Consider the following 288,358-nt stretch of genomic DNA (forward strand, 5'->3'; position numbering starts at 1 on the left):
CAGCGTTTACTGTGTGCCCCGCACTGTTCTAAGCGCTGGGGTAGTTACAAGGTAATCAGGTTGTCCCACGTGGGGCTCACAGTCTTCATCCCCGTTTTCCAGATGAGGGAACTGAGGCGCAGAGAAGTTAAGTGGCTTGCCCATAGCAGATAAGAGGCGGAGCCGGGATTAGAACCCACGTCCTCTGACTCCCAAGCCTGTGCTCTTTCCACTAAGTCATGCTGCTTCCAACTGTGTTTCTCACTTCTATTTATTGAGCGCTCACTGTTTGCAAAGCACTGTATTAAGCATTTGGGAGAGTATAACACAACAACTGACTCATTCCCTGCCCACAATGAGATAACAATAATAATAATAATAATAGTAATAATAATATTTGTTATTAGGAGAAGCAACATGGCTCAGTGGAAAGAGCCCGGACTTTGGAGTCAGAGGTCATGGGTTCAAATCCCGGCTCCGCCACTTGTCAGCTGTGTGACTTTAGGCAAGTCACTTCACTTCTCCGGGCCTCAGTTCCCTCATCTGGAAAATGGGGATTGAGACTGTGAGCCCCCCGTGGGACAACCTGCTCACCTTGTATTCTCCCCAGCGCTTAGAACAGTGCTTTGCACATAGTAAGCGCTTAATAAATGCCATCATCATTATTATTATTATTTGTTAAGTGATTTGTGAGCCAAGCACTGTGCTAAGGGCTGGGGTAAATACAGTGCGCTTGGACGCTAGGGTGGGGGAAAGAGAAGAATGGGTAGTTCATCCCCACTGAGGAAACTGAGGCTCAGCCAAATTAAGTGACAGGCCAAGGGTCACACAGCTGGCCAGTGACAGAGGCAGGATTAGACCCCAAGTCTCCTGACCCGGGGGGGCCCTTTGAGGAATGTGGGGATGGGGAGAGAAGGAACTGCTGCCCATCCAGTCCCAGTTCTATCCTTTGCCCTCAGGTTGAGGTTGTGCATGGCTGTGGGTTGCCAGCTACTTGAAGAGGGTGAGGGGTTTGTCCAAATAGACCAGATAGAGAAGGTATCGGGTAAGGGGAGGTTGGAATGGAGAATGGGGCAGCATTGGGCTAGAGAAGAAGATGGGAGAGGGCCGGAGATGGGTGGAGAGGGGGGATTGGAAAGGCTTCAGGCTGAGGATTGGGTGCAGAGACCCACCCATCTAGAAGAGGGGTGTCCTCACCCAGTGACACCTTACCTGGACCATTCGATTTGTTCAGGGTTACGGTAAACAGAAAATAGCCGGGCAGGGACCATGTCTTTCAGCACTGTTGTACTCTGTGGTGCTCTCCCAATCTCATAAGACAGAGCTCTGCAAAGAGTAAGGGTTCAATTAATTTTTTTAATGGTATTTATTAAGTACTTACTGTGTGTAGCACACTGTACTTAGCACTTGGGTGAGTATAATACAGTAGGATTGGTTGTCATGTTCCCTGTCTGCAAGGTGTCACTGTTTAGAGGGGGAGACAAACATTAAAATAAATTACAGGTATGTTTGTGAAGTGCTGTTGTGCTTAAAAGATACAGATTCAAGTGCACAGGTGACGGAGAGGGGAGAGTGAGTAGGGATCAGTTGGAGGAGACATCAATCAATTAACCAATCATATTTATTGATTAGTACGGTGCTCTGCACACAGAACTTATTAATCCAACTGAATTGAATAATTTGAACTTTTGCTTTGGCAGAAGTGAGATGGTTGCAAGAGGACTAACTGAGGTAGTAATTGTGGTATCTGTTAAGCGCTTACTAAGTGCCAAACACTGTACCAAGCACTGGGGTTGCTACATGATAATCAAGTCTCACATAAGGTTCACAGTCTAGGTACTGAATACCCCTTTTGCAGATGAGGGAACTGAGGCATAGAGAAGTTAAGCGACTTACCCAAGGTCACACAGCAGGTTAAGTGGTACAGCTGGGATTAGAACCCAGGTCTTCTGGTTCCCAGGCCCCTGCTCTATCCACTAGGCCACACTGCTTCCCTCGCATCTCACTTCCTAAAAATCTAGCCCTAAATTGACCTTTTAAAGCATCTCCTTCCATGGGTTTTAAAGGGCATACTTCATATTCCTCAAAGAGAGGTAAGGGTCTGTACAATTTGACTCAGTTTCCTTGAGAGGAGGGACAGGCCTTTTGGTTTTTATTGTAATCTCCCAAGCGCTGAGTACAATGTTCTGCCCATGGCAGATGCCTATATATGCTTTTAGTGGCTTGATCTTCGCCAATCTGGACATCATTACTTTCAAAGTTGGGTTTAAAATCAATCAGTTAATCAACATTACTTATTGAGCACCTGTGTGCAGAGCACTGTACTAAGCCCTTTGTGAGGCATAATAGATGAATCAATCAATCATATTTAGTGAGTACTTATTGTGTGCAGAGCACTGCACTAAGTGCTTGGGAGAGTACCATATAACCAAATTTGTAATCACATTCCCTACCCACAGTAAGCCTGTAGTCTAGAGGAGGAGATGGACATTAATATAAATGAATAAACTATGGATATGTGTACGAGTGCTGTGGGGCTGAGGGAAGAATGAATAAAGGGTGCAAATTCAACTTCAAGGGTGACACATAAGAAGGTGAAGGCTTAGTCGGGGAAGGCCTCTTGGAGGAGATGTGCTTTTAATAAGACGAAAGAGAAGAAGACCGGAACCCTGCCCACATGATGTTTGCAATCTAGCTGGGGAACGGTGAATCAATCCATCGGCATCTCCTGGGCACCTGCCTTGTTCAGGGAATGATGCACCCAGTTCTCTTAAAACCTAGGGATTGATTGCATTTTCACAAAATCCTTCCTTAAGGAAAACGCACGCCGTTGTCTTCAAGCTGACCGGAGTCATGCATATAAGTACAGCGTGCTTTCTAACACCACGTTACGTTATATCCAGGCAGGTCAGGGCTGCTGGATGAACCGCTCGTGATTCCTGACACCATAATAGTAGAACTGAATGAGTGTGTAAGTGTCCCAGAAACCCTCGAGAGAGGAAAATTGTCAATGGTTACAGAAGCAATGTGAAGCAGGGACCGGCTCCCGACCATTGTTGCCTATAATAGGATTTCAAGAAACTGCTCATCTGGGATCTCATCCATAATATTGCTTTGGAGAATTTAAGGAGACTCTGGAGTTTCTTAGTTTATCCTTGTGATCTCAATCAGTGGTATCTATTGAGTACTTTACTATGTGAACAGCACTGTTCTCAATGCTTGGGAGGGTACAATACCGCAGAATTAGCAAAAACCTTCCCTGCCCATAATGAGGTTGCAGTCTAGAGGGTGAGACAGTGATTAATGTGAATAATTTGTAATAAATCATTTAAAGATATGTACACAAGTGCTGTGGGGTTGGGGATGGGGTGAATATCTTTGCACATAGTAAGCGCTTAACAAATGCCAACATTATTATTATTATTATATCAAACATCCAAACGTCACAGATCCAAGAGCTTAGACGACGTAGAAGGGAGAGCGAGCTGGTGAAAAAAAGAGTGCTTAAATCAGGGAAGGCCTCATGGAAAAGATGTGACCTTATTTGTGCTTTGACGGTGGAGAGAGTGGTGATCTGGCATATATGGACGGGGAGGGAGTTCCAGGCTGGGGGGAGGATGTGGGGAAAGGGGTGGTCAGTGAGATAGATGTGATTGCGGCACAGTGAGTCAACTGGAGTCAGAAGAGTTGAGTGTGCGGGCTGGGAGGCAGTAGATTAGTGAGGCGAGGTAGGATGGGGCGAGCTGATTGAGTGCTTTCAGCAGGCTCTCCAAGATGGAATCTTTTCTGATGGTTTTTTTAACTTTCTGAGTCACAAAAGAGTCCCACAAAATTCTCTGATGACATACCCTTAGGTGGATGTGTTAGCTGATATCTGGGAATTTAAAGTTCGCGGAGAGTTCCACGCAGTGCGATTCAGAATCAACCATAAATTAACCCAGGGATTCCCTTAAAATCCCTTGACCTCGAGTCCTGCCAAGTTTAGTTAAAAAGTGCCATGTCTTGCTTTCTTTTTCTTAGTAATACCAAAGCATTGCATTCTCAAGGCCCTCAACATCATTCTATAACTACTCTCCTTTTCCAGTTGGGCTCATTCACTTTTAATTCTCCACTGTGTTGCAAGGAGAAACAGAATGGAAGGTGAAGTTTTAAACATGAACTTAGTTTTTCACTACAGAAGGCTGGGCATTGCAGGTAGGAATTTTTTTTTTTTTTCAGAAAATGGTAAACAAGAGCTATTTCTGGGCACCTGACAATGATGTTCAGGAGGGAAGTACAAAATGTACATCTCATGAGTTACTTAAATTACTTTACAAAGCTACAGCTATTTCTGTCCTTGTGGTGTTGGGGGCAAGGGGGGAGGGAGGGCAAAAACAGAATTAGCTTTTTCGTAACAGATTATGGTCAGTTCTCCATTGTTGAAGAGAAGAAGGGGAGGAGGCTCTTCTCAGCTTGTCTTTGATGGTGAAGGCCTTCAAGCGATTATTCTGGGAGACAGAAAGTTTGGGCGGTTGGAGAGAGGGAGGGGGCGACCGTTATTGGGGGGATTAAGGGTTGAGTGGGTGATGAGTTTCAGGAACAGCCTATTTCTCATTTATGGTTCTGATTTCATGACCCTGAAACCTCGGCTACTCCCAAAGGGGGTGGTGTCGTCAGCTCAGACCACGGCCCAAGCTCTGCGTCAGCCCTGCCCTCTGCCTCATTTCCAGCCTCTCTGCCAGCCGGGGCGACAGGACAAGATTTTTTCCCTCCCTGCAACTGTACCTTCACCAGATTTCGCTCTACTTATTTTGTAAACTGAAGCCCTCTACTTCTTAGCCTACCCAATTAATAATATCAACTGAACACCGACTGTGTGTAGAGTACTGCACTAAGCACTTGGGAGGATATGCTGGAGGTAATACTCCCAGTCCATTCCTTCAAGGAATTTACAGTCTGAGTAGTGTAAACTGCTTTTGGGCAGGGAATGTGTCACCTCTTTATTCCGCACTTACTGGGTGTCTAGAATACTTCATAGTCCTTGGAGTCAAAATGCCTGGGTTCTAATCCCGGCTCCACCACGTGTCTGCTATGTGACCTTGGGTAAATCACTTCACTTCTCTGTGCCACAGTTCCCTCATCTGTAAAATAGGAATTAAGACTATTTCATTAAGAATTAAGACTATTGACACCGCAGTTGTCAATTAAGAATTGACACCTGTCTACCTGTTTTGTTTTGTTGTCTGTCTCCCCCGTTGATGGGTAGGGACCGTCTCTATATGTTGCCAACTTGTACTTCCCAAAGCGCTGAGTAAAGTGCTCTGCACACAGTAAGCGCTCAATAAATACGATTGAATGAATGAATGAATGACTGTGAGCCCCATGTAGAACATGGACTGTGGCCAACCTGATTAGCTTGTATTTACCCCAATGATTAACAAATACCTGACACACAGTAGGCTAACAAATACCATAAAAAGTGGGTGCCCAATAAATACTACTACTACTACTACTAATAATAATAATGATAACTGTGGCATTTGATAAACACCTACTTTGGGCCAAGCATTGTTCTAAGTGCTAGGGAATAAACAGTACACTCTGCACACAGTAAGCGCTCAATAAATATGATTGAATGAATGAAATCAAGCACAGTTCCTGTGCCAAATGGGGTTCACAATCTAAGGGATCCCAAAAGCTGGGATTTTCACTACGGTTACTATAACAACTATTATTGTTTACACTACTCTTCCTCCTGGGGAGACAAGACAAAATTATTCACGGATAGGAGAAAAAGAGAACGTTAAGATGGATAAGTGAATTAAAATGTTCATTTATGCATGCTGCTTAAACAGTGTGATCTAGTTGAAAGTGCACTGGCTTGGGAGTCTGAGAACCTGAGTTCTAATCCTGACTCCACCATTTGGCTTCTGTGTGACCTCAGTCAAGTCAGTTACCTCATCTGTAAAATGGGGATTAAGGCTGTAAGCCCCAAGAGGGACGTGGACTGTATTCAACCTGATTAGCTTGTATCCACCCCAGTGCTTAGTACAGTGTCTGGCACATAGTAAACACTTAATACCATTATTACTATTACCATTATTAACAGTGTGTTTTTGGATTTCAAAAAGACTTTGAAGATGATTAAAAAAAGCAACAACCTAGACTTGGAAAATCCTGAAAGATCTCACGTGAGATTTCTGTTCCAGAGCTATAAAAATAGAGCTCCTGGGTTAAAATGTATCATACATGTCTGTGTTCCATGCCTGCCGTTGGGCTTGAGTCATTCTGATGACTCCAGTAAGTCATGTTTAAGCATGTAACTGGACTGAATCAGTCAGGCCTTGAAAGCCTCTTCATTTCACGTTGCTCTCTGTAAACTCGTCTCTGTGGCTTTTCTTTAGGCAGGGTCCTAATGATAGCTACGAAATCTCTGTGAGTTCATTCAATAAGGAATTAGCACCCAGGCAATTGTTGGCTTGTTACATTACCTGTATGATTGGCCTGTAGCCTCAATACTGCAATTAATACTACTGAATGGTTGAAGTGATTTACGCTAGTCTTACCAAAGGCCAAGGGCTCCAGCTTCTGAAGATTTACCAGCTTTCTGCCCAGGCTTCCCAACATAAGAGCAACCCAAATAAGCCCTTCTGCACCGCCAGGCCCGGCTAGAGAGCCACACGATGGATTTGCGGTCAAGGAGGGGCTGGAGGCAGGATAGAACTCATTTATGTCTCCCACAGTCCTCGTATTTTTCTGGTACTTATGATGCACTTGCTTAGGTGCCAATACTGTGCAGAGCTCAGAAGATCATCAAGTCAGAAACAGTTCTGGTCCCACACAAAGCTCACAGCCTACGAGAGGAAGGCAAGGATCTTATTGTACTTTCCCAAGTGCTTAGTACAGTGCTCTGCACACAGTAAGAGCTCAATAAATAGGACTGAATGAATGAATCTCCATTTTAAAGATGAGGAAACTGAGGCTCAGAGAGGTTTAAGTGACTTGCATTCATTCCACCTGGGAAGATTTGGCACTTAATTGTGTTGCCTTTAGAAGAATGAAACCTAGACTGTTATACATGTTTTTCTGCTCCTCTTTTCCAATTTTATGCAACTAGTCGCAATCAATTAGCTATTCATCCTACCCAGGGTATTAATGGCTAACTAATCTAACTTTAACATGTCTAATTGTCCTACATCTGTTTTTAATTCCTTAGACCACCCTTCAACTGGCCAGGGCCCATGTATTAGGCAGCGGCCTCATGCTGGTTTTAAGAGTGATTCCACTTGTTTAATTTCAATCATGGGGATGACCCCAAATTCCCGAGCAGCATACATTGGTATTTTGGGGCCACGGAACTTTTACACCTTTAGTTTGGAGACCTAAACACTTACCAGCAGGAAGAAGCAGCATGGCCTACTGTATAGAGAACAGAGCTGGGAGTCAGAAGGACCTGGGTTCTAATCCCAGCTCCACCAGTTGTCTGCTGTGATGACCTTGGCCAAGTCACTTATCTTCTCTGGGCTTCAGTTACCTCATCTGTAAAATGGGGATTAAGACTGTGAGCCCCACGTGCTTGACACATAGTAAGCGCTTAAGAAATAGCATTATTATTATCATTATTACCAGTAACCCAAGCCGACGATCCTGGCAGCAAAGCTGCGGCTCAGAGAATGTGGGTATGAGGCAGAGGCAGACGGGGACTGTGTCTGTTTATTGTTGCACTGTACTCAAGCGCTTAGTACAGTGCTATGCACACAGTAAGCTCTCAATAAATACTATCGAATGAATGAATGAGTCAGTTGCCTTGAATGAATGAGTAGCCAATAACACTGCCTCTGCCAGGACGGCTGGCCCTGTGCCTCGGCTCATCGGGAAGCCACAGCCCTCTTGCCCCTAGGGAGGCCAGCAGTTTGGGCAGTTGGCTTGTGTACTGAGAGCGGTACCAGAGGCAGCTACCCTGGTGACCCTGCGGCAGAAATCTGTAATTCTTGCGGTTTCCCGATGCAAACCAGAACTCAACAGTACCAAACCTGCAAAGCGAGTCTACATATGGGGCCCAACCGGTCCCACAGTAGGTCCAGGGACAGGGATAAGGGGATGGGATGCTGAGATCATTACAGATTACAGATCATTACACTCTAATAGGGACCCAATATCTTATTATGGATGGGGCAAACAGAACCTGAAAGAGCGACTTGCTAAGGTTTGGGGGGTTTTATTGTATGTGTCTCAGTTGCACAAAAATAGTACTTGCCTTTAACCTCTTTCACAAGGATATTTTAAAGATGATGGAGGTGATGTGTTTGAAACATTCTGATCACCTGGGAAGAAAGGGGATAAATTTAAGTGTAAGAACTATTAGTACTGGGATCCAAAATTAATAATGAACTAGTACAGCATAAAGAACAGTGCTGTCATTGGAAGAGTTCAATCACTGCTGTTTTTGTCTTCTGATCAAAGAAAATGTATACATTTTAGAAAAGCTTTTAGCTTCCTTTCTAATGAAAGGGTTGAATGACTTCAGGCCAAACTGAAGCATTAAGATGCTGCAAATGGCCAACACCCCAGGAACAAAAGGAAAAGGCTCCACCCTTTACATGTTCCCATTGCATGTTACATTGCATGTTCCCAAGTACTTAGCACAGTGCTCTACACACAGTAGGAGCTCAATAAATGCTGTTGAAGATGATGAGTTGTGTGGTAGATCTCTGAAAATAAACATTTTCAGCCCCACCTGCACACACGGGTAAAAATGGTATTTATTGGGCACTTACCAAGGGCAGAGCACTGTACTAAGCACTTGAGAGTACAACAGAGTTGGTACTCTGCCTGAGTACCCTGCAACGAGCTTACTGTCTGGAGGGTTCAACATCAAATACGAAGCCACCATAGAGGGATCGAAATGAGTGGCTTTACACCCATTAAGGCAAACCCCTAAAAGTTACAAACAACCTTAATAATGGTATTTATTAAACACTTATTCTGTGCCAGGCACTGTACTAAGCACTGAACCTTGGACAACTTCCGTTTCTTTTTGCAATGGGAAACCCAGGTTTTAAAATGTTGGATTCAAAGACTACTTCTAGTTTTTCTAAAGTTGGGAATGAACGCAAGACGATTTTCACTTTCTGGACTGTATAACCCTCCAACTTCCCCCACCCAAACCACCCTTCCAGATTCTTTTGAGCTGCCCGAATGAAGGGCTAATTACCTATTTCGACAACAAGGAGAGAACTAAGGATTAATTATTTTTTCGGCTGCCTTTCATAACTAACGTCTCGCAGGGCTGCCCGGCCATCGCAGAGCAGGTGGCACTTCCACTTTCCGCAGACAATGGTGTGCTGAGCTCCGGGGCTATCAAAGAGATGTCAGTAGCCGGCACAGGTGTCCCCACGGTCAGACGTCCTTGGCCTGAGGTTCTGGGAGTAATAATAATAATAATGATGATGGTATTTGTAGAGAAGCAACATGGCTTAATGGAAAGAGCCCAGACTTGGGAGTCAGGGGTCGTGGGTTCTAATCCTGGCTCCGCCACATGTCACCTGAGTGACTTCGGGCAAGTCACTTCACTTCTCTGGGCCTCAGTTACCTCATCTGTAAAATAGGGATTAAGATTGTGAGCCCTACGTGGGACAACCTGATTACCTCGTGTCTCCCCCAGTGCTTAGAACAGTGCTTGGCACATAGTAAGCTCTTAACAAATACCACCATTATTATTATTATTAAGTGCTTACTATGTGCCGAGCACTGTTCTAAGCGCTGGGGGAGATACAAGGTGATCAGGTTGGCCCACGTGGGACTCACGGTCTCACTCCCCATTTTACAGATGAGGTCACTGAGGCACAGAGCGGTGAAGTGACTTGCCCAAAGTCACAACAGCTGACAGCTGGGACAGGTGTGGAAGTTGAGAGCACTCAGCCCCGTGATCCAGCTCCCAATGCTTCCTAAAGTTTTCTCCCCCTTGTCAAGTTCCGCAAGGGACACGGGGAAGGAGGGGCCAGGACCGGCCAAATTGGGATTTCAGTCTCAACGGGCCTAGGTCTTCCCAGACTGAGCCCCCTTTTTCCTCTCCTCCTCCCCATCCCCCCGGCCCTACCTCCTCCCCTCCACAACACCTGTGTATATGTTTGTACAGATTTATTACTCTATTTATTTTACTTGTACATATTTTCTATTCTATTTATTTTGTTAATGATGTGCATCTAGCTTTACTTCTATTTATTCAGATGACTTGACACCTGTCTACATGTTTTGTTTTGTTGTCTGACTCCCCCTTGTAGACTGTGAGCCCGTTGTTGGGTAGGGACCGTCTCTCTATGTTGCCGACTTGTACTTCCCAAGCGCTTAGTACACTGCTCTGCACACAGTAAGCACTCAATAAATACGATTGAATGAATGAATGAATGAATCTAGCTTTACTTCTATTTATTCGGATGACTTGACACCTGTCTACATGTTTTGTTTTGTTGTCTGTCTCCCCCTTGTAGACTGTGAGCCCGCTGTTGGGTAGGGACCGTCTCTCTATGTTGCCAACTTGTACTTCCCAAGCTCTTAGTACACTGCTCTGCACACAGTAAGCACTCAATAAATATGATTGAATGAATGAATGAATGGGAAAACGGGATCTGGAGAAGCAGCGTGGCTCAGTGGAAAGAGCCCGGGCTTTGGAGTCAGAGGTCAGGGGTTCAAATCCCGGCTCTGCCACTTGTCAGCTGTGTGTCTTCGGGCAAGTCACTTAACTTCTCTGTGTCTCAGTTACCTCGTCTGTAAAATGGGGATGAAGACTGGGAGCCCCCTGTGGGACAACCTGATCACCTTGTAACCTCCCCAGCGCTTAGAACAGTGCTTTGCCCATAGTAAGCATTTAATCAATGCCATTATTATTATTATTATTATTATTAGAAAAGCAGCATGGCTCAGTGGAAAAGAGCCCGGGCTTTGGAAACAGGTAATGGGTTCAAATCCCGGCTCTGCTACTTGTCAGCTGTGTGACTTTGGACAAGTCACTTCGCCTCAGTTACCTCATCCGTAAAATGGGGATGAAGACTGGGAGCCCCCCGTGGGACAACCTGATCACCTTGTAACCTCCCCAGCGCACATAGTAAGCTAAATCTCTTTCCATCTCTTAATACATTGCAGGACTACCTGCAAACAAATCTGAGTACCAGGCTGGCAGTTTAGAGCCCACTGTTGGGTAGGGGCTGTCTCTATATGTTGCCAACTTGTACTTCCCAAGAGCTTAGTACAGTGCTCTGCACACAGTGAGCGCTCAGTAAATACAATTTAATGAATTGACATCACTTTGAATAAAGGCCATTATTATTAACCGACCTTCTCGTCCCTCTGCCTTCTAAACTACCTGCAAAGAAATCTGGGCACCAGGCTGGCAGTTTATATTGACATCACTTTGAATAAATGCCATTATTATTATCCGACTTCCTCGTCCCTCTGCCTTCTAAACTACCTGCAAACAAATCTGAGTACCAGGCTGGCAGTTTATATTGGCATCACTTTGAATAAATGCCGTTATTATTATCCGACTTCCTCGTCCCTCTGCCTTCTAAACTACCTGCAAACAAATTCATTCATTCAATCGTATTTATTGAGCACTTACTGTGTGCAGAGCACTGTACTAAGCGCTGGGGAAGTCCAAGTTGGCAACATATAGAGACAGTCCCTACCCAACAGTGGGCTCACAGTCTAGAAGAGGGAGACAGACAACAAAACATGTAGTGTTGGCTGGTGTCTCTGAGTACCAGGGTGGCGGTTTATATTGGCATCACTTGGAATAAATGCCATTATTATTATCTGACTTCATTCATTCATTCAATCGTATTTATTTCGTGCTTACTGTGTGCAGAGCACTGTACTAAGCGCTTAGGAAGTCCAAGTTGGCAACATATAGCGATGGTCCCTACCCAACAGTGGGCTCAAAGTCTAGAAGAGGGAGACAGGCAACAAAACATGAAGTGTTGGTTGGTGTCTCTGCGTACCAGGCTGGCGGTTTATATTGACCTCACTTTGAATAATTGCCATTATTATTATCCGACTTCCTCTCCCCGCTGCCTTCTAAACTAACTGCAAACAAATTCATTCATTCAATCGTATTTATTGAGCGCTTACTGTGTGCAGAGCACTGTACTAAGCACTTGGGAAGTCCAAGTTGGCAACATATAGAGACGGTCCCTACCCAACAGTGGGCTCACAGTCTAGAAGGGGGAGACAGGCAACAAAACATGTACTGTTGGCTGGTGTCTCTGAGTACCGGGGTGGCAGTTTAATATTGGCATCACTTGGAATGAATGCTAATATTATTATCTGACTTCATTCATTCATTCAATCGTATTTATTGAGCGCTTACTGTGTGCAGAGCACTGTACTAAGCGCTTGGGAAGTCCAAGTTGGCAACATAGAGAGACGGTCCCTACCCAACAGTGGGCTCATGGTCTAGAAGAGGGTGACAGGCAACAAAACATGTAGTGTTGCCTGGTGTCTCTGAGTACCAGGCTGGTGGTTTATATTGGCATCACTTGGAATAAATGCCATTATTATTATCTGACTTCATTCATTCATTCAATCATATTTATTGAGTGCTTACTGTGTGCAGAGCACTGTACTGCGCTTGGGAAGTCCAAGTTGGCAACATCTATAGATGGTCCCTGCCCAACAGTGGGCTCACAGTCTAGAAGAGGGAGACAGGCAACAAAACATGTAGTGTTGGCTGGTGTTTCGCCTTCTAAACTACCTACAAACAAATTCATTCATTCAGTTGTATTTATTGAGTGCTTACTGTGTGCAGAGCACTGTACTAAGTGCTTGAGAAGTCCAAGTTGGCAACATCTATAGATGGTCCCTACCCAACAGTGGGCTCACAGTCTAGAAGGGGGAGACAGAGAACAAAACATGTAGTGTAGGTTGATGTCTCTGAGTACCAGGCTGGAGGTTCATATTGGCATCACTTGGAATAAATGCCATTATTATTATCTGACTTCATTCATTCATTCATTCAATCGTATTTATTGAGCGCTTACTGTGTGCAGAGCACTGTACTACGCACTTGGGACGTCCAAGTTGGCAACATATAGAGGTGGTCCCTACCCAACAGTGGGCTCACAGTCTAGAAGGGGGAGACAGAGAACAAAACATGTAGTGTTGGCTGGTGTCTCTGAGTACCAGGCTGGTGGTTTATATTGGCATCACTTGGAATAAATGCCATTATTATTATGTGACTTCCTCATCCCTCTGCCTTCTAAACTACCTGCAAACAAATCTGAGTACCAGGCTGGCGGTTCATATTGGCATCACTTGGAATAAACACCATGATTACTATCCGTCTTCCTCATCCCTCTGCCTTCTAAACTACCCGCGAACAAATCCGAGTACCAGGCTGGCGGTTCATATTGGCATCACTTGGAATAAACGCCATTATTATTATGTGACTTCCTCATCCCTCTGCCTTCTAAACTACCTGAAACAAATCTGAGTACCAGGCTGGCGGTTCATATTGGCATCACTTGGAATAAACGCCACGATTACTATCCGACTTCCTCATCCTTCTGCCTTCTAAACTACCTGCGAACAAACCCGATTACCAGGCTGGCGGTTCATATTGACATCACTTGTAATAAACGCCATTATTACCATCTGACTTCCTCATCCCTCTGCCTTCTAAACTACCTGCAAACAAATCCGAGTACCAGGCTGGCGGTTCATATTGGCATCACTTGGAATAAACGCCATGATTACTATCCGACTTCCTCATCCTTCTGCCTTCTAAACTCCCTGCGAACAAATCCGAGCACCAGTCTGGCGGTTCATATTGGCATCACTTGGCATAAACGCCATTATTATTATGTGATTCCTCATCTGTCTGCCTTCTAAACTCCCTGCGAGCAAATCCGAGTACCAGTCTGGCGGTTCATATTGGCATCAACTTGGAATAAACGCCATTATCACTATCCGACTTCCTCCTCCGTCTGCCTTCTAAACTCCCTGCGAGCAAATCTGAGCGCCAGCCTGGCGGTTCATATTGGCATCACTTGGCATAAACGCCGTTATTACTATGTGACATCCTCATCCCCCTGCCTTCTAAACTCCCCGCGAACCGGTGGTTCATATTGGCATCACTTGGAATCAACGCCATTATTACTGTGCGACTTCCCCGTCCCTCTGCCTTCCAAAAGGCGCGGGGATTGAGGGGCGACCGCCCCGTTTGGGGGAGAAATCGTCGAGTGAAAGGGGGACCCCCCCCCCCCCCTCAGCACCAACGGCCCTGCCAAGATGGCGGCGCCGCCTCAGGCGCGGCCTGGTCGGGGAGTCTTGCTCTCCCCTCCGCCCTCGCTACCCACAAGGCCGCGCGGCGGCGCCCGGCGCGCAGGCGCAGAGCGATTGGGCCGCTCGGGGAAGAAGGAGGCGGGGGGGAAGATGGAGTAAACAAGACGGGGAGAGCGAGGGCGTGAGGGGCGGGGGGTGGGGGGTGGGATTTCGAAAGCAACGGCCTGGTCGCCCTCGAGGTGGCCATTGAGGTGGCCACGGGGGTGGCCTCCGGCCCGGGCCCGTGAGGGCGGTGGGGGCGGCCCCGCCCGCCCGCCCGCCTGGGCCTCATCCGGTCTGGTTGGTGGCCCGCAGCCCCCTCCCTTCGTCTATGGTGGCGGTTCCTCAGGCTGCGGCGCTGCCATGAACAGCGGCGCCGGCGGCGGCCTCCCGCCCCCCGTCTCCCCGTCCTCGGCCCCCGGCCCCTCGGCCGCCCTGAAGCTCAAGTTCTGCCGCTACTACGCCAAGGACAAGACCTGCTTCTACGGGGAGGACTGTCAGTTCCTGCACGAAGACCCCGCCGCCGCCGCCGCCGCCGCCGGGCCGGGCCTCGGCAAGGCGGAGCTGGACGGGCTCCGGATGACCGGTGAGGCCGGGCGAGGCTCGGCCGTGACGAGGGGGGTCTGGGGGTTCCCCCCCACCCCCCCCGCCCCGAGCCCCAAATTCCCAACCTCGGGTTGGGAGGGATGCACGGTTTGTTGGCAAGGCCAGGGGGTGAGGGAGGGACGTGGGGGTTGCCCCCCGTGCTCCAAACTCCCAGCCTCGGGTTGGGAGGGATGCACATTTTGTTGGCAAGGCTAGGGGGTGAGGGAGGGACGTGGGGATTGCCCCCCCCCCGTGCTCCAAACTCTCAGGTTTGGGTCGGAAGGGATGCAAGGTTTGCAGGCAGGTAAGGCTGGGGGGTGAGGAAGGGGCCTGGGGATTCCCCCCCGTGCCCCAAATTCCCAGGCTTGGGTCGGAAGGGATGCAGGGTTTGCAGGCAGGCTAAGGCTGGGGGGTGAGGAAGGGGCCTGGGGTTGCCCCCCGTGCCCCAAACTCCCAGCCTCGGGTTGGGAGGGATGCACAGTTTGTTGGCAAGGCTTGGGGGTGAGGGAGGGACGTGGGGATTGCCCCCCCCGTGCTCCAAACTCTCAGGTTTGGGTCGGAAGGGATGCAAGGTTTGCAGGCAGGTAAGGCTGGGGGGTGAGGAAGGGGCCTGGAGATTCCCCCCCGTGCCCCAAATTCCCAGGCTTGGGTCGCAAGAGATGCAGGGTTTGCAGGCAGGCAAGGCTAGGGGGTGAGGAAGGGGCCCAGGGATTGCCCCCCGTGCCCCAAACTCCCAGCCTCGGGTTGGGAGGGATGCACAGTTTGTTGGCAAGGCCAGGGGGTGAGGGAGGGACGTGGGGATTGCCCCCCGTGCCACAAACTCCCAGCCTTGGGTCGCATGGGATGCAGGGTTTGCAGGCAGGCTAAGGCTGGGGGGTGAGGAAGGGGCCTGGAGATTCCCCCCCGTGCCCCAAATTCCCAGGCTTGGGTCGCAAGAGATGCAGGGTTTGCAGGCAGGCAAGGCTAGGGGGTGAGGAAGGGGCCCGGGATTGCCCCCCGTGCCCCAAACTCCCAGCCTCGGGTTGGGAGGGATGCACAGTTTGTTGGCAAGGCCAGGGGGTGAGGGAGGGACGTGGGGATTGCCCCCCGTGCCACAAACTCCCAGCCTTGGGTCGCATGGGATGCAGGGTTTGCAGGCAGGCTAAGGCTGGGGGGTGAGGAAGGGGCCTGGAGATTCCCCCCCGTGCCCCAAATTCCCAGGCTTGGGTCGCAAGAGATGCAGGGTTTGCAGGCAGGCAAGGCTAGGGGGTGAGGAAGGGGCCCAGGGATTGCCCCCCGTGCCCCAAACTCCCAGCCTCGGGTTGGGAGGGTTGCACAGTTTGTTGGCAAGGTTAGGGGGTGAGGGAGGGACGTGGGGATTGCCCCCCGTGCCACAAACTCCCAGCCTTGGGTCGCATGGGATGCAGGGTTTGCAGGCAGGCTAAGGCTGGGGGGTGAGGAAGGGGCCTGGAGATTCCCCCCCGTGCCCCAAATTCCCAGGCTTGGGTCGCAAGAGATGCAGGGTTTGCAGGCAGGCAAGGCTAGGGGGTGAGGAAGGGGCCCAGGGATTGCCCCCCGTGCCCCAAACTCCCAGCCTCGGGTTGGGAGGGTTGCACAGTTTGTTGGCAAGGTTAGGGGGTGAGGGAGGGACGTGGGGGTTGCCCCCCGTGCTCCAAACTCCCAGGCTTGGGTCGGAAGGGATGCACAGTTTGCAGGCAGGCGAGGCTGGGGGGTGAGGAAGGGGCCTGAGGATTGCCCCCCGTGCTCCAAACTCCCAGCCTTGGGTCGGAAGGGATGCAGGGTTTGCAGGCAGGCTAAGGCTGTGGGGTGAGGAAGGGGCCTGGGGTTGCCCCCCGTGCCCCAAACTCCCAGCCTCGGGTTGGGAGGGATGCACAGTTTGTTGGCAAGGCTTGGGGGTGAGGGAGGGACGTGGGGATTGCCCCCCGTGCCACAAACTCCCAGCCTTGGGTCGCATGGGATGCAGGGTTTGCAGGCAGGCAAAGGCTGGGGGGTGAGGAAGGGGCCTGGGGATTCCCCCCCGTGCCCCAAATTCCCAGGCTTGGGTCGGAAGGGATGCAGGGTTTGCAGGCAGGCTAAGGCTGGGGGGTGAGGAAGGGGCCTGGGGTTGCCCCCCGTGCCCCAAACTCCCAGCCTCGGGTTGGGAGGGATGCACAGTTTGTTGGCAAGGCTTGGGGGTGAGGGAGGGACGTGGGGGTTGCCCCCCGTGCTCCAAACTCCCAGCCTTGGGTTGGGAGGGATGCACAGTTTGTTGGCAAGGCTAGGAGGTGAGGGAGGGACGTGGGGGTTGCCCCCCGTGCCCCCAAATTCCCAACCTCGGGTTGGGAGGGATGCACAGTTTGTTGGCAAGGCTAGGGGGTGAGGGAGGGACGTGGGGGTTGCCCCCCGTGCTCCAAACTCCCAGGCTTGGGTCGGAAGGGATGCAGGGTTTGCAGGCAGGCGAGGCTGGGGGGTGAGGAAGGGGCCTGGGGATTTCCCCCCCCCCCGCCCCAAATTCCCAGGCTTGGGTCGGAAGGGATGCGGGGTTGGCAGGCAGGTAAGGCTGGGGGGTGAGGAAGGGGCCTGGGGATTCCCCGCCCCGTGCCCCAAACTCTCAGCCTGCGGACGGGAGGGATACAGGGTTTGCTGGCAAGGCTGGGGGCGGGTGGTGAGGAGGAGGTCTGGGGGTTGCCCCTCATGCCCCAAACCCCTAGCCTCGGGTCGGAAGAGATGCAGGGTTTGCAGGCAGGCAAGGCTCGGGGGTGAGGAAGGGGCCTGGGGATTTCCCCCCGTGCCCCAAACTCCCAGTCTCGGGTCGGGAGGGATGCACAGTTTGCTGGCAAGGCCGGGAGGGGTGAGGGAGGGACATGGGGATTGTCCCTCATGTCCCAAACCCCCAGCCCCAGGCCGGGAGGGATGCGGGGTTTGCAGATAGGCAAGGCTGGGGGTTGAGGAAGTGGCTTTGGGTTTGACCCCTGTGCCCCAAACTCCCAGGCAAGTAAGTTTGAGGGGTGAGGAAGGGGCCTGGGGATTCCCGCAACCCCAGGCCTTGAAGGATGTAGTGTTTGCAGGCCTGAGCGGCTGGGGGCGAGGAAAGGGCCTGGGGGTGGTCCTGGAAGAAGGGGGGCAAGGAGGAGGGGGCTGGGATTTTGGGGTGCCCTACCCCCTCCCGGATTGGGACGGTGGTGGGGGGGGGGGCAAGCCGGGCTTCCTAGCAGGTATGTGGGCGGCGGAGGCTTCTGGCACGTCAAAGAAGGCTTGGTTTCCTGTGTGAGGATGTGTTTGCACACGTGAGTGTATGTGTGTGTGCGTGGCGCTCCCCCCCCCCCCCAGCTTCACCTCTCATGTAACTGTCAGGTCAGTGGCGTCAGAGGGGTAAAAAGTACTTTTACTGGAATCCGTACAATAGGGGCACTTGTCCCTCCCACCCCCCTCCCTGGATGCACTTTTTCAGAGCCTTCAATATCTCTCATTCTGGGTCCAGGAGTTGTCTTCTGGCTTGGATGTTGTGCTGTTAGCTGTGCATCCAGGAGACACTGCAGTCGGAGGTAGCCTGCCTCTTCCCCCCCTGAAAACTGCCCCGAGGAAAGAGTTGTCATTCTGAGGGGGCTGCCGGCCTTTAAGTTTTGCATGTCATAAATCGGACATTGCCTATTCAAATATCACAGCTTCTTGGGGTGCTTAAGTTTCGTGTATGTGAACTTGCACGCTAGGGCAGCTGCCTTCTTGTAAAAGAACGCTGTATGCTTCAACATGCCCCGTCTCTTCTCTTCTGATAGCAAATACTATCTCCCGAGAGATTTATTAAAAACAAAAAGCAAAACTGGCAGGGTGTACATAATGAAGAGGGCTTGGTGGGAGGTGTTTTAAGAAGTTGGTGTTTTGTAACTCACAAGCTACAACTTGTTCTTCTTTTGCACAACTTCTCGTGAAGCTGGAATCTCCAAAATCTCAATTCTGTGGCCTTTGTTTATCTTTGGGAAGCAAATCTGCATCATCAAAATAAACTCTCAAGACTTGAACGGCAAATACAAACCAAAGACTGTCGAGTAGCATTGAACAAGGGCAGAACCACCCGGTGAAACCCATCAGTTTAGTTCTGTCGTCCGCGACAAACGACATGCACAACTTTAGGACATCATTTATACCAGTGTGACAGTTAAAACTTTGTGATGAGGCGAGTGACGATGGTGGGCATTATTGTCCACTTCAGGCTCAGCAGCTGCACATTGCTTGCACAAGAGCCAATTTTTATTCTCCGAAGCATTTTGAAATCTTACCTTATGTTCTCTAGGGTTTAGAAATTGTCGTGGAACATGTGGCAACTTACAGATGTAGTTTAGGTTTGTAAAACGAGCATAAATTGTTGCCATCTTTAAAAAGGGAAGCATGCTTGACTGTAGTGACTACAGGTCAGTAAAATTATTATGGCTACACAAGGAGATGCTAGAACAAATTACAAATCAATGTGCCACCACTTGGAAGAGTGAAAAGCGTGCTGTAGGTAATCCACGAGACTTTGGAAAAGCAAACTGTGCTAGACAAGTTTCTTTAATGTTTCTGGGGACAGATTGGGTAGCGGAGGGCAAGCAAGAGGAATAATCTATCCAGATCTTAGAGAGCCTTATGATTTGTATTTAGTAGTCTCATCAACAAGAAAAAGAAATGCCACTACCGGGTGACACATGCCCAGCTAGCCCAGAATTTTGTTTTCAATAGAGGCAGTGCAAGGCTTGAAAGAACAGTGTGATGGCTGCCCTCTTTGACATCCATCCTAATGGTTAGGCTTGTTTCACTTAAATCCCCTGACTTTCTCTAGACAATCTGTCAATGGTATTTATTGTGCAGAGTACTGTATTAAGCGCCTGGGCAGATACAGTACAACAGAGTTGGCAGACAAATTCTCTGTCCATTATGAGCTGAAGGTCTAGGAGGGGAGAGGGGCATTAATGTAAATAATCTAATAAATATTATCATCAGTTTGTCCAAAAACTACACCCAACTTGTCAGATACGTTTATCTGAATCTACTGATATTTTCGGCCTGCACACCTTTTTGTAGTTACAGATTCCATAGAGAATCAGTGGCATTTATTGAGTGCCCACTGGGTGCCAGGCAATGTAGTAAACGCTGGGGAGAGGGCATCAGTAGCAAGACAAGTCGCCTGCCCTCAAGGAGTTTAATAATAATAATAATAATAATAATAAAAATAATAATAAAAGAAGCAATCCTCACCTTTGGGGTAAAGTACTACTTTTTGTTTCCTTGGATCGTACCATCTCTAAGTTACAGTAAGTGCCTTGCTTCTTTTTCCCGGTGGTGAGGAGTATGGTGAATGTCCATCTGGTGTTTTCCACTAACCCTGTCCTTCTTTAACTCCATTCCCTGGCCTTCATCTTTCCCGGCCGAAGAGTACTCATGTTGGTCCAATCCCTCCATCACTTTGGCTGCCCTCCTTCATATGTTTCTCCAGCGCTCCTCTGGCCTCCCTAAGATGAAAGGACCAGAACTTTTTGGCATTGTGTAGGGGTGAACCCATTTGTATCTTTTTGGCCTTACCATCCCGTGCTGTTCCTGCCACTGCATTTACTTGCTCACCCAAGGGTAGCTGTCGGTGTGCCTGGTGGCAGGGAGTGTCAGCCTGTACTTGATCGCCTCCAGGCAGGGGTGGTGACCATCATTTTGGTAGTCCTTGGGTACGGGAACAATGCCCGGGATTTTATTTTGTTGGTTTAGCAAAAGGGGAAAAGGAAAAAAAAAAAAAAGATAGTTGCTTCTTAAGGATTTCCCCATGCATTTTTTTTTTTAACCTCAGTGGAGGGAGTTCTGTAGGGTAACCCCAAACAACTGAAATTCTATTAAAAAAATGAAACAAGGAAAGCTGTGGCTCTTTCTTCTTCCGCCTCCTCACCTTACTCTGCTGGGACAGTGCTGTTCAGGCAGCTTGTCCCCGGGAAAGGAAAGAGAATAAACCACTTCTCCTGGGCAGTGAGTTTTCAGGGATTCTTCGTCATTGGCTCAGAGTCAAATTGAGAGCTGTTTTGAATGACATCACATCACACAGCCTAGTGGTTAGAACACCAACCCTGGCTCTGCCACTCATCTGCTGTGTGACCTTGGGCAAGTCACTTGGCTTCACTTCAGGGTCCTGTAAAATGGGGATTAAGGCTGAGCCGCATGTGGGACAGGGGCTGTGTCCAACCCAATTACCCTGTTTTCATTCATTCATTCATTCAATCAATCATATTTATTGCACACTTACTGTGTGCAGAGCAATGTACTAAGCGCTTGGAAAGTACAGTTTGGTAACAAGTAGAGACAATTCCTACCCAACAACAGGCTCACAGTCTTTTATCTACCCCAGCACTTAGTGCAATGCTTGGCACATAGTGCTTAGCAAATGCCATCGTTATTATTATTAGGTCTGTTTCCTACCCCCAAGGAGTTCATGAGTTTAGAAGGGGAGATAGAAATCCCCTCCAGGGATTGGTCGAGACGATCTCCTCGCTACCTTTATTGACAGTTTGGACAAAGGATTTCCTAGTGTGTGCTCATCACGTTTGCACTGGCTACTGAAGTGGACAGGACTGCCAACCCTTTAAAGACGAGCAAAATCCAGAGTGATGGAGATAAATGGGAAGAAGTGTGTGGGTTTTTTTTTTTTTCCAAACGAAGATGATATTTTCGAGGAGGGGCAAGTGGAAAGCATGAAGTAAAGGGGTAAAAACAATCAACACGGTCCCCGAAGGAGAAATATTAGCTGGGCGTGGGAACAGCAGAAAAGTCTGGGGGTCGGAGTTGACCAGAAGCTGAGTGAGTCAGCAGGGTAGGGCTGTTATTAGAGGCCTATGAAAACAGGAGTGTTACCCGCAGGAGTCATCCAAGCCAGTCCTTTCCCTGGGATTTAACAATGTTTTTGGTCACCGCACTTTAAAAAGGATGTAGAGCAATTGGAGCGGGTTTAAAAAAGAGGCATTAAAGGGTTGGAAAGTAGATCCTGGAAGGAAAGAATGAAGAAACTGGAGATGGGTAGGATGACCTAATAAAAGTCTTCAGAAAAGGTAGGGTTTTTTTATGGAGAGGATGCTAATAATAATTATAATAACTATAATAATAGTACTTTACTATGTGCCAAGCATTGTTCTAAGCCCCTGGGGTAGATACGAGTCATTCAGGCCGGATGCAGTCCCTGTCCCACGTGGGGCTCATGATCTAAGCAGAAGGAAGTAGGATTGACTTCCCCTGTTACAGATGAGGTAACTGGGGCACAGTGAAATGAAACGACTTGCCCAAGGTCATACAGCAGACACATGGCCGATCTGGGATTAGAACCCAGGTCCTTGGACTCCCAGGCCTAAGCTCTTTCCACTAAAACCCGCTGCTTCTCTGCTGTTTAGTTGGTCTCCATAGCCCCAGAGGGCCGACATAGCAGGGGAGATTTCGGTTGGGCACAAAGAGGAACTTGACCCTCAGGTGATGAAACACTGAGATGGGCCACCAAAAGCGATTGTGGAATTTCTGTCCCCTGAGACCTCGGGAGCCAATAGACAGCTTTGGGGAATGCTTGTTAGAGAAGGTGATACTTTTGGAGGGTTTTGAAGGTGGGAAGGGTTGAGTCGGAAGATTTGAGCTGGGAGAGGGCGTTTCAGACAGGGAACAGCGTAAGCATTGGAGCCGGCGGAAAATGAGGGCAGGGTACAGTTAGGTGAGGTGGTGAAGAAAGTCCATCTATAAAATGGTGACAGCCATCATCAATCATCATCAATCGCATTTATTGAGCGCTTACTGTGTGCAGAGCACTGTACTAAGCGCTTGGGAAGTACAAGTTGGCAACATATAGAGACAGTCCCTACCCAACAGTGGGCCAGACAACTAAGCCCTTTATTTCCCCCATCCACCCTCCCCTCAGCATCCCCTCAGTTTCCAAGGGAAACTCACTTCAGCCCCGCAATACTTAAGTATTCTCATACACTCCAATTTCCCCTGCTCCTAATCTACTTTAATGTCTGTCTCCCCTCATAGACTGTATGCTCTGTACGGGCAGGGATTGGATCTAACAATTCTGTTGTACTTTCCCAAGCAGTTAGTACAGTGCTCTGCACATAAGTGCTCCCCCTTCTAGACTGTGAGCCCACTTTGGGTAGGGACCGTCTCTGTATGTTGCCACCTTGTACTTCCCAAGCACTTAGTACATTGCTCTGCACACAGTAAGCACTCAATAAACATGATTGAATGAATGAATGAAGTGCTCAATAAATACCATTGATTGGTGGAGAGCCTTGAAGCCAATGACAAAGAGTCTGCAACTGATCCAGAAGCTGATGTTTAGATGTTGGAGGCTTTCGAGTGGAGAGATGTGTGCTGAGTGATGTTTCAGAGAGATGATCAGGGTTACCACACTGGAGAAAATGAGGAGGTCTAATGGTTGTCTAATAATAATAATGTTGGTATTTGTTAAGTGCTTACTATGTGCCAAGCACTGTTCTAAGCGTTGGGGTAGATACAAGGTAATCCGGTTGTCCCACATGGGGCTCACAGTCTTAATCCCCATTTTACAGGTGAGGTAACTGAGGCACAGAGAAACAAGTGACTTGCCCAAGGTCACTCAGCAGACAAGTGGTGGAGCCGGGATTAGAACCCCCGTCCTCCGGCTCCCAAGCTCGTGCTTTTTCCACTAAACCATGCTGCTTGTCTAATGGGGCGATCTGAGGAGGGTCTGAACCAGGGTGACGGATGTTTGGGTGGAGAGAAAGAGTGACTGAATTAGTCGTGGGACCCTAACCGAGAAGATGGGGGATGGCAGTCCCCCCAGGTGAGGGCCAGGAATGAACAAATGAAAATAAACCCCCCTTCAAAAAAAGCCCCCGATATTTCTGGGGGTCTTTGGCTAGTAGAGTTCTGAAGCTTATGCCCTTGTGCTTTCTCTAATGGAACCTGTTCTTGTGTTTGCTTGTCTCCCCATTTAGACTGTAAATTCGTCAAGGTCCAGGAGCCTTGCCTCTTTGGCTTTAGTTAATTTCTTCAGCCCTTAATTCCATGCCGTACCCAAAGAAGATGCTCAACTGATGGCGTTGGAGTCAATTAATATCGTTGGCTGCTGAGCAAAAATCAGGGAACACGAAATTTGTGACTCAGTTTTCTCCATACAATGAAAAACCCACATCATGCTCTTCTTAGATCAGGGATGGGAAATTGGATGGGCCAACTCTCTCCACAAAAGGGTGGATCGGAAGTCAAACCATGGAAAATCAATTGGCCCGGTCCTAAGAAATTTTTAATAAAAATGAATATAAGTGGAAGACAGTGAGTTTCACTCTGCCACTTCGGTCAGATAAAATGAGAAGGGAAAGACAGAAACACTAACTGTGTATCTATTCACCGGCCCTCCCAAAATAAATCCCTGGGCCAGCTGGAAACAACCCATGTTTGCTTTTTCAATCTTATTAGTAATTGTTTACCTTGTGGGTTAACTAGGGCAAAATGGAAGTGCTGGAAATTCATGGTCTTTTTAAGTTCTAAAGCTTTGCTTTTAATTTAGTTACCTAAAACAATGCTAAACCTCTTCCCAACGACCAGATGAACTCATCTGTTCAAAGTCTGAATCTTCATATAGGCTTTTGGGAATTTTTTTTTAAAGTTTGGTTCCTTTTGAAGAATTCATGACATTGAGGAGGCTGTTCTAAACCAGATTTGCTGTATGCATACCAAGCATCTTTATATACTGAGATTGATTAGAAAAGAATTCTCAGAGAAGGTGCCTTAAAATACACGCACGTCAGTATTTTATTCATTAACAAGGGGACAGTTAATTTGTTTTTTTTTCTATAAAAGTTTGATTCTGTAATTTTGTATTGGTAATCTTTGAATTAGCCATGAATGTCCATGGATTTCCTTCTGCAGGAGATAGCTGAAGTTTCTTGATCCTATTCCTTAGATGTCTCTGTAAGCTCATTATGGGCAGGGAATGTGTCTACTAATTTCTCTTGTACTCTCCCAAACTTTTAGGACAGTGCTCTGCACACAGTAAGCGGTCAGAAAATACTGTTGATTGATAAGCTGCTTGTACAGGACACTAAAATGTGTACAAAGTAGTATTTCAGTGCTGGATAATCGCAATGCATCAAGACCAAACCGTCTCGAATTGCAGGTTATTCACGTCTAGGTGTAGGTAGGAATAATGCTGCCCATCATTCTTCTAGACTGTGAGCCCACTGTTGGGTAGGGACCATCTCTATATGTTGCCAACTTGTACTTCCCAAGTGCTTAGTACAGTGCTCTGCACACAGTAAGCGCTCAATAAATACGATTGAATGAATGAATGAATGAAGTGCCTCACGATCACCTATTGCAGTCTTGGGGAAGAAGAAGCAAGCTGTCAGTAAGTAAAAACATAAAACTGAAACTAAATTTCCCTCTTCCAGTTCCCGGAGTAGACGGAGGTGCGTTAGCCGATAGCGGTCTCACCGATTCATACTTCAGCACCAGCTTTATTGGAGTCAATGGATTTGGAAGTCCTGCAGAAGCCAAGTATCCCATGATGCAGGTAACATAATGCATGTTTGGTCCACCTGCCAAATCTTATTGATTACCCCCTGACTGAAGCATGAGAAAGTGGTAACCAATGAAATAATAATATTGATGATGGTATTTAAGTGCTTGCTCTGTGATCTAAGTGCTGGGGTAGGTAATCAGGGTGGACATAGTCTTCATCCCCATTTTACAAATGAGGTAACTGAGGCACAGAGGAGTGAAGTGACTTGACCAAGGTCACACAGCAGACACGTGACAGAGCTGGGATTAGAACCCAAGTCCTTCTGACTCTCAGCCCCGTGTTCTATCCACTAGGCCATATTGCAAAGTGAGACATCTCCCGTGTTTTCTTGGGTTTTCTTTTATTTCTACCCACCAGTGTAATAATATGAGTTACCCTATGTTTGTCTTGAGGATTGTGTAAATCTCAATTGTTCCATATTTGGAAGGGTGGGTGAGTTTAAGACCAAAAGGTCAGGTGGTCAAAAGGGTTTCTAACTAGCCTAAGATGGTTAGTTGCTTAGTTGTAAACCATTACCCTATAGAGAGAAAATAGAGAGAAAAGTCAAGTTTAATGTTTATACTACTTGTAATTCAGCAAAACTTGATCTCCCCCAGCCCCCAACCTTGAAGAATATACAGGTTGAACAGTGCAAAGCATTCAGTTGAGAGGCAGCATGGTTGAGAGGACTCCGGTTCTAATTCTGGCTATGCCACTGACCTGCTGGGTGACCTTGAGCAAGTCACTTAACTTCTTGGTGGCCTCAGTTTCTTTATCTCTACAATGGGGATAAAAACCTGCTTTCACTTGTTCTTCGATTCTGAACCCTGATCTGGTGATCACCATGTAGCATAGGGCTGTGATGCAGAGAAAGGCCTTAAATGCCATTAAACCCCCCCAGAAAACTCAGTATGTGTAGGATATAGTCATTAAAGTCAAGGATGTTGTTGGAATCTGGTGTGTATTAAGGCTTTTACGTTAGTTAATTGAACTGTTTCCCTCTGGTGCTCTCAGTACTTTGTGGAGCTCTGCTGAATTAGTGTGTTTACCTAATGTTATCTTAAATGTGAGAAGCAGTATGGCCTAGTGGAAGGAACACAGACCTGGGAATCAAAGGCCCTGGATTCTATTGCTGGTCCCGCCGCTTGTCTGTTGTGTGGCCTTGTGCAAGTCACTTCGCTTCTCTGTGCCTCAGTTACCTCAGCTGTAAAATAGGGATTAAGAATGTGAGCCCCATGTGGGACATGGACTATGACCATGTAATTACCACAGAACTTAGTATAGTGCCTGGCGCATAGTAAGCGCTTATTAAATTCCCTTTTTATTTATTTTAAAAAAAAGGAAGAATTTTAAGAGGTGGTGTGCTGCATGTGTTCAGGGAGCAGCTGTTGCAGAAGAGTAACCTTTGCTTTTTAAAACGCACTGTCCTTTCCAACATCAGTATGAACAGCCATGCCATGCTCATTGACAGTCTCAGGCTTGTCTTGTAACCTAGCATATTCTGTGATGCAGTTGTCACAAAAATGCTGATTTCATGTCTTCTGCTTCTAAAGGTAGAAGATTGATTTCAGAGTTGAAGTAAGGCTTCTCATTATTATTATTATTAGTAATAGTAGTAATACAAATTGTGGTCTTAAGTGCTTGCCATGTGTCAAGGACTGTAGTAAGTCCAGGGTAGAGATACAAGATCATCATTTTGGACACAGTCCCTGTCTCACATGGGACTCACAATCTAAACGGGAAAATAAGTGTTGAACCCTACTTTAATAGATGAGAAAACTGAGGCATAGTTAAATGACTTGCCCAAGGTCATACAGTCAGGCAGGTAGTAGAGCCAGGTTTAGAATCCAAATCCTTTTACTCCCAGGCTCATGCTCTTTCTGGGAGGCTACAGTGCCTCTCCTTCCACCTAAATTTAATTTATGGAAACCCAGTTGGGAAATATCCTGATTTTAAAGGAAGAAAACTGGCAACCCTAGACTAGAAACAAAAGATGTTTAGGGGATATTTCAGATGCCATAACTTAACGAGTTTTCAGAAAAATCTTACGGCTTTGTTCTCCCCCTCTTCTCAAGTGACTGAGAAGAAATAGTATCTGACTTTAAAAAAAAAACCAGACAAAAAACAACAAAGCAGTCTGATTTGAGTTTTTATGCGATGTTGTTGGAGATGGATGTCATGGCTTGCAAAAAATAAAGAACCTTGGTGGTAGTGTCCTTCATGATTTATCAAATCATTACAGGAGTTAAAACAATTTTTTTTAATGTGGGTAATCTGAAAATATTTTAAAAGCGTTCCATATTGCCAAGGTTGAAATCTGACAGTTTATACTAGGAGACGTATTTGATGCTTTCTTGGAGAGCTTCTATGAAGCAGTGTTTATTAGTGTTTTTCTCACTGTTGCAATAGTATGTGCAAGCACAGACGGGGTTCTTTTGTAGTTAACATGTTTCAACGTGATGCTGAGCACAGTATTCTTTGCACGTGAAAAGCAATGTATTCATGCAGAATAGTTTGCAGCTGCAAATACACGAATAAGCGTGCCAAAATCTCCAACTCCAACAGGATTTTTCGTTTTACTTAAATTGTGATTTATGGTATTCCTTTATATCAGTCTCTTCATTCCTCATCTCCTAGTCCCTATCATCTTTGCCTGATACATGCCCTCTTTATACTCTTGCTTTCTAGAGGATGACTAATAGCAGCAGTTCCCCAAGCCTTCTTAATGACAGTGCCAAGTCATATGCAAGCCATGGTAAGAACCTCACGCCCACATTCGAGTAATGTATATTTGATGGGAACTTAAACTTCTTTGGAAGGACGGTCATCGGTGAGTGAAGTAACTTTAGGAGTGTCGTTAGTGAAGCAGACACGTGTTAAAAGTTCACTTCGTTGTTGTTTGCTATAGAAAGTCAATGATTCTTTCTAAATCCCTAAATCTTAACAAACCGTGCCATTTTTTTCCTGTGCAAATTGGAATGAACTCTAAATACTGAGTAAATTAAGTGAGAATAACCTAATTAACTCTGGGATATTTTATCAGATCCCAGGTACCTGGCTTAAGTTTTACTTTTCGTTTCTACCAAGAATTAGTGGTATCAAGGTCTTGTGAAATTGAGTCATACTTAAACTTTAAAAATAAGTGCCTTTACTTGAAATATAAACTCACAGTGCCTCTCATTTTCTCTCCTTTTTTTCTTAGTCATGAGTGTTTTTTTCTTTGTATTAATAATTTAACATTTCTAAAAGTAACTCAACAATATGAGAAATGGAGACTAAGGTTGCAATTTTCTGAAGCGTCTGTCCCCAGAAAGGTAGAAGTTTGCATCAATCTAATGAATTCCTGTTTTGTGAGTTTTGTGGCATCCAGCCTTTGGCCTTCCTGGGATTCTGATGGTTCGGGCATTCTGGGTGAGGAGTTCCCAGGGATTGGGAGCGAGCATGTATCATTCCCTGCAGTATTCTCTCCTGACCTTCTGGCAGGAATACTATATTTTTGGTGGGCTCCAAAAGGAGCTAAAGTAGATGCCTTCAGGAAAGGTATGGAGTTCTAAATATTGAGGAAGTCTGTGCAGAAATTGAGATGAATAAGATCTGAAATCATATGACACTTTAATTGGAAAGTATGTACGATAACCTTACAGAGAAGCTGTCGTCATCTTGCCTTCTCTTTCCATCAGCTCCCCTAGACCTTTACTATTAGCTTTTCATTTGAATGGCTATGATATCTGTTGGTAACACTTGAGTGTTCTACACAAACCATAAAACTAAAATGTTCTTGACATACCGTATTTTCCCAAATGTTTGCATAGTTTTATGTTCTAAATTGAGAAACTTTTAAGTTTGCAGTAAGTCATCCCCAGAGAGACATTTTAAGGTACAGCTTTTCCAAACTGTCAAACCAAACTTTATTGACATTGGGGTATATGTAAATGGCCCTGTTAAAAACAGAAGATAGACACCTTCCTATCCCTTGTTTTTCAGATCCTCTAAGTTCACCTGCTTCGTCCTTATTTAATGACTTTGGGGCCCTCAGCATCTCTCAGAGGAGGAAGGTAGGTGGCTCTTAGATCTCTGTCCAGATAGGTAGAATTGAAATCTTCCCGAGAAGGGGTGGGGTTTGAAACTTGGTAGTCGAATCTGAAGTGCCCCGAAGAGAAATGTACACCGGCATTCATTCAGAATGGGGGTGGGCTTTTTCATGAACATCATCCTTCTTCTTGCCCCTCCTCTTACTCTTTCTTCCACCACATAATCTTTTCTGTGTGTTGAATTTCTTTTTACATCTTTGTGTGGAACAGATAGAATGTAGGACTGAGCATCGATTGCTTTTTAGCTGCCATTTAGCCTATCTCTTACCTCTTCAAGTCCTTCAGGGTAATATTTAAATTTATATCATGAAGGATCAGCTTTATGCAGAAGATGTGACCTAGTCTAAGCAAGACATGAATGTATCTCTTCATTTGTTTTTGTTGGGTAATTTTGTCTGAGTTTCAAAGATCCTGCTCCAGTTCTTAAAAGTCCTAGGGTTCTGATATCAAAAGGGGAATTCTGAGTCTTACAGTTTTCACGGTAACAGAGTAATCTGTTGGTTTTTTTTTTTGTTTCCTTGAAAGAAAGTCTTTTGAACAATCAATTTGATCATCTTAAACAACTTTTCTCATGAACTAAGACCATTCAATTTAATCTAAAATAGTTAAAGCAGCTGAAAACTGCATAAAGCACTTTTATTGACTTCGTGCCACCTCTTTGAAGATTGATTTGAAATTCTCCAAAATTATTTTGTCCCGATTAAATTATAAAGGTAGGAAAACACTAATTGCAGTTCAGTGTACAAGAAACCACAGTTTTAGTTCATTTGGTTGTATTAAATTTTAGCTAAAACTAGTCTATCTGAAATCATACATCTCTTTTGATTTTTTAACAAGGAAACGTCTTTAACCTTAAGGATCTGTGTAAACTTCAAAATCTTTGTATAAGCTTATAATAAGCTTCTTTTTGAAATCCCATTTCAGACCCATTCGACTCCTACCCTTGCAACTTGTATTATTCCTTTTCTTAAACTCTTGGAGAATACCAGAGGATGTGCTATCTTGGTACAGTAACCTACATTTTTTCTGACTAGAAAAGAAACCTACAGCCAGTAGAAAATGTTATGAGATTTGCTAACTTGATGCAGATCTAGCTATTCGGCTTGAGATTTCCAGGTGCAGCTTACTAGAATTTACTCCTCCATCTGCTCAGATCCCAGGGTTGGAGGAGGGTTTGATGGGGAGAAGACTGGAGGGTGGTGGATAGTCATTAGCGCTTGGGGTCGAACTGGATGCTAAGAGAGATAGGAGATGTTTATTTTGAGAATTAGGTCCTGGAGATTTTATTGCTGCTGGAGGGCTGATCCAATAATATGTCTTTAAATTTAAATTTGCTCTACTAGAGATCTGCTGAGACTGTCAGGAGGAAAGAGCTGTCCTAGCAACTTCTCATGGAGGTGGGGCGGAGGGGGGAAGCTTGCACTTACTACAATAGATAGATACCTAGACTGTGTGTGTGAGTGTATATTTGTTCTTCCTACTTGAAATCGCCACTGACGGTGAAAGATTGTGTATTTATGTAGCTGAAAAGACCCTGCATTTCTAAACCCACTCATCCCCACACAAAGGTTGTCCTTTGCTCTGTGCCATGTTTGTTTGCTAGAGGCCAGTTTTGCTCTCGGTTCTTTGCTCCATGGTCATCTTGAAGCTTCTGCTCAGATTCAGCTGCTGCTTTCTTCGTCGTCTCAGGTTGGACCGTCTAACCGAAGTTGCCTCCCAGTTTTCAGCTGAGATGCAGTATTGTCTGCTGAGGCTTTGTTTTACTGTATTTCTTCTGTCGCCCATTCCTTTGGTGACCCTTTCCAGGCAACTGCATTGCAGCCGTTTGAATACCCTGCGGTCATCCATTCTCCTCTCCAGGCCTTTTGACTCTACCGAGACCAATGTAACATCAATGCCAGGAAACTGACTGTGGTTCTAAGGCCACAGTCTGTTACTCGGTCTCCCAAAAGTGTGCTGGCCTTCTCAATTTTAGTTTTTTAACTTTCTCTTTCTTGTCTATTTTGAGGTTGAGCTCCGCATGCAGTGCCAATGCAGATCTTCGGGTACATGCAGAGTGTCCCTGTGTTGTTTTCTTTGCTTGCATGTTATGTAGGTTGTCCCTCTAGTCATCTGTATGCTGCAATTCTTGAATAGTCATCTCCAGCGTCTGGATGATGCTTGTAGTCTGAGGACTTGGAAGCATTTCCCAGAGGGACAGAAGCGTAGTCTAATGCTTGTTGTCAGGTTTTATGTTTCGGCCCGTAGTGTGGCTTCATAGAATAAGCTGAACAGAACCGAGCCCCCATCACATCATCATCATCATCAATCGTATTTATTGAGCGCTTACTATGTGCAGAGCACTGTACTAAGCGCTTGGGAAGTACAAATTGGCAACATATAGAGACAGTCCCTACCCAACAGTGGGCTCACAGTCACATCCCTGCTTTGGCCCTGTGGATGATGGGGAGTAGATCAGACACACAAGACAGTGATGTTGCAGTGATGGCCCTGTCGGAGTCCAGAACATGTGATGGCAGTCTACAAAAGCTGTAGAGAGATCTTGGTGCAATTTTCTCCACTCCTCCGGTACCCGATGAGCAGTCAGATCCATCTGCCCCACAGTGTGGCCCAGAAAAGCATGGTCAGTTATAGTCCCAGTAGCTTTAAGCCCCAATAGCAACTCCATAAGGACTTGGATTAAGATCTTGTCAGCAACGGAGAGTAGCCAGTAGCCTTGCTAGTTGCCACAATCTGATACCTCACCTTTCTTCTTGAAGATAGTGATGATGGTGCACCGTTAAGATCCTGTGGCGTATCCTCTGTTTTGTTAAGGAAAAGCTTGTGTGTTTTGAGCAGTGTCCCTCCATGTTTCTCGGCCTCAGCGCGGAAGCTATCAGGCCTTGGTGTTTTTGTCGTTTTTCATGGCTTTTGACAGCCGGGGTGACTTTGTCAGTAGCTGGGACAAGTGCCACGTCTTTGCTTGTTGGTATGTTTTCTATGTTTTTTGCAACACCTTTGTTATCTTCAATAGTAGAGATGTGTGGAGGAGAATTTTGAAAGGTTATTTCCACCTCTGCAGGATTGCTTCTTGGTCAGTGATGAGGCTGGAACCATCGTAATTTTTCAGAGGTGCTGTGGTAGTTTGTGGAGGCCCATACAACCAGATTGAACGATGTATAAAAGTTCTTGGTTTGGTGGTTTGCATAACTGCGAGATTCTTTTCCTTTGGCAACCCACCTCCTGGTGGTCATGTTCCCTCCCTTGAGTTGCACATCGCCTTATGGGTTTCTGTAAGTTGATGGCTGAACCGAAACATCCTTCAAAGTGACAGTTGGACAGTGTGCTTGCTAGCATAAAGATAGAAGCGCTTTTCATTTTGGTCTTTGCGGAATCTTCTCTTTTTGTCCGGGTTGGGTGCCGGAGGAATTCCTGCCAAACAACCAGGAACCCTGCTGGCTCTTAGTGTCTCTTATATGTTCCCTGCCAACAAGGAAAGAGTCTCCAAAGGATGGAACACTTTATAATTTTAGATAATTCTGGAAATATTTACAAGTCAAGCTTTGAAGGGAGGAGATTTTTCAAGGTAGGATGGAGGAAGTGAGAAGACTGCAAACTCGTTCTTGGGAGAGCATGCTGTTCCTTAAAATGAGGTTTGCAAGTACCGTATTTATGCTACATGTCAGGCAACCGGGAACCACTGTGGAGTTGTCCTGGAGTTTTAACTAAAGTCTGGGGCTAAGTGTGGACTTGAAGGAAATGGATTCTGCCAGGAAATTTGAGCTAGGCCACAGTAGTCTGTGAGACCAGCTCTGTAGTGTTTTCACACCTGGAACATTAGTCCTGGAAGAGGGAGGCCAGGCCGGACTGTGCCTCCGGAGTCGCCTGGATGGGCTGTGTTTTCTCTGTTTTCCGTCCACTGGGAGTTGCAGGTGGTTACCAATGGGCCACCCTCCCAGGCATGACCAGAGTGACCTGATGAGTGGCCAAAAAGTCACCTGTGGCTACCAAGCTGCAGTCGTTCATTTAAATAGTAACCATTTGGTAAGGTGAAATAATACTAATAATAATTGTGGTATTTGTTAAGCACATACCATGTGCCCAGCACTGTACTAAGCACTGGGTTAGATGTAAGATTATCAGGCCTCATTTGGGCTCACAGTCTAAGTAGAAGTGAGAACAGGTATGGAGTCCTTATTTTGCAGATGAGGGAAGTTAAGTGACTTGCCTAAGGTTACACTTAGTAGATAAATGGTAGAGCCAAGATTAGAACCCAGGTCCTCTGGCTCCCAGGCACTTGCTCTTTCCTCTCGTTCTCACTGCTTCCCTGAAATAGTGTTTTGTATAGCTTTAGGGCAAAGTTGTAGGTAAAAGCTCCTTAAAAGGTGAGCTTGCCTAAAAACATTTTGCATGACATGTTCTTTTATAGAAGCAAACACAGACCCTCAAGGATATGTTAGGCTCAAATAAAATATAAAAAGGTTTTACCAACCTTGTGTAATTAAAAGCCCAGAGATGAGGGAGTCAGCTTTGGGTTGTAGCCAGGCCAGGATTCAGGAGCTTTGAGAATACTTTGTTCTTTAATGTGGAAGTTGTACTACATGGGAACAATTGACAAAAGCTAGCAGGGTCCAACTCTGATGGTGAGAAGTGGCTTGAATTGATTCAGGGTTGTTACAGTTGCGTTAAAAACAGTCCTTTGCTTGAAGACAAGAAAGCCCTGGCTATATTTTGTTTTCTAAAGTTATCATAATTCTCGAGTGGTTTTTTTTTCCCTATGGTATTTACGTGCTTACTATGTGCCAGGCACAGAACTAAGCGCTGGGGTAGATACAGACAACCACAATCCATAACCCACATGGGGCTCACAGATTTATTCCTCATTTTACAGATGAGGGAACTGAGGCCCAGAGAAGTGAAGTGACTTGCCCAAGCTCACACTGCAGACAAGTGGCGGAGGCAGGATTAGAACTCAGGCCCTTCTGACTCTCAGGCCCATGCTCTATCCACTAGGCTACGCTGCTTCTCTATACGAATTATACAAGGCCACTTTCCCTTCGTAGAAGATGTCATGGAATTTCATCTTCTAGTCTTGGTCTGTCTTTCTCTGTCCTGTGAATTGGATTCGGGGTTGTCCCCAGTCACGAATCACTTTCCATTTGCACCAGCTAATTTCATGTCCCTTTCTCTGATGTGGAACTGCCCACAGAAATGTCTCAATTCCCCTGACTCCGTGGTATTCTCGCCCATAAGCGGGCTGTGTTTGTTTCCAGTTCAAAACCACTCACTGAAAGTGGCGGTTGTGGTTCCTGTAGATAAGGAATAGAACTGGAGCCACCTTGTATAAGGAATAGAGCCACCTTGTATCAGGTGTCTCAGTTTTAATCCAGAAGTGAGTTTTGTTTAGAATAAAATGATGTTATTAAAAACTGTAATAATAAATTATAATGGTGGTACTGGTTAATTAAGCTCTTAGTATGTGCCAGGCACTTTACTGAGTACTGGGAAAGATACAAGGTAATCAAGTCTGTGTCCCACATAGAGTTCAAAGTCTCAGTGGGGAGAGAGAGAGAGAGAGAACAAGTATTTAATCCTCCTTTTACAGATGAGGAAACTGGGGCACAGAGAAATTAAATGACTTGCCCAGAATTATGCAGCAGGCAGTATGTATGGCCAAGTTATCACATTCATTATTATCAATCATGCTTCAGAACACTGATCTGGAGGACCTGTGTTCTGACGTATAAGGAATTCATTGGTACTTCACAGCACCTTGAAGATAAAAAGAGCATAATTTCATGTCCAGGTCTAAATATGTGATTATGTAGTTTTCTACTTTTCAAGATGACTGCAAAATGACGTATTACTTTGGAGGACAGGGGAGGCTCATTTAATTTTGTTACCCAAATGAAAGGTGGTAGGGAAATAGAGATCTCATCTGCGTGAAGAAGTATGAGTTGGTTTTTTGCAAATATTTAGCACTGGAACTGGTTTTGCTAAACATCTGAAAGCTTAAGAAGTAATATCAGGCAAATAAATCCTTTTCTCGTGATCAGCATTGTAGAAAAACTTCGTGGCATTTCAGAAAAGTACAGAATGCAGTTTTTTGAGATTATTTTTTCCTCCTTTTTTAATCCTTAAAAATTAGATACCATGTGGTTCTTTTCTGTAATCAAGTAATACTATTGAGCACACAGAGTGTGCAGAGCACTGCACTCAGCTTTTGGGAAAGTACAATTAATTCATTCAGTAGAATCATTAGACTGGATACCTGCCCTAAAGGATTTTACAATCTAGCAGAAGATTGTAAGAGACTAAAATTACATAAAAAAGGGCTGAGAATGATGAGAGAGTAGATCTGAGGGGGGAGGTTTGGGGAGTTCACACCTGATGGTTTTGAGGTTTGTCAACAAATAAGTTGGCAAAGGGGTGAGAAGGGAGAGGCGCTGTAATTGGTGTGGCCAATTTTGCTGCTGATCCATCTGTGAAAGCCAATTAAAAAAAATAGTCTGTAAAGTGTGTGTGTGTGTGTGTGTATTTTACATGTATGTGCTTGCATGTGAATATAATATATGCATTGTGTGTGTATATAGAGAAGCACCGTGTCTTAGTGGAAAGAGCATGGGCTTGGGAGTTAGAGGTTGTGGGTTCTAATTCCGCCTCTGCCTCTTATAAGTTGTGTGACTTTAGGCAAGTCACTCGACTTCTCTGTGACTCAGTTACCTCATCTTTAAAATGGAGATTGACTGTGAGCCCCACATGGGACAACCTGATTACCTTGTATCTACCCCAGTGCTTAGAACAGTGTTTGGCACATAGTAAGTGCTTAACAAATACCATTACCTTAAAGCAGAATATATTTGTCACATCTCCTCTAAGAGTCCTTCTCTGAATAAGCCCTCTTTTCCTCTACTTCCTCTCCCTTCCACGTTTCCTTTGCACTTGGATCGTTAAGCCCATGATATCCACCCCACAGCACTTATGAACTTATCCGTTATATGTCATTATATATGTATATTAATGTCTGTCTCCCCTTGTAGACTCTTAAGTTCTTGTGGGTGGGGAACATGTCTTCCAACTGTTGTACTTTCTCAAGCTCTTAGTACAATGCTCTGCACCAAGTAAACACTCAATAAATACCACTGATTGATTGGCTATTGTTTAACCAAAGTTGAAACATAGTTTGACATTGATGCGGGAGAAAAATTGTAATTTTTTTTTTAAGATTCCTCCACTGAGGTGTTTTTTAGGGATTATTCAAATTGCCAGAAACACTCACACTAAGGCTCATAGTTTGTAACATCCCTCTATTGTTATAATAAATGTTGGCATACCTTGATTCTAAAGCGAGAACCTCTACTGAGTTTAGTGAAGTAAAAAGTTAACTTAAAATATAATCAGCAAGTCCTCATGTGGGGGATTTTGAGGGATTCTTGATTTCCTTCAACATCATTTAGGATACCTAAATGCCAACCTACCCACAGTTCTTTTGTAATGAAACATTGTGGAATTTTCAGTAATATTCACATTCAGACTATCTGGGGCTGGAAGAGGTGCGGGATGAAGCCAGCCGACTGACTGCCGGACCAGAAGTGAACCCAGGCAGACTGGAATTGGGCACTGCACGGTAGCTTATTATGGAGGCTGTCCCGCTGAACCTTTGCACTTTGTGTGACCAGAAGCACAGTGCCTCTGCACTGAGCGCTGCCCTTCCTACTTCTCCCCATCAGCTCTCTCCCCCATCCCCCTAGCCCTCCGTACCCCTAAAAGAAAGCCTGTGGGGACCCATCTGGGGATCTGAGATCGCCCGATTTTTCTTTGTCTTAGATGGCCTGTCTACAGGCCCAAGACCTGTGAGCTGACCCACATTGGTGCAGGGCTCTGTTGCCTGTAACTCCGAAGTTTCTACTTGGTCATTTTGGGGTAAGGTCACTCCAAGCTACCTCTATCCAGTAGCATTTAAATGCTCTCTATAGGGAGACCACTGACTTAAGTGCTTGGAAGAATACAAAAACAAAAAAAAGACATGGTCCCTGCCTTTAAAGAACTCAATTAGTTGCCTTTCGGAATATAGAATCCACTTCAGGTTAGTCCTAGTTCTTTCGCTTGCTTGTGATTCTGCATTTTCAGACCTTGGTTCAATCTTGTTCTGAGCTGCCACAAAGCAGCACATTTTCTGGCTGTCAGGCTATAGTATATATAAGTTCTTAGTACAGTGCTCTGCACACAGTTAGCGCTCAATAAATACGATTGAATGAATGTAGTAGCCAAGAGGAGTTGGCCTAGACAGCACTTTTTCAGTACTTTTTAGGTCTTAGAGTATTCTAGCAGACACTGCCTTAGTGAAAAAAATCCTTTTTACTAGAATAGCACTCCTGAAGGCCTTTTCTCCCATGTTTCAAGGTTGACGTGATTAAATGAAACAAATTTGAAGCCAGTCATCTGAGTCTAGCCTTAAGCTGACTGTTTCTCTTGATGAGCGCCCAGACTAGGACTTCCATTTTTGTTATAATCCATCCCTGAGGCTTTGTGTTAACAGGAAGTCCTTTAGAGCCAATGTAGGGAGTCTTAAAGCATCACTTCTGTCTGGAAAGGCACCAGATGCAGGATCTGCTTGATACCACTAACTCTGACGAGGGGTTTCTTTTCTCGTTTTGTACTCTATGACTGAGAAGGTATTTCTGCTCTGGAACTAGGAAAATGAAACCTTTGCAGAAAAGGCATCCTCATTATAAAGATCCTGGCCTTAGATAAGTTAAGGATGGAGGAAGAATAAGCATTGAATCATTGACGAAAGCTTGGTGGCTTCACCCACACTAAACAGGGTACGACCTGCTGAACTGCCCCTCGTCCCCCCGCCCCCAACACCCATCTCGCCGATATCACCACCTAAGAGAATGCAAACCCCTCTCACTTGCAATCAAGCGAAGGGCTGAACGCCTTCCCAAGCAGCTTTCCAGGAAAACCTTTCCCAAAATCACCACATTACTGCCGTTGGTAAAAACCTCACTATCACAATTAAGAATATTTATAGATCTTGGTGGTGGTAACCAATCATCCCAGGATTAAATATGCAAAGGCTGAATTACCATCCCTCTCCCCGAAGGGAGGGGGTAGGTTTAGTAATTTTTGCTCGCGAAATTTCTAAGTGGAACAGCATGGAAGGTTTGGATTACTTTCTGTGTAATCTCTGAAATCCTTTTAAATTAATTTTCCTTCAAATCACGCTCTTAAGGGCCTTCGTAAAAGGTGAGGTTCAGTTCTCTTTACCTTGTTGCCTGACTTAGAGAACCATATCACTGCCTGGTTCACTGTGGCCTTAAATTCATTTGGCTCCGACTTTCTATCCGGAATCCATGACCTGTTAATTATGTGACATTCCCTTCTCCCAAACAAAGTGGTTGAAGGAGGAGTGGTGGAGGAGCCGGTACGTTGGAAATTACTGCACTTTTACGTTGGAAATTACTGCACTTTTACTTTGTGCTTATTTCACCAGAACCGTTTCTGCTTAATGGGATGAGAATAGGTAAATGTTATGGGATAAATTTTCACCCAGCATTTACTGCATTCTGCGTCTTAGCGACCAAATCTAAGTGCAAAGTTGAGGTCTAACATTCATTTACAAAGTTTTCCTTAATATAGCTCAGATGCGCTTCGGAGTGTGGTTGTGCAGACCGTCGGTCAGGATCGGCAGATGGTGGGGGTGGGGCTGGGGGAGAGAAGCGAAAGGGGAGGAAATGGTTTCAAGGAATTTTACTTGCAAATTGTTTCCTAGTCCACCAATCCAGATATCCTCTAATGCTAGTATTTCAGCTTAGCCGAAGACGGAGGGATGTTAGGAGTGGCCTGGTTTTTCTCCTTCTTTTTCGTAGCCAAGGAAGTATCGACTGGGGATGCTGGAGGAGAGGCTAGTTCCCGTGGGATCAAAGACACGAAAATCAAAGAACCCTATTGGCTCCCTGGCTGACAGGTGTAAATCAGGAGTACCCATCAATATGGTTTGGTGGAACAGAGTCACAGAAAACAATATACAGGTAAAATTAATTTTTCTAGTTGCTTTTTGAAAGTTGTTCTTGGCTGCCTCTTTTGTGTATGTAGCTTCTGGAAATCGTTAGTTTGACAGAGGAGGGTGGATTGGGGCCAAATTGTTCATCAATAAATAAAGCCTAGGGGAAAACTAGCCAAAATGGTTTGACAGTTTATTATTATTTGCTCTTTCATTGTAGGTAATGCCTTTCTACTGTGTCTGTTCCTGTTCTTTCTTGTTGGATTTTTGTTCAAACCCAATTAGAACTATTTCTAATATGCTGAGTGAATAATATTTACTAATAGAAAATCCTTAGATTTTTACCACTAACTTTTAATATTCATTGCAGCAACTGTATTAATAGAACATATTGCCTAGACAGCTGAAAATATCAGGAAGTTTCCCAACATTGTACGAATGTTTCCGCACCAACTGATATTTTGTTCATTCTGATAAGCTAGGAGGTCCACAAAACTATGTATTGTAGAAGATTGAATTACATTGAATTTTTTATTTTGAGGATGTTAGAGTTGACAGTTTTATTGAATTGTTTCTGGTTTTTCATGGTGTTTGAGAGAAAAGTGATGTAGCTGCATTTTGAAATGTTTTCGTGTTTGAGAGAAAAGTGATGTAGCTGCATTTTGAAATGTTTTCTGCTTATTAAATATCAAATGAAGGACTTCTCAGTGGTCCTAAAGGGAAAAGGATACTAAGCATTGTTTTCTTTGAGCCAAAAATAAAACAAACAAAACCCAAGCTTTGCTGCCAGTCGACTCAGCGCTGACTCACTTGGTTCCCCTCGAAGCACCTGCCTGCTTAGAATAATTATCAACAACTCTACCCCTATTTGTGGGCTTTAAATACTGGATATAGTTGGCCCCAGATTCTACTTTGGAGATGTGAACGTTTTCTAGAAAATGTTTTGAATGGTACTATTTTCAGTTTTTGATCCTGTCAAATGGAAGTCCAAGGGCTAGAATTATGGCAGCGTGGCTGAATAATCCCCCCAGAGGGGCCAGCATTGTACCGCTACCAAGATGGTGGAAAATGACACTGACTTCCTGGTGGTAGGTGCCTGAGAATTTTGCCTTCTCTGTTCCTCCCTTCCCCACTCCGACTTGAGTAGAATACCTATTTCATTAATTTTTTTCTTAGAAAATGATGGCTCTGACACTGTGGAGGCTGTTCCCTCAGTCGTCATCTTCAACTGCCCTGTGTATTGAGCACTTTTCAGGGCATGGTACTGAATCAGATATGTTTTGGAGTGTGAAGAAAGTTTGGAGTCCAGGGCCTTTGGGAGCTTTTGCTCAGATGGCAACTCAGGGGTGCTCATTCTGAAAGGGCCTGCCTTGGAGGAAGCCTCAGTCATTTTTTTCCATCCTTCCACTGGACGTTTCCTATTATTCTCTGTTCCAGCCTCTCCTGCCGAATTGATATGTGACCAAAGGCTAGTTGGGGTGTTATTTTTGCTGGCTTTGGCTTACTTAAGATAAATAATAAAGGAGGGCTTTTTTTTCCTTCTATCACTGGATTGCCTGACTGGTTTCTATTTCTAACCTGCCTGTATATTAAAATATTTCAATTAAATTCACACTGTGATTAGAATATTAATATTTGTGTCAGTGGGGTGCAACGGACAGTGGTCTCCATCAATGGTAGCAAGGGGCCCTGGAGAAGAAAGAGAGAGGGAGGGAATGAAATACAGAGATCCAGAAAGAGTTGAAATCCGGTGGCCGCTGCTGACGCTTCTGGCCCTGTTGCTTCAGCTCTGCGTGCTTGCACAACTGCCTGTGATTCCTGATGGTCTTCCCCAACCTTAGGGCTGGGAAGAGGAAGAGTCACGGGAAAGCCAGGGCCAGCTTTGGGGGCATCCAGTGGTCACTGGCCAATGAAATGGCACAACACGCCTTCAGCCAGCCATCAGCCAGTACAGGAGGGAAAAGAAAATATAATGTTCAGACTTGAATAGTCAGAGAAGGACGATCCCTGGGGATGAGAGCAGATTTTGCATGCAGTCCTTAATTTTAAGATGTTTCAAGGGACTATGAGTGGCACTTGAGCTTTTACATTTTGCACCCTGTTTCTGCTTGGCAACACATTGGCTTTTGACTGTACAGCGTCCTTTACAGCACAAGCATCAGGGTGAGGACAATCGGGAAACTTTCAGGGAAGCCACAGGGAGGCGGAGAAACCATCTGAAAAGCTGTGGGGTGTAGGAGGAGGAAAGCAGAGAGGTTGAGGCGGAAGGAAGTCGCTACAGAGTTGACACATCCATTTTCCTTCCAGTGGAAAAGAACTTAGCCAATCTATTGTGAACCTCTGTGATACATTATAAATAAATGTAGCTGTCTTATCTGTAATTGCCCGAGAGCCCAATTCTGGGTAGTTTTGGTTAAAATAGGAAATCTGACCTTGATTCAGGAGCCAATCCGTCAGTTGACTGATAGCATTTTGTGGATAATTGCTGGCCCTCCAAATCATTAAGGAGCTGGACTGACTCTTTCTCCAATGCTGTTTTCATTCTGTTGCATTGTTCCCCTGTGTAGTTGGTGGGGAAGAGAGAAAAATACAAGTGATCTAGATTCTCAGGTTTGGTTCGGTTCCATAAAGAATTTTTGTAATCTTCTATGGGGTTTGTGATAAAGGTCTAAAAAATGAATTTGGCTTCCACCACTTAATATGAATTGGGTTTTTCCTCCCCCAGTTTTAGTTAGCAAGCAGCCTAGTGGACCTGCACACTAGAGCATCCCTGTGGCCCTTTATATTTGGCGATGCTGTGTGACCTTGGGCAAGGCATTTAACTTATCTATGCCTTAGTTTCCTCAGTTGTAAAGTGGGGATTAAATACCTATTCTTCCTCCTGCTTAGACCGGGAGCCCCATGCATGATCTAATGAACTTGTAACTACCCCAGCGCTTAAGAACAATATTTGGCACAATAGTAAGCACTTAAGAAATACCACAAAAAATGGATAAACAAAATCTAGTGATGATTCCAAAGCCAATTTGGGACACTATTTTCAGTCATCACCTTCTCTTCCTCCACTGACTTTTTACCAGAGTGCTATTGAAGTCAAAATGGACAGGTTTGAGTTTCATTTCATTTCTCCTGTCGACCTTTTGTTGGAGATATGAAGTCACCCAGCATCTGAACAATCAAGAGGAGACTATTCTGACTAATTGACTTCAAATGTACGTATTCCTCACTTGAGATAATTTTTTTTTCCATAAAATTGAACAGCTCCAAGTCAATTCTACGGAGCCTTAAGATCTATTCTGTGGGACTAGTGAAGAGGTGATTGGCTGATTTGGAGGAAAGCCTACAATTTTGCTGATCGATCAATCAATCAATGGTATTTATTGAGCGCTTAGTACTAAGCACCCGGTAGAGTGTAATAAATGAAGATGGTGGACAACAGTCCTGCCCACAAGAACTTACAGTCTGTTATTAAGGAGAGGGAAAACTTAAGAGGCTGAAGTAATTACTACTCCACCACTGTTGTCAGTGACTCTTGGAGAGGAAGAAGTCACCCCTGTGACTGCATGACAGAGGCATTAGTTTCAACCCCCGCACTCTCCCTAGCTTCTTTGCTAATCTTCCTTGTCCCTTGAATCTGGAAAGGGGCAGGAGGTGGGTCAAAGATGATGGCTCCCCCGTCTCTCCTTTCCAGCTGAATCTCTGGCCCAGGGACCTGTGGGGTTCTAGGGACCAGGCAGACTACTCTTGGCTCTGGCACCCATGAGGATGAGCTCCCCGGAATCTCTCTATGCCCCTTCCCCGCCTGAAGTTGCCACCTTGCTGCTGCGGCTTGGACAAGGAAGTTGTGCGACTCGGAGCTGTTCATCTTAAGGGGTGAAATGGCAACTACTCAGCAGGGAGGCTAAGTTAATTCACTGGGTGCTTTCCGTGTGCAGAGCACTAGGCTAAGCACTTAGGAAAGTACAAGAAGAGTACTCTCATCTTTAGTGACCTCTTACCTTCCCTCTCTCTTTTCCTTTCCTCCTCTTTCTCAGTTTCTTTTTTCTTTTGTTTCCTCTCCCTCTCGCTCTCTCATCTGCTCTCGTCCCTTATTTTGCCCCCTCTCTTCCTCTCTCCTGTCGCATCCTTTTTGTTCTACCCCAGATTCACTCCTGTATATTCAGAATGACAAGTTGGTCCCAGCCAGTGATCTGAAGTCCTGTGTTATCTCCAACAATGTTAGTCTCGGGTGGAGGGCTATGTGGTTCCTGGTTGAACTTCAGGCTCCAACTCTTTTGACTTCTCATGGTAGTATTTGTCAAAATTGAACTACTAAAGTCTGAAGATTTCAAATCGGATGTTTGCAGTTATGGAATTTTTTTTCGCCATTAATGGCTCAAAGCTTTAGAATATGTACTCTTTTAGTAGGAATTTTGAGTGAGAACACTGTACAGATTTCACTGTGTATTTATTAAAGATGCAGCTTGCCAGCTCATATTTATAGGTGGATGGAACTGTTTTTGGATTAATTGTTTCTTGTTTTGTTGAATGCAGTAAACCTTGCTTCTGCCATGGATTTGGGTGTAGTGTGGGACTGACTCTGACTCCTAAAGAGTTGGAGGTGCCTGAGTGGTCAGCCTGTTTCCTGGGGCTTCCCTGTTGCTGTTTCCAGTTTGGGTCACCATGGGAGTTCCAGGGATCGTGCTGCCCCCCTGGGTCCTGGTCTTGGGGTGCCACCCGCCACGAAGAGGCCAGAAGTAAATTGGAAGTGGGCACCATAGGAGTGCCAAAGACCCACACTGCTTCCCCCTCTGCCTGTGCCTCTCCCGTCATCTTACGTGGCAGAGGAGAATGCTGGGGAGTGCCCAAGACGGTGGCATAGGCCACTGGCACACCCACGGTGGCACTAACGGTTTACCTCTGGGTTGGCAGCACTGCATCATCCCAGAGGCAAGCACCCGTGAAGGAGCAGGTAAGTGTCAGGAATTGTGGGGACCCACACCATTTTACTCTTGGGCTAGGGCTGCTGATTGGAGCCCAAGACCAGAACCCAGAAAGCAGCAGGTAAGCACGACATCACAGAGATTCTCTTAGGTTTCCAGTGAGGACAGAGGTCCACAAAGATTGCATCCCCTCAAGCGGATGGTAAGCACAATGCAGTAGAATTAGGAGACACATTCCCTGCCCACAGTGGATTTACAGTCTAGAAGGGGAGACAGACATTAATGTGAAATAAAAATGTAATCTGCAGAAGTCCTTGCACCTCCTTCTTGTCCTTTGCGCTCACTTTGCTGCCTTCACCCGGGCTAGGTTACTGCTGTGGCGTGTAATGTGAAGTCAGGGTCATAGGTGCCAACTCTGGAGAAGTGAGAGGTAGTTAGTTCCCCTTCCCTTTAGGATTGGGGCTATAGGACCCAAGTCATTAGCCTGTCCCGCACAGATCTGGGGGTAGAGCCGGCACTTGTAGCTCACATTCCCTTCCAGTTTGTAGGGGAAGGGGGTGGAGGCGCTCTAAAGGAGACCCTCCAGAGTGGAGATTCCACTTTTAGTTCAGGCCTAGACACGACAAGCCTGGGAGCACTTTCCTCCCCCAGCTGTGGCTGGAGTGGAAGAGAGCCCAGTTGTAGAAGGGCAGGGCTCCTGGGCCCTTCCCTAGCCACAGGGAAAATAGGGCTTTCAGGGCTCCAGTGGGTGTGTCAGTTTCCTCACATCTCTGGCTGCTGTCCATCACCGTCATCATCTTTGGCATCATCAGCAGTGTTTATTGGGATCCTGTCGGGTGCAGACAGCACTCTCTCGGGGGGCAAACGAAAGGACTCTGACGTGATACCTGCTCTTGAAGAGCACGCAGATTAGACCAGTAGTCTCTGGGGGTACCTCCTTGGGTCTGAGAACAGATCTCTGCCTTTCCCCTGGAAGCTCCATCTCAACTAAATCCCCACACTTAATAGTAAAAAGTCCACACCATTAATCAAGTTGGTAAATTCCAGGTGTTTTCCTAATTGGGTTTGTTCAGGTGACCACACCACCATGGTCAAAAATGACCGTCCATTGAGCTTCTGAGAACGGCACGTATTATTTTGGTAGCTAGACCTCCTGTGGAATCTAATTCTCCACTTTTTGGACAGAAGTGAACTGTAAAATTCTTGTCAGAGTCACTGCCTCTTCTGGAAACCGTGCCAACTCCTTTCAGGTTATACCATTAAACTCATTAATTCTGAGCAAAGTGGCCATCCCTATCCACTAAATAGCATCAGATCACTCCACTTCTGGATAAAAGAAATAACAGTCCAGAACTCTGGATATAGGAGACGTATTGTTGGTGCCCATTAGATAGTTCATAGTCTGGGTACATGTAATTTTGGGGTATGTAGGTGATTTCAGGGTCCTGTTTTCTGTACTTGACATTTTGTGTTTTTGAACCAGTAAATTGATTTGTATCTTTGCAGTTGGGCATTTAAGAATGGTTTTGGTGTTGCCTATTCTGGATACGGAGCCTACAGCGAGGCTTCCTTCTGGAACTCCTAGGATACAGTAACAGTATCTAGATTTGGGGTGCTTTTCATCTTTTCTAACCTTATTTAGTTTCACATCTTTATTTTTTGTCTAATTACTCAGAGACATGACTTGTGCTGTTTAAAATGAGAAAAACTTTTTTGGGGGGCCAAATTTACAGGTTTCTTCTAACTGGACCCTTTTTGTTTTTGATTTGTATTTGTTCCCTTCCCATTAGTTATTATTTTGCTGCCATCAAATTTTAAATACAAAGTTTATCTAAATGCAACATTCTGAAATATTTCCTGATAGATGTATTATATTTTTAATGGTTGTCTTAACCATTTTTAATGGTTGCTTTTCATTAGCTAATTGCCTTTCTGGCAGTTTGGTGTGTTATAACCTTAATTTGGTGTCCTTCATACACAATTTCTCTGAAGAGATCGCTGATAATGAAATCCTGTTCCTTCAGCTTTTTAAATGTTTGAGCTCATGGAATTCATTTCCATGTTTTTATTTTAGTTTTCTGGGTCTCATCTTCACACCAGTGATAAGCATTAATTTAGTCACATGGTTCTGATGTGCCTCATCCTATGCCAGTTGAACAGATGTACCCTCTTCCTGTAGCTTATAGTCCATTTTAGATGCAAATGTGGACATGGCGAAAGAAATAAAATGACGGTGGCATTTAAGCTCTTACTCTTTGCCAAATACTGTACTAAGTGCTGGAGTTCCCACATGGGGTTCACTGTCTAAATTAAGCCTAAGAAATGATTCAGACAGTAGTAAAAACACAAATGATGGGCTTTTATTGCCTGGTGTGAATTCTTTTCCCTCCAAATTCAGTGTTCTGAACCCTTCCCTCTCGTTTGGATGGGGTGCGTTGGCAGGGTTGGGAGGGCTCCATTCTCTGAACCTGGATTAAAGCCCCCCCACCGAGCATGTCTGAAATAATAATAATAATAATAATGACATTTATTAAGCGCTTACTTTGTGCAAAGCACTGTTCTAAGCGCTGGGGAGGTTACATGGTGATCAGGTTGTCCCACGGGGGCTCACAGTCTTAATCCCCATTTTACAGATGAGGGAACTGAGGCACAGAGAAGTTAAGTGACTTGCCCAAGTCACACAGCTGACAATTGACGGAGCAGGGATTTGAACCCCTGACCTCTGACTCCAGAGCCCGTGCCCTTTCCACTGAGCCACGCTGCAGTCAAGCCGCCGATGCCTACGTGTGCCCTGTTCACTCCAGCAGATACTCACTGTCGGGTGGACGTTCCTTAAAGCACCCCGTAAGCATCCTGTCTGGAATCCTTAGTGAAAACAGTCGTCACAGCAGAGACGGGGTGAACTTTCATTCGCCCCGATTGCCTAGAGGCTCAGTGGCAATTCTCTATCAAGTTTTAGCAGAGTTGTCCTAGAGTGCAGCATTTCTTCACCAAACCTCACTATAAAGGTGTAGATGTTATTTCCGCAGTTTGCATTTTGTTAAAGTGATTCAAATGAGTGCTTTAAGCTTATTTTTTCCCCTAAATCCACATTCGCCACTCAGTTCCTTTTTGAAAATAGCTTTTTCTCGTTTTAATACTTCTTAATGTGGCTTCCTAACATTAGGAAAAGGACTTCCTGGGTGAAGGTAAATCGTTCAGGTTTATGAAGGCTGAGAACCAGAAAGGGAACAAGTAAGTAGCTTTGGAACAAAGGCAGACATGACCTTTAAATTTGAAACTTTGTGCTCAGTTTTGAGGTAGTTTCAAGCACCTTGTTCTCTAAAATGTTTTAGTTTAGCAATGACTATTAGTAAGTGGCAAATGGCTCATATTTTTGAGGTTCAGATTCTCCAAATGGAACACCTAGACCCTTCCAAATTGAATACGATGCATCTTTTTTTGAAAGGAGTTCGGTAAATTTATTAACAAGCCAAGAAGCAGAGGTTTTTTTTCAGCTATCAATGACAAGTAGAAAAATAAACCTTTAATACGATTGAAAAATCTCTGGAATAATGGCTATGAAAGTATTCATCTCTTCAGACATAAAGTGTTAACCTGTTATATTTGATTTTCAAATAGACACCAAATCCTACTGCAAGCGAGTTTATTCCTAAGGGAGGATCAACCTCCAGGCTGAGTAACGTGTCCCAATCCAATATGTCTGCCTTCTCTCAAGCCTTGTTCTCTCATCCATCCATGGGAGGCCCTGCTACTGCTGGATTAGCCCCAGGTAAGTTAACACTGATTATTTCCATCCAGATGTGAAAATTGCAAGCGCTCTATAAACTCATCCGATCAAGAGTAAAATGGTGCAATGTTTGAATAGTCTTTGGTTTTTCCTTTCGGATGTTTGCATACTAGGAAAGTAAATACTTCAGAATGCAAAGGTACCAAATTTGGTTGACTTCCAGAATGTACGTGCACCTTCCACAAGGAGATAAATACCACTCTAGCACAGTGAATTGAGCGCTAAAGGAAAGTCTTAATTTACCTGTGTTTTAGTACTGTTATGTCATTTCGTCATAGCTTCAAGTTTTGTATTCATAGTAGACCAGTTGTTCTAGCCTGTTTGTACTAAAGGAGGAAACAAAATGCTTGTCCATTAATTCCAGTCATTTAAAAAATATTATCTTATGGTTAAGATAATTTACCGATTGCGTTTAATAAAAAAGTGTGGAAAATAGAGATCTGGATATATTGTATTGTTTCTGGAGAGGATTGATTCATAGCAAACAACAGGGCCTTTAACTTTTGAAAATAACTACATTTTGAATAACAGGTTGGGACTGAAGGAAAAAAATATTTTTATTTTAAATGCGGGAGCAACTTTAGCAGTTTTACCAGAAAAAACCTGTATTTAAAAAACTATTATGGGATGTAAAGATTTAACAATTATAAAAGGTTCTTTACTGAGCGAAATGATAATGATGCTTTAAAATTAGAGCAGAAACCCAATGAACTTTGTGTGGCTTTTAGGTTTGTTTTTTTTTCCCCCACTTTTCCCTCTTCCCTCTTGTGGGGAAGGAGAATTAAAATGATATTTTCTGTACAGAGTTGCGCTGGAGGGCATTTCCCTCTCTCCCATCCCCTTCTTTGCTTGGGAGAAAAGCACTGTCTGGTTGGGCAGCCCCTGAAGGAGGAAAGGTGAGGCAGGAACCGGCGAGTGCCCCCTCCCCATTCCGCAACATCTGGCAGCGATGATTTGAAATGTTTGCCATCTGCTTAACTCTCTCCTGGGAGTCAGGGGAAGCCACTGCAGGGCTCAGTGGGGGCAAGGATGATTTATCCAGCGCGGTAGCCCCTCCACATCTGTGCTCCCTTCAAATCACCCCTGAAGGGTGGCCAGGAGGTGCTGGAAAGGGGCCTCCAGGCCTTGGGCCAGTGGCACTTGGAGGGAGCTTGCAGCCTGACGAGAGGAAACAGTTTCGTCCAAAGGAGAATTGCATACATGGGGAAAAGAAATCGTATGGTGGATGCTGTTTTGTGTGCATCTTCATTTTAAGGAACGACTGAGGGGACGGCACTTTGGAGACATTTCTATAAGAAGCAGCGTGGCTCAGTGGAAAGAGCCCGGACTTTGGAGTCAGAGGTCATGGGTTCAAATCCCGGCTCCGCCAGTTGTACAGATGAGGTAACTGAGGCACAGAGAAGCGAAGTGACTTGCCCAAAGTCACACAGCTGACAAGAGGTGGAGCCGGGATTAGAACCTATGACCTCCAACTCCCAAGCCCGGGCTCTTTCCACTGAGCCACGCTGCTTCTCCGTGCGGGGAGGGTCTAGGGCCCATGAGGGTCATGGACTGGAAATCCCATTAGGCTGTGCCAGTACCTACCGCTGTACTCCGTGCTGAAAAGTTTCATTGGTTTGACCTAGTTGTGTTGTTAAACTGTTGTTCTCCCTCATGTGTCCTGCCTTCTTATTGGTAAACTTTTTCTGGATTCCAGGTAATGTGGCTTTTAGAGGAATTTTAAAATTGGGTGAAGGTGATTACATAATATCGCTTTAATACTGTAAATAATAGGAGATTGATCCTAAGAAAATACACGTCAATAAAACCTATGGGAAGGAATGATATTGGTAGAGTGGAGGAAAAAAAAGTGAGGAAAATAAACCCATAAAATTGTGTTGGACAAAAAATTAGAAAATGGGTGAGATTTTTGCAGGCCTTGCTGATTAAAACATTGGTAGATCCTTTTTGTAGAGAAATAACTGAATGGAGGGTTTTACTGCCAGTTAGTACTAAAATTACCAACTGGATAGAATTCAACAGAAAATTCATTCATTCAATCGTATTTATTGAGTGCTTAGAACACTGTACTAAGCGCTTGGGGAAAAAAATCCAAGTAGATTGCATTTTGAGAAGGAATTCTGCCAGGGAATTGAATTTGGAAAGTGTTTTATTTGGTTATTTTAATTTGAATGGAATCCAAGCCATACATTTTCCTGTTAGTCATGTTTATTGAGCACTTACTGTAGGCAGAGGACTTAACCTAGCATGGAATCAAAGGAAAGAAATTAGTTACAAAAATGAGTCAGTACAGTAATGTTTAGAGATGGATAGAAATAGTACACTGGATTGTGGGACGATGCTCCCCCAGGCCAAAAGAAAAACGGATTTGTTAATTTTTGAATATTAAATTTTGAAAAGTTAAATGTTTTGCATAATGTAGTTACTATCATTGAACTTATTAATTGAACTGAGAGGTTTGAATGTGCTGTTACTTTTTCTTTTGTCCCTATCGCTTTAAGGTAAATGTTTTGACCCTTAAAATGTCCTTTCATATTAATAATAATTGTGATATTTAAGTACTTACTATGTGCCAAATAGTATATTAAATGCTGGGGTAAATGCAAGATATCACAAGACATAGTCCCTTGCCATGCCTGGAACTCAACAATCTATGTAGGAACCAAACCCCCATTTTACAGATGAGACACAGGGGAGTTAAATGACTTGCCCAAGGACACACAATAAGCAAATGGTGGAATTGGGATTAGAACCCGGGTCCACTGATATCCAAGCCCAAGCTCTTCCTACTAGATCAGTCTGCTCCTTATTAAATGTTTGCAGTGATGTCCTTAATACACTAAAATGTAGTTTTCACCCTAAATTATGGAAATAACAGCAAAAGAGCTTTTTTATAATTTAATTTTCAGTAACCGCGTTTCTGTAGAAATGAGGCATCTCAGTTTTCCATTCTTTTTTATCACTTCTCTTTTTGCATGTACCTTGAAACTTGGACCATGAAAACTCTGTAAGAAGTGAAAGTTTAACTGTTTAGTGCTTGGTTATGAATCGATTTGTATGTAATTACTGTGAAAAGGAATTTTATAATTGCAGGTGTGAACAAACTGCCTCATAAAGTAGCCACTCTACTCCCATTCAGCCTCCCCATGAATTTTGTCCTAATTCTTGTTGAGACTTCAAATCCATTCTTGGCATTTAGCCTCCGTTTTCCTCTAATGTTTCTTGCCATAGGAAAATCAACATCTTCATTAGATCTCCCGAAAAGTGCACTTGAATTAAGTGGGGCTGAGCGGTAGTGCATTATGTTTCAATACTGTGTAACTGAAGTGGCCCTAGGTGTGCAAAAGTGTTGTTGAATATTCTTGTTTTGAGCCCAAGTTGCAGATATTTTTTAATTGTTTTGACACCAAGCCTAGTTTTTTTAATGTTCTTAGGTTCAGCAAACAGTTGTGCTGTAATAACTAAAATAATTTATGAGAAGTGGAAATAGGAACATACATTTAGGGTGGTGTTTCGAAACTTTATGGGATAATACTGAGAGAACCCTGCATTTCTATTTTAATCGAAATGTACCAGATCAGTAAAATTCAGAACTTCCACCTTTTAGCACCTACTCCAACAAGAGATGTTTTAAAATGTAAATTTGTAGAGTCACCTAGTACATTAGAGTCTGCAATTTGTGTACATACTTGCATGTAGTTCACCTCAGGCATCACAGAGTTCTTATAAGTATTCTCATTTATTCTTGCTGAGTCCTTATGAAATAGTTGGCCAACTATCTTTTAGAGGGGACTCCAATGCAGAACTATTAAATGACATCATTTAAAATTGCATCTCTAATAGGTGAACCAGTGAAGTCAGGTCTTTGTCATTTCATTACTTTTAGACCACAATAATAAATGCTGTTGATAACGTCTGTGTGTACGAGAAGGCTCTCAGTGCCTTAGGTTCAATAGATGAGATAATGAAAATCAGATCAAATTAAATCGGGAACTATTTTGCCAGTTGTAATTGCAGTTTAATTCATTTAGGGAAAGATATTCTTTAGACTAGGGTGCATAGAAATTAAGGTATTGCAAGTATTTGTTTTTTTTTATTTTTTAAAAACACTTTCTGTGAGTGCAAGCTGGCAATTTTGTAGGGGCTTCAGTGTTGTGCTTGATAGATTCAAAAGTTGCCATTGAATGGAACGGGCCATTTGATACCCTGGCTCTTAGCAGCTCAGATTCCTGCGTGGTCTGGGACCTCTTGCCTCTCCCCCCACCCGCCCCCGTCAAATCTAAGCAGTTTCTTGTGAGCTCAGATGTCTGCAAGCATTCTTTCTTCTTCCCTGCTCAGGTTTCTGCCCGGGTTCAAGTCAGGGATTTCTTTGCAGCCTCTCAGCAGCTCCTATGTCAAGGGAGTTTGTGCCGACCGACCAGTGATCTCTCTGTCTGCTACTGGGCCTCTAGGTCTACAAGGCTTTAGCAGCTGACGGAGGGAGCGGGAGATACTGGTTATGTGAAACATAGTAGGTGTCTTTGGGAATGAGGCCCAGACTTCTGTCTGGCATTAGTCCACCCCAGATGGTACTTCCTAATGTAGTCCTGGGATTCCAAGACCTGGTTTCTGTAGCATGGTCTGAGCCAATACTAATGTTAATTCCTGGGTTTTCCCCTCAAAAAATCTGCATCCTCTGGGTAGTCACAAGGCCTCTCGGTTATCACATGGAAGCAGTTCTAGACCCCGGCACGCTTTTTGGGGTTTCATTTTGGCTGAAGCACTAGGAAGAACTGCTTGGCCATTTTAGTCGCTCTTCAGAGTGGTCCCTTGGGACTCTGTCCAAACCTGAGCATCTCCCAGCGTGAGGTCCCTGCGAATATCCCCAGTGGGGTTCCGAAGAGGAGATTTCAGAGGGTCCTTGTTTAGCCCAGACCACTCTAGACTGTCCCAGAGAAGTTTCAGAGCTGATTTCATTGGCTCCCTTTCATCCTGGGTCCTCTCCTGAGGCAACCCAAGGGATGGGCACTGAACTGGGTAGCCAAGGTGGTGTTTCTGACTTCTGATGACACCTCTGCACCCTCAGCCTTTGCTTTTTGGTAGCACTCAAGTCTCTTTGGAGGCCCCTGGGTCTCAGAATATCACACACTGGAACCTTGCTCATATTTGGGGGGAGATGCCAAAAGAGGGATGGGGATTAAGGGAGAGGAGAGAAAAGAGAAATGGGGAGCGTTAAGGAAAGAGAGAGACAGTGTGGGAGACTTGGCTTTATTACCTTGTGCTGCTTATGTAGAGCGGCCTCATCCAGGTCGTTAACCCAGAACTGCCCTTTGGGACTCAGGGTTTGCAGCATGACTGAGATGATCTGGGTCAGAGATTTTTTTCCCCTTCTCTGGGAGGGCCCCAGAAAGATGGTTCCTGCTGCCATTGTTACTGTTGTGGCGAAGGTGTCTTGCCCCGCCACCTTGGCCAGAAGCGGGACGTGAGGTAGTGGGTCCGAATGACCCCCCCGAAGCTGTCTTATCTAAGGTGGGACCAGCTGACCCCTTTGCCCCGAATAGACCGATCACTGGAACGCTTATTTAACTTGGTTACTTCTGCTGATAAAGTGGAAGGGACTGCCTGCATCCTGGGGCAGAGAGAGAGCAAATTCTCATTTCAGCTCATTGTTTCTAGCTCTTCCCCTACTAAATAGGAATTTGGCCTAATTTGCCATCTCCTGTTCACCTTCTGTTGGCTTTAGCAGTGCCAAGACTGAAAAGCAAGAAGCAGGAGAAAAGGAAGGAAACTCGAGCCTTCTGTTAAACCACCAACTGGATGTGAGCTCTGGCATAATGAGGAGTTCCCTTAGAAGTTAAACCAGAAGTCTGTTAATAGGGCACATTATTTTAATAAAGTAACCTTTCAGTTTGAAGAAATCACTTTTCATTACAAAGAATTCTTATGGTTATGGAATACTTAGATCTGCAAGTAATGAGGTTAACAGGATCCAAGTTCAGGGAAATGTGTTGCCTGATGTGATCACCTTCTTAATTATTAAGGTATTGTAATATTTGTTTTCTTTGAGTGTGAACTGAAAGCAGTAAAATTAATTTCATTTTGATATCTTCAAAGTCAGTGTCAGATTCTGTAGCTTTTGGACTCTTTTTAAAAATTGATGAATCAGAGGAGTCTTTTGGTAGCTCTTAAAATTTTATTGCTTCAGGTGGCCCTTTTAGGAGCAAACAGTTCATGAGAGCCTGCAGTTAATTGCAGCTGTTGTCGAAAGCAGATGGGTTGAGTCAGACCCTAATGACAGTTGGACTGGTGAGCTACCTCTGTCCTACTTTCTAGAGGCATTTTGATGATGCTGTTGTGATGGTTTTGAGGATTTTGTTTATTTTTGTTTTTATAGACTTGGTTTCCTATAAGTTGTTCATTAAAATGGACCAAGAGCTGGAGTAACTCCAGAAAACAATAGAGAGTTTCTGGCCCCCAAATTAGGCTTCACCTACGAGCGGGGAAGCAGCTTCAGAATTTGAATGTAGCATTGGGATCCTTTCGGCCTCAGGTTTGCAGTTTCTGCCCTTTCCCCCCCGCCTTCGAGGTCCAGTGCTAAACAAGTAGAATAGCTACTGAATTGGGTCCCTAAATTAGTCCCCAAATAGTTGGATTTTATTTTGTGCATTAACCATATATAAGGGAGAAATCCAAACTCCTCCAACTCATTGCTTAATTGACCTGCCTCACTATTTTTTCCCCACAAATGGTACTTTTTAGCGCTTACTATGTGCCAGGCACTGTACTAAGCCATGGGGTAGGATTATCAGGTTGGACATAGGCCCTCCTACATGAAGTTCACAATCTTAAGTCCCTTCTTTTGGGTAAAAAGTCAGTTGCTTCTTTGTAACTGTAGAAGAATGCAAACTGTGAGTTTTCCTCACTTTACTATCAGGAGCTATCTAATTATTTGTGGATTTTAAATTTGAACATCTCAGTTTCTTTGCAATAATTAGAGCTCAGTGTATTTTCATCATCACCCTCCTCAGCCTCACTACTTTATTGAGGACCTACTGGCCCTGCCCTCTAGGAGCTTACATTGAAATATCTCTGATTTTCTTCATATTCTAAAAGGGTAGACTGGAATCTGGCATTCATTTACAGCCCTCTAAAGTTTTTCTTTGGGTTTTAGGGACATTCGTTTTAATAAAATACTTGAAGAAAAATTTTGCCTTTACAGAGAATTAGATGGGGGGGGTGGGGGAAAACCTATATCCATAACTTCAGACCCCATTAGGATTGCTTCAGTAAATTTTCAGATATTCAGCCTTGCTCTAATCAATACTATACTTAAGCCAACAAGTCATGTAGCTGTTTCATTTTACTGCTTGCTATTTCTCTATTTCCAGTATTTCTATTTAAAGTAATTCTTTCCTTACTGTGAGTTTATGAATGCATATTTCTTGATATTTGATTATGAGCACACCTGATTTTGGGTACACTGTACATGTCCTCTTTCAAAGGAGAATTCTTGAGAAAAACCTTATTACACCGTGTTCACTTTCTTGAAATGATTTTAGAATTGTTGCAGTAGATTTTCTGGCCTAAAATAATTGTTCCTAAGAGGGCAAATAACTTTGTAAAACAAAATATAAGGCATTAAAAGTAGTACTCTTAAACAGCCCTATTTTCACTACTGTTATCCACTCTGTGGGATTTTGTTTCAGTAGATGAAGTGTTTTCATTCCAGGTGTTTCTGATCACTAAAATCTTAAATCACTGAAGCTTCCATTTGTTCCTGCTGAAGATAGAACCGAAGGTGCTTCTGAAAAGATCTTTGATGATGGATTGACTGACGTGGATGCGGGGGCTGCTTACACACCCGTGGGGTGAATCTAATGGCCGCGAGGGCCGGAGAGTGCTTCAATGTGACGACCTGGGCTGGTGATCCTCAAATACTTCAGAGTGTTTTGGATGGGTGATCTCTAGTGGGAAAGGAGTACCACGGCGAGTCTGTCGCTCAAGACTGCCTCTCAAACCGGCTCCCCACTGCCTTCCTCGGAGTCCTGATTTAGGATAGGAGTGCACGGAGTAGCCATGTTGAAGATGAGGACGCCTCGAGGGCAAGAGGACAAGAATCTGGGAGCCAGGAATGTCAGGAGTGGATGGGGATGTCACCGGAGGTGCAGAAAGCTAGACACTCCCCCTCTGGATATGGAAGAAGTTGTGGAGCGGGGGAATCCATCTTCCCAATGGCTGTGAGGTCGCAGACCACCAGTGACGTGTGGATGCACTTGGAGGAAACGCTGATCTGGTCCGTCTTATGCTTCTGCGATCCTAGACTGTATATCAGGGTTAAGTCAGGAAAAGCATGTCTTGAGGAACTACCAGGGGCAGAGCACTGTCCTAAACATTTGGGAACACACAGTAGAACCTATTGACTAGGTGTCAGAGAAGGAGGGCCTGGTTGTGTATTCCTGTGCGAGAAATGCCGGACTTAGTGGAACGCGGCTCGCAAAGTGGTCAGTGAAGTTTGCACAGTAGGTGTTTAAATGCCCACTTAAACTGTTCTTGGACATAGGAAATGATGGATATGGCATTTCCCAAATGGTGTTTTAGGAGAGAAGGGGAAACATCTGAATGACGGTGATCTTCATGCAGAAAGAATGAGTACGGTTTAATGGTGCTCTTTCTGATTCACCAGGGAAATGGGATATCTCGTTTCAGGCGTGGCAGTTTCATTCATCAGGGTAGCAACTTCTGTAATGTTTGGCAAGGCCGATGTGGCATTTCAGAGTTCTGCAAAGAGCTGTCAGCAGTCCTTCCCGGAGAACTTGTCCTTGCTAATTCTGGCTTTTCTAAGAACCACATGTCTTTCCAGGCAGAATTTTATTCCTCAAGTGTGAAGCTAAAGACTTCTTGGGAGCCTCTGGAACAGGGAGCCTTCCAGTAGCATTGTGCCATAGTAAGACATTTAGAATCAATTTGATGATTGACCATGAATGAGCTATCTGAGAACCATTTTCTGAACTTAAGTTAAACATAGATGGCTTTGGAAACCAGCTGCCTGCCTTGGGAGTGTTGTGGAGGATATTTTCTGTCCCCCTAGAGTTTTGTGACTTCTTGTGTAAGTGTTTTCTTGGTGCTGTTTTTGTGTAAAATAATAATAATAATAATGGTATTTGTTCAGTGCTTACTATGTGCCAAGCACTGTTCTAGCATTCCTTTTGTGACTGCGTGTTTGATGTATGTTTGAAATAACTTTTGGTCCGTGAGGGTCCTCAGTTAATATTCCTTCTGCTGGAACTACATCCACATATTGTTTCTTCCTCAGCAACTGAAAGACAGTATTTGACTTTTCTGATTGATGCCTTACTTAAAAGTGAAGTTGTTCATTCATTCAGTCGTATTTATTGAGCGCTTACTGTGTGCAGAGCTTACTGTACTAAGCGCTTGGGAAGTACAAGTCAGTTTAGTAACTTATGTCTGAAAGTCAAGGTTTTTGAGCAAGTTTTGGCTTATGCAGCAGATATCTAAGACTGAGTGGCTGTTGATGTGGGGGGAAAAAGGAACAAGAGTCAGGTGTGCTTCAATCCTTGCAGTTGGGTGTTGCAGCATCTCATTAACAGTAGGTATTTCTGATTTTTGTTGGTTGTTTTCTCTAGGAAACAAGCTACCCTCTGAGTCAGCACGGGACTTGAAGATAAATCCTCCAATTCATGAGGCTGGCTGACTGGATTAAAGGACCGATAGTTTGGGGCAGCGTTGGACAGCTCTATGAGGGGTCTGTGCTTAAACAAAGGGATTGCTGTGTCCAGCTACTTCAAGTCCCCTTTTTTGCCCAAGGGATTGCTGTTGTGAAAACAGGGATTGTTTTGGGAAGGAAAATCAGCTATGGCAACTAAGACGGGCAAAAACGCAGTATCCGTTTTTATCACTGGAGTTCACAGCTGTCTCTTGAATTTTGTAGCTTTTCTGTAATATGTCATCGTGTGTGTAGTGTGTGTGTCTAGAGGTTGGAATAGGGATTTGCAGGCTAATTATAGGAATTCAAGTTGTCATTTCTCTATGTTGTGCCGAGAAGCAGGACTTCAGTCAAGAACACTTAGTGTCTAATACTAGCCTGTGACTAACATTGCATTTTTAACTTAAAGCTGCGTAGACTTGTTATGTTCCTGAGATAATCAAATCAAGCATCTTAGCGAGTGATTAATGAGTCTCAAAGTGTGAACAGTTAGACATGAAGCTAGGAGGAGTAACGTGTCCATTATGGCCGCATCGCTGTTGGAGCTGGACTCCCAAACCTGCTCATCCCTGGTGGTCTCTGTTGGCTTTGTGGCCTCTTGGCTCCTCGAAATCGGTCCTTTCACCCCTGCACCCAAATGAAAAGTCAGTACCTTTGTATCAGTTGTTCTTCACCTCTTTTGAGGACAGAAGGAAGTGGACAGGAGCTGTAGCATGAGGACCCTGGATTCTCTATAAAGGGGGAATTTCCTGGCAATGAGTGATGCTTGGCCTAGTTGTCCCGCTTGCTATCCTGAGGGAGGTTGCGACTAAAACAAAGACTGTTTTGTGGTAGTCTCCCGGGTCCCTTCCAGTCTTATGAAGCTGTGAGCAAAGGACTCAAGGTTTATGAACATTTTTGAGCTCAGATTTAACCATTGGAAACTTTGAAAAAATGATTTTCAAATGAATAAAGTTTTACCCAGTTATATTTGAAATGTGTTTGCACTGAGCTGTTGGGTATTCTCTAGCATTTAAGCTACCTAAAGAAGCGGCACAGGCGTAGAGTCTGGAATGGTTTGTTTGGACTGGAGAAAATCAGATGTGAACAAATATATCTTGATTAAGAAAGGGAACACTTAAGCCTGTGAGATGTCCTGTCATCGCATGTGCCTTAGTTGGAAATGCCATGGCATTCGTTCAGTTGTATTTATTGAGCGCTTACTGTGTGCAGAGCACTGTACTAAGCGCTTGAACGGCTTAGTACATAATGGCATAATGACATAATTTGCCCACCGTTTTGCCCAAGTCGGTCCAACTCTTGAGCGCTTGTCTGGGCTGCCCTGACCTTCCCAATTGCTCCTGAGCCTTTGTGCATCCCTCTTTGGTCTGGGTAAACTTGGCCACTGTGTCTGAGCTGCTGCAGAGGGAGGCCAGGCGCTGAAAATTAAAATCACCGGCATCCAAGTGCCCAGTACCAGAGGTGAACTAGATGGGGCAGACCAACTGAAAACAGGACTGTCTGTTGTATAAAACCTGACGAGTGGCATCCTGGTTCTGCCTGCCCTCTGGCTTCTGATATTTGCTGCCATCAGATAGTCATCAAAGTGACCATCCAAATGGTCACTTTCAGCTTGATTAGAAACAGGAGGAGTTTCTGTGGAGGGGAAAGGGATTAGGTTGTCATTTTGGAAAAGATTTATCTGCAAAAGGTGATCATCATCAATCGTATTTATTGAGCGCATACTATGTGCAGAGCACTGTACTAAGCGCTTGGGAAGTACAAATTGGCAACATATAGAGACAGTCCCTACCCAACAGTGGGCTCACAGTCTAAAAGACTGTGATTTAAAGACGTATCAGGAAACATGGCAAATATTGGAATAGGAGTGGTTAGCAGAATCTTTTTTTTTCTGTTAGATTCCAGTCTCTTCACTCCAACTTCTGTTCATGTGCTGGAGTAAGGATAGCATGTGTACAACCCTGTAAAAGCTGCCATTCACATTAATTCAGTGAATTTTTTTTTTGCCATAGACAGTGACCAGTTTTTAGCAGAAACCCAGGGGAACTGCAACTGTAAATCTCCTTTAAGGCCTTCCTCTCTTCACCTCCCCTGCACCTCCCAGTGGTATTTAAGGGTTTACTATGTGCCAGGCACTATACTAAGCACTGCGTAAATACAAGATAATTAGGTGGGACATAGTTCCTCTCCCATATGGAGCTTCGAGTCTGTTGAGAGTGCCGTTTAGAAGCTGTGGTCATTGAAGGGGATGTTTTTCTCGGTTAAGGAATTTTAGAAAGAAGCACTTTGCAATTCTTGTAGACAGCATTACTTTGTATTCATGGTCATTTTCCAGCAGATACCCTTTTATTGTTTTTGGAACTTTTCTTATTTCACGTTTTTCATTCATTCAATCGTATTTATTGAGCGCTTATTGTGTGTAGAGCACTGTACTAAGCGCTTATTCTTCATGAAGAACTTCATGAAGTTTTCTTCATGAAGGTAGTTTTAGCTTCCCTCGTTGGATCAGAATGTAAGAATCTTTGAGTCCCGGGATATCATTTCAGCAATTCAGGCAGAGTTCCTTGTACATAGTAAAATAAAGCTTTACTTATGAGTTATGTGAGGTTTTTTTTGTTTTGTTTTTGATGGAATTTGTTAGGCACTTTACTATGTGTCAAGCACTGTTCTAAGTCCTGGGGTAGGTACAAGTTAATTAGGTTGGACACAGTCCCTGTCCCATATGGGGCTCACAGTCTAAGTAGGGGAGAGAACAGGCACCCCCATTTTATAGTTGATGAAAGTGAAGTTAAGTGACATGCCCATGTTCACACAGCAAGCAGTTGGCAGAACTGGGATTAGAACCCAGGTCTTCTGACTCCCAGGGCCCTTTCTCTCTCAATTTGGCCATGCTCCATCTTGTTTACTAGCAATCTGGCAACGATTCAGTTTGTTAGTTGGAGGCCCAAGTGTTATGGTGGTGGTTTTTTAATGGCCGATGTCTCAGTGGTGTGATTGTCCCTCAGGGCTCGGGGAGATGGTGGCCATACTGCCCTGGCAGCAAAGATCCGGGAATGGAAAGGGCAGGGAAGGTTGGCAGTGCTGCTGTGGAGGTTTGGGTTTGTGGCTGGGGCAGGGGGCCAGAGTCCAGGGAACTCTCTCCCGGAAGGCAGGGGGATCTGGGGTGTAGGAATGAGGAGAGGTGGGGTGCGGTCGTAGGGACCGTGCCCCTCTGGGAGAGAAGATGTGGATGCGTATCTCTGACTTCCCTCAACAACTCTCCCTGATCCCTAGACCAAGAATGTGGATGCAGAACTTTGTACATGTACTTTGGCTGTAGTTATTTGTGTGTTCACTTTGAGTTTCTTGGTGGATTTTGTTATTATCCCTTTACCTTTCCCCCACGTTGTAAGCTCTTTGAGGGCAGGGACTGCATCTTCATTTTGATCTCTTTGCATTCCTAGTCTAGTCCCCAGCCCACAGTGGGGGCTCAGCAAATGTTCTCATTGTATTCAAGTAGTGGGTATTCTGATTTAGTTTTCGAGGTCCTTGGTGGTTTTTTTTTTTCTTTTCCTCTACTTTCAAATACTATTCAAGACCTTTATTTTTCAGAAGGAATTTCTGAAAAGGCAGTTTACCTTGTGTAGTAACTTTTTAAAATTGGGCACTCAAATGTTTAGATTTGCCTCTTTACCAGTAGTCCTTTGACAGTACTGCACAAAGAGAAAAAACCTTTGTCCAGGGAACTCATAATGCATTAAGATGACTAATCTTTCAGCCTGTCTTTGGCATATGAATATGTGATGACTGCTGTTCATCTTATGGGAGAGACTTAAGTGGCTTCCCGAGGGCCTAGTAGAGGTTTGGTAGGTTGTGAAGTTTGCAGTGGAATTTAGAGAGAGAGCATGATTCAGTATTCAAAGAACGAGGTTATAACTTTCTGCTGATTTATGTTGCTACTCGGAAGTTATGATTGTCAGTGTGAGAGATTTACTCTGTTACAGTGTGTCCAGGAGTCAGGGGAGAGGTTATTGAGATGTATTAAAGATAACATCAAGCCTGTTTGAAAATGTGCTACGGGGGTATCAAATGATCCATCAATAGCGTATTCACCCAGCCATGATTCTTGCTTTAGAAATGGAATCAATCTGCATGGTCTGAAATGTTAATCACATAAATTCAACTGTTCCTTAGGTTTACAATTGCTTTCTTGGCTCTTTCCCTCATGGCAACCATGCTTAATTGAGAAATGCCATACCCAGTGAAACCCATGAACCGTCCAGCCCAAGGCTCCGTTTCTGACAGTGGCGGTAGGAAGTGCTTAGTCTTGTGGAAGCCATGAATTTCAGGTATCAGTAGGGTAGCCTTGATCAGCTAAATTATTATTTTGTTGAAATAAGAAAACCTTCAATAAAACATCTGGAATGAACTGAGTTGAGAAGGTTAAGAATTTTGGTGAAATTTGGACATTAATTGCTGGCATAATTAAATGCTTTTAGATGATTTCTTAACTCAAAATAGAACATTAAAAGCTGATTGAAAATAATGCATATTTCTATTTCCTCCTTAAATTGCATTGTTTCTGAAATTTGCTTGGAAGCATTAAACACAAGACTTAAAACGGAGGGGACTTTTCCATTTAGTAACAACTAATTTCTTTGGTAATCTTGGCTGTTTCAGGAGAAGGAGTTGGCTTTTAATCCAGAGGAAAGTTTTAAATCCATTTTTGCTGTATAAGATTTCTGCAGTTGATAAACTAATATGTTGTCGACTTCAATCTGTAAATTCACTTTAGTGTAGCATTTTGGGATTACTGAAGAGATTTCTTTTGAAGTCATTTTGTGTTGGCTTTCGCTTGTCGGTTGGCACCCGGTTTACGAAGTAGGCGATGACACTTAACAGAAAATAATCTCTGTCATTTTCTCCAGGAATGTCACTGTCTGCCGGGTCTTCCCCCCTTCATTCGCCGAAAATTACCCCTCACACGTCTCCCGCACCTCGAAGGAGAAGTCATACTCCCAACCCAGCAAATTATATGGTGCCTTCTAGTGCCTCCACGCCCGTGAATAACCCCGTCTCGCAAGCCCCGTCTTCTGGCCAGGTGATCCAGAAGGAAACGGTGGGCGGAACGACGTACTTCTACACAGACACAACTCCGGCACCTGTCACAGGAATGGTGTGTGAATGTTGGGACGGGTTGCCGGTCACTGAGTCATTTTTGCCTGTGCCTGGGAGAGTCCCCCTCCCTCTCCCCCTTCAAAAAAACCCCCTAGCCCCCACCACAGTCCCTTTCATCCTGTATTTTCATTTTGGGGTACTTTGGACCCTGGAGGGAAACGATCCAAGTTAACAGAGATCTATTTCTCTCCAAGGATCCTTTTGAAATGTAATTTCCTGATTCACTTGGGACAAATGGAAAAGGCCCCAGTCCTTTTTCCAAGTCTTTAGGAAATGGTACTTTCCATCATTCCTTTTGGCATTCCCTAACCTCCCAGGCACTTCCATTTTTCGTTGCCATACTTTCTTGAATGTTGGATCATGACCGATGAACACATCCTAGTCTAGGATTTCACCTTTCCTATTTACCCCGTTGCTCCTAGTTCTCCTGTAATGTGGGGATTGCATTTTTGCAGTAGTCCATGTTAAGGAAACTCAAGTTCTAATACTCGCTGTATCTGACACCACATCTCCCTGTACCGACAGGCTCACGTCTCCATGTTTGATATTTGCCCCACAGCTCTTGTGTACATGTCCTTTACTCTGCTGCTTCCCGTGTGTATATTTGATTTTAGCATCCGCTTCCCCCACTAGGCTGTAAGTTTCTCTAGGGCAGGGAACACGCCCACCAACTGTATTGTTTTATAATCTCCCAAGCACTTAGTACAGTGCTCTGCACCAGTAAGTGCTCAGTAAATACCACTGATTGACTGGAAGAACATTCCCTAGGTGCTATGGTTGTGTTCTAGCCAAAATGCACAATAAAAACAAATATTTCAGCAGTCCTGACTAAACTATATCATCCATAGCTACCATCAAAGTTGCAAGTTCTACAAGATTTTAATTTTTCAATATGAGAAAAATAGGTGGCATGTTGCATTTCAGTGGAATTTGACTCTATAGTGATGCTTTGGTACTCAAAGATGTGTTGCCAAACATTAGAAACAAAAAAGATTATCCCATTCTCAGAAGGATGTGATCTTTTTAATGACTGAAGCCGGTGTTATTTCTTATGGAGGATAATTAAAGTTAGTGAAGCTTTCAGGAGAGCTTTTTTAAATAAGCTCATTTTAAAAGGCTTAAATATTAACCCAGAACTATCAGAGGGGAACCAAAACATCCTACTATTGTGTTGCCCCATGTAAAAATCTCTTGTATTTTTTGAAATTGGCCACTTTAGATAAGTATTAGAACATCTGATGCAAATGAATGATTTATCTTCCAATGAGCTTTGTGTAGCAGTTATTCCAAAGAGTCATATTTTGGGTCTGTTTTATTGAAACCTAAAAGCTTTATGCCCATTTAAAGAAGCCAAGGGTGGATTCACATCTTAGATTTTTGGTATTTTGATGTTGATATTGTGGTTAAAGTTAACATTTACATATGAAAGCAAGTAATTATTTCTTCTAGGGATTTTAAATAATTTCCATTCTGTACCTAACGTCGTGCTTATCCAAAAATGACATTTAAGCATTTGATAACATAGAACAGTGCCTGGCACATAGTAAAGCTTAACAGATACTATTACAATTTTAAGAGATTGATCATTACCTTTTTTTCCTATCTCATAGGTATTTCCAAATTATCATATTTACCCTCCAACTGCGCCTCATGTTGCCTACATGCAACCAAAAGCAAATGCACCTTCCTTCTTTATGGCTGATGAACTCAGACAGGTATGCTTTTATAATTAAGACAGTAAATGTATAAAATTGCTCTGTTTTTCAAAGAGAAACAGAACTGGAGAGCAGAAGCAGGTATTAGAAACAGTCCCGTTCTTCTCTTTCGTCTCACAGAAATCAGTACCAGCGAGTAAAACTGCTTGTAACAGGTCTCTTTGTGTATGAGGTAAAGATGAAAGTGATGGTGGTTGATGTTGGGATGTAGGTTGGAAACTCCTTGAGGGCAGGGATCATGCTCACTAATATTCTTGTATGCTCCCAAGGACCTAGTACTTGGTTTGTGCACAAAATAGACATTCAGTAAGTGTGAGTGTCTTTGAAGGAGAATGTTATGTCCATGAAAATAGTCATTCCTTTGTCCTGACTCCTGCCATTTAGCTGAGCATTGTTCAAGACTACCACCACCAGTGGTGGAGGGGGAAAGGTGTGACTCAGGGTCAGTAGACTATGTAATTGTTTTGGTATTAGTGATGATGTTTTGCGGAAAGAGCCCAGGCCCGGGACCAGAGGACCTGGGTTCTAATCCCAGCTCTTCCACTTGTGTGCTGTGTGACCTTGGGCAAGTCACTCAACTTCTCTGTGCCTCCACTTCCCCATGTGTAAAATAGGGATGAAATCCTGCTGTCTCCTACCTAGACTCTGAACTCCATATGGGCCAGGGACCATGTCCAACCTCCTAGCCTTGTATTTGCACTGGTGTTTAGAACAGTGCTTGGCACAAAGCACTTAACAAGTACCATAAAAACCAAAAACAGACCACCACACCCCACTGTTGGGTAGGGACTGTCTCTATATGTTGCCAATTTGTACTTCCCAAGCGCTTAGTACGGTGCTCTGCACATAGTAAGCGCTCAATAAATACGATTGATGATGATGATGATGATGATGATAAAACCTTGGGAAGCAGTGTGGCCTACTGGAAAGAGCCCCAGCTTGGGTGTCAGAGGACCTGGATTCTCATCCGGGCTCTGCCACTTTTCTGCTGCGAGACCTTGGGCAAGTCACTCAACTTCTTCTGTGCTTCAGTTACCTCATCTGTAAAATGGGGATTAAGACTGTGAGCCCTATGAGGGACAGGAACTGTGTCCAACCCAATTATCTTGTGTCTACCGCAGTGCTTAGTACGGGGCTTGGCACATAGTAAGCACTTGACAAGTATCATAAGAAACAAAAAGCCAAAAAAAAAGGGCTGTGTGTTTTTTGACTGAGGTTCATTCTTTAGGCTGCATGCTAAACTGGTCACTGGATGGTAGATGGAAGAGACCCTAGCTCAGTGAACAGTTAGTGGATAGCATAATAATGAGAGACCATGCAGCTGAGATAAATATTAATTCTCAAACCAACAGGTAGAAAACTAGAAATTTGTTTCTGTTGTAATGTTCCTGTTCCTTTCCCCTAGGAGCTGATCAACAGGCATTTAATAACCATGGCTCAAATTGATCAGGCAGATATCCCAGGTGAGAATACGATTGAATCAGTTTTTTTTCATGTACCAGACTTCTATGACTGTATATGTTTTGGGGCTATTTTAAGTAGTAATTAAAGTCACTAAAGTCAGTTTAGCTCATTTTTGTCTTCATAGCAATTACTACAGTGAAATTCTGCTCTAACACTTTTTTGGGGCCTGGAATAAATGTAAATAGTGGAGCATGTAAGATGGCAAGGTAGTGCTTGTCCTGAAGAGAGAGAAGGATTCCGGCCTCTTTTTTAATTTTGTAAAACATCTTGAGTCTTAAAAGTTGCTGGAGCATCCTCCTTATGGAGGCCTATTTAGCAGTACCCTGTGCCATTAGTCTTGTAGTGATGCTTCTTGAAGAACTTGGCATCAACGGAGAACTTGCACTATTAGCCCTCCCATTAGTATGGTGCTCGACCGACGGTAAAGGGCTCAATACATTCCACTGGTTGACTGATAGCTGCCCTTTTTAACAGCCCCGTTTTTCGCACTCTGTCCTTTGGTTACTATATAAAATTTTGGGAAATGTTCAGCCCAGAATTTCTGCCTCCATAGAAGTGATTCCACAGAATAGAGCTATTCTAAAGCACGTTTTCAGTACTGAGAGAGAATCCGGGTAACCTGTTGTCTCCTGGTATGATGAATTTCATTGGCATTTCTTACATTTACATTTTAGAAATGCCGTTAGTGCAGGAAACTATGCTAAGGGATGCAGAATTTTAGCTTTTAATAAAAGCTAATTCATAATTCAGGGTGTCCATTACTTATTTCCAAGTGTAGACTGAGGACAGAGATCTAAAGTTCAAACTGTCACATAAATCTGGAAGGAGGAAAAAAAAATACTGCACCAACAGACAGTGTTGAGCTCCTCTTTTTTTTTGTTGTTGTTGAGGGCTGTCTCCATCCAGCGTAGCAGGGTCTGTCCTTTGACTGGAAGATGTCATTGTTTGTACATATTTATTACTCTTTTTATTTTACTTGTACATATCTATTCTATTTATTTTATTTTGTTAGTATGTTTGGTTTTGTTCTCTGTCTCCCCCTTTTAGACTGTGAGCCCACTGTTGGGTAGGGACTGTCTCTATATGTTGCCAGTTTGTACTTCCCAAGCGCTTAGTACAGTGCTCTGCACACAGTAAGCGCTCAATAAATACGATTGATGATGATGATGATTGATGGTGGAATTCCCCCTCGGGTGTGGGGGTGACTGAAAAGTCTAATGCCAACTGCCCAGTGTGTGCTCACAGACTGTCCCAGCTCCAAGCCGAGGTCCAATAATAGGTCTGGGATCTGAGTCTAGGGACACTGTGAGACTGTGAGCCCACTGTTGGGTAGGGACTGTGTCTATATGTTGCCAACTTGTACTTCCCAAGTGCTTAGTACAGTGCTCTGCACACAGTAAGTGCTCAATAAATACAATTGATTGATTGATTGACACTGGTGAGCTAGCAACCCAGGGAAGGACCCTCAGGTGGGGGACTACTAGGCCCTATTGTGTACAATAAAATTATCTGACTGTTTTTTCTAAGCACCAGCTGGGACTCCTTGCATCAGGCATCAGCAGTTTTACGAGAGGATATCTCTGGAAAGGTTTAAATAACACTATTCTTGATAGACAATCAAGTCTGTCAAAATTGTTCCTTTTTCGCGCATCGATTTTAAAAACCCTCTCTCAAGTATCTGGCTAGTCTTTGCGCCAATATTTTTGTGTCTGAATAATGCTAATTAGGGCTTTATGCGGTGATTTATTTAAGTGTGGAAAGGTGCGGTGAATGTGGCTTGCAATAATTGTGACCTGCCCCTTAAGAATGTGAAGTTTGTTATTTTTCAACTTTGGTACCAAAGTTGTGTGTTGTCGAGCAACACTTCGTTGTTGAGCAGATATGTACTGATGCAGATGATGCCGATGTCTTAGATATCCATTTGTGGATCTTAACTCTGACCTAAAATGTAAAGTCTATTTGGCACGTCAGTGATATGTAGTTAAAATGTTTCTTTTCTACTACTGTTACCCTGTTTTTGTGAATGCCATATGCCAACTCTCTGTCTTTTTGTTTATAAATTGCTGTAGCAGTCCCTGCAGAAGTTGACAGCTACCACAGCCTTTTCCCTCTAGAACCACTGCCACCACCCAACCGGATACAGAAATCAAGTAACTTTGGGTACATTACGTCATGCTACAAAGCTGTAAATAGCAAAGATGATTTGCCATATTGCCTTCGGAGGATACATGGTACGAGAACTAAACTTTCCTCTTTTTCACCTTCCGTGAAATGTAATACCGAGAGCCTGAAGAGCCATTTGAATTTTTCTAAATCAAAATCTGAGTTTCATGTAAAATGAAGTGGAATATTGGAGCAGAAATTCCTCACTGGAGAGTGAGTAAACTAAGAATGAAGCTTGACTTTTGTTTAGAGGCTGCAAAAAAAGCGACCAAATCAACCCAAACAATTCTATTAAACAAAGTTACTGCCACAGCAAAGAGCTTGCTTTTTTTCTTTCTTTTTTTTTTTTTTTTTTGACAGGTTTTCGGCTCGTTAACACAAAATGTATGGTGTTGGTTGATATGTGGAAAAAAATTCAGCACTCAAACATTGTAACGCTGCGTGAGGTGTTTACCACTAAAGCATTTGGAGAACATTGTAAGTAATTCAGCATTGAACTTCGAGTGGTAATTTCACTGTGAGCTTTGAGCTAACTGTAACAGGTTGTATGTTTCTATGCTCCTTTTAAGCTCTTGTGTTTGCCTACGATTTCCATGCTGGAGGAGAAACTATGATGAGCAGACACTTTAATGACCCCAGTGCTGATGCCTATTTCACCAAGAGGAAGTGGGGTAAGGAAAATGTAAATCAATCAGTGGTATTTATTGAGCGCTTACTATGCGCAGAACACTGTGCTAAAGCTGGGGAGAATACACAGAGTGAGCAGCACACACATTCCCTGCCCTTAAGGAGTTTACAGTCTAGAGGGGGAGACAAACATTAATATAAATAAATTACAGATATGTACTTAAGTGTTGTGGGACTGAGGGTGAAAGCAGCTATATTCTAGAAATGAACTTCTTGTTTTGGGTTGGTGTTTTGGATAGCTGATGGGGGCATGCTTAACTGCAATTAAGTAAGCCTGCGCGGAAGTGATCCCATTTCCTTTGACTAAGAAGTAGCTAAAGAAAAAGGATGGGGAGCAACAAATTATAATAATTTTCCCCTGCTAGGATCCCTCCTCAGTAGATATTCCAAGGCTAGATGGGGAGCAGAAAGTCTTCAGATGTTTTCCAGCTTCCCCCCCCCCCCCTTTTTTTTAGTCCCCCATCTCTCCCTCCTCACCTTTCCAGGACTTTTCCTTTATTCTTTCCCTTTTCCAATCCCTACAGCCGATTGGGAGTGGAGTTTACTGAGCACATACTGAGTGCCGGGCACCCTGTTAAGGCTGTACTCTACTTCATTAGGCACTGTGTCAGCTCTGTTTGGAAGACATTTTTCATAAGAATGGGCAGTTGAGGGATCTAAAAAAACCCCTAAATCACATTTGTTCTCATGTTTTCGTAAACTTAAAGCCATTATCTCCAGAGAGGACGGCAAATAGCAAAGTTGGATAAATTCTGAATGAGAGAACGGTTGATGTGAAGCAGATTGAGGCTTTGAATCATATTTCTTGTAGGAAAATTATTTCTGCTGTAGAACTTCTTTTCCTGTGGTTGGGATTACCACTTTCCCTAAGGATAGAACAACACAAAAACTCTTCAGGCTAGGCGCGCCTTGTCACTGTTAGTGGTGGGAATTCATCAAAATAAATAAGGCTCCTCATTTAACCAAACCTCTTCAATTCTGGGATCTGCTCTATCGTGCATTGTAGCTTGAGAGAACAGCAGAAAATTTGGGAGGTGAGGGGGACTGACAGGCTTGAATCCTATTTTAATGGGAACATGGGTTATTTTGAGACCTTGCAAAATAGCTTGGCTTTTAAAGATTCTAGGCTCACGTTAAATGACACCGACCTCCAAGATTTTCTGGAGGCAACATGTAAGGGAGCTCCTATTTTTGACTCTTTGTTAGTTAATTTTTCTGGATTTTGACAGTTGAAAGAAGAAAATTGTGGTTACATGGCTGTTTCATATATTTTGGGACACGCAGTGTGGTCACTACATTTTTTTTCCATTTTGCAGTGTCATCTGCAGACACTGCTCCAGAATTTTGTTGTGGGGGATGTGGTATAAAGCTTTTCCTTGACAAATGAATGTAGTTGCAATAACTCTTGATTTATTTTAGTATGGAACACCTGTGAAATGGCTGTCAACTTCCTTATTTTATAGAGAGCTGTTATCTTTATGAACTATCTGATTTCTGTTGGTGTTAAGGACGAGTTAATATATGGAATAATTCCAGTCTTCACAGGATTCTTTGGTTTTGTAATTGAAAGCTTTAGCAGTAATCATTTTCCTATACTTAATCAAAATGGGAGCAGTTAAAATGGTCTAGCTCCTCTGTTAACACAACTGCTAGTAAAAATTTGGCTTGAGTGCTTTTAGAATCAGAAGAGTTTTGCTAGGTTCTAATAATAATAGTGGTATTTGTTAAGCTCTTACTATGTGCCAAGCACTGTCCTACATGCTGGGACAGATGCAAGATGGATCCAATCCCTGTCCCACATTAGAGCTCACATTCTTAAGTGAGAGGGACAGGTGGCGTTGAACTTCCATTTTACAGATGAGGAAACTGAGGCACAGAGAAGTTAAGGAGTTTGCCCTGGGTCACATAGCAGAGCCAGGAAGAATTATAATAATCATATTTGTTGAGTGCTTTACTACGTGTCAAGCACTGTACTTTCCATGTGTCAAGTGCTGGGGTAGATAGAAGCTCACCAGGTCCCATGTAGGGCTGACAGTCTGAGAAGGAGGGAGAATAGGCATTGCCTCCCATTTTGCAGATGAGGGAACTGAGGCCTAGAGAAGTTAAGTGACTTGCCCAAAGTCACACAGCAGGTATGTGGCGGAGCCAGGATTAGAACCGAGGTCCTCCAACTCCCAGGCTCCGGCTCTTTTCACTAGGCCATGCTGCTTCTCTGATGATTCAAGATGGACATGGATAAAATTTGTGTTGGGAGAATAGTGATCTGTGGTTAAATTGAAAATATTTTTCCAGTCTGAAACGTACGAGCAATGGGCATAAGTTCTCCCAGTAACCAATCCCACATTAAAGTTCTAAGAAGACCGTCAACAAGTTTCTAATACTATATTGTTTCCTTTAGCAGAAAAGACTAATGCAGTTGAGAGAGAGAGACATTCCTCCACCCAAAAAGAAATGGCACAGGCCCGCTGAGCTGTTCTTTAGCTAGTAGGCCATTTTGAGGGGGGAGTGGTCCCAGCTGATAAGCATGGAGGTGATCTGACAATAATAATAATAATAATGATGGTGTTTGCTAAGCACTTACTATGTGCCAGCCACTGTTCTAAGCCCTGGGGTAATTCCAAGATAATCAGGTTGTCCCACAGGCTCACAGTCTTAATCCCCATTTTACAGATGAGGTAACTGAGGCACAGAGAAGTTAAGTGATTTGCCCAAAGTCACACAGCTGATGTGGCGGAGTTGGGATTAGAACCCACAACCTCTGACTCCCAAGCCTGTGCTCTAGCCACTAAACCATAAGGGTTAAGGCAAACTCCAGTTACACGGCCACTCGTAACGCGAAGATAATAATAATAATAATGGCATTTATTAAGCGCTTACTATGTGCAAAGCACTGTTCTAAGCGCCGGGGAGGTTACAAGGTGATCAGGTTGTCCCACATGGGGCTCCCAGTCTTCACCCCCATTTTCCAGATGAGATATCCTGAAAGACTGCTGATGGCTGGGATGAGACCATCATATCATCACTATCGCCGCTGCTAGGGGCCAGGCGGGGCACAGCTATTCTAAGAGAGGTGCCACGGTGCGTGGCGGTGGGCGGAGCTTTGGGGGCTGGGGGCACCCCTAGAGGGGCAGGCCTTGAGATGTTTGGGGAAGGGGGAGTGTGAAATGACACATCCTCTCCCTGCCCTGTAAACTGAGAAAGCACTTGCCCCCATGGAAGAGCAGCCTCGTTAGCACACCCCATCGCTTCACCTAAACACTCTGTCTTCCCTGTTTTGGATGCCCCATTTTTACGGAGGAAGGGAATAGGGAGCCTGCCCAAGTTCTAAATCGTAACCCGCAGGAGTGGGTGCAGTCTTGAAGCAGGATGCAGCCTATTTAGTCCTTCGTTTTCTGTCCTCCCTAACAAACTGACATCTTTATTATTTAGCAGATATGTACATGTTAGACCTGGATTCTAGTATTTTTGTTTGTTTTCTTTAAATGATAAGCGCTTACAATGTGCCAGGCACTGTACTAAGTGCTGGGGTAGTTACAAGCTAATCAGGTTGGACTCAGTCCGTATCCTACTGAGCGCTCACCTCCTCCAAGAGGCCTTCCCAGACTGAGCCCCCTTTTTCCTCTCCTCCCCATCCCCCCGCCGTACCTCCTTCCCCTCCCCACAGCACCTGTATGCATGTTTGTACAGATTTACTACTCTATTTCTTTTACTTGTACATATTTACTATTCTATTAATTTTGTTAATGATGTGCATTTAGCTTTAATTCTATTTGTTCTGACGACTTGACACCTGTCCACATGTTTTGTTTTGTTGTCTGTCTCCCCTTTCTAGACTGTGAGCCCGTTGTTGGGTAGGGACCGTCTCTATAAGTTGCCAACTTGTACTTCCCAAGCGCTTAGTCCAGTGCTCTGCACACAGTAAGTGCTCAATAAATACAACTGAATGAATGAAATCCCACTGGAGGTCACAGTCTTAATTCCCATTGTATTGTAACTTCTCTGGGTCTCATGACTTGCCCAAGCCAGAATTAGAACCCAGGTCCTTCTGACCACCTGCCTCGTGCCCTATCCGCTAGGCCAAGCTGCTTTTCTAATCCTCTAGCAACCTGCTATTTTGGCAGTGTTCGAGCTACAGGCCCCTGGGATTTGTTGCTTTTGATCTTCTCTAGTTGCATCAGCAAGAATAAATAACCAAGAGCAATGCCTCTCAATGTTTTTAAAGCTAAAGATAGAGTACTACTTTTAAAAAAAAATCCTCTTGTTTTTGACATTTGGTTTTCAGCTTGGGTCCACTTCCTCAATTTCGAAGTGATTTACACCCCTAGTGTGGGTTGTTGCCTGCTTTTCATTTTATTTTCTTCATAGGTAGGTTTATGGAGTCCACTGATTAAAAGTAGAATAGCATCTCCAGTAGCAAAACTAGGGATTGGTTTTCATGGGGCTGTAGTGGGAAGATTACCGTCAGACCACCAGTGGCACCCGCTGCTCTCTGTTGTCCCTGGTTAATAGTGTTCCAACCCAAATGATTGTAGAAGTGAATCGGAAGCCAGGTTGGATAACCCAGCCCAATTGTATTTTAGGTTTTGCTACCTTGGAAAGGCATGGTCACACCAGTCGAAGACTCTTGTCAGCGTCTCTCTCATTTCTGTTATTTATCACTCATATTTGAGATCTAGCTCTTTTACCCATTGGATGGATGGCATTTTGTGTCCGCTTGCGTGGGCTGTTGTCAGAATCTCTCATTCGGGCTTATATTATCCAGTTGTGTTTGGCCCCGCAAAACATCCAAGCTGTGAGTTTGGCAGGTCAAGGGATGGACCCAACAAAGATCTGATTGATTTTAACCTCCCTCTCTGAACTTGGCTCATTAGGAGCCCCACTCTACTTCCTAGTTTTATTGCTTCAGATGCTCAGTACAGGGCTCTTCACACAGCAGGCACTCAGTAGATGCTATGGTTTGACTGATTTCCTTTCACTCCTAAGACCCTCTCTTGCCATCCCCACAGTTTCCTCTTGCTGCTACTTCCTGAAGTGGGTTGGGATAAGTAGCAAGGCAAAGTCTGACTTCAAGGGATTGGTCTCTCAGTTTATTTTTGACTCTTCTTTATTCCCTTCCCTGTAGATCAGGAGTGGGCCAGCTAGTTAATGTCAGGCCACTTCTGGGGCTGGAAATTGCTGTGTGGCCAGGTGCCCTAAGATTAAAGGACGCTCCACCGCTCTTCACTGACCGTCCGTAGTGTGGTTTAGTGGAAGGAGCATGAGCTTGGGAGTCAGAGGACTTCGGTTCTAAATCAGCTCCGCTACTTCTCTGCTGTGAATCCACTTAACCTCTCCGTGCTTCAGTAACCTCATCTGTAAAATGAGGATTAAGACTGTAAGCCCCACATGGGACAACCTGATTACCTTGTATCTACCCTAGCACTTAGAACATTGCTTGGCACATAGTAAGTGCTTAACAAATACCATTATTACTATTATTATTATTATCATCATCCTTTGGGCCATCCACCTGCTATCATTCCATGTTCCAGAGCCCCAACAGAATCACACCAAGTAGCAGCCACTCTATATGACAGTGTCCTCCATTTTCGCCAGTCAGCATCCAGTAAAATATCTTTAAGTGCCCTACTTTATAGGCCAAATCTTTCCATCCTCTCCTCTCCCTCCCACCCTGAAAAAACCAATCTCTTCGGGTGGGTTGTAAAAAGGTCTTCCTGCGAGTATGAAAGGAACCCAACAGGGTAGTGAGTTCGGATGAGGAAATGTACACAAAGAAAAGTTAAGTGACTTGGTCAAGGTGACACAGGCAAACTGGGGAGCCAGGACTAGAACCCCCACCTCAGTTAGAATACAAGGCCATGCTACGTTTCCCTTTTTGGATTTATTTGTTCCTAAATCTTTGTTCCATTCCTCATTATTTACAATTTTTTTTTTAGTTCCAAAAGGTAACTGTTCAGGTGTGAGATCTGTGACACAGGCATTTAATGAGGAACCGCTATTGTATTTTAGCTGAAATATTGGCATATTGTTAACTTGAAAAAACATGTAGCTTTCATATATATATATATGTATATATATATTTTTTCTTTTTAGGGCAACATGACGGGCCATTACCGCGACAGCACGCTGGCTTGTTACCAGAGTCTCTCATTTGGGCATATATTGTCCAGCTGAGTTCAGCCCTGAGAACCGTCCACACTGCAGGCTTGGCATGTCGGGTGATGGACCCAACGAAGATCTTGATAACTGGCAAAACCAGGTAATGTTGCTCTTCATGGCTTAGTTTATTCTGCCCTTCGGAACACCAGTCAGAATAAGTGGGGAATCCAATGATGCATAATCTACCCTATCAGGACATAGATTCAGTTTCCCAGCTGCTGCTGCTTCTAGTGTGTAGAAAAAGAAAATTGAATTTGATCTCGGCTGCATGATGCAGCTCATCATTCCTTAGTAGCTTTGTAAATAGCACTACTTAGCTGCAGGTTACGAAAGTGATTCTAACCCAAGTAGACAACTCAGAAGAGAAAATGTGAGGGTTCTTGAGTCTTTGACACAAGATTGATTATCTCCTTTCTCTAAATATGTTTCTCCCTGAAGGTTACGAGTAAATTGTGTTGGTGTTTTTGATGTTTTAACGTTTGATAGCAGTCAGAATAATCCACTGGCACTAATGGCCCAATTTCAGGTAAGCAGAATTAATGGGATTTCATGCCATTTTATACGATTTATTTTGGATTTTTTTCTGCAAAGAAGGTTCATGTTATTTAATACCCAAAATTTCCTGAGTAATTATTTCATCACCTATTTTAAGAGCTCACAAATTTAGGGCGATTAAAACTTTAGCAGATTCCCCTCTCCCCCTACCTCCCCAAACGCAAAGCTCCCATATGTCCTCCTTAAAATTGTAAAAATTAATCCAGTTTCAGCTGGTTGTGTGTGAAGAATTGTTTTGCTAAAAGTTGGTGCGATGTGGGGCAGTCTCTCAGCTGGAGATCACATGTCCATTACTTGTAGTACAATCAAACATCTGTCTCCAGTCTCTCTCTCTCTCTCTCTCTCAGTGTGAGAAAGGGAGTGAAACAAAAGGGAGGGCAGAGAAAGAAAGTGATTTCTAACCTCAGTGTAGCTGATGAATTCACTTTCCTTCCTCATCCATTGATGCACTGGAAATATAAGGTGGTAGGAATAATCTTTCCCACTGGGTCAGTGCTAATGATATGTATTGCCCTAAAGTTGATTTCTCCGTCAGTCAGGGGTTTAGCAGTTTCGGAAGTGTGCGTGTGTGCGTGCATGCGTGCGTGTGTGTGTGTGTGTTTTGGATTTTTTGGATCCTCCAGCTTCTAGAATAAGCACGTAGGAAAAGATCACAGACAGTCCTAGAGAGGGGGAGTGTGGTACAGCAAAAGAGGATTCATGAGAAAGGAATGCATTGTTTCTTGCAGTCTATTTTTCATAGTCTGTTTCAGACACGTGAATAGAGACTGACTTACAGTGTAATGGACATAAGTAGAGCCATAGATAGAATCAGAAAAAGAAATCAAGAATTGAAAACCAGGAAGAAACTGAAAATGAGTTGGGGGGAAATCCTCCAGAATACAACAAATGGGGGGAAAAAAACAGACAGAGGTAAGAAGCAGAACAACAAATGAGACTCATCTAGCGTGAAAAGAAATGTTGCGCTATCCTAAATGTTAAGCATTTTCGTTCAAATTACAGGTAATGAAAAATTAAGTAAAATTCACCTTCCTTTAAAAAGCCCCGGACTGCTCCAAGGACACGGCTTTTTCTAAATAACATTTCTTCTCTTTAGTCCTATTCTAGGGGCCAGGGCCAGGGGAGGAAGAATGCATTTAAGTCATAAATGTGAACCATTTAAAAATCCTCCCCTTCTTCATACTTTGGGCTCTCAGGCTTCCCAGAGCTGGGAGTGGGGAGGACCAAGGAAGGGGTCTGGGATTTGAGGCGAGCTGGCACGGTAGCCAGTTTGGGAGTCCTGGCCCCTGCCCACACGGGCAGCCACCCAGCCCCATTTGGGCTACGGGGTGGTCAGCACTCCCTGCTCGGGCCATTGAATTGAAAGCTTTTGGGGGTGACCCTTATCTTTTAAACTGTTTTCTGCATGGATCCGGATTTCACACTTTCATCAGTGATCCCTATTTTCAAAGTTTCCTATTCCATGTGAATTAACTCACTGGTTTTAAGTTTTAGCATTTAAACAGAGTTATTGTGGAACATGTAGAATTTGACCTGTTTTTTAAACTGCTAGTGCTGTACCATCGGGAGCATAGGGATGTCAGGGGTGTTCCGAAAATTCCTTCAAGGAGACACTCCTTCAAGGGAGAGCAAGTAGAATTACCTTTCTACCAGCATTCCACTTGGCCCACAGTTAGGAAAAGGCATATTTTTAAGACTGGCACCTCAACTTTGTATTTTCAAAACAAAATTCTACTATTTAATTCATGTGTTTAGTAGGTGTCTTGCTTGAGAAGGTTTTAATACTAACAAAAAATGGTGGGAATTATGATGCTTCTTTGAAGCCCTGTTGACTTCATAAAGTACTCCAAGTGCTAAGCTCCACAGTGGCGGCTTTTTAAAAAAACACAAAAAAAAAAAACCCATACAAAACAACAACAACAAAAAACCCTTCACAAGGACTCAGATGTGTTGTCGAAAAGGGGCCAAAATAAACTTGCCATTTAAAGACCAAGTCTTAGGGAATTGAACCAGAGACCATTTTAATGAAGCCGCCAAAATTCATGCCTGTTATATTTCCAGACTCCCCAGAGGTAAGGCAGCCTTAAAAAGTTCCCCAGTGACATCTTGGTCGTGGTTCTTTGATATCTCAGTAAGTGGGCTTCATTACCTGGTAGTTTGCAGTGTCCTGAGGTTGAGGTTTTATGAAATATAGTCCCATTTTGGTACATCAGTAATTCCAGGGGGTAATAATGTTGAATGCTTAGAGGAAATGCTTTCTTAGCACTCACTGTAAATGAATGATGCATTGTTATTTTCCTGTAATGAAAAAACATGTCTATGTACTTAAAAACTGTATCTGGTAGAGATATATCATGTTCATTTTTTCATATCAGCAAGCAGATCTGATCTCGTTAGGAAAAGTTGTGTTGGCTTTGGCTTGCAACTCTTTGGCAGGAATTCAGCGAGAGAATTTACAGAAAGCTATGGAACTAGTGACAATCAACTATTCGTCTGATCTGAAGAATCTGATTTTGTAAGTTGTGATATATTATGACTTAAGAAAGTTGTTTCAAATTCTTTGGAATTTGACCAAAATGAAGGTTTAAATATGAATCAAATTTATCTTTAAGATGGGTCTTTGACAGATAAGATGAGCTTTTTCTTTTACTCCTGCCCTAAAAAAAAAAGCTTTCACTGAACTTGTTCCCCATGTTGCAATTCAGTATCTGTAGAGAAATTTTCAAATTTGCTGCTTCCACCCCATTCAGCTCATCGCATACGAACCTCAAAACGTGGGATGAGTTAAGGTTAATTTTTCCCAAACTCATTTCATTCTTTGATTTGCACTATATAATCCTCAGAGGCTGTTGCACAAAAGTAGCCTCGTCAACAGTGAACAGCCTAGATTCTGATAATGATTAGTCCTATACGAACCCCACCTGGCCCTCCATGAGCCACTCAGACCCAATGTGACCCATTTGAATGCTGAAACTCTCCCCTAGTGAAGTGAAAAGAGTGGAAAGAGCCCGGGCTGGGGAGCCAGAGGTCGTGGGTTCTAATCCCGGCTCTGCCACTTGTCAGCTGTGTGACCTTGGGCAAGTCGCTTAACTTCTCTGGACCTCAGTTCCCTCATCTGTAAAATGGGGGTGAAGACTGTGAGCCCCACGTGGGACAACCTGATCACCTTGTATCTACCCCAGCGCTTAGAAAAGTACTTGGCACGTAGTAAGCGCTTAACAAATACCAACATTATTATTATTATTAACGTAGAGGCTCCCTTGTTCCCCACTGCGGCTGGAGCGAACCCGTGGCTCCAAACGATCACATTGTCCACTAGACAGGACTAAGGAGGAATGTGTTACAGCTCTGGCTCATAATCTGTGACAGTAGAGGATCTCGAACTCTTTTGGATTGGTTTCTGGAACGGTCGTTCAAAAGAGACCCCAGAAAGGGATGGAGGCTTTTGTTTTCAATAAAATGAAACTCAAGCTTTCTCACTGGGCATGGTTTCCTGGGACAGGTGAGCGGAAGGAAGAAGTTTGTTTGCCCCCCACTTCCTACCATCCTCATCTCCACCTGCCTTCACGTCAGTTAGTTCCCCTTCTCATGTCATGAAAGGTGGCAGCAGGAACCCGATGGAGAAAGAGTTGATATTTCTGTTCCTCTCCTGGTGCATCTCAACATCACACAAGGGGAAATGTGTCCATGGAAGCCCAAATTCCTGTTAGTGTCACCCCTCTAGACTGTAATGATGATGATGGCATTTGTTAAGCACTTACTATGTGCAAAGCACTGTTCTAAGCGCTGGGGGGATACAAGGTGATCATGTTGTCCCACGTGGGGCTCACAGTCTTAATCCCCATTTTACAGATGAGGGAACTGAGGCTCAGAGAAGTTAAGTGACTTGCCCAAGGCCACACAGCAGACATGTGGCAGAGCTGGGACTGTAAGCTCATTTTGGGCAGGGAAAGTGTCCGTTCATTGTTATATTGTACTCTTCCAAGCACTTAGTACAGTGCTTTGCACACAGTAAGCACTCAATGAATATGACTGACCAACTGACTGAGCCTGATTTTGACCAAGAAGGATTTTCTAAATGGTTCATCCCAGCTTGCTGGGCAGCACGTTCAGCTGTAATGCCACTTTTTTGTTTTGGGTAGGTATTTGCTGACTGACCAAAACCGGCTCCGTAGTGTAAATGATATCATGCCAATGATCGGTGCTCGATTCTATACCCAGTTGGATGCTGCCCAAATGAGAAATGATGTTATAGAGGAAGATCTGGCCAAGGTAAATGATGGGGGAACAGGAAGCGTACCTCAACTAGAAATAGATCGTGCAATGAAGTCCCGAACCACACTGGGAACTCCCCAAGGGCAAGGGTTTGGGCTCTTTCTCTTCCCTAAGACACTCAGTGGTGTTGGCTACTGAAAATCCACTCTTCTAGAACTGCCTGCTCACCCCATCTGTGCTTCGCCTCTGTCTTGCTGGCCCCGCAGTGGGACAAGCGATCGCTGGCTTGTCGGGGCGGGGTGGCACTGAATGTTGCAATATTCTGCCAGGAGCCTGGGCAATGTTGCAATGTTTAAACATCCCTAACAGTGTCACAAAGTAGTATGCTGGAGGGCACAGAGAGGGAGGGCATGTTTGAGGGACCAAGCAGAATCCCAGAATTTTGTTTCTGCAACACCACCGCAATAAAAAATTTCTTGGCACCAACCCATTGTGTTCAAACAGGATTTTACCCTGTACTGAATTCTGTGGGTGGTAAATCCGCTCCTTGGAAAAGCAAGATGATGCAGAAAAATGCAGGTCAAAGAATCCTTCAAAAGACAATCAGATGCTCATGCTACCCTGCTTTCTATGGTCTTTTGGTCTTCTGTGATTTTCCCGCTGTTGTGTCTGCTAATCCAGCAATGCAGAATTGTAAAGTTGTAGCAATTTACAGAGCATTTATCAAAAGAGATGGGAGTGTTTGTTTGCATTTTCCCCCCCACCCCCCAAAAAAAATTTTGTTACCTTAAGGGGTAGAATTTGTCACCTGTTGGTCGATTTAAAAAGAAGGTAGAGATTTGAATGAATGTGAATTTACAACCGGGATGGATAGGAGGTGTTCATCCTCCTTGCTTTATAGATTAGCACACCTATTTCCGTTTATTTTGGCAGCTGCTGAAAATTTCATTCTCTGCCTACCCATCATTCCCCTTTTCATTTTTTATGTGCCCACAGCCACTATCTCGAGGCTGGGTGGGGGTAACATGAGCAGTAGTGTGGAGTCCTTGGAAACCCTCACACAGGTGATGGGGGACCACCACAGCCCCCAGAACTCCACTTTGAGCCGATCACCAGTTATTTCAGAACTACGTCATTCACCTCACTTCCTGTGCTTCTCCTTCCCTGGGAGATTCGGTAAAAGGTAGGCCCGGCGGCTGAAACCTCTTCTCAGGGTGAGAATTTCCACTTTCGAGCCCTAACTCCTGGCAACAGGCTGAAAATATGGCTGAGGCACCCTAGAAGAGGGCCGGGAGAAGTCGTTTGGCCTGAGCCGGGCTCTGGCCATGAAGAAATGCTTCATTGGCTTCACCTTTCGGTCTAAGGCGATGACAGTCTTAGTGTCTCCTGCTGCCTAGATGAGTCCCCCAAGTCAGGGAGAGTACCTCTCATCAAAGCAGGGGAAAAGCAAGTTGCAAGCATTAGATTTTGTTACATGCCTTTGGCATTAAGGGTCCCTTTAGATTCAGTTACCCTGCCAAATTTTCCTCTTTAGGAACTTAATTTGCGCCACCCCCCCACTATGTTTTGTTTGCATTTATCGTTTGGGTCCATTCTTGAGTCTAATAGTACCTCAACTCCTTCCTGTGGGTGACCTTGCTTCTCCCCCTCCTCCCTTTCCTCCCCAGGGTGTGGAACGAGTGGATTTTAGAGGGGGTCTGGCCTCTCCTGTGTGAAACATGGAGTAGGGAGAGGGGAAAGAGTCTCCTCTTTCTCACGCCTAGGCCTTGTCCTGTGCTACGCGGCCGCACTTTATCCGGTCAGTTGCCGAGCCCGATGGCCCCAGGGGGTGTACGGGGGTGAGAGGTGAGGGGGTCCAGGGGCAGGGGAAGACAAGGTCCCCAGAGCATTGCTGCTCCAGAGTGAGGCTTCTGAAGCGACTCTCCCGGAGTAGAGAAACCACACTCCTCTGGTCTGGACCCCAGTGGGGACCATCTCTCCGGAGCCCTTCCCTCTCTCTAGCCAGGATGACCACGGCCATCTGATCTCCCAGCTGGAGCCGAGAAGGGCTCTGTGTGCGGTGGGGGGGAATGAACTGGCTGAATGTCTCAGGTGTAAGTTGATTTTGCGCGTTGGTCAACCCCCCTTCCCCCAACCCCTTGTTAATTTTTTTCTTTTGAGGATTGAAGAACGTTATTATTTCCGGCATGTCCTATAATAACCAGGGTAAGAGTGGTATGCCGAAGTAAGAGCCGAAGCACCACCTTCTTCTGTCCGAGGTATAGCTTTGAGGCTTTCAGAGCAATTACAGTGCGTAGCATCCCCGCAGGCATTCTGTACTGAGAGTACCATAGCCAGCTCGGTGAGGTTTAACAAGTTTTTGCCTCAGTTAAAAGCATTTACCACGGTGACTGTTTGAAACCCCTACAGCGTGGCAGACTAAGTGTGAGTTTGCTTTGCAGCCCTTTGCTGGTTAGAGCTCGAATTAACGCTTACTGGAACTTTCCCTAGAGTGAGAGTTTGGATCTTGGGGCAGGATGGGGAAAAAGGGGGATTTGAGTTGTTGAAGTTATCGAAATCCCCTTCGATCTGACCCTTCAAGGGCATTCAAATCTTTCCTCTTGGTTCCTGTTAAATGGGGTGTTTGGAGTTACTACAGTTGCCTCCTTCTATAACGCCATCCCAAGTGGAAACTCCCTCTCAGTGTGCAGAATGCTCAAAGCACCTTAACCTGGGGATCCGAAAATTTAGGTAGACACTGTTGTTGATGTGCCGCAGATAGGCTTCAGTTCAGACTCTTCCCCATCTCGGGATGTGCTTGGCTTATTTCATTTCTGTCCAGAGTCTCAGATTTCTACTTTGTAACTCATACAAGACTTCACGTTTGGTATTATCCCCAAATACAATAACAACTCTCTTTTGTTTCATAGGAAGTTCAAAATGGAAGACTGTTTAGGCTTCTAGCAAAATTGGGAACAATCAATGAGAGGCCAGAGTAAGGATACATAGCATTTATTTCCTAATATGTTTGTATTTGCTCACGGGTGACGTCTTTGGAGGGGAAGCCACGGGCTAGGGTCTTGGACATTTTTCACTAGAAAAGGCAGTAAGCGCTCAAAGGAACTAAACACACGGTGGTAGAAAGATATTCAGTGAAGGAAAAGTAAAATAAACACACCTGCATGTATACACACACAACTCTCTGTCTCTTCCCATGTCCCTCCCTCCCTCTTTCCCTTTCTTGCTCTGTAGAGATTGAGAGCGTTGTGAGTCACTCAAGCGGACAATCTTCATCAGTTTTTCTGTCCCTTCTGCCCCTGCCTCTCTTGGTCCCAGTCAGACCATTTTCTCATTTCTACCCTGGCCGAAGAAAGTGCTGTTTTCCCCCTGACCAGATCGTTTCGTCATTGTCTCCCCATGGTCATGAAAGGTGCTCTACTGTAGAAATATTTCCAAAGTAGCGGCTGTCCACAGTACCTGCCTGGCCCAGGGCCCGCTTTCTGCTTTTGGCCAAATGAGTTGAATTTTCAGATCGTGGGCGTCAGTCGCGTGGCAAGGCCCCTGGGCCTTTGTTCAGAAGAGGCAGGCCCTCTACTTTCTGAAGTTGGATTCTCGGGAGTGCTGGCCTGAGAGCACACACCTGGTTGAGCAGGGCCAGCACTTGGTGATAAAGAGCCCACGGGTGGACACTTGTCCCACTTCCCCAGAGTCCCATAGCCTGGGACTTAGTGGATGCTGGATTAGCAAAGCCGTTGGCTCTGTCTTCAGGACCTCTGCAGGTTCTGATCTCAGGAAATCTCCCAATTCAAATTTTCATTGATTGTTTCCCAAAGGGGGAGAGAGAGAGAGAGAGAGAGAGAGAGTGTTTGTGAGTTTGCATGCACGCACGGGCGCACACATGAGTCTCCTCCTCCTCCCCGCGACCCCCGGATATGAGAGAGGGATGAGAACAAGCAGACTGAGCCGTTCTTTGTCCTGGTGCCTCTTCCAGGCCCACAAGGAGATGTGGAACAGGTTTCCAGTCCCGCTTGGCTCCCCTTTCCTGCCCCTCGGGCATCAGTCCCTCCTGTCCCAAGTGTCTGACTCGGCAGCCTCTTTGATTCAGCTCCCTTTTCTCTCCATGGGCGGGGCTGAGCAGGAACAGTTCCCACAGTAGTGGAGTGGGGAAAGGATTTGGGAAGACGTTGGCTGCCCGGCTGAACCACCAAAGTCTGTTTCCCTTTTGGTCTTTGCTCTTTGAGTCATGGGTCTTTTTGTTGTTGTTGTTGTTTGGAAAAAGAAATTAATTCAACCTGACAAAAATATGGTCTACACAGAGCCCCCTTGTTGGTTAATAATAAGCTTGGTGAATTGTAAAGAGGATACAAAAAATCTGATCCACGCTATGTAAAACATTCAACATTGAAGTCCGTTTCCTTTTTCTTCTAAAATCTTGCCTTCTATGACTCTCTGAGCTCATTGTGGGTGGGGAGTGTGTCTGTTATATTGTTGTGATGTACTCTCCCAAGCGCTTAGAACAGTGCTGTACACACAGAAAGCACACAGAGAAGCAGCATGGCGCAGTGGAAAGAGCACGGGCTTTGGAGTCAGAGGTCATGGGTTTGAATCCCAGCTACAGCACATGTCTGCTGTCTGACTTTGGGCAAGTCACTTAACTTCTCTGAGCCTCAATTACCTCATCTGTAAAATGGGGATTAAGACTGTGAGCCCCAAGTGGGACAACTTGATCACCTTGTATCCCCCCCAGTGCTTAGAACAGTGCTCTGCACATAGTAAGCGCTTAACAAATGCCATTATTATTATTATTATTAAATAAACCCGATTGATTCCGAAGTGTGGAATTTTTTTTAAATTGCCAATTACCAGTATTTTGGAATTTCAAAAAGTTCCAGTCTGTGAAATTAGTTAGAAAGCAGTTTATTTTAAGTATTGGTTACTATCAGAGCCTCCCTCTCGCTGGGAACCTGCCCGCACCCCCATTCCCCCTACAAAGCAACTGGCAGAAAACTGATTTGTTTCCATCTGAGGAACCACACTGATCCACGAGAATAATAACCGGTGGCCATCTGTCAGAGAAAGCAATGTCCAAACTCGGGAGTCAAAGAATATTTCCTTCAGCCCGCATGGTCTTCACTTGAAATATCTTCCCCCTCCAGGTTTCAGAAAGACCCGACCTGGTCAGAAACCGGAGACCGGTATTTGCTGAAACTCTTTAGGGATCACCTTTTCCACCAAGTGACTGAAGCGGGGACCCCCTGGATCGACCTCAGTCACATTATCTCCTGTCTCAACAAGGTAACCGCCCGGGTCTGACGTGGCCGTGCTCCGCTCTCAGTTGCCCCGTCGGGCGGCACCGTGCCAGGGTTTGATTCTGAATGGAATCCCTCGAAGATCGTGCATGTGTGTCCTCTTTGGAAGGGAGGGCATCGTTCATGTCACTGACAACACTGTGCTCCATCTCGTCCTCCTCCACGGGGACGGGGTTGGGATGTGAGGTGTTTTGGAGGTGTGAGAGTGGATTGAGGGCAGCAGCAGCAGGCTCATGACGGGAGCCCGATGGAGTGGGAGAGGAATGCAATTTCTAACGCTACCAGTTTAGAAAAAGATATGATGATTTGTAAAACCAGCCTTCCCACCCACTCACACACATCCTCTCCTCCCTTCCGTCCTCTCACCTCCCCCGAAGGCACCGTTCTACTGTTACAGGAGTATTTCTAGAAAATTTCACGTGCCAACGATAGCCTTTTTGTTTTCTTTCTGTCTTGGCAAAACCCCACATTTTCCTCTCTGTTTTGTAACGGCATAATTCTTTTCCTTAAGTCATGCCTATGTATTGGGATGGCTTTTTTCAAATCTGTAAGTTTGCACATTGGTGTCTGGACACAGCTTCTTAAAAACTGACTTGACAGATCTTGAAACGCTGACTGCCGATCATTTTAGCCACTTACGTTCTGTTGGCTATGCTGTGCTGGAAGAAATGGGAGAGGGCTTTCTGCCTCCTGGCCTTGCGTGTGTTTTTTCTGTTTTCCTTTGGTTTGAATATGCTGTGTGCCCATCCGTTTTAGGTGCTTCTGTCTTGGTTTTAATTAAGCAGGCTGATGTAAAATTTCCTGACGGTCTGATTTTAAGAAACCCAGGTTTGTTACCTGAAGTACTCTGTTGTCCATCTAGAGGGTAGGTCTGCTGTTGAGAAAGCCATTTGGGCTGAGCTTTCTTCTTTATTGCGCTTACCTGAACTATTGGCATTTGTCACTCGCTTTTTTATCGTAGCTGACTGGATGGTGGTGGCCCTCAGGGCTGATCTTTGGAAGCAGCATGGCTTAGTGGAGACAGCACGGGCCTGGGGGTGAGAGGACCTGAGTCCTAATCTTGGCTCCCCCACTTGTCTGCTGAATAAACCTGGGCAAGTTGCTAAATTTCTCTGTGCCTCAGTTTTCGTGTCAGAGGATTAAATCCTACGCTTTCTTATTTAAACGGTGAATCCCATGTGGGACAGGGACTGGTTCCAACCTGATGAGCTTGTATCTACCCCAGAGCTTAATACAGCCCGTGGCACATAGTAAGTGCTTAACAAGTACCATACCAGTGAAGCAGCGTGGCTCAGCGGAAAGAGCCCGGGCTTTGGAGTCAGAGGTCATGGGTTCAAATCCTGCCTCCGCCAGTTGTCGGCTGTGTGACTTTGCGCAAGTCACTTAACTTCTCTGTGCCCCAGTTACCTCATCTGTAAAATGGGGATGAAGACTGTGAGCCCCACGTGGGACAAACTGATCACCTTGTAACTTCCCCAGCACTTAGAACAGTGCTTTTCACGTAGTAAGCGCTTAACAAATACCATCATTATTATTATTATACTAATATTGATGATGATGATAATAATACTAATGTCCCGAGAAAGGGCAAGTCGCACCATGTGCCGACCCTTTGTCTTCTGTTATTTCATTCATTCACTCAGTTGTATTTATTTAGTATTTACTGTGTGCAAAGCCCTGTCCTGAGCGCTTATTTTCCCTTCGGTTTTTGCGTGCCGCATGGGTCTCTCGGTTGCCAGACCCGGGGTCCTGATGCGGACAAGCCACCAGAGCTGCCCCAGCAGCCTCGAGGAGGAAGCCGGCTCCGGCCCGGGTTTGTGTGACCCCCCTCCAAGCTGTTCCTCTTGACTGCAAGCTCACTGTGGGCAGGGAATGCGTCTGCTAGCTCTGTGGAACTGAACTCTCCGAAGTGCTTAGGACAGTGCTCCACGTATCGTATGCGCTCAGTCAGTCAACCAATCAGTGGGGCATTTACTGAGCGCTTACTATGTGCAGAGCATGGTGCTAAGTGCTTGGGAGAGGACAAGACAGCAGAATTAGCAGACATGTTCCCTGCCCGTAAATCCCATTGCTTGAGTGATTCCAGGATTAATGCTTTCCCTGTGCGCCTCGTTCATGGGTGGATGTGGTCCTTTCTGGGGGCTGGACTGAGCCCCCCTTTTCCTCTCCTCCCCATCCCCCCCGTCCTACCTCCTCCCCCTACCCAAGCACCTGTACATATGTTTGTACAGATTTATTGCTCTATTTATTTTACTTGTACATATTTACTATTCATTTTATTAATGATGTTTGGTCAATACCATCAGAATAAAGAGAATTGTTGCTGCATACACATCATTAATAAACTGCATCTACAATTCTCTTTATTCTGATGGTATTGACATCTGTCTACTTGTTTTGTTGTTTGTCTCCCCCTTCTAGACTGTGAGCCCGTTGTTGGGTAGGGACTGTATATGCTGCGAACTTGCATTTCCCAAGCGCTTAGTCCAGTGCTCTGCACACAGTGAGCACTCAGTAAATACGATTGAATGAATGAATGAATGAATGACTGAGTTCAAGATGGGTTTTTTGCACATTACTGGTCCAAAACGGGGTCTTGCTAATGAGATAGGAGCCCTCTTTCCTTTGAAATGGAGGGCCTGAATTATAGAATCAAGTCGAGCAAGAGAGAAATCCACTTCTTCCCCACCCATCTCCTCCATCTGGACCACATCTCCCCCCGAATCCTTCCCTCCAGATTTTTTTTCCCGCGGGGATGAGTTCCGTGTCTTCTGTTTCTGTTGCAGCTCGACGCTGGCGTTCCAGAGAAAATAAGCCTCATCTCCCGAGACGAGAAGAGCGTCCTTGTAGTGACTTACAGCGATTTAAAGCGTTGCTTTGAAAACACTTTCCAAGAACTCATCGCGGCCGCCAACGGCCAGTTGTAGTATTGGCAGGAAACATGCAGGACATGGCCCAGAAACTGACCCGAGAGCAAATTGCACTACGGCTGAGCCCCCGCCGCTGCCGCCGTGATCGTCGTCGTCGTCGTCGTCGCTGCCGTGGCCCTCCCGCTTGGCATCAGGGCCCCGGCCCGGAGGCGGGCGAGGCTTCTGCGGGTACACTGTTACTTGAAGGAGAGAACGTTTTACTCACCGAGAGCTACGGCTGCTGTCGGAGGCTTGGATCTGTGAAGAATTTTATTTTAGATCGAGGAACACCATTGGGTGTGTGATGTTCCTGCTTTTATTTTTATTTTTTCCCCCCCACTTGTATATGCACTAATTTTAATTTTTTAAGACGTTTTCTGATCTCGGAAGTTTTGCCACACTGCGTCCTTATCGAGGGAGAGTATTTGCAAGGGCAACCCTGGGCCCCGTTTCCGTCACCGAGGATAACGGCAGATCCATTCGTTCATTCGATGCGTCTCTTGCCCGGCCTTGCGAAGAGGACCAGGTAAACAATCTCATAGCCACTGCATCCTTTAAGTACAACTCGGTGCATAATCCTCGGGAAAGAGTGTTGTTTGCAGGCTCGGTATGCCGCCCGCTGTTCGTTAGAGCAAACCGGACGACGAATATCAAACACACACAGATACACACACACACACACAGCCAACCAGAGAACAAAACAAAGAGTTGTGAATTGAGAGGTTGGAAATCCCCTGCCTAAGTTGATTTCAGTTTTGCCCAAGCAAAGTGTCAAAAGTATTCTGATTTGGGACATTTGGATGGATATAGGAGCTATCAGGAGCGTCAGTCCCGGGCGGCTCCAGATACAACCAGCGCCTTTTTACGGATTGGATGTATGTTTCCCTGCTAGTCAGGTGCATTTACATTTATGCAATTTTTTTAATAGAAAAATTTTTTTAAAGAAGTTGTGTTCAAGGCCTGAAGTTTCAGGAGTGTATTATTTACAGTATCCTCTTTTTATATATATATATACACACACATATACATATGTGTGTATGTGTGTATGTGTATGCACATAGGCATAAATACACACATATACGTAAAAATATGTATAGATATATATATTTAAAAATCTGTTCTTGGAACCACAGCTTTATTATGGTACTTTACACTGGATAGAAATACAAAGACACTGTTTAGAAGGTGAACCAAACACAGCAGTAGCCCGGCATCCAAGAGCTTTTTTAAGTTTTACAACCTGAATCTCGAGGGATAACTATCTGCTGTGCCTTTTGCAGTCACTGCTTAGCCCAAAGTAATGTTGCTTTTGATAATATTCTGAGACCCGTGGGATATCCTCTTGTCAGTCAGTCTCAAAAGTGGGAAATCTTCTCCCTCCTGCTCCTCGGCCTCCTCGTCCTCCTCTTCCTGCTCCTCGACTTCTTAACATCTGGACGTGCGGTTGTTGCCAAACTTGGGTATTTGTGGGATTTCTAGTACAAGATCAAACACCTCCACTTCGATACTGAAGACTGCCAAATCCATAGGAATTTTCTTTCGTAAGAGCAGTAGTGAAGACTGTATCTCGCCTTCCCCAGCACTGAATGTTTTAATAGCGCCGGGTGCTCACCACGTGCGGAACAAGAAAAGGTGGAAGCCCAGAAGGTCAGAACCGACTCCAAGCACTTGTAACCGATGCTACTGACTTCTATTTTAATAATTCTCAATATTTGTAGTTTTCAGAGAAGTTTTTCCTTTTTCTCTGTCCACTTTTTATAAGCTTTAAAATGATTCTCCGCCTCGAGATTGGCTGTGAGGAGAAAGCACCTCTGTTTACCCCGGGAGCTTCGAAGTCCAGGGAGCAGGCTTTACCCATTTTAGAGAACGGGTTGCCGGGGTGGGGGCGGGAGAGGGGAGGGGAGGGAGGGGAATGAGAGAAGGGGAGAACCCACGTGTGGTGGCATCAATTTTTGAGTTAAAAACAAAACAAAACAAAAAAAACAACAACAGAAAACCACTCCAAAACCCAATTACTGTTGCATTGGACCTGGATGGCTTTTTTTAAAGGAAGGGGATGTTCAGTATTCAGAGGATAATTGAAAATGGCCACCGTGATGTTTTCCCTTGCCACTGAGAGGAACAAGAACCAGAAGAGAACCTGCAAAATAGCCTTTTATCATTGGCTTGTGTATTTGAGAGAGAGAGAGAGAAAGAGAGAGAGAGCAGCTGTCTTTTATATGTTTTTTGACAAATCATATTGTAATTCTTTTGTACAAAAAAGAAGTACTTGTATTCTAGGAGAAATATGAAATGCTTAATTTATAAGCGGGCTGAGATTTTTTCCAATATTGTTTTCTTTGAAAATGAAAAAGGGGTTGGGGGGGAGGGGGGTCATCTTCTGTTCAGTTCCAAGGTTTGGGAACCTTGAAAATCTTCATTTGGGGACCAATGTTTTGTGAAAGCAAAGGGCAGGAGGTCAAACAGGGCTTGACTTTCTCATCTTTCACAGACCAGCAAATTTCCCCTCGCGTGGGCAGCGGCGATTGCCAGCCCAAACGTTTTTGCATCATTGCTGCCAGTCGGCTTCAGCCCCAGTGACCTCAGGACTTTGGTTTAGACTAAAAGGTAGATGGCTGATCTGTTTCCTAAAGTAAATCTTGTCAGCCAGAACACTCCTCCTCCTCCATCTTTGTAAGCTTTGTTTTATATTTATTTTTTGTTTAGTCCATCCTTGGGAATGATTTTTCACAGGAGCCCCTACCCGTTCTGTCTGGGTGTTGGGGGGGAAACCCACGCTACCCGTATTGTAAATTCCCTAGGGGAGGTCGTCCCTCGGTTCTAGCCTCTACCGTTCATAGGAAGTTTACAGTGTCGCAAAAGAGTCCAGGGGTAAGACGTGACTTTGCCATTCCTTCCTGTTTTGACAGATCAAAAGCACAGAAAGGACAAACATTGAAATCACGTGACGTTGGGCATTTTAATTTTTGTACCTGTTTTAAATTCTGTTCTGTATAATTGACTATGTTGTAAATATTTTGGAGGGCACCTCTGTATCTTTGTTTTGATCCCGTCCCCGTGATGCGTGGCATCGCTTCCCCCAGCCCCCCGACTCCAGACACCAGTCCGTTAGTTCTAATGTCATGGTCCCAATGTGTTACTCATCTTTAATCCTATTTTCAATCTCCACGTGTACAGCAGTATTTTTAATAAAGAATTACAGGAGTAGGTTTGCCTGACTCCCTCCCTACTAGGCCCACCAGGTCAGCGTTGGGGCGCCGCACCCATTATCTGAAGCGTCTCCAGGTGGAAGCCCTCGGGCCCCCGGGGTCCGGCGTCCCCGGTAAAAGGTGCAGAAGTAGTGCGCGTCCGTTGGCCATCCCGCACAGCACAGGACCTGATTGTTCTTGGTTCCCTCAGTCGGGGCAGGAGCCTCCGCAACCTGGCTTTTCTTCCCCTGCTTCTCGACTGGAGAGCCGGGCCGGGGGAGTGGGATCCAAGTCGTGTCTTAGGGGTTCCTTTCTGCTAGGGAAGGGTGCTCCGCTCAGGGGATCCCGAGCCTGATCTGGCTTGTGTTTTTGGGACTTTGGACTAGGGGGTCTTCGTCACCTGCTAGACAGCCTCCCCCACTCTGCGGACAGCACAGAAAAGGCTCTCTGCCTTCTTCTTTCAATTTTTTTTTTCCAATCCAGCCTGTTTGGATATCAGAAAGGTGATGGCAGCCCGACCGACTGACAGGCCCTACCGAAGACGGCGGCTCTCCGGAAGGGCCCTGAGAAGTGGACGCGGAGGGGGCGGTTCCTGAATCCCACAGAGACAGCGGAGCCCGGGGCAGAAACGGGACCGGTAATCAGTGGAAGAGAACTTGCTGGAATCACCTTCCCCCCGGATCGGACCTGAGATCTCCCAGTAGTCTGTCAAATACAGGTGGCCCATCTTCACTCTCTTCTTTTTTGGTCTTGCACGTGGGAGGGGTCTCCTCATGGAAACCCCTATTTCTGTGGACTGAGAAAGCTATTGGGCCGGGGCAGGGGGTGCATTCTTCATGGACTGGTGTCTCTTTGGAGTTTAAGGCGCGAGATGGAGCGCAGTGGTGTCAGTGACAGGTGCGAAAGACTCAGAGGATCGTCACAGTGGAAGGAAATCCCCCAAAGGATATCCTAACGGACCGCAGGAATGCTGCCAACCTGAAAAAGTCACCAACCTGTATCAACTCACCGAGAGTCAACGTGACCTCTCCAGCCAGGGGAACACGATCTCTTTTGGCTGTTAAGTGCTGACGCTGCCCTCAAGCTCAGGACCGGCCCCGGCAGTGCTCACACACCCTGTCGTCTTTGGACACAACAGGCTGAGACGGCATTCCCGGCCCCGCACGCTTCTCGAAATTACACTCGGCCCTGTCCTGTCTTTCCCGGCCTCGTTTCCTTAGCTCATTCCGGGGGAAGGTAGGTGGCTTTGGGACAGGTGTGACTGGGTTTGGGCTGTCGGTTTTCCTTTCCTGGAGAGCGTATTTGCCGCAAAGCCAGGCAGAATCAGTTCTGGCCACTTCCTGCGTCTCTTCTAAAGCTTGTGGGCGGGAGCCCGTTGACGTTGGTACTGACTCCTGAGAATTGTGGTCTGGGCCTCTTGGGGCTGAGGAATGGAGAGTTTTCATGTTTTTCCATTTGAATTGCAGTTGTCTCCCCCCACACACACCTTTTTTTTTACGGTATCTGTTAAAACGCCTACTCTGTGCCAGGGACTGTACTATCTGCTGGGGTAGTTACAAGTTAATCAGATTGGACGCAGTCCCTGTCCCACATTAGGGCTCACCCTCTTAATCTCTGTTTTCCAGATGAGGTAACTGAGACCCAGAAAAGTGAAGTGACTTGCTCAAGATCCCTCTCTCCCCTTGGCCTTCTCCTCCTTCCCCTCCACCAGTGGAGTGCTCTGCCCCTTCCCACCGGCAGTCCTGGTTTTGCTGATGTTGCTTTGGTCTCTGTGGAAGTTCTGGTTAGTGACGTCTCTCAGGCGACCCATAAACTTGCTTTATCCTGAGCTCAGGGACTCGTTTCTGAGGAAGCAGGCGGAAGTAGTTCCATGTAAAAGACCATTTATTATACAACGGTAGCGGTCAAAATATACTTTCTTAAAAATAGATTAGAAATGGAAGACGTTAACTCACTCATCCAGTGTACATTCTCAGTTGGCACAAAACTCACGCTAGCTATTCTAGTTTCCTTCAGTATTTATGCACCAGAAACATCTTTCCCTCCAGACCGAGAGAGACCCTTCCATCCTCAGAGGCATCGAAGCGTTCTGGGCCAAGCCAGGGCAGGGCAGGCGGCGCCCGGGCCGGGGATTTGCTGAAACCAGGCCTTTCCCTCTATCGGGCTGGACACACCTGCTACGCTCAAAGGCAAACCCCGCGGCAGGTAGGGGCGATTTTTAAAGTGCTGTAGAGATGGTTAATCCTGACGTGAGCCGGCGGGGAGGAGAGCGGCGATCGCTTTTAAGGGCGGCTGCCCTCCGGCTCTCCTGCCTGGTCCCCGAGCAGTTTATGAGGTGAGTTCCTCCCCGCCTCTGACTTTTGGAGTGGAGCCAGCCCTGCCCGGCCAGACGCAGTGAACGTCACCCCCTCGACCTTCTGAGCGTCACGATCCAAGAAAGCTGAGACACGTTTGACGGCTCCTTTAGTTCCCGAAGACAAAGACGGTTGGAGGGCTGACGTTCACTGCGGCCCAGTGTTTGGGGCGGTCCTGCCAGCTGGCAGGGTGTGGGCTGGGGAGAGACACAGCGGGGCTCTAGGCCAGCAGAAGCCTGAGGTCCAATTTGTCCCAGTCCGCTGCCCACCCCGAGCTGGGAACATTAAATCCCAAACGCCTCAGGGTGGGGGTGAGGAGGGGGGCCCGCCTCGTGGCCCCGGCCAGAGAGCTCACTCCACTGGCCTTCCTGGCTTTAAATCAGGATTTCATTTACCTCTGAGGGGCTGGCAAAGCTCATTCTCGTTGCAAAAAGTCAGAAAAAGCAGCTGGTTCCCAGGGCGTGCTCTAAGTGGATAAATGGGTCGCGCCGGGCAAAGCGAAGTTACTGCAGCGTAGCCGAGGCCTGCCCACCCCGTTAGACGGGGGCGGGAAGGCCCCGGCCCAGCGGGAAAGGGCCCGGGGGCGCACAGCACGCCATCCTGTCCAGCGCTGAGGTGTCACACGTGAAGCGGCGCTGAGCTTGGCTGGCACCCCCGTAGCCAGCATGGGAGGCCCCCAGGCCCGACTCCTTGCTCCAGCTGCTCACGTTCAGGCTGCAAGTGAAAGCGGATAGAGGATCAATGGCTACGGGGGCCTGCCTTGCCCTAAGCCCTGGCGCTGCCTGAGAGCCAGGCCTTAGCTCGACCCTTATCAGGACACCCAGGGTGCTTGGTGGCTGGGAGTAAACTGGGAGTGTAGAGTCGTCCCCCCCCATCCACCGCGAGGAACAGGCTTCTTACCCCAGGACGAAGGGTCCTTTGGCTTTGTTCCCGGTCCAGGGGCCGTGCTGAAGTTCCGTGGAGGCCAGGACCAGGCTGCTGCTGGCCCGATAGTCCTGGGGAACAGGAAGGTTATACGCTGGGTGTGCCTGGAGGAGGCTCAGAGGGGGAGGAAATACTCGGCCCCAACCTCCCCTTCCCCCGTGTCCTCATCTTGGCATGATTGCGTATTCTCAACTTTCACGAATGTATTCCCACAGAGCTTGCCCCCTCAATCTCTGCTCATTTCTCCTCCTCTGTTGCTGGCTCCAGTGCGTCTGCCTCTCTGTTCACCTGTCAGTAATTTATTTAAATGGTATTTGTTAAGCACTATGTGCCAGGTGCTGTTCTAAGCGCCAGGGTAATCAGGCTGGACAGAATCCATGTCCTACAAGGGGCTCACAGGCTTAAACCCCATTTTACAGATCAGGGAATGGAGGCGTAGGGAATAGTATTCATTCATTCAATAGTATTTATTGAGTGCTTACCGTGTGCAGAGCACTGTACTAATCAATCAATCGTATTTATTGAGCACTTAGTGTGTGCAGAGCACTGTACTAAGCACTTGGGAAGTACAAGTTGGCAACATAAGCACTTGGGAAGTACAAGTTGGAGAAGCAGCGTGGCTCAGTGGAAAAGAGCCCGGGCTTTGGAGTCAGAGGTCATGGGTTCAAATCCCAGCTCCGTCACTTGTCAGCTGTGTGACTTTGGGCAACTCACTTCACCTCTCTGGGCCTCAGTTCCCTCGCCTGTAAAATGGGGATGAAGACTGTGAGCCCCACGTGGGACAACCTCACGACCTTGTATCCCCCCAGCGCTTAGAACAGTGCTTTGCACATAGTAAGCGCTTAATAAATGCCATCCAAAAAAAAAAAAGTTGGCAACAATATAGAGATGGTCCCTACCCAACAGCAGATACTTGCTAAGCGCTACGTGCCAAGCATTGTTCTAAGCACTGGCCCTGTTCTAAGCGCTGAAGTGAATTGACTTGCCCAAGGTCACCCAGCAGGCGTTCATTCAATCGTATTTATTGAGCACTTACTGTGTGCAAAGCACTGTACTAAGCGCAGACAAGGGGCAGAGCTGGGACTAGAACACGGGTTTTTGATTCCGTGGCCTGTACTAAATCCATTAGGCCACACCGCTTCCTTTTGGGCAGAACTCTCCTCTCCTGCTTGCCTCACGTAGACTCCTACCCCTTTAGGTCCATCTCTGGAAGCAGGGCTAGAGACGCCCGACTGGGCTGAGTGCTCGTCGCTTCTCCGGCCCCACCTTCCCTACATCCTGACTGTGCTAAAAGGGAGAGACGTGGCACTTTTTGTGTTCTGGCTTGTCTCCGGGCCCCAGTGGCGGCCAAAGCAGTCTCCCCCCAGCCTCAGGGCCCCTTATCCTTACCTCAAACATGGAGCAGCCCCGGGACGAGAGCTCGGCGCAGGTCCTCAGCCTCCGGGATTGGCCAAATTCGAAAGCGTTGACGTATCTGGAACCGGGCAGACAGACGGAGGAGCCCTGCCTGTTCTCCAGGCCCATTTCCCGCCCAATCTCCCACCCTCATGCTGACTCCCAACTTGAGGGGAAGCCCCTGGAAGACAGGGGTAGGGCCACTCTCTAGCCTGTCCTGCTTAAGTGCTTAGGACGGTGCACCGCAGCTGGTGGATGCCCAGTAAATATCGCCACTCCGTTTTTTAAAAATGGTATTTGTTAAGCGCTTCGTATGTGTCAAGCTCCGAGGTAGGTACTAGCTCACTGGGTTGGACACACAGTCCTTGTCCCACGTGGGACAGGAGCAACATCTAGGGAAAAAGAGCACAGGCCCTGGAATTAGAAGAGCTGGATTAATCCCAGCTCTGCCGTTTGCCTGCTATATGAACTTGGGTAAGTCACCTCCATTTCTCTTGGCCTCAGTTTCCTCATCTGTAAAACGGGGATAAAATATCTGTTCTCCCTCCCTCCTAGACTGGGAGCCCCATGTAGCCCAGGGAATGGGTCCAACCTGATTATCTATTGCTCGGCACATAGAAAACGCTTAATACCATAACTATTATGGGGGCTCACCCCACCTCGTTACCCATCACTGACCCTTTCCAGGCCCCCCAGGTGGAAGGAGTCCTGCCGCCTGATTTCCCGGAACTCTTTTCTAATTCCTTTCAGGGCCCGAGGGCTGGCGGCAGATGGGGAAAGGGGACAAGGGGTCTGGTGTGGCTAGCTGCCCGGGCGCCGGAGGATGTTTTACCTGATGCTGTCGATGCTCTTCCAGCTGGATATGGGAGCTGAAACATCTTCTCGGAAATGGGTCTGACGCGTGGCCGGGGTCCGGGATGCCGGCCCAGCGGGGACAGGCAGTACGGTGCTCAAGGGGATGTAATCCTTGCCATCCTGTGACAGCCCCATCACCGTCACAGGCCGGCCCTGGCCTCCACACGCGTCGCTGTCCCCGGACTCTCGCTCCTGGGTTCGGGGGGGAGCCGCGACGCACCCCTCTGACCCCTCCCCACCCCAGTTGCACAGTACCTGTTGCACACTGGCTTGCAGCAGGTCCCCCAGCTTTTCCACCAGCTCGTTAAAGCGGGGCCTCTCCTCGGGGTTGCGATGCCAGCAGTCCAGCATAGTCTGGTAACTAGGGGGTGAGAAAGGAGCCAGCCCCGTGGGAGGCCCACAGGATTACAGCTCTGGGCCCATGGGGGGGTGGGTGGGGGGGGGGATTGGGGGGCACGGCACTGCCCACGGCCGAGCTGCACAGGGAGACTCACATTTCAGCTGTGGCAAACTCCGGTGCCCGCATCCTGGTGCCTTCCTTTAGGCGGCTGCAGAAATCCTCGTCCATCTGCACCCCTGGGTAGGGGGATCCCCCTGTGGACAACTGGCATCTGAGACATCTTTAGCCGTGAGGCAAAGGGCCACCCCCTCCCCCTACGCCCCCCACACTGCTCTTGTGCCCAGAAGCCACGCATCGCCCCTTCCACGCCGGCACACTGCCCCACTCAAGTCTGGCGGGGAGTGGGTCTCGGGCTCACGGTGATGGGGGCGAGATGTGTGATGGCAGTGGGCGGCTCGGCCATTGGCAAGAGGGGCCCGGCCCAGGGCTCCACCCTCGGCGGGCACCAGTGAATTAGGTTTCTCCCCAAAGCTGCCCACAAGTTACCCAAGGAGAAGATCTCCCAGAGCAGCACCCCATAGGACCACACGTCGCTCTGCGTACTGTAGACCTTGTCGAAGATGGACTCCGGGGCCATCCACTTGAGGGGCAGCCGGGCCTGCAAGAAGACAGAGGCAGTGCCATCACAGGTGCCCGCCCGGAGGCTGGGAGGGGCTGGTTCCCCCACAGCAGGACCAATGTCCCGAGCCATCCCAACACCCCGGGTAGGTGGCACGCTACAATCCCCAAGCCAACCTAGAGATCTTACCCAAATGGCCCACGGAGGGACGAGAGGTGTATGGGTTAGCCCTGGGAACCGGAGGAAGGGGACCAAGGGCCGCCTTCTCTACGTTCTTGGTCTGTGCCTGAGCCCAACCCCTCGGGCCGTCGTGCCGCCCCACCGCCCGCCCGACTCACGTCTCCTTTGCGCACGTAGTCGGGGTTCTTGTAGATGTCCCTGGCGAGGCCGAAGTCGCAGATCTTCACCACGTTGTTGTCAGACAGGAGGATGTTGCGGGCGGCCAGGTCGCGGTGGATGCACTGCGAACGGGCCGCCACCTAATCAGAACGGGCTTCCTCCGATGCCCCTCCGGCCGAGGCCCGGGCCTCTGGGGGTCCGCCCCGTCGGAGGCTGCTCTGTCGAGTGGGCAGAGACTCCCTCCCGGCGCCCCCAGTTGTGCAGTTGTGTCCGGTGGGACAGGAATAATAATAATAATGATGATGATGGCATTTATTAAGCACTTACTATGTGCAAAGCACTGTTTTAAGCACTGGGGAGGTTACAAGGTGATTAGGTTGTCCCACAGTTTTAATCCCCATTTTACAGATGAGGTAACTGAGGCCCAGAGAAGTGAAGTGACTTACCCCAAGTCACACAGCTGACAATTGGCGGAGCGGGGATTTGAACCCATGACCTCTGACTCCATAGCCCGGGCTCTTTCCACTGAGCCAAGCGTCAGGGGCGTCCACCTGACACCCAGATAAGCGCCCTGCTCCCAGCTCAGTTCCCTCCATCCAGAGGGCCGTTGCTGGAGTGTTTTGCCTGACCATATGGGTCATCACGGCTAACGACCCAGAAACATTTAGGCCCAATTTTCCTGTGGGTGTTCTGGGGTGGGGTCCTCTGCAAAGCAGCCTCCCAGCTCGTGGGGAGAGAGTCACCGGATCTGGCTGTGCCTGGGCTTTTTTTTTTTTAATCCAGTGGTATCTGTTAAGTGCTTACTACGTGCCAGGCACTGTACTAAGCGCTGGGTTAGATATAAACTAATAAGGTTGGACACGGTCCACGTCCCTCCTGGGTTCACAGACTTGTTTTGTTGTCTGTCTCCCCCTTCTAGACTGTGAGCCCGTTGTTGGGTAGGGGCCGTCTCTAGATGTTGCCGACTTGTGCTTCCCAAGCGCTTAGTCCAGTGCTCTGCACACAGTTAGCGCTCGATAAATACGATTGAATGAATGAATGAATGAATGAATGAAATCCTCTTTTAAAGATGAGGGAACTGAGGCCCGGGGAAGTGAAGTGGCCGGCCCACGGTCCCACAGCAGACACAGGGTGACTCCAACGTCCCTGTTCTACCCACTAGGCCCCACTGCTACTCACGCTGGGGTTGGGAGGGGGTCGCCCCCCTCACTGTACACCTGCCCCAATCCCTCTGGAGCCGCGGACTCTGCCCGGTGGGGAGGCAACCCCACAGAGCCAAACCCACCTTTCTGGATGACAAGAACTCCATGCCCCTGGCGACTTGGAAGCTGTAGGAAATCAGGTCTTCCATGGTGATGGGCCGCTTATAGAAGTCGTCGTTCTCTGGAGAGGGCCAGAGCCACAGTTAGGCAGCCTCCGAGGCAGGAGGTCATATTTATTATTATAAATATGTACACATTTGTACATATTTATTACTCTATTTTACTTGTACATATCTATCCTATTTATTTTATTTTGTTAGTATGTTTGGTTTTGTTCTCCGTCTCCCCCTTTTAGACTGTGAGCCCACCGTTGGGTAGGGACTGTCTCTATATGTTGCCAATTTGTACTTCCCAAGCGCTTAGTACAGTGCTCTGCACATAGTAAGCGCTCAATAAATACGATTGATGATGAGGAGGAGGAGGGTGAGCGGAACTCCCACCGGCCTTTGCGAGGCGCCACGCCACATCATCATCATCATCAATCGTATTTATTGAGGGCTTACTATGTGCAGAGCACTGTACTAAGCGCTTGGGAAGTACAAATTGGCAACATATAGAGACAGTCCCTACCCAACAGTGGGCTCACAGTCTAAAACATCCGACTCGCCCCCCACCCCACCCCAAGGATGGCGGTCCTCAGGGCGAGCAGGCCTGGGGACGGACAATGGCATGTTCTACTGTCTCAGTGAGGAACGCGACTGTGAGCCCACTGTTGGGTAGGGACTGTCTCTATATGTTGCCAATTTGTGCTTCCCAAGCGCTTAGTACAGTGCTGTGCACACAGTAAGCGCTCAATAAATACGATTGATGATGATGATCTTCCTCAAATCCCGTCTCTTGGGGGCGGCTCACGCGTTCGGCCATTAGGCCGATAAACCAGAAAAGGGTCTCCGCGGTGCCCATCGGGCTTGCAGAATCTCACAGGCAGCGAACATGGGGACACAAGAATACCTACCTTCATCCTCTTCTGTCTCCACTGCTCCCTCCTCCTCCTCCTCCTCGCCTTCACTCAGACTTCTCTCTTCCTGGAACCCGGAGCTCGCCAAGCTCTCGCTGCTGGCCGTCCTTCCCAACGCGGGCCGGAGGCCCCGCTCCGGCTCTGGCTCCTCCTTGGTTTTCCGGAGCTCAGTGGCTTGCAGGGCGGCATCCTGGGCAGAAATGAGGGAGGGAAGGTGAGTGGGGAGAAGGGAGGAGGAACGGGGGCTGAACAGGACGTTCAAGAGACAGCGGGTCAGCTGCCAAGGGGCCAATTCTATCTCAAGCCAGAACCCTGCGTGAGGGGAACAGGCCTGCAAGCATTTCTCTGCTGCCCAGAATAAAAAAATAGCAGCCTCGGGCTTTGGACAAGAGCAAGGTTGACGGAGCCATGTTTTGCTCCTCCAGGAAAAACCACTCTCGGAGGCGCCTGAACCGTTTCTGGGCCCCAACAAGATCCATTTTCAGGCCATTCCCATCCGCACTAGGGCAAGTGAGAAGAATTAGAGAAGCAGCGTGGCTCAGTGGAAAGAGCCCGGGCTTTGGAGTCAGAGGTCGGGGGTTCAAATCCCGGCTCTGCCAATTGTCAGCTGCGTGACTTTGGCCAAGTCACTTCGCTTCTCTGGGCCTCAGTTACCTCATCTGTAAAATGGGGATTAAAACTGTGAGCCCCCCCGTGGGACAACCTGATCACCTTGTAACCTCCCCAGCGCTTAGAACAGTGCTTTGCACATAGTAAGCGCTTAATAAATGCCATCATCATCAAGTGGGGTGGACTTGGTGTCTGTGCCCGGCCCTAAGTGCTGAAGCCAGCCCTGACTGTAATTTCTTTTTTTCAATAGCTATGTGCAAAGCACTGTTCTAAGCGCTGGGGAGGTTACAAGGTGATCAGGTTGCCCCTCGGGGGGCTCACAGTCTTAATCCCCATTTTACGGATGAGGGAACTGAGGCCCAGAGAAGCGAAACGACTTGCCCAAAGTCACACAGCTGATGATCGGTGGAGCCGGGATTTGAACCCATGAACTCTGACTCCAAAGCCCGGGCTCTTTCCACTGAGCCACGCTGCTTCTTGGGGCCGAGCTGCTCCTGTCCCCGTGTCCTAACCCAGGGCCCGGCCTCTAAAGGGGGCGTCGAGAAGTGGAAGACTGTGGCCCCCATTTCTGGGAGGGCCACATTCTCACTCTGAAAAGCTGGAGCGAGGGGAGGGCGCAGATCCTCACAGCTGAACAACATGTAGAGACGGTCCCTACCCAACAGTGGGCTCACAGTCTAGAAGGGGACTGTGCTCTGCACTAAGTGCTCGATACTATGTTTTGTTTTGTAATAATAATAATAATAATGATGGCATTTGTTAAGCGCTTACTATGTGCAAAGCACTGTTCTAAGCGCTGGAGGGGATACAATGTGATCAGGTTGACCCACTTGCTCCCTCCTACCTCGCCTCTCTTATTACAACCCAGCCCAGGCACTTCACTCCTATAATAATAATAATAATAATAACAATAATAATAATAATAATAATAATAATAATAATGGCATTTGTTAAGCACTCACTATGTGCAAAGCACTGTTCCAAGCACTGGGGGGGACACAACGTGATCAGGTTGACCCACGTGGGGCTCACAGTCAATCCCCATTTTACAGATGAGGTTGTAGTCTGTCTCCCCCTTCTAGACTGTGAGCCCGCTGTTGGGTCGGGACCGTCTCTATCTGTTCCCAACCCGGACTTCCCAAGCGCTTAGTACAGTGCTCTGCACACAGTAAGCGCTCAATAAATACGATCGAATGACTTGAATGAATGAAAATAAATTAGAGCCCCACATGGGACAGCCTGATTACCTTGTATCTACTCCAGCGCTTAGAACAGTGCTTGGCACATAGTAAGCGCTTAACAAATACCATAATAATAATAATTGTTATTATTATTAACTACCTTGTTGAGGAAGAAGAACTCTTGTTTGCTCTTGAGGTAGTGGGAGAGGTTTCCGTATTTGCAGTACTCCACATTCATTCATTCATTCAATCATACTTATTCAGCGCTTTCTGTGTGCAGAGCACTGTACTAAGCGCTTGGGAAGTACAAGTTGGCAACATATAGAGACAGTCCCTACCCAACAGCGGGCTCACAGTCTAGAAAGGGACTATGCTCTGCACTCAGTAAGTGCTCAATAATATGTTTTGTAGTCTGTCTCCCCCTTCTAGACTGTGAGCCCGCTGTTGGGTCGGGACCGTCTCTATCTGTTGCCAACTTGTACTTCCCAAGCGCTCAGTACAGTGCTCTGCACACAGTAAGCGCTCAATAAATGCAATTGATTGATTGATTGAAAATAAATTCGAGCCCGACGTGGGACAACCTGATTACCTTGTATCGTATAGACTGTGAGCCCACTGTTGGGTAGGGACTGTCACTATATGTTGCCAGCTTGTACTTCCCAAGCGCTTAGTACAGTGCTCTGCACACAGTAAGCGCTCAATAAATACGATTGTTTGATTGAAAATAAATTCGAGCCCCACGTGGGACAACCTGATTAGCTTGTATTGTATAGACTGTGAGCCCACTGTTGGGTAGGGACTGTCTCTATATGCTGCCAACTTGTACTTCCCAAGCGCTTAGTACAGTGCTCTGCACACAGTAAGCGCTCAATAAATACGACTGATTGATTGATTGAATGAAAATAAATTCGAGCCCCACGTGGGACAACCTGATTACCTTGTATCTAACTCCAGTGCTTAGAAGAGTGCTTGGCACATAGTAAGCACTTAACAAATACTATAATACTAATAATTATTATAATGTCTCTATATGTTGCCTGCTTGTACTTCCCAAGCGCTTAGTACAGTGCTCTGCACAAAGTAAGCGCTCAATAAATACGATTGATTGACTGATTGATTGATTAATTCTTCTTCTTATGACCTACCTTGTTGAGGAAGAAGAGCTCTCGTTTGCTCTTGAGGTAGTGGGAGAGGTTTCCGTACTTGCAGTACTCCACAATGACCATCAGGGGGCCTGCAGCCAACAGAGAAGGGCGGTCAGCCTCATCATCATCATCATCATCAATCGTATTTATTGAGCGCTTACTATGTGCAGAGCACTGTACTAAGCGCTTGGGAAGTACAAATTGGCAACATATAGAGACAGTCCCTACCCAACAGTGGGCTCACAGTCTAAAAGGGGGAGACAGAGAACAAAACCAAACAAACAAAATAAAATAGAATAGATATGTACAAATAAAATAAATAAAGAGTAAAAAATATGTACAACCATATATACATATATACAGGTGCTGTGGGGAAGGGAAGGAGGTAAGATGGGGGGATGGAGAGGGGGACGAGGGGGAGAGGAAGGAAGGGGCTCAGTCTGGGAAGGCCTCCTGGAGGAGGTGAGCTCTCAGCAGGGCCTTGAAGGGAGGAAGAGAAACTGGAGCCATCCCTCTGCCTCCGTCCACCTCCTCCACTCAATCATATTTATAATAATAATAATGATGACAGCATCTATTAAGCGCTTACTATGTGCAAAGTACGGTTCTACACGCTAGGGAGGTTACAAGGTGATCAGGTTGTCCCCCGTGGGGCTCCCGGTCTTCATCCCCATTTTCCAGATGAGGGAACTGAGGCCCAGAGAAGTGACTTGCCCAAAGTCACACAGCTGACAAGCGATCATGTTGTCCCCTGTGAGGCTCCCAGTCTTCATCCCCATTTTCCAGATGAGGGAACTGAGGCCCAGAGAAGTGACTTGCCCCAAGTCACACAGCTGACAAGTGATCAGGTTGTCCCCCGTGGGGCTCCCAGTCTTCATCCCCATTTTCCAGATGAGGGAACTGAGGCCCAGAGAAGTGACTTGCCCCAAGTCACACAGCTGACAAGTGGTGGCGCCGGGATTTGAACCCATGACCAGCATGGCTCAGGGGAAAGAGCCCGGACTTTGGAGTCCGAGGTCAGGGGTTCAAATCCCTGCTCTGCCAACTGTCAGCTGTGTGACTTTGGGCAAGTCACTTCACTTCTCTGGGCCTCAGTTCCCTCATCTGTCAAATGGGGATTAAGACTGTGAGCCCCCCGTGGGACAACCTGATCACCTTGTAACCTCCCCAGCGCTTAGAACAGTGCTTTGCACATAGTAAGTGCTTAATAAATGCCATCATCATCATCATCATCATGACCTCTGACTCCAAATCCCGGGTGAGCCCACTGTTGGGTAGGGACCGTCTCTATATGTTGCCAACTTGGACTTCCCAAGTGCTTAGTACAGTGCTCTGCACACAGTAAGTGCTCAATAAATACCATTGAATGAATGAATGAATGAATGAGCCACATTGCTTCTCTGGGCTTATTGAGTGCTTACTGTGTGCAGAGCACTGTATTAAGCACTTGGGAAGTACAAGTTTGCAACATATAGAGACAGTCCCTACCCAACAGCGGGCTCACAGTCTAGAAGGGGGAGACAGACAGCAAACAGAACAAGTAGGTGTCAAAACCGTCAGAATAAATAGAATTATAGCTGAATAGAATTATATATATATATATTATATAGAATTATAGCTATATGCACATCACTCGTGGCTGGCTGGCTGGAAGAGGGTCGCACATCACTCGTGGCCGGCTGGCTGGAAGAGGGTTGCAAGTCAAACCTACTGAGGGTTTCTAATAATAATAATAATAATGGCATTTATTAAGCGCTTACTATGTGCAAAGCACTGTTCTCCATCCCTGTCCTCAAAGTCCTGGGAAAAAAGTCCAAAACACAGGCCGCAAGAACAGAACAGGCTTCTTCAAACACCCCAGAAAAAACAACCACTATTATCAAGAATCCCCTCTTCCTCCTCCCATATCAAATGCTTACTTAGTGCCAAGTGCCCGGTGCCCTTTTGGCCCAGGAAAAAATATGGGTTTATTCATTCATTCAATCATATTTATTAAGCGCTTACTGTGTGCAGAGCACTGTACTAAGCGCTTGGGAAGTACAAGTCAGCAACATATAGAGACGGTCCCTACCCAACAACGGATTCACAATCTAGAAGAGGAAGACAGAAAACAAAAGGAAACAGCACCAGGCTGGGAATCCTGAGTCCTGAGTTTTATTCCTGGTTCTATCACTAGCCTATTTTATGACCTTAGGCAAGTCGCTTAGTCTCTCTGGGCCTCAGTTTCCTCCCCTGTAAAATAGGGGTAATACCTCTCGTCTCTAATTCAAGAGAAGGATAATAATAATTATGAAGTAATAATAATAATTCTAGTATTTATTACTATGAACTAAGCCCTGTACTAAACGCTGGGGTTGATACAGGATAATCAAATTGGTTGTAGTCCATCCCACTTGAGGTTCACAGGGAGAAGAGATTTAATCCCCAGTTTACAGATGAGGAAACCGAGGCCCAGAAAAGTGAGGTGGCTTGCCTAAAGTCATACAGCAGGAAAACGGTGGAGCTGGGATTCGAACCGGGTTCTTTCGACTCCCAGGTCAGTGGCTCTTTTTCCACTAGACCGCGTGGCTTGCGAGGCTAAGTTTAAAATAAAATCACGGACGTCAAAGCGCTTTGAAAAACAAAAGCATAAAACGGCTCCCCAGAGGCCAGGCATTATCTTGCAATTTATACCGAGGAGGGGTCGGTCCAGCTGCCTCAGGGTCCTGGAAAAGAGAAGCTGTGCGTGGAAACCTTCTCCATGCGTTTCTTCCCGCTAGACTGGAAGCCCTTTGAGGGTAGGAATCATGTCTATTGACTCCATGGTACCCCACCAAAGTGCTCAGTACTGTGCACCGAGCAGGCGCTCAGTAAATACAATTGACTGACTGACAGATCAATCAATCAATCGTATTTATTGAGTGCTTACTGTGTGCAGAGTACTGTACTAAGCGCTTGGGAAGTCCAAGTTGGCAAGAGATGGTCCCTACCCAACAGTGGGCTCCCAGTCTAGAAGGTGGAGACAGAGAACAAAACAAAACATATTAACAGAATAAAATAAATAGAATAAATATGTACAAGTAAAATAGAGTAATAAATACGTACAAACATATATGCATATATACAGGATGACACTCAGCTCAATGTGTCAGTGAAAAAAGCACAGGCTTGGGAATCAAAGGTCGTGGGTTCTAATCCCAGCTTCACCACTTATCAGCTGTGTGACTTTGGACAGGTCACTTAACTTCTCTGGGCCTCAGTTACCTCCTCTATAAAATGGGGATTCATACCATGAGCCCCACGTGGGGCAACCTCATTAGAACAGTGCTTGGCTTAGAGAAGCAGTGTGGCTCAGTGGAAAAGAGCCTGGGCTTTGGAGTCAGAGGTCATGGGTTCAAATCCCAGCTCTGCCAATTGTCAGCTGGGTGACTTTGGGCAAGTCATTTCACTTCTCTGTGCCTCAGTTACCTCATCTGTAAAATGGGGATGAAGACTGTGAGCCCCCTGTGGGACAACCTGATTACCTTGGAACCTCCCCAGTGCTTAGAACAGTGCTTTGCACATAGTAAGCGCTTAATAAATGCCATTATTATTATTATTATTATTCTTATTATTATTATTAACAGTGCTTGGCACATAGTAAGCGCTTAACAAATACCTTCATAATCATCATCATCATGAGCTCAGGAGCGGGCAACCAGAAGGAGGGGGCTGGGAGCCCCAGGGCCAGGGGAATGAGGCCCAGGTGGTCTCGGGAGCCATGCCTCTCCAAAACCCTTAACTTCTCTGAGCCTCAGTTACCCCATCTGTAAAATGGGGATTAAGACTGTGGAGCCCCACGTGGGGCAACTTGATCACCTTGTAACCCCCCCAGCGCTTAGAACAGTGCTCTGCACATAGTAAGCGCTTAACAAATGCCATTAAAAAAACAAAAACAAAAACAAAAAAAACCCACCCATGCGGGTCAACCCCCGCGACCCCAGATGTTGGGCTGCCCCCACCAAGTCTGGTCAGGTCAAGTCATACCTCCATGCCTGGTACAGGCTCCCAGCAGGTTCACCACATTCAGGTGGGGGCCGATATGAGTCAGGATCTTCAGCTCTGTCATTAGGGCTTTGTACTCGCTGGCCGTTGCCCCCTCTGTGCAGGAAACCAGGCAAAGTCAATTTATTGAGCACTTACTATGAGCAGAGCACTGTACTAAACGCTCAGGGAGAATACAATATAGCAATGTAACAGACATGTTCCCTCCACTGGTGAGGTCTGTGCCCTCCATCCTTGCCCTTTCCACCCTGGCCTTGACGGTGCTCTGGCTTACCACCCGGAGAGTCCCTGCCTTCCCACCCCGTTGGGGGCCAGAGGCTCTGAGGGGGTTAGCATTTACACATTTACACATGAACACACACATGGACACGCATGTAGGAACCCAAGCCCTAATCCTTCCCCCCCATGCCACGCCATCTCATCCCCTGTCTAGTTGCGCTTCAGGCGAAAGTGATTCTTCCTGTTATATGTGGGCCTGCACACATATCTATCCCTAATGAGACAAAAGATCGCCCTTAGGGCTGCGATCATCTGGATCTTTCAGGAAAAAAGGTGGGGGTGTGCCTGAACTATTTGGATAACTGAGGCCAAATTGTCCTTTTTGGACTCTACATGGCCTGGATGATTTGTAGGCATGGATTGCGTTTTGGCCTGGCCTTGCACATGGACTGGGATCTCTGCCCCATTTCAGGGGAGGGAGGGAGGAAAAAGGAAAGGGAAGGAGAGAGAGACAGAATGAGCACACAGGGTAATGCAACCACTCTTCAACTCCAAGGAACACCTAACACGCATCTTCTGGTCCCACAGAGGTTTCTATGAGTTCCTCCAGCTCTGTCCAGAAGCCACTTTACCGGGGTCCCCCAAACCCACACTGTCTCTTGGGTCCATATCTCCTGGGGGAGCCAAGGGCACCTTTCTGGGGAAAGCAAGTCCAGCCCTCAGCCTGGAAGGGAGCCGGGGAGGGAGGCGAGGTGAGCTCGGGATCTGAAAGGGGCCGCCCTCCGGAGAACATATTGTCCAGCACACCATCACACTTCCTCTGGGCCCCGGGGGGGCTGGAAGGTGAGTCAGGACACTGCCTCCAAAGCCCCCTGTGCCCCTCCCTGCCCACTCCGGGGTGCCATGAGGTTATGCCCACTTCAGGGACTGGGACCCTCACGCCTGGCAAATCCCCCCCAAATCGATCCTTCCACAGGCGACTTTACAAAGCCGTTAGTCCCTTTCTCATCTCCATTAAGCCTCAGTTTCGGCAGTAGTAGCGAAGAGGCGGAGGAGCCGGGTGTGGGGAGGAGGCAGGGTGGGGCAGCATCCTGCTCCTTCTTCCCCAGAGACCACCCATTTCCCCCCAATTTTCCTGGAGCTGAAAGCCTGGGTCCGGTGGCCAGGTCCTAGCAAAAAACTCCGGTCCCTGGACAGGGGCTGGAGGATGTTTTCTGCTTTCCCTCCCGTTTCTTGGTAGTTTATGTTGGATTTTGTTCTTATAATAATAATAACATTTATTAAGCGCTTACTATGTGCAAAGTACTGTTCTTATCCACTTCTACAAAAGGTATCAATACTCCACCAGGCTGGTAAGGGGAAGAAACCCCCCCCCACCTTCCAACCCCTCCATGATTCCAGGAGCGGTGCTTAGTACAGAACTCTGCCACAGTAGACGCTCAATAAATACGACAATGAATGAATGAATCTCCTAAAACTGAAACCTTCCTCCTGACCCCATTCCCTGCCCTCTAACCTCCCAGACTCTCCTCACCCACCAAACTCCTTGAGTTGCATCCAGACTTCCCTACTCCCATCTCCCTTAGCTTCTGAGATCCCTTTTCCCAGAGTTTTTGCTTTCGGAAGTCTCACAGAAAAGAGCGCAGGTCAGGTAAATCAGTCAATCGTATTTATCGAGCACTTTCTGTATGCAGAGCACTGTACTAAGCAATTGGGAGAGTACAGTATAGCAATAAATAGACAGGTTCCCTGCCCACAACAAGCTTACAGTCCAGAGGGGGGACAGTCAGGAGACTTTTGGTATACAGCGTGCCAAGGCTGATAGAGGGTGGCATGTTTGAGGGAAGGAGTTTGGCTGGAGGTTTTGGGGGACATTCTGTAACAGTGGCCACGGAGGGAGGAACTGCCCGGGGCCCAGAATAAGCCGTGTCCGTGGCTCAACCAGAGAGGACTGCGTCAATCATCATCATCATCAATCGTATTTATTGAGCGCTTACTGTGTGCAGAGCACTCCACAAGCGGATCTGTCCACTGATCAGCTTGATTGGCAAATATTCAACAGGCAGATATGCTCACCATTTAGATCCTGCCTGGGGAACCAGTTTGAGGAGGAGGCGGCAGGAGGGACCAACCTTAAATCAATGTTCTAATCGGAGGAATCCGAAAAACCCAAGTTGCCCATAAGGCACCTCTGGCACTGTTCAAGGCAACAGCTTTGGGACCTCGACTTTCCCCCCTGCTTTTCCCTTCCTCTTCCGCTCTCCTCTCCCCTGCTGGCACCAGGGGCCCCGTTCAATCTGTCAGGAAACAGTGCCACCGCCCCCGGGTTTCCTCAAGCAAAAATAGCTCCCAACACCAGAAGAGAGCCGCATCCTCTGGCTGTTTCCAGAGAGGGGAAATTGCTAGAATTTGGAGTCTGCCAGTGGAAGTCACTGTTCACAGCCCCGGCTAATTCACCTTGTCCCCAGGCCTCCCAAAGCTCCACTCTGGAGTTCAGCCAAGCCAGGATGGAATCAAGCACCCAAGGGATGCTCAATAAATACTACCCTTACCCCAACCCATATAATAGTATTGTTATTATCATCACTACTAAAGAAGAAGAATGGCAATAATAATGGCACTAATTAAACACTTAGTATGTGCTGGACTTGAGAGTCAATACAAGATGGTCAGTTGAGATACATCTACTGTCCCATTTGGCTCAAAGACAAAGAGGGAAGGAGTACAGGAATCTGATCCCCATTTTACAGATGAGGAAACTGAGGCTTGGAGTGGATAAGCAGCAGAGCTGGGACTAGAACCCAGGCTTCTGGGCTCCCAGACACAAGCGTTTTGCATGGCTACTGAATTTCCTTTATCATAGTGAGGTGAACTCCTCCCAGTGATCCCACCTTTAGCCAGCCAAGATCCTAAAAAGCCCAGGACTATAGCTGAGAGGGGGATTTGGGGTGCTTGGGCAGAAGCTCCCTTGCTGGGAGCTTCCTTCCCTTCCCCACAGCACCTGTATATATGTATATATGTTTGTACATATTTATTACTCTATTTTACTTGTACATATCTATTCTATTTATTTTATTTTGTTGGTATGTTTGATTTTGTTCTCTGTCTCCCCCTTTTAGACTGTGAGCCCACTGTTGGGTAGGGACTGTCTCTATATGTTGCCAACTTGTACTTCCCAAGCGCTAAGTACGGTGCTCTGCACACAGTGAGCGCTCAATAAATACGATTGATGATGATGATGCTGGGATTATGCTGGTCAGGGGCCACAGAGACCGCGGCCTTGTCCTCAGTGAGTTGACCAGGGAAGGATGCTTTGAAGCCACCATAAGCCTGTCTGGGCTCTTACTAGCTGGGGACCCCACCCCCTCATGAGAAGACAAACGCCACATTTACCTTTCAGCATTTTCACAGCCACTGTCCTACACGTGGGAGACTTCTTGATGCCAAAGGCAGCTGCTTGGACCACCTTCCCGAACGCCCCTCGGCCCAGAGACTTGCCTGTGGCCAAAAGAAACGGTGGTAAGTCTGACAGCTAGTCCAACAGGACTACTTGAAATGTTTTCAGGAGCAAAGGGGTCGCTCCTGGGGCCCCCCCATAGCCCAACTGCCTTCTTGACTCATTTACTGTCATTAGTGCAGCATAGATTAAGCACTTACCTATGTGCTTAACACTGTGCTAAGCTTTGGGGAGGATACAGGCTAATCGGATCAGACACAATCCCTGCGTCTGTCCGTCCCTCCCAGCGTCCAGAGTGTCTGTGCCTCTCTGGTCAGGTGGGAGACAGGGGCCTCCCTTGGGTGTAAATTCTGGCTGAGAATGGCAGCTCGCCTCCAAAACCCGTCAACCCTTCCCGTGGCCGACACATCCCTAGCCCCTCTATTTCTCTGTTGGGGTTCAGCATTTGGGGCACAGGGCAAGCTGGGGAGAAGCCAGACCCCAGGAAGGGAGAGCCCCAGCTCCCCATCTAAAGGTGGTCACAGAGGCACCCATCTTAACAGGACAAACTGGAGCCTACTGTTGGGTAGGGACCGTCTCTATATGTTGCCAATTTGTACTTCCCAAGTGCTTAGTACAGTGCTCTGCACACAGTAAGCGCTCAATAAATATGATTGATGATGATGATGATGACTAAAGGGTGACCTACCCTCTGGGAGGTCGGCTCTAGTGAGATGGAATCAAAGGGACCGAGGTCCCGGGCCAGCCAGCCTGAGGACAGACTAGCAGTCAATTCCCTAGAGTAGCTTCATTTAGCGCCAACACGAAACATCGAGTTGTCTCTGTCCGCATCCATTTTACAATTTGATGAGGACTCAGACGATTGTACACAATTTGACCGCCGAATCTGGGCTCACATTTGCGCAGGCAATAAATGTGTCTTTTTTAAAAAAAGATACAAATAGGTTTTTTTGATGCTGACTAATTGCCTGGAGGTGTGTTGTAAAAATTGGCCGCCAAGCCTCAGGCCAGCCCTGACTCAGCCAGAAAAACCGCCTTCAGGCGTCTCCTTGGAGGACGGCAGCCGCGTCTCCGAGTGAGCTGTTCTCACGGTAGTCGGGGCGAAAGCCTGTTCTCAGAAGGAGGAATGTCTGTTTTCCAGGACTCTTTCCTGTCCGGCAGGAAAACCGGATCAGGGTCCCGCCAGTGGGCTCCCAGGGTCTTGGTCAGAGCAACACCCAGAAAGTCGCAGTAGCTTTTTCGGTCTTGCTCTCCCTTGTCTGTGTGGCTGGGCTATCCTGGAGACCTTATCCTTCCCCTGGTGATACGGGGGCTGGCCCCCTCCTACCCCATATCCACTTGGCAGTCTCACAGAAAGCTTTGTTTAAATAAAGGCTCTGCACCTCTCAGATCCTGGCTTTTCCTTAGCCTCCAGTTTTCTCCAAACGGCCTCAATCGACCGACCTGTCAATGGTGCTGATGGAGTGCCCGCTGTCCGCTAGGCGCTGGGGTAGATGGACGATTATCAGGTCAAACACGGTCCCTATCCTAGCAGCATGGTGGGGTAGACGGAACACAGGCCTGGCAGTCGAGAATATAATGGGTTCTAAACTCAATTCCACCATTTGTCTGCTGTGTGTCCTTAGGCCGGGCACTTAGCTTCTCTGTGCCTCAGTTACCTCATCTGTAAAATGCGGATTAATACTGTGAGCCCCTTGCGGGACAGGGACCGTGTCCAACCTGATTTGCTTGTACAGTGCCTGGCACACAGAAAGACCTTAACAAATACCGCAATTATCATTATTATTATTACTCTTATTTTGCTCGTATAATGGGGAGGGAAAGCAAGAATCTCACCTCCGTTTTACAGATGAGGAAATGGAGGCCCAGGGAGGTTCATGACTTGCCCAAGATCACCCAGCAGGCAGGGGCAGAGCTGAGACAACCTGGGACTCGACTCCCAGGCTTGTGCTTTTTTTCTTATGGTATGTGTTAAGCTCTTACTATGTGCCAAGCACTGTTCTAAGCGCTGGGGTAGATACAAGGTAATCGGGTTGTCCCGCGTGGGGCTCACAGTCTGGACCCCCATTTTACAGATGAGGTAACTGAGGCACAGAGAAGTTAAGTGCCTTGCCCAAAGCCACACAGCAGACAAGTGGCTGAGCCGGGATTAGAACCCACGTCCTCTGACTCCCAAGCCCGGGCTCTTTCCACTAAGTCACGTTAACCCAGGTCCTTGTGGCTCCCGGGCCCGTGACCTACCCACTAGACCACACTGCTTCAAACGCTGGGTCCCTTGAGTAGGCCGATACTGCAGAAAGATGAACGGTGGAGAGCAAGTCCTCTAGAGAGGAGTGACTCTCCTGGGGCCCAGGGGATTTTTGATCCACGCTCCGGGCTCTGTAGAGGTGCGAGCACCTCCCAACACCTCTTCTCCACCCTAAGAGGCACCAACTATCCTCCGGAAAGCTCCTCGCCCACCCTCTCCTGCTCCCCCGGCAGACCCGCCGTTACCCAGCTTGAGTCTTTCTCGCGCAAACTCCCATTTGCTGGCGTCGTAAGGGAGCCTGTCGCACTGCTCATCCAGGGGCAGTTCCTCTGGGTCCACGATGAGGGAAAGGTAGTCTGTCTTCACGGCCACAGAACCCGGCTGGAAAACAGAGAATCGTTACCCTTTGGACTGTAGGCTCAGTGGGAGAAGGAATTGTGTCTACCAACTCGAATTGTAAACCAGTGCCATCTTGCCTAGAGTCCCGGGATCTCCCACTGCAGCACCCAATTCACCCCCAAAGTGTCCCTGGTGCTGCCCTGTGGGCAGAGGCGGTGCTCCCAGTTCCGCCAACGATACCCTCACTTTCGTGTTTCCTCATTAATAATTACTGCTTGAACAACAACGAAGGGAAAAATGAAAGGCATTTGCACCGAGCCACTGCTGAAAATAACTTTTCCTACTAGGTGAGTCCAAAAGAGAACAGGCAGAACAGACTGGAGCCCTTTGGCAAGGGAAAGGCGAGACCCTACAGACAGAACCAACCATTTTCAGCCTTGAGATGCAGGGGACCCATTGGCAAGGACAGGGCTCAGTATGTCCGTGAGTCCTGATTTCCTAGGAATCACGACTGCCGCTGAGGGGGAGTGATAATAGGATCATCCAAGTTCATCTAGAGTGAGAAATGGACACCAGCTTGGGTTTTAATCTCACCTCTGCCTCTTGCATGCTGTGTGACCTTGGAAAAGTCACTTCTCTGTGCTTCAGTTTCTTCATCTGTGAAATGAGGATTCAATGCCTGTTCTCCTTAGATTGGGAGAACTTTTAGACTGTGAGCCCACTGTTGGGTAGGGACTGTCTCTATATGTTGCCAACTTGTACTTCCCAAGCACTTAGTACAGTGCTCTGCACACAGTAAGTGCTCAATAAATACGATTGATGATGATGATGATGATGATGGGTGGCCCATGCAGGATAGGGACTGTGTCCAACCTACTATCCTTACATCTATCCCAACCCTTTTTTTTAAAAGTATTTGCTAAGCACCTTACTATGTTCCGGGCACTGTATTTAATCAGGTTGGACACAGTCCATGTCCCACATGGGGCTGACAGTCTTAATCCCCATTTTGAAGATAAGGTAACTGAGGCACAGAAAAATTAAATGACTTGTCCAAGGTCACACGGCAGACAAGTGGCCAAATGGGGGTTAGAACACAGGTCCTCTGACTCTCAGGTGCATGCTCTTTCCATTAGGCCACACTGCTTACTAGGTGTCAAGATCTCAGTACAGTGCTTGGCCCCTAGTAAGCACTTAAATACCACTATTATTATTATCATCACTATTATTATTATTAGATATGGAAGAGAAACCTCATGATGCTAACGAGACTAGCAACCTCACAGGGTCCCGGATTCCATCTGCTGGCCAGGCCTGAGATGAGTAGGGAGGCCATGGAGGAGGTTTCTGTCTGAGAAGGGAAGTCTGCACGTCACCCCGGGGCTTCTCGGGTGGGTTCAGAGGGTGAGGTGGCATCTCCCATCCAGGGAGGGAGTGGGCATGGCTGGCTGCGGGCGCTACACATGCTCCCTGGACAACTAATGGACTACGGTACCCCCATGGAGGTCACAAAGTAAACCACCCCGCCCACAGAAGGAGAAGTGAGAAGGTGACTGCCCGGAATTCACATCACCTTCATTCACGGGGAGGGGGGTCCATGGCTTGCCACGGGCTCTCCCAGGACCCTGCATTCAGGAAGCCCGCCCGTTTCTCCCAACACCGTGGCTCGCCATGACCGGATAGATGTTTGCTGATGGAAAGGCCGTGGGGGAAGGTCCTGGAAGAATTAGAGGTCCCCTGGGACCCTTCATTCTCTGCATCTCCCTAACAAGGCCCTGGCATCGGCAGGGAAGGCGGCTGAATCATCACACCCAATCTCACCACCACCAAGGCCCACAGCCTCAGAACCCCTCACCTGACACCGGGACATTGAGCACGGGACAGAGAGTCGCGGCAGGAGAGGTTGGCCAAGGATGAAATACAAACCCGAAGACAAGCGGCGTTCCTATCACAAATGGCCCTTTTCCAGAGGGCTAAGACCTGAGGGAAGCAGAATGTCTGCTACGGGTGAGGAAGACAAAGCGGGTGTGAAGAAAGGGGCCAGGTAAACAGACCGGGGAGGGAGGGGTTTGCCATGGCTCCCACCCCGGGGGCTGCTCTCACCCGTTTCAGCTTGCGGATGAAAAGCGTTAACAGGAGCCAGAAGAGCGTGGCGGCCACACAGGTGCAGGTCAGCGTGATGAGCTCCAGGTGGGTTTTGTCTGGGGTTCCTGTGGAAACAGGACGACGGATGCTTAACTGGGAGAGCTCATCTGAGCCCCCAGCCCAGGGAATCCAAGGCCAGCTTCACCAGACGAGGTCCTCCAGGGGCAAACTTCCCCACTCTGGGGAGCGTCCTGACTGGATGGGCGGGCGGGCGGGGGGGGGGGGTGTCTCCTCCCCCATGACATCGACGCAAAAGTTGAAAAAGGCTCCCCACCAAATGGTGGCAGAGGAACTTATAAACTTTCCTAGCTGGGGGAAACTGATGCAAAAACCAGGAGACGAATTCAAAACAGGAAAATTTAGCATAAGAAAAAAAAAACCATTAAAATGCTAAATCTGGAGAAAATGACATCTCCCCGATGGGTCTGAGAGGAAATTCTAACTTAAAAGTTGGGGGGAAAAATCACTTAAAAGGACTCCTTTGAGGCTCACAAAACTCTTCAAAGCTGCCGATTTTAAAAACAAGCAGCAAACAACTCCTCATCAGGCAACAACCAGGAACCGACAACCTCTAACATTACTATTTTGGGGTAGCCAAGGTGACCATCCCACCCACCCCCCATCCCGCTCCCCACTTCTCTTATTTTGAACTGATCTCCTAAGTACATTGGGGTCCGGTGAATTTGGGATGAAGGGAGCTGGATCCTGCCTCATTACTGGAGGAATTACACACATCCAAACACCAAACCCATTCCCGTGAGACGAGGAAGGAAGATCACAAAATGCTTCAGAGACAGGAGAATGTGGGGGTTTTCTAAGAAGCAGCAGTGATGGTGTTCGTTCTGCCCCTACAGGGTGTAAGGCACTGTACTAAGCATTTGGGGAAGTGTAACAGAAGCGTGAACCACTTTCCCTGCCCACAAAGAGCTTCCAGTCGACCCGGGACATGACCGTATTTTGCCCAAGGACCCAGGCAGACTGTTCTTCAGTCGGTCTGTCCCCTATCCGGTCCCACAGAGAGAAATAGGGGTAACCCTAGGCCTGGACTCTGGTCCTTGGAGGATGTGTTTCAGGCAATGGACTGCGCCGCGTGTAATTCCAGCAACATCGGTAACACGCCAAGGAGACATTAAGCTCCATCGTGTCAGACTGTCATGCGGGAAACCCCAAGGACACGGTGATGACTCTGCTTCCATGGTTCTCGGTGCTGTCGACTGATGTTTAATTGCCATTATTATTCTTTTAAACTGCTTTCACATGCAAGGTAAGAGCGGAATGGGCATTTATTCTGCGTCACCTTCTGTAAGGGAATGACTATAAAGTAAATTTCCTTCTAGCACGGGATTAAACGCATCCCGCGTCTTCATTGTCAACAGCTCACCAACCTCAACCCGGCGAAGGCTGTTTTCATTTCTTAAGTTATTATTTTGACTACTTGGGTTGTTGGGGTTTTTTTATGTGACAGCTTCTCCCCCGTCCCTGGCCCGAGCCCTCGGTGGGTTCTTTCCAAACTAAACAAGCCCTGTGATTATTTAAAGAAGGCACTTTGATTCCCCCTTTCAGACATAAAAATAACACATTGTTTTATCTGTAAGTACAAGAACTCGTTTTTCAAAGGAAATGAAAAGAGCAGACTGTTTCCTTCCTGACGAATCCTCAAACAGCTCTCCAGATCTGGGCGACAGAGCAGCAGAACCCACTGGCCTGGGCCCCTCCCGGCTCTGCTTCCCCGTTCTCTGGGACGGGATAGGCCCAAGGTGACCCCTGCTGACTCCCGCTGACCCTCAGAGAAATCCTCGCCTCCGAGGATGCAGGAAGGATCTGCTGTTGGACTGGGAAAGCTGAACATAAAGGAGACAACCCCCATTTTCATTATGATTAATCATGAAAACTGAGGTATTTGTTAAGCGCTTACTATGTACCTTGGCACTGTGCTAAGGTAGATACAAGTTAATCAGGTCATACAGTCCCACACTATTCAGCACTTAGAGCGGTGTTTGACACACAGGAGGCGCTTAACAGATACCATAAAACACATACACACACACACAGAGGGAGAACAGATTTTAAATCCTCATTTTACAGAGAAGGAAACTGAGGCACAGAGAAGTAGAGACTTGCCAAAGATCACATAGCAGGCGTGGGGCAGAGCCGTGACTGGAATCCAGGTCCTCTGATTCCCAGGCCCTTTCCTCTAGGCCTGCTTCTCATGAGGACAATGGAAAGACCTTATTGAGTCTGTTCTGGACAGAAAATGGTCAATCCATCAGCAGAGTTGATGGAGCACCTGTAGAGCACCGGACTGAAGCGCTTAGTACAGTGCTCTGCACACAGTAAGCACTCAATGAATGACTGGGCACTTTAGAGAGCAGAGATCAAGGGTTGAGTCATTAAATTGAAAGGTCCCAGCTTCCCTTAAACAGCCAGCTTCAAAGCCCTAGTGCAATCAGCCCTGATCTCCTCCAGGAAGTCTTCCCCAAATTACTCTCCCCAGCTGCCCCTTCAGCATATCTGCACCAACTAATGTTCCACACACCAACCTGGGGCACTGCGACACTTGCATATTCTACTGTTTAAGCACTTCCTCATCTAAATATCCACTCCTTCCTCCTATAATAATTTTGACATTCATTAAGCACTTACTTTTTTTAAGGTATTTGTTAATAACAATAATAATAATAATGATAATGGCATTTGTTAAGCACTTACTATGGGCAAAGCACTGTTCTAAGCGCTGGGGTGGATACAAGGAGTTCAGGTTGTCTCACGAGGGGCTCACAGTCTTCAGCCCCATTTTCAAGATGAGGTAACTGAGGCACAGAGAAGTTAAGTGACTTGCCCAAAGCTACACAGCTGACAAGCGGCAGAGCGGGGATTAGAACCCATGACCTCTGACTCCCAAGCCCAGGCTCTTTCCACTGAGCCTGCGCTCACTATGTGCCAGGCACTGTATTAAGCACTGGCGTAGAAACAAGTTAATCAGATTGGACACGGTCTATGTCCCACATCAATTAATCAATATTTATTGAGTGCTTACTACGTGCAGAGCTATGTACTAAGTGCTCATGAGAGTACAATACAATAGAGTTGGTAGACACAGTCCCTACCCACAATTTGTTGGGCTTAAAGTCTTTATCCCCATTTTACAGGTGAGGTAACTGAGAAATGACTTGCCCAAGGTCACACAGCAGACAAGTGGCAGGGCCAGGATTAGAAACTAGATCTTTCTGACTTCCAAGCCCATGCTCTATCCACTAGCCAACACTGCTTCTCATAGTACTACTTGCTAAGCTCTCAGTGACATGATTATAAGATCAGACACCGTCCCTGTCCACGTGGATCTTGCAATCTACCTTATCCCCGTTAAACAGATGAGAAAACTGAGGCCCAGAGAAGCAGCGTGGCTCAGTGGAAACAGCACGGGCTTTGGAGTCAGAGGTCATGGGTTCAAATCCCGACTCCGCCACTTGTCAGCTGTGTGACTTTGGGCAAGTCCCTTAACTTCTCTGGGCCTCAGTTCCCTCATCTGTAAAATGGGGATGAAGACTGTGATCCCCTCATGGGACAAACTGATCACCTTGTAACCTCCCCAGTGCTTACAACAGTGCTTTGCACATAGTAAGCACTTAATAAATGCCACTATTATTATTATTATTATTATTAAATAATGAGGTTACGCTACTGGTCACACAGCAGGCCAGAGGCAGAGTTGGAACTAGAACCCGGGTCTCCTGGTTCCCAGGTCTCTTCTCTTTCCACTAGGCTATGCCGCCTCCCATCTCTATTTTATTTCTGTTTCTGCCTCCCCTGTTGGACTGTAAGCTCCTTGAGAGCACGGATCACGTCTAAGAGTTATATTGTATTCTCCCAAGTGCTCCGGACAGTACTCCGCGTGCAGCAGGGGCTCAATAAATATGATTGATTGCGTATCTTCAGAACAGCCTGGGTCTTCTCCATATTGTTGGGGGCCAAAGTAATTTGTATTTTTCAGCCTCTCCCCTTACAGAGGGACAACCTTCTCCAGGGGGTGGGGAGAGAGGGAGACAGTCAGTGCTGCAAATCGCCTATCTTTGCTGGTGTGTGGCTGATTCTTGAGGCTGCTGTGGTCCACTTCCAGTCAGACCCTTCCTGGGACCGCCTCCATGCCCAGTCCACCTCCGGACTGGGAACCCGGATGGGAAGATGCAAGATACCTTAAGCTACGCCATCGGACTGGAATCTCCCTGCAGGCAGGAACCAAGTCTGCTAACCCTATGGTGCTTGCCCAAGTGCTTAGTACCCAGTCGGCATTCATGGTAGATTGATTGAAAGATATGTCCAGCCTGATTAGCCTGTGCACCCCAGCCCTTAGAACAGTGTCTGGCATATAGTAAAAGCTGAAGAAATGTCATTATTATTGTTAGGTTTCAAAGACCCAGCTGTCCCCACTCTCCCACTCTCTAGGAGGCAGAGACTCTGGGGGCTGGCACACCCCAAGCCTCACTTGCCGCCAGTTTTCCGGCCTCCCAGAAAGTGGGGCAGGACCAGGGGTGAGGTCAGCGAGCCACCCAGGCCTTGCGGTCCTGGCTTGGGGTAGGGAATCAGGGGAAAGGAGAAGAGCAGAGGGCAGGAGGCAGGGGCGAGGGGAAGGCGAGAAGTGGAGGCCCGGGCAGTCTAGGGGAGCCACGTTACCTCGGACGGTGATATAAGCAGAGCCCCCCGCGGACCCTTGGGGGTTGGTCGCCGTGCAGCGGTAGAGCCCTTCATCCTCCTCCGTCACCCGGTCGATCAGCAGTGTGCCGCTTCCTGGCCCCAGGACGATACCTGCATGGGAAAGACGGAGGGGATGACTGAGACAAGAGTGGCACATGGCCATGACCCTCCCTACCCAGCTGCGCTCAGCCCGGGAAGCCCAACCCAGGGGGCCTGACCCCTAGCCCCTGTCTAGCTAGTACCCAGCCCTGCCTGGTATCCAATCTCGCCTGTCTCAGGCTAGTCAATCAGTCAATTAATGGTATTTATTTTAGTGGTATTCGTTAAATGCTATGTGCAAGCACTATACTAAGCGGTGGGGTAGTTACAGGATCATCAGGTTGGACTCAGTCCCTATCTGCATAGGGCTCACAGTTTTAATCCCCATTTTACAGATGAGGTAACTAAAGTACAGAGAAGCCAAGTGACTTGTTCCAAGTCACCTAGTAGACAAGTGGCGGAGCTGGGATTAGAACACAGGTCCTTCGGATTCCCAGGATAGTGCTGTTTCCACTAGGCACGATGGATACATATATCTCTCTCTCTATAGAGAGAGAGAGATATCTCTCTCTCTCTCTATATATATATATCCCTGTATATATGTATATGTTTGTACATATTTATTACTCTATTTATTTATTTTACTTGTACATATCTATTCTATTTATTTTATTTTTGTTAGTATGTTTGGTTTTGTTCTCTGTCTCCCCCTTTTAGACTGTGAGCCCACTGTTGGGTAGGGACTGTCTCTATATGTTGCCAATTTGTACTTCCCAAGCGCTTAGTACAGTGCTCTGCACACAGTAAGCGCTCAATAAATATGATTGATGATGATGATGATGATCCATATCTATCTATCCCACTTCTGACACCAAGCCCTACTGAGAGCTCACCTTCTCCAAGAGGCCTTCCCAGACTGAGCCCCCTTTTTCCTCTCCTCTTCCCCATCCCCCCGCCCTACCTCCTTCCCTTCCCCACAGCACCTGTATGTATGTTTGTACTGTATTTATTTTACTTGTACATATTAACTGTTCTATTTATTTTGTTAATGATGTGCATTTAGCTTTAATTCTATTTGTTCTGACGACTTGACACCTGTCCACATGTTTTGCTTTGTTGTCTGTCTTCCCCTTCTAGACTGTGAGCCCGTTGTTGGGTAGAGACTGTCTCTATATGTTGCCAACTTGTACTTCCCAAGCACTTAGTACAGTGCTCTGCATACAGTAAGCGCTCAATAAATACGATTGAATGAATGAATCTATATGCATATAGACAGTTATGTATCTGTGGCTTAAAGCTCACACTTTTTTCTCACAGATGATTAATTCCCTGAGGGCATGAACATGAACAGCACTTAGAACAGTGCTTTGCACATAGTAAGTGCTTAATAAATGCCATTATTATTATTATTATTATGAAAGCCAGAAAAGCTGAGAAACTCTTGTGAGTCACCAGTAGGAAGAAGGGAGCCTGCTCTGAGCTGGACCTGGGGTTGAAGTGGTGGGGTAGTGAAAAGGAAGGGGAAGGAAGGAGGAAGCAGAAGGGAATCTGGAAAAGATCTCAAGGGGAATGTGGCTGTTCTAATAAATACCAATAATTATGGTGTCTATTAAGTGCTTCCTATGTGAGTGCTGGTTTACATTCAAGATCATCAGATTGTACTTCCCAAGCGCTTAGTACAGTGTTCTGCACACAGTAAGTGCTCAATAAATATGATTGAATGAATGAATTGCACATAGTTCCTGTCACCCAGGTGGCTCACCAACTAGGAGGTAGCTTTTCCTAGTGGGAAGACTGATGTTCCCTCTAGAAGCAATGTGTCTCAGTGGAAAGAGTACGGGCTTGGGAGTCAGAGGATGTGGGTTCTAATCCCGCCTTCACCACTTGTCTGCTGCATGACCTTGGGCAAGACACTTAAATTCTCTGTGCCTCAGTTCCCTCATCTGTAAAACGGGGATTAAGACTGAGCCCCACATGGGACAACCTGATTATGTTGTATCTACCCCATTGTTTAGAACAGTGCTTGGTACATGGTAAGCACTTAAATACCACAATTATTATTACGTTCAGGGGCGATGGATAGCACACTTTATATTCACCCCACCCTCAGCTCCACGGTCCACATCAGTAATTTGATTATTTATATTACTCCTTGTCTCCCCCTCCAGACTGCAAGCTCGTTGTGGTCAGGAAACGTGTCTGCCAATTCTGTTGTATTGCACTCTCCCAAGCGCTTAGTACGGTACTCCGCACACAGCAAGCACTCCATAAATACCATTGATTGGGTGATTGAAAGAGCAGCAGGCTGGGAGGCAAGAGACCTGCCTTCTAATTCTAGATTTGCCACTGTTCCGCTTTGGGCTCAATAAATACCATCGATTGATCCTGTCTCTCCAAGAATCCCTCACACTCACGGACATCGGCAGGTGGGTCTTTGAGTCGGAGGTCGCTTCTTCGCTTCTACTGCTGCTCCTGACTTCCTCCATCCCCTTCCCCATGCACATAAAACACACTAAGCCTCGTCTCCTCCTCTCTCTTGGACCCGCTGTGCTCCTCAGCGTCTCTTTGGTTCTCTCTGATTAGGCTCATTATCTCCACCTCCACCCCCAGCCTTTCGTCCCATCCTTATCTCAGGTGGCATCCATTCCCTTGTCCTCCCTCACTCCATTTTCCACTTCCCTCCCACCTCTTTTTTACGATATTTGAGCACTTACTATGTGCCAGGCACTGTTCTAAGCATCGGGTAGATACAAGTTAGTCAGGTTGGGAACAGTCCCACATGGGGCTCGTAGTCTTAATTCCCATTTTACAAATTAGGTCACTGAGACACAGTGAAGTTGAGTGACTTGCCTGAGGTCACCTATGGCAGGCTTGTGGTGGAGCAGGGATTAGAACCCAGGTCCTTTGACTCTCAAGACCGTGCTCTTTTCACTAGACCATGCTACTTCTCTTGTCTAGTAGTAGTTACCAGTATGTATAAAACACTCACTATGTACTACATACGGTATAAAATGCTTGGAACATACGGAATAAAAAAGCACCGTGTTCCCTGCCCAGGAGGAACTTAGATCCCCTATACAGTCCTCACAGGAAACCCCAGAGCTTGACAGGTGTTGGAAATTCTAAAAAAAGAAACTCATTTTTATTTAGATGAGGAACACAGGCCTGGGAGTGCGAGGACATGGGTTCTAATCCCAGCTCCGCCACTTGTCTGTTGTGTGACCTTGGGCAAGTTGCCTCACTTCTCTGTGCTTCAGTTTCCTCGCCTGCAAAATGGGGATTCGACATCTGTTCTCCCTCCTACTTAGAGAAGCAGCGTGGCTCGGTGGAAAGAGCACGGGCTTTGGAGTCAGTGGTCATGGGTTCAAATCCCAACTGTGTGACGCTGGGCAAGTCACTTCACTTCTCTGTGCCTCAGTTACCTCATCTGGAAAATGGGGATTAAGCCTGTGAGCCCCCCGTGGGACAACCTGATCACCTTGTAACCTCCCCAGCGCTTAGAACAGTGCTTTGCATATAGTAAGTGCTTAATAAATGCCATCATATTATTATTACTTAGACTGTGTGGGTCAGGGACTGCATCCTACCTGCTTAACGTTCATCTATCTCAGTGCTTAGTACGGTGCCTGGCACATAGCAAGTACTTATAATTACTTAAGAACAGTGCTTGGCACATAGTAAGCGCTTAATGAATACCATCATTATTAATAATGATGAATAGGGGTTGATTTGAATGGTGTTTTCTTGGCTGCAGCTATTCCAAGTCACCTCAGCCTGAGAGCTCATATGTTTGCTCCCAACCTGTGTCCACTCTTCCATTCCCGGCAGATCCCTGCTGAATCCTTGCATGTGCTCTCTCTCTCTCCCCCTCCACCCCCAAGGGCCTGTCCACCTGCCTCCTGCTGTTAACTCATTAGCACTCACAGGGTGGGGACCAATTTGTACTTCCCAAGCGCTTAGTACAGTGCTCTGCACATAGTAAGCGCTCAATAAATACGATTGATGATGATGATGACCATCTCTTCTCATTTCTCATTTGTACCTATTCTATTTTGTTAGTATGTTTGCTTTTGTTCTCTGTCTCCCCCTTCTAGACTGTGAGCCCACTGTTGGGTAGGGACTGTCTCTATATGTTGCCAGCTTGGACTTCCCAAGCGCTTAGTACAGTGCTCTGCACACAGTAAGCGCTCAATAAATACGATTGATTGATTGATTTCCATCGCCTCCTGTTCTTGAACGCTTAGTAAAGTGTGTTGCACCCAGCTGGTGCTCAAACCCCACTGCCGCTGACGGAGTTGGGTGGAATAGATATAGTCCCTTTAAAGGACCAGTGCTCCAACAGATAATTGCTCTCCCCTGCTTCAAAGTATTACTGAAGGTGCATCTCCTCCAAGACTAAGCCCTCCTTTCCTCTTCTCCCATTCCCCTCTGCATCACCCCGACTTGCTCCCTTTATTCACCCCCCCTTCACAGTCCCACAACACTTACGTACACACCTAGAATTTTGTTTATATTAATGTCTGTCTCCCCCTCTAGACTGCAAGCTTGTTGTGAGCAGGGAATGTGTCTGTTATACTGCTATATTGTAGGCTCCCAAGCACTTAGTATAGAGCTCTACACACAGAAAGCGCTCAATAAATACGATTGAGTGGCTGGGGTTAGTGAGGTTATAGCTATTTCTGTAGCAGTCAATAAAGTCATTCGATTCTCAAGGGTCGGGCAATTTGAACTGCTTGTTCCTGTCCGGGGCCACAATGCAGGACACCTACTTAGCCCTGTGTAACTGCTAAAAAAGCGCTGAATGCATTCCTTCTTCTTGGACATTTTTGTCTCGTGAAAGATGGTTTCAGCACCCCCATGGGACTGTCTGCTTCCCCTTCCATGTCTCCGACCTCCACCTCCATCTGGCAGCGGGCAACTAAGCAGTTTGGGCTTGGTAACAGTCCTAATAATGGCATCTATTAAGTGATTACTGTGCGTAGAGCCCTGTACTAAGCGCCAGGAAAGAATACACAGTTGGGAACTAGTACTTAGTACCGCATTCCGCACAAAGTAAGCGCTCAATAAATACGATTGAATGAATGAAGGACTAGTGGAAAGAGCACAGGTTTGGGGGTCTGAGGACCTGGGTTCTAATTCCTGCTCTGCCACTTGTCTACTGTGTGACCTTGGGCAAGTCATTTCACTTCTTCATGCTTTAGTTATCTCATCTGTTAAATGGGGATTAAATCCTCCTCCCTCGGACTTAGATGGAGATTCCCTATGTGGGACAGGAACTGTGTCCAACCTGATTATCTTGTAACTACCCTGGCACATAGAACAATGCTCGATGCCCAGTAAGTGCTTAACAAATACCATAAAAACAAAAATAGACATGGTTTCTGTCCCTCAGAGGACACCTGAGACAGGCCTCTTGGCAGAATCAGGAAGGAGCTAGAATCATGCCATGCCACAGCCCTCCCCATCTTCTGAAACCCCACCTCCTCCAGGAGGCCTTCCCTGATCCATTTTTCTTCTCCTCCTGGGTCACCTCCTCTCTAATATCAACTCAGCACTTTTGTTCTCACAACTCCCTGTTGCCCTGTTTTGTACACCATGGCCTAGTGGAAAGAGCACGGGCCTGGGTTCTAACTTCATTCATTCAATCGTATTTATTGAGTGCTTACTGTGTGCAGAGCACTGTAATAATAATAATAATGATGGCATTTATTAAGCACTTACTATGTGCAAAGCACTGTTCTAAGCGCTGGGGAGGTTACAAGGTGATCAGGTTGTCCCACAGGGGGCTCGTAGTCTTCATCCCCATTTTCCAGATGAGGGAACTGAGGCCCAGAGAAGTAAAGTGACTTGCCCAAAGTCACACAGCTGACAAGTTGCAGAGCCGGGATTTGAACCCACAACCTCTGACTCCAAAGCCCGGGCTCTTTCCACTGAGCCACACCGCTTCTCCTCACACTGTACCAACCGCTTAGGAAGTACAAGTTGGCAACATAAACTTCTGCTTTAATACTTGCCTGCTGCCTAATCTTGGGTGACTCAACTTCTCTGTACCTCAGTTTCCTCACCTGTAAAATGGGGATGAAATGCCCATTCTCCCTCCCACTTACATTCAGGCTGGTGTGGGACAGGGACTGTGTTAGACCCGATGATCTTGTGTCCATTACAGAGCTTGGCACAGAGAAAGTACTTCACGAATGCCGCAGTTATTTTTAATATCTTTATTATTACTGGAGCACTTGTTCCCCCTGTTTGCAAATGATTTTAGAGTCTGCCTCTCTCTCTCGACCATAAACTCCATGTGGGCAAGGATCATGCCTTCTCTTATTGCATTTTCCCATGTGCTCAGTATGGTGTTCTGCACTCAGTAGATACCATGGATCAATTGATCAGATCTAGAGAATCTCTCTAATTGGAATGACAACCGTCCAAAGAGAAACCTGCAGCTATGTGCTTGACCCTTTTTAAAAATAATGGTATTTATTAAGCTTTTAGTGCAGTACTTTGCACACAGTAAGCACTCAATAAATATGATTGAATGAAGTCCTTACTATATGCCACGCACTGCATTAAGCACTGGAGTAGATACAAACATCAATCAATCAAGCAATAGTGTTTATTGAGCGCTTACTATGTGCAGATCAGTCAATCATATTTATTGAGCGCTTACTGTGTGCAGAGCACTGTACTAAGCGCTTGGGAAGTACAACCTGGCAACATATAGAGACAGTCCCTACCCAACCGTGGGCTCACAGTCTAGATCACTGAACTAAGCACTTGGGAGAGTACAATACAACAGAGTGGGCAGGCATGTTCCTTGCCCACAACGGGCTTGCAGTCCAGAGGGGGAGACAGACATTAATATAAAGAAATAATTTATAATACATAATTTAAAGATATATACAAAGTGGTGTGGGGTTGATGGTGGGGTGAATATCAAATGCCCAAAGGTCACAGATCCACTGAATAATAATAATAATAATGATGATGGCATTTATTAAGTGTTTACTATGTGCAAAGCACTGATCTAAGTGCTGGGGAGGTTACAAGGTGATCAGGTTCGTCCCACGGCGGGCTCACAGTTTTAATCCCCATTTTACAGATGGGGTAACAGGCACAGAGAAGTTAAGTGACTTGCCCAAAGTCACACTGCTGACAATTGGTGGAGTCGGCATTTGAACCCATGATCTCTGACTCCAAAGCCCGGGCTCTTTCCACCGAGCCACGTGAATAGGGGAGAGGGAGCTGGGGTAAAGAGGGCTTAATTGGGGAAGACCTTTTGGAGGAGATGTGAGCTTAATAAGGTTTTGAAGGTGGGGAGAGGGGTGGTCTGGTGTAAATGGATGGGGAGGGAGTTCCAGCTTAGGGGGAGGACGTGGGAAAGGGATCAGTAGTGAGATAGACAAGATAGGGGCAGAGTGAGAAAGACGCCACTAAAGGTGTAGAGTGTATGGCCTGGGCTGAGGTAGGAGATTGGCGAGGTGAGGAAGGATGGGGCAAGCTGACCGAATGCTTTCAAGTCACTGGTAAGAAGTTTCTGTTTGATTCCGTTTCTGATCTGTTTGTGGATGGGTACCAAGCTCACAGTCTTAATCCCCATTTTACAGATGAGGTAACTGAGGCCCAGAGAAGGGAAGTGACTTGCCCAAGGTCACACAGCCGACAAGAGGAAGTGCTGGGATTAATAATAATACTGATAGCATTTACTAAGTGCTTACTATGTGCAAAGCACTGTTCTAAGCGCTGGGGAGGTTACAAGGTGATCGGGTTGTCCCACGGGGGGCTCACAGTCTTAATCCCCATTTTCCAGATGAGGTAACTGAGGCACAGAGAAGTGAAGTGACTTGCCCAAAGTCACACAGCTGACAATTGGCGGAGCCAGGATTTGAACCCATGGCCTCTGACTCCAAAGCCCGGGCTCCTTCCTCTGAGCCACGCTGCTTCTCTTGATTCCCAAACCATCTCAGGTAAGATAAGCATACGCCAGAAGGACCAAAGGAGTAGGGAGGAACAAGCGAGGGAGGAGTCTCTTCTTACCTGGCTCCAGCTGGATCTTGTGGTTGTCTTTAAACCAGGTTATTTGGGGCTCGGGGACACCCCCAGCCCGGCAGTCTAAACTGGTGGAGTTGTTGATGGTCACGATCTGATCCACAAGGTCCCTCAGGAGGAACGGCGCTTCAAGCTCTAGTGGAGAGGGAGAAAGAGAGACAGCAGGAGAGAGACAGGCAGAGAAAGGACGTTTCCGTTAGTCATCAATCATACGCCTCGGGAATCCTCCCGCTTTCACAGTCACTATTTCGAGTAGGTTACATAATCTCTGAGCACAGTTTGAGAACACACCACTCCACTCTCGCTCCCATTCCCCGGCCCAGCGCTCGGTCCCTGACACCCTGCGATTTCATTTCCTGACACCAAGAAAGAGACGGGCGTGGGTTGGAGCCGGTTGCAGTGAAGGGGCTGTCCCCGTCAGAGGTGATGCTATTTCCACACACGGCATCCGAGGACTTAAATGCATCCCTGGACGCACAGCTTCCCACTCCTGTTTTGAGTCAGAGGAATCCCCGAAACCAATGACTTTGTGGATTTGCAGAGACAAGAGAGCTCGAAAGCCATTTGTTTATTATGCAAGCTAGCGAACGTAAGCCCATCCTGTCCCATTTTGTACACACTCAGTTCACGGCTCAGCACACAGACTACCCTCAAGAAATACCATTGCTTGACTGCCTGGCGGTCACACATGTGCCACAATGTGGGAGTAACTGGCATTCTCAATAACTCCTCGCTGCCAAGAGCCAGTCTTCACTTCCCCAGCCAGTTATACCTTAAGAATCAAGAATAGATGGAGCGAGATGTCGCCACCAAAAGTCATCCACTTGGTCGGTTTGTGGGTTTTGCGATTCGGCCGCTCTAAAGGAGTCATGGCCCGGCTGAGCTCTTCCTCAACGCGGCCGGCCAGGTGCAAGACTCTCTTGAAAACTCCATCGATTGTTCTCAAATGAAAAAAGACTGACTTTCTTCCCTCCTCCTCCCTCCTCACCGGCCCCACTACTGACCAAAAGGTACATTGAAGAGGCAGAGGCAAGGGTGTGTAGGTTTTGCACTATATAATAGTACAAATATTATATTTTATATTATCCATTTTTATCTCTTAGAACATACAAATATAATACAATTTATTTCAATCAAAGCCCACCAATATAGTACAACAGAAGGAATTCTAATACAATGGGAAGAATACATTAAAACATAAAAACTCCACACAGAGACCCAGGCTGGATACCGTTTTCCTGCTGAGGCAACATTGGGGGTGTGCCCTGCTGACTGGGCATACATTCTGAATAAATTGCGAACAACTGACAGCCCAAATTCCAGTGAAAAAAAAAACACCAAGACTTCCTGAGGTCTCTCAACCCTCTTCTGTCTCTCCCGACTGCCTCTTCTCAATGCTCTCCCATCCCACATCGGCGGTTTCGGGTTCTTCAGGCTATTTGCCAATTCCTCCATCCCTCGTCCTAGAGGGACAGATTTGGGAAGCCGGCTGGGCGGGTACACATTCCTGGGAGTGATGAGAATGTGGAAATTCCAGGATTGGGGATCCCTCTGGCTCTGGAAATCCTGCCCTTTCACTCCTTCAGGGGAACTCTGTCTCAGCATTCCTTATCACAAGAGAGTGGCCCTGGCATTTCTCTATTTTTTTTTTAATAAAAAAGGCTTTTTTCCCCTTCAAAGTGGCTTGGGAGCGTGAAGTCTATCTGCCTTTCCCTTTTTCCACATGAAGTCCAAATCCAAACCTTCTCCAGCTTCAAGCCTTGGAGACCAGGCCTCAGGAGCGAGCAAGCCTTACTGAAGTCTAAATGTCCTTCTCTCTAGAGTTCGGTATCCAAGATGTGGTTCTCACACAGGCAGGTCAAAGACGGCAGCTTTGGCAAAGTAAACTGCTTTTGGTGCAGTTCAAAAAAAAAAAATTCTTGGGAAAAGTTGATTTCTAAGTTTGCTCTTGAAACTGTAAGCTCCTGGAGGGTGGAGGCCTGAGTTTTTTGCTTGTGCTCTTCCCGAGCACTTAGTATAGTGCTCTGCACCCTGTAGTCACTCAGTAGATACCACTGATTGCAGAACCTTGTGCCCATTTAGCCACCAACAATGCATTTCCTCATATCAAACAAAGATCCACATCCATCTGCCCCAGCCATGAGCTCTAGCCCCCAGGTCGGGGCGGGTGGCAATGTTGGGGAGACAGAAGGGGGCTGGCCTCTCTCCCTGGGTGGGGTGGAGGCTGCAGAAATCCAATTCCACTTCCTTTGGGTGCTGCCCACCCTCGCTGAGCATGCAGCCGTGGAGCATCCTGCCCTGCGTTCTCGGCCGGAGTGGCCGAGGATCTGGGCTGTCCCACGGACCGTCAGCCCAAACCGTTTCAGAACGGAGTCCCTGTCCTCAGCTGGGTTAGAGGGGAGGGGGTCTGGCTCCTGACCCCTCTTGCTTTTTAACTTCCCCTTTCTCCTCTCCTCCGGCTCCCTCAGCCAACGGAGAGTCCTCTCTCAAGACTCCCGGGAGCGAACCTCGCTGGAGTCTCTGGGGGACAAGGGAGTGGGGGGTGGAGGGGGTCCTCTCTTCGGGGCAGCTGGATATGACAACGACCCTCCGGGGGCCTGGCCTGGGAGGGGTCGGCATTTTGAGAGGGAATCGCGGCTCCAGCCGGGCGGATGGGCCCGATAGCTTCCTTCCGTCCTTCAGCTGATGGCCAGGGGAGGCCCCAGGGTCTGAGGTACAAAGGCACTGTTTCCTGGACGCTCGTTTACTGACTAATAATGGACCAGCAGTGGGGAGAGAAGGCGACAGGTACAGCTTTTCGAGATACAATTGATTATTCTTTCCTCTGTGCTGGCCACTTCCAGGTCCCTGATTGTTTTCCGAGCATATTCAGCCCCCTAGAAGGGGCATTCTGGGGAAACGCTATTGTTTACCATTTCACACTTGACAAAAGCAATTCCCACGTGAAAGACTGGTTTAGCCGTGGGACAGAGCCCCGCTACCTTAAAGGAGGAAACGGTCAGCCGAGTTCCCAAGCACTTCAAGCTGTCACGCTGTCACCCCCCGACCGACCGTTCGGCCCCCGTCGGCCAAGGCTATTTCTGGTCCCTGCTGGGGGGCCCCCACAAGTCATACAGAATGATCATTCGTAAACGAAACCGACGTAACAATGCAGAGCAGAGCTCTAAAATACACAATCACCTCGCCCCGAGCCAGGAACCTCCCTGGCCGAAAAATAATCAAGGCTTCGAAAGCGTGCACTCTTGAGAGTGTGTCTGTGCGAGAGTGCTTCGAATGACCCCTATGGCTACTTTCTGTAGTTTGGGCCACCACGCGATTCCCAGAGGCAATCCTGTTCTCTCTTCCACTCCCGGTGGGCTGGACGGAGGCAGGGTCTCGCCCTCCGACTCGTTCCGACGGCCTCGGCCCGGCCCGAAGGCTGGAGGCCTGGGACCCTCCGGGGACCCCGTTCGTCCTCGAAGGAAACGGGCCAGTGGCCGGCTGGATGAGGTATGAGAAATGCAGATGTCCCTGGTGGTCCCAGGCGCTGGCCCCCACTCAGTCTGAAGGCGCGGCCCTTGGAGCGGTCAGTCCTCCGAGGGTGGGGCCACCTGGCCAGTGTCGGACGAGTCCAGGGCCACACTGCTGTCTCCACTCCGGCCGGGGGACGGCGAGGGCTGCCAAAGGAGCTGCCATCTACGGTCAGCGTGCTGGCTGCAGGACAGCGTTTCCAATAAATAAGCATCACGAGGCTGGTGGGGCCCGGAGGGGCGAGGTCATCAAGTCCATCTCGGGCAGAGGTCCAGGAATTGGGGGGATGGGGCTCAAATTCCTCCGCCCGCACCATGGCCCGGGTGTGTTTTTTCCAAGGGGGGAGGGGTGGCGGCGTGGCGGAGGGATCCGGCCAGTCCAGAGTTGCCACGTATCCCGGAGAGAAGAGAGCAAAGCACAGAGACAACCCATCGTTAAATAAGCGGCGAGTGGCCCTCGGCCGTCGGAGGGAGGGAGAGCTGCCCACGAGGCCCGATTCCGCTGTCTCATTTTGACTCTGGTCTCCGAACCCCTCCGGGGGAAGGCGAGGAGCCCTCCCCAGAGCCTGCAAGGGAGAGCCACGGTAACAACAAATCAAGATGATCTGAGACAACTGCAACTTAGTTTAATGAGTCCTTTAATGTTTGACATTATTTCGTGTGGTACAATCACTCCTCGTGCTTTTAAATTTGGAGATCCGAGAGAAAACAGCCTTTCTGCTGCAGTGCTCACCTCTAATGGTCACTTCTTTCTTTTGCAGGATTTCTTCCCCTGTATATACGTTCCTGGCTCGGCAGGCATAGGTGCCAGAGTCTTCCCGAGAAACGTTCTTGATGGTGAGATTCAGGGTGACGGAGAACTCTCCGCTGACGGCCGTGTTTTGTTTGCTGATGCTGTGGTGCATCGTTCGGTTGCTCACGGTCCGCAACAGGATCCAGGTGATGTCTTTGTACAGGAACTTGTTGACTGTGCAGGACAACACTAGATCTTCCCCTTCGGTGGGCACTTTCTCCAAGTTAATGTGAAATCCATTCGGGACGTCTACGAAATGGCAACAGAAACAGTTCAGAGAAAACGGTTTCAAACTCCAAGCCAGGAGACACCCTTTGGCTTTGAGCTTTCCCAAGGATTTCCAGGGCTAGTGCTGCTCGATTTTTGATCTAGAGGTGGGGCGAGGCACAGAGTGGGTGGGAGCTACCCTAGCTCTCCGGGAAGAATTTATGGAGTGGACACGGAAGCCAGCGCTCCCACCACCTGCTCCCTGAGTCTGACAATGAGGCTCATGCGGCTGACAGCCTCAGTGGCCCTCTAGACGGCAAGTTCATCCTCCAGACTGTAAGCCTGTCCACCAGACTCTAAGCAGGGTCTGGGAATGGCCTTGCTAATCACAACGATCAGAGCAATAAGAGGATGAAAACACCTACTTACTGGTCCCCCTATTTCTCTGCCCCTCTGTCTCTCACTACAGGCCAACCTTATAATGTTGGTCTGCCTTTCCGATTCTTCCACTAAATTTGGGGGCCTATTACAAAGAGCTTACTCTTTGGGAAGAAAAGGATGGTTTGCGTTATGTGCTAGACTCCATGTTTCCTGAGGCCAGGGATTGTGTCTTTTGTGTCCAACTCTATTGGACTCTCCCAAGTGCTCAGTATAGTGCTCTGCACACAGATGGGAAACTCCTCAGAAGCGTGCGCTCAGTGGAAAGAGCACAGGCTTTGGAGTCAGAGGTTGGGGGTTCAAACCCCAGCTCCACCAATTGTCAGCTGTGTGACTTTGGGCAAGTCACTTAACTTCTCTGTGCCTCAGTTACCTCATCTGTAAAATGGGGATTAATCAATCAATCGTATTTATTGAGCGCTTACTGTGTGCAGAGCACTGTACTAAGCGCTTGGGAAGTACAAACTGGCAACATAATGATTAAGACTGTGAGCCCCCCGTGGGACAACTTAATCACGTTATAACCTCCCCAGCGCTTAGAACAGTGCTTTGCACACAGTAAGCGCTTAATAAATGCCATCATTATTATTATTATTCTAAGTCTGTTGGTCTCTCCCAAGTGCTTAGTACAGCACTCTGCACCCAACAGGCGCTCACTACATACTATCAATGGATTGACTGGGTGCCTCAGAAATTGTCTGAAAGAATCTCAAGGAAGGTTTCCTTTGAATTCTAATTCACAGCTTCACCACATGGCTTGCTTTTCAGCCTGTGGAAGCTCTCTTTGGGCAGGAAACACATCTTGTGCTACTTTGCTGTCTTCCAAGCGCTTAATACAGCCCACTGCACTCAGTAGGTGCTCGGTAAATGTCATTACTCCTCCTCTTGGACCCCCCCCAGACACCCCCCCACCCCTACTCCGACATCGCCTCCACGCCCCTAATCATCACACCCCTCCACCCTGCCTCTAAACCTCCTTCTCTTGAACTTCCCAGTTCCTGCTGGGAACAGTATTTGCGCGTGCCTGGGGATGGTGTTGGATTTGAGAGGTATACTCAGTGGCACGGCCCTCATGATCAAGAAATCAACTGTATTTACTGAGTGCTTTGCTGGGTGCTGAGCACTGTACTAAACACCCGAGAGAGGACAACACAACAGAGTTGTTAGACACGTTCCCTACCCACAACGAGCTCACAGTCTGATGTGCTCTAAGCCCCGTCCACTGCTTGTCACGGACTCATTCGCCTGTCAACAGCCAGCCCGACACCCGACCATCGACAGCCAGACACCCGCCCATCCACGGAGGAGGAGGAGAGGAGAAATTTGGCCCAGCATTTTGCCGAGGGCTTTGAAGATGAAAAGCTCTATGTGGTGTTATTATTATTATCATCTTCCTCACACAAAGCTCTAAAGGAGCCTTTAAACTTTAAAGGGACAATAGTCCAAAATTAGCTATCGCATCAAGTCTTTTCCTCCATCTCGGTTTGCTTGTTTTTCTGAGATTTTGGTGTTTTGGCTTTTATTATAAAGCACCATGTCTGAAGGAATGCCAACTGCCCGGGCCAGCGGAGGTTCCCAGAGTCAGTGGGTGCCCAGGGCGGGCGCTGACCGAGTCAAACGTCTCCACCACCTCCACCCTGGAAGTTCCCCCGAGGAGCTGTGGGAAGCAGAGGCCGTGGGATGACCTTTGACACAAACAAGGCAGCAGTAGGGGCGGGGACAGAGTCCACTCCCCTGGTGTGAGGGTCTCCATTCAGTGGGCCCCCTGGCCAGATACTCTCAGGAATCAGCCCTGCCCACTCCCACCTCTTGTAACCTAGACTAGAAGCTCCTCCAGGGCAGGGATCCTGTTCACCAACTCTTCGAGCTCTCTCCCAAGCTCTGGGTCCCGTGCTCTGCCCCAGAAGGAGCGCAGAACATATCCATCGGCTGACTCTTGCCCAAGTGCTGGGGGAAAGGTTTGGGAAAGGTGGAATCCAATCAAACCGTTTCTCAGAGGCCACAAGCCCGTCCGAGAGAAGGCTGGCCCGGCAGAGCTCAGTCACCTCACGGGGCTGGCAGAAGAGAGTTTCTATTTACTTTAGTGATTTGAAACTTCCTGTGGCAATAGCCCCCAGGTTTCCTGGTGGAAGATTTTGTTTATCTTTGCCAAGCCAGGAATCTCAAAATAAAATGCGTTTAGTGACACTAGGAAGCCAGGGAGATAAGGCACGGGTGTTCCTGTCTCACCCTCAGTGATTGCAAACACACCCATGGACACGCTGGGTGCCAGCAAAACAGCCCCAAAACTATAGACAGACAGACAGGGTCGGGGGACGGGGGTGGTAGGGTGAGGGAGGGACAGAAAAAATGGGGCTGATTTGTTACGCAGTGGACGTTGCCTCTGAAATGGTCCGATTTAGGGCCATTTTAGGGGAAGCGAAAAGAGCAAACAGGGAATCCAGAAGACATGGGTTCTAGTTTCAGCTCTGCCATCCCCCAGATGCTTAGTACAGTGGTCTGCACAGAGTAAGGATGCTAAATAAATACCACTGATTGATTGGCCTTCCACACAACCTTGGGCAAGCCCTTAACCTGCCTCGGTTTTCTCACCTATAAATTGGGGATAAGATACACTACTCTCCTTCTCTCTGAGCCTCTTAGCCCCTACGGAGGACGAGGAATGTGTCTGATCCTATTACCCAGTATCTTTATCAATCAATGGTATTTACTGATCACTTACTGTGTGCAGAGCACTGTATTAATCACTTGGGAGAGTACTATACAACGGAGTTGATAGACATTCCCACATTGAGCACGGTGTTTGGCACGTGGTGAGCACTTAATGGATACAAAAATACTGATCCTAGCCCCATGCAAAATTCCATTTTTCCCAATTTTGGAAAATTCCAAGCCCAGGAGGACACGGCTCTTGCCAAGCCTGGGCTGAACCAAACCAGATCAGAGGCGGCGGGAAGGAGACATGACCCTGAGGCCCCATGACGCCCCTGAAGAGATACTGAAGACCGGAGCTTCTGCAGCTTACCTGTGACATAAAAGCTAATGTTTCTCTCGACCTGCCCGACTTTATTGGCCGCCACACAGCTATAGACTCCAGAAGATCGCGCTTCAGCTATCACCAGGGTGCTGGCCATCTGCAAAGAGAGGCACAGGTGCTTCAGTAATCAACAGGGGAAGGAACCGCTCCAAGCCCGCTGAGCGATCCCGAGGCAGAAGGTAATCCCCCCGCCAAGCCCCGGGAATCACGGGAAGAGGACAGGAAAGCGGTTCCTCGGGGACACCCAAGCACCACCTTCAAATCGAATCCATTCAGTTGTATTTATTGAGTGCTAACTGCGTGCAGAGCATTGTACTAAGTGCTTGGGAGAGGGCTTCAGAACGCAGGGCCGCCCCTCAAGTCAAGAACCCATCGGCAGCCCCCTCCAGCGCTACGGAGTCGGTTAGATCCAAGGCGGGAGCTTCCCGGCTCGGGGACTCAGGAGACCGGGATTCTAGTCCCAGTTCTGTTTGGAGCTGGCTGACATGGGCAGACACTGCATGTGGACTTGGGAGTGAGCTTCTGAATCCCTTCCAGCTCCAGGCAACACGACAGGCAGGGATCAGAGAACCCGCATGGTACTAGAATCAACTCCTCAGCGTGGGGTCTCTGTCCTCAAGTGGCATAATTAAGTGACCTCACCGAAAACCCTGGGAAGCAGCAAGGAAGGGAGGAAGGGAGGGAGGGAGGGAGGGGTGTTGCGTGAGTTTTTCAGAAGAAAAATTAAGATTCAGAGAAGTGAATGGGGCTTCTCTTCACTCAGCTAGTCGAGGGCAAGAGCCAAACAAAATTCCACATTGCTGCCTCCTGGCCCTCTGCTTAGCTTGGTCTTTTCCCTGGCATGGTTCAAGGGACAATTCCAGGTTTGACCTGGTGACTCAGCTCAGAGTTTTGAATGGTGGAAGGGTAAGACCGTTCCTCACCCGAGGAGCCTGAGATTGCCCAGGCCTGTGGGCAGGGGATGTGTCTTGGACTTCTGCTGTTCTCTCCCAAGTGCTCAACGCTGTGCACGGCATCCAGTGAGCACTCAGTAAAGCCATTTATTATGGGCGATTCTCCGGGGCAAGACTTTGAAATCATGAGATGGGTGGGCCCTACAACTCTTCCAGAGCGTGGACACCGACACCAAGCTGAGACTGGAGCATTGTGGGGAAAGGAGGGAACACAGGCCTGTCTGCTTGTTTGCTAGCGTATGAATTTTCCTGAATATAGCAGGCATTGCATCTGTGACCCCCAACAGGCTCAGGGAGCAGGGTTAGTGTTAGGGAACGGGAATGGAGCCCGAGGGCCAAGTTCATGGATCCAACACATCCCTGCTACCTGGCGGCATCACCCTCTTCCCTCGCCACAGTGACCGAGTCCATTTCTGCCCTTGAAACTGACAACTCCAAGAGCAGGAATCACCTCGTTTGCTTTTTTGGTAAGCGGTCCAGGCACTCAAAATAGTGCTCTGCATGTAGAAGTCCAGTGCTTAGCACAGTGCCCTGTTCAGAGTAAGCACTCAATAAATACTATCGATGGGTTGATTAGAAATCACCCAGTACAAGCTGCTTGTAATAGCCTTTTTCTTCCTTCCCTACTGGAACTTTTGTGCATTCTGTGCCTTTTTCGTTACTGGTGCTGCTCTCCCTGCCTCACTGACTTTTAGACTGTGAGCCCACTCTTTTAGACTGTGAGCCCACTGTTGGGTAGGGACTGTCTCTATGTGATGCCAATTTGTACTTCCCAAGCGCTTAGTACAGTGCTCTGCACATAGTAAGCGCTCAATAAATACGATTGATTGATTGGTTGATTGACTGTACACTTCATGTGGGACAAGGGACTATGCCTCGTCTGATTCTATTATCTTTATTCAAATACTTAGCACATACGAGCACAGGGAAGCAACTGTAATTTATTTATATTAATGTCTGTCTCTCCCTCTAGTCTGTAAGGTTGTGTGGGCAGGGGATGTGTCTGTTATATTATTATAATGTACTCTCCCAAGTGCTTAGTACAGTGCTTGGCACACAGTAAGTGCTCCGTAAATTCAACTGACTGACTGGGATGCCAGTGGGTGCCCAAAGACCCCCAGACTGAGTTGGGACTCTTTGAGAAAAGGCCCAATGTATGCTGGCAACTGTTTTTCTTGGTGTCTTCCAAGGAACAAAAAGGTTTAAAGTTAAATCGGCTGTTAGCGTGATTAACTCGGTCTTAGTAAGCTTTCTGTTTCCAACCTCCACCAACAAGTAAGCTCCAGATACATTCAATTCTCCCAGTAGCAGCTATCTGAGGAAGTCCTGGGCAGCTAGGCATCATATGAACAAAACCTCCATTGATTAGGAACAACAGTAAAACTCGCCTCTCCAGGGGGCCGTCTCCAATTAATTTTACTTGTCCCTGGGTCATCTCCCTCCATCACCTCAGTGCTCTTGCACCAACTACACCCTTAGGGAAATTAAGCACTTCTGTACGGTCCGACTTATGATTAGGGATTTATCTTCCCATCCGTTTTCCCTTTCTCTTCCATCTGCCAATTATTTTCGTGTCTGTCTCCTCCACTAGTCAGTCATATTTATTGAATACTTACTACGTGCTGAGCACTGTACTAAGCACAGGGGAAAGCACGATGTAACAATAAAACAGAAACATTCCCGGCCCACAAGAGCTTAATTTAGACTGTAATCAATCAGCGGTATTTAGTGAGAGCTGTGTACTAAGCACTTGGGAGAGAGTTCAATACATTAGACTAGGTAGACCAGATCCCTGCCCTCAAGGAGTTTACAGACTAGAGGAGGAGGCAGCATTAAAACAAATTACAGATGACTATAAATTATGCATTTCTATTAATACCTGTCTCCCCCTCTAGACTGTAAGCTTGTTGTGGGCAGGTAACGTGTCTACCAACTCTGTCGTGTTGTAGCATTTTTTTTTTGGAATAAATGCCACTGGTGATGATGATACGTACCTAATGCCGTGATGGGCCGGGGTTGGGTCTACTAGTTTTACTGGACTTTCCCAAACACTTTGTACAGTGCTTTGCCCACAGTAGGCACGCGATCAATGTTACAGACTGACTGATGGATCAATTAAGGGCATTACCGGTCCTCCGTGGTCCCTGAGGCAGTAGCAGCCACAGGCACACACCACCCCCCGGGTGTTGGAAGATTTGAGACTTACCCAAGGTTGTGGGATGACCCATGTTGTCTCTCTCCATATTTTGGGTTCATTCATGAGCTTTAGCGCCTTGGACGAGTGTTGGGGAAAGTTCTACATTCACTTTTAATCAAAGCCAGGGGTCCGGCCACTGAGGACCACTTGCTGCAATCTGGGGATACCGGCCCGATTCAATTAGCCTCCTTCTCCTCAAGTGCTTAGCTCAGTACCTGGCACATAGTCAGCCCTCAATAAAACACCATCTCTAGTCAACGTTCAGGCCAAAACCCAAGAACGGGGTCAAAACGTCCCCGTTCCAACCGGTGGGAAGTAGGGTGTCCCATCAGCATCCAAAATGATTGCAAACAAAATAGTGCTAGCGACTGTTTCTGTAGATTTCTAGTTGTCACACTAATAGCGCAGCCACAGAGGGGACATCTCAGGGAAATGCACACTAGAAAGGGCCCCAATATTCCACTTGCAATTGTGACATCAAACTCGAAGTCTCACCCATAAAATTTGAGTTTAATTTCCGGTTTTTCCATTGCAGTAGTAGCACTAGTAGCAATGGTATATACGGGGCACCTATTGAGTGCAGTGTACTGCACTACATGCCTGGGAAGGAAGCCCAAGACACATCCCTTGCCCACAAGCAGTATACACTCTAACGGGATTGCAATTTAGCATACTTGCAAAATTATCTCTCGTTTTGACGTATGACTTCCTTGCTCCTTTCCTTTATATGTTAAGCTGCTTCAGGGCTGGGGCTGTGCATTTTCCCCACTCTGGGAAGCTCCCTAGCAGCTTCCCAGACCTCAAAACACTCAGAACAACCTCCCAATTGCTTCACTCAGTGCCTTGCACAGAGCAAGCGCTCAATAAAAATCACGGATGAGGAGGAGGAGGAGGAGGAAGAGGAAGAGGAGGAAAAGCCTGAGACAGGCTGAGACGGGCTGGCATTTGTAGGAATTTTTTAGGGCCGAAGTTGGAGCGGCGAGGCCTGGACCAGGGTGAGAACTCACTAGGCTGGGTAAGCGCTCAATAAATACGATTGATTGATTGGAGCCATTCTTATATCTCGTCGGTCGGGCAACTGTCTGGAAGGATTCTAGGCCGCCAACCTCGTTACCTGCTCGGCAGTTTCAGTTCTCGGATCAATCCAGATCCCCCTGGCAATTTGCGGGGGCCATCCATCTGATCAATTATTGGGCATTTACTCTTACTATGTGCAGACCACTGTACTAAGTGCTTGGAAGCATAAAATGCAACAGAATTAGCAGACAGGTTCCCTGCCCACAGTGAACGTTCACGTTTATTCAAATTCTCAATAGCGATCTAAATAGTACCTGGGTCAAGAATTGATGCAATAATTTCAGAACACATAAGAGTAACCGAAGTCCTACCTTGTTCTTTCCTTCTATGATGGCCGTGCGCTGGGTAATGCTTTGGATCTTGTTCCCAATGTTGCTTTCGGCAGTCAGGACGAACGGCCCCTCGGTGTTAGAGCAGGAATCCGACCTGTGGAGGAAGAGGAGGAGGAATTACCCCGTGGCCGTTGATGGTTTTGGCGTGTAACCTGACCCAAGGCGGTTTTTCTTACGGAAATAGAAAGAGGAGCAGCGTGGCATAGTGGACAGCACACAGGCCTGAAAATCAGAAGGACCTGGGTTGTCATTCCGGCTCTGCCACTGGTCTACTGTGTGACCTTGGGCAAGTCACTTAATTTCTCTATGCCTCAGTTTACCTTATCTGTAAAATGGGGATTAAGAACGTGAGTCCCGTGTGGGACATGGACTGTGTCCAATCTGATTAGCTTGACTCTACCCCAGGGCTTCTTAGCATAGTACTTGGCTCATAGTAAGTGCTTAACAAATACCATAAAAAATTAAAAAAATTGTGTCTGCTGTATTGGATTAGAGGAGGGACAAGAGAAACAAACAAACACAAATCCGCCTGCGCTGCTTGCAGGTGACCAAGTCCACTCTCGGCCTTTCCCTTTAAATCCCACTCACTTTACAGAAAGGCAGGTAGATTGGCCAGACAGCGATGGAAAAATATCTTTCTATGGCAGATGGAAAAATACCCTTAATAATAATAATTATTATTATTATGGTACTTATTAAGTGCTTACTATGTGTTAAGCACTGTTCTCAAGCATTGGGGTACAGACAAGATAATCAGGCTGGACACAGTCCCTGTCCCACATGGGACTCACAGTCTCAATCCCCATTTTACAGATGAGGTAACTGACGTATAGAAGTGAAGTGATTTGCCCAAGGTCACACAGCAGACATGTGGCAGAGTCAGGACTAGAACCCATGACCTTCTGACTCCCAGAACCAAGCTCCATCCATTACGCCATGCTGTTTCTCAGCCTTAACGAGGCTGAGCTCTCACGGGCAGATCATCAACCAAACTAAGGCCTCTCAATTCACTTTGGCCTTGATTCAAAAACTGCCCTTCCAATCAATCAATGGCATTTATTCAGAGCTTACTGTGTGCAGAGCACTGCACTAAGCGCTTGGGCGAGTACAATGCAATAGAGCTGGTAGATATGTTCCCTGTCCACAAGAAGTTTACATTCTAGAGGGGGACACAGACATTACCTGAGCCAATTCTTTTTGAATTTTGTGGGTGCCCGCCCACTCTGCATTATCTAGACGTGGAAGAAGACTAAAGAAAAGTGGATAGGCAGTCTGCAAATCTAACCTTTGGCTTCACTAGCCACCGAACGCGGCTTGCGTGAAAGCGGCCAAGGGACCAACGTGCCGGCCGTGAATGGGAGCCTCGGGAAAAATGGTTTCCCCTCTGCAGCACAGCATTTTTAATCAATCAGTGGTATTTATTGAGTGCTTACTGTGCGGAGGGCACTGTACTAAGCCCTGGAGTGAATACAACAGAATTATCAGTCACTTTTCCTGCCCATAACAAGCTTACAATAAATTGGGTTGTGGCACCAATTAGCTTCTCAGAGGCTGAGGTGGAGGCTATGGAAACAAACTGTCGGGAATGCTTTTTAAATTCAGGCGTTTCAGGGTGTGTAGTGGTGGAGGTTGGAGAGAAGGCATCGTCCAAAAAAACACTTGAATAATCATCGTCTCAAAATCCCTCCTGACCATCAGACTGTTCCTTTTTCAGAACTGGAATTGGTTCAAAGACAACCAATTTAATTCTAGTTGACAAACTATTTTCACTTGAATTAGCAAAAATGAATTGAGGGCCCACGGGGTGTGTTGCTCTGTAAATGGGTCCTAAGTAAAATATAATTTAGCTGGGTGCTGTAATCATCCCAGCTTGGCAGAGAAACCTGGTGAAGAATTTGTCTTCCTTCTATTTATCCCCAAATGAGCTCTAATTGGTTCCGCTCTCTTCCACCTCAGTGAAGTTTGAAAGGTTCACTGTGGCTAGGGCAGCTAATGACCCAAGAACAACCAGTCCTCTGCAACTGACTGGAAATGAAGCAGCCTTGCCTAACAGAAAGAGCAAGGGCCCAGAAGTCAGAGGATCTGGGTTCTAATCCCGGCTCTGCCACTTGCTGCTGTGTGACTTCGGGCAAGTCACTTCACTTCTCTGTGCCTCAGTTACCTTATTTTTAAAATTCAATCATTCATTCAATCGTATTTATTGAGCGCTTACTGCGTGCAGAGCGCTTGGGAAGTACAAGTTGGCAACATAGAGAGATGGTCCCTACCCAACAACGGGCTCCCAGTCTAGAAGGGGGAGACAGACAACAAGACAAAACATGTGGGCAGGTGTCAAGTCGTCGGAACAAATAGAATTAAAGCTAGATGCACATCATTAACAAAATAAATAGAATGATAAATATGTACAAGTAAAATAAAGAGAGTAATAAATCTGTACAAACATATATACAGGTGCTGTGGGGAGGGGAAGGAGGAGAGGAAAAAGGGGGCTTAGTCTGGGAAGGCCTCTTGGAGGAGGTGAGCTCTCAGTAGGGCTTTGAAGGGAGGAAGAGAGCTACCTTGGCAGATGTGCGGAGGGAGGGCATTAAAATGGGGATTAAATCCTCCTCCCTCCGATTTATGACTGCAGGCCTCAGGTGGGATAGGAAATGTGTCCAACATGATTACCTTGTATCTACCCCAGCACTTAGTACAGTCCCTGGCACATAGTAATCAATCAATCAATCGTATTTATTGAGCGCTTACTATGTGCAGAGCACTGTACTAAGCGCTTGGGAAGTACAAATTGGCAACACATAGAGACAGTCCCTACCCAACAGTGGGCTCACAGTCTAAAAGGGGGAGACAGAGAACAAAACCAAACATACCAACAAAATAAAATAAATAGGATAGAAATGTACAAGTAAAATAAATAAATAAATAAATAGAGTAATAGCACCTAACAAGTACCATAAAAAAAAAGGATTAGCACATTCATTCATTCAATCGTATTTACTGAGCGCTTACTGTGTGCAGAGCACCGTACTAAGCGCTTGATGGGCTGGTGGCCTCTGTGAAGGAAGGTGTTTTCAGGGGTTTACCTCACCCTACCCCTCCTCCAGGTGCCTGGGGACTTTCTGAAGTTTAAGCAGGTTAGTGCAACCACCACATACCCAATTGATCAATGTTACTGAGCACTCACTAGGTGCACAGCACTGCAATCAATCAATCAATTGTATTTATTGAGCGCTTACTGTGTGCAGAGCACTGTACTAAGCGCTTGGGAATTACAAGTTGGCAACATATAGAGACAGTCCCTACCCAACAGTGGGCTCAGTCTAAAAGACTGCACTAAATGCTTGGGAGAGTACAGTACAACAGAATCAGCTGGTACGTTCCCTACCCATAATGATGACTGCCACAGTTATGAAAAGTTGCCCAAGTTTCAGCACCCTAGTCTAATAATAATAATAATAATAGCATTTATTAAGTGCTTACTATGTGCAAAGCATTGTTCTAAGCACTACGGAGGTTACAAGGTGATCATGTTGTCCCACGGGGGGCTCACAGTCTTCATCCCCATTTTACAGATGAGGTAACTGAGGCCCAGAGAAGTGAAGTGACTTGCCCAAAGTCACACAGCTGACAAGTGGTGGAGCCGAGATTTGAACCCATGACCTCTGACTCCAAACCTCTAGTGGCAGGTTCCCCAAGTTCCCCATAGGATTTGAGAATTTTGGGACATGAATAAAAACAGGTAAACGGGGAGGATAGGTAACTTGTCCAACACCACCCTTAGGACAACGGAGTGGGAAGAGAATGTGCCTCAATCTATCGATCGATCGATGGTATTTATTGAGGGCTTACTGTGTGCAGAGCACCTTACTGAGTGCTTGGGAGAGCACAGTACGAAAGAGTTGGTAGACACTTGTCTCGGGCTTCTCCGTCCTTCCCCAAATTCTTAGTTCTGTCCTCTGCAACCAACGGATGCTTGGTAAGCACCGTATCTACCACCGCTATGAGTAACGAACTCCTAATTCATTCGTTCATTCAATCATATTTATTGAGCGCTTACTGTGTGCAGAGCACTGTACTAAGCGCTTGGGAAGGACAAGTCGGCCACATATGGAGACGGTCCCTACCCAACAACAGGCTCACAGTCTAGAAGGGGGAGACAGACAACAAGACATGTAGACAGGTGAATCCTACTGTTCAATGACATCAGGATAAACACCAGATTCTGAAATCGAGGAGAGTGTGACGACTGCCATAAAACTGACTCTGAAGGCCAAACACACCAATTTGGAAAAGAAAGCATACTGTAGGTACGATTGGTGGATCAAAAATGTGCTCAGGATAATATGCCACAAAAAGACAGAAGCAGCAGAGCCTGGTATAGCAGAGCCAATAAATGCTCGTTGAACAAAAGTCGTGGAGTGAATGATGTATTTGAGACCAGACTCTGGTGCCCAGAATAAAAGTCTTACCTGCTGGAGAAAGATTCTGTGGCTAATGGGCATTGGCAAAGTTAGAGAGAAATGCTATTATAATAATATTTATCAACAATAATTCCCAAGGTGCAGACGGGAGCCTCGTTTACAATGTGACCTAGGCAGAGTGGCTCAGAAGAAAGAGGGCAGGGTAATAATAATGATGGCATTTGTTAAGCGCTTACTATGTGCAACGCACTGTTCTAAGCACTGGATAGAGTCAGAAGACCTAAGACCGAGACCCAGTTCTGCCATTGAACATTTCTAGGCCTCTGTTTCCTCATCAGTCAGATGGGTTTAAAATAGACTGTGAACCCCAAGTGGGACAGGGACTGTGTCCATTTTTTTGTAGCGTATTTGTTAAGCGCTTACTGCGTACTAAACGCTGTACTAAGCCCTGGGGTCAATACTAGCTAATCTGGTTGGACACGTGGGGCTCAGAGTCTCAATCCCCATTTTACAGATGAGCTAACTGAGGCATAGAGAAGTTAAGTGACTTGCCCAAGGTCACACAGCAGATGAGGGGTGGAGCTGGGATTAAAACCCAATCTTTTGATAGCTTTATACTGACCCTGGGGTGCCCTCTATCAGGAGGTTTTGGCTGGACATTTTCCTCCAAAAGATCTCTCTCTTTGCTGAGCATCAATCTTCCTCTTTTCTCTGAGGCCTCATCCATGCTGTAGTTCGGGCACAGATCATCTACTGGGCACCTCACACCCCTGTCCCTTCTCTGGGACACCCCCAACCTGAACTTTCCTCCCACCTCAAATCCTTATGACGATGGAGTGGGAAGATAACGTGCCTCAGTCGATCGATCAGTGGTATTTATTGAGGGCTTACTGTGTGCAGAGCACCTCACTAAGTTCTTGGGAGAGCACAATACGAAAGAGTTGGTAGACACTTGTCTTGGGCTTCTCTGACCTCCCCCGAGTTTTTGGTTCATTCATTCAATCATATTTATTGAGCGCTTACTGTGTGCAGAGCACTGTACTAAGCACTTGGGAAGTACAAGTTGGCAACATATAGAGATGGTCCCTACCCAAGAACAGGCTCACAGTCTAGAAGGTTCTGCCCACCGCAACCAGCGGGTGCTTGGTAAGCACCGCGTCTATCACTGCTACGCGTAATGAACCCCGAATTCTACTGTTCAATGACATTAGGATAAACACCAGATTCTGAAATCAAGGAGGCTGTGATGACTGCCGTAAAACTGACTCAAATCATTTTGCCAGGGCCCATCACACAGGCTCCTGGGCTCAGACTCAAGAATCCTCAACGATTTCTACGAGTTCTCCAGAGCCGCCTGCAAGTTCTCGAGTCGGGGCTTGGGAGGGGCAACAGTCCGAGCTGAACGCCCACTCTCTGCGAAGCGCTGAACCAATAACTTGGGAGAGTTCAATAGGGCAAGCAGAAACAATCCCTGCCCTCGAAGGGCTGACAATCCAGTGGAACGCCAGAGGATTTACAAGCCCCCGGAAACCTCGACTTGCCATTTCATGGTTTCCACGCCTTTCCAGTGGCCAGGAGGTGGGGAGAGAAAGAGGGACTTTATCCCTCTTGGCCCCTTTAGACGCTTAACCTTAAAAATAGAATGTCATTTAGGGCACTGACTATGTAACAGCACTTGGAAGGGGTGGGGGTGAGGGGCAGGGGAGTTGCACTGGAGGGAGGGAGGCCAGCCCGGACCTTAAGAATACATCAAGCTCTTAAGGAAGTAGATTGTGCCATGTTTGAAGATGCAAAGATAACCGCAGTGCTGGGAACCGTCTTGTAGAGGGGAGGAAGCCAAACAACGAGAGGAAAGCAAGCCCCGCTCCTGATTTCGCACAGGAAGCTCCCAGCACCTCCTGCCAAAGTGAGATAAGAAAACTCCCATGGCCCTTTTCTGGACAAGGCCACTTTTATCGACCTCAGCTTTCCACCGTCCCCTCTCCGGATCGCCCGGCCCGCTCTGCCGGCCGATGAGTTCCCCAGGTCCGGCCACCACTTGTGTGCCGCCGGCCAAGGACAACAGCGGGGAGGGTATTTATAACTACCGGGCTGGGGGTGGGGGGAAATGTCCAGGGTGAGAGAGTACTCTGGGTCACTGCCGCAGGTCATCCTGGAACTGAGCACCAAACGAGGTGCTGATTAGAACCGGGATCAATTAGAGAATTAGATTAGATTAAATTAGATTAGAGAAGCAGCGTGGTTCAGTGGAAAGAGCACAGGCTCGGGAGCCAGAGGTCATGGGTTCAAATCCCAGCTCTGCCAATTGTCAGCTGGGTGACTTTGGGTAAGTCAGTTCACTTCTCTGAACCTCTGTTCCCTCATCTGTAAAATGGGGATGAAGACTGTGAGCCCAAAGTGGGACAACTTGATCACCTTGTATCCTCCCCAGCGCTTAGAACAGTGCTTTGCACATAGTAAGCACTTAATAAATGTCATCATTATTACTATTATTATTATTATTAATTAAAATGAGGGACTCCTGCTGGCCCCGGATAATGACCGCTTTGTCAATCACAAAGGCATTTATATGTCTCCCTCCTGCTAAGACTGTGAGCCCCATGTAGGGCCTGATGATCTTGTACCTACCCCAGTGCTTGGCACCTAGTAAGCACTTAACAAAATATTAATACTATTATTACTATTATTGAGCTCTTTCTAGGGGGCCTCACAGACACAAGGTTGTGAGATCGGGTACAGGCCCTGGCCCATCCGCGACTCGTAATCCTAGTCTCCTTCCACCGATGAGGAAACAGACTCAGAGGGGTTGGGTGACTGACCCAAGGTCACACAGCAGGCCGGTGGGGAACTGGGACTGGAAGCGGGGTCTTCTGACTCCCGGTCCCGGACTCTTTCCCCTAGGGGAGAAAGGGTCAAACGCAGGGCTCTCCATCTTAGCCTGTCAGGCTCCAAACCGACTCTTCTGGTGAGCCCAGCTTCCTCTCCTTCTCTCCCTCAATGATGCACACGTACATGCTTCCTCGGGATTTTTTTTTTTTCCACGTATGAACACAAGGATTAGCATTCCCTTGCCTCTTAACGGGGGGAAGCAGAAAGCCTCTCCCCTCCCCCTTTCCCCGCCCAGTAGTTGCTTCAGAAAATTTCAACAGCAGGAAAGCCAACATCTAAGGGAGGAAAAGCTTAGTAGTAGCATCTATTGAGACCCCCGCTGGGTGCAATGCACTGGGCTGAGCAACGCGTGGCACGGATTCAAAAGTCCGTGAAGGCCCCATTTTGGACAACCGTTTGGGTCTTCCATACTGCTGAAGTGACACTGAACTGAGGCAGCATAGTCCAGTGGTTAGAGCACAGGCCTGGGAGTGAGAAGGACCTGGGTTCTAATCCCAGCTCTGCCACTTGTCTCCTGTGGGACCTTGGGCAAGTCACTCCACTTCTCTGTGCCTCAAGTTCCCTTATCTATCAAATGGTGATTAAGACTGTGAGCCCCATGTGGGATGTGGACTGTGTCCAACTTGATTAGCTGCTTTCTACTCTGGCGCTTAGTACAGCACAAAGCACACTGTAAGTGCTTAACAAATACCATAGAAAAAGACTGAAGGAGATAAAGGGGACTCTGAACATTTAAACCTCAGCTCTCCACTTCCTATTTTTTGTGTAGATGCCACCCCCGTGTGTTCTGTTGGTCCATCTCAGCCCAGATGCTCTGAACCCTATTTGAAGCTCTCATTTTTCCAGGAAGAAACTTGGGCCCAGGGGAACACAGAGAGTTTTCCCCATATAACTCAGTGACTTAGTGGCAGAGTCACCTCCATTTCAACTTCCCCAGAAGGCTTAAACTCTAAGGAGAAAGTATCAGGAAAAATTCCATCACCTCCACCTCTCTCTTTGCCCCCCAAAGCCCACTGGCTTTTGGGTTTTGTTATGATATTTGTTAAGTGCTTACTATGTGCCATGCACTGCACTAAGCGCTGGGGTAGATACAGACTCATCAATTTGGACTGTGTCCAAGTCCCATATGGGACTCACAGTTTTAATCCCCATTTTACAGGTGAGGGAATTGAGGCACAGAGAAGTGAAGTGACTTGCCCAAGGTCACCCAGCAGGCAAGTGGCAGAGCCGTGATTAGAACCCAGGTCCTTCCGACTTCTAAGTCTGTGCTCTATCCACTAGACCATGGCGCTACGCCCACCATCCCAAATCAACTCAAAGACAAAATGAAAAATTGCATTCTCAGTCTCTAAATTCAGCAATTTAACCTCTTTGGTTAAGGAGCTTTTTAGCTCCTTCTGTCCATAAGACCTTTAAAAAAAAAATAGTACTTGTTCAGTACTATTACTACGTGCCAAGCACTATACTAAACGCTGGAGTCTAAACTTTTTAAACTGTGAGCCCACTGTTGGGTAGGGACTGTCTCTATGTGTTGCCAATTTGTACTTCCCAAGCGCTTAGTACAGTGCTCTGCACATAGTAAGTGCTCAATAAATACGATTGATTGATTGATTGGAGTAGATACAAGGTAATCAGATTGGACACAGTCCCTGTCCCACGTGGGGCTCACCGTCTAGGTCTTAGAGTCGGAGGGAAGACCAACACAGCCCTTTCCTCTGCTAGTGGGGGCGTCTCCCCCACCACTCCTGCCTGGAAGTTCTAAGCAAAGGTCTGGAGTTGGATGCTTTTTGCCTGAGACACGCATGCTGGGCCTAGATCCAATGAGCTTCAGTGGGTAACAGAGGTAGTTTTCTCACTGCAGGATAACAGAGCACTGTACTGCACCTTACGGAGAGTACAAACCAGTTAGTAGACATGATCCTTGCCCTCAAGGAATTTTCAATCTAGCTGGAGACACAGACACTAAAATAAATTACAGGGAGGGAGAAGCAGCAGAGGGCATTGAAGTGGAGCAGGGTGGGGAGGGTGAGAATCCATGGGCTTAGGTGATGCAGAAGTGCTGGAAGTGGCAGGAGAGGAAATAAGGTGCAGAGCTTAATCGGGGAGGGCCTCCTGGAGGAGATGTGACCTCAGAAAGGCCTGAAAGATGGGGAGGGCAGCAGTCTGCATGATGGGAAATGAGGCGAGAGCTCCTTACAGAAGGAAGAAGTGAGCAAGAAGTCAGAAGCAAGGAGGGCGACGTCGAGTGAGTAGGTTCAGAGGAAAGAGCCCGGGCTTGGGAGTCAGAGGTCATGGGTTCTAATCCTGGCTCCGCCATGTGTTAGCTGTGTGACTTTGGGCAAGTCACTTAACTTCTCTGTGCCTCAGTTCCCTCATCTGGAAAATGGGGATTAAGACGTGAGCCCCATGTGGGACAACCTGATTACTTTGTATCCCCCAGCGCTTAGAACTGTGCTTGGCACATGGTAAGCGCTTAACAAATGCCATTATTATTATTATTATTGTTATAGGTTGGTTTTAGAGGAAAGAGGTGAGTGAGCTAGGGTGTAGCAGAATAGGGGTGAGGATGGAAAGGGGCAAGGATAGGTAGGAGGGCAAGCCCCAACAGAGGGTGTTAAGGCCGATGGTCAGGAGTTTCTGCGCACTCCTAGGACATGGGGGTCTGGGTCAGATCTGGGCAGCTGGGATGTGGGTGCAGGCTACCGTGAGTCGCTCTTCCACCCTGGGTGGGTAGAGAAAAGGAGAGAGGGAGGGAGAACTTGAGGCATCTCCTCTGACGCAGGGCCTGGCTGCCCCGGTCCGGTCCTGAGACTTCCACAACGTAACCCAAGGTGGGAAAGCTAAAAAACCCGAACAACATCCCAGACAGGCTCCAGAAGGAAGATGACATTCGTCTCCTGAGATGGGGAAGGGGCAGGGGCAGAGGGAGACATTTTGCATCACCTGCTTTGATGCCACAGCCCACGGATCACCCTCGTGCCAGGCGCTTTGATGCTAAGGGCTGGCCCCCTTTACCCGGCGCTGCCCAAGGAGCTTTCCTCGGGCCTTGGTAACACAACAGAAGAATCTTCCTTTTGTCTCCTTTTTCCCAGGTCCAGCACCCCTTCTGTCTCTGGACTACTTCCCCCAGGGTTGGGCAGAAACATCTTGGGGAGGAGAGGAGCTGCTCGATTCTCCTTCCGGAGGGCCTCTTCCACCCGGCACCCGCCTTTAAAGAGGATCCAGGGGTCGTGTTCGCATTCGGGAGCCCTGCTTATCGCCTCAGTGGGGCGTTCCAGCACGCGCTGCTGGTGATTAGGATCAGTTGGGAAGAATACAGAATCATTCAGGGCTGGGAAACAAAGGGGCAGGAACGGTAATATGGAGTAAATGGAGGCTGCAAAAGTCTTGGGAACAAAAAAAAAAAACGAAAAACAAGAAGAAAGAGAGAACCAGCAGTGGCATGCTGGCTGGGATCCAGTGGCCCAGGCAGTGGTGGGAGGGTGGTGCGAGAACGGGCTACCCCGGGAGACACTTCCTTGGCCTCTGTGGCATGATGTCAAAACATCAGCGCTCATGTGCCTCAGCCACGGATTAATGGAAGCCACGAATACTATCTTTCCCCCATCGCGTGCACTTTACAAACAAATGGAACAATGAGTCCAGTGGGGAATGGGCCTTGGTTCCTCTGGCTTTGGGACACAGGTCGACGGGGAGGAGGCCCGGGGAGAGTTTGGGTCAAACTGGAGGTGGGGAGAACAGGGCCCAACATGCAGCCCTGAGGTCGAGATGCTTGGAGGTCGCGGAGGAAATGGTCCACCGCATCACGCGCGAGGCGCCTTGGCTCACACGTGGAGGAGGGTGAGGAAAGGGTGCTTGCCGGAGGGTCTGGAAGCTGAAGCTCCATTCGGGGACAATGGGAGAGAGGTGGCTGTGGGTCCTGGGCCCCTCTAGTCAGTGCGGGCCCCTCCGTGTGCTTCTTGGCAAGCAGCGTTTCCTGCCTCGTAGGGGTCTGCGGCCCGTTCACTCAGAATGCGATTGTGTCTTCCCCAACCCTTCCTTCCTTCCTCCTCCTCTCTCTCCAGCCCGTTTGATTCAACGGTAATCTCCCAGCGCCCCCAGGGCCTGCCCCCTTCCCCTCACTTTCCCTCCCCGAGTCTGAGTCAGCACCAGAGGGGTTTCCTTCGTCGCCGCCGGCGGGCACTCCGGCGCCCTCGGAGTGGCCCCCGCCTCTCAACCCTACAGTTTCCTTTGTCATCACGTAGAAACTGATCCTCCCCGGGATCCAGGGGGGATGGGAGAGAGAGTATGGGAGAGGACCTGAAGTCTTCGAGCCTGGCAGAGGAACCTCTCCTTCACCCGCTCTTTTGTTGTCCCACTGTCTCTGTCTGGTTGATCTACGGAGGCTGCCCAAGCTACTTCTCCAATGACATCTTCTATTCCCCCCAGAGCAGAAGACAGTAAATGACTTCAACGGCGGCGTAGCTTGGAAACAGTGGCCCCAAAGCTCCGTGGGAGAAGCTGCCACCCTCACACGTCACGGACTGAGGAACTGAGTCAACGGTCCCCCTTCCTGAACCGTGACGCAGCTTCGGACCAAACTGTGCCAGGGCTGACACCGCCAGGGGCACGACGGATACAGGAAAAGGCGAGAGCAACACCCAGACCTCGAAATGATCTTCGTACACCTCCCCAGAGCATACTATGCCATCGACTGACCACCAGACACTGCTGAGTCAAAGTCCGGCAAGACTCACCGACATCTCTGGGTTACCTCCGCATGGAGTGGTTGGCGGAGATAGAGTTGAACAGAGTTGAATGAGCCCTGGCTGCCCGCGACGAATGGGGCCAGAGCCAGGAAACACTTCCGATCCACCGGGAGACTCTTCCCTGACTCAAAGGCTCCCAGCGCCAACCAAGTCTTTGAGAAGGTTTAGATGAGCGTGTTTGAGGCCCGGGCAAAGAGAAATGGGCACGTCGGATGGCTAATCCCTTGGCAGATCTGGCCCGGAGCTCTGGATTAACACTAAGCCTGGAGAAAACGAAAGCCATCTACCAGCCTATACCTGGAAATCTGGACACATGACCCAAGATATTTCATCAGCAATATGTCATCATCACTGGAAGACAGAGAAGTCACAAACCTTCTGTCTGCCTGATCTTTGGCAGACTGAGACGACAGTGGAGCAACAGGTGGGAGATCCGTGAAGCCGTGGTGGCATCCCACCTCCTGTGCAGCTCAAAGATCCAAACCTACCACGAAGGACACAGCCTCCTAGCTCCCACAAAGCACCTCCGGGAAAGCACATCCAACATCCAGTGGCGGGACAAACGTCCAACACAAAATTCCAGAGGCTAGCCGTATCGCTGTATCTGAAGCAATGCTCACAGAGGGCAGCTCTGCCAGGGTAGGGTGGAGACAGACCACATAGGATACACTGAACGAGGGTACATGCAAGCCAAGAGGGAAGAATAAACGATGTAGAGATGTGCTAAGTGCTTGGGAGAGTACAACAATAAGCAGACACATTGTTATATTGTGTCTGTTATATTGTTCTACTGTACTCTCCCAAGCGCTGAGTATGGTGATCTGCACAGAGTAAGTGCTAAATAAATATGATTGACTGACTGACTGGATCTTTGGCAGTCAGTTGTATCATACTCGCCCGTGCATTTAGTACGGTGCTCCGCACGTAGTAAGCACTCAGTAATACCACTGAATGATTGATTGGTGGCAAGATACAGAAATCATGAGCCACTTTGGCCAAGCCAACCGGGCCTTTGGACCAAAACCATCCAAGATCACCCTCCAGACCACAGCCAAATGGGACCCCTGGCAATTCAGACCAGGAGGCTTCCGTTGAATTTCGCGCCACGATCCGGCTGTCCGATCACATGTAGCTGCGAAGGAGCGGACTGAATTAAGGAAGCCAGCCAGAAATGCAACGAGCGGTGGATGACTCTGACTTCCTTTATGCCCCTGGAGCGGAACCTGCCCCTGGCACTGATCTCTTGAGTGGCTTCACCTTTGGCCCCGGTGGTAAATGATCCGGCAAGGTCACTGGCCAACAGGCCTGAGGACCTCGAAGTACTATTTATGACCACTCGGCTTTTCCAGAAGGAGCACGGGTGGGCGACCGAGGTCAGAGGGGAATTAGGGTACCTGTCAGATGGTGGGACTTGACGACGGTCTAGCACCCACAGCCATGCCCATTGAGGCGGAAGCCATCGTGGCAAGGACAGGACAGGGAAGTATTGCTAACCGGGGGCTGCCTTGCCATTATCTGACCAGAAATCCAAGCTTGGCCCATCAAATGCAAATGCCTAGGTCTTCCCGAGGGGACAGTGAGGCTGTTTTACCTCGGCCGAGCAATGGAATAATTTGCCAGAATTATGGAGAATGGCGGCGCCATGAGTCACAAACAGAAATACCAGTAAAATTAATCAATACCTCTGAGATATATTTCCAAAAACAACAGTCACACTAGTGTTGAAAATTTTACCAGTATGTTCCTTTTGGACAAGGTGGATGGGATCAAAGCATCGTCTACCCGAACGTCTCCTCCCCGACACCTCCTATGTCCCTCTTCATCTCCGACAGATGATTTACTCTCCCACCTTGAAGGCACATCTCCTTCAAGAGGCCCTCCGTGACCAAGCCCTCATTTCCTTTTCTCCCTCTCTCTTCTGTGTCACCCTTGCCCTTGGATTTGCTCCCTTTCTTCACCCCTCCCTCAGCCCCGCAGCTGCTATAGCTAAATCAGTCATTTACTTATTTCTATTAATGTCTGTCTCGCACTCTAGACTATAATAAGCTCATTGTAGGCAGGGAGCATGTCTACCAAATCTGTTACAGTGTACTTTCTCAAATGCTTAGTTCAGCGTTCTGCCCACAAAAAGCACTCAGAAAAATGCCACTGATTTGTGTTGCCCTTCAATCTTTCCTAAGTTCTTGCCTGTTGTTTAACTCATTTAATCCTCACCACATTCCTGGGAGGCAGGTATTATATCCATTTTATGGATAAGGAAACAGAGGGCCAGAGAAGTTAGGGGAGTGGCTTACAGTCACACAGTGGGCTAATGGCAGAGCCGGGACTAAGGCCCCAATCTCCTGCCTCCCAGCCCCATATGCTCGCCATACTGAGCTCTCAGGTGAGTGACAATCATATCTATCAATCTGCTTAGCCCTTGGGCTTTATCGATAGCTGTTCTCTCTCTGCCTGTGCTCCTACCTCCCAACTTTCCCAGGAAACTCTTCAGACTGCAGCAATCAGTTCACCTATCCTTCCCAATCTTGGCCCTCCTCCCCGGGTAATCAGCAAGTCCTAGAATGCGGCGAGTTCCCCATTAGCAAGGGGACACTAGGCTTTTGGCTGGCAATGAAAGCTTCCCGTCATCTCCAATGTAGCCTTTTGCTCAGCCTGGTGGAGGGGCCTTCTTTAGCCTCATCTGGGGCATCGGGGTCTGGTGGACTGGGAACTGAATTTCTGCTTGGTGGGCCTCTTCACGGCCCCCTGGGCCCAGGCCTGCAATAGGCTCCTAGAGACAGGTTCGATGTTCATGTCGGACAGACTTTTCCTGCATTTCCTGCTTCTCCCAGGCGCCTGCCCTACTTTCACTTCAAGGGAGGGGTCTGTTTCTTTTAGCTTTTACATGACTAGGACCCCCCAACCCCTTGCAAAGAGAAAAGAGAACAGGGAATAGAAAACCGTCCCAACACCAAAATAACGGACGTCCCTGTTGGCAGACAATCGTGCTTGAGTTCTTCGGAACATTTCTAATTAACAACAATTAACAGTTGTTTTATCTTTGGCTTGCTCATTTGACACAGTCCACTAATGCCTCCCCTCATGGTTCAGCTCAACACATTCCTAATGATCCTGACCTTCCTTTCTTTGCAATTCTGCTGACGCAAACCATGTAGCAATTCAATTAGGCCACCTCTTACAGACTCCCGAAATGATCAGCCTTCCCTGTATTCTATCAGGAATAACAAGACAAAGACCCCAGTTAAGCCTAAGAAGAGGAGCATCCATTCTCTCAGCAGCCCACAGAGCTTATCCCACTAGTTTCCATCAAAGTCTGCTTCCAGGGAAAGGGCCACATTCCAAATGGAGGAGAATACAGAATATCATCTTCTATTCCTTTCACACTCGAGACTGACCCTTCCTCAGAGATTAGAGAGGAGACTAGCTTTGGAAAAAATCCACTTTGAATCCAGTTGAAGAAGCAACAATGCCCTCTGTCCACCTACATCTGGTTCCAGTGGTTTAGGTGCTGGAATCACCCTGGCCGTGGTCACCTCTGTCCCTCTGAGGTTTTAGGGGTGGGACAAAGAGACGGGGAGTGCTCGTCCCAGACTGGCCAGCGGAATTGAGTTTGGCACTGAGGGTAAACTAGGACAACAGCTGTGGAAAAACCCGATGACAGTTGACGTTGAAGCCCGAGGCCCAGTCTTGCTGTCTGTGGCCTCAGAGACTGAGCCGGAATGTGAGGAAAAAGACTGGCAACTCGGACCCTGGCACTGTCCTGTCTTGGTGAGCTGAATTCTTAGCAAGTTCACCCCCAGATGCCATGGGAATGGTTACATTATTGCCATATGAGAAACAAAGGAAAAACGTGTTTACCAATTAGGAGAGGAAAAACCACTGGAAAAGAAATTGCAACACTCCACCGCACAGGACTCGTGTATATATGTACATATCTATAATTCTATCTATTCTATTTATTAATATTAATGCCTGTTTACTTGCTTTGCTGTGTATATGTCTAAAATTCTATTCATTTATATTGATGCTATCGATGCCTGTTTACTTGTTTTGATGTCTGTCTCCCCCCTTCTAGACTGTAAGCCCATTGTGGGCAGAGATTGTCACTATTGCTGAACTGTACTTTCCAAGCGCTTAGTACAGTGCTCTGCACACAGTAAGTGCTCAACAAATATGACTGACTGACTGAATGAATGAATAGAAGCTAGACAAAAAGGTCTTCCTTCTCCTAGGTCAAAAATAAAGATGCATCAGCCTCTTTCTATGTACTGGACTGAAAGGTGGTCCTGCTATTTTGCAAAAGGGAAACTGAAGAGCAGAAAGGGTGGTCACCTTGGCCAAAGTCACTCAGTAGGACAACAGCAGCAACAAGGATAGAACCCAATCTACTGGCTCACCCCTGAGGCTCTTAACAGACCTCCACAAAGCTTGGCCAGGGACCTCTGGTGGGTCCTCAGAACTCAGAGAAGCTCCGGCGAGTGAAGGAGAGTTAAAGGGAGGAAAAAGAAGAAGTTAGGGGGAAACTGGAAATAAAAACTGCAGGAGAGAAGAAACTGGTGGGACTTGCCCAAAGCAAGGGTAGACCAGATAGCCAGATTTTTGTGCTACAGTAGATAAGGTAGATAGGGTTTTCTGCAGGGATGGGTCAGGTAACCAGGTTTTTTTGCCAACCTTGAGCACCTAGGCCTCCTTCTTCTGGCCTCTGTTTACCCTGGCAACAAAGAAGATGGCAGCAGATGCTGTATATTCTTTATAGCAAGGGAGCCCAGTAGAGTCAATCAGAGAGAAGTACCCCACTGGGAGGTTCCCACCATCACCTCCTGGGCTGCCACTGGACTCTGCCCTCCCTTCCACTACTCCTCTGGGTCACAGACTTAGCTGACATCCTTACTCTAAAGAAATTGGCAGGTAGTGAAAGCGAAGGGTAAGAAGGAAGAGGGAGAGAGAGAGCAGAGTGTGAGTTCCTTCCAGGCAGGGACTGTAGGTCTTCCTCAACTGAACTCTCCCAAGCGCTTACTACAGTGTTCTGCCCACAGCTGGGGTCAATCAATACTATCAGTTGGCTGGCTGACTGTGAGGAAAAGAGAGGTGGGTTGATGATTGGAGAGCCAGCCAGGCAGGGATGGGTCACAAGTTCTGGATTGGCAGTGATATTTCCCCTCCTATCCCCAGCCAACCTGGAGGAGAAAGAAGAGCCATCCCGATCCAAACACGACTGCTGGGTATGACAGCTAATGTGAGACTTCTACGTGGGAATTTGCATTGTTCCCAGAGGAATACAAATCCAACAAGTCTTTTGTGCCTCTGCTCTTGAGTAGATTCTGGATGACAATGGGGCTCAGCCAGCTGGTCAAGAACTCAGAGGGCCTGGGGACCAGAGGCTTCCCTCCTCAAAGATGTCCAGGCTCGGACTGAGGCAACCAGAAGGCCGAACTGGAGAGCCGTGTGGGGTGGCAGTGGGGCCCCAATCCTGCTGCTGAAGCACCAGGGGGAATCTGCTCCATAGAATTCATTCATTCAATTGTATTTATTAAGTGCTTACTGTGTGCACAGCACTGTACTAAGCACTTGGGAAATACAAGTTGGCAACATATAGAGACAGTCCAAACACAGAATCCAAGTCCTGGGAATTCTCCCGAGGGTAAATACAATAATAATAATAATAATTATGGTATTTGTTAAGTGCTTATTATGTGCAAAGCACTATTCTAAGCACTGGGAAAGGAGAAAGGAAAGCACAAGTTAATCCGGTTGGACACAGTCCCTGTCCTACATGGGGCTCACAGGCTTAATCCCCATTTTATCGATGAGGTAACTGAGGCACAAAAGTGCAGTGACTTGCCCAAGGCCCAGCCATCCAAGGCAGACTGCCCAGCCTGGCCCGCAGCAGACCACAACGCACTATTAATACTAAATGTGGTATTAGTTAAGCGCTTACTACATGTCAAGCACTGTTCTAAATGCTGGGGAAGATACAAGCTACTCAGGTCAGAAGTAGTCTCTGTCCCGCATGGGGCTTACAATCCAAGTTAAAGGGAGAACAGGTATTGAAACCCATCTTGAAGACGAGGTAACTGAGGCACAGAAGTTAAGTGACTTGCCCAAGGTCACACGGTGGTATCTATTGAGTGCCCACTGGGTATAGAACACTGTACTGAGCACCTAGGAAAGGGCTACAGAAGGGAAGCACTCTCCCCTGCAGTCAATGAGGATGCACGGATGGGTGGGCTGCTCTACATCTCAAGTTTTCCACTAACTCTCTCTTCATTTTCTAGCTTCTAGCCTTCAGACGGCACAACGCTCGTTTGAGAAAAATGCCGACCTAATCCCTGACCTGGAAAATCATCTACCACCCAGAAATACGGCGTTGGGGGAGTCGAGAGTCCAGAGATACTGGACCAGCCAAACCTCCCTGTACAGAGACAAAATAAATCATATTTATTGAGTGCTTACTGTGTGCAGAGCACTGTACTAAGCGCTTGGGAAGTACAAGTTGGCAACATATAGAGACGGTCCCTACCCAACAGTGGGCTCACAGTCTAAAACCCCTTTTAGTAATTTACTGGCAGGAAATCCTGACTGGAGGATGCCAAAGATTTGCATGGGAACCCCTTTTGGGGGCACCCGCCTTTGGGAAGCGCAACGGAAAACCACGGACCTTTTTCTGTCCCTGCAACTCATGAGTCGAACAAAAGGTAGGGGCGACTTTTTTTCACGGCTTGGAGAATGGATTCCTTCCAGTGACATACAGGAAAAGTCCCTCGTGGCAAGGCTACTACTAGTAATAACTATCACAGCATTAAGTAAGTCCTTACCACGTGCCACATACTAGGCTGGGGCAGATATGGATAATAATCAGATTGAACACAGTCTTCCCCTCTCACCCGCCAGCTGGGACTTCCAGTCAAAGAGGGAGGATTTTGCAATGTGGGAAGAAGCAGGAGACCCAGGAAAAGAACACTGCCAGTTCTTTCTCTGTTTAGATCTGAGAAAAGTCTCAGTACCTGGGGGATGAGGGAGGTAGAGAAGGTATCAATGGTCCCATCATACAGGTGAGAAAACAGCCTCGGGGAGGTTAAGTGACCCACCCGGGTGTTTCAGGAGCTTCCAATTCCTTTTGGGAATGATTCTGTGACCCTTGAAATGCATTCTGTGAATGGGGTTCCTTGCCAGCAAAAACAGGTCTCTCTGGACAGAATCCCTACTGGTGACTTTCCTCCATTAGTTTCCCAAGCCCAGGCAAAGGGTTAATAATTCAGGAAGTGAAGACGAGCCAAAACTGCAGGAAGAACTTTGGAAGCCAAATAATGGGCCCTTCCAAGTGTTTATGCTGGAAATAGGTTTCTTTTCCCTTTCTTCTCCCCATCCATCTTAAAGCAGCCTAAACAATTCATCTAAACTGAGCACAGGAAAACAAAGGAAAAAAATCAGGTCAAAGCACTTTAAATCGAGTATCAACAACGGCCCACCGGTCCAAGATCTTGGCTCCCTACCTCCTCCACCACCATCTCACTAGGGCGGCTTGAATGTAGCCGGGTGGGGCCACCTGCCTCCTCGCCTCTCCCCCTGGGACCCGAGCCCCGGCCCTGCCCTCTCAGACGCACTCACGGCCATGGAATTGGCCAAATGGGGAGGCCGGGGGTAAGAAGAGCAGTAGGAGCAGGGAGCCTGGATAATCCACCAACCGCCCTGTCGGACCTTGGAGAGAAAGACACTCACACCCCGGCTCGTTTCCCACTTCTCCAGGTCCGACGGAGGATAAGGAAACCCTTGTTTGGGAGGCGAACGCCGCTCCCCCAGCCCCCCAGTGACTGCGGGATTCCCTTCTGCTCAGGAGGAGAGTTCCCTCCCAGGAGCTCAAGGCCCCTTTAAGGCCAAATGAGGGGACCAGAAGCCTTACCTTGCTTTGGAATGATTCTGGCTACAGGGATGCCAAATCCACCTAATTGTAGGCCGGGGCACGCCATAAACTGTGCAAGTCAGGACCTGCCTGCTGGCCAGCGGGTGGAGATTGGGATCTGGAAAGGACGACACGGCTTTCTCGTAGATCTGTGGCTTCACTGCAAGTAGGACAAAAGTCAAGGGACAGTTATCAGCAGCTGCAGGGTCACCCCATGGCTTTCTCCGCACCCACGTCCCAACAGCTACGGGGGAGTGCGGGGAGGTGAGTGAGACTTATTCATGACTACAGGACCAAGGAGGTGGAATAGATCCCTCAGCCACTTCGGGGAGGCTCCCCGATGTCCGTGATGGGTCCGATCCCAACCGGCCCACAAGAGTTTGCTGTGCAGCCAACGTACCGTTCACAATCAGGGTGATGGTGAGATTCTTCTTTAAACTGGACTGCCGGATGCCCAGCGAGATGGTGTAATCCCCCGCGTCCTCTTCGGCCACATCTTTGAGGAGGAGGGAGGAGCCTCGGGCCAAATAGCGGGTGGACCTCTCGGCCACGGGGAGGCCGTCCTTCAGCCTGGGATCGAGAGGGCAGGGTCGGTCAGCATAACCCCTACTGGACCTGAGCAGCCGCGGCGCGATGACCAAGCATGGCTCCACCTTGGTGGATTTGGACTCCGTAACAAACAGAATAACAACAAGAGAAGCAGCGCGGCTCAATGGAAAGAGCACGGGCTTAGGAGTCAGAGGTCATGGGTTCAAATCCCAGCTCCACCAATTGTCAGCTGTGTGACCTTGGGCAAGTCACTTAACTTCTCTGGGCCTCAGTTCCCTCATCTGTAAAATGGGGATGAAGACTGTGAGCCCCACATGGACAATCTTTTCACCTTGTATCCTCCCCAGTGCTTAGAACAGTGCTTTGCACATAGTAAGCACTTAACAAATGCCATCATTATTTACTATTATTATTTTGCTATCATTATGGTATTTATTGCGATGGGAAACAGCACAGCTTCGTGGAAGAAACACAGTGCCTGGGAGTCAGAAGACCTGGGTTTTAATCCCAGCTCTGCTGGTTGCTTGCTAGGTGACCTTGGGCAAGTCACTTAACTTCTCTGTGCCTCAAGTCTCCTCAAACATAAAATAGGAATACCTCTTCTCCCTCCTAGTTGGACTGTGAGTCCCATGTGGGTCAGGGCCTGTGTCTGACCTAATTAACTTGTACCCACCCTAGCTCTTAGAGCAGTGTTTAATGCATACGAAGCGCTTAACAAATACTATGAAAAAAAGAGAGCTTCTGGTGTGCTCAAGCATTGTACTAAGTGCTGGATCCAGTGCAGATAATCAGGTCGGGACGCAGTCCTCATTTGGCACAGGGCTCTGAATCTCATTTTATCCCCATTTCACCAATGGGGAAACTGAGACACAGAAGGCCTGGTCAAGGTCCCTGCACAGCTGGGACTTGAATCCAGTTCCCTGCCTCCCACCTCTGAGCTCTTTCCACTGGGCTGCCTGCCCTTCTATTACCCTTCCATACTCCTGCTATCAACAGTCCTAGCACAGTTTCTCTCCTCCTCGGACTCTTTGTGAACAACTTGTGTCTGTCAGGCTAGACTGCAAGCTCCCTGAGGGCAGAGTCTATGTCTCTTCCTCCTTTGTACTCTCCCAAGGGCTTTGTACAGTGCTCTGCATAGAGTAGGTGCTCAGTAAATCCCACTGATAATTGGAAAACTAACACAGGAGCAAAAACGTTCAAAAGGGGTTCCTTGTCCGTCATTCTGCACACGCCACTCGTGGCCGGAGTGTAGTTTCTCCGAGTTGGGCTGCCAGGGTCTGAGTAAGAGCATAAACTAAATGCTTTTGAGCTTTGCTCTAGGAACTCTATGGACAAGAAACTTAAAAGCACTCTTCTTATTTTGAGCACGGTATTAAAGGGGGGAACATATGAAAGCCATTTACATTTCCCCCTCCTAGTCCTCCAGTTCTTGCTGTAAGTTTGGTTGCGTTTGAACAAAACAACACTCCTTCAGCGTGAGGTTAGAAACGAAAATAAACTGGCTGAGAATAATCAGAACTTGGCCTATTTGTGGATATATAGATTGTTTTCTTTTGGAGGACACACCCACTGTTCAAATTCGGTATCTTTGGCTCAATTTGTGGCATTTGAAAGCGATTTAACAAACCAACTTTGAGATTATGAATTGATAACATTGTTTTCTGTAAAGGTGCAGGGCTAATATAAAAACCTGCTTAGGGGAATTGTGAATATGAATTGCGTGAGCCAAAAAACACTCCAACTGGCTGAAGAAGGAGCAACGGTCTGTTCAAAAAATGGAAATAGTTCCCATTAGCCTGTACCTCCTTGAGGACAGGAAATGCAGGTCTCTAGCCACATTTCATTTTAAAAAGATGACTAGATTAAAAGCTTAAAAACTAGCCACATCTATTAAAAAGAATGGTTTTCAGTATCTTTGAGTTGTTAGAGCGAGATGCTTGGCCATCATTAAGTCACATAATAATGATAATGACAATAACACAACAACAACACTATTTGTGAAGTGTTTTCTAGGTGCTAGGCACTGGGGGAGATACGACATCATCAGATCAAGGATAGTCTCTGCCCCATGTGCGATACCTGACCTATCTCTTTCCCATTTTGCAGCTGAGGAAACTGAGGCCCAAAGAGATTAAGTGACTTGCCCAAGATCACATCACAGGCCAGCGGCGGAGTTGGGATTAGATCCCACGTCTCCTGACGCTCAGTCCCATGTTCTTTCCATGAGGCCATACTGCCTCCTACATGTCTGGGAAGACGACGAATGTTCCTGGACTCAGAGACAGAGAGATTAAATCTCAGTGAAGTCAACTTGCCCAGAGAGCGGATGGTAAACTTTTAGTGAGAATTTGGGAGCCGGGGAAAGCCCTTCCGCTCTTTCATCTCCTTTTCTCTGTTACACAAGCTGCCCAGCACTGAGTTTACTGCTGCTACGTCCAGGTGACTCTGGATTATTTTTCCCAGGAGGCTGAAGGATTTCCCCCTCCACTAGGAAGCTCTGGAATTGCAATGAGAAGAACCCGTGGGCCTACCATATGATCTCCGGAGAGGGGAACGCCTTCACTTTCACAGACAGCCGACACGAGCGCTTGCCAGCTACGGTCTCAAGCACCTGCTGCTTTCGAGGTTTCACGGTGATGAAAGGTTTTTCTTTGGAAGAAGGAGGGACAAATACTTTAGCCTTACAGAGCTTAACAGGATCGACTCATCCCTGCACTGGAGGTGGACGAAAATGAGGGCTGGAGAGACGGGTCGATCTCTCCATCAGCACAAACACTTCAACATGTTGGGTCAGTCCGGGGAATCGCCCCTTTTGGTCAGTCATTGTCAGAGCCAGGTCACTTCCTTGTTTTTGCCAAAGTGAATGACCGCAAAGGTGGGAGTTGAGTGACCACTTGATTTGGCCACAGGGCACAGGTCAGTTGGGCTGTTGTAAAGGATTTGGGGACTGTCTGCCCGAGGCCATGAGCCTGCCCGTGCCCCGTGTGCTGCAGGGTCATCAGAGACCATGGTGGGCTTGTATGTGTGTGTGGCAGCAGAAATCGCTGTGGGCGTGCGTGTGATGGCAGAGATGGTTGTGGGCATGTGTGGGTGGCAGAGAGGGTGAGGACCACAGAGCGAGTGTGAGGTGTGAGAACACCTCCCCTCCTCCAGCATGCCCCCATCCCCACTGATGTTCCCAAAGTGCCAAGTGAGATTGGGATGGAAAAGAAGAGGCAGGACCAAATCAAATTAAACCCAGGAGCAGGAGGAAAGTAGGGAGAGAATTTTCTGGCCAAGGCAGTGAGGGCAGAGGGAATGACTGATCTGCTAAGTATCAGGAGCTGGGAGGAGAAAGTCAGGGAAAGGAGGAAGGAGGGGCAGGAGAAAGAGGAAGAAGCAGTACGACCAAAGAACAGTTGGCTCTCCTTCTGCAGTCCTTCCTGTATAGCTGTGTGGGGCTGGGAGGGGACCACAGGGCTGGAGAAGGACCCTGGAGGGGCTGGGGGGGTGTGGGGGAGAGAGGAGGGACGTTGGAGTGGGTCACGGGGAGGGAACTAGAAAAGGACACGGGGGTGGGGGCCGGAGTAGATTTAGGAGGGGCTTTCAGGAACTGTGGACATTTCTTTCTGAAACTCTAATTCCTTAAAGACTAGGCAGGCTTCCCTAAAATGTGAATGAACCGGCACAGCAGGAATTTCACAATAGCTCACACTATAGAGTTCAGCGTTCTGCTCTCACTTACAAATCAACTGCAGGAGGGCAAATGTGCACAATCATCTATAAATACACCAGTTGCAAAAAATCTCAAATGACATAGGTTTGCTCAATAGGTAATAAGGGCGAAGGGGCAGAGCACCCCCCAACCCACACACACATAAATTAAGAACTAGACCCCGGTACCTGGAGAGGTGCAAACTGGGACAGAGCCAGAGAGAGGAAAAGAAAGACGGAGAGTCACGTTTTTAGGAAATCCAGGAAAAAAAATTGAACACACCCAGATCTTCTCATATTTGTGCCAACAAATGTTTCTAGGCAAAAATAAAAGGAAACCTAGTGTGACTTCCTGGACCCCTAAGTCTCTGAAAGCGTGAGAAATAGATCTTCAAGTGCTTAGTACAGTACTCTGCACACAGTAAGCGCTCAATAAATACGACTGAATTGAATGAATGCCTGAGAACAGCAAGTCTGGCTTCCAAGTTACAAAAAACAACAAGCAAAAATAAAAACAAAGCAACTCACTTAAGGCCAGGCAGGAAATGGAGCCGGATAGAGTGAAATTCAGTAGAGGTTTCATGTGGATCTAGTTTCCAGACTCTGAGAGGCAAATTTATGATATCGTCTTCGATGAGATAACCAACCAAAGCTATTTAGGATATAATCTTTGATCGCTTCAAAGGTATTTTAGGAAGGCTGTTGGCTACAGCCAGAACCTTGCTGGGGATATGGAGTGGGAGGAGAGGCCAAGCCCAGCAGGATACACATTTGCTTCCACAACGCGGTTCTTACCAAAAATGTGCACTGTCTTGTTAACAGATCTGATGGACGGCCCACTCTTCACTTGACACGTATAAAGGCCTTTGTCTCGGTGGTTCACTTTATCGATTACAAGAAAACTGCGGAATACATTGGTCCCTTCCTGACTTGGGTCGATGCGTTGTGTAATCGAGGCCCGGCTTTTTGCCTAGAGAGAAAACGGCGGTTTAGTTGGAGCCAACTTTTAATCACTGCAATGATGATGAAGAGAGTATCCCATCCAAACTACAGGATTCAAATCAGTGCCTTTCCTGGACAAGATACGGTGATAACGAAAGCCTGTTAAAGGCTTAAAGACAGGATGAGGACATTTAAAAATCCCTGTGAAAAGCTCAAGGAGTTGGTCTGTCTCATAGCCAGATCTCCATGGGGGAACCATACTGGGTCTCTGGTCTGTCTCCCCTCCCAATCCCATAAAACTGTAATCCATTAGAGGATAAACTCCTTGAAGGCAGGGAATATGGATCTTGCTTCTGTGGCACTCTCCCCAGCACTGAGTACAGTGCTTAACACTCAGAAGATGTTCCAGTATGTATCATTGATTATCCGGGCTGGCCGTGAGCCTGTCCCAGGGGCAGTGCCAGCTGCTCCGCCTTCCTGGTGTCCTCATCGTCCACGATGAGTAGCCCCCAAGGAGGAGTGGACATGAAACAATGGGGACGGGCATGAAACGTTGGGCACATTTCCCATCAGGAGACAACAGGTGCCCTTTGCAAATGGCCATCACGGACAGCTCAGCTCGGGTTTGGGAGTTAAGGGGTGGCACAGCTGAAGCTTGCTCCTGTCCTTAGCTCAAGGAGAGACACAACTGTCCCACTGCCACAAGACACGGGAGTAGTCAGACACCCAAACCAGGATCTCTTTACGGAGGAGATTTCCGTCCGCCAACCTCCTAAATGGGTGTGCCCACAAAGACACCATGCGGTCCCTGTTTTTTGTTCCAAAGGACAGCTCCCGCTTGCTGGCCCCTACTGATAAATTTCTCTCATTGCCGGATCCCAATGGAAAGTTCCCCTGGATGAAACGAGCCCATTTCCTCCTCCGCATCACAGCCGGGGAAAGCAGCCCGCTTCATTTGGGGTGGAAAATGCCAGAAGCACAGAGACATCCGGAGATAATCGCCCCGGGGATGCCAATCTCGAAACAGAGAGGGAAACAGGAACCCCGGTTCCTCTCTCAGGCGGGCCAGCCACTGGGAGAAGAGTCGGCTGGTGCTCCCAAGAGGAAGGGTGTTCTGGTAATAATAATTATAATAATTGTGGTATTTCTTAGGCACTTACCATGTGCCAGGCACTGTACTAAGCACCGAGGTAGAAATAAAATAATTGGGTTGGACACAATCCCCGTCCCACATAGGGCTCACAGTCTTAATTCCCATTTTACAGGATGAGGGAATGAAATGAAGAGAAATGAAGTGACTTGCCCAAAGTTACACAACAGGTGAGCGGCAGAGCCAGAATTAGAACCCACGACTTTCTGACTCTGAGGCCCATGCTCTATCTACTAGGCCACTCTGCTTCTGGTAGTCACCGGAGCACGGTTGACTCAACCGGATTTGCCAGCTTTGAGAAAAACCTCACCAAGTTTTCCTAGAGGAGAAAAATCCTGAGCAGGGAGAGGCAAGGGGGTTAAACAGATCACTCACTTTGCCCGGGTAACTCCACGTCATCTGAACCCTGGTATTCAAGGCAGCTGTCACAGTACAGTTGAGGGCCAGAGTGTGACCTCGCAGCAATTTGACTGGATTTGGAGGGTTCACCTGAACATCGATAATCGTATTGGCTGCAAACACACCACAAGAGAGGAAAGTGAATCTCAGAGCCAGGGCGCCAGACAGTCTTGTCCCGAATCCCGGCCACAGAACGTCACTCACTTAGTCTGTAGGTGAGATATTTTGTGCTATACAGAACCCCGCTGATCGTGGTTTCACAGCTCAGGAGTCCTATGAATTTGTACGTTGCTTTGGATATTATAAAGCCTTTCCGGCTATCCCAGATTATGGTCTTCCCGTCTGGAATCAAGGTTTCTCGTGGAAACTGAAACGGGAGAGATAAGAGTCAAAACCAAGTTGCACCTGGCCCGATGGTGATGTTCGTTCATTACTAAGAAATTTGGCTATACCTGCTATGTTCATCTCAAATGGAAAAGTTATCCAGAGGCAAAAATCACCACTTGGCCCCAGAAAACTCTTCCTTTTGAGCTGAAAATCCCCATTTACCAGATGAAGTAACTGAGGCACAGAAGAGTTGAGTGACTTGCCCAGGGCCACACAGCAGATGAATGGAAGAGCTGGGATTAGAACCCAGGACCCCGGCTTCCCATGCTTGTGCTCTTTCCACTAGACCACATTGCTGTTCTGCTTCCAAATCTCTAGGGAAGCACTTCAAACCCAATGGGCCAAGACGCTCGTCAAGAGACCCGGACTTGGCCATTCCAGGAACTGCTCCTCCTAGATGCCCGCCTTCGAGAAGGACCAGCACGCAAAGAGATAGTGAACTGCTTTTCAGAATTGGCCAAACACACCATACTGCTAATTCGGCAGAAGATGAGCGAGGCACTGTGCCATTCTGCATTTTGAAAGACGTTACCAGCAACCGAGGATCTCTAGCAATGACACAGAGCTGAATGCTTTTACGGAATTCTGCTACCTAGTCAGCACCCAACCCCATGACCCAAGGCGAGAGACAAAGGGAGTAATCCAAGCCAAAGAGGTCAGCATGATCTTTAAGAGACATTCAGGGCAAGTGGGGGAGGAGTTGCATAAAGCTTCAGGCCAACTCACCAGAGCAGTTGCTGTCCAGCTATCTAGACACTGTGAGACCTAGACTTATTCCATTCATTCATTCAGTCGCATTTATTGAACGCTTACTGTGTGCAGAGCACTGTACTAAGCGCTTGGGAAGTACAAGTTGGCAACATATAGAGACGGTCCCTACCCAACAGTGGGCTCACAGTCTAGAAGGGGCCTCATCCAACTTTCAGAGAAGTTCCAACAAGGCCACCTGGGTGCCACGCCTGACGTCAAATGAGCGCATGGGACCACAAACAATGAGGATGCAATCCGTCCACCTGCATCAAAGTGACGCTCTCCACTTGCCACTTTTACCGGCAGGAATGTGGGAGGGGAATGAATGGAGGCAGGATTCCCAGTGAGCTGCTTCATGGCCAACTGAAATGGGGCAGGGCGGGGGAAGTGGGTGTCAATAAACGAGGAAGACCGAAGAAATGATTGAAAGCCCCAATGAAGCAAAATGTCAGATGAAGCGGCTGAGCTGGAAGACGACAGTGGAAGGTGGGGCCACACAGAAACTAGTAGTGGAATGAGGCAGCACAGAAGTCTCCACAAATATTGCAGGACCACGGATGCTGGTACTCACAGGTACTCACGTATCTGTCTCCCCGAAAACCGCATGCTCAGATTCTGTCTTAATTTTTCACTTAATATTTTAAGTTGATTAATTTCTTAATATCCAAGAGAGTGGATGTTGGAATCTTGGGAGAAGATGACTGAGAGATACCCAAATTCCAGGCCAGTGAGAATTCTCTGAGCCCCTTCTCCTCCTTCTCCTCTCCCCATCAACCCCAGCTGAACCCAGCCTCAACAGCTGCACTTCAATACCCATTGCTGTGTTCCCAGTCTCACGTTCAGAGCCTCGCCCTGCTCCTACGTACCTTTATTAACGCCACGGGGATGTCCGGGGCGCTGACACGACACGGGATGACCATCTCCTTCCCTTCGGCCATGTGCACCCCTTGGGGTATGTCACTGTTCAGCTCTATGAAAGGGCTGCCTGTATCTGCATGGGAAAATGAGAAAGACAGAGGTACGTCAATGCCGGAAACAGAGTGCCGTCACCTCCGGACGGCAGAACTGTCGGAAGAGTAAGTATGTTATTATTGACATTATTTACTGTCTTTATTAAGCACTTCCTATGTGTCAAGCACTGTGTTATGCACTGGGAAGATCCAGGTCAAGCAGGTCCCTGTTCCTTCAAATTGGACTCACATCTAACTCTTTATCCACATGCAGGCATTCAGACTCTTATGCCTCCCTCATTTATTCCCTGCACATAGCTCTCCCCCATTTCTACCTAAGCCTATTACATTTTCAGGCCTACGGCCCAACTCCGTACAGACACACCTGACCACTCCCAGAAGCAACTCAAGCTCACCTTCTTGAAATCTCTTCTCCCAACTTGAGCCCTTCTATCTCTCCACCTACTATTTCAATCAAACAGGTGCATTTATTGAACTTTTACTATATGCAGAGCACTGTACTAAGTGCTTGGGGGAGTACACTACAACATAATTAGGGGATACATTCCCTGCCCAAAACAAGCTCCTACAGGACACTGCAATTCACCAGAGACTGGGCTCCTTGTGGACATGGGAATGTGTTTTGGGCTTATTCCTCCCAAAGTGCTCAGTATACTACACTGCACTCAGCAGGTGCTCAGTAAATGACACTGCGAGCACTATCAGAAGAGGGTGAGTTAGTCATGTCCCTAGCTTTCCTCTGACAGCCCCTTCCTGTCCCGGACGCAGAAATGGCGGCATCATCCCAGTACCATTCCCAGAGTTTCCCTCATCTTTGGGTTGCTAGACGGAGTGAAACCAGAACAGTGCTTTGCACATAGTAAGCGCTTAATAAATGCCATCATTATTATTATTACATGTGTGTGGCGGAGTGTGCTTGTATGTGTGCATGCACACCTGGCCTCAAAGTATAGATCTGTGTGCAGTTAGCTGGAGGTGAGAAGGCCTCTAGTTCAGGCCCGTTATGACAGGAAGAGAACAAAATTAGAAGAAAAGAAGCACAGAGCAAAGGAAAGCAATAGGGGAAAACCAAAGGCAGAGTGTGAGAGCCATAAAGAAAGAAAGAAACCCATGCCCAAATCATTCATTCATTATGACATTTATTAATAACCCCCCACCTTGCCCCATGAGCTAAGCACTCTGCTTAGCACTGGATAATTTTTTTTTAAATATCACAAAATGCGATGCCACACAAAGTATTAGCACTTCAGCAGGACAGTGTCAGGGCACTAGGGGCAGTAAGGAAAGGCACGGGACTGGAATGTCGTTCCCGGAATTCCTGGAATGGGCACAGCAACCGAGAGGTACAGCACCCGAGAGGTAGGGGTGGTCTCAGCTGAGACAGCAGGCCACCGTAGCCACCACCATCACCACCCCCCGGCGCTTGTTACCATATCAGGCAGAAACTCCTCACCTTGGGCTTCAAGGCTGTCCATCACCTCGCCCCCTCGTACCTCACCTCCCTTCTCTCCTTCTCCAGCCCAGCCCGCACCCTCCGCTCCTCTGCCGCTAATCTCCTCACCGTACCTCGTTCTTGCCTCTCCCACCATCGACCCCCGGCCCACATCCTCCCCCGGGCCCAGAATGCCCTCCCTCTGCCCATCCGCCAAGCTAGCTCTCTTCCTCCCTTCAGGGTCCTACTGAGAGCTCACCTCCTCCAGGAGGCCTTCCCAGACTGAGCCCCCTCCTTCCTCTCTTCCTCATCCCCCTCTCCATCCCCCCGTCTTACCTCCTTCCCTTCCCCACCGCACCTGTATATATGTATATATGTTTGTACATATTTACTACTCTATTAATTTATTTTACTTGTACATATCTATTCTATTTATTTTATTCTGTTAATATGTTTGGTTTTGTTCTCTGTCTCCCCCTTCTAGACTGTGAGCCCACTGTTGGGTAAGGACTGTCTATATATGTTGCCAACTTGTACTTCCCAAGCGCTTAGTACAGTGCTCTGCACACAGTAAGCGCTCAATAAATACGATTGATTGATTGATTCACCTTCGACCTCCACTCCTGGCCTGCCAGATTTGGGATCTGGGGGCCGGATTCACATGGGAGCACCTGGCTCCTCGGCCAGCTGAGCCCAAGGCAGCAATAGCTTCCCACCCCCAACCTTTGGTCCACCTCCTCCCTCGGCAGTCAAGTTCTGGCCAAAGGGCTGGGATGCCGCAGAGCTGAGCCCACCTTAATTCATTCATTCATATTTATTGAGCACTTACTGTGTGCAGAGCACTGTACTAAACGCTTGAGAGAGTTCAATGCAACAATAAACAGACACACTCCCTGTCCACAACAAGCTTAATGCGTCCACTCTCCGGAGACACACACTGACTGGATAGACAAGGCTCTCTGGCACATACATTAATCGTGGTACTTGTTAAGCACTTACTACGTGCCGGGCACTGTACTAAGTGCTGAGCTAGATACAAGATAATTGTGTTGGACAAAGTCCCTGTCCCATAAGAGCTCACAGTCTTAATTCCCATTTTACAGATGAGGAAACTGAGACACAAAGAAGCAAACTGATTTGCCTAAGGTCAAACAGCAGACACTAGGCCACACTGTTTCTCTGACACATATTACGGGGAGGAGGCTCAAAGGTCAGCAAGGATCTAGCCATGGAGAGTGGGGTGGCAGAGAGGGAGTGCCAACTTCTCTCTTCCTCTAACTCGCCACGGGCAACCAGATCCCATGACAAGTTCAACAGCCACCTGATCTCTGCTCTCCAGAACTGGAGCTTGACAGAAGTACAAAAGCTCAAGGAACACGAGCCCTAGATCTCGGTAATTAGCAGTAAGGCCTAAGGGATAGAGCACCAACTGGAGTCAGAGGACGTGGGTTCTTATCCCGGCTCTGCGGGGCAGTCACTTCACGCTGTGAGCAGGGAATGTGTCTATTATATTGTACTCTCCCGAGCGCTTAGTACAGTGCTCCGTACATAGTAAATGCTCAATAAATATGATTGGCTGACTGCCTGCTCTGGATCACAGTTTCCTCATCTGTAAATCTGGGATTAAATACCCGTTCTCCCTCCTACTTAGGCTGAGAGCCCCACGTGGGACAGGGACTGTGTCTCATCTGACTATTTGGTATCTACCCCAGTGCTTAGTAAAATGTTGCACACATAGTTAGTACTTAATAAGTACTCCAAAACTTTCTAACTGCACCTTGCTCTCACTTTCCCCCCATAAGTCCCCTCATTTATCCCTCCCTCAGACCCCTAGACCATAGTTCTCCCTACCCTTAAAGCACTTCTTCAATCCCCCCTCCTTCCCCAACAGTATAAACTCATCCGTCTTCTCAAGCGCTTATGCTGATATTTATACCTATCATCAGCCGTTTTATAAATATATTTGTCCAACTGGATATTCAGTGATTTATTCTGATTACTCTGTAAATATTTTTGTCTGTCTTCTGTTAGAATGTAAGAAGGGAGTACATCAATTTCTTCGTTTTGTATGTCCCGAGCGTTTATGCAATGCACTGCATCCAGAGGGCACTCAATTAATGCCACCTCCACCACTGCTATTTTTACCCAGTAAATTACAATTCTGTCCTCCTGGAAACAGCAGCTGAGAACCAGGGCCAAGAGTGCTACAAGGAATGAGAAACCTGCTTCGACCAATTATCGAGCCCATTATCGGGTTGGGCTCCAGTATCTTTCTTTCTCCCTCGTTTGCTGAATAAGATCACTGGAGGCAAACCTCGGAGCAGTAAATCTAAACAAGTTCTGAAGCCTTACCCCAGTCACGCTGAGGACTGGAATTCAACTACGTAGTTCTTAAAACTTAGTTTGTTTTAGTCTTTTGCTATGTGCCAAGAAGATGCTAAAACACCACAGTTAAAGTTGAAATGGTCAGCTTCGCGGCAGAGAGTGGGAGGGGATTAGAGAGACCAGTGGGGAAAGGGGGTGGGGGAATAGAGGAAAGAGTGAAACAAACAAATGAGAATGAAGTGGAATTCACTTATTAGCAATAAACTTTTCATCTAAACAGGGCTGCTTGGCAGCCAGGATGGAGGCAGGGACCATTAGGGTTTAATCATTCCTTTCCTTCCTACAGCGACTCCATATTTTTGTCTCTTTTGTAAGTCCCAAGGTACCAGGAAATGGTTTATTCCATTTAACTAAACAGTAAAACCTTCACGGTATAATTGACTGTCTCCTTAAGGAATCATCTGAAACAAAGGGCATTGGCATGAAAAGTCCTACAGGAAACAGTAAACATTTTTTGCAGCCATTATCAAATGTAATGAATGCTTAAAAAGCACTGTCCGGGCGGCTTCCCCATTGCAATTGGCCACCACGTCACCTCGTTAAATTCATCTTTTCCTCTCCTTTATCACTCCTGGGGCTCCCCTACAAAGGTACCTTACTGTACGGCAGCCAAAGGGCCCCCTCTTTAAATGCTGCAACCCGAGGGATTGGAGTGAGGATGGGAGAGGGGGAGTCGGGGAGGGGGCCTGGTTTCAGACTTGGGAGGATGGAAAAGATGGGGAACAGCAGCAAGAGGACAAAGGGCCACATTTGAAATCCAAAAGCGCAGTCACCCAGTCCCAGTAAAGGTTGGTGACCAAGGTCTATTGTGTTGGAGGAAGAAAAGGTTTCTGAAGCTGTAACAAAAATACCCTGAGGACGTGTTAATGGTGCATTTCCTTTGCAGCCTGATTCAAGGAAAGAATAAGAATGAGCGGGCCTGCATTAGGATAATCCAAACATTTTTTGTTTTGCAAGAACCCGGGGATGGGAGATCACCGGCAGAGCTACTTTACTGCTCCCCCGGGGTTATTCATCTTTGTCACGAAATTAAAAATGACTTCCAAAATCGAGCCAGGGCTGCTGCCGTGCAGTTTCCTGAATTTTCACGAGCGGTTTCCTCAATTTTCACGCCCGGATAGTCGTAACAAGCACGAGGAAGAGCTCTGTCCACATAGACACGCTGTCCCCACGGCAGGCCAGAAAGGGCTGGGGCAAAGGTGCCTGGGGAATCCACCACCCAATGCTCTGCACACAGTAAACGCTGAATAAATACGATTGATTTTCCTTCACAGGTCAGCTCCCGGAAGGCCTGGCCCAGGTCAGACAGCCGCTTGCCTTTGGACTCCTTGGGTTGGGATGGTGGCTATTTAGGGTGATTTTCCTTCTCCCCTTCTGGAATCTCGGTGGCATGTTCAAAGATAATAACCCTAACTGTGGTGCTTGTTAAGCACTCACTTTGTAATAATAATGATGATGATGGTATGTGTGAAGTGCTTATTATGTGCAAAGCACTGTTCTAAGCGCTGGGAAGGTTACAAGGTGAACAGGTTGTCCCACAGTTTTAATCCCCATTTTACAGATGAGGTGACCGAGGCACGGAGCAGTGACTTGCCCAAAGTCACACAGCTGACAGTTGGCGGAGCCGGGATTTGAACCCATGACCTCTGACTCCAAAGCCCAGGCTCTGGCCACTGAGCCATGCTGCTTCTCAAGCCAGGCCTAGGTGCTAAGGCAGATATAAGATAAACTGGTTGGACAAAGTCTTGGTTCCATATGGGCATCGCAGTCTAAGTAGGAGGGAGTAGAGGAATTTAATCCCCATTTTAAAGATGAGGAAACTGAGGCCCAGAGAAGTGAAGTTGATAAAAGATAAAGAGGCTGGACAAAGTCTCGATCCCATATAACGATCACGGTCTAAGCAGGAGGGAGAATGGAAATTGAATCCTCATTTTAAAGATGAGGAAACTAAGGCCCAGAGAAGCAAAGTGGCTTTCCCAAGGTCACCCAGCAGACACGTGGTGGAGCCAGAATTAGAACCGAGGTCCTCCTGACTCCCAAGCCCGTGGTCTTCCCACTGAGCCACACTGCCTCTCCAGTGTTGGGATGAGCAGGGCCCCAGCCTGCCACCCTCCGCCAGCCCCAGTTCCCACTGACATCAACGGGGAGTTCCGCCCGGGGCGGTGGGTAGCTCGGGAGTGTTTCGGCTCCTTTCCTGGTTTTGATTAAAAGGGATCAAACAATAAACATCGCGTTTCCTAGCACATTTATGTTCTGGAGATTTGTGTCAGCCCTTTCCTGGTTCCCTTTGATTTCATTTTCCTTCCCTCTTGTGAGCGGCAGGAGGATTATTTTAAGGCTGGGGTGGGTGCCGGCTTCTTTCCGAGAGTCGGAGAGAGAGAGCGCAGACGTGGTCGACCAGCTGACGCATCTCAAGGAAGCGGTGGTGACGGTAGTGGAGTGTCCCCTCGAGTGAGAACATCCAGCCATCACTGATGGAACACGTAGACTCTCTGAGGAGCTGAACCGGAGGCCACCTTGCCTAGGTAGACACCCTTCCCTTCTCACCACAAAAGTTGTCCCGGTGCTAAACGTGAGTCCCCATCAGGAATTGAGCAAGCCAGAAGTTCACTCCATCAACTGATGCTTCGGTTGCTGCTTGGTGCCTCCCGAGGGAAGACGGGACAACAATTCGAGCTCCTCTGCCTTCATCTCCTGGATGATGGCAGACTCCCTCACCACTAATGGTCCAGCCTTGCCCATCTCAGGACTGAGGACCGGCTGAAAAAATCAGAGACCACGCAGGTAACTAGTGTGGCACCCCCGCCCCGTACTTTCTCATCCCTGCCTGTTGAGCTCCCGCCGGGACAAGTAGGACAAAGAACGAGAATCCCTCAGACACACTTCCATCATGGAAAGCAAGCACATTTACTGAACACCTACGGTGTGCAGAGTGCTATACCAAGTGCTTGGGAGAATACTTTAGATCCCTGCCCTCGAGGAGTTTACAATCTAGAAGACATCCGCTGGAGTGGCCAGCCAAGGTACGGTACTGCAGGGGTAATCATCTTCCCGAGTGGTCAGTGATATAGGCCTCCGTGCCATGAAACCTATAGCATCTTCCTGGAAGGCAACACTGTTGCTAGTGAAGAACTGTAATATAAAGCTAAAGCACACACACAAGTCTTCACATCGCAGATGCACGTTTGGTAATATGGTATTGGTTTCATATTTCCATTGATTCTTTTTTTCCTCAAAACAGATGTGCTTCTAGGATACTGACTTACAGAGCGTGTCAGCCAAGATGACTGCCAATATTATTGGATAATAATAATAATGGCATTTATTAAGCGGTTACTATGTGCAAAGCATTGGCAGAAGGAAAGGAACTAGAGGAGAGACGAGGGGAACAGAAGCTGTGTGGTCTACTGGATAGAGCATGGGCCTGACGGTCAGAAGGAACTGGGTTCTAATCCTGGCTCTGCCACTTGTCTGCTATGTGACCTTGAGCAAGTGACTTATTTTCTCTGTGACTCAGTTACCTCATCTGTAAAGTGAGGATTAAGTCTGTGAGCCCCATGTGGGACAAGGACTGTGTCCAATCTGATTAGCTTGTATCTACCCCAGCATTTAGTATGGTGCCTGGCCTATAGTAAGTGCTCAACACATACCATTTAAAAAATAGTTGCGGGAGTCTGATGGTCCAATGGACACAGTACTGGAATGGGAGCCGGGAGATTCGGGTTCTAGTCCCGGGATTGCCACTGGCCTACTGTGTGTGACCTTGGGCAAATGGCTTGATCTCTCTATGCCTCCACTTCCTTATCTTTAAAATGGGACTAAGATCCCCACTCTCCCTCCCTCTTTCACCGGAAGCATCCGGTGAGGCTGGGGGAGGGGTCTGGTCTGATAACCTTGCATCTATTCCAGCTCTTAGCACTGTACTTTTGTACATGGGGACCACTTAATCAATGCCATAGTTGTTATTAGAAGTGTAACTTTTGTAAATCAGCAGTCACTGAGCGGACTGGGCTTCAGTGTCACAACAGTACAATGAAAAATGCGCTGGAAACCTTTAGAAAGTCCTTTTCAAATTAAAGGATTAGTGCTTTGACACAAAAGCTCCCTGCCCATATTCTGTTTAAGTGAGATCCCTTGAAGTAGTTTCTGAACTGAGAGCTTTCAAACAACAAATGTTCACGTTTCCTGCCTGGCTCAATCTCTGCGGGGGGGAAAAGAGTCCAGGGGCGGGCGGGGCTGGATTTGGAAGTCACCCTGGGAGTGGGAGAGACTGAATGGATCCCCCTTCCCCTTTTCTGTCCCCCCACCAGGGCCTATAACCCCTGCGGCCCCCGGCCTGGGCTCGCTCGTTGGCCCGGAGTGCCCGTAGCCCAGCTCCCTTGGGTCTGCCCCCTCCCCAGCTCCCAGAGCCAGGCCCATCCTCGGGCCACACCTGGGTCCCTCCCATCTGGGCTGGAGAGCATTTCCTCAGCCTAGCAGTCAGTGTTTCCCAGGGTTGGACCTTTGGTGGGGGCAATGGGAGAGTGCAGTGCCCAGAGGAACGAGCCCAGGTGAAGAGAGGCCGGCGTCAGGGCTGGGAAGAGGAGAGGGCAGGACGCAGCCTCCACTGGACGACAGAAAGGAGACATGGAACTGGTCCCATCCTCAGCCCAGAGTTCCTCCCTTGGGGCTCAGAGACAGAGATGGTCTGCTGGGACAGGACAGACACGTTCTGCATCCTGTAAGCTCATTGTGGGCAGAGAATGTGACTGTTAGATTGTTATTTTGCGCTCTCCCAAGCGCTCAGTCCAATGCTCTTAGTAAGCGCTCAATAAATACAATTGACTGACTGACTGACGGTCAAACCGGGCCCTCGGACCAAATCTAACCAAGAATGAAAGGAGGCCGGGCAGAAGCAGGGGCCCCCCGAGGACTGCCTCAAAACAAAGCAATGACAATGTCAGCTCAAGGGGCTTATTCTGGGCCGCTCTACCAAGAAACCCAAAGCGCTTTATCAGAATCTAAACTATCAATCGTATTTATTAAGCATTTACTATGTAGAGTACTATACTATGCGGTTGGAAGAGTACAATATAACAGAATTGGTAGACAAGGTCCCTAGACAGTAAGCTCCTTGAGGACAGGGACCTATGTCTGCTAACTCTATATATTTACCCCATTCTAAGTAGAGTCTTTGGCATGGAGGCAGAATTTAACAAATACCTCAACTTTCAAATTGTTACTATTAGCATTAGTCTCCTCTAGACTTTTAGCTCATTACGGACAGGGAACGTGTCCGTTAATTCCGTTGTATGTATTGTACTCTCCCAAGAAATTAGTACAGCATCCTGCATGTAGTAAGCGCTCGATAAATACCATTAATTGATTATTATTATCACTATTAGCCAAGGGAGAGCAGGACAGGGGGCCCAGGTGGCCCCGCAGCCTTGCAACCCGGCTTCCCAAAGAAATGGCAGAGACAGGTAAGAGCTGGAGGCGCAGAGAGACCAAGGAAGGCGCAACCAGATGACACATAGTGCCGACGTCTAGAAGGAGCCTGGAAGACAGCCTGAGAGCTCCACCAGAGAAGTTGGAGCTTTAGACTGTGAGCCCACTGTTGGGTAGGGACTGTCTCTATGTGATGCCAATTTGTACCTCCCAAGCGCTTAGTACAGTGCTCTGCACATAGTAAGCGCTCAATAAATACAATTGATTGATTGATTGATTGGGCTGGAGAAAGCCTGCCAGCCAGAAGCAACTAGGAATCGGGGTGGCGAAGGGTGGGTTTCTTCATTTTTCCTTCCCACAGAATGTAAACTATGTTAGCGTGTTTCTCCATCTAAGGAATTTCCCATGAATAAAAACAATGTTTTTCTCTTCCAAGTGTCTCTTCAGAAAACAATGACGCTGATGAGCACGTTTAGATGGCCTTTCAGTCAAGCCGAGACCGCCAGCTCACATGCATAAATGTCACCGCATAATTTGGCGTGTCTGATAGGGCAGAAAGGCCAGCCAGAACGTGAAAGCCTTTTTTTTCCCAGCCTCCTATGACAACATTGCTGCATCTTACGAATCCCCATTCTTCTTTTTCATTCTTTTTCAACCTTGGACTGCATTATTCCAGTCACCGTGAAAAAGTACCCATTTATGCAGACTCCTCTTGGTTAGCCTGCCACTTTGATGGTGATTCTTAAGCAGTGGTCCATTCCGAGCACTGCCTTGCTAAGCCCTGAGAGCTCACCTCCTCCAAGAGGCCTTCCCAGACTGAGCCCCCTTTTTCCTTTCCTCCTCCCCATCCCCCCGCCCTGCCTCCTTCCCCTCCCCACAGCACCTGTATATGTTTGTACAGATTTATTACTCTATTTTACTTGTACTATTTAATATTCTATTTATTTTGTTAATGACGTGCATCTAGCTTTAATTCTATTTGTTCTGTCGACTTGACACCTGTCCACATGTTTTGTTTTGTTGTCTGTCCCCTTCTAGACTGTGAGCCCACTGTTGGGTAGGGACTGTCTCTATATGTTGCCGACTTGTACTTCCCAAGCATCCAGTACAGTGCTCTGCACACAGTAAGTGCTCAATAAATACAAATGAATGAATGAATGAATAAAGATGCAAGACCGGATTGACCTGGTCCCTGTCCCACACGATGTGGAAGCTAAGAGGGAGGGAGAGCAGCTATCTTATCTCCACTTCACAGATGTGGAAACTGAGGCCAGTGGCTCGCCTCCCAACCAAATATCATAAAGCTTAACAAGTGCCACGTTGTGTTTCATTAACTTCCCCACAGCACCTGTATATGTGTATATATGTTTGTACATATTTATTACTCTATTTATTTTACTTGTACATATCTATTCTATTTATTTTATTTTGTTAATATGTTTTGTTTTGTCTCCCCCTTCTAGACTGTGAGCCCACTGTTGGGTAGGAACCATCTCTATATGTTGCCAACTTGTACTTCCCAAGTGCTTAGTACAGTGCTCTGCACACAGTAAGGGCTCAATACGATTGATTGAGTGATTGATTAACTGGCTGGTTCTGAGGAAAACCTGAAGTCTTTCCCTTTCAGGGTTCCATAAGAGAGCCCAGGTTACAAGGAGAAGCATCCTGGCCTAGTGAGAAGCAGTGGTCTAGTGGATAGAGAATCTGGGTTCTAATTCCGGCTCCACCACTTGTCTGCTGGGGGACCTTGGGCAAGTCACTTCACTTCTCTGGGCCTCATCTGTAAAATAGGAATTAAGACAGCGAGCCCTGTGCGAGACAGGGACTGTGCCCAACCTGATTAGCTAGTATCTACCCCAGCGCTTAGCACAGAACCTGGCATATAGTAAGCGCTTAACAAATACCATTAAAAAAAGAATGAATGGACTTGGGCATTTTTTTAACACAAATTCCTACGTAACTTACATCCACCACATACCTTGCCGCACACTGCTGGCAGTCAGCCACCAACTCCTGTTAGTTTTATCTTCTAGGTATCTCTATAATCTGCCCCATTCTCTCCCTCTAAACTGCTATCACTCCGGTCCAAGCACTTGTCAGCTTGATGATTTTATCAGCCTCCTCTCAGACCCACCTGCCTCCAGCTCTACCCTCTCCAGTTCGTACCTCACTCTTGCTGCCCGGATTGTTTTTCTAAAAAAAAAAAAATCAACCTGGCACATCTCTGCATTAAACAGATGCCTTAACATAGGATTAAACTGATCAACAAATCGCTGATATTTATTGAGCACTTATTATGTGCAAAGCATGTACTAAGTGCTTGGGAACATACAGCGGAGCTTGTAGAAATGATCCCTGCCCACAGGGAGCTAATAGTGACACACACAACCAGCTCGCCCCCTCCTACCTCACTTCGCTGATCTATTACAACTCAGCCCACACACTTTTCTCATCTAGCACCAACTTGCTCACTGCTCCCATCTTGTCTGTTTCAACACTGGCCCCAAGCCTACACCCTCCCTCTCTTCTGAAATTCCCCCTCTCCCCTTAGGGCCTCAGTTCCCTCATCTGCAAAATGGAGATTCAGAACCTGTTTACCCTCTTATTTAGACTGCGAGCCCCATGTGGGGCCTGATTATCTTGTATCGACCCCAGAGCTTAGTATAGTGCTTGACAGATAGACGTGCTTACCAAAATACCACAGTTATTGTTACTGAAGTCAGAATACACCTACAATCCCCCGGGGAACTCTTCCAACCAGCAGACTCTGAGCATCAAAGGTATTTGAGGCCATGGGCAATATGGAGGGGACGAGATATACTTTTTAGAATGGTTTTGAAGTTGGGGAGAATGGTGGGCTGTCAACTGTGAAGGGGGAAATGTGGGCAGGGGAGATCAGTGGTGGGGTTCGCAAGACTCAGATAAAGAGAGTAGGCTGATGTTAGAGAATCAGAGTGTGCAGGTTGGGTTCTGGTTGAAGGAATAGATTTGAAATAAATGGATTAGAAACAATCGATATACAAATGACCACAACAAACAACACAAGCAGCATGGCCTAGTGGATAGAGCAGAGGCCTGGGATTCTAATCCCAGCTCCGCCACTTGTCTGCTATGTGACCATGGGCCTGTCACTTAACTACTCTGTGCCTCAGTTACCTCATTTGTAAAACGGGGATTGACTGTGAGCCCCATGTGGGACATGGACTGTGTCCAGCGTTTAGTACAGTGCCTGGCACATAGTACGTGCTTAACAAATACCATTAAAAACAACAACAAATACTATTAAAAAAATACATGCCATTCCTGGCTTGAGCCAGATGCCAGAGTAGCCCTTCCCAGGGAGGTTGGCACACTGAAGGCCATGTTTTTGACCTGTGACTCTGAGAATCCTGGGGTAGAGTGAACCAGGCTTTTGGCCCCTTGAGTGCTTGACACCATAAGAAGATAGGTGGTTTGGGAATATGGCCCTCTGCTTTCCGAAGCAGATTCTCCCTTCTCCATTCCAGACCCCTTGTCAAGCTTGCTGACGGACCAGAGACCAACTGGAAAGCTCTGCCTCACCCTCTGAGAAGAGTCCCATCTTACCATTAATAAATATGTAGATTGTGGATTCGACTTTCTTCTTCTTGGACATTGGGCGGGATAAATACTTGCAGCCAAAGTAGCCCGTGTGACGCGCTTCTGTCTGTCTGAGGGTCAGGGTGCTGCAGAACTGCTTGCTGTTTCTTCCGCAGACGGACGTGGTCACGCTCAGCTTTTTACTCTCCTTGCTGACCGTCTCAGGCAAAGACCACGAATGCTGTGCTTCTCCCCTGCAGTTGTAGGCAAGGAGAAGGAAAACAGTTGGACACTGAGGCCACCATAGGGGAAGCAACAGGGCTTCCTGAGTGGCCAGGGAGGATTTCAGCAGGGGATACCCACCCTTACACAGAAGAGTCCTTTAGCGGCAGGAAGGTCAGTCTGGCTTTCAGCAGGTCTGTCCCCACTTGGCCCAGATGTGGTATCATTCATTCAATGGTATTTACTGGGCGCTTAATGTGTGCAGAGCACTGTACTAAGCGCTTGGGGGGAGCAGTATAACAATAAACACATTCTCTGCCCACAACAAGCTTAGTCTAGAGGGACACCTTTGTGTGCAGTATTTTTATCTTGTTGTCCCCTCAGCCTCATTCCGCCACACCGCCTGCCCTCAGAGGGCCGTGGCTCAGAGGTGGCATCTGGACTCATGGGGACTTGTGAGGGGGACGTAGCGGGGTCCCCCGGGAGAAAGGTTCGGGGTTTGGGTGACCTCAGCCCACTTCCACCACACAACGTGAGAGCCATCAGTAGGCTACGTTACTCGGCCCAGCCAGATGGGCCCCGGATCACGCGCTCCCAGGGTCCCAAGTTCACCAGTGGCGACAGAGACTGCCAACTCAGTGGTCCGAAGAAGGAACACCCCTATCCGGGCAGCCGCGACCTGGAACGGGAAACCGAGCATCTCCGGAGCCTGGAGGCCCCATCCGATCCCCTCCCTTACCTGCACTTGAGGTGGAGCGTCTGGCCTGCCTGCAGGACGTGCTGTGTGCCTTTCAAGTTCAGTTCGGGACCTTTCAACTTTGACCCTGAACTAGATCCTGAAAAACAAGAAGAAAACATTGCTATTGGTTGACTGATTGTAGTGCTTGTTAAGCTCTTACTATGTGCCAGGCACTATACTAGGCGATGGGGTGGTACAAGCGAAAATCGGGTTGAACGCGGTCCCTGTCCCACGTAGGGCTCACAGTCTCAATCCCCATTTTACAGATGAAATAACTGAGGCCCAGAGAAGTGAAGTGACTTGCTCATGGTCATGCAGCAGACAAGTGGATGGAGAAGCAGCATGGATCAGTGGAAAGCACCCGGGCTTTGGAGTCAGAGGTCATGGGTTCAAATCCCGGCTCGGCCAACTGTCAGCTGTGTGACTTTGGGCAAGTCACTTCACTTCTCTGGGCCTCAGTTGCCTCATCTGTAAAATGGGGATTAAGACTGTGAGCTCCCCGTGGGACAACCTGATCACCTTGTAACCTCCCCAGTGCTTAGAACAGTGCTTTGCACATGGTAAGCGCTTAATAAATGTCATTATTATCAAGTGGCAGAGACAGGAATAGAACCATGATTTTCTGACTCTCAGGCCGGTGCTCTATCCATTATGCCACGCTGCTTGTGAACTACCTCCCCTCCAGTTTTGCTATTTTCCCCAAGCTCAGATCAGGGTGGGTGGGAGATTTCCCACCTCCCTTTCCTCTAGAAGGGCTTCTCCCTGGGGTCAACCCAACAGGCTCAGCTGGGTCATTCGATGGTATCAGAGCTCTTTAGCCCAAATGACCAAAGCCACTGGAAATGGCTAACAGGTTAAGAATGGAGAATTTCTCGTGCATCAATCAATCGTATTTATTGAGCGCTTACTGTGTGCAGAGCACTGTACTAAGCACTTGGGATGTACAAGTCGGCAACACATAGAGACAGTTCCTACCCAACAGCGGGCTCACAGTCTAGAAGGGGGAGACAGAGAACAAAACCAAACATACTAACAAAATAAAATAAATCGAATAGATATGTACAAGATAAATAAATAAATAAATAAATAGAGTAATATGTACAAACATATACACATATATACAGGTGCATGGGAGATTTGATTCAGCAAACCACTTTGAGATTATTACTATTACTCTATTTATTTATTTATTACTCTATTTATTTATTTTACTTGTACCTATCTATTCTATTTATTTTATTTTGTTAGTATGTTTGGTTTTGTTCTCTGTCTCCCCCTTCTAGACTGTGAGCCCACTGTTGGGTAGGGACTGTCTCTATATGTTGCCAGATTGTACTTCCCAAGCGCTTAGTACAGTGCTCTGCACACAGTAAGTGCTCAATAAATACGATTGATTGATTTGAGATCATTTTTATAAATTGTGCCTCATCCTGACACATTCTTACCGCAACTGGCCGGCTCTGTGATCTTGGGAGAGTCATTTTATCTCCCTGGACCTCATCTTCCTCATCTATTAAATGGGCAGAAGACACCCACTCTCCCTGGCTCTTGGACTCTGAGCTCCCGGTGGGACAAAGCTATGTCTGATCTGACTATCTTTCACTTACCCCCAAGTCTAGAAAGTAGAAAGCATTTCACAAACACCACCATTATTGTTCGAATGAAAACAGAGCATCTTCCCTAGTGGCTGGGGAAGTCCTGTAGGTTTGAACTCCTGATAAGGAAGGGAAGGTCGCCTCCCAAGCAAGAGTCAGTTAGACTTCAGAACTTGTGTCAACAGAATCTCAGGACCCCAAAAGCTGCCTGGGAAATATAATCTCTTCTGGTCTCCTCTATTTGACCAAGCTACCAAAAAATTTTTCCACATGCAAGCTAAGTGCCTGGACAAATGGTAACAGCCATTCACCGTTAAAACCTAAACCAAGCATAACTAATTTATAGCTAACTAAAACTCTTAAAAAAAAAGACAACAAGCAGCAGCATCTCCTTATCTATTCTTCGCAACATAAATTCTCTACCTTTTCTCATTTGATACCCAATTTCCATTACTTTTAGGCCCTATCCAATCCCAAAGTTGGGAAGTCTAGCACGGCAGCAGGAGAATTCCAGCCCCATGGCACTTTTGCGGATCATTAAGCCTGCCATGATGTTCATTGAAAAAACAATCATTTGCCTATTTCCAAAACCACTTGCTCTGAGCTCCAGAAAAAGCTGCTGAAAACCAAGATGACCGGATCTCTGGGGCCCCTACAAGCCCCACCCTGGGAAGTGCCCCTCCCTTTCCAAACCTCAAGCCAGATTGCTTGGCGTTGGGCTGAGCCTCGCTCAGTTGGAGCACCTTGAAATCACAGTAAATGCTCTTCTCCCTTCTAGTTCTGGGAATCAAACTCCCCTTTCATTGTTAAAGCACAAGGCTCTAATTCCGATTTTTGGTCTAAACATAGGGGCCCACTCCGCAGGGGCGGTAGTCTCCTTGGCTGTGTGATCTACAGTGCTTTGCACATAGTAAACACTTAATAAATGCCATTATTATTATTATCATTATTATTATCTGGGCTCCCAGCCTCACTCACCCCAGCTCTCTGACCAGACCACAGAATTTCCAGTCAGGGCCACCAAGACCCTAAATGGCGGCTTTCTGGCCTACTTGCTCTTTGAAACTTCCCTCTCCCAATTTTCGTTCCCCAGCTATGCCTGCCCCATTTTTCTCCTTGTATTCCAAATGACAAGATGGCAACCTTTGTAACTAGATAGGATGACTTCTGACTCTCCAACCAAAATTGGAGAACTTTACGATACAGAATAGCTAAGACTTGACCGATCATGTGATAAAGCCTGGTTTCCCAGGGACCTCATGAAGGGAGGTCAAGTAGAAACAGAAGCAGCAGCCCGGCCTAGTGAAGAGAGCAAGGGCCTTGGAGTTGGAAGGACCTGGGTTCTAATTCTGCCTCTGCCACTAGCCTGCTGTGTGACCTTGGGCAAGTCACTTCACTCTGTGCCTCAGTTACCTCTTCTGTAATATGAGGATGAAGACTGTGAGCCCTGTGTGGGACAGGGACTGTGTCCAACCTGATTTTAAGACAAGACTCCAGCGTTTAGTAGTACAGGGCCTGGCACACAGTAAGCACTTAAAAAATACCATAAACAAAAAGAACTCAGAAATTCAAGCTTTTGGCATTCACCAGGGCACTCGAAGTTTAATCTTCGTCAATCCTCAAGACTCCCTTTTCTTTAAACATGCTTTCAACTCGGCATTGTTCTGGCAACATGTACATATTTACTTGTACATATTTACTATTACTATTCTATTTATTTTATTTTGTTAATATGTTTTGTTTTGTTGTCTGTCTCCCCCTTCTAGACTGTGAGCCCGCTGTCGGGTAGGGACCATCTCTGTATGTTGCCAACTTGTACTTCCCAAGTGCTTAGTACAGTGCTCTGCACACAGTAAGCGCTCAATAAATACGACTGAATGAATGAATGAATGAACATCGATCAATGATATTAACTGCCTACTGTGTCGAGTGACATATGTGCTTGGGATTGCACAATGGACTTAGTAGACATGACCCTTGCCCACAAAGAGCTGGCAATCTAGCGAGAAATATTTTTAACTTGTTGCTAGCTTTAGTGAGTTTGTTTCCTCCCCTATTCTGAGTGTCTCAAAAACCATCCAATTCAATTATCCTATTGGTAGATTAAGACCTAGGAAAAGTCACAGCTGGTCTAGAATTGACACACTAGAATTCAGAAGCAGAGATGGAGTTCTTTAAATATTTAATACTGCAATTAGGGCACTTAAGCTCGGAAATGCGTGCTTCGCTAACGCCACTGTAACTTGGTTCTTTCTGAAGAGCTTGAAACGTACTTCATATTTTAGATCTCAATCAACACAACCCAAACCCCCGATACGGAATCTGTAATAGTCTCTTCATCGCACAACACAAACAGTCCCGCTTTCTTTTGCCACCGTTTGAATGGAATTGAAACTGCTTTACATTCCACCTAACTATAGAGGTTATTGGTTTCACCCTTTTTTCTTTGCCCCTTCTCAAAACTCATTTGCAAGGAAAAATCCTGTAGAGTTTGAAATGTTTACCAGAGGCCAAAACAAGTCTAGCTGAGAAATTCCTTCTGTCAATATTTTCAAGGTTGTCCCAGGCCTTCCTCCCCCTCTCCCAGCTTTACCAGAACCATCCATTTCTCACTGGGGCGGTTACCAAGCAACCAGTGGGTGCCCAGTGGGCATTAACCGTGTGACCTATGCCGGGGGTGTCTTCTTTTCAGTCTAACCCGAATGGTTACATCAATCAGTCAATTCAGTCTGAAGTATTTACTGAGCACCTACTGGGTGCAGAGCCCGGCTTCTCTTATCACCAGGGGAGCAAGACCGAAAAAGTTGGCAGTATATAAACCTGGCCTACCTCTGCTTTAATGGGAGAGGATCATAGGAAAAATTCAGTCTTGGTGAAGCCCCCACAAGAAGGCATCTCCTCAGCCTCCCACTGTCCACTGGTGAATTAAGCGCTTAGTACAGTGTGCTGCACACAGTAAGCACTCAATAAATATGATCGAATGAATGAATGAGAGGGGAGTCAGAGTACTGGTATACTGGTATACTGGTATACTGGGTGCGTGAAGATTGTCGGCAGGGAAAGTGTCCGTTATTTTGTTATAGTGTACTCTCCCAAATGCGTATTAGAGAAGCAGCGTGGCTCAGTGGAAAGGGCCTGGGCTTTGGAGTCAGAGGTCGTGGGTTCAAATTCCGGCTCCACCAAATGTCAGCTGTGTGACTTTGGGCAAGTCACTTCACTTCTCTGGGCCTCAGTTACCTCATCTATAAAATGGGGATGAAGACTGTGAGCCTCCCGTGGGACAACCTGATCACCTTGTAAACTCCAGCGCTTAGAACAGTGCTATGCACATAGTAAGCGCTTAACAAATACCAACATTATTATTACGGTGCACAGTCTTGTCTTATGCCGTGGAGTCGTTTCCGATCCATAGCAACGTCACAGACACATCTCTCTCAGAATGCCCCATTTCCAATTATTCTGGGAGTATATCCATAGAGTTTTCTTGGGAAAAATATGGAAGCAGTTTACCATTACCTCTTTCTGCGCAGTAAACCTGAGTCTCCACCCTCAACTCTCTCCCGTTCCACTGCTGCCCAGCACAGGTGAGTTTGGACTTGTAGCAGATTGCCTTCCACTTGCTAGCCACTGCCCAAGCTAGGAATGGAGTGGATATTCCTCTGCCTGACTCTCCCTCCCATAGTCTAGACTGGCAGAGTACTGGACACTCTCTAGGTGCGAACCTGAGAGGTGCTTCTTCCTCGATGTAGTTTATTTTAGCACTCACCTCCTCCACTAGACTGTACGCTCCATGAGGACAGGGACAGTGTCCGCTGCTGAACTTTCCCAAACAATGCCCACAGTAGGCGCACAGTAAATACATCTGACTGGATTCACTAATACAGCCATTCAGGGACACTGACCAATCCTCTACCCCACCATAAGTTCCCTGTTAAAAGTGAGATGTCAATAAAGAGGGTGGAAAAGTGGGATGCAATTGGAATTCGATGTCGGAGACTTGGGGAGGGGGGCATCTATTGTCTAATTCATAACAAGTGAACTCAGTCAGTCAGTGGTATTTATTGAGCACTTACTATGTGCAAGAGCACTGTTGTAAGAGCTTCGGATTTAGCAGACACATTCCGTACCCACAGTGAGCCTACAGGCTAGAGGGAGAGATGTGGAGTTTGGGACTCAATCCTAAACTATGGAGAAATTCTTTCATTGTTTGAGAGCAATACGTTTCACCACTCTATTCTTAGAAGCACAGGTTTCCGTTCCTTCTAAGGAGACCCCACCCTACACCCTCTGAGATTCAGCTGTTTTCATTCTGAGCAGTTTGTAGGATGAGGTTTGCTAGGGAGGCGTCTTTAATGCCAAGTTCTAATTTGCATGCATCCTTCTATAACATTCCCTGAAAGGATTGGGTTTAAAGTCAAGCGTCCTTCAATCCCTTGTCTTTTTTGAGCACTTATGGCGAAAAGACCACTGTACTAAGCCTTGAGGGAATGCACTAAAATAGAGTTGGTTGACACATTTCCTACCCAGGTGAGCAGGACTCATCACAGGTGAGTCACTCTGTAATAAAAATAATAATGGTATTTGTTAAGCACTTACTATGTGCAAATCACAGTTCTAAGCACTGGGGGATACAAGGTGATCAGGTTGTCCCACGTGGGGCTCACAGTCCTAATCCCCATTTTACAGATGAGGGAATTGAGGCACAGAGAAGTTAAGTGACTTGCCCGAAGTCACACAGCTGAAAATTGGCGGAGCCGGGATTTGAACCCGTGGCCTCTGACTCCAAAGCCCGTGCTCTTTCCACTGAGCCTCGCTGCTTCTCTGTGGGAACATAATGCAAAGCCTGGACTGTTTTCTTGGGAAGACGGAGATAATATCCTGTGGTTAAATGGGTAGCTCTGTTTCGTAGAAACCCGAACACAACACTGACCGTTTCGGCTGATCGCCTGGCCGACACCAAGAACAGGCTGTAAACCTTCCTAAAATGCTTAAAGTGGGCCTGCCTCGGTTTCCCCATCTGAAAGTGGGACCATAGCCACTCTCCTAATCCAGTGTTTGAGTGATGGACATCAGTCGCAGTACGCTTTGAAAACTAGTGAGTTGTGTTTGAAGTATAAAAGGATGGTTGTAAGAAATTAAATCCTTATTAAGTCTAGGCTAAGCCCTGGGGTAGTTGGGAGATAATTTGATCGGATGCAGGGCTCACAGTCTGAGAGGGAGGGAGAACAGGGACCCATTCCCCAATCAACAGATGGGGAAACTGAGGTCCAGGGAGGTTGAAGTGTCCAATGTCCCCCCCAGAAACCAGGGAGGGGAACCCAGGTCTCCGACTCCCAAGTCCGTGTCCTTTCCCCTAGGCTGCCTCCCGGTCTAGTTGGTACAAAATCTTAGCTCAGCTTTAAAGAACTCAATTTACCCTCAATCTGACATGTTATAAACAGTCTGATAGACTGTTTAGCAGTGGTCACGTGAAGTTTTTCCCCCCCTCTCCCTCCCCCACCATAGGTTCTAAATAATCAGTCTGGGAATGTTTCCTCAAGCCAGGAGTGATAAATGGCTTTCCCTGTTTTTCCAAGTCATTATGTCGTTCTCGCTTTGATAGGGTTCGTGACGTCACAGGTACCTGGAAACGTTTTCCCCCCTTCCCTCCCCCCACAAATTATAGGCGGGGCCCTTTCATTCATGTGTTAAGTGAGTTTGCCAGGGATCAGTTTGTCTTTGCAAAGAATAATGTATACAAAGCCTCTGACCTTTTGGATTTAAATTGCCAACCGGGTGCAATAAAGTTATCCATCACTGGGTAATCTTTCTGGTGAGCCTTCTCGGTTGCTTCCGTTTCCAGGCTTATGAGCTACTGCCTTTTCGTATTGAGCTTTCTGGTCCCACGTGCAATTCCCTGCCCGTAGACCCGGGGGAGTTGGGAGGAGGAAGAGGAGAAGGAGGAGGAAGAGAAAGAGGAGGAGGAAAAGAGGAGGAGGAGGAGAAAGAGGAGGAGGAGGAGGAGGAGGATTAGAAAGAGGAGGAAGAGGAGAAGGAGAAAGAGGAGGAGGAGGATTAGAAACAGGAGGAAGAGGAGAAGGAGAAAGAGGAAAAGGAGGAAGGGGAGGAGGAGAAGAAAGGAGGAAGAGGAGAAGAAAGGAAGAAGAGGAGAAGAAAGGAAGAGGAGAAGAAAGGAGGAAGAGGAGAAGAAAGGAGGAAGAGGAGAAGAAAGGAGGAAGAGGGGAAGAAAGGAGGAAGAGGGGAAGAAAGGAGGAAGAGGAGAAGAAAGGAGGAAGAGGGGAAGAAAGGAGGAAGAGGAGAAGAAAGGAGGAAGAGGAGAAAGGAGGAAGAGAAGAAAGGAGGAAGAGGGGAAGAGGAGGAGAAAGAGGAGGAGAAGATGAGGAGAAGAAAGAGGAGGAGAAGATGAGGAGAAGAAAGAGGAGGAGAAGAAAAGAGGAGGAGAAGAAAAGAGGAGAAGGAGAAGAAAGGAGGAGAAGGAGAAGAAAGGAGGAGAAACAGAAGAAAGGAGGAAAAGAAAGGAGAAGGAGAAGAAAGGAGGAGAAGAAGAAAAGAGGAGGAGGAGAATAAAGAGGAGGAGGAGAAGAAAGAGGAAGAGAAGAAGAGGAGAAGGAGGAGAAGAAGGAGAAAGGAGGAGGGAAACCCACCACTTGGACCCTGGGAGGGAAAAATAAATAACGGACCCATCTTTTTCCGACTAAATTTTTTTTTTTGAATGGTATTTGTAAAGTGCTTACGGTGTGCCACACACTGAACTAAGCGCTGAGGTAAATACAAGATAATCAGGATGGACACGGTCCCTGTCCCACATAGGTCTCACCTCTTAAACCCCATTTTATCTTAATCCCCATTGTACAGATGATGTAACCGAGGCACAGAGAAGTGAAGTGAGTTGCCCAAGGTCACATGGCAGACATGTGGCAGAGCCAGGATTAGAACCCAAGCTCTCTCCTCCAGGTTAAGCTGCTTCTCATTTCTAGGGGTGGTCTGTCTTCTCCCCAGCCCATGAAATGGAATAAGGTGCACTGATTAAGGAGTGAAGATTTCACATTGTACTGCCCCAGTAGGGCTACTAAACTTTCCTTTGGCCCTCAGAAGATAATAGGCACTATACTACGTGCTAGAGTAAATACTATATAATCAAATCCCACATGGTTTTCCCAGTTCATTCAATCAATCATATTTATTGAGCACTTACTGTACTAAGCACTTGGGAGAGTACAATACAACAATAAGCAGTCACATTCCCTCCCCACAATGAGCTTACAGTCTAGAGGAGTTCAAGTGGGAAGGAGAACAGATATTGCTAGGCACAGAGAAGTTAAGTTACTTGGCCAAGGTCACACAGCAGGTAAGTGGTAAAGACAGGATTAGAACCCATGTCCTCTGACTCCCAGGCACATACTGTTTCCTCCAAGCCATGCTGTTTCCCAGTGTGAATGTGTTTGGCCCTGAGTGGACTTTGTCAAAAGTGGGGGCATATATTTCCACCAAAACATAAAATATTTTCTCAGCCCAGACTGAGCACCCTCCTTCCTCTCCCCCTCCTCTCCCTCCCCATCCCCCCCCGCCTTACCTCCTTCCCCTCCCCACAGCATCTGTATATATGTATATGTTTGTACGTATTTATTACTCTATTTATTTTACTTGTACATATTTATTCTATTTATTTTATTTTGTTAATATGTTTTGTTTTGTTGTTTGTCTCCCCATTCTAGACTGTGAGCCTGCTGTTGGGTAGGGACCGTCTCTATATGTTGCCAACTTGGACTTCCCAAGCGCTTAGTACAGTGCTCTGCACACAGTAAGTGCTCAATAACTACGACAATGAATGAAAGTTCAGAGCTACGTTTCTGAATCTGCATGCTTTGGCAGGTAGTGCAAAATATGGGCCCTTCTCTTTTTCTAAAAGTTATTCAGAGCCACAGCCAGTCATTTTAGCCACCAATTTTTCCCTAAACAGCTCTTCATCACTGGGCCTCTGCTTTCCTCTCTGGTATGGTTTGGCCGCTGGCTTTGGTCTCAATCAATCAATCATATTTGAGCACTTACTGGGTGTAGAGCACAGTATTAAGCGCTTGGGAGGGTACACTATAACAGAGTTAGTAGACATGTTCCCTCCCCTACAGTCTAGAGGGGGAGATGGATATTAAAATAAATAAATTATTGATAACCTGTCTACTTGTTTTGTTGTGTGTCTCCCCCTTCTAGACTGTGAGCCCTTTGCTGGGAAGGGATTGTTTCTATCTGTTGCCGAATTATACTTTCCAAGCACTTTCATTCATTCAATCGTTGTTATTGAGCGCTTACTGTGTCCAGAGCACTGTACTAAGCGCTTGGGAAGTACAAGTTGGCAACATATAGAGACGGTCCCTACCCAACAAAGGGCTCACAGTGTAGAAGGGGGAGACAGACACAAAACAAAACATGTAGACAGGTGTCAAGTTGTCAGAACAAATAGAATTAAAGCTAAATGTACATCACTAACAAAATAAATAGAATAGTAAATATGTACAAGTAAAATAGAGTGATAAATCTGTACAAACATATATACAGGTGCTGTGGGGAGGGGAAGGAGGTAGGGCTAGGGGGATGGGGAGGAGGAGGGGAAAAGGGGGGCTCAGTCTGGGAAGGCCTCTTGGAGGAGGTGAGCTCTCAGTAGGGCTTTGAAGGGAGGAAGAGAGCTAGCTTGGCAGATGTGTGGAGGGAGGGCATTCCAGGCCAGGGGGAGGACGTGGGCCCCGCGGGGGTCGACGGCGGGATGGGTGAGAACGAGGTACAGTAAGGAGGTTAGCGGTGGCAGAGGAGAGGAGGGTGCGGGCTGGGCTGGAGAAAGAGAGAAGGGAGGTGAGGTAGGAGGGGGTGAGGTGATGGACAGCCTTGAAGCCAAGAGTGAGGAGTTTCTGCTTGATGCGTAGGTTGACTGGCAGCCACTGGAGATTTTTGAGGAGAGGAGTAGCATGCCCTGAGTGTTTCTGCACAAAGATGATTCGGGCAGCAGCGTGAAGTATAGATTGAAGTGGGGAGAGACAGGAGGATGGGAGATCGGAGAGGAGGCTGATGCAGTAATCCAGTTGGGATAAGCTGAGCGATTGAACCAGCAAGGTAGTTGGTGCTCGAAAAGGAGTGGGAATTGCTAGAGAGGGGGATTGACTACTTAAGGCTGCCTTCACAGTGTCCTCTGGAAACTCTTCCCAGATCTAAGCCCTCATTTCCTCTTCTCCCACTCCCTCTGCAACACCTTTGCACTTGGATTTACTCCCTTTTTTCACCCCTTCCACAACCCTACAGCACTTTTGTACATATTCATTCAATCGTATTTATTGAGTGCTTACTGTGTGCAGAGCAATGAACTAAGAAGTTACCCTAAACGTTATTATCCTAAACATGGTAAAGCAGTAAATCCTAGTTACTTGTCCTCCTTCCATCCCTCTCCCTCTTTCTCTCTCTCTTGCTCACTTACCCCAGGAAAGGCCCACCTTTTGGTGGGCACCTATAGTTAGGCCAGGAAGCTTTTCAATCAATCAATCAATCAGTGGTATCAACCTTCCTTCCCTGCTTTGCCCTAAGTGGGGGACTGAGTGACTGATTGCTAGCATCTCTCCCGACCTCAACTAAACCAGGTCACTGTGGGAAGGGATGCATCGCTTTGTTATTTTGTACTTCCTAAGCAGCTAACATAGTACACCACACCAAGTGAGTACTCAATAAATACTGCTACAATTGAGCCAACCCCAGATCCTCCCGTTTCTGGGCCTCTCTAATCATCAACCACCAAAGGCTGCCGGCTCCTCGGGCTCTGGTACAAAATGGAGTCCGAGAGGACAAGAGTCCGGCCCCATACGCGGTGGTGGGGGGAGAAGAGGGATGAGGAAGACCTCCCAAGCTGCAAGCAAGCCAGACTCTCCCTGAGGAGCTGCTGCCTTGCAGGACAGATGACAGTTGGAGTCCCTCCGTCTGTTGTTCTGTCACCCTCCCTCTCCCTGTCGGGGCGCATTCCTTGGAATGTTACCACCTTGTCAGGCTGGATAAAGGAAACAACTGTGAAAACGGTGGTGTCCCCCCCAGCGCCCTGCCCTCCATCCACACTCCCTACCTCTCGGTGGGGATGGGTCAATGGGGTCACCGGTCTGGAGGAGAAAGACCTGTCCAAGGAACTACGGCCAGGCCCAGAAGGTCTCTGGCAGCATCATAGCCGTGAATTGACCCTAGCAGGGCCAGCCCTGATCCCCTTCCTTCATTCATTCATTCAATCATATTTATTGAGCGCTTACTGTGTGCAGAGCACTGTACTAAGTGCTTGGAAAGTACAAGTTGGCAACATATAGAGATGGCCCCTACCCAACAGCGGGTTCACAGTCTAGAAAGGGGAGACAGACAACAAAACAAATTAACAAAATAAAATAAATAGAATAAATATGGACAAGTAAAATAAAATAATTGCCCAGCAGAGTCATGGAAACATGGGAGCTCGGTCCTAGAAATGGGGGTATTAATCACGAAGGCATTTTTAAGCAGTCACTATGAGCCGAGCGCTGGGGTCGACATGAGAAAGTCACATCGGCCCTGGTCCAGTCCCACATGGGGCTCAGAGTCTAAGAGTTAGGGAGGGTGGAGCGGGGATCTCTTCCCCATTTTACAGATGGGGAAACCGAGGCCTGGAGAACTGAAGCATTTCACCCGAGGTCACCCTCCAGGCCGGTGGCAGAGCAGGGAATGGATCCCCAGAGTCCCAGACATGATGCTCTGCCAGTCCACCATCGACACCCAAGCCTGTTCCCCTCCTGGGATGAAAAAAGGAGCCGCCCACAGGAAGCGACTTCTCCCTCCCTGGCAACGGGAAGCGGTTCTTCCATCCTAAAGGGAATACTTCTTTTTCCTTCATGCTAAGAATTCCAGGCCCCATTTTATCTGAAAGAAGGGCACCATTCAGCTTCCCCTCCTCCTCGGCTTTGCTTCGCATAGCTGTTATCTCTTCCTTCCTCGATCTTGAAATATGTTTCCTCCCCCATTACCTGCCTTTCTCCTCCTGGAGATGGGTTTCTCGTGACCTCAGGGGTCACAGGCTCAGCACCTGCCCTGGGGTCGGAGGAATCCCAGGACCCTTCCCTCCAGCGAGGAGCAGCTGCCGGGAGGCTCTGGGGGCCGCCCAGAGATCCCAAAGCTGGGACAGGGAAAAAGGAAACCGGAGCCTGGAAAGGAATCTCTGCCACAGCACGGCTGGCAAGCAGGACTATCAGTCAATCAGTGGTATTGAGTGAGGGCTTACTATGTGCAAAGCACTGCACTAAGTGCTCGGGAGAATACAATTCAACAGAATTAGCAGGCAGGACTATCAGTCAATCAGTGGTAATAATAATGATAATAATAATTATAGCATTTATTAAGCACTTACTACTCTTTCCACTGAGCCACGCTGCTTGGTATTGAGTGAGGGCTTACTATGTGCCTTTGCACTGCACTAAGCACTCAGGAGAGTACAACAGACTTAGCAAACATGTTCCCTGACAATAATGGGCCTTGCCTAGAGGGGAAGACATAATAATAATAATTGTGATATTTGTTTAATAGTTATTATATGTCAGGCACTGTAATAATAATAATAATAATGATGGCATTTATTGAGCGCTTACTATGTGCAAAGCACTTTCTAAGCACTGGGGAGGTTACAAGGTGATAGGTTGTCCCACGGGTCTTCATCCCCATTTTACAGATGAGGTAACTGAGGCCCAGAGAAGTTAAGTGACTTGCCCAAAGTCACACTGTGCTAAACACTGGGATGGAAACAAGCAAATCAGGTTGAGCATGGTCCCTGTCCCACAAGATGCTCACAGTCTCAATCCCCATTTTACGGATGAGGTGACACACAGAAATGAAATGACTTCCCCAAGGTCACACAGCAGACAAGCGGCAGAGTCCTGATGACTCCCAGGCTCTTGCTATATCCACTAGGCCCCGCTGCTTATAAATAATTTATAATATATAAAGATATGTATATAAGTGCTGTGGGTTGGGGCAAATATGAAATAATAATAATAATGGCATTTATTAAGCACTTACTATGTGCAAAGCACTGTTCTAAGCACTGGGGAGGTTACAAGGAGATCAGGTTGTCCCACGGGGGGCTCACAGTCTTAATCCCCATTTTACAGATGCAGTATCTGAGGCACAGAGAAGTTAAGTGACTTGCCCAAAGTCACACAGCTGACAAATGGCCAAAAGTCACCGATCCATGCGCAAAGGGCACCCAGATTCTCGTCCCAGTCAGAACCCCTCTGACCTGTTGGGTGACCTTGGGTAAGTCCCTTCACCTCTCTGGGCCTCAGTTTCCTCTTTGGGATAATAATGCCTTCCTTTTCCTTCCTCCCAGGGCAAGAATAAAAATGGGAGACGTCACGGGAGTGGGCTTTGGAAAATACAAAGCTCTCTATTGGAATCAGCAGTCATGGTATCAAACCTGAGGTAGTACATGGATTACAAATTCACAGGAAATGTGGTTAAATGCCATCAGAGAAGCAGCGTGGCTCAGTGGAAAGAGCCCGGGCTTTGGACTCAGAGGTCATGGGTTCAAATCCCGGCTCCACCAATTGTCAGCTGTGTGACTTTGGGCAAGTCACTTAACTTCTCTGTGCCTCAGTTACCTCATCTGTAAAATGGGGATTAGGACTGTGAGCCCCACGTGGGACAACCTGATCACTTTGTAACCTCCCCAGCGCTTAGAACAGTGCTTTGCACATAGTAAGCGCTTAATAAATGCCATTATTATTATTATTAATATTATTATTATTATTATCAGATCAATGGCCCAGGCAGCCTGGTGTTCCGCCCTCAGAACCATGACTGCACAAATTTTGTCCCTCATGGACATCCATCCTGGGGGCTACGAATGGAGCATCCAGCATCCCAAATTTTCCCTTGGGCGACCTATTTTTGACCTGCCTCTCCCTGGATGTATCCAAAATATTTTACTGTACTAAATCCAATAAAGTTTCAAAAACATACTGTGTCCTATTGGACACAGGGCAGTCAGGCTGAGGACGGAACTCACATACCCATTTTCAATCGTAGTTATTGAGCACTTACTGTCTGCAGAGCCCTGTACTAAACAATATAATAAAGTTTGTAGACACCTTCCCTGCCCACAACAAGCTTACAGTCTAGAGGGGGAGACAGGCATTAATATAAATAAATTACGGATATGAACATAAGTTCTGTGGGGTTGAGGGAAAAGTGAATAATAATAATAATAATAATGACGGCATTTGTTAAGTGCTTACTATGTGCAAAATACTGTTCTAAGCGCTGGGGGGCTACAAGGTGCTCAGGTTGTCCCATGTGGGGCTCACAGTCTTAATCCCCATTTTACAGATGAGGGAACTGAGGCTCAGAGAAATTAAGTGACTTGCCCAAGGTCTCACAGCAGACAGAGGAGCAACGTGGCTCAGTGGAGAAGAGCACGGGCTTTGGAGTCAGAGGTCATGGGTTCGAATTCTGGCTCTGCCACATGTCTGCTGTGTGACCTTGGGCAAGTCACTTAACTTCTCTGAGCCTCAGTTACCTCATCTGTAAAATGGGGATTAAGACTGTGAGCCCCATGTGGGACAACTTGATCACCTTGTATCCACCCCCAGCACTTAGAACAGCGCTCTGCACATAGTAAGCGCTTCACAAATGCCATTATTATTATGAAGAGAGCAAATCCAAGTGCAAGGATGACATGGATGGGAGTGGGAAAAGAGGAAGTGAGGACTTAGGCAGGGAAGACCTCTTCATTCATTCATTCAATCATATTTTTGAGCGCTTACTGTGTGCAGAGCACTGTACTAAGCGCTTGGGAAGTCCAAGTTGGCAACATATAGAGACGGTCCCTACCCAAGAGTGGGCTCACAGTTTAGAAAGGGGAGACAGACAACAAAACAAAACATATTAACAAAATAAAATAAATAGAATAAATATGTCCAACGCTGACTTGTGCCCTACCCAACAGCGGGCTCACAGTCTAGAAGGGGGAGACAGACAACAAAACAAAACGTATTAACAAAACAAAATAAATAGAATAAACATGTCCAACACTGACTTGTGCCAATTGTGGATCGTGTTCTGCAAGAACCCACTAGCGTTATGGGAAGAGCCTTCCCTAATCCTTCCATCCTGTTATCTACGTTGGGCACCTGGATTTCTTGCCATTCCAACACAACGCCCTTCTCCCGCTTCTAGACTGTGAGCCCGCTGTTGGGTAGGGACCGTCTCTATATGATGCCGACTTGTACTTCCCAAGCGCTTAGTACAGTGCTCTGCACACAGTAAGCGCTCAATAAATACGATTGGATGAATGAATGAACTCCATTCTGATCCACCAGAGGGCAGCCCCAGGTTCTTCCCGAACCCAGCATCTTTACAGGGCAGGGAGGTAGAGAGGGAAATTCCAGGGAGGAAATGTTTTCCCAGATCTAGCTACACCTATGGAATATCACCCTTCTATCTTTCCCTGTTTACCCTGACTCCCAAGATGCTGTATGGCCTAGTGGATAGAGCACGGGCTGGTGAATTAGAAGGTCAGGGGTTCTAATCTATTTATTCTGACTGTTTTGACACCTGTCTACAAGTTTTGTTGTCCATCTCCCCCTTCTAGACTGTGAGCCCGTTGTTGGGTAGGGACCATCCCTATATGTTACTGATATTGTACTTCCCAAGCGCTCTGCACACAGTAAGTGCTCAATAAACACGATTAAATGAATGAATGTTCTGCACACAGTAAGAGCTCAATAAATGCGATTGCATAAATGAATGAATAATCCCAGCTCCGCCACTTGTCTGCTGTGTGACCTTGGGTAAATCACTTCACTTTTCTGTGCCTTGATTACCTCATCTGTAATATGGGGATTGAGACTGGGAGCCCCACGTGGGGCAGGGACTGTGTCCAACCGGATGGGCTTGTATCCATCTCAGTGGAAAGTACAGTGCTTAAAAAATACCATTATTATTATTATTATTTTTCTTCTCGGCTAAAAGCGTGTTGTCTTATCATCTTCAATCGTATTTATCGAGCCAAGTGCTCAGTAAATATGATTGAATGAATGAATGCTCTGCACACAGTAAGAGCTCAGTAAATACGATTGCATAAATGAATAATCCCAGCTCCACCACTTGTCTGCTGTGTGACTTTGGGTAAATCACTTCATTTTTCTGTGCCTCGGTTACCTCATCTGTAAAATGGGGCTTGAGACTGGGAGCTCCACGTGGGGCAGGGACTGTGTCCAACCGGATGGGCTAGTATCCATCTCAGGGGATAGTACAGTGTTTAAAAAATACCATTATTATTATTTTTTTTTTCTTCTCGGCTAAAAGCGTGTTATCTTATCTTCAATCGTATTTATCGAGCCAAGTGCTCAATAAATATGATTGAATGAATGAATGCTCTGCACACAGTAAGAGCTCAATAAATACGATTGCATAAATGAATGAATAATTCCAGCTCCTCCACTTGTCTGCTGTGTGACCTTGGGTAAATCACTTCACTTTTCTGTGCCTCGGTTACCTCATCTGTAATATAGGGATTGAGACTGTGAGCCCCACGTGGGGCAGGGACTGTGTCCAACCGGATGGGCTTGTATCCATCTCAGTGGATAGTACAGTGCTTAATAAATACCATAATTATTATTATTATTCTTGGCTAAAAGTGTGTTGTCATACCATAATTGGCATAATAATTGGTAATAATAATTGGTATTGGTATATACCAATATATACCATAATATACCAAATCTTCAATCATATTTATCGAGCCAAGTGCTCAATAAATATGATTGAATGAATGAATGCTCTGCACACAGTAAGAGCTCAATAAATACATCGCATAAATGAATGAATAATCCCAGCTCCGCCACTTGTCTGCTGTGTGACCTTGGGTAAATCACTTCACTTTTCTGTGCCTCGGTTACCTCACCTGTAAAATGGGGATTGAGACTGGGAGCCCCACGTGGGGCAGGGACTGTGTCCAACCAGATGGGCTTGTATAATAATAATAATAATGATAGCATTTATTAAGCGCTTACAGTATGTAAAGCGCTGTTCTAAGCGCTGGGGAGGTAACAAGGTGATCAGGTTGTCCCACGGGGGCTCAAAGTCTTCTTCTACCCCATTTTACAGATGTGGGTAGTACAGTGCTTAACAAATACCATAATTATTATTATTATTGTTCTTCTCGGCTAAAAGTGTTTTGTCTTTTATCATCTTCAATCGTATTTATCGAGCCCATACCGTATGCAGAGCGCTGTACTAAGCACTTGGGAGAGTGCAATACCAAAGAGTTGGTAGACATATCTCCTGCCCACAACGAGCTGACAGCCTAGAAGCCTTTCAAACCCCGTTTTTGGGGTCTAGCAGTCATATTCCCAGAGCCGAGTTCCTATGAAGGGACCCCTCCTGCAACTCCCAGCTTGGAAATCTCCCATCCACGAGTCCCACCCTTCTGATCCTGCACCTCCTGGCAGCCGGGGGCCTTGGAATAGACACACGCCTTGTTGTGTGTACTCTCCCAAGCGCTAAAGACAGTAAACACTCAATAAATAAAATTGAATGAAGAAATACGGACACACCCCTTGTCTGGAAGGAAAAGCAGCAGAAGCAGCATAGCATAGTGGATAGACCATGGGCCTCGGGGGTCATGGGTTCTAATCCTGGCTCCACCACTTGTCTGCTGTGTGATCTTGGCATTCATGTCCATATCTGTCACTTATTTATTTATATTAATGTCTGTCTCCCACTCTATACTGTAAGCTCATTGTGTGCAGGGAATGTGTCCGTTTATTGTTGTATTCCTCCCCCTGCCTTTCCTCCTTCCCCTCCCCACAGCACCTGTATATATGTTTGTATGTATTTATTACTCTATTTATTTTATTTGTACATATTTATTTTATTTTGTTAATATGTTTTGTTTTGTTGTCTGTCTCCCCCTTCTAGACTGTGAGCCCGCTGTTGGGTAGGGACTGTCTCTATATGTTGCCAACTTGTACTTCCCAAGCACTTAGTACAGTGCTCTGCACACAGTAAGCGCTCAATAAATACGATTGAATGAATGAATGAATCTTGGGCAAGTCGCTTCACTTCTCTGTGCCTCAGTTACCTCATCTGTAAATTGGGGATTGAGACTGTGAGCCCCAGGTGGGACAGGGACTACATCCAACCTGATTTGCTTGTATCCACCCCAGTGCTTAGTGCAGTCCCTGGCACATAGTAAGTGCTTAACAAATTCCATAATAATAATAATAACTATTATTATTATTATTTTTAAAACACCCCATGCCTCCCCCTGGGGCAGACACACTCCATGTCCATTGGGGCTTTATCTTCACTGCTGCCACTGCACATGTGCAATGAAAGCACATCACCCAGCATTTAGAACAGTGCTTTGCATGTAGTAAGCGCTTAATAAATGCCATCATTATTATTATTATTATCACCTCCAAAAAGCCCTCCCTGACTAAACCCTCCTTTTCCCTTCTCCCACTCCCTTCTGCATCACCCTGACTTACTCCCTTTATTCATTCCCTCCCCAGCCTCACAGCATTCATGTTCAGATCTGTCACTTATTTATTTATATTAATGTCTGTCTCCCTCTCTAGACTGTAAGCTCATTGTGTGCAGGGAATGCGCCCATTTATTGTTGTATTGTCCTCTCCCAAGCACTTACTACAGCGCTCTGCACACAGTAAGCGGTCATATGCCGCTGAATGGCAGCCAACAACGGAAACACACTCCTTCGTAGGGATTGAGCATAATCGCGGAGCATTAAGATAAGTGCTATGTGGGAGGAGAGGAGCAAGAAAAACTGAACTTATTTTTCTATTTTTCTTCTTCATCAGCGCAAAACTTGGACAAAACTTCTGAGGCTTTGGAGGCAGTGGTGTTCCAGCCCCAGGTAACGGGGAGCAAGAGGCTCTAGTTTTTGATGGCTCATGAGCTGTATCCTTTCTTCCCACCTAGAAAGGACCCTTCCTCTCCAGAAATCTGGCAGTGGTGCTGGGTTAGGGGAGAGAGGGGAGGGAGATAGAAGAGAGAAAGTCTCACCTCATTAAGGGCAGAGATTCATTCATTCATTCAATATTTATTGAGCACTTATTGTGTGCAGAGCACCGTACTAAGCGCTTGGGAAGTACAAGTTGGCATCATATAGAGACGGTCCCTACCCAACAGCGGGCTCACAGTCTAGAAAGGGGAGACAGACAACAAAACAAAACATATTAACAAAATAAAATAAATAGAATAAATATGTACAAGTAAAGTGGAGTAATAGATATGTACAAACATATATATATATATACACACACAGGTGCTGTGGGGAGGGGAAGGAGGTAAGGCAGGGGGTTGGGGAGGGGGAGGAGGGGGGAGAGGAAGGAGGGGGCTCAGTCTGGGAAGGCCTCCTGGTCAAATTAGTAGCCACACAAGCACTCAGTGCAGAGTTCTGCACATACTAAATGTCCAGTCAGTACCACTGATTGATTGATTCATCATCCTTTACTTCCTTGAAGTAACCCCCACCCCCACCCCATGGCCTGTGCCAAAATGCAGGATTTTGGTTCCAAGGTAAAAGCTACGGAGGCAACGGATTTCCTCAGACCATGAAGCTGAGAGAAGTTCCCACAGGGCCAGCGGAGAGGCCGGCGGTGGCAAGAAGGGCCCCCAACATTCCTGCTGGACCCCCACTTCCTGCTCCCAGGCCGAGAGGTAGGAAATGCGGCCACTATCTCCGGCAAACTCAAAGAAACCATTTCCTCAGTGAGCCCCCCTCCCCGTCCGCCCCGCCAGCCTCAGGAGCTGAGGCCTAGCCCTCTCTTCAACTCCTTCTTCCATCCCCCTCGCTTCCCCTCTGATTTCCTCTGATTTCCTTCTGCCCCCCGGAGCCTGGGGTGAAATCCGGCATCCTGACAGATCCCAAGTCACCCACAAGCGTCCTGGCAGATTCCAAATCACCCACAAGCGAGGAGTGCCAACAACTGCCCTGGAGGGGCAGGGGCATATCGCGCCGTCGGTTCAGTTCTGGCATTCGTTAAGCGCTTACTGTGTGCCAGGCACTGTACTAAGCACGGAATAATAATAACTGTGGCATTTGCTAAGCACTTACTACGTCCATTCATTCATTCAATCATATTTATTGAGCGCTTACTGTGTGCAGAGCACTGTACTAAGCCCTTGGGAAGTACAAGTTGACAACATATAGAGACGGTCCCTACCCAACAGCGGGCTCACAGTCTAGAAGGGGGAGACAGGGAACAAGACAAAACATATTAACAAAATACAATAAATAGAATAAATATGTACAAGTAAAATAGAGTAATAAATATGTACAAACATATATTCATTCATTCAATAGTATTTATTGAGCACTTACTGTGTGCAGAGCACTGTACTAAGCCCTTGGGAAGTACAAGTTGGCAACATATAGAGACGGTCCCTACCCAACAGTGGGCTCACAGTCTAGAAGGGGGAGACAGAGAACAAAACCAAACATACTAACGAAACAAAATAAATAGAATATGTACAAAGAGTAATAAATACATACAAACATATATACATATATACAGGTGCTGCGGGGAAGGGAAGAAAGTAAGGCGGGGTGGGGGGGGGGATGGAGAAGGGGAGGAGGTGGAGAGGAAGGAGGGGGTTCAGTCTCAGTCTGTCCAGGCACTGTACTAAGCGCTGGGGTGGGTAAAAGCAAATTGAATTGGGCACAGTCCTCCCCCAGTGCCCCTTTCCTGCCCCTGGTCCACTGAGCTGAGCAGTAATTTCCCAGTTCTTGGACACATCATGTAGAAATGAAAGCCATGGCCCTCCATTGAAACATCCACCACAAAAAGCGATCCTGGTTCCCTCTCTCATCTAATCCTCCCGGGGAAAGGTGGGGGGGGGGGGGTATATATTGAAGATTTGGGGGCTCCCCAGGCGGAGACCCAGCAAGAGTTCGTGTGCACACACACATACACACAAACACAAGATGTACCCAAAAAAAATCAAGCCTGAGGGGAAGTCTTCTCTTCAATCAATCATTCAATCGTATTTATTGAGCGCTTACCGTGTGCAGAGCACTGTACTAAGCGCTTGGGAAGTACAAGTTGGCAACATATAGAGACAGTCCCTACCCAACAGTGGGCTCACAGTCTAAAAGGGGGAGACAGAGAACAAAACCAAACATACTAACAAAATAAAATGAATAAAATAGATATGTACAGGTAAAATAAATAGAGTAATAAATATGTACAAACATATATACATATATACAGGTGCTGGAGGGAAGGGAAGGAGGTAAGATGGGGGGAATGAATGAATGAATGAACCAGCTCTCCTTCAAACCCTTCAAACAGTACAGCAGACTAAATTCCTTGAGGACGGAGATGGTGATTCTACTGTATTCCCAAGCTCTCAGTACAGTGCTGTGCACACAATAAATTATAAGAACAATTATCCCATCTACTAATAATAATGATGGTAGGTTAAGCGCTTACTATGTGCAAAGCACTACCTCTTTGTGTACACTCCCAAGCGTTCAGTACAGTGCTCCGCACACTAAAGTTCCCCAAAAATAGTGCTTTGCACATAGTAAGCTCTTAATAAATACCATTAAAAAAAAAAATACTGCTTTGGGTCCTGCTCTGCACTAAAGGAGGACAGGATAAAAGAACATTTAATGTTTCGCATACTCGATCCAGTTTCATTTAACTATCTCCAGCAAGTGAAGCCAGCTGATTCCCTTGGGGAATCAGATTGTCCCACCTGAGACAGGGGAAGAGGTGGAATCTCGAGGCCAGCACAAAGAATCACAACTCCTGGCCTCAAGGACCGGGATGAGTCCAACAGAAGTCACTTGCGTCTGCCCCAACACTTAGAATCAATCAATCAATCGTATTTATTGAGCACTTACTGTGTGCACAGCACTGTACTAAGCGCTTGGGAAGTACAAGTTGGCAACATATAGAGACAGTCCCTACCCAACAGTGGGCTCACAGTCTAAAACGGGGAGACAGAGAACAAAACCAAACATACTGACAAAATAAAATAAATAGAATAGATATGTACAAGTAAAATAAATAGAGTAATAAATATGTACATACATATATATATATATGTATACAGGTAGAAGAGGGTCTGACTCTTAGAAGCAGTTTAACAAACATCACTGAATAGGAGATTCCCCCTTCTAGACTAACCAGTGCTTAGAACAGTGCTTTGCACATAGTAAGCGCTTAATAAATGCCATTATTATTATTATGAACCTGTTGTTGGGGAGGGACTGTCTCTATCTGCTGCCGATCCACATATCCAATAAATTAGCTCTTTTCCTCCCTTCAAAGCCCTGCAGGGTGGCTCAGTGGAAAGAGTATTTATTTAGGGCTTACTGTGTGCAGAGCACTGTACTAAGTGCTTGGGAAGTACAAGTTGGCAACTCAATAAATACGATTGAATGAATTAGTACTTCCCAAGCGCTTAGTACAGTGTTCTGCACCCAGTACGCACTCAATAAATACGATTGAATGAATTTGTACTTCCCAAGCACTTAGTACAGTGCTCTGCATCCAGTAAGCACACAATACGATTGAATGAATTTGTTCTTCCCAAGCGCTTAGTACAGGGCTCTACACACAGTAAGCGCTCCATAAATATGATTGAATTCATTCATTCATTCAATTGTATCTATTGAGTGCTTACTGGGTGCAGAGCACTGTACTGAGCGCTTAGTACCGTGCTCTGCACCCAGTAAGCACACAATAAATACGACTGAATGAATTTGTACTTCCCAAGCGCTTAGTACAGTGCTCTGCACACGGTAAGCACTCCATAAATACGATTGAATGATTATGTACTTCCCAAACGCTTAGTGCAGTGCACTGCACACAGAAAGCGCTCAATAAAAGCGACTGAATGAATGAAAGGAGACAAAGAATGAAGTGGCCACCTGTGTCCACCGGGCCCCAGTGGCCAGAGGGGACAGGCTGAGGGCAGGGGGTGGCGACTTTCTAGACTGTGAGCCCACTGTTGGGTAGGGACCGTCTCTATATGTTGCCAACTTGGACTTCCCAAGCGCTTAGTACAGTGCTCTGCACACAGTAAGCGCTCAATAAATACGACTGATTGATTGATTGACCGGGGCGAGGGGCGCGCAAACACAAGCGCGGTCTCCAAGAAATAGTTTCCTCGAAAGTTGCCATGTCTTCGTTTCATTGCGCCTATCTCAGAGTCACAACGCGGCTCGAATTAGGCTGAGTCTCTTCTGAGGGCAATCCTTTCCCCCCAGCCCATGGGTAACACTTGGGTTTAATAATAATAATAATAAATAATAATAATAATAATAAAATAGTCCTTGTTAAGAGCTTACTATGCGCCAAGAACTTTTCTAAGCGCTGGGGTGGATACAGGGTAATCAGGCTGTCCCACTTGGGGCTCACAGTTTTAATCCCCCTTTTACAGGTGAGGTAACTGAGGCTCAGAGATGTGAAATGACTCGCCCAAGGTCACCCAGCAGGCAAGCGGAGGAGTTAGGATTAGAACCCATGTCCTCTGATTCCCAAGCACGGGCTCTTCCACTAGGCGGTCCCTCGCTTTACCCACGGGTAACACTTGGATTTAATAATAATAATAATAATAATAATCCTTGTTAAGCGCTTACTATGTGCCAAGCACTGTTCTAAGCGCTGGGGTAGATACAAGGTAATCAGGGTGCCCCACGTGGGGCTCACAATTTTAATCCCCCTTTTACAGGTGAGGTAACTGAGGCACAGAGAAGTGAAATGACTCACCCAAGGTCACCCAGCAGGCAAGCGGCGGAGTCAGGATTAGAACCCACGTCCTCTGGCTCCCAAGCCATTAGGCGGTCCCTCGGCCCAAATCACAAGCCCAGCTCTTTTCATCGCACATGTACCGGCCAAGAATGAAAACCCGCCAGCCGAACCGGGGTCCGATTCCAGACCCCATCCCGGGAAGAGTTACAAGAATTCCTCATACTTGATAATAAGCGCTTAGTACAGTGCTCTGCACACAGTAAGCGCTCACTAAATACGATTGAATGAATGAATGAATCGCGGGATTTGTTAAGCGCTTCCTATGGGCCAAGCACTGTACTGTTGTGAGCCCCACCTGGGACTTTTCGTTCATTCAGTTGTATTTATTGAGCGCTGACTGTGTGCAGAGCACTGTACTAAGCGCTTGGGAAGTACAAGTTGGCAACACATAGAGACGGTCCCTACCCAACAGTGGGCTCACAGCCTAGAAGCTTGTCAGCTGTGTGGCTTTGGGCAAATCACGTCACTTCTCTGGGCCTCAGTTACCTCATCTGTAAAGTGGGGATTGACTGTGAGCCCCCGCCCCGTGGGACAACCTGATCACCTTGTAGCCTCCCCAGCGCTTAGAACAGTGCTTTGCACATTGTAAGCGCTTAATAAATGGCATTATTATTATTATTATTCACTGTGGGATTTGTGAAGCGCTTTACCGTGCGCCAGGCACATTGTAAGCGCTTAATAAATGCCATTATTATTAATAAAAATAATCACTGCGGGATTTGTGAAGCGCTTACCATGTGCCAGGCACTGTGCTAAGCGCTAGGTGGATACAAGCAAATCAGGTCGGACACAGTCCCTGTCCCACCGGGAGCTCACACTCTTAATCTCCATTTTACAGAGGGGGGAACTGAGGCACAGAGAAGTGAAGTGACTTGCCCAAAGTCACCCAGCAGACAGGTGAAGGAGAGGGATTAGAACCCATGACCTTCTGATTTCCAGGAACTATACCATGCTGTTTCCCCTAACCCCCGGCTCTTCGTTAGCGCGGCTTAATGGCTACAGCACGGGACTGGGAGTCAGAAGGTCATGGGTTCTAATTCTGACTCTGCCACCTGTCTGCTGGGTGACCCTGGGCAAGTCATTTCACTTTTCTGGGCCTCAAGTCCCTCATCTGTAAAATGGGTAATAAGACCGCGAGCCCCACGCGGGACAACCTGATTACATCACCTTGTAACCTCCCCAGCGCTTAGAACAGTGCTTTGCACATAGTAAGCGCTTAATAAATGCCATTATTATTATTATTATTATTATTATTATTATTATATCTACCCCAGCGCTTAGAACAGTGCCTGGCACATAGTAAGCACTTAGCAAACGCCCTAATTATTATTCACTCAATCGTATTGAGAGCTTACTGTGTGCAAAGCACTGTACTAAGCGCTTAATTATTATTAAATAATAACAGTAATGGAATTTTATTAAGCGCTTACTATGTGCAAAGCACTGTTAAATAATGATGGCACTTATTAAGCGCTTACTATGTGCAAAGCACTGTTAAATAATAATAATGATGGCATTAATTAAGCGCTTACTATGTGCAAAGCACTGTTCTAAGCGCTGGGGAGGTTACAAGGTGATCAGGTTGTCCCATGGGGGGGGGGGGGCTCACAGTCTTCACCCCCATTTGACAGATGAGGGAACTGAGGCCCAGAGAAGTGAAGTGACTTGCCCAAAGTCACACAGCTGACAATTGGTGGAGCTCGGATTTGAACCCATGACCTCCGACTCCAAAGCCCGGGCTCTTTCCACTGAGCCACGCTGCTTTTCTGGGCTTCAGTTCCCTCAACCGTAAAATGAGGATTAAGAAGGTGAGACTTATGTGGGACAGGGACTGCGTCTAAACTACTTTATATTTACCCCAGCGCTTAAAACAGTGCCTGGCACGTAGTAAGCGCTTAACGAGCACCATAATTATTATTATTAAGTCAGTTCACTAGGCCTCAGTTCCCTCGATTGTACAATGAGGATTAAGAGGGTAAGCCCCATGTAGGACAGGGAATAATACCCAGTGCTTTGAAGAGTCCATAGTAAGCGCTTAACAAATACCATAATTATTATTATTTATTATTATTCCTCGCCCCAGCCCTGGCGTCACTGGCCTAGTGCTAGGAGCCCGGGCTTGGGTTCTAATCCTGGCTCCGCCACTGCTCTGCTGTGTGACCTCGGGCAAGTAGCTTAACTTCTCTGTGCCTCAGTTCCCTCATCTGGAAAATGGGGATGAAGACTGTGAGCCCCACTGGGGACAACCTTTTTATTCTGTACCTACCCCGGTGCTTAGAACAGTGCTTGGCACAGAGTAAACGCTTAACAAATACTATAATCATCATCATCAATCGTACTTATTGAGCGCTCACTGTGTGCAGAGCACTGTACTAAGCGCTTGGGAAGTACAAATTGGCAACATATAGAGACAGTCCCTGCCCAACAGTGGGCTCACAGTCTAAAAGGGGGAGACAGAGAACAAAACCAAACATACTAACAAAATAAAATAAATAGAATAGATATGTACAAGTAAAATAAATAAATAAATAGACTGTGAGCCCGTTGTTGGGTAGGGACCGTCTCTATCTGCTGCCGGTTTGTACTTCCCTAACCCTTAGCAATAATAATGATGATGGTATTTGTTAAGCGCTTACTATGTGCTAAGCACTGTTCTAAGCACTGGGGGGGGGGATACAAGATGATCAGGTTGTCCCACGTGGGGCTCACAGTCTTAATCCCCATTTTACAGGTGAGGGAACTGAGGCACGGAGAAGTTAAATGAGCCGGCTGTTGGGTAGGGACTGTCTGTATATGTTGCCAGCTTGTACTTCCCAAGCGCTTAGTACAGTGCTCTGCACACAGTAAGCGCTCAATAAATACGATTGATTGATTGATTAGTGGCTGAACCCGAATTAGAACCCATGACTTCTGGCTCCCAAACCCGTGCTCTTTCCACTGAGCCACGCTCAGTGCTCTGCACACAGTAGGCGCTCAATAAAAACGATTGAATGAATGACTGTGTTGCCAAATGGTACTTTCCAAGCGCTTAGTCCAGTGTTCTGCACACAGTAAGCGCTCAATAAATACGACTGAGTGAATGACCGTCTCTGCTGCCGAATGGAACTTTCCAAGCACTTAGTTCAGTGCTCTGCACACAGTAAGCACTCAATAAATACAATTGAATGAATGACCGACTCTATTACCGAATGTAACTTTCCAAGCGCTTAGTCCAGTGCTCTGCACACAGTAAGCGCTCAATAAATACGACTGAATGAATGACCGACCGTCTCTGCGGACGAATGGAGCTTTCCAAGCGCTTAGTCCAGTGCTCAGCACACAGTAAGCGCTCAGTAAATACGACAATGAATGACCGTTTCTGTCACCGAATGTAACTTTCCAAGCGCTTAGTCCAGTGTTCTGCACACAGTTAGCGCTCAATAAATACGACTTTTAGACTGTGAGCCCACTGTTGGGTAGGGACTGTCTCTATATGTTGCCAACTTGTACTTCCCAAGCGCTTAGTACAGTGCTCTGCACACAGTAAGCGCTCAATAAATACGATTGCTTGATTGACAATGAATGACCGTCTCTGCTACCGAATATAACTTTCCAAGCGCTTAGTCCAGTGCTCAGCACACAGTAAGCGCTCAATAAATACGACTGAATGAATGACCGACCGTCTCCGCGGCCGAATGGAGCTTTCCAAGCGCTTAGTCCAGTGCTCAGCACACAGTAAGCGCTCACTAAATACAACTGAATGAATGACCGTCTCTGCTGCCGAATGGAACTTTCCAAGCGCTTAGTCCAGTGCTCTGCACACAGTAAGCATTCACTAAATACGACTGAATAAATGACCGTCTCTGTTACCGAATATAACTTTCCAAGCGCTTAGTCCAGTGTTCTGCACACAGTAAGCGCTCAATAAATACTACTGAATGAATGACCGTCTCTGCTGCCGAATGGAACTTTCCAAGCGCTTAGTCCAGTGCTCTGCACACTGTGTTCTACACACATATTTATTACTATACTATTTATTATTATCTACTATTATTATCTACTATTATTATCTACTATTATTATCTATTATTATTATCTATTATAGATTATTATCTATTATCTATTATTACATATTTATTACTATAAATATTTATTTATTTTACTTGTACATACCCATTCTATTTATTTTATTTTGTTAATGTGTTTGGTTTTGTTCTCTGTCTCCCCCTTGTACACTGAGAGCCCGCTGTTGGGTAGGGACCGTCTCTACATGTTGCCAACTTGGACTTCCCAAGCGCTTAGTACAGTGCTCTGCGCACAGTAAGCGCTCAATAAATACAATTGATTGATTGATTGCACACAGTAAGCGCTCAATAAATACGACTGAATGAATGACCATCTCTGTTACAGAATGTAACTTTCCAAGCGCTTAGTCCAGTGCTCTGCACAAGTAAGCGCTCAATAAATACGACTGAATGAACGACCGTTTCTGTTACCGAATGTAACTTTCCAAGCGCTTAGTCCAGTGCTCAGCACAAAGTAAGCGCTCACTAAATACGACTGAATGAATGACCGTCCGTCTCTGCGGCCGAATGGACCTTCCAAGCGCTTAGTCCAGTGCTCAGCACACAGTAAGTGCTCAATAAATACGACTGAATGAATGACCGTCTCTGCTGCCGAATGGAGCTTTCCAAGCGCTTAGTCCAGTGCTCTGCACAAGTAAGCGCTCACTAAATAGGACTGAATGAATGACCGTTTCTGTTACCGAATGTAACTTTCCAAGCGCTTAGTCCAGTGCTCAGCACAAAGTAAGCCCTCACTAAATACGACTGAATGAATGACCGTCCGTCTCTGCGGCCAAATAGACCTTCCAAGTGCTTAGTCCAGTGCTCAGCACACAGTAAGCGCTCACTAAATATGACTGAATGAATGACCGTCTCTGTTACCGAATGTAACTTTCCAAGCGCTTAGTCCAGTGCTCAGCACACAGTAAGCGCTCACTAAATACGACTGAATGAATGACCGTCCGTCTCTGCGACCGAATGGACTTTCCAAGCGCTTAGTCCAGTGCTCAGCACACAGTAAGCGCTCACTAAATACAACTGAATAAATGACCATTTCTGTTACCGAATGTCACTTTCCAAGCGCTTAGTCCAGTGCTCAGCACACAGTAAGCGCTCACTAAATACGACTGAATGAATGACCGTCCGTCTCTGCGACCGAATGGACTTTCCAAGCGCTTAGTCCAGTGCTCAGCACACAGTAAGCGCTCACTAAATACAACTGAATAAATGACCATTTCTGTTACCGAATGTCACTTTCCAAGCGCTTAGTCCAGTGCTCTGCACATAGTAAGCGCTCACTAAATACGACTGAATGAATGACTGTGTTGCCGAATGGTACTTTCCAAGCGCTTAGTCCAGTCCTCTGCACAAGTAAGCGCTCACTAAATACGACTGAATGAATGACCGTCTCTGTTACCGAATGTCACTTTCCAAGCGCTTAGTCCAGTGCTTTGCACATAGTAAGCGCTCACTAAATACGACTGAATGAATGACCGTCCATCTCTGCGGCCGAATGGACCTTCCAAGCGCTTAGTCCAGTGGTCAGCACAAAGTAAGCGCTCACTAAATACGACTGAATGAATGACCGTCCGTCTCTACTGCCGAATGGACTTTCCAAGCGCTTAGTCCAGTGCTCTGCACATAGTAAGCGCTCACTAAATACGACTGAATGAATGACCGTCCGTCTCTGCGGCCGAATGGAGCTTTCAAAGCGCTTAGTCCAGTGCTCAGCACACAGTAAGCGCTCAATAAATACGACTAAATGAATGACCGTCGCTGTTACCGAATGTAACTTTCCAAGCGCTTAGTCCAGTGCTCTGCACAAGTAAGCGCTCAATAAATACTACTGAGTGAATGACCGTTTCTGTTACCGAATGGAGCTTTCCAAGCGCTTAGTCCAGTGCTCTGCACACAGTAAGCGCTCAATAAATACGACTGAATGAATGACCGTCCGTCTCTGCGGCCGAATGGACTTTCCAAGCGCTTAGTCCAGTGCTCTGCACATAGTAAGCGCTCACTAAATACGACTGAATGAATGACCGTCTCTGTTACCGAATGTCACTTTCCAAGCGCTCAGTCCAGTGCTCAGCACACAGTAAGCGCTCACTAAATACGACTGAATAAATGACCGTTTCTGTTACCGAATGTCACTTTCCAAGCGTTTAGTCCAGTGCTCAGCACACAGTAAACGCTCACTAAATACGACTGAATGAATGACCGTCCGTCTCTGCGGCCGAATGGACCTTCCAAGCGCTTAGTCTAGTGCTCAGCACACAGTAAGCGCTCAATAAATACGACTGAATGAATGACCGTCTCTGTTACCGAATGTCACTTTCCAAGCGCTTAGTCCAGTGCTCAGCACACAGTAAGCGCTCACTAAATACGACTGAATAAATGACCGTTTCTGTTACCGAATGTCACTTTCCAAGCGTTTAGTCCAGTGCTCAGCACACAGTAAGCGCTCAATAAATACGACTGAATGAATGACCGTCTCTGTTACCGAATGTAACTTTCCAAGCGCTTAGTCCAGTGCTCTGCACAAGTAAGCGCTCAATAAATACTAGTGAATGAATGACCGTTTCTGTTACCGAATGGAGCTTTCCAAGCGGTTAGTCCAGTGCTCTGCGCACACAGTAAGCGCTCAATAAATACGACTGAATGAATGACCGTCCGTCTCTGCGGCCGAATGGAGCTTTCCAAGCGCTTAGTCCAGTGCTCAGCACACAGTAAGCGCTCACTAAGCGCTCACTAAATACGACTGAATGAATGACCGTCCGTCTCTGCGGCCGAATGGACCTTCCAAGCGCTTAGTACAGTGCTCAGCACACAGTAAGCGCTCACTAAGCACAAAGTAAGCGCTCACTAAATACGACTGAATGAATGACCGTCTCTACTACCGAATGTAACTTTCGAATCGCTTAGTCCAGTGCTCAGCACACAGTAAGCGCTCAATAAATATGACTGCATGAATGACCGTCTCTGTTACCGAATGTAACTTTCCAAGCGCTTAGTCCAGTGCTTTGCGCAAGTAAGCGCTCAATAAATACGACTGAATGAATGACCATCCGTCTCTGCGGCCGAATAGACTTTCCAAGCGCTTAGTCCAGTGCTCAGCACACAGTAAGCGCTCATTAAATACAACTGAATGACCGTCCGTCTCTGCTGCCGAATGGAGCTTTCCAAGCGCTTAGTCCAGCGCTCAGCACACAGTAAGCGCTCACTAAGCACAAAGTAAGCGCTCACTAAATACGACTGAATGAATGACCGTCCGTCTCTGCGACCGAATGGACTTTCCAAGCGCTTAGTCCAGTGCTCAGCACATAGTAAGCGCTCACTAAATCCGACTGAATGAATGACCGTCCGTCTCTGCGGCCGAATGGAGCTTTCCAAGCGCTTAGTCCAGTGCTCTGCACATAGTAAGCGCTCACTAAATCCGACTGAATGAATGACCGTCCGTCTCTACGGCCGAATGGAGCTTTCCAAGCGCTTAGTCCAGTGCTCAGCACACAGTAACCGCTCAATAACTACGACTAAATGAATGACCGTCGCTGTTACCGAATGTAACTCTCCAAGCGCTTAGTCCAGTGCTCTGCACAAGTAAGCGCTCAATAAATACGACTAAGTGAATGACCGTCGCTGTTACCGAATGTAACTTTCCAAGAGCTTAGTCCAGTGCTCTGCACAAGTAAGCGCTCAATAAATACTACTGAGTGAACGACCGTTTCTGTTACCGAATGGAGCTTTCCAAGCGCTTAGTCCAGTGCTCAGCACATAGTAAGCGCTCACTAAATCCGACTGAATGAATGACCGTCCGTCTCTGCGGCCGAATGGAGCTTCCAAGCGCTTAGCCAAGTGTTCTGGACACAGTGAGCGCTCACTAAATACGACTGAATGACCGTCCGTCTCTGCGGCCGGATGGAGCTTTCCAAGCGCTTAGTCCAGTGCTCTGGACACATAGCACATAGCACATGGATGGCTGGTTAATGATCCCCCCCGCTGCCCCTCTGCCCTTACCTGTGAGAAGGCAGCAGGCCAGGAGGCGGCCCAGGACGGCCCCGATGAGCGGCCAGCTGAGCATGGTGCGGCCGGCTAACCACTCCCGGGCCCGCGGGGCGAGGCTCCGCGCTGCTCCGGCCCGCCCGGAAAACCCGCCACCATCCACCGGGAAATCCGGGCCGCCCGACGGTGGGCACTGCCCTCGACCGGTCCTGGGCGGGGGGGCCGGCCTGCCACTGCCACCACCGCCGGGTGGGCCTCGGGCATCACTTGGGCGGCGTGGTGGCGGAGGGGCCCATTTATAACCTTGCCCCAATCCCACCTCCAGGCCCGCCCCTTCCCTGACGTCACGGGGGGGGGACACCCTCATGCCCACCCCCTCACCCGTCCCCTCCCTCTTTTATCCCCTCCCTCTTTTATCCCATCCCCCAGGCCCGGCCGAACTCCCGCTTCCCACGTGGGGACTCCTACGAAGCAGCGGGGCTCGCTCATTCATTCATCCGATCGGATTTATTGAGCGCCTCCTGGGTGCAGAGCGCTGGACTGAGCGCTGGGGACGTCCAGGTTGGCAGCATCGAGAGACGGTCCCTATCAATCAGTCAATCAACCAGTCGTATTTGTTGGGCGCTTACTGTGTGCAGAGGACTGGACTGAGCACTGGGGATGTCCAGGTTGGCAGCATCGAGAGACGGTCCCTATCAATCAGTCAATCAACCAGTCGTATTTGTTGGGCGCTTACTGTGTGCAGAGCACTGGACTGAGCGCTGGGGAAGCCCAAGTTGGCAGCATTGAGAGATGGTCCCTATCAATCAATCAATCAATCGTATTTGTTGAGCGCTAACTGTGTGCAGAGCACTAGACTGAGCACTGGGGACGTCCAGGTTGGCAGCATCGAGAGACGGTCCCAATCAATCAATCATATTTGTTGAGCGCTAACTGTGTGCAGAGCACTAGACTGAGCACTGGGGACGTCCAGGTTGGCAGCATCGAGAGATGGTCCCTATCAATCAATCAATCAATCAATCGCATTTGTTGAGCGCTAACTGTGTGCAGAGCACTAGACTGAGCGCTGGGGACGTCCAGGTTGGCAGCATTGAGAGACGGTCCCAATCAATCAATCGTATTTGTTGAGTGCTTACTGTGTGCAGAGCACTGGACTGAGCCCTGGGGACGTCCAAGTTGGCAGCATCGAGAGACGGTCCCTATCAATCAATCAGTCGTATTTGTTGAGTTCTTACTGTGTGCAGAGCACTGGACTGAGCGCTGGGGAAGTCCAAGTTGGCAGCATCGAGAGACGGTCCCTATCAATCAATCAATCAGTCGTATTAGTTGAGCGCTTACTGTGTGCAGAGCACTGGACTGAGCGCTGGGGAAGCCCAAGTTGGCAGCATTGAGAGACGGTCCCTATCAATCAATCAATCAATCAATCGTATTTGTTGAGCGCTTACTGTGTGCAGAGCACTGGACTGAGCGCTGGGGAAGCCCAAGTTGGCAGCATCGAGAGACGTTCCCTATCAATCAATCAATCAATCAATCGTATTTGTTGAGTGCTTACTGTGTGCAGAGCACTGGACTGAGACCAGCAGCCAAGACTAACAGCTTGGTATGGGGAACTTCCGTACACATACTCCACGGTCACGATGGAGCCAAATCCTCACCCCAGCCCGCACCCTCCACTCCTCTGCTGCTAATCTCCTCACCGTACCTCGTTCTCGCCTGTCCCACCATCGATCCCCGGCCCACGTCGTCCCCCGGGCCTGGAATGCCCCCAATCCCTCTGCCCATCCGCCAAGCTAGCTCTCTTCCTCCCTTCAAGGCCCTACTGAGAGCTCACCTCCTCCAGAAGGCCTTCCCAGACTGAGCCCCTTCCTTCCTCTCCCCCTCATCCCCCTCTGCATCCCCCCCCATCTTACCTCCTTCCCTTCCCTACAGCACCTGTATATATGTATATATGTTTGTACATATTTATTGCTCTATTTATTTATTTATTTTACTTGTACATATCTATTCTATTTATTTTATTTTGTTAGTATGTTTGGTTTTGTTCTCTGTCTCCCCCTTTTAGACTGTAAGCCCACTGTTGGGTAGGGACTGTCTCTATATGTTGCCAGCTTGTACTTCCCAAGTGCTTAGTACAGTGCTCTGCACACAGGAAGCGCTCAATAAATACGATTGATTGATTGATTGATTGATTGACCTCTGACTTCTAAGCCCATGCTCCTGCGTTTATGCCATTATTATTATTACTGAGCTCTGGGGTGGCTGCAAGCAAATGGGGTGGAACATGGTCTCTGTGTCCCACATGGGGCTCACGGTCTTCATCCCCATTTTACAGATGAGGTCACTGAGGCCCAGAGTAGCCAAGTGACTAGCCCCAGGTCACACAGCAGACAAGTGTGCTATTTATTTTGATGCTACTGATGCCTGTGTATCTGTTTTGTTTTGTTATCTGTCTTCTATCTGTCTTTATTGAGTAAGCGCTCAATAAATACGATTGAATGAATGAATGAATCAATCAGTCCTATTTATTGAGCGCTTACTGTGTGCAGAGCACTGTACTAAGCGCTTGGGAAGTACAAGTTAGAAACATATAGAGACAGTCCCGAATGAAAGGGACAGAGCCAGAATTAGAACCCAGGACTTTCTCACTTCTAGGCCCGTGCTCTACCCATTAGGCCTTGCTGCTTCCCCTAGTCGATCATCCTTATGAGGCTGATCCGCTGCTTCCCTAAAGTCGATGTGACTTGGAAGTTAATTAAGGAAGGCTGACTGGAGGAGGTGGGATTTTTAGGAGGGATTTAAAGGTAGGGAGAGCTGTGATATGTCGGAGCTGAGAAGGGAGTTGGTTTGTTTGCTCCAGGCCAGGGGAACAGCACGAGCCAAGGGATGGAGGTTGGAGAGTCTAGAGCGAGGCACAGCTAGAACATTGGCTCAGGAGGAATGAAAAAAATATTCATTCATTCTTTCATTTAATCGTATTTATTGAACGCTTACTGTGTGCAGAGCACTGTACTAAGCGCTTAGAAGGTACAATTCGGCAACAGATAAAGACAATCCCTACCTAGAGAAGCAGCGTGGCTCAAGAGAAGCAGCGTGGCTCAGTGGAAAGAGCCCGGGCTTTGGAGTCAGAGGTCATGGGTTCAAATCCTGGCTCCGGCAATTGTCAGCTGTGAGACTTTGGGCAAGTCACTTAGCTTCTCTGGGCCTCAGTTACCACCTCTGTAAAATGGGGATTAAGACTGTGAGCCCCCGGTGGGACAACCTGATCACCTTGTAACGCCCCCGGCGCTTAGAACAGTGATTTGCACATAGTAAGCGCTTAATAAATGCCATCATTATTATTATTATTATCCATTCATTCAATCATATTTATTGAGCGCTTACTGTGTGCAGAGCACTGTACTAAGCACTTGGGAAGTACAAGTCGGCAATATATAGAGACGGTCCCTACCCAACAACGGGCTCAATATATAGAGAGGGTCCCTACCCAACAACGGGCTCAACGGGCTCACAGTCTAGAAAGGGGAAGACAGACAACAAAACAAAGCAAGTAGACAGGCATTGATAGCATCAAAATAGGTAAATAGAATTATAGATATATACACATCATTAATAAAATAGAGTAATAAATATGTACAAATATACACAAGTGCTGTGGGGTGGGGAAGGGGGTAGAACAGAGGGAGGGAGTAAGGGCGATGGCGGGGAGGAGGAGCAGAGGAAAAGGGGGACTCAGTCTGGGAAGGCTTCCTGAAGGAGGTGAGCTCTCAGTAGGGCTTTGAAGGGGGGAAGAGAGATAGTTTGGCGGATCAATCAGTTGTATTTATTGAGCGCTTACTGTGTGCAGAGCACTGTACTAAGCGCTTGGGAAGTGTAAGTTGGCAACATATACAGACGGTCCCTACCCAACAGTGGGCTCACAGTCTAGAAGGGGGAGACAGAGAACCAAACCAAACAAAACAAAACATCCTTGCGGATCAATCAATCAACCAATCGTATTTATTGAGCGCTTACTGTGTGCAGAGCACTGTACTAAGCGCTTGGGAAGTACAAGTTAGCAACATATAGAGACAGTCCCTACCCAACAGTGGGCTCACAGTCTAGAAGGGGGAGACAGAGAACAAAGCCAAACAGATTAACAAAACAAAATAAAGTAAATAGACTAGATATGCGGATGTGAGCAGGGAGGAAATTCCAGGCGTCGGCAGCGGGACAGGTGAGAATGAGGCACAGTGAGGAGAAGAGTGGCAGAGGAGCAGGAGGAAGCAGTAAGAGTAAGCAGGAGAGTTGTGGGGAGGGAATTTGTCTACCAACTCTGCTGTTTTGCACTTTCCCAAGCGCCTACTCCAAGTGCTCTTCACACAGTAGACACTTAATAAATACCACTGATCAGTCGATTGATCGGAGGGTACCAAGTGAAGAAGTTCAATATGAAGATGGGGAGGTAATGGGATGCTTCCTGCAGAAGTCGAAGAGAAAACGTTGAAGGGATTTGAGGAGAAGTAACACCGTTCGGGAAGATGATCCATACTACGGACGGTGTGCGTCAGAGGAGGGAGAGGTCGGAGGCAGGGAGACCGCTACGCTATGACTGACTAGATGGAGAAGAAGGAGCAGATGCGGGAAATGTTGGATAGGATTAAGCAATCGATTAAAGGTGAAAGCTGAAAGATAGTTGAGGAGTCAGTGGTGACATCAAGATTACAGATGATTGGGGTCAGCGTCAGATGGGAGGAAGAAAGAATTAAGGAGGGAAGATGAGTTGTTCATTTTTGGATAGGTTAAGGTGGAACTGGTCCTGGTGGGACTCCAGTTGGAGGTACCTTGAAGGCAAGAAGAAATGTGGGATTGTAGATTAAATAATAATAATAGTGATATTTAAGTGCTTACTATGTGCCAAGCACTGTACTAAGCATGGGGTAGATCAAAAATAATCAGGTCCTCTATGGGACTCACAGTCTAAATAGGAGGGAGAACAGGTCTTGAATCCCCATTTTGCAGATGAGGAAACTGAGGCACATAGAAGTTAAGTGACTTGCCCAAGGTCACACAGCATGTAAGTGGTGGAGCAGGATTAGCACCCAGGTCCTCTGACTCCTCTTTCCATGTAGGCCCCACTGCTTCTCTGAAAAGTGAGAGGCCAGGGCTGTAGAAGGGGCAGCAGAGAAGTAGCGTGGCTTAGTGGAAAGAGCACAGGCTTGGGAATCAGAAGTCGTGGGTTCTAATCCCGATTCTGCCTCATCAGCTGTGTGACTTTGGGCAAGTCATTAACTTCTCTGTGCCTCAGTTACCTCGCCTGTAAAATGGGGATCAAGACTGTGAGCCCCACGAGGGGCATTCTGATTACCTTGTATCTACCCTAGCACTTAGACTAGTGCTTGGCACATGGTAAGCGCTTAACAAATAACCATCATTATTATTATTATTAATAAGGAGATTTGAAGTTGTCCAGGTAGGTGATGTCTGGTGAGTGGATGAGCTCTCTGAGAGAGTGGGTGTGAAGCGAGAAGAATAGGGGATCTAGAACAGAGCTTGTGAAACACCCACAGTTAGGGGATGAAAGGCCAAAGAGGAGCCAAAAACTAAATTTAGAAGGTGCAGTCAGAGAAGAAGGATGGAAACCAAGTTAAAAGCAAGTCAGCAAAACCAAGACCTGGTAGAATTTCAGGGAAGAAGGCAGTGATCCTTGAGGTTAGAGGTGACTGAGAGGTCAAGGAGGATTAGAAAAGAATAGAGCCCATTGAACTTGGCTTTAAGGAGATCACTGGGGACAGCTGAGTACAGTTTCAGCGGAATGAAGAATCAAAAACTGATTGAAGTGGATTTAAAAGAGGGTTGGTGGAAAGGAAATTGAGGCCTCTAGTCTCTACAAGTCAATCAATCAATCAGTCAATCTCTGGTATCTATTGAGTGCTTATTGTGAGTCAGGGAAAGTGCATTGGAGAGAAAAATAGCTTTGGCAGACTGGTTCCAAGAGTTCAAACAGGAATGAGGGGGTAGGGAGGTGAGATGATAGCTGAAGGGGGATGGAGAGGGGCTATTTTAGATGAGGAGCCAGAAGGGAAGGGGCAGTTGAAGAGAGCAGTGAGGGAGAACATAAGAGCTAGTACTTTTAGGAGGGGAGAGGGGAGGAAGTCGGAGGCAGATGTGAATTTAGAGAGCAGACAGAAGACCTCCCCTTGAGGAACAGCAGAAAATCAGGAGAAAAATGGGCAGAAAATCAGGAGAAAAATGGGCGAGGGATAGGTGCAGTGGAGAGGAGAGGATGGGACAATTTGGGGGACTTCGAGCCTGATTGTTTCAATTTCACCAACAAAGTAGTGGGCTAGAGAGGGAGGTGGGATGGGAGGAGCTTGGACCTTCAGGTTGATAGGTTTAAATCAGGTTGATTTAAAATTTTGGTAGTTACCTCGTATTCCAATCAATTGATCAATGCACTCTAACACTTAGTACCGTGCTCTGCACACAGTAAGTGCTCAGTTCATCAATTAATCAATGGTATTTCTTGAGCACTTACTATGTACAGAACACTTTACTACACTCTAGAATGCCAACATTTTCTTTGACTGTAGCAAAATGTCTGCCAGTGGCCCCCCGGAATTCTTATATTCATTCATTCATTCAATCGTATTTATTGAGCACTTACTGTGTTCAGAGCACTGTACTAAGCGCTTGGGAAGTACAAGTTGGCGACATATAGAGACGGTCCCTACCCAACAGCGGGCTCACAGTCTAGAAGCTGTGCTTTGTGATGCTTGTGTTTTATACTAAAATAATCTAAATTATGAATAGTGTATTTCAACACCTCAGTAGTTCCTAGGCCTTAACCGTAGTGAATCATGAACACAATTTCTGAAGTTCTTTTTGGTCAGGGTAATCCGTGAACTGGAGAGGCTAACAGCTTCCTTGGGATTTGACTTCAAGGATTTCATCAGAGTTTCGGTTTATTTTGTAGGAAACTTTATGCTCAAAACATGATCCTCCTGAAGAATTCATTGCATTCTGTCCAGAGTCTTGTTCTGTAAGCCCTTAGAGCAAAGAGGCATTTTACGCATGCAATTTTAGTACAAGACTGTGTCAGACTACTTTATGAGGTGGGGAGATATGTGCTCAAGCACTACTCTCTACTTTCTAATATTCTTAAATGCCACAGTGTCCTACTGTAATGAGCCCATTTCATTTTTAATTAGTGGCATTTGTGGCTCTGGCATGATCATGGCTCGTTCTCTTCTGACTCAATCTCCTCCCTAGTTTCCCAGTAATAATAATAATAATGGCATTTATTAAGTGCTTACTATATGCAAAGCACTGTTCTAAGCACTGGACAGAGAAGCAGTGAGGCCTAGTGGATGGAGCACAGGCCTGGGAGTGAGGTGACCTGGGTTCTAATCCGAGCTCTGCCCCTGCCTGTTTTTGACCTTGGAAAAGTCATTTAACTTCTCTGGGCTTCACTTTCTACATCTATAAAATGGAGATTCAATACCTGTTCTCTTTCCCCCTTAGACCGTGAGCCCTATGTGGGACAGGGACTGCATCCAAAGTGATTATCTTGTATCTACCACAGTACTTAGCACAATGATTGGCCCATAGTAAGCCCCTAATACCAATATTAGAATATTAGAATATTGGAATATCCCCCCACCTAACCTCCTTCCCCTCCCCACAGCACCAGTATATATGTGTATATGTTTGTAGGTATTTATTACTCTATTTATTTTACTTGTACATATTTATTCTATTTATTTTATTTTGTTAATATGTTTTGTTTTGTTTTGTTGTCTGTCTCCCCCTTCTAGACTGTGAGCCCGCTGTTGGGTAGGGACTGTCTCTAGATGTTGCCAACTTGTACTTCCCAAGCGCTTAGTACAGTGCTCTGCACACAGTAAGCGCTCAATAAATACGATTGAATGAATTGAACGGAGCATGACCTAGTGGAAAGAGAGAACAGGCCTGGGAGTCGGAGGAGTTGCATTCTAATCTCAGCTCTGCCAGTTGTTGGGTGACCTTGGTAAGTCATTTCATTTCTCTGTGCCTCTGTTTTCTCAGTTGTAAAATGGGGATTAAATACCTGTTTCACCCTCCCACTTAGACTGGACGCCCCATAGGGAACAGGGACCATGTCCATCCTGATTAACTTGTATGTAACTCAGCACTTGAAACAGTGCTTGACACATAGTAAGTGCTCAACAGATACAATAATAATAACAATGATTATCATTATTATAAGGGCTGATTGTAGGGAGAAGTTTGGGGGGTAGGGAGGGCTGTGGCTAGGTGTGGGAATGGTGTCATGGAGCAGGGCAGGGATGGCTCACCCACCATCATCACCCTGGGAACACCGGGATTTCTCCCAGTCTCCCAATTAATTAATTAATTCATTCACAATCATATGTATTGGATCCCATTCTACAGGGAGAGGTGGGACGGACAGCCCATAACTCCCCTACTCCACTGTCCCAAATCCAGGGGTCTTCTGGATCCCGTCCCCCGTGAAAGATTTCCTTTTGATGAAGAATGGGGAAGATCAAGTCATCACTCTTACCAGGATGTGTGAGGCCGTTGAAGACATGTGGAGCTGCCTGACTTTCCCTCAGGGAACCACCACTGACCTCTCTTCCCTGAATTTTATCCAAACCTTTCTTGAACCTACTGGTAGTTTCTAAGCCCCCGATTTCCTGTGGTAACAAATTCCATATGTTTTGCGGGTGGGCAGTGTGAAAAAGTGTTTCCTTTTTGCTGAAAAACTTCCTCCTTCAGGCTTCATCCTGGAGGTGAGGAGTTAGTCCTGTCCGGGGTCTTTCTGATTTTATCAACTTCAGTCAAGTCCCCTATCAGTCCTCATCACTCCAGTCAGGCGTATTTACTGAGTGCCTACTGTGTGTTGAGCACTGTAGTAAGCACTTGGCAGAGTACAGAGAGTTGGTGGGCATGAAGTCCTGTCTTCAAGGACTTTATAATCTAGTTGGGGGAGACAGGAGACCTAAATGAGTGAATTGGCCACAGTTAATAATACTACTAATAATAACAATAATAATGATTTGTTGAGCATTACTATGTGCTAAGTATTGTGTTAAACACTGGGTTAGATACAAGACGATTAGGTTGGATGTGATCCCTGTCCCACTTGGGGCTCACAGTCTAAGCAGGAGGTATTAAATCCCTTTTTTACAGATGAGGAAGATTAAAAATGAGAAGGAACCAAAACCAAACTGATAGGCAACCTGTGTGTTGAGTTAGCTGATGAGGTAGCATGGCCAGGAATGAGAGAGAGAAGGGTTAGTAAAGGAGAACTTCCTGGAGGAAGTGATTTTCAGTGGTGTTTGAAGAAGGGGAGGGAAGTGGCTTGGCAAAGTTGAAGGGAAAAAAACAATCCAACTAGGGAGAAACGTGTGAGCCACAGGTCCTTGGGAGGAGCAGAGCGCATAGGAGAAGAGAGCAGACAGGTGAGAGGGACCAGCTGACAAAGAGCCTTGAAGCCAAAATTCTGGAGTTTTGGTTTAAATGAGAGCTATTGGGGTCTTAAGAAGTGGGGACAAACAGAGGTGTGCCGAGGGACACTTTGTCAATATGTGCAGCTGCATGTTAAACAGACCAAAGCCGAGAGACCCTGGAGATAGGGAGGGCTGTCAGGAGGGAGACCCGGGATGCTGCCAGGAGGTGATGAGAGAGTACACCAGGTGCCTGGTGAAAGAGTGGAGAGGAAAGGGAAGAGCCGTGAAATACGAGAGGGGAAGAACCAGAGGGATTTGGAAAAGGGCCGGTGGTGGGAGGTGAAAGAGGCAGAGGAGTTGGAAATGACGCCAAGTTTAGGGGCCGGATAGGGTGGTCGCGGTGCCCACCGTGTTGAGGAGCTAAGGAGAGAAGGGCTTCAAGGGGTGAATGGGCATCCTTTACCTGCTGCGGTGGGCACAGTGGCCCTGGTTCAACCTCATCTGGACTAAGTCTTTCTATTGATTGATTTCTCTTTAATCATGGTATTTATTCAGAGCTTGCTGTGTGCTAAACACTGGGGTAAATACAAGGTTGTTATCAGATTTCACATGTTCCCCTTACCCACAGGGAGCTCACAATCTGGCTTATTCCTATTTTACAGATGAGGAAACTGAGGCACAGAGCATTTAAGTGACTGGTCCAAGGTCACCCAGCAGGCCAGTGGCAGCACAGGGACCAAAACCCAGATGTGTGGTTTAGTGGAAAGAGCCCGGGCTTTGGAGTCAGAGGTCATGGGTTCAAATGCCGGCTCCACCACTTGTCAGCTGTGTGGCTTTGGGCAAGTCACTTCATTTCTCTGGGCCTCAGTTACCTCATCTGTAAAATGGGGATGAAGACTGTGAGCCCCCCGTGGGACAACCTGATCACCTTGTAACCTCCCCAGAGCTTAGAACAGTGCTTTGCACATAGTAAGCGCTTAATAAATGCCATTATTATTATTATTATTATCTCCTGACTTCCAGACATCCCACCAACCCATCTCGTGCAGAGTGCAGTACATTACACTAAAGGTGTCGGAGAATGAAACTGGGTGAGAAGTCACAATCCCCTGCTTTCCCTTCATCATTATGTATCTTCTGTATATATCTGTAATCTTAGGTACCTATCTGTAATTCATTTATTTATATTAATGTCTGTCTCCCCCTCTAGACTCTAAGTTCACTGTGGGCATGGAATGTGTCTGTTTATTGTTGTATTGTACTCTCTCAAGGGCTAGTACAGTGCTTTGCACACAGTAAGAGCTCAATAAATATGATCTAATGAATGATTTAATGAATGAAATCAAGGTTTAAGAGGAAAAAGGAATGGAGAGGAGGGGTGGGGAGGGGCCAGGAGGAGGAGGCGGCAAATTTTGAAATATAAATAAACAAAAGGCTCACCCAGGACACATGGGAGAAACTTTGGCTTTCCTGCGACAGCAAGGAAAAGACACCCTGCTGTCCTGGAACCTAGCTAGGAGGGAAGAGCACTCATTCGGTCGCATTTATTGTGCCCCTGTGGTGTGCAGAGCACTGCACTGAGCACTTGGGAGAGCACAGTGGAAGCAGAAGATACAAGTTCTGCCCACGAGGAGCCTAAGGGGGAGTTCAGTTTTGCTAGATTAGGTTTAACGGTGGTTCTTCAAAGTGGGGGTTTTCCACCACTTATCCCCCTAATAATGATGACATTGACTAAGCTCTGGGGGTGATGAAGATCATCAGATAAGACACTCAAAAGGCCCTCGGTCCAAGAAGGGGGAAGAGAAGGTACTTTATTCCCATTTTACAGATGAAGTTAAGAGAGGTTAAGTGGTTTTTCCCAAAGTCACTCAGCAGGCCAGGGGTGGAACCAATTCTGGAACCCAAATCTCCTGACTCCCAATCCTGTGCTTTTTCCAGCACTGTCTCCCATATCCATCAATCAATCAGTCAATCGTATTCATTGAGAGCCCACTCAGCGTGCAGGGCACTGTACTAAGCGGTTTGGAGAGTACAATACAACAATAAAACAGACATGCTCCCTGACCACAACCAGCCTACAATCTAGAGGGGACATTTCATCATCCTTATGTTGTAGACTGTAAACTCTAGACTGTAAGCTTATTGGGGACAGAGAATGTAATAATAATAATAATAATAATGGTATTTGTTAAGCTCTTACTATGTGCAAAGCACTGTTCTAGGTGCCAGAGGGATACAAGGTGTGTGTCTGTTATATTGTTATATCGTACTCTCCCAAGCTCTTAGTACAGTGCTCTGAATATAATAAGAGCTCAATAAATACAATTGATTGATGACTCGGCCTCTCAAAACTACAATGAGGTACCGTACTGATAATTCACCCTATCAATGGAATGGAAAAGTTAAGAGGCTTACCCAAGGTCATGCAGGGGCGGGGATAGAAGCGGGACTCAAACCCGGGGCCGCCTCCTGAAACCAACCAGAGCCTTCAAGTAGGTTCTGCTCGTTTGTGCTGGGATTGCAATGGTCTCCCATGATTTAATGATCTAAAAGTACGACAGGCCATCTGAGTGTCTACTTTTTTCATGAAGAGTTTCGTGAACCTGTTGTGGCATCTCAGTAGTATTATCTGTATAGACGAGTAGCCGAAAGTTTATGGACACAGTTCAGCAGGAGTGGTCAGGGAAGTGCCCTTTAGAAATGTATTCTCAGAACTCAAAAGGCAACTATTATTAGAAGTCTGAACGTGCTGGAGGATGTGAACTTTTTAAGGAAACTTTGGAATTAAAAAAAAAAAATTGTGGTTTTAATTTCACTTACTCGAGGGTTCGTCCACTTGAGTTTTATTTTTAGTGGGACAAAGATGGTCTAATTCTGACTCTTTTTCCTAATGTCCTAATTTCCGGGCAAGGCCCGTAGGCTGAATCTCCCTGGAATGGAAGAAGTTACAAAGTTTCCTCTTTGGTGAGGAAACTCCAGCGCGAAGCAAGTCACTCAAACGTAAACGGAAATGGAAACTTTTCAAGCAAAAACCTTGATTCTTCAGAAAAGTGAGTGACTTGCCCAAGGTCACCCAGCAGTGAAGTGGCTGATTTGGGATTAGAACCCGTGTCTCCTGACTTCTAGTCCTGGGCTCTTTCCAGTAGCCCGCACTTCCTAACGGGAAGAACGTGTGAATGGGAGCCATAAATCTAGCATCCTAATTCCAGTTTTATCACTGGCCTGCTGTGTGACACTGGGCAAGTCACTTACCCTCTGGGTGCCCCAATTCCCTGTAAAATGAGGATTACATTCTAATGTAGTGTTGCCTAGTGGATAGAGCCCGGGCTTGGGAGTCTGAAGGACTTGGGTTCAGCGTGTCTTCGTGGAAAGATCACGGGCTTGGGAGTCATAGGACGTGGGTTCTAATCCTGGCTCCGCCACTTATGAGCTGTGTGACCTTGGGCAAGTCTCTTAACTTATCTGTGCCTGTTACCTCATCTGTAAAATGGGGATTAAGACTGTGAGCCCCCTGTGGGACAACCTGATGACCTTGTAACCTCCCCGGCACTTTGAGGCTGCCTCTCTTATTTATTGAACGCCTATGTGGGGAAAGTGCCCAAGTGGAGCCGATGTAGTCGTCTGGGGGTGCGGGGAGGGGATGGTCGCCCCGTCCTAAGCCCTCGGGAGGTCCTAGAGACCCGTGCCTGTGATTTCAGAAGGAGCGTGACTCAGTGGAAAGAGCACAGGCTTTGGAGTCAGAGGTCATGGGTTCAAATCCCGGTTCAGCTGTGTGACTTTGGGAAAGTCACTTCACTTCTCTGGGCCTCAGTTCCCTCATCTGTAAAATGGGGATTAAGACTGTGAGCCCCTCGTGGGACAACCTGATCACCTTGTAACCTCCCCAGCTCTTAGAGCAGTGCTTTGCACATAGTAAGCACTTAATAAATGCCATTATTATCATTATTAGAATAGTGCTTTGCACATAGTAAGCACTTAACAAATACCATTATTATTATTATTATTATCATCCTGGCTCTGCCACTTGCCTGCTGTGATGTTGGACAAGTCACTTCACTTCTCTGTGCCTCAGTTACCTCATCTGTAAAATGGGGATTAAGACTACGAACTCCATATGGGACATGGGCTGTGTCCAATCTGATTAATTTGTGGCTACCCCGGTGCTTAGTAAAGTGCCTGGCATATAGTAAGCGCTTAACAATTACTATGAAAAACAAAGAAACCAAAAAAATTTGTACACTGCCTAGTACGTAATAAGCGGTTAACAAATAGCATGAAAAATAAACAAACAAAAAAACCCTTTGTATATACCCGAGAGCTTAGTACAGTTACCAGGACCTAGCAAGAGCTTAACAAATAGCATGAAAAACAAACAACCCCCCCAAAAAAAATCCCTTGTCTTTACCCCAGGGTTTAATACAGTGCCTAGCACACCGTAAGCACTTAACAAATACCATAAAAAAATTTCTGCTCCCACTACCCCTGAGATTGAGAATCTCATGTGGGAGAAGGATTGTTACTGATCTGATTATTCTCTATCTGCCTTAGCATTTACCACAGTGTTTTTGTTTTGCTTTGGTTTGGTTTGGGGGTGGTGGAGGTTTGGCCCATAGTAAGTGCTTTAGCAGGTATGATGCTAACTAACTTTCAAATCAGCAGATCACTCCCTTTCTCACCTTAGGTCTGTCATTCTCCCTCCCTCCTTGTTCTCTTTGACCTCATTTTCAGCCTTCAGGGGACCAGAGCCAAGATTAGGTGTCGGAGTAGCTATCAGATGGCCTGGGATCAATTTCCTAGGCTTAGGAGGTGTTGGGTAAAGCCATTTATTTTCTTCGCACCTCAATTTTCTGTCTACAGAATGGGAATAGACAGAAACACTGTTTTCACAAGTTGTAAGCGTAAGAAATCCACTACCAGGAAACTGTGCAGTTCGAAAATATCTCTAGAGAAGACCAAAGACCCAGGCCCTAGATCCGGAAATACACGAGTAGTGCAAAGACAATGCAATAGCGATACTGAAATAAAGTTTTGAACATAGTTCCCTGAAATGGAAATACACGAGTAGTGCGAAGACAATGCAATAGCGATACTGAAATAAAATTTTGAACATATTTCCCTGAAATGGGTCAGCGTAATTAATGATGGGAAACATCTTTGTAAACAGGCAAGACACCGGAGCTGGGTCTCCAGAAAGAGCTCCATTTTGGAACTCAGTACACAATCCTTTTCCATGCCTTTTCCATGCCTCTAACTCGAAGCCTGAAGGGAAAAGCTGCAGAATAGTCAAGGAGGTGTGAATTTCTAGGTCAATCAAAGGTATTTATTGAGTGCTTACTGTATGCAGAACATTGTACTAAGCACTTAGGAGAAAACAATGCAACAGAATTGGTAGATACCCATAGTAAGTGCTTTAGCAGGTATGATGCTAACTCACTTTCAAATCAGCAGATCACTCCCTTTCTCACCTTAGGTCTGTCATTCTCCCTCCCTCCTTGTTCTCTTTGACCTCATTTTCAGCCTTCAGGGGACCAGAGCCAAGATTAGGTGTTGGAGTAGCTATCAGATGGCCTGGGATCAATTTCCTAGGCTTAGGAGGTGTTGGGTAAAGCCATTTATTTTCTTCGCACCTCAATTTTCTGTCTACAGAATGGGAATAGACAGAAACACTGTTTTCACAAGTTGTAAGCGTAAGAAATCCACTACCAGGAAACTGCGCAGTTCGAAAATATCTCTAGAGAAGACCAAAGACCCAGGCCCTAGATCCGGAAATACACGAGTAGTGCAAAGACAATGCAATAGCGATACTGAAATAAAGTTTTGAACATAGTTCCCTGAAATGGAAATACACGAGTAGTGCGAAGACAATGCAATAGCGATACTGAAATAAAATTTTGAACATATTTCCCTGAAATGGGTCAGCGTAATTAATGATGGGAAACATCTTTGTAAACAGGCAAGACACCGGAGCTGGGTCTCCAGAAAGAGCTCCATTTTGGAACTCAGTACACAATCCTTTTCCATGCCTTTTCCATGCCTCTAACTCGAAGCCTGAAGGGAAAAGCTGCAGAATAGTCAAGGAGGTGTGAATTTCTAGGTCAATCAAAGGTATTTATTGAGTGCTTACTGTATGCAGAACATTGTACTAAGCACTTAGGAGAAAACAATGCAACAGAATTGGTAGATACCCATAGTAAGTGCTTTAGCAGGTATGATGCTAACTCACTTTCAAATCAGCAGATCACTCCCTTTCTCACCTTAGGTCTGTCATTCTCCCTCCCTCCTTGTTCTCTTTGACCTCATTTTCAGCCTTCAGGGGACCAGAGCCAAGATTAGGTGTCGGAGTAGCTATCAGATGGCCTGGGATCAATTTCCTAGGCTTAGGAGGTGTTGGGTAAAGCCATTTATTTTCTTCGCACCTCAATTTTCTGTCTACAGAATGGGAATAGACAGAAACACTGTTTTCACAAGTTGTAAGCGTAAGAAATCCACTACCAGGAAACTGCGCAGTTCGAAAATATCTCTAGAGAAGACCAAAGACCCAGGCCCTAGATCCGGAAATACACGAGTAGTGCAAAGACAATGCAATAGCGATACTGAAATAAAGTTTTGAACATAGTTCCCTGAAATGGAAATACACGAGTAGTGCGAAGACAATGCAATAGCGATACTGAAATAAAATTTTGAACATATTTCCCTGAAATGGGTCAGCGTAATTAATGATGGGAAACATCTTTGTAAACAGGCAAGACACCGGAGCTGGGTCTCCAGAAAGAGCTCCATTTTGGAACTCAGTACACAATCCTTTTCCATGCCTCTAACTCGAAGCCTGAAGGGAAAAGCTGCAGAATAGTCAAGGAGGTGTGAATTTCTAGGTCAATCAAAGGTATTTATTGAGTGCTTACTGTATGCAGAACATTATACTAAGCACTTAGGAGAGAACAATGCAACAGAATTGGTAGATACCTTCCCTGCCCACAATGAGCTTACAGTCTATATGATGGGTCCCATCCATTGGCTTGGGATGGGTAAAAGAACAAAGATTTTAATTTCCTCACGTAGAATCCCAGAACTTTAGCCAGCCTGCCTGTGGTGCCTTACTTCAGCCTTCTAGACTGTGAGCCCACTGTTGGGTAGGGATCATCTCTATATGTTGCTAACTTGTACTTCCCAAGCACTTAGTACAGTGCTCTGCACACAGTAAGCGCTCAATAAATATGATTGATTGATTGATTCAGCCCTTAGATCAGTGCTTTGCACATAGTTTTTCCTTTTGTTTCTCTCCCTCCCCCTGGATGAAAGTCCAACTAAAGGAAGTCAGCGAGAAGCAGATAAGAGAGGGCCCTGCCCCATGCCGCAGGCTTTTTGAAGCAGATAGGAACCGTCTAGTTTTCTTAGCTGCTAAAGGCTGCTGCTGCTCTCCCAAGGGGAGGATGTGGCTCTGGAAGTACGGGGAGTGAGGTGGATTGCGGGAAGAAGAAAGAAATAGGGCCAACTGTGAGTTGTAGTAAATGCCAGAGAAATACTTGGTGGGTTTCATAGTACCCTTTTTCAAAAAGAGTTGCAAACACTGCCCAGGATTATTTATTTTACTCACCAGAGGCCTCCTACCTCTCCCCTCCAAATGCCAGGGAGCAGGAGTTGGGCAGCTGTGGCAACAGAGGCAGCTATGGAGAAGTGCCCCCCAACTTGGCTGAGGAAATTCCGGGACCAGACCCCGACGAGAGGAAATCTTTCCCCCGGGGGCCTGGAACTGCCCGGCTTGAAAGGATTTAAGGGACAAATTTGAGAAGTGGCATGGCCTAATCGGCAGAGCACGGTCCTGGGAATCAAAAGGACCTGGGTTCTAATCCCAGCCCTGCCACTTGTCTATATTATTTATTTTATTTTGTTAGTATGTTTGGTTTTGTTCTGTCTCCCCCTTTTAGACTGTGAGCCCACTGTTGGGTAGGGACTGTCTCTATATGTTGCCAATTTGTACTTCCCAAGCGCTTAGTACAGTGCTCAGCACATAGTAAGCGCTCAATAAATACGATTGATGATGATGATGATGATGATGATAGTAAGCGCTTAACAAATACCATCATCATCATCATCATCATTTTCTCCCAGCTGGGAAAAAATTTAGCCAGAGTTGAAATAATAATAATACTGATTGTGGAATCTGTTAAGTGCTTACCATGTGCCAGACTGGGACAGGGAGTTTGGAACAGCCTGAACATGGGAGAAAGGTAAGCAAGATGAAAGTGGGGCCGAGTTCAGAAGTGTCTGTTTTTTCTCCCGCTCCCGAAATTTGTTAACAATTTTGTTCCTGCCCATCTCCCCCATTATATTGTAAACTCCACGAAGGCAGACACGGTGTCTTCTATGTCTATTGATCTCTCCCAAGTGTTTAGTACGGGGTTCAGAGTAGGTACTGGAAAAATACTACTGGTGATGATGATGGTTCCCATGGCACTCAGAGGCTCCCTGGGAAGAGAACAGGGAAAATGGTAAGGAAACAGCCCCCCAACAACCAGCCCTGGCTCAGGGCACCAAAAGAAACCCCACCCCTCTTTCATTTTGAGCGAAGGGCTACAAAGTGGTTGGGGTTTCTTTTGGTGGGGAGAAAGGGGGCTGGGGCCTGAGAGGGGCAGACAGGTTTCAGAGAGTTAATGGATCATTCCTGGTTACAGTCTAGAGTAGGAGACAGACATTAAAATAAATTACTGACACATACGTAAGTGCTGTGGGACTGTTCTCTCCTTGGAGTCGAGGTGTGTGGTAGACCCTCTAGACTGTAAGCTCATTGTGGGCAGGGAATGTGTCTGTTTATTGTGATATTGTACTCTCCCAAGCGTCTAGAGCAGTGCTCTGCACACAGTAAGCACTCAATAAATACGATTGAATGAATTTTAAGTGAAGCTTCTGCCCTCTCTTAGCCTGGCACACAGAGTGTCCCTAGGAGCCAGGGGAGGACTAGCAGAGGTAAACGTGTACTTGAACCTGGGCAGCAGCTGCATGCCCAAGTTCCCTTTGGGCCCCAGAATTTCCCCAGTTCCAGCCAATCTCCAATATTGACCCCGCTGGCCCTCCCCTCAGGGGAGGTTTTAGGGTGAAGCCCGCTGGAGTCAGATTTAGTGATGCTAATTCACCCCTCCCGCCCCCACCACAATGAGAGTGAAGCATGCGGAATCGTTGAAAGGGTAATTCATTCATTCAATCGTATTTATTGAGCTCTTACTGAGTGCAGAGCACTGTATTAAGCGCTTTGGGATGGGATTCTGCATCGGGACTGGAGTAATGCAATGTGGAATCCTGCAATGGGTTTGGAATAATGCAATATGGAGGACTGCAGTGAGATGGGAATAATGGAATGGAATACTGCAGGAGGACCCATATATATCAGAGGCTCATGTTGGATGGCACAACTGGAAATCTTTCTTTACACACTCCTTGACCTCTCCCAATTCCCTTGGGCGTCCCGGGGTCTCTGGGCAGGGGATTGGTGTGGCCAGGGCAGGGGAGAGGAGGCCTCAGTCTTTCCTCTTCTCCCACTCCCTTCTGTCTTGCCCTGACTTGTACCTTTTTTCTTCCCCCCCATCCCCACAGCCCCACAACACTTATGTCCATAGCTGTAATTTATTTCTTTATATTAATGTCCGTCTCCCCCCCCAGACTGTAAGTTCATTTTGAGCCAGGAATGTGTTTATTGTTCTATTGTACTCTCCCAAGCACTTAGTACAGTGCTCTGCACACATTAAGCAGTGTGGCTTAATGCTTATCATTTATTTTATTTGGACATATTTATTCTAATTATTTTATTTTGTTAATATGTTTTGTTTTGTTCTCTGTCTCCCCCTTCTAGACTGTGAGCCCACTGTTGGGTAGGGACCATCTCTATATGTTGCCAACTTGTACTTCCCAAGCGCTTAGTACAGTGCTCTGCACACAGTAAGCGCTCAATAAATACGATTGAATGAATGAATGAAATGGCTCAGTGGAAAGAGCACGGACTTTGGCGTCAGAGGTCATGGGTTCAAATCCCGACTCCGCCAATTGTCAGCTGTGTGACTTTGGGCCAGTCACTTCACTTCTCTGTGCCTCAGTTACCTCATCTTTAAAATGGGGATGAAGACTGGGAGTCCCCCGTGGGACAACCTGATCACCTGTATCCCCCCCGCACTCCTTTGCACATAGTAAGTGCTTAATAATAAATGCCATTATTATTATTAAGCACTCAATAAATACAATGGAATGAATGAATAGGGGTTTCTGGAGGGAGCCAGCGTGGTGGTGTGCTGGGTGGGAAAACAAGGAAATTATGGAGGTGAGGACACGCGTTTAAAAGGGGAGGAAGTGAGTGGGGAAGCAGGGATTTTTGAAAAGTGGTGGGTAGTGCCAGCTGCCACCTATGAACTGTATCCAGTCCACGTAGAATCCAAAGATACCCAGCCAAAGAGAAACCAAGCCCAGACAACATCTAGCTGGCAGCGTGGCTTACTGGAAAGAGCATGGGTCAAACAGTGCTTGGCACATAGTAAGCGCTTAACAAAAACCACCATTATTAAGGACCTGGGTTCTAAATCTAGCTCCACCACCTGTCTGCTGTGTGATTTGGGCGAGTCACTTAACTTCTCCAAACCTCCGTTACCTCATCTGTAAAATGGGGGTGAAGACTCTGAGCCCCACTCGGGGCAGGGATTGTGTCTGACTTGATTAAGTTGTTTCTTCCCCAGGGTTTAGAACTGTTCATTCATTCATTCATTCAATCGTATTTATTGAGCGCTTACTGTGTGCAGAGCACTGTACTAAGCGCTTGGGAAGTCGGCAACTTATAGAGACGGTCCCTACCCAACAGCGGGCTCACAGTCTAGAAGGGGGAGACAGACGACAAAATAAAACATATTAACAAAATAAAATAAATAGAATAGTAAATATGTACAAGTAAAATACATAGAGTAATAAATCTGTACAAACATATATACAGGTGCTGTTCTTGGCGTACGGTAAGTGCTTAACAAGTGCCATAATTATTAAGCTGGAGCATTCAGGGCTGAAGTCCTTCACCCTGCCTTCAGCTTACAAAACACTTACTTCTGATGAAGAGGCCAAAAGGAGAGTCTGTTTGGCCAATGAGGTTTTTTTAGAGCTGGAAACTGTCGAAAGTCAACAGCCAGAGCAGATCTGAAAATCCCCAGGGCAGAGGTGCCAAATCCCTTGGGGTGAAGAAGGCTCTCTCTCCTCCCCTTCATGGGTTTCCAGCTGAGGTGGAACAGCCCCCTCAGAGAATTGCTCTCTCCCCCACAGCTGGACTCCCCACCTCATTTATTCCAGATCTCCTACAAGGCCCGGTAGCTACCAAATGGGGAGTGAAGAGACTTCGCCTCAAATTGATCCATTAACTCTCTGAAACCTGTCCGCCACTCTCAGGCCCCAGCCCCCTTTTCTCCCCACCAAAAGAAACTCCACCGGCTTTGTAACCCTTCATCAAAATGAAAGGGGGGTGCAGTTTCTTTTGGTGCCCTGAGCCAGGGCTGGTTGTTGGGGGGCTGTTTTATTACCATTTTACCTGTTCTCTTCCCAGGGAGCCTCTGAGTGCCATGGGAACCATCATTATCATCAGTAGTATTTTTCCAGCACCTACTCTGAACACTTGGGAGAGATCAATAGACATAAAAGACACCATCCCTGCCCTCGTGGAGTTTACAGTATAATAGGGGAGATGGGCAGGAGCAAAATTGCTTACAAATTTCAGGAGCAGGAGAAAAAACAGACACTTCTGAACTCGGCCCCACTTTCATCTTGCTCACCTTTCTCCCATGTTCAGGCTGTTCCCCAAGCCTGAAACTCCCTGCCCCTCCAAATCTGCCAGCCCTCACCTCTCCCCACCTTTAAAACCCTCCTAAAATCCCACCTTCCCCAATGAATGGCATGGCATAATGGGTAGAGCAACGGCTTGGAGTCATCAGGTCATGGGTTCTAATCCTCGCTCTGCCACTTATCTGCTGTAAGATGTTACGTCACTTGAATCAATCAATCAATCAATCGTATTTACTGAGCACTTACTGTGTGCAGAGCACTGTCCTAAGCGCTTGGGAAGTACAAGTTGGCAACACTTCACTTCTCTGTGCCTCAGTTACCTCATCTGTAAAATGGGGATTAAGACTATGATCCCCATGTGGGACAACCTGATTACCTTGGATCTAGCCCAGCATTTAGAACAGTGCTTGGCACATAGTAAGTGCTTAACAAATACCATTATCATCATTATTATTATTATTATTATTCTCTGTGCCTCAGTTACCTCATCTGTAAAATAGGGGCTAAGGGGGAGTCCCATGTGGGATAAGGACTGTGTACAAGCAGATTTTCTTGCATCCACCCCAGGGCTTAGTACAGTGCCTGACACATCATCATCAATCATCATCAATCGTATTTATTGAGTGCTTACTGTGTGCAGAGCACTGTACTAAGCGCTTGGGAAGTACAGCGCTGTGTATATATGTACATATCTGTAATTCTGTTTATTTACATTAATGCCTGTTTACTTGTTTTGATGTGTATATACATCTCTAATTCTCTTTATACTGATGCTATTGATGCCTGTTTACTTGTTTTGATGTCTGTCTCCACCCTCTTAGACTGTGAGCCCGTTGTGGGCAGGGTTTATCTCTCTTTGTTACTGAATTGTACTTCCCAAGTGCTTAGTACAGTGCTCTGCCCACAGTAAGTGCTCAATAAATATGATTGAACGAATGAATGAATGAAAGTGCTGGGCAGGGATTGTCCCTCTTTGTTGCCGAATTGTACTTTCCAAGCACTTAGTACAGTGCTCTGCCCACAGTAAGCACTCGATAAATACGATTGAATGAATAAATGAATGAACGTGCTGGGCAGGAATCATCTCTCTTTGTTGCTGAATTGTACTTTCCAAGCGCTTAGTGCAGTGCTCTGCCCACAGTAAGCGCTCGATAAATACAACTGAACGAATAAATGAATGAAAGTGCTGGGCAGGAATCATCTCTCTTTGTTGCTGAATTGTACTTTCCAAGCGCTTAGTACAGTATTCTGCCCACAGTAAGCGCTCTATGAATATGATTGAACGAATGAATGAATGAAAGTGCTGGGCAGGAATTGTCTCTATTTCTGAATTGTACTTTCCAAGTGCTTAGTACAGTACTCCGCCCACAGTAAGTGCTCGATAAATACAATTGAACGAATAAATGAATGAAAGTGCTGGGCAGGAATCGTCTCTCTTTGTTGCCGAATTGTGCTTTCCAAGTGTTTAGTACAGTGCTCTGCCCACAGTAAGCGCTCTATGAATACGATTGAACGAATGAATGAATGAAAGTGCTGGGCAGGAATTGTCTCTATTTCTGAATTGTACTTCCAAGTGCTTAGTACAGTACTCTGCCCACAGTAAGCGCTCGATAAATACAATTGAACGAATAAATGAATGAAAGTGCTGGGCAGGAATCGTCTCTCTCTGTTGCCGAATTGTGCTTTCCAAGTGTTTAGTACAGTGCTCTGCCCACAGTAAGCGCTCGATAAATACGATTGAACGGCTGAACGAATGAAAATGCTTAACACATATCACAAATAGGATTATTAGGGTTCTTCATGGGGCTGCCTCCTCTTTGAGGTCCAAAAGGTTGGTGGGGGAGGACGGGGGAGAAGAGCAGAGAGGAGGGAAGGGAAGGAGAAGCTGGGGTGGCCCAGTGGATGGGTAGGCCGCAGTTGCCACGGACGCGGCTTCCTCTCCCCGGGACTCGGGGCCCGGTTTCCCAGGGTGTGTGCGGATTCGCAATAAAGAGGGGAAAAGCCCGATCCAAGTTAATTTTCCAGCTCCGAAAGGAAATGCTGCTTCCTGTATTGTACAAAACTGGTGCCAACGAGGCTGACACGGGAGCCCATTGTCCTCCCTGACAATGCCGGGGGAGGATTGCAAGGGCGCTGGAGAAAACAGGCCCGCCAGGAGCTTTTGATCTGTCCCAAAAGTGGACAGCAAATGTGTGTTCGTGTGTGTGTATGTGAAGGAGTGCACGGCTGTGTGCGTGTCACTGTGTGTGTGTGTGTGAATGAGGGTATGCGTGTCATCGTGCGTGGGAATGAAGGTATGAGTATATGCGTGTCATTGTGTGTGCTTCTGGGTGTGAATGAGTGTATAGTAACCATAACTGTGGTGCACGGCTGTGTGCGTGTCACTGTGTGTGTGTGTGTGTGTGTGTGTGTGCATGTGTGTGTGAATGAGGGTATGCATGTCATCGTGTGTGTGAATGAAGGTATGAGTGTATGCGTGTCATTGTGTGTGCCTCTGGGTGTGAATGAGTGTATAGTAACCATAACTGTGGTATCCGTACAGGTATCTGTGGTACCTGTATATATGTATATATGTTTGTACATATTTATTACTCTATTTATTTATTTATTTATTGTACTTGTGCATATCTATTCTATTTATTTTATTTTGTTAATATGCTTGGTTTTGTTCTCTGTCTCCCCCTTTTAGACTGTGAGCCCACTGTTGGGTAGGGACTGTCTCTATATGTTGCCAACTTGTACTTCTCAAGCGCTTAGTACAGTGCTCTGCACACAGTAAGCGCTCAATAAATACGATTGATGATGATGATGATCCGTTCCTTCGTTCAGTCATATTTATTGAGCGCTTACTGTGTGCAGAGCCCTGGACTAAGCGCTCGGAAAGTACAATTTGGCAACAAATAGAGATTATCCCTACCCAACAACGCGCTCACAGCAGCATGGCTTAGGGGCAAGAGCTTGGGAGTCAGAGGACGTGGGTTCTAATCCCGGCTCCGTCACTTGTCTGCTGTGTGACCTTGGGCAGGCCACTTAATTTCTCTGAGCCTCGGTTCCCCTCATCTGTAAAATGGGGATAAAGACGGTGAGCCCCACGTGCGGCAACCTGATTATCTTGCATCTACCCCACTGCATAGAACAGTGCGTGGCACATAGTAAGCGCTTAATAAATACTGTAATTATTATTATTATTGTTAGAAGGGGAGACTGACATCAAAATAAGTAAATAGGCATCAGTGGCATCAAGATAAATAAATAGAATTATAGATATATGCACATCATTAATAAAATAAATAGAATAATAACTATGTACATATGTACTCAAGTGCTGTGGGGCCGGGAGGGTAGGTACAAGGTAATCAGCTTCATTCATTCATTCAATCGTATTTATTGAGCGCTTACTGTGTGCAGAGCACCGTACTAAGCGTTTAGCTTCACCCACTTCGAGCTCACAGTCTTAATCCCCATTTTACAGATGAGGTAACCAAGGCACAGAGTAGGTAAGCAACTTGCCCAAGGTCATACAGTCGACAAGTGGCAGAGGCGGGATGCGTGTGATGGTGTGTGTGAATGAAGATATGAGTGTGGGCATGCCATGTGTGTGTCTCTGTGTGTGAATGAGTGTATGTGTGAATGAAGGTATGAATGTGTGCATGTCATTGTGTGTGAATAGGTGTATACGTGTTGTGGTGTATGTGAATGAAGTTCTGAGTCTGTGCGTGTCATTGTGTGTGAATGAGTGTATGCGTGGCATGGCGTGTGTGAATGAAGGTATGCATGGGTGCATGTCATTGTGTGTGTCTGTGTGTTTGAATGAGTAAGCAGCGTGGTTCAGTGGAGAGAGCATGGGCTTTGGAGTCAGAGGTCAGGGTTCAACCTGATCACCTTGTAACCTCCCCAGTGCTTAGAACAGTGCTTTGCACATAGTAAGCGCTTAACAAATGCCATCATTATTATTATTTATTATTATCACAAGTCTAGACGGGGAGACAGACAATAAAACAAAACAAGTAGACAGGTGTCAATACCATCAGAATGGATAAATAGAATTATAGCTATAGGCACATCATTAATGAAATAGAATAATAAATATGTACAAATATACACTAGTGCTGTGGGGAGGGGAGGGGGGGAGGGCAGAGGGAGGGAGTGGGGTGATGGGGAGGGGAGGAGGAGCCGAGGAAAGTGGGGCTCAGCCTGGGAAGGCCTCCTGGAGGAGGTGAGCTCTCAGTAGGGCTTTGAAGAGGGAAAGTGTGCTCGTTTGGTGGATGTGTTATTACTCTATTTATTTATCTATTTATTTTACTTGTACGTATCTATTCTATTTATTTTATTTTGTTAGTATGTTTGGTTGTGTTCTCTTGTCTCCCCCTTTCAGACTGTGAGCCCACTGTTGGGTAGGGACTGTCTCTATATGTTGCCAAATTGTACTTCCCAAGCGCTTAGTACAGTGCTCTGCACACAGTAAGTGCTCAATAAATACGATTGATGATGATGTGAGGAGGGAGGGCATTCCAGGCCAGAGGTAGGTGATAGACGGGTTCCCCCCAACACGTCTTAGAGATTAGGTTTGAACCGGCAAAGTTTGGGGGAGTAGCAATTTTCAGAAAGGGGGGGAAAAGCCCTAAACATCTTTCCATTAATGAATAAGACACACACATTTTTTTTTTCCCTTTCCAAATGCAGTTTGCATTCTGCAAACTAGTGAAAATTTGCAGGGTAAAATGCCGTACCATTTCTTGTACTGCTCAGGGTGAGGAGGGTTGGGGGCTGGGGGAGTCAGCCCTGGGTCTTCCGCCCTCTCCCCACTTTTCTTTATTTTATCTGTAAGTGGGGGTGACGAGCTTAGTAACTTGTAACTTAGTAACCAGCTTGTACTTCCCAAGCGCTTAGTACAGTGCTCTGCACACAGTAAGCGCTCAATAAATACGATTGATTGATTGATTAATTGATTGATTGAGCTTAGTGTCCAGGAGCTGAGAAGATCCAATTTGGAGCGGATGATGATGATGATGATGATGATGGCATTTATTAAGCACTTACTATGTGCAAAGCACTGTTCTCAGTGCTGGGGAGGTTACAAGGTGATCAGGTTGTCCACGGGGGGCTCACAGTCTTAATCCCCATTTTACAGATGAGGGAACTGAGGCTCAGAGAAGTTAAGTGACTTGCCCAAGGTCACACAGCTGACAATTGAAGCAGCGTGGCTCAGTGGAAAGAGCCTGGGCTTTGGAGTCAGAGGTCATGGGTTCAAATCCTGGCTCTGCCAATTGTCAGCTGTGTAACTTTGGGCAAGTCACTTCACTTCTCTGTGCCTCAGTTACCTCATCTGTAAAATGGGGATTAAGACTGTGAGCCCCCTAAGGGACAACCTGATCACCTTGTAACTTCCCCAGTGCTTAGAACAGTGCTTTGCACATAGTAAGCGCTTAATAAATGCCATCAAAAAAAAAATTGGCAGAGCCGGGTTTGAACTCATGACCTCTGACTCCAAAGCCCGGGCTCTTTCCACCGAGCCACGCTGATGGCCGTCTGGAGACCTATCAGCTCCAATTGCTTGAAATCTTAGCTGCTTTTCAGTTAGAAGCTGGTGGAGTCTGAATAATAATAATAATGATAATAATTTTAAACTAATTCTATGATGAGCACTGCGTGAAATGCTGGGGTAGACACACAATCAGATGAGACGTCGTCCCTGATTCACGCGGAGCTCACAGTCTAAAGAGGAGGGAGAGAAGGGATTAAATCCCCATTTTACAGATGAGGAAACTGAGGCCCAGAGAAGTTAAGTAACTTGTTCAAGTTACTTAGCAGCAGTTAAGTGGCCAAGCCAGGATTAGAGCCCTGGTCTCTAGAGCTCCATTCTTTCTCTCTGGAGTTCTGGGCTCGTTTCTTTATTCAAGTTAAATCTCCAGTATGGATGGAAGTTTTAAACCCCGCAGAGATTTGCTCTTATCTAAGTCTCAAAACAAATAAACTCAACGTATCGTTGTTGTTCAGCATTTGTTGTATTTAAGCGCTTACTTGGTACCAGAGAAGCAGCGTGGCTCGGTGGGAAGAGCACAGGCTTGCGAGTCAGAGGTCATGGGTTCAAATCCCAGCTCTGCCAATTGTCAGCCGTGTGACTTTGGGCAAGTCACTTAACTTCTCTGTGCCTCAGTTATCTGTAAAATGGGGATTAAGACTGTGAGCCCCACGTGGGACAACCTGATCACCTTGTATCCTCCCCAGAGCTTAGAACAGTGCTTTGCACATAGTAAGCGCCTAACAAATGCCATCATCATTATTATTATTATTACCAGGCATTGAACTAAGCACTGGGGTAGATACGGCCCTTAGAACAGTGCTCGGTGCTTAGAACAGTGCTTTGCACATAGTAAGCGCCTAACAAATGCCATCATCATTATTATTATTATTACCAGGCATTGAACTAAGCACTGGGGTAGATATGGCGCTTAGAACAGTGCTCGGCGCTTAGAACAGTGCTTTGCACGTAGTAAGCGCTTAACAAGCGCTTAGAGAAGCAGCGTGGCTCAGTGGCAAGAGCCCGGGCTTTGGAGTCAGAGGTCATGGGTTCAAATCCTGGCTCTGCCAATTGTCAGTTGTGTGACTTTGGGCAAGTCACTTCACTTCTCTGTGCCTCAGTGGCCTCATCTATCAAATGGGGATGAAAACTGTGAGCCCCCCGTGGGATAACCTGATCACCTCGTAACCTCCCCAGAGCTTAGAACAGTGCTTTGCACATAGTAAGCGCTTAATAAATGCCATTAAAAAAACCAAATACCATCATTATTATTATTATTATATACAAGATAATCAGGTTGGACTCAGTCTGTGTCTCACGTGGGGCTCACAGTCTTAAATCCCATTTGACAGATGAGGGAACTGAGGCACAGAAAAGTGAAACAGTTTGGCCAAGGTCGCACAGCAGGCAAGTGGTGGAACAGGATTGGAACTCAGGTCTTTTTGACTTCTGGGCTTTGGCCTGATCCACTACTCCACATTGCTTCTCTAAGCGGGACTATTGCTTCTCTATTTCAGGGCTGACTTGCCCTCTCCCTTCTTAAGGAATTCAGTTGTCCTCCAAATTACCGGCAGGTTCCCCGTGAAGTCAGCCCACTGTCTACCAACTGTCCCTCTGCCCCACCTAGGCCACTATAATAACCCGGACTCATCCATTCATTCATTCAATCGTATTTATTGAGCGCTTACTGTGTGCAGAGCACTGTACTAAGCGCTTGGGAAGTACAAGTTGGCAACATGTAGAGGCGGTCCCTACCCAACAGCGGGCTCCTCCACCCTCCACTCCAAAAAAAGGAAAAATAAATGCAACAGGAGAATTGGACGGACCCAAGTTTCTAGGCCCCAGTTGACAGTTACGGGCCCATCTGAACCCCTCTGCCTATGTATTGAATATTTGTCATTGCTATTATTGTTCATGGTTCACAGTGCTACCAATAATAATGATTAAATAAATAAATAATAAATAATGACGGTATTTGTTAAGCGCTTACTCTGTGCGAAGCACTGTTCTCACCGCTGGGGGGGATACAAGGTGATCAGGTTGTTCCATGTGGGGATCACAGACTTAATCCCCATTTTACAGATGAGGGAACTGAGGCCCCGAGAAGTGAAGTGACTTGGCCAAAGTCACACAGCTGACAAGTGGCAGAGGGGGGATTAGAACCCATGACCTTTGACTCCCAAGCCCGGGCTCTTTCAACTGAGCCACGCTGCTTTTCTAGGGTGTGATTATGTGGGGATATGTGTCAGATTCTTCCCCAGGGCTTGGTTTTCAGGAGGGTTACTTTGGGATGGAGTTCTGGCCCTTCTGCCCATGGAGGGACAAACAGACAGAAAGCACACCAGGGGTGCTCAGTAAATATCAACAGTCCAGTGAATTCCAGAGGCACTAAATAAACATCAACAGTCAAGTGCAGGAGGGTGTACTCTTAGATCAGGAGAAAATGAGTGGAAAAAGCAGATTTTTTTTTTCAAGAGCAGCCATCCCTACCACCTGATCAGAGTCCAGCTGTCCCAGCCTCTCGGAACATCATCAGTCAATCAAAAGGTATTTGCTGAGCACCTCCCGAGGGCAGAGCACTGTACTCAGCGCTTGGGAGAGTACAAAAGAATTAGTAGACCGGATGCCCGCCCTCAAGGTGTTTAAAATCTAGTGGCTGCTGAAGAATGTTACTCAGCCCTTCCTCCCACTCCAACTCCCATCCCTTTCTGCTCCTCACCCCATCTCACAGGTCTACGAATGGCGATTTGGGGGGCAGAGTAAGAATGCCAGGCTTGCCCCTCATTTTACGAAGTTATTCTTTATTCATCCCATAAAGCCAGAAGGAGGTTTGGCATCATTTCCTCTTTTTCCAGGAAAAGAAACCGAAAGCGGCTTTGAATCCCGGGCAGCTTTAATGCCCAACTGTCCGCCTGCCTGACCATCCTCCAGGCCCAGGAGGTTTCCTCCTCAGTCCTCATTTTGTGGCTGTGTGGGAGAGCAACCCTTGTGCCAGGAGGAATGAGCTAATCAACAACGTGTGGGCTTTCCTAGGAAGTATGATTACTCACACCCAGGAATTGTCACTTAACTCCTCTGGGCCTCAGTTATTCAATTGCATTTATTGAGCGCTTACTGTGTGCAGCACTGTACTAAGCGCTTGGAAAGTACAATACAGCAATAGAGGCAATCCCTACCCACAGCGGGCTTACAGTTATCTCATCTGTAAAATGGGGATTAAGATTGTGAGCCCCACGTGGGACAACCTGATCACCTTGTAACCTTCCCAGTGCTTAGAACAGTGCTTTGCACACAGTAAGTGCTTAATAAATGCCATTATTATTATTATCATATTGATAATAATAATACCTCATCCAGAGAGTTGTTGTCAGCCCGGCCATTAACAGACACACTGTGGGCAGAGAGGGGAAGGGAATCAATCAATCAATCAATCGTATTTATTGAGCGCTTACGGTGTACAGAGCACTGTACTAAGCGCTTGGGAAGTCCAAGTTGGCAACATATAGAGACGGTCCCTACCCAACAGTGGGCTCACAGTCTAGAAGGGGGAGAGAGAGAACAAAACCAAACATATTAACAAAATGAAATAAATAGAACAGATATGTACAAGTAAAATAAATAAATAAATAAATAAATAGAGTAATAAATATGTACAAGCATATATACATATATACAGGTAAGGGAAGGAGGGCTACCTGGAGGAGAGAGGGCAGGAGTGGAGGAAGGGAAGTCTTCCTGGGGGAGAGAGGGCCGCCTGGACAGAAGAGAACCCATCTTCCCCAACAGTAAAGATGCCCCCCCTCCCCTAGACTTCTTTTCCTAAAATCATCTGTAAAATGGGGATGAAATTCCTCTTCTCCACCTCCCTGACCCTAAGACTGTGAATTCTCGGTGGGAGCCTGATCTGTGTCTACCTCAGCACTTAGCACAGTGCTTGACACATAGAAAGTGCTTAAAAAATACCATCATTATTATGATTTTTATACTCTGATGATATACTGGGAGAAGCAGCGTGGCTCAGTGGAAAGAGCCCGGGCTTTGGAGTCAGAGCTCATGGATTTGAATCCCGGCTCCGCCAATTGTCAGCTGTGTGACTTTGGGCAAGTCACTTAACTTCTCTGGGCCTCAGTTATTCAGTTGTATTTATTGAGCGGGAAGCGCTCAATAAATATGATTGATTGATTGATTTAGCGCTTACTATGTGCAAAGCACTGTTCTAAGCACTGGGGAGGTTACAAGGTGATCAGGTTGTCCCACGGGGGGGCTCACAGTCTTAATCCCCATTTTACAGATGAGGTCACTGAGGCCCAGAGAAGTGAAGTGACTTGCCCAAAGTCACACAGCTGACAATTGGCAGAGCCGGGATTTGAACCCATGACCTCTGACTCCAAAGCCTGGGCTCTTTCCATTGAGCCACATTATCCCTATTTTACAGGAGGGGAAATCAAAACATGGAGAGATTAAGTGACTTGCCCAAGGTCACCCAGCAGACCAGTGGCAGAGCTGGGATTAGAACCCGGGCCCCCTGACTCTCAGGCTCTTTCCACTAGGCCACACTGCCTCCTCCCATCACTCAAATCATCAAAATCATCAAATCTGATGATTTATTCCTTTCTGGTTCCTCACTCTCATCTGCTCCTCTTCAGCTTCACAGCTTGTGCAAGCGCTAGTCATTTCTTGTCTTGGCTACCACATTCTTTTCTTGTTAGTCCTTGGATTACAAGTTCTGAAGGAACCCAAAGTTACTTGCATCTTCCTTCCCCTTTTCCCTATCAGGGAACCTTTAGAGACTGATGTCATTTCGGTGTGGAAACTGAACCGTCAAAATGTAGTTACTGTGCAAGCGTTCCCACCTTCACAGTCCTCCAAAAATCCCACCTCCCCTTTCAAGCCTTCCCAGAAAAACGATCAACAACCCTTCAGCAGTCTTCTGCGTTTAAGGAAAATAATAATAGTAATACCTATAATTGTGGTATTTGTTATGCACATACTATGTGCCAAGCACTGTATTAAGTGCTGGGGTAAATTCAAATTTATCAGGTTGGATGCAGTCCCTGTCCCACATAGGGCTAGCTAAGGAGGAAGAACAGGTCTTTTATCCCCATTTTCCAGGTGAGGTAACTGAGTTACAAGGAAGTCAAGTGACTTGCCCAGAGTCTATGCTCTTTGCACTACGCCATGCTGCTTCTCAATTATGGATTATTTATGTCCATCCTCAGCACTGATGTATATGGTGGAGAAGAATCAGTGATTACTCTGTAAACAAATCCACTACGTCTTACCCTTGGCGTCTTTTCATCTCCCGAGCCTTTGAGGCAAAGCTCATCTACCATAATCAAAGAAAATAGTAATAATCACGGTAATTGTTAAGCGTTTACTCTCTGCCGAGAGCTACACTCCACGCTGGAGTAGAAGCAAGATAATCAGGTTGGCCAGTGGCCCTGTCCCACATGGGGCATGAGTTAAAGGGAAAACAGGTTTTGAATCCCCATTATATAGGTGGGGAAACTGAGGCATCAAGCAGTGAAGTGACTCGGCCTAGGTCACACAACAGACAAGTGAAAGAGCCAGCCAGCCAGCCAGTCGGTAGATTGTATTTAATGAGTACTTACTGTGTGCAGAGAACTGTACTAGGCGCTTGGGAGAGTACCGCCTTACCTCCTTCCCTTCCCCGCAGCACCTGTATATATGTATATATATTTGTATGTATTTATTACTCTATTTATTTATTTTACTTGTACATATTTATTCTATTTATTTTATTCTGTTAATATGTTTTGTTTTGTTCTCTGTCTCCCCCTTCTAGACTGTGAGCCCACTGTTAGGTAGGGACCGTCCCTATATGTTGCCAACTTGGACTTCCCAAGTGCTTAGTACAGTGCTGTGCACACAGTAAGCGCTCAATAAATACGATTGAATGAATGAATGAATGAATGAATGAACGAACAATAAACAGACACATTCCCTGCCCCAGTGAGCTCACAGTTTGGAGGGGGAACTAGAACCCAGGTCCTTTGATTTCCAGGCCTGTGCTCTTTCCACTAGACCACACCGCTTCCCCGTCTCTGTCCTAGGTGTTTGCTGCTGCAACATTTTCAGGGGAAATTCAGAGCTCCGCAGTTGACATGTGAACGATGGAGAAATAATACTTTGTTTCACGACACGGGGTTTTCCATCCCTAGAACACTGCCCGAAGTAATAGAAGAAAACTACCTCTTGTGTCTCTGTGTTCAGGAGTAGGTGGAGATGGAGCAACAGTTCAGTTTTGAATTATGAGTCAGAAGTAAGTTGGAGTGGGTACTATTGGCAGTGCCACCAGCAACAACTCGTGTTCCTTGGGCAGAGCGGCGGTGAATTCTCCGGCTCCAGGGACGGCCACAGAATCTGCGCGTTTAACGTCTACGTTCCTCTTGCCCGTCTGCCTCAAGGCAGGGGTGAGTCAACCTTCCGGCCAGTTGGTCGGTCATTCATATTTATTGAGCGCTTACCATTTGCAGAGCACTTTTACTAAGCACTTGGGGGAGTACAATACAACAATATGAGATATATTCCCTGCCCACATCGAGTTTACAGTTTAGAGGGGGAGACGGACTTCCAGCCATCAATCAGTGTCGATCATATTTACTGAGTGCGTGTGCAGAGGACTGTACTGAGTGCTTGGGAGAGTACAATATAGCAGAGCTGGCAGCTACATTCCCTGCCCATTATGAGAAGCAGCGTGGCTCAGTGGAAAGAGTCCGGGCTTTGGAGTCAGAGGTCATGAGTTCAAGTCCCCGCTCCGCCAGTTGTCAGCTGTGTGACTTTGGGCAAGTCACTTCACTTCTCTGGGCCTCAGTTACCTCATCTGTAAAATGGGGATTAAGACTGTCAGCCCCCCCTTGGGACAACCCGATCACCTTGTAACCTCCCCAGCGCTTAGAACAGTGCTTGGCATGTAGTAAGCGCTTAACGAATGCCATCATTATAACAAGCTTATAGTCTAGAAAGGGAGACAGACATTAATATAAATAAATTATGGCTACGGACATAAGCACTGTGGGGCTGAGGGAGGGGTGAACCAAGGGAGTAAAGGGCGATGTAGAAGAGAGTGGAAAAAAAAGAGGAATTGAAGGCTTAGGGAAGGCCTCTTAGAGGAGCCGTGCCTTCAATCAATCAATCAATCATATTTATTGAGTGCTTACTGTGTGCAGAGCACTGTACTAAGCGCTTGGGAAGCAATGAGACTTTGAAGGTGGGGAGAGTAACTTTGGAGGCTGAAATACCGCCCGTAATAAGCTCTCTGTGCCCAGGGAATGGGTCTGCCAACTCTGCTATATCGTACTCTCCCAGTGCTCAGTACAGTGCTCTGCACACAGTGAACACTCAATAAATACAATTGATTAATTGATAGGTGTGAGTTGGTAGTGAGGCTGGACCACATTGTCTCAGAGCTGCTGAGGGCCGCTGGATTTCTTCTGCCACCATGTTACGTGATGTCAGAGAGTGGTCTTTGCATGCACGTTGGGCTGCTTAAAAGAAAAAGGAATGAAAGCTGTCTAAAGAAAAAAGAAAGCTGACATCCCGTTGAAGCCCCCTTTCAATCATTCAGTCAATTGAGCAACAGCTTCTTTTGACATTTCTTCATGCCATTGCCAACTGAGTGTCACATAATGTCTCTTGCTTCAGCGCTGCTACCTCCTTCTCCTCCTCCTCTTTCTCCTCTTCCCCTGTGCCTCAGTTACCTCATCTCCCTCTTTTTCCTCCTCTTCCTCCTTCCTCCTGTTGTCTTCCGTTTTCAATTCTGCGATTTTCTAGCTTCGATAACCAACTCGTGGGTTGAGTGGGAAAGATGAAAAGAGTGAGTCAACGCTTTCGGCTCCTCGGAGGCTGTTCTTTTTTGCTGTCTTTGTTGTTCCTCTTGTCATTCCCCAGGTCCGGGGCCACAACAAAGGTCAGCAGAATAATAATGATGGTTGTCAGGATAATGGATGCTATTGTGCCCTCCATGCAGTGTCATCCTGTGCTTAAGGCCAGTGTGTATCTGCTGTTCTAACCAAAGCCTGGGAGGGGACCCCTAGGAACTAGACCACCTCACACAGGATCCCTCGAACTCAGGTGTCCCTACATGGGTGTGTCCAAAAAGGTTAGTAGAACTAACCTAGCCTAGAGAACCCAGAATGGCCTAGTGGTTAAATCACAGTCCTGGGAGCCAAAGGACTTGGGCTCCAATTCCAGCTCCGCCACTTGCCTGCCGTAAGACCTTGGGTGAGTCACTTAACCTCTCTGTGCCTCAGTTTCCTCCACTGCAAAATGGGGCTTCAATACCTGTTCTCCCTCCTACTTGACTGTGATCCTCAAGCGGGACAGAGACCATATCCTGCCTGTTTATATTGCATCAGCCTTCTCTCTGATCTCCCATCCTCGTGTCTCTCCCCACTTCAATCCATACTTCATGCTGCTGCCCGGATTGTCTTTGTCCAGAAATGCTCTGGGCATGTTACTCCCTTCCTCAAAAATCTCCAGTGGCTCCCAATCAATGTGCGCATCAGGCAGAAACTCCTCACCCTGGGCTTCAAGGCTGTCCATCACCTCGCCCCCTCCTACCTCACCTCCCTTCTTGCCTTCTACAGCCCACCCCGCACCCTCCGCTTCTCTGCCACTAATCTCCTCACCGTACCTCGTTCTCGCCTGTCCCGCCATCGACCCCCGGCCCATGTCATCCCCCGGGCCTGGAATGCCCTCCCTCTGCCCACCTGCCAAGCTAGCTCTCTTCCTCCCTTCAAGGCCCTACTGAGAGCTCACCTCCTCCAGGAGGCCTTCCCAGACTGAGCCCCTTCCTTCCTCTTCCCCTCGTCCCCCTCTCCATCCCCCCCATCTTACCTCCTTCCCTTCCCCACAGCACCTGTATATATGTATATATGTTTGTACATATTTATTACTCTATTTATTTATTTATTTATTTTACTTGTACATATCCATCCTATTTATTTCATTTTGTTAGTATGTTTGGTTTTGTTCTCTGTCTCCCCCTTTTAGACAGTGAGCCCACTGTTGGGTAGGGACCGTCTCTATATGTTGCCAACTTGTACTTCCCAAGTGCTTAGTACAGTGCTCTGCACACAGTAAGCGCTCAATAAATACGATTGATGATGATGATGATGATGATGATGATGATAATAATAATAATAATAATAATAATAATAATAGCATTTATTACTCCAGAGATCAGAACTGTGCTTGGCAAGTAGTAAGCGCTTCCCAGAGACCGTACAAAACAAATAAACCCCGATCTGCTGTGGAGACGGGGTGATGTAAAAGCTATTCTTGCCCCTGCCAAACACTTATTGGCCCAGAGAAAGCCATTCACATTTTGGCATCTCAGTTTCGCTTTTTGTCAAATAGAGATGTAAGATTCATGTCTGGTTTGTTACCGCAGGGGCTGGGATCCAGCCAATACTTCTGACACTGCGGTCCCAACACTGACCTGCATTTTCTCAGGAACCGGGGCTGATAAGCCGATATTATAAAAGTTCCGGGGTGGAGTTATGCTCTGATCTAATCAGTCTAATAGATCTCTGAGAAGGTAACAGGGAAGCAGGATGGCCTCGTGGATACAGCACGGGCCTGGGAAGCAGAAGGGCCTGGGTTCTAATCCTGCCTCTGCCACATATGTGCTGCGTGACCTTGGGAGAGTCTCTTCATTTCTTTGTGCCTCAGTTACCTCAACTGTAAAATGGAGATTAAAAATGTGACTCCCATGTAGGACAGAGACTGTGTCCAACCTGATTGACTTGTATCTACCCCAGCGCTTAGAACAGTGCTTGGCATATAGTAAACACTTAACAAATGTTAAGTCTTCTAGACTGTGAGCCCACTGTTGGGTAGGGACTGTCTCTATATGTTGCCAACTTGTATTTCCCAAGCGCTTAGTACAGTGCTCTGCATACAGTAAGTGCTCAATAAATATGATTGATTGATTGATTGATTAACAAATACCATAATAATTATTATTATTATTGTCTTTGGTGGAAATGCTTTTAAATTGGTCAGAGGAGGCCTGGACAAGAGCAGGGTCAGGGACAGGGACATTCATTCATTCATTCAATCGCATTTATTGAGCGCTTACTGTGTGCAGAGCACTACTAAGTGCTTGGGAGAGTGCAATACAGCAATAAACAGTCAGCTTCCCAGCCCACAACGGGCTTACAGTCTAGAGGCGAGGAGACAGATGTCAATACAAATAAAGAAAATGAGAGATGTGTACATAAGTGCTGTGGGACTGAGGTGGGGAAGAGTAAAGGGAGCAAGTTAGGGCAACACAGAAGGGCGAGGGAGATGAGAAGTGGGGCTTAGTCTGGGACAGGAGCAGGAGTAAGGAAAGGGACAGGGAGCGGGCAAGGGCGATAAGCCTCTCGTGACACTTACCCACACCTCACCCCACGCTGTCCTGGGTGATCACAGACTTTCGTTTGGCATCCGAGAGGACAATTATGCAATCGAGGAAAGTGGGTGGGATGGCGGTTTGAGCCACCAAAAATGAAGACATCTGAATGTGAGTGAAAAAATAGAATTTCTCAGAAAAGAGGAGCTTCCTTAATCACAGTAATAAGTCACTGTTGCGAATTCAGATACTCTTTGAGGCACTTAGGCTGATGCTTTACTCCACCTTGAATGTCCTGAATTACACAGAACCATTATAAGACCAATTGCAAACAGTATAATAGCTTTCTGTAGGCTTGCCATGAAATCAAAAAGGAATTTTACATTTAAGCATGCCTCTCATGTCTTCAGGCGACAGTAAGATTTATCCAGGACAGTGCCTTCGAAACTTGAAAGGATAATTTCGTTTGGCAATATCTCAAAGACCTGAACATTAGTCGAAATAAGGGGCACGTTCACAATTCATTGTCAGCCATAGCAGATGGCTGAGATAATTACCAATAATTACAGTACTGATTAAGTGCTTAGTGGGGGCTAAGCATTGTGCTAAGTACTGGGATCCCCACGGAGATGGTCTCCCCTGGAATGGGCCCTATTTAGATGGTCCTGCTCTTCCCTGGGACTAGGGACCAGAATTTGTGTCTATGCCTCTCAAACTCCAACCCCATTGGATTGTAAATTCCTTGAGGGCTCAATGATATTCCGGATTAAACTGATTGACTGTCAGGGATGCTGGGTGGGGCCACAGGTCAACATCCCATCTTCCCATCTTCTCTCTTCACCCCTGGATCCCCCTCACTCCCCGCGAACACACCCTCACTGCTCCCCTGAAACTCTCCAAGGAACCACAGAGACTGGATTGATCAATCAATCACTTAATCAATCCATTTTATTGAGCACTTACTATGTGCAGAGTGCTGTACTAAGCACTTGAGAGAGTACAATACAACAGAATTAGTAGACACGTTCCCTGCCCAAAATGAGCTATCAGTCTAGAGGGGGAAATAGACATTAATATGAATAAATACGTTCCTGCTTCTATCAAGTTTCTAAATAAAAAATAACGTAATTTATAATATAATATAATATAATATAATATAATATGATATAATATAATAATATAATATAATATAATAAATTATATTTATTCTGATGATATTGACACCTATCTACTTGTTTTGTTTTGTTATCTGTCTCCCCCTTCTAGCCTGTGAGCCCATTGTTGGGTAGGGACCATCTCTGTATGTTGTCGATTTGTACTTCCCAAGCGCTTAGTACAGTGCTCTGCATACAGTAAGCGCTCAATAAATATGACTGAATGAATGAATGAAAAGCTGCTAGTCTAGAGGGGGAGAAAGGCATTAATATAAGTACATATGTAATTTATAATATATAATTTAAAGATATTGGGCAAGTGATGTGGGATTTGGGGGTGTGTGAATATCAATAGTCCGAAGGTCACAGATTCAAGCGCATAGACGATGGAGAAGGGAAAAGGGGGCTTAATTGGGAAAGGCCTCTTGGATGAGATGTGACTGTATTAATGCTTTGAGTGGGGAGAAGAGTAATTGCTACTATTACTGCTACTTGAGTCACTTCTATCATTTCCTCCTAAACCTCAGCTCCATCCCTGGTCTGGCATATATGGAAGAAGAGGGCATTCCAGGCTAGGGGGAGAACACGGGAAAGGGGTTGGCGGTGTGATAGAAAAGATCGGGCCACCGTGAGTAAGCTCTTGCTAAGGGAGCAGAGTGTGTGGGCTGGGTTGTAGCAGGAGATCAGCGACATGGGATAGGAGGGGGCGAGCCGACTGAGTGCTTTAAAGCCATCGCCTTTCTAAGGAGGGGCCGAGGAGGAGGATGGAGGGAGGGCCGGGAGTGGCCGTTCCCCGGGCTGCCCCCCGTAGGGGCCCTGAACTTTCCAACAGGAAGAGGCCATGTCAGGAGGTCACCAGGACCGCCCTGCTGGAGCTGGAGACGTGCTTTCTGATTGTTCGGTGGAGCAGGATACCCACGGGGGGCTCCCAGGGGCCTTGCTTTCTGCCGCCCTGTCCACCTCACGGCGGGGGCATCACGGGCGTGCCGACACGCTTCCAGAGGGGACCTTGGCGGGGGTCATGGGGACGTGCGATCCACAGTCTGTCAGGGAGCCAAATCCAACTGCATTGGGGGAGCAAAGATGCTCTGGGCCTCTCTGTGGCCCGCGGAGCAGGGGCTGAGGGCCTAGTGGGTCACGTGCAGCCGGGATCCTTGGGACACCAGTAGGTCCATTGAAGGGGAGCTTTGCCCAGTGAACCACGGCTCGCTGCTCCCCTGCCCAGGTCTAGTGGACATATTCCCTGCCCACAACGAGCTTCCAGTCTAGAGGGAGAAACAGCCGTTAATATAAAGAAATAAAGGACAGATGTGAACAGAAGTGCTGTGGGGCTGGGAGGAGGGATGAATAAATAAATCCTACCAAGGATTGAGTCCTGCTAGAAACAGGCCAGTGGTCCAAGGACAAGTAAAGGGCTGAAGGGGAAAGGGGGCAGGAAAGGGCCATCACCCATAAGGGAGGAAAGAGAGAGAGAGGGAGAGAGATAAAGAGAGAGACACCCACACAAGAAGCCAAACTGGTCCAAGAGGCCAGACCCGAAACAAAGACAGGCAACACCTAAGCTTTTGTGCCTCTGGTCCTCCCTCCACCCTCACTCCAATCCTCCTTGCTCTTCCTGCTTCTTCTCCTCCTCCTCTTCCTCCTCTTATCAATCAATCAATTGTATTTATTGAGCGCTTACTGTGTGCAGAGCACTGTGCTAAGCGCTTGGGAAGTACAAGTCGGCAACACATAGAGACAGTCCCTACCCAACAGCGGGCTCACAGTCTAGAAGGGGGAGACAGAGAACAAAACCAAACATACTAACAAAATAAAATAAATAGACTAGATATGTACAAGTAAGATAAATAAATAAATAAGTAGAGTAATGAATATGTACAAACATATATAACATAGATACTATCTTCCTCCTCCCAGCTCAGGGCTCCTGTTTTACGTTTGGTGGTGTTTTTTCTGGGTTCTTTTTTTCCCACTGTGTTCTTTGGGCAGACACTGGGGGCTTTGGGCAGGGTAGGGCTGGAGAGGTCTTTGGGGGCTGATGGACGGGATGAGTTGGGGAGTTGCAGGGCTGTTGCTGGGCTGGGTCTCTGGGGGCTGTTCAGGGGAGACTGGCCCCATGTTTTTTTTTTGGGGGGGGGGGGTCACCTACTCCAGGCCTCAACCCCAGGCTGCACCCCAGCACTTCCTGGCTCTCATCTGCTGACCCCTTTAAAGAGGGGAGAAGCTAGGGTTTCCCACCCTCAGAGACCCAGACACATCAGCTCTGCCAACTCTGGGCCTTGTCAACTACCCCCCAAGCCCCTTCACCTCCTGTGCAGTGCAGTTCAGTGGACAGAGCCGTTGACTGCTGTAGTATGAGCTCCTACTGTGTGCACAACACTCTACTGAGCACCAACTGTGTAAAGCAGGACTTCACACTGAGCTCCTGAGAAGCAGCGTGGCTTAGTGGAAGGAGCATGGGCTTGGGGGTCAGAGGACATTGGTTCTAATCCCGCTCCTTCACTTGTCTGCTGTGTGATCTTGGACAAGCCACTTCACTTCTCCGTGCCTCAGTTATCTCATCTGTAAAACGGGGATTAAGACTGTGAGCCCCACCCCATATCTACCCCAGCGCTTAGAACAGTGCTCGGCACTAGTAAGCGCTTAACAAATACCAGAATTATTATTATTATTAGCTCCTACTGTGCTTAGAACTCACAGTGTTATCTTGGGTGTCTTCTGTTTACAGTCTTAGAGTACCTGCTAAGTGCAGACTGATTGTATTAAGTCTTTGTGAGAAGACAGAAGTGAAAGACAAAAATCCCCTTAAGACCTTGGGAGAATACCTCAAAAGAGAGGTGCCCAGTCTCTGCCTTCAAGGAGCTCACAATCTAATGGGGGAGACAAGCACACACAAACTATTTATAAATAGCGGATGCAGGAGGAAGAACAGGCCCCACTGAGAGCTCACCTCCTCCAGGAGGCCTTCCCAGACTGAGCCCCTTCCTTCCTCTCCCCTTCGTCCCCCTCTCCATCCCCCCATCTTACCTCCTTCCCTTCCCCACAGCACCTGTATATATGTATATATGTTTGTACATATTTATTAATCTATTTATTTATTGATTGATTGATTGATTTTACTTGTACATATCTATTCTATTTATTTTATTTTGTTAGTATGTTTGGTTTTGTTCTCTGTCTCCCCCTTTTAGACTGTGAGCCCACTGCTGGGTAGGGACTGTCTCTATATGTTGCCAACTTGTACTTCCCAAGTGCTTAGTACAGTGCTTTGCACACAGTAAGTGCTCAATAAATACAATTGATGATGAACAGGGATGAAACAGCTAGCAATATTAATATAGCATATTGGTTATCCTTCTTGGAGCATGCTACCAATCGGTCACGTAAGAGCCGGGAATCCTCTCTCCATCTGGTAATTTAGACTAATAGCAGAGCATCACCCCTGACCTCCTGCATCAGATCTATGGCACCTGTCTGTCTCCCTCTCTAGACTGCAAGCTCACTGTGGGCAGGAAATGCATCTGTTTATTGTTATATTGCACTCTCCCCAGCACTTAGTACAGTGCTTTGCACATCGTAAGCATTCAGTAAATGAATGACTGAATGAACGGAGCAATGCATCAGTCTTATTTCATTCATGCAGAAGCAGTGTGTCTCAACTGAAAGAGCGCTGGCTTGGGAGTCAGAGGTCATGGGTTCAAATTCAGGCTCCGCCAACTGTCAGCTGTGTGACTTTGGGCAAGTCACTTAACTTCTCTGGGCCTCAGTTCTGTCATCTGTAAAATGGGGATGAATCAATCAATCAATCAATCAATCGTATTTATTGAGCGCTTACTATGTGCAGAGCACTCTACTAAGCGCTTGGGAAGTACAAATTGGCATCACATAGAGACAGTCCCTACCCAACAGTGGGCTCACAGTCTAAAAGGGGGAGACAGAGAACAGAACCAAACATACCAACAAAATAAAATAAATAGGATAGAAATGTACAAGTAAAATAAATAAATAAATAAATAAATAGAGTAATAAATATGTACAACCATATATACATATATACAGGTGCTGTGGGGAAGGGAAGGAGGTAAGACGGGGGGATGGAGAGGGGGACGAGGGGGAGAGGAAAGAAGGGGCTCAGTCTGGGAAGGCCTCCTGGAGGAGGTGAGCTCTCAGCAGGGCCTTGAAGGGAGGAAGAGAGCTAGCTTGGCGGATGGGCAGAGGGAGGGCATTCCAGGCCCGGGGGATGACGTGGGCCGGGGGTCGATGGCAGGACAGGCGAGAGCGAGGTACAGTGAGGAGATTAGTGGTGGAGGAGCAGAGGGTGCGGGCTGGGCAGTAGAAGGAGAGAAGGGAGGTGAGGTAGGAGGGGGCGAGGTGATGGACAGCCTTGAAGCCCAGGGTGAGGAGTTTCTGCCTGATGCGCAGATTGATCGGTAGCCATTGGAGGTTTTTGAGGAGGGGAGTAATATGTCCAGAGCGTTTCTGGACAAAGATAATCCGGGCAGCAGCATGAAGTATGGATTGAAGTGGAGAGAGACACGAGGATGGGAGATCAGAGAGAAGGCTAGTGCAGTAGTCCAGACGGGATAGGATGAGAGCTTGAATTAGCAGGGTAGCGGTTTGGATGGAGAGGAAAGGGCGGATCTTGGCAATGTTGCGGAGCTGAGACCGGCAGGTTTTGGTGACGGCTTGGATGTGAGGGGTGAATGAGAGAGCGGAGTCGAGGATGACACCAAGGTTGCGGGCTTGTGAGACGGGAAGGATGGTAGTGCCATCAACAGAGATGGGAAAGTCAGGGAGAGGACAAGGTTTGGGAGGGAAGACAAGGAGCTCAGTCTTCGACATGTTGAGCTTTAGGTGGCGGGCGGACATCCAGATGGAGATGTCCTGAAGGCAGGAGGAGATGCGAGCCTGGAGGGAGGGGGAGAGAGCAGGGGCAGAGATGTAGATCTGGGTGTCATCAGCGTAGAGGTGATAGTTGAAGCCGTGGGAGCGAATGAGGTCACCAAGGGAGTGAGTGTATATTGAGAACAGAAGGGGACCAAGCACTGAACCTTGGGGAGCCCCCACAGTAAGAGGATGGGAGGGGGAGGAGGAGCCTGCAAAAGAGACTGAGAAAGAACGACCGGAGAGATAAGAGGAGAACCAGGAGAGGACGGAGTCTGTGAAGCCAAGGTCAGATAACGTGTTGAGGAGAAGGGGGTGGTCCACAGTGTCAAAGGCAGCTGAGAGGTCAAGGAGGATTAGGAAGACTGTGAGCCCCCCCCCCCATGGGACAATCTGATCACCTTGTAACCTCCCCAGTGCCTAGAACAGTGCTTTGCACATAGTAAGCGCTTAATAAAGACCATCATTATTATTATTATTCATTAAGCTAGTGGGCTGGGGCTTTCACCTGGTGAGCTTCAGTCCCCTAAATGTCCAGACTCAATCAATCGATCATATTTATTGTGCGCTTACTGTGTGCAGAGCACTGTACTAAACGCTCAGGAGGATACAATATAACAGTATAACAGAGTTGGTAGACATGGTATGTTGGTAGACATATTCCCTGCCCTCAGCAAGCTTACAGTCTATAGAGGACAAGCTCAGTATAGAAAGCAATAGTAGCCCTGGCGTTCCTTAGATAGTGCTGCTATGGCTATCATTGATGATCAGAATCAGGGGAGACAGGTCAGTTGCTTCCTTTCCCTGGTAAAATGCCCTCAGCTCCCCAGGTGAATGAGAGAGACAATCAAATACCAAATATCCATGAAGCTTAGAGATGGATTGTTGTGAGCTGCTCATGGGCAGGAAACCAACTCTATTATACTGTACGCTCCCAAGCGCTGAGTACAATGCTCTGCATACAGTAAGTGCTCAATAAATGCCACTGATGTATTGGTTGACTGAGTGATAGCAGGTGGAAAGATAGAAACTGATTGGCACCCAAAAAAAGGGGACTGAGTGGCTGGCTAAGAAATAACAGGGGAAGGACAAAAGGACAGAAAGAATGTGTACAAGTGATAATAACAAAGTTTATTCACCTAGAAATGAGCACTTGTGCTTGAGCAAATACCGATTGGGGAGCAAATAACTCCACCCTGTTAAAACTAATTAAAAGGTCTGACAAAGCAATAAAAGGAAGGAAATTTAGCATAAATGCGTAAAACAATGGTTACTAATAGAATGCTAACAGACCTTTAATTATAGAGGGTCAAATCAGAAGCTCAAATGGTACATCTTCACGGTTAATTCAACACAGTCATTTATTTATGTTCTGCATATAAATACTGAGGAAGACCATGGAAAATACAGAAGCTGGTAGGCTTGTATACAGTCCTCAGATGGATGGGTTTCACACCCCTAATTCTTTTCTTCCTTCTGCACATTGATTCAAGTTTAATGTTTACAGAGGGCTTTATAGTCGCCATCATTTTCATTAGGAAGCCGTGCCATCTACATCTGACAGGTGCAGCTTCCACCCTCAAGGAATTCCCAGTCCATAAATGAGGCAATATAAGAATTCACGTCTAAAGCAGACTGGTGAGAATAATTGGAAGCAGCGTGTTTGGCTTCTGATGCGTCTGACCACCGGCTATCGATTGAAAGGTGCCGTCATTTGACCGATCGAATGCTTACTGGATGAAGAGGGATGTAGTAGAGGTTTAGGAGAGTACTAGAGAAGAAGAAGACAGTCCCTGCCCTCACGGAGCCTAATGATTGTGCAAAGAGAGAGGATAGAAGAGGTCGGGCCGTTACAGAGTTAGTGTCAGTAAGATGCTCTACTGTGCTTCCACTGAGCAGTGTGGTCTAGTGGAAAGATAACAGGCCTGGGAATCAGGGGACCTGGGTTCTAATCCCAGCTCCCCCATGTGTCTGCTGGGTGACCTTGGGCAAGTCATTTCACTTCTTGGGGGCTTCAGTTATCTCATCTGAAAAATGAGGACTAAATCCTACTCCCTCCCTACTTAGGTTGTGAGCCCTATTTAGGTCAGGGACCATGACCAAACCAATTAACATGTATCTACCCGAGCGTTTAGAACAGCGCTTGGCCCACAGTAAGCACTTAACAAGTACCATAATTAATTATCTTTGCTTGACAGACTTAAATTTCAGCAGGATAGTTTTTTGGTTCGAGCTCAGCAAGAACTTCCCAAAAGAAGCATTAGGGGAGACTGGAACACATTGCCAAGGGAGAAAATAATGTTTCCTTCTCAAACATCTTTAAGAAAATCTCCTGCCGGAATCCTTTCCCCCTTCAAATTCTTCAGACCCCAAACAGTTCTTCCCATCCTCAAAGTCTCTTTAAAATAAAAAATCCAACCTCCTCCAGGAAATCTTCTCTGCTTCATTTTGTCCCCCCGATCAAATCCTTCCAATTTCTTTATAAATGGTATTTGTTAAGCACTTGCTATATGCCAGGTACTGTACTAAGGACTGGCGTAGATACAAGCGAATCAGATTGGACACAGCTCGTGTCCCACATGGGGCTCACAATCTTAATCCCTATTTTACAGATGAGGTAACTGAGGCACAGAAAAATTAAATGATTTGCCCAAGCTCACTGCCTTCTCCTAACCGCCACCTGGACATTAAGGTACTTAAAGAAATGAAGGTCAGGGACAGACTTCAAGTGATCAATCTCACTGTGTCACCAGAAATGGAAATCCTAAAACTGGGGTTGCTACATTCCTCTCCTTTCCCAGTCCAGCGGGCTCCTAATTAACACTTGATCAATGCCATCATCAAAGAAGCATAAACACTTTTTTTGAATGGTATTTGTTGAGTGCTTCCTTTGTTCCAGGCACTGTACCAAGGTAGATACAGGCTAATCAGGCTAGATACAGGCTAGAGAAGCAGCGTGGCTCAGTGGAAAGAGCCCGGGCTTTGGAGCCAGAGGTCATGGGTTCAAATCCCGACTCCACCACTTGTCAGCTGTGTGACTTTGGGCAAGTCACTTAACTTCTCTGGGCCTCATTCATTCATTCAATCGTATTTATTGAGCGCTTACTGTGTGCAGAGCACTATACTAAGCAGTTGGGAAGTACAAGTAGGCAACATATAGAGACGGTCCCTACCCAACAACAGGCCTCAGCTACCTCATCTGTAAAATGGGGACTGTGAGCCCCCTGTGAGACAACCTGATCACCTTGTAACCTCCCCAGTGCTTAGAACAGTGCTTTGCACATAGTAAGCGCTTAATAAATGCCATCATTATTATTATTATAATCAGGTTGAACACAGTCCATGACCCCCATGGGACTCACAGTCCCCATTTCACAGATGAGGGAACTGAGGCACAGAGAAGTGAAGTGAGTTGTCCAAGGTCCCACAGCAGACAAGTGGGACACTGGCAGTCACAGGGGCAGGAAGTAGGTCAGGGAAAGCTGGCTAAGTCCACCGGACTGGGTTTCTCACCTGCCCTCGAACCGCTCCTCCTCCTCATGATTCCCTGGGCCAGTATGTCCACCTGCCCTTCCCACGGCTTGGAATTTGATCACCCTCTGCCCGAGGGCCAATAGAGGAATGGGGGCAGAGAGAGGCCCAGTGCGTCCTTCCTCAGTGCCCGCCTCGGCCCCGCCTAGGGCTTGGGTTCCAGAGGCCCTCCCCTCTTGGGGTTTCTTCGTTCCATTGTGTTTCCAGTACGGGGCTTTGGCTTGTTTGTTTTATAAAGTCTAATTGCATTTCAACCTGTACAGAGTTGCCTAATTCAGAAGAGGAGCATGAATAGGGTTTCTCCTTTATTTCCGCCATCAGGATTGCAGACATGCAAATTGCATGTAAGGAGTCAATGGTAAATTTTAAATGCACAATGGTGTACTGTTCCTCCCTCCCGCCCTGCCTTCCATTTTCCCTCTTCATGCAAAACCTGTTACCTGCCTCAGAATCATTAATTTGCTTCAGTATACTGTGATGTAGGTTTCCAATAAGAATCAGAGATGTGTACGTTAACATCCAATATAAAGCACAGACTAGCAGATAGAGCATGGGCCCAGGAGTCAGAAGGACCTGGGTTCTAATCCTGGCTCTTCCACTTTCCTGCTGTGTGGCCTCGGGCAAGTCATTTCACTTCTCTGAGCCTCAGTTACCTCATCTGTAAAGTGAGGATGAAGACTGTGAGCCCCTTGTGGGTCAGGGGTAGGTATTTGTATTAGCTTGTATCTACCCCAGCACTTAGAACAGTGCTTGACACATAGTAAGCGCTTAACAAACACCATCATCATCATCATCTCTCAAACATACATTAGATGTTTGAGAAGAAGCGCGGCTCAGTGGAAAGAGCACGGGCTTTGGAGTCAGAGGTCATGGGTTCAAATCCCACTTGTCGGCTGTGTGACTTTGGGCAAGTCACTTAACTTCCTCAGTTACCTCATTTGTAAAATGGGGATGAAGACTGTGAGCTCCCCATGGGACAACCTGATCACCTTGTAACCTCCCCAGCGCTTAGAACAGTGCTTTGCACATAGTGAGTGTTTAATAAATTATTATTATTAGATACAATCCATGCATAATGTAGGTATTGGCTGAATACCTACTGTATGCAGAGCACTGTACAAAGTGTTCGGTTAAAAGATACAATGGAAGAAAAATTAGACAGTGCTGGAAAATTGCACAGGCAAAACTGAATTCTCAGGATGCCTGAGTCTTGAAACTGTATGTGTCCATTAGACTCTAAGCTCCTTATGGGCAGGGAATGTGTCTGCTAGTTCTGTTGCATTGTATTCTCCCAAGAGCTTAGTACGGGGCTCTGCAGATAGTTAATGCTCAATAAATACCATGGATTGATTGAACAATTCATCATCTTTCTGCAGAAGAGATCGGGAGGGCCCGAAAGTACTTATATACATACCTTCACACTCTTTTCCTTCCCCCTAGCTGTATCTTATTTTAATATCCATCTTTCCTGCTAGATTGAAACAGTGCTTTGCACATAGTAAGCGCTTAATAAATGCCATTATTATTATTATTGAAAGCTCCTAAAGGATGGGGAATCATGTCTACTAGCCCTGTTGCACTCCCCCAAGCACTTAGTACAGTGCTCTGCACATAGAAGGTGCTCAGTATGTCCCTGGCACATATACCTGGCTCTCCTGGATCAGCGCTAAGGAAAACTGAGCTGTCATATTCACCTTGGACAACAACTTGTGCCCTCATACAGCTATTTCTTTCGATGCCATGGTGAGCCAGGTCCAGAGGATTGACGCAGTCAGACCAACCAGTGCTAGTGCTTTGCACATAGTAAGCACTTAATAAATGCCATCATTATTATTATTATCTCTAATCCTGTTGCCCCGTCCCAGCCAAAAAAACCCAGGGAAGACCCACTTCCTGGCAGAGCTGAACGAACTGGATATTAAGCGCTTAGTACAGTGCTCTGCACACAGTAAGTGCTCAATAAATACGATTGAATGAATATTAATCTCCACACGCATTTGGGAGGTTTCTGCCAGATATGTACATATTTGAGGTTCTTACTGGTAACCCGAGTCGCACGACGTGGGCACATTATTGATACTGAGGAATGGGGATATGTTTCGCAAGCCCTCGTAGATGAGGGGGAAATTTGGGGCAGGTGGAAGGGAGAAGCATAAGACCACTGAGGATTTAGATTCCTTATTGACTTCTCCGGGGCGATCCTCATATTTGCGTTCTTTGGGAGGAAATGAGGACAAGCCTCGGCTCCCCGGAAAAAAACAGCTCCTCATGGGTTTTAGTCCGACGATCTTTTGTAAAACAACCAACAAAAACCCCTCGACTGTAACCTGGGAGCTGAAGTGTGTCAAATGAGATCCGGTCAATTAGGTAACCCAGGAGCTCAGTCTTCTGGCCCAGGTGTGAACTTGGTGTGGGAACCCATGGGCTTTCATCTCTCAGACCACTTTTCAGCTGGACATGAAGACCCTTCACCTTCAGAAATGGAATTTGCCGATTCTGTCCGAGGAGTCGGCCAAGACCAATAATTTCTATTTATTTTAAAGTCTCAGGGTACAGTATGTTTTGAATTTGTTCTGAACTATTCAGGCATGCCCGGACCAGGTGAAGTCAAACTTTCTATCCAAAGAGAGAGAGAGAGAGAGAGAAGCTTGGGAAACAAACCAGGGAAAATCCCCAGGCTAAAAGTGTTGTGACTTGAGTAAATGAAAATGAAAGAAAGAACATGCCACCGTTCTGTTATACATAACCAAATGCCACCCCACTCCCAGTGGATAGAATCGGTACCTTCTTATTCCACAGAGAGGGGTGGAGTTATTAATTTGAATAATGTGGTTTTCTCATCTCAGCATTTGATTTTCCCGAGTATCATGATCACTAGTCGATGGCGTGGAGGTCGATTCAGCATTAAGAGGCATTTCTACAATGGTCCCAGTGGACCGTACAGGAGATCTGATGCTGGCTGGTTGCCAAGTGCCACAATAGGAGCCGGGAAAACAGGTGGGGATTGGGGGGGGGAACCATGGTCCAGGGTGGGGGTGGTCTGCGGGGATTCGCATGATGTAGGTTCTGCTCAATCATAGCTTTACTTCTATTTATTCTGATAACCTGACACCTGTCCACATGTTTTGTCTTGTTGTCTGTCAACCCCTTCTAGACTGTGAGCCCGTTGTTGCATAGAGACCATCTCTATATGTTGCCAACTTGTACTTCCCAAGCGCTTAGTACAGTGCCCTGCACACTGTAAGTGCGCAATAAATACGATTGAAAGAATGAATGAATCTACTGGTGCAAGGTCATTTGGTTCATGTGATTCATTGTGTTGCTAAAAATCGGTTTCCTGGTGTTTTGGGTTTATTTATTTCAGTTTTTAAAAACTGCTTGATCCAACTTTTGGATTGAATTCTCCACTGCTCAGGTTCATCGCGAGCCTCCTCTCCCCATCTTTACTCTCCCCTCAAGACCATAAGCTCATGGTGGGCAGGGAACGTATCTTTTATATTGTACTCTCCCAGGTGTGTAGTGCAGTGTTCTGCATACAGTAAGCGCTCAATAAATATTGCTTATTAATTGGTGGATTAAACCCTTTTGAAATCACATGATCTCCAGGAGCCACTCTCCATTAATTTCTAACCTTTCCTTCTGTCTTTGAAAAACTTTCAGGCCATCTAAGCACTTAACTACTCACGATCTCCCACAGCACATTAATACATACCTTATTACACTTCATTACTTGATTGCTAATTCACATACATGTCCCCTTTCACTTATTCTCCTAGTCTATAAATTATCTTAGACTGCACGCTGGACTGTAAACTTGTGGGCATGGAATGTTTCTACCAACTCTGTTACAGTGTACTCTTCCAAGCACAGTAAGCACCCAATAAATACTCCTTAGTTACCTCATCTGTAAAATGGGGATGAAAACTGAGAGCCCCATGGATGAGGACTGTGTCCAACCTTATTAGTTTGTATTTATCCCAGAGCTTTGTAGAGTGTCTACCACAAAGTAAGTATCAAGTTCAAGGTCAATTCCATCCCAGCCCAAAGCTGTGGGTGGAAATTCAGACATGGCTAATTGGTGAATTCCAAAACTAGCAGAAACTTCCCGCACGGTTCTGGGCATCAGAAGCCCAGCTCTGCCATCTCAGGAGACCTCAGGTGAGTCCCTTGGCCTGTTTGGGCCCAATTTTCCCCATCTGGAAAATGGGGATAAGATACCAACTCTCCCTATTTCAGGAACGTGGTGAGGAACAAACGAGATAACCAATGTCAAAACACTTTGGGATGAGCAGAAGCGCTCAACTCAAACAATATCTCACTGATGAGACTCTGCAGCTCTGGGAGGGAGGGACCGGTATCTGTTCTGGCTTGAAAGCCTCTGACCGTCTTATCAGGGAGCCGACGGGACCTTTTCCAGTTGGGTATCTGGAGGGAAGTTAATGAGGTGGTCGGCCTCAGGGTCTGCTCTCCACATTTTTCTCCACAGATGGTGCCTGTTGGAGAGCCCTTGATCAAACAGGAACCAGCCCGCGGACGAGTCTCCCACGAAAGTTAAGGCCATTGCAATCTTTGGGAGAGCGGCTCAGCTCTCTTATCACGGGGAAATCGCTTCCTCCCAGATACTCCAGAGCAGGGGGACATGTCGGCCCAGCAGAGGATAAGGATCTCCTTCCTGTCCCAGTCTCTTTGATTTTTTTTGTGGCTGTTGAAGAATCTCTCTATTTTTAGAGATTCTCACCAGGGAAGTAGATAGAGATGAAAATGGGAGTACCGCTGAGGGGTTTGTGTGCGTGGTTTTTTGTTTTGTTTTGTTTTTAGTCACATAGATCTGCTCAGGGAATAATAATAATAATAATGGTATTGGTTAAGTGCTTACTAAATGCCAGGCCCTGTACTAAGTGCTGGGGTAGATACAAGTTAATTAGGTTGGGCACAGTCCCTGTCTTGCATAGGGCTCACAGTCTTAATCCCCATTTTACAGATGAGGGAACTGAGGCCCAAAGAAGTTAAGCGACTTGCCCAAGGTCACTCAGCAGACAAATGGTGGACAAGTGACTTAATCCTAATTCTGCCCGGATGACAGAGCCTGCGTTCTTATTAATAATAATAGCTTGGATTTGTAGGATGCTGTTATCTTTTCCAAGCGCTTTCACATCCATGATCTCATTTTATTTTCACAACATCTACGTGAGGTACGAAGAGAGAGGTATCATTGTCGTCATTTTACAGATGAGGAGGCTGAGGCACCGAGAGGTTAAGTGATTTGCCCAGGGTCACGGAGATTTCCCGGATCTCCCGGAGAGACAGACAGGAGGATGGACATGGTAGCATGGTTTTGTACGTTATGGATAGATAAGCACATGGGCCCTAGGTCCAGTAAAGGGAAAGAGGCCAGCAGGTAGAGTGTCTAATCAGAAAACCAGGATGTCACCCTTGCTGAAACTCTATTATAGAGGGAAGCCGGGTGAAACTTCCACTTAAAAGCAAAACATGGTTTACTGGAGAGAGCACTGGCCTGAGAGTCAGAAGGTCATGGGTTCTAATCCTGACTCTGCCACTCATCTGCTGTGTGACCTTGGGCAAGTCCCTTCACTTCTGTGCCTCATTTACCACATTTGTAAAATGGGGATTGAGTTTGTGAGCCCTCCTAGGTCAGGGACTGTGTCCAACTCATTTGCTTGTCTCCACCCCAGCACTTAGTACAATGCTTGGCACATAGTAAGCACTTAACTAATATCATCATTATTATTATTACTATGGTCAGGCTTTCATGGTGATGGGTAGCTCCCCAAATACATGCTGGGAAAACAAGACGACGTCTCAGACTGTTTAATGTTTGGAATACATAATGTTTGGATCGTATTTCTTTGAATGTCTTTTCTACGCAGAGCTTTGTATTAAGTGTTTCGGAGAGGACAAGACAACAAGTAGACTTGATCCCTGGCCTCACTGTGCTTACAATCTAGAGGGGGAGAGGACACTCTAAAATACGTGTCATAGAGTACACAAGAAATGCTGATGATTTGGGGGATTGTGAGTGCATAAGTGTTCAGGAGGCACAGAAGAGCTGAAGCAGAAGTTGAGGGGAAAATTTCCTAGGTCAGAATGTCGAAGGATCACCGAGGACTAGAAATACCCTCCCTTTTCCATCCTCAGGAAATAACTGGTTGGCAACTAAAGGTAGATGGATAGCTTGAAATAATCAAATACAAGATCCTAAAGGAAGGAATGATAATAATAATAATAAGATGAAGACGAGAAGCAGTGTTGTCTAGTGGATAGAACATGGGTCTGGGAATTAGAAGGACCTGGGTTCTAGCCCCGGCTGTGCCACATGTCTGCTGTGTGACCTCGGGCAAGTCACTTAACTTCTCTGTGCCTCAATTACCTCATCTGTAAAATGATGATTAAGACTGTGAGCCCCATGGGGGCCAGGGACCATTTCCAACTTGATTACCTTGTAACCACCTAATGCTTAGAACAGTGCCTGGCACACAGTAAGCACTTTACAAATGCCATAAAAAAAATAATATTTTTTGTTAGGCACTGGGGTAGATTCAAGATGGGGCATGGGGCTCATAGTCTGAGGGAGATTTACAGATGAGGAAACTGAGGCATAGGAAAGTAGGGACCTGTGCAAAGTGAGCAGGCAAGTGGCAGAGAAAATGGGTTTCCCGACTCCTACTTCTGTGCTCTTAAGAAAAACACATTTTAGAAAGGTAAATTAAATAATATTAGGGCACTAATATCACTGCCATCATCAATGGTATTTACTGAGTGTCTGTTGGCTGTGGAGCATTGTAATGGGAGTTTCCTAGGAGCAGTGGGCTTACACTCCAAAAGGAAGGAATCCAGAGAAAGGGTCTTGGAATAGCCCAAATCAGGGTGGCAAGGATACCTGGAGGGCAAGATGACTAAACTCAGAACTAGACAGAGAACCAAAGGGGAAACAGGAAAGCCACAAAAAAGAGGGAGCAGCATGGTCCAATGGATAGATCACGGGCCTGGGAGTAAGAAGGATCTGGTTTCTAATCTCGGCTCTGATATACATCTGCTGTGTGACCTTGGGAAGTCACTTCACTTCTCTAAGCCTCAGCTACCTCATCTGTAAAGTGGGAATGAAGAGTGTGAGTCCTTTGTAGGGCAGGGACTGCGTCCAACCTGATTAACTTGTATCTACACCAGTGCTTAGAACAGCGCTTGACACATAGTAAGTGCTTATCAACTATCTTAATTATTATTATCATTATAAAGAGGAAATTAGGTCAGAGCAACATGAAGGAAGAGCAGTATTGGGGAGGAGTTTGATCCCATCAGCTAAAACAACTAGCACTGGACTTGAAAGGTAATAACAAAACACATTAGTCAAGAGAGAAAATGCTGCCCGATTTGATGGGCCAGAAGGGAAGAGATTACAGAAGCCCGAAAGGGTGAAAGCTTTTAATGTTTTTCCCTTTGTCCTCTGGGAAGACGATGGACTGTGAGCTGTTGGCCAGCATAATCCCCAAATCGGCTGAAAGGTCAAGCTGATTTAGAATTGAAAACGAGAAGTTAAAGAATATATTTTCTGAGGGGATGCATTCAAATCATCAGGACCCAATGACACGAACCCCCTTAGGGATCTACGGGGTAAAATTGCACACCTACCAGTCATTATTTTTGAAAAATCATGGAAGACAGGAGTATCGGTGGATCAGTAGTATTAATTAGGGAGCAGTACGACCTACTGGAAAGAGCTTAAGACAGGGAGTCAGGAAACCTGGGTTTTAGTCCTAGCTCTGGCACTGGCCTGCTTTGTGACTTCGAACAAGTGGCTTAACCTCTCTGGGCCTCAAGCTCCTCATCCGTACAAGGGGGAAAAGATAGATCAGGAGCTCCTGATGGCCCAGGGATTGTTTACGATCTGAATAACCTTGTCTCTATCCCAGAGGCTAGCACACAGTAAGCACTTAAAAAATTATTTATTGCGCGCCTACCGTCCGCAGGGCACTGTACTGTTCATCTGCTGTGTGCAGAATACTGATGTGTGCAGATATTCCATTGTGTGGGGGGGCCTGTCCTGAATTTTTGGGAGAGTACACATCTCTGCTTCCTGAGAACGGGACAGAAACCAACCAGCATTTACCTAAGAAGGGCTAGGTTCAAGTCCCGGCCCTGAAACCCACAGGCAGGGGTGGAGTCTTTCAATCAGTCAGTCATATTTATTGAACACATTGCGTGCAGAGCACAGTACTAACTGCTTGGGAGAATACAATATAACAGTATAACAGACACATTCCCCGCCCACAACAAGGTTCTTTTGGGGGCTTCCACGAGCCCCTGAAATGGTGCTTTTCCCCAACAGGCGCCTAAACCCGGAAAGGTTGATACTGAGGGTCAGAGGTGACCACAACCAAGATGAGTCAGAAGCGGATAAATTTTCTTGGAATGCAGTCACCAGAAAGTGACGCCAACCAGCCAGAGACAACGTTAGGGTAGAACTGGATTAGAGGCTGGTCAGTGCATTTAGAAGACTTGTCTACGGTGTGACCTTGGGCAAATCGCTTCACTTCTCTGTGCCTCAGTTACCTCATCTGGAAAACGGGGATTGAGACTGTGAGCCCCATGTGGAAGTATAGCACAACAGAGTGGGTTGGCCCATTCCCTGCCCACAGCAGTGACATCCCTTTATCAAGCGGTTGGTACACTCTTCTTTCTCTCAGTCCCTTTCAGGAAGTTTTAAGGTGTTCTTCTCAATTTTAAGAAGGCTGGATGGAGAGAGACTAGGAAGGTTTCGAGTTCACAGACTGTGACCTCCTCAAGGGACAGAGTCCATGTCTAATTCCTAATTGTGTGCTCTTTCCCAGTGCTTAGTATAGCATTCTTCACCTAGAAAGCGCTTAATAAATATTCTTCCTACTGCTACAGAGGAGTCTCCAAGCAGAGGAAGGGTTTCATTGGGATGATGCTGAGTGGAGGCTTTCAAACACAGTGGATTGGAAGTGGGAAAATGAGCTAAATATTCAGGGGGAAGAATCTGACTGATCTAACACTGGAAAAAGCAACAGTGCTCCTATTATTTGCCATATTTCTAAATAATTTCTCCCTGCCTGTCACCCACAATGGATTGCAAGTCTCTTGAGAAAAGGGATAGGTCTTTTTCTCCTGGGTTACTCACCCAAGAACTCTGTACTCCCTAGACGCTCAATGAATACCCCCTTGAGGCAAGGGGATGGACACAATGACCTCTCAGGGTCCCTTCTGTTCCTAGGAGTATAAGATTCTAGTTTACCTGGAAGGTGCAGGACCCATGGCACTAGGACTAATAATAATAATAATAATTGTGATATTTGTTAAGCACTTACTGTTTGCCAAGTGCTGTACTAAGTGCTGAGGTGAATACAAGTAAATCGGGTTGGACACAGTCCCACATGGGGCTCACAGTCTTAATAATAATAATAATAATAATAATGGCATTTATCATCATCAATCGTATTTATTGAGCGCTTACTATGTGCAGAGCACTGTACTAAGTGCTTGGGAAGTACAAATTGGCAACATATAGAGACAGTCCATACCCAACAGTGGGCTCACAGTCTAAAAATTTATTAAGCACTTACTCTGTGCACAGCACTGTTCTAAGTGCTGGGAAGGTTAAAGAGTGATCAAGTTGTCCCACGGGGGCTCACAGTCTTAATCCCCATTTTACAGATGAGGTAACTGAGGCCCAGAGAAGTGAAGTGACTTGCCCAAAGTCACACGGCTGACAATTGGCAGAGCCGGAATTTGAACCCATGACCTCTGACTCCAAAGCCCGGGCTCTTTCCACTGAGCCACGCTGCTTCTCTTGCACCTACGAAGTAACTGAGAGAAGTTAAGTGACTTGTCCAAGGTCACACAGCAGACAAATGGCAGAGCTGCGATTAGAACCCAGGAACTTCTGACTCCCAAGCTCGTGCTCTCTCCACTAGGCCACGCCGCTTCACAAGGAAGGTTGGGGGGAGAGGGAAATAATAATAATAATAATGGCATTTATTAAGCACTTACTATGTGCAAAGCACTGTTCTAAGCTCTGGGGAGGTTACAAGGCGATCAGGTTGTCCCACAGGGGGCTTACAGTCTTCATCCCCATTTTACAGTTGAGGTAACTGAGGCACAGAGAAGTGAAGTGACTTGCCTGAAGTCACACAGCTGACAAGTGGCGGAGCGGGGATTTGAACCCATGACCTCTGACTCCAAAGCCCGGGCTCTTTCCACTGAGCCACGCTGCTTCTCCAAAGGATGACGAGACGGCCTTGGAACAAAGACGTTTTTGTCCTGTCCCGGGTGACCTGGACAGATGAGTCAGTCGACTGTCGGTCGCTTGTCCCACTCGCTGGGTGGGAGTTATCCTGCTTCACACCCTTGAGTCACGTCAGAGCCACTGCTGGTAGGGGCCCCACAAATCTGATATCATCCGCGTCTTCCGGGATGGAACACTACCTCCTTCCCTTCCCCACATCACCTGTATATATGTTTGTACGCATTTATTACTCTATTTATTTTACTTGTACATATTTATTCTATTTATTTTATTTTGCTAATATGTTTTGTTTTGTTCTCTGTCTCCCCCTTCTAGGCTGTGAGCCCACCGTTCGGTGGGGACCGTCTCTATATGTTGCCAACTGGGACTTCCCAAGCGCTTAGTACAGTGCTCTGCACACAGTAAGCGCTCAATAAATACGATTGAATGAATGAATGAATGCCAACTTGTACTTCCCAAGTGCTCAGTACAGTGCTCTGCACACAGTAAGCGCTCAATAAATACGATTGAATGAATGAATGAATCGCGGGGTGTTCCCCGAGACAGCGTGCCCGCTTTCCCCGAAAAGCCCCTGTCTGGGCGTCCCACCTGCTGCTGCTGCTGCTGATTATGGTATTTTGTAAGCGTTTACTCTGTGGCAAGCACTGTGCTGAGCTCCGGGGTAGGTAAAAGCCAATCGGTTCATTCATTCATTCAATTCAGTCGTATTTATTGAGCGCTTACTGTGTGCAGAGCACTGTACTAAGCGCTTGGGAAGTACAAGTTGGCAACATATAGAGACGGTCCCTACCCAACAGTGGGCTCACAATCTAGAAGGGGAAAGTCTAGAAGGGGGTTCAGACACAATCCCTGTCCCACAAGGGGCTCATAATAATAATAATAATGGCATTTGTTAAGTGCTTACTAAGTGCAAAGCACCGTTCTAAGCTCTGTGGAGGATACAAGGTGATCAGGTCATCCCACGTGGGGCTTACAGTCTTCATCCCCATTTTACAGATGAGGTAACTGAGGCCCAGAGAAGTGAAGTGACTTGCCCAAAGTCACACAGCTGACAACGGGCAGAGCCGGGATTTGAACCTATGACCTCTGACTCCAAAGCCCGTGCTTTTTCCATTGAGCCGCGCTGGGCTCGGAATTGTTGTATTGTGGTATTGTACTCTCCTAAGCACTTAGTAATAATAATTATGATATTTGTAGTATTTGTTAAACGCTTACTATGAGTCAGGTGCTGTACTAAGCACTGAGGTGGATATAAGCAAACCAGGTTGGACACAGTCCCCGTCCCACATGGGGCTCAAAGCCTTCATCCCCATTTTACGGATGAGGGAACTGAGGCCCAGAGAAGTGAAGCGACTTGCCCAAGGCCACACAGCAGAGCAGGAATTAGAACCCAGGTCCTTCTGACTCCCTAGCCCTTGCTAATAATAATAATAATAATAATGATGGTATTTGTTAAGCCCTTACTCTGTGCAAAGCACTGTTCTAAGCGCTGGGGAGGTTACAAGGTGATCAGGTTGTCCCATGGGGGGGCTCACAGTCTTCACCCCCATTTTACAGATGAGGTAATTAAGGCACAGAGAAGTTAAGTGACTTGCCCGGAGTCACACAGCTGACACTTGGCGGAGCCAGGATTTGAACCCATGACCTCTGGCTCCAAAGCCCGGGCTCTTTCCACTGAGCCACACTGCTTCTCTATTTATTGAGCAGAGCAACGTACTAAGCTCTTGGAAAGTACAATTCAGCAACGAATAGAAACAATCCCTGCCCAAAACAGGTAAGTGCCAGGGATGGTTATCAATAGATACTTGGCACACAGAAAGCACTCAGTAAATACCACCGATTAATGAATTGATCCGTGGTATTTATTGAGCACTTTTTGTGTGCAAAGCACTGTAGTAAGCACTTGGGAGAGTTCAATAGAGTAAGTAGAGTTGTCATCTAAACGTCAGTGCTAAGAGTAGCTGTTGGGAATGGCTGATCCGGGGAAAGTTTGTTGAGATGGGCTTCCTGGAGGGGGTGGCCTTTACCCTCAACCTCCTCCCCCTCCCCTCATGGCTTTTCTTTTTTTTAAATGGTATTTGTTAAGCTCTTACCTTGTGCCAGGCAACCGATCAATCAATTGATGGTATTTATAGAGCGCTTACTGTATGCAGAACACTGTACTAAGCGCTTGGGAGGGTGCAGTAGGGTAAAGTAGGTAGACATACCCCCTGCCCACAAAGGAGCTTACAGGCTAGAGATGGAGACAGGCACTAAGATAAATTACAGTACAACACTTAGTACAGTATAGGTACTGTACGAAGCCTTGGGATAGGTACAAGATAATTAAGTTGGACGCAGTCCCTTGTCTCACATAGGGTTCATAGTCTAAGTAATAATAATAATAATTATGGTATTTATTAAGCACTTACTATGTGCCAAGCTCTAGTCTAAGCACTAGGGTAGATACAAGGTAATCAGGTTGTCCCACGTGGGGGTCACAGTCTCATTCCCCATTTTACAGATGAGGTAACTGAGGCCTACAGAAGTGAAGTCACCCAGCTGACAAGTGGCAGAGGCAGGATTAGAACCCACGACCTCTGACTCCCACGCCCGGGCTCTTTCAGCTAAGCCCCGCTGCTTTTATAAGTAGAAGGGAGTAGGATTTAGTCCCCATTTACAGATGAAGTGATGGACAGAGAGACTGCAAGCCCTGGACTGTGTCTGACCTAATTACCCTGCACTTACCCCAACGCTTTGAAAAATGTTTGACACATAATAAGCGCTTAACAAATACCATAAAAAAATAACTTGCCTAAGGTCACTTTCCCTCATCTGTAGTATGGGGGTTAATAATAATAATGATGGCATTTGTGATTGGATGTAATAATGATGGATTAAGACTGTGAGCCCCATGTGGGACATTGACTGCATCCAACCTGATTAGCTTGCATGTACCCCAGAGCTTAGAACAGTGTCTGGCACATAGTAAGTGCTTAACATTCATTCATTCAATCGTATTTATTGAGCACTTACTGTGTGCAGAGCACTGTACTAAGCGCTTGGAAAGTACAAGTTGGCAACATACAGAGACGGTCCGTACCCAACAGTGGGCTCACAGTCTAGAAGGGGGAGACAGAGAACAAAACATAACAAATTAACAAATATCATTTTTAAAAATCCCCCCCAAAACAGACAAGTGGCAGAGTCAGGATTCGAACCCAGGTCCTCTGACTCTCAGGACTGTGCTGTAACCACCCTACTTTCTTTTAATTGGTTATTATTGTTATAATTATGATCATTTTGGTACTTGTTAAGCACTTAGTATGTGCCACGCACTATACTACGTACGGGGGTGGATACAAGCAAATCAGGTTGGACACAGTCCCTGTCCCACATGGGGCTCACAGTCTCAGTCCCCATTCTCCAGATGAGGTAACTGGGGCACAGAGATCAACTTGTACTTCCCAAGTGCTTAGTCCAGTGCTCTGCACACAGTGAGCGCTCAATAAATACGAATGAATGGGGATCTTCAGTAAGTGGCAGAGAAGGAAAGCAACTTGCCCAGGGTCACACAGCAGACAAGTGGCGGGGCCGGGATTAGAACCCACAACCAGGCCCGGACTCTAGGCACTACACAATGTGGGATTACTTCACTTCCCCTTGTCTCTCTCCTGGCGCCAGTCCCCGCAGTCTACTCCTACGGCTCTCCAGCCCCTTCCCTCCCGGGCCCACCCTCTCGTCCTCTCCGCTCCTCTCCTCACAGACAAATTTACTTACTGTTCCCTCTGCCCCATCTTCCCTCAGAGGGCTTCAAATCATCCCTCGGGCCACACCCAGTGTCTGGAACACCCGCTCCGGATCATCTCGAAACCCTTCCCGAGCGTCAGTCAAGAAGGTCCTGAAATCCACTTCCTTGCCGAAGTCTTTCTTAGAAGCCAGTGGGTGATTCCCCCCAAGTCCCTGGGTTCCACCCTCCCACTCCCAACTTTCATGACGAAATCCCCCTCCGCCCACCACTGTGCCACTGACCTCACTGAGCTTACTAAATACCATCCCTGTGTGTCTCTTCCATATACGTGATTCACACCCAATTGCACCGAAAAGGAGAAAAACAAAGAAAATCAAATGACACTCGAATTCATTCATTCAGTCAGTCGTATTTATTGAGCGCTTACTGTGTGCAGAGCACTGTACCAAGCGCTTGGGAAGTACAAGTTGGCAACATCTAGAGATGGTCACTACCCAACAGTGGGCTCACAGTCTAGAAGGGGGAGACAGAGAACAAAACAAGATATATTAACAAAATAAAATAAATAGAAGAAATATGGACCCATATTTCATGGGTCCATATTGGCAACCATATGTTGCCAATTTGTACTTCCCAAGCGCTTAGTACAATGCTCTGCACATAGTAAGCGCTCAATAAATACAATTGATGATGATGGACAAATAAAATAAATAAATAAATAGAGTAATAAATACGTACAAACATATATACATACCGGCGCTTAGAACAGTGCTTTGCACATGGTAAGCGCTTAGTAAATGCCATTATTATTATATATACAGGTGCTGTGGGGAGGGGAAGGAGGTAAGGGGGGGATGGGGAGGAGGGGGAGAGGAAGGAGGGGGCTCAGTCTGGGAAGGCCTTCTGGAGGAGGTGAGCAAATGGCCAGTTAATGATAATGCCCACAAGACATGAGTATTATTAGGTGTTTAGAAGACAGAAATTGGGAACTTTCTTATTTACGCATATTCCCATGTCCCGCTCAGCTAGAGAAATGAGTGATTATTGTTTCTGACCCTCCGAGAGCTCTCTGAGAAAAAGAAGCAGCGTAGGCTAGTGGACAGAGCATGGGCCTGGAGTCTAAATCCAGTTGCTTGCTGTGTGACCTTGGGCAAGTCCCTTTACTTCTCTGTGCCTCAATCTCCTCAACTGTAAAATGGGGGCTCAATACCTGTTCTCCCTTCTACTTAAACTCCGAGCCCCGTGCGGGACAGGGACTGTGACTGACCTAATTCACTTGTACTTATCCCAGCATTTAGAACCGTGTTTGACACATAGTAAGAGCTTAACAAATACCATGGTGATGATATACACCTGTATATATGTATATATGTTAGTACATATTTATTACTCTATTTATTTATTTTACTTGTACATATCTATTCTATTTATTTTATTTTGTTAGTATGTTTGGTTTTGTTCTCTGTCTCCCCCTTTTAGACTGTGAGCCCACTGTTGGGTAGGGACTCTCTCTATATGTTGCCAACTTGTACTTCCCAAGCGCTTAGTACAGTGCTCTGCACACAGTAAGCGCTCAATAAATACGATTGATGGATTGATTGATTGATTAATGAGAAGCAGTTTGGCCTAGTGGAGAAAGGATGGGCTTGGGAATCAGAGGACCTCGGTTCTAATCCCGGCTCAGCCATTCGTTCATTCATTCAACTTGTTCATTGGGGGCAGGGAATGTGTCTGCCAACTCTATTGTATTGTACTCTCCCGAGTGCTTAGTACAGTGTTCTGCACATAGTACTGTCAATACGTACCACTGAGTGAATGAATGAGTGAATTTGCCTGCTGTGTGGCCTTGGGCAAGTCACCTAACTTCCGTGAGCCTCAGTTTCCTCATCTGCAAAATAGGGATTCGATACCTGTTCTCCCCCGCACTTCGAACGTGAGTCACATGGGGGACAGGGACTGTGTTCAACCTGATTATCTCATATCTACCCCAGAGCTAAACACAGTGCTTGGCACATAATAAATGCTTAACAAATACCATCATCATCACAGAAAGTTTCCTGTATGTATATTAAGTTGTCCTTCATATTCCAGTGAGATATTGCTGGCGTTTGAAGTCCTGGTAAAAATGATTTTCTTGGGAATGTACCCAAGTTCAGGACCTAGGATCTCCCTCCTCCTAAAAGCAGCGTGGCTTGGTGGAAAAGAGCCCGGGCTTTGGAGTCAGAGGTCATGGGTTCAAATCCCGGCTCCGCCAATTGTCAGCTGTGTAACTTTGGGCAAGTCACTTAACTTCTCTAGGCCTCAGTTACCTCATCTGTAAAATGGGGATGAAGACTGTGAACCCCCCGTGGGACAACCCCATCAGCTTGTAACCTCCCCAGCGCTTAGAATAGTGCTTTGCACATAGTAAGCGCTTAACAAATGTTATCAAAAGAAAAAGAAAAGAAAGAAAGAGGTTCAAATCCCGGCTCTGCCAATTGTCAGCTGTGTGACTTTGGGCAAGTCACTTCACTTCTCTGGGCCTCAGTTCCCTCGTCTGTAAAATGGAGATGAAGACTGTGAGCCCCCCGTGGGACAACCCCATCAGCTTGTAACCTCCCCAGCGCTTAGAACAGTGCTTGGCACATAGTAAGCGCTTCATAAATGCCATTATTATTATTATTATCATAAAATGGTTCACCTCCCCACATCTAAGCTCTGTTAACTAGTCATTTATTCCAACCCGAGGCCAGGGGAGTGTGGAAGAGGAGGAGGGAGGGGGAGGGAATCCCACCCACTTCATGGAGGAAGTCAGCTGTACCCTGAAGGAGGAGAAGGGCAAAGGGATCTTTTCCCTACAGGAAACCAGGGCCGGGGCTGCTTGTCTGAAGGAGCCGAACGGTGGTCTGACCATTGAACACGTAGCTGGGGAAATGGACGTCATGACCCCTCTAATTGACCTCGACAATTTGGTGAGGGTCTTGGGCAGGATGCTGGAAAGCTCATGGTGGTGGAGGGGCGGGGAGGTGGGAGGGTGCTCAGTTCAGTAGCACGTACTGAAGTGGGGTGGGGTGTGTGGGGGGGGATGCTCAGTTAAGTAGCACATACTGCCCTTCCCTATTCACCAAGGAGGTTTCATTACAGTTCGTGAGAGAAAAGGAACACACGCGGAACAGCTTTTTTTAAAAAAATATTTTCCAGGAATATGTCTCGGTCGCCAAGCGGCCTTATAACCTGTGAAAATTGGCTAGGAATACCTGCTCCTGATCACGAAGAATGGGTTCTAATTCTGGCTCCGCCACTTGTCTGCTGTGTGACCTCGGGCAAGTCGCTTCACTTCTCTGGGCCTCAGCTCCCTCATCTGTAAAATGGGGATTAAGACGGAGAGCCCAGTGTGGGACAGGGACTGTGTCTAACCGATTTACCTGTATCCAAGTAATGCTTAATACGGTGTTTTGCACACAGTAGGCGCTCAATAAATACGATTGAATGGATTTCCACCCCAGCGCTTAATACAGTGTCTGGCACGTAGTAACAAATATGACAATGATTATTTGGGGGGTAAACTACCAGGGAAAACTGGTCTCTCCCATAAACCACCTGAATGAACATCATTCTACAAAAGTAGAATATAATCAGGCTCTGGTAGTAGAGGTCTTCAGGGTATTTATTGAGCACCTACTGCGTGAAAAGACACTGTACTAAGCACACGGAAGGTGCAACATAGTGATTCTCCGATGCGATACTATTCTAGCCTTTTCTTTTTTTCCCTCCTTCGGCTCATTCATTCATTCAACCGTATTTATTGAGCACCTACTGTGTGCAGAGCTTGGGAAGTACAAGTTGGCAACATATAGAGACGGTCCCTACCCAACAGCGGGATCACAGTCTAGAAGAGCGGGCTCACAGGCTCGATATCTTTACTCCCGCTTCCTGACGGAAGAGAAGAGAATTTGGTGTCTGAGCACCCACGTTGAAGATCACAGGAATCTCGGCAGAGACACGGTCTCCGCATTCCTGTACTTAATGGAAAGAGACCGAGACAACAGGCCATTGGGGGCCGGACACTCCACGTGACCTCTTATCGGTCACTCTCTCTCCGGACAAACCCTTCCTCCTCCGATGGCCTCCCTCCTCCAGGACATTCCAGTTGAATGCCCACTATCCCCCTCCAACCGCGGGCTCTGCGTCGGGCCTCTCATAGCCCCACAGCGAGACCAAACCGCAGGAGTCATTTTCAGCTTCTCCCTCTTTGTCCTACATAGAGTTGGTTGCCAACTGCAGTCACTTCCTCCCCGGCAGAATCCTTCGCATCCGCCCATTCCTCTGTCCTGAGGCCAAATCCCTTGTTCTGGTCCTGATTACCTCGCTATAACTTCCTTCTCGCTGCCTCCCGGCCTCCAAGTGGTGTCCAGTTCCAAGCCGGCCTGGGGCCTGGGATTAACAAGCCCTCTTCCCTCCTTAGTGCCTCTCCCCCTCAAACTGGGGGTTCCTTCCCTCTCTGGGCTGAACCCCAACTTCTGACTGACCCCGAAGGTCTCCAACCCTCTGAGCCCCTGACTCTGCCTCCCTGCTTTCCTCTCCCACCGGACCGCAACCTTTCCAAGAGCCAAGCTGGCTTTTGTGCTGTCCACTATCCTTGAGTTTCTCCATTCTAAAACCCAAGCAGTAGCTCCCCTCCCTTCCTTTTTTTCACCGCAGTTCAAGGTCCATTTCCTCTAGAAGATTTTCCTAATTAATCCCAGCCTTTCTCCAACCCTCCAACAAAACCCTGAGTCGGCTCTTTCCTTCCTCACCTTCTTAGAATTGCTGCATTTGGGTGGGTATATTCATGGGTTTGGTCTGTCTCTTGGTGGTACCTGTTGGGTGGGTGCTTACTAAGGGCTGGGCTAATAATAATAACCATTATAATAAATGGTGGTATTTGTTAAGTGTCTACTACATGCCAGGCACTATACTGAGCGCTGGATGGATACAAGCAAATCAGGTCGGACTCTCCCGTTGGGTTCTTGTGGTCAGGGAGACTATTTAAGACTAACCCTGAGGATATGTTACGGCTCCAAGCACCATCTGGAGACTTTGAGCTCGTTGTGGGCAGGGAATGTGTCTGTTTGTTCAATCATCATCATCATCAATCGTATTTGTTAAGCGCTTACTATGTGCAGAGCACTGTACTAAGCGCTTGGGAAGTACAAATTGGCAACATATAGAGACAGTCCCTACCCAACAGTGGGCTCACAGTCATTCAATTGTATTTATTGAGCACTTACACAACACCCTTCTCCCCCTTCTAGGCTGTGAGCCTGCTGTTGGGTAGGGACCGTCTCTAGATGTTGCCGACTTGTACTTCCCAAGCGCTTAGTACAGTGCTCTGCACACAGTAAGCGCTCAATAAATACAATTGATTGATTGATTGATTAAGTGACTTGCCCAGAGTTACACAGCTGACAATTGGCAGAGTCAGGATTAGAAGACAGGTCTCCAGGCTCCCAGTCCTAACCCTACTTCCCTTCCCTCTGATCTGAGACAAACACTTCAAACATTGGATTACGTGGAACAGCTTGGGGAATTTTGGTGTATTTTAAGTCCGGAGGCTTAGGAATGAGCGGTGATGTTTCCTGACTGGGATGAAGAGCAAAATCTTTCGCAAGTTTCGGGGGGGCCTCTACTAGTTTCCCATAAGAAAGCCGTGATATTTCTTTCCACAGCCCATTGTAGGAAATTGACTCCTTCGACCCTCCCCCTTGACCACGGAGAGGAGGAAGGATTAGTAATCTGAAAGAGAGGTGATTGGGCTTCCTCCTCAAATTCCTTTTCCCCTAGAATGGGAAGCATTTCCCTTTCCTGCCCTGCTCTGTACGTGCGGCTAATTAACAGAGACCACGGGCTCTCTGACCGCCCTAAATTCTGCCACTTGCAGGAAATTTGCATTGAGATAATAATAATAATAATAGCATTTATTAAGCACTTACTATGTGCAAAGCACTGTTCTAAACGCCAGGTAGGTTACAAGGTGATCAAGTTGTCCCATGAAGGGCTCACAGTCTTAATCCCCATTTTACAGATGAGGTAAATGAGGCACAGATAAGTGACTTGCCCAAAGCCACACAGCTGACAGTTAAGCGCTCAGTACAGTGTTCTGCACACAGTAAGCGCTCAATAAATACGATTGAATTAATTCATTCAATCGTATTTATTGAACGCTTACTGTGTGCAGAGCACTGTACTAAGCACTTGGGAAGTACAAGTCAGCAAAATATAGAGACGATTCCAACCCAACAGCAGGCTCACAGTCTAGAAGGGGGAGATGGACAACAAAACAAAACATATTAACAAAATAAAATAAATAGAATAGTAAATATGTACAGCAGCCAAGTGACGCTCAGTCAAGACGATTTCTATTCTATTCTATTCTATTCTATTCTATTCTATTCGATGCCTATTCTATTTATTTTGTTAATGATGCGCATCTAGCTATAATTCTATTTGTTCTGACGACTTTGACACCTGTCTACGTTTTGTTTTGTTGTCTGCCTCCCCCTTCTAGACTGTGAGCCCGCTGTTGGGTAGGGACCGTCTCTATATGTTGCTGACTTGTACTTCCCAAGCGCTTAGTACAGTGCTCTGCACACAGTAAGCGCTCAATAAATATGATTGAATGAATGAATGAATGAATGATGGCCTATTGTTGCAAAATTGGTGACATTATGAAAGGCATGTGCCGGATACTGTACCAAGTACTGGGGTAGATAAAAGCTCCTCAGGTTGGACACAGATCATTTAATTCTGTTTGTTCTGACGATTTTGACACCTTTCTATATGTTTTGTTGTTTGCCTCCCCCTTCTAGACTGTGAGCCTGTTGTTGGGTAGGGACCGTCTCTAGATGTTGCCGACTTATACTTCCCGAGCGCTTAGTACTGTGCTCTGCACACAGTAAGCGCTCAATAAATACGATTGAATGAATGAATGAAAGTGTAATTCGGCTTTCGGGTGGCAGAAGTTGAGATGGAAGAGCCTCAGCCAGCAGATGCCAGAGTTGGGAAAGGAAGGAGAGATATCGAGATTCCCAGGCGATGTCCTCCCCTTCCCCATCCCCCTTGCCTTACCTCCTTACCCTCCCCACAGCACCTGTATATATGTTTGTACAGATTTATTATTCTACTTATTTTACTTGTCCATATTTACTATTCTATTTATTTTATTTTGTGAACATGTTTTGTTTTGTTGTCTGTCACCCCCTTCTAGACTGTGATCCCGCTGTTGGGTAGGGACCATCTCTAGATGTTGCCAACTTATAGGGACCGTCTCTATATGTTGCCAGCTTGTACTTCCCAAGCGCTTAGTACAGTGCTCTGCACACAGTAAGCGCTCAATAAAGCCCTACTGAGAGCTCACCTCCTCCAGGAGGACTTCCCAGACTGAGCCACCTCCTTCCTCTCCCCATCCCCCCACCTTACCTCCTTCCCCTCCCCACAGCACCTGTATATATGTATATGTTTGTACATATTTATTAGTCTATTCATTTTATTTGTACATATTTATTCTATTTATTTTATTTTGTTAATATGTTTTGTTTTGTTGTCTGTCTCCCCCTTCTAGACTGTGAGCCAGCTGTTGGGTAGGGACCGCCTCTAGATGTTGCCGACTTGGACTTCCCAAGCGCTTAGTACAGTGCTCTGCACCCAGGAAGCGCTCAATAAATACGACTGACTGACTGACTGACAATGAATTCTATTGATTTTATTTTGTAAATATGTTTTGTTTTGTTCCCTGTCTCCCCCTTCTAGACTGTGAGCCCACTGTTGGGTAGGGACCGCCTTTAGATGTTGCCAACTTGTACTTCCCAAGCGCTTAGTACAGTGCTCTGCACACAGTAAGCGCTCAATAAATCCGATTGAATGAATGAATGAATCCGATGGAATGAATGAATGAATAAATCAGATTGGATGGATGAATGAATAAATCCGATTGGATGGATGGATGAATGAATGTTTTCCCGGGCAAAGAGAAGGGGTAGGGCGCCACCTCCTGGTGGGCCGCGGTGCTGCCTCCCCCAGGACCCTCCTCGGCTCCTGACCCACAAAAAGATTTTCCAACCAGAAGGCCTAAAAAGGTATTTTAAAAAACAAACCCAAAAGGGGAAAGAAAAGTCAAAACGACAGCCAAAAATTAAACACCAGCGACTGGCTGACTGTGAGCCCGCAGTTGGGTAGGGACCGTCTCTATACGTTGCCGACTTGTACATCCCAAGCGCTTAGAACAGTGCTCTGCGCCCAGTCAGCGCTCAATAAATAATAATGGTAGCATTTCTTAAGCGCTTACTGTGTGCAAAGCACTGTTCTAAGCGCTGGGGTAGATACAAGGTAATCAGGTGGTCCCACGTGGGGCTCACAGTCTTCATCCCCATTTTCCAGATGAGGGAACTGAGGCCCAGGGAAGTGAAGTGACTTGCCCACAGTCACCCAGCTGGCAATTGGCAGAGCTGGGATTTGAACCCATGACCTCGGACTCCAAAGCCCGGGCTCTTTCCACTGAGCCACGCTGCTTCTCTGTTGAATGGATTCTAGACTTCCAAGCCCGTGCTCTATCCCCTTCTAGACTGTGAGCCCACTGTTGGGTAGGGACCGTCTCTATATGTTGCCAACTTGTACTTCCCAAGCTCTTAGTACAGAGCGCTGCACACAGTAAGCGCTCAATAAATACGATTGATGATGATGATGTCCCGCGGGGGGCTCACAGTCTTCATCCCCATTTTACAGATGAGGGAACTGAGGCCCAGAGAAGTGAAGTGACTTGCCCAGGGTCACCCAGTAGGCAAGTGGCAGAGTCAGCATTAGAACCCAGGTCCTTCTGATTCTCAGGTGCATGCTCTATCCAATAGACCATGTTGTTTCTCCACGCTGCTTCTTATATGGATCGTCCAGAGCCCAGCCTGCCTTCTTCCACCCAAATCTTAAACGGGTCCTGAGCGTTTCCAGGCAGGACTGAAAAGACCCAAAATGGCAGTTTTCCAGCCAGTTACCTCCTTCTGAAGTCTGTCGATCAATATATCAGTGGCATTTTATGAGCTCCTACCGTGTGCAGAGCGTACTAAAAGTTTGGGAGAGTTTGATCCACCAGGGTCAGTAGATATGATTCCCGTCCACAAAAGGCTTAGCGTCTCTGATCCCGGGGCCCTGATAATCCTTGCCGCCTTTTAGCCCTTGTGACCACAATGAAAAATTGGCCCCAGTGGGCCAATTGGCTCCAAATTGCAGCTGCCACAGCACAACAAAGGACACGTGCACGTAGTGGAAAAGACTGTTGGTTACGGAGGCTTCTTTCCATCCACACTCTCCGACCAGGGTAAATTCACGGTCAGAGGATCTTCTCTGACCACACAGAACGGACCCATACCAAGAGGCCAGGAGGCCGACCTTTTTCCCCGCTGACAGCTGTAGAATATTAAAAATCGATCCCCTCCCTTTAGAAGATCCAGGATGGATTTTTTTATTACTGTTGGAAATCCCTCACTGCCTTTAACCTGTCAGGCAGCAAGCCTAGAATGGACGAAAACCTGAAAAAGCAAGCCCTTTAAGTGGTTTTAAACACCAACCAGTCTCTGCTGGGGCTTTTAGTTAAAATTCAATGAGGGTGCTTGATTTCTTTTTTGCTTTTCACTTCAGTGGTAACTGTTTTTTTTTTTAATACCTTTACCAGTTTCAGGAAAGGGTGGGTTAGAGTCAGGGGTTTCCTGGACTTTCTCAGAACAAGTATTCTGACGAGCTGGGCAGTTGAGGGGAGGAGGGAGGGGGTCCCCAGGGGATCTTGTTTTGGAACAAGGTGACGCCTACGCGGTATTATCTTTGCCACGTTTTTCAGTTTTATGTGAAATTTATTTTTAATCTCTAACAAAGCAGGTCCGTGTTTATCTTAAAGTCAGAAAAGGCTTAATCGTTTAAAACAAGGCTTTTAAAAAATAATTAAATCTACAATGAATGCTGGGACATAAAAGTCGGGCGGAATGTGAACACACACAAAAAAAGGGCTTCTTGAAAGATCAAAGCCAAGGGGTTTGTTTTTTCGACTCAAGAAAAATAACACGTACTTTCACTTTAATGGATTCTGCATAGAAGCTGTCAGAGACCCATGGAAGAAGTTTTTATTTTTCCTGTCTCCACAAATACTCTGCCCTACACAGGTTCACTTAGCTGAAAAAGACTGTTTATTAAACCACCGGTATTGACTAAGTGCTTCTTGGGGTAGTGCACTGTATTAAGCGCTTCCTGACATCGTACTGACCCTGCATTTCTAAAGAAGCCTTGCCCACCGAAACCCACTTGGAAATCACACACCAAAACCAACGGAATGGATAGGATTCTGTTATTTAAATTATTTGAAGAAGAGGATTTCCTTAACTTGTCTGTGTCTCAGTTACTTATCTGTAAAATGGGGTTTGATTGTTAACTCGATGTGGGACAGGGACTGTGGCTCTTCACAAATGCCATGAAAAGAGAGGGAGATGAGGCACAGAGAAATTAAATGATTCCATGGCAGGAATTAGAACCCAGATCCTTATGACTTCCGGGCCTGGGCTCCATCCACTAAGCCACATTACTTTTTAGGGTTCCTCCTCGTCCCCATCTCCATCCCCCCAGTCTTACCTCCTTCCCTTCCCCACGGGACCTGTATATATGTATATATGTTTGTACATATTTATTACTCTATTTATTTTACTTGTACATATCTGTTCTATTTATTTTATTTTGTTAATATGTTTGGTTTTGTCCTCTGTCTCCCCTTCTAGACTGTGAGCCCACTGTTGGGTAGGGACTGTCTCTATATGTTGCCAACTTGTACTTCCCAAGCGCTTAGTCCAGTGCTCTGCACACAGTAAGTGCTCAATAATACGATTGATTGATTGATTGATTGATTGATTGATTGATTGATAGAAGGGGGCAGCCTCATGGCACTGAGGAAAGATGAGTTCTAAATGACGGGAAAGGAAAAGTCTTGAAGGGCGAGGGAAAGAATCTCAGACCAAAAATGGTTGAGGAGGGTGGGGGGGGGTGTCCTACAGAAAGGGGGTGCAGAGCTCCAGAAGAGAGGAGGGGAAGATCAAGAGAGATGGATGAGGGGGAAGTTGGGGGTAAAGTCTGGGGGTATGGAATGGAGGAGAAAGATGGGCCAGGACCATGGAAGGGAGGGAGAGTACGGAAGAGAGGATGACAAGGAAGTGGAGGATGAAATCGAGGATGGAAGGAGAGTATGGAAAGGAGGGGAGAAGGGAGGCCGGAAGGTGCTATTGTAGGGATTTGGGGTTTAGAAAGTGGGAAGGTTAGAAATTGGATCAATCAGTCAGTGATCCACTCTTCCCTCTCTATCCAAACCGCTACCCTGCTGGTTCAATCTCTCATCCTATCCCGACTGGATTACTGCATCAGCCTCCTCTCTGATCTCCCATCCTCCTGTCTCTCCCCACTTCAATCTATACTTCACGCCGCCGCCTGGATCATCTTTGTGCCAAAGCGCTCTGGGCATGTTACTCCCCTCCTCAAAAATCTCCGGTGGCTACCAATCAACCTTCGCATCAGAC

The 288,358-nt window shown here is 46.9% G+C and overlaps 2 protein-coding genes and 1 non-coding gene across 8 annotated transcripts; 1 reads left to right on the forward strand and 2 right to left on the reverse strand.

The window, feature by feature from the left end:
• The first annotated feature begins 14,598 nt into the window (after positions 1–14,598).
• On the forward strand, positions 14,599–92,880 carry PAN3 (poly(A) specific ribonuclease subunit PAN3). 6 transcript variants are annotated; one of them, XR_005455209.1, is made up of 20 exons: positions 14,638–14,860; positions 25,257–25,378; positions 28,055–28,121; positions 29,351–29,421; positions 39,309–39,470; positions 47,986–48,136; positions 62,765–63,012; positions 64,625–64,729; positions 66,135–66,192; positions 68,263–68,424; positions 68,717–68,833; positions 68,926–69,027; positions 75,137–75,302; positions 75,641–75,728; positions 78,133–78,272; positions 79,900–80,029; positions 82,882–82,946; positions 85,108–85,246; positions 88,047–88,695; positions 91,841–92,880. XR_005455209.1 is itself a non-coding variant. In XM_038761828.1 (19 exons), exons 1-19 carry the CDS (start codon positions 14,638–14,640, stop codon positions 88,185–88,187), a joined length of 2,457 nt encoding a protein of 818 aa, XP_038617756.1. In that variant the 5' UTR covers positions 14,599–14,637; the 3' UTR covers positions 88,188–90,049. The 6 variants fall into 6 exon arrangements, 4 of the variants coding, with proteins under 4 accessions (XP_038617756.1, XP_038617757.1, XP_038617758.1 ...); XM_038761828.1 differs by lacking the exon at positions 91,841–92,880 and having other exon boundaries at positions 14,599–14,860; positions 88,047–90,049; XM_038761829.1 differs by lacking the exon at positions 91,841–92,880 and having other exon boundaries at positions 14,599–14,860; positions 68,266–68,424; positions 88,047–90,049.
• Positions 92,881–93,227: 347 nt separating this feature from the next.
• Positions 93,228–216,326, reverse strand: FLT1 (fms related receptor tyrosine kinase 1). Its single transcript, XM_038761775.1, has 30 exons — positions 216,130–216,326; positions 183,649–183,745; positions 182,715–182,941; positions 169,781–169,905; positions 167,982–168,144; positions 167,754–167,890; positions 166,082–166,256; positions 164,125–164,242; positions 161,445–161,614; positions 161,045–161,204; positions 141,069–141,183; positions 136,519–136,627; positions 132,789–133,097; positions 128,535–128,681; positions 120,441–120,572; positions 115,728–115,834; positions 113,531–113,666; positions 110,974–111,078; positions 107,344–107,457; positions 103,339–103,427; positions 100,401–100,593; positions 99,469–99,566; positions 98,183–98,305; positions 97,772–97,883; positions 97,380–97,479; positions 97,141–97,246; positions 96,863–97,005; positions 96,025–96,109; positions 94,612–94,706; positions 93,228–94,425 (listed from the first exon to the last, which is right to left on the reverse strand). Exons 1-30 carry the CDS (start codon positions 216,191–216,193, stop codon positions 94,248–94,250), a joined length of 4,032 nt encoding a protein of 1,343 aa, XP_038617703.1. The 5' UTR covers positions 216,194–216,326; the 3' UTR covers positions 93,228–94,247.
• Positions 188,838–188,975, reverse strand: LOC119941725. Its single transcript, XR_005455306.1, has one exon. It is a non-coding gene; the product is annotated as a small nucleolar RNA SNORA7 (small nucleolar RNA).
• Positions 216,327–288,358: the final 72,032 nt, after the last annotated feature.

Source organism: Tachyglossus aculeatus, chromosome 20 (genome assembly GCF_015852505.1).
Source record: "Tachyglossus aculeatus isolate mTacAcu1 chromosome 20, mTacAcu1.pri, whole genome shotgun sequence".
Classification (NCBI taxonomy): domain Eukaryota; kingdom Metazoa; phylum Chordata; class Mammalia; order Monotremata; family Tachyglossidae; genus Tachyglossus; species Tachyglossus aculeatus.

Bases quoted from the DNA above. Each gene is read 5' to 3' on its own strand.
- PAN3 (XM_038761828.1), top strand. From the start codon at position 14,638: ATGAACAGCGGCGCCGGCGGCGGCCTCCCGCCCCCCGTCTCCCCGTCC. The intron at 29,422-39,308 runs GTAGGTGGCTCT...TCTTTTTCGTAG, and splicing joins GCATCTCTCAGAGGAGGAAG to CCAAGGAAGTATCGACTGGG. The intron at 68,834-68,925 runs GTAAGTAATTCA...GCTCCTTTTAAG, and splicing joins TAAAGCATTTGGAGAACATT to CTCTTGTGTTTGCCTACGAT.
- FLT1 (XM_038761775.1), bottom strand. From the start codon at position 216,193: ATGCTCAGCTGGCCGCTCATCGGGGCCGTCCTGGGCCGCCTCCTGGCC. The intron at 167,891-167,981 runs GTGAGTGACGTT...GTGTGTTTGCAG, and splicing joins ATATCTCACCTACAGACTAA to CCAATACGATTATCGATGTT. The intron at 128,682-132,788 runs GTGAGCACTGCA...CCTCTCCACTAG, and splicing joins GAAAGAAGTGACCATTAGAG to AGCTTGAAGCGCCGTTCCTC.